The sequence below is a fragment of the Rousettus aegyptiacus genome, unplaced genomic scaffold (genome assembly GCF_014176215.1).
Source record: "Rousettus aegyptiacus isolate mRouAeg1 unplaced genomic scaffold, mRouAeg1.p scaffold_m13_p_9, whole genome shotgun sequence".
Lineage (NCBI taxonomy): Eukaryota > Metazoa > Chordata > Mammalia > Chiroptera > Pteropodidae > Rousettus > Rousettus aegyptiacus.
The window spans coordinates 24,688,540-24,976,897 of record NW_023416312.1 but is presented as its reverse complement, the minus strand read 5'-3'; the positions used below and the strand labels follow the sequence as shown (position 1 = coordinate 24,976,897).

Below are 288,358 nucleotides of genomic sequence, written 5' to 3'. Positions count from 1 at the left end.
TTTGTACCACTCTCAATATATTTCCCAGAACAAAATTTTCTAGGAGTTTGATGGATGTTGACTCCTAAATTTCTACCTATAGCCTTATTCCCTCTTCTTGGTCTAATTCCAGCCAGAACAGAATTTTCTGTCCAGGCTATGCAGCACTGGAGGGCGATCCTGGATGGCTACACTTCTGTTCCCTCTATCTCACCATGTTGTACGCCCAAGACATTCTCATGAGGTCCCCAAGTGTGTGTGTTGCAGGGGAGCAGAATAAGACACACTTTCTTCTCAGGGTCCCAAATGTAAGTTTAACGAGGCCTCTGGCTTCCCTTTCATCTTCAACTTTCCACCCTTTCTCTGGCTTCATAAGCCCAGAAAAGTAACCTTGGAATCCACTGCCACACCTCTCCTGGCCCTGCCTCCATGTTTCTGTCCACACTTCCCAGGGAGCATAGGGGCAAATATTGGACTTTCACTTCCTCTAGATCATACATACTTGAAGGCAACAAGCCTTGCAGCCTGATCAATGTTGAAAGAAAGGGTATCGTCTTTCCATCATGGAAGAACTATTCTGATGTGAATTCTCCAAGAGTTATTTTTTTTTATTATTGCGGTATAATACACATAAACCATTATATTAGTTTCAGGTGTACAACATAACGATTCAATGTTTGTATATATTGTGAAATGATCGCCAGAGTAAGTCTAGTTAATATCTGTCACCATACATAGTTACAAAGTTTTTTCCTCCTGATAAAAACTTTTAAGAGCTACTCTCCTAGCAACTTTCAAATATACAATGCAGTATTATTAACTATAGGCATCATGCTGTGCATTACACCCCCAGGATTTATTTATTTTATAACTGAAAGTTTGATCCTTCCAACCCCCATTTCTCTCATCGCCTCCCACTCCCTGTCTCTAGCAACTACCAATCTGTTCTTTGTATCTATGAACTTGATTTTGTAGGGGGTTTTGTGGGTTTCTTTTTCTTTTCTTTTCTTTTTTATATTCCACATATAAGTGACATCATATAGTATTTGTCTTTCTCTGTCTGACTTTTCATTTAGCTAATGCCCTCTAGGTCCATCCATGTTGTTGTTGCAAATGGCAAAATTTCATTCTTTTTATGCCTGAATTCAGTCATTAAAAAAATAAAATTTTGCTATATCATGGCTATTGTAAATAATGCTGCAATGAACATAAGGGTGCAGATATCTTTCCCAAATAGTGTTTTCATTGTGTTTGGATAAATACCCAGAAGTAGAATTGCTGAATTATATGGTAGTTCTATTTTTAATTTTTTGAGGCACCTTCATACTGTTTTCCATAGAGGCTGCACCAGTTTACTTTCTCATCAATATTGCACAAGGGTTTCCTCTTCTCCACATCCTCACCAACACTTGTTTTTTTGTCTTTTAACAGCCATTCTAACAGGTGATATCTCATTGTGGTTTTGATTTGCATTTCCCTGATGATTAATGATGTTGAGCATCTTTTTGTGTACTTGTTGGCCATCTATATGGGTTTTTTGGGGGGCAGGGGAGAATATACCTATTCAGATCTGCCCACTTTTTAATCAAATTCTTTCTGGTTTTTTTTTTTTTTTTTGCTATTAAATTGTATAAGTTCTTTGTATATTTTGGATATTAGCCCCTTGTCAAATGTATGATTTACAAATATTTTCTCCCATTTAGTAGGTTGTTTTTTTATTTTGTTAATGGGTTCATTTGCTTGACGTCCCATTTTTTAAAATTTTTATTCAGGAATGATTTTTAATTCACTTAAGAATTAAATTTGGTAAAACCTTCCCCAGTTCCAAGCAAATGGCTCCTCAGGCTGCCCAGGAAGAAGGTGGCCTATATAGAAATGCAAGAGAAAAGCTCTGTCATATTCTTCAGTATTCCCTCTTTTTCACATGGATTTTCTGTTACTCGTCATGACAACCTATGGGATAGTTACTACTGTTATTTGAACTTTACTGTTGGGAAGACTAAAGCACAGAGATATCATACGGCATGGCCAATAGTGGTAGAACCAGGATTTAAACCAGGTCTTGGTCTCACTCAGGAAGCAGCCATTTTCCCTCCTTTCATGCCCACGAACATATAGGCTTCTCTCTGATTCTTCTCTTTCTTTCATTCTCCATTAGCCAATCTCATGCCAATTTCCTCTTTAAACTCTGATTTTGATCTTTCCCCTCTCATCTCCCATCAAGCCACTGGCCCAGACCCTCACCATCTTATTTCTAGATTTCTGCCCGAACTGCTCAATTGGCCTTTTACTGCCAGTCTTTGTTTACAACATATTTTTACATAAATGCGAGGCTATTCCTCCTAAAATTCTGCTCTCTTCATGTCACTATAATTGTCTTTGGTTCCACATCCCCTACTACAATGTGTCCTGGCATTCATGGAGGACCTCAGCCCACTCATCCAAACCCTTCTTCCTCAACTCCCCCACTTTTACCTTCCAGGTCAGTACGAGCAGACCCAAACCACTCCCGGCACATGCCATGCTTATTCCCACCTCTGAGTCTCAGCCAGGCTCATTCTCTTACCTGAAATGTATCCTTTCTGTCTGTGTAATCCTGTCCATCCTCCAAGACTCAACTCAGTTCCCCCACCCCTCCCAGGCCACCTTGACTTACACTGTCCTCTCTTCCAAACTTCTTATGTACTCTTCTCTAGTACAGGGTCACATGGTTTGACCCTGAATTGCCCCCTAAGAGATTCCCCTGTTTCTCCAGTATGACCGAACTCCTCAGGGACAAGCGTGATGTCATATACTTCCTTATAAACCACTCCCTCCCCAACCTGTACGATACTTTACTAAAAAGGCAAGTGTCCAGGTCTCACCTCAGACTTGCTAAACCAGAATCTCTGAGGGAGGGTAGGCCCAGGCATATGTATTTTTTCGTAATAGCTTAATGGAGATATAATTCACATGCCATAAAATTCACCCCTTTAAAGTGTACAAGTCAATGTTTTTTAGTATATTCACGGTTTTGAAACTATCACCACTAGCTAATTTTAGAACATTTTCATCACCCCAAAGGAAATTCCATACCCAGTAACAGTCACTCTCTATTCCCACCTCCTCCAGCCCCTGACAACCACTAATCTACTTTCTGTCTCTATGGATTTGCCTATTCTGGACATTTCATACAAATAGAATTATACAATATGTGGTTCTTTGTGTCTCGCTTCTTCACTCAGCAGAATGATTTCAAGGTTCAGCCATGTTGTAGCATGTATCAGTACTTCATTCCTTTTAATTATTGAATATTATTTCACTGTATGGGTAGATCGCATTTTGATTATCCATCAGTTAATGGACTGCTTCTATTTTGGGGCTGTTATGAATAATGCTGCTACAAATATTCATGTACAAGTTTTTATGTGGACATATATGCTCACTTGTCTTGGGTAGGTACTCAAGAGTGGAATTCCTGCGTCATAGGGTAATTCTATGTTTAACCTTTTGAGGAACTGCCAAACTGTTTTCCTCAGCAGCTGCACCATTTAACAATCTCACCAGCAATGAATGAGGGTTTCTCTACATCCTTGACATATGTGTTTTTAACATGCTCCACAACTGTGACAAAGTTTAAGCACTCCCATGCTAAGTTCTGGAATCCCTACTTGTCTACTATCATGAAAATTACCTAGGACTACTCAGAGATTTTGGGCAGCCCCTGGGTTAGATCACCTTCCACAGAGAGCCCAAGTTTGAGGATGGTGGAAGTGATGTGCTTACGAGTGTGAGCATTGCCAGGGAATTCATCATGGTAGCCTAGGTGCAAAAACTAAAGGCCCAAGAAACTGAGTGCTTGGAGATATTTAGAAAGAAGCAGCTGGCATGGGGGGAGGGCCAAGGCCAAGCCAGGTCCTGACTCAGGCTTTGTGTTGCTATTTGACATTTAATCTCCCAGGACAACTCTAATCAGTTTAAAAAAAAAATGAAGATTATATCTGCTCCCCACCCTTATCCCCACTCCAGAAGGTTGCTGTGAAGTTAAAATTAGCTAATTGAAAGCATCTGGTGCCACTAGGTAACTCCTATGCATTATTATGGTATTATCGCTGTCTCGTCCTCGGGTGGTTACAGAAGGGCGTGGCTGATGGGACAGGACTGATCTAGCAGTTCTGATTTTTCCCAGTAGGACAGACTTAGTTTAAATTTCCACCCTGGCAGCTTTAAGGGACTAAACTAAACAGGAAGTTTCCATTTCACCCTGAGCTCTCCAAATCTTGGGCAGCCTGTGACTTTTGCTGTCCAGTTGTTATCTCTCTGGAAGGACCTTCCAGGATGAGGTGTGGCTATGTTTGTACTCACAGGAAAGCTTCATCTTTTTTTTCAGCTAAATAACTTCCTGTCCAGAAATTATTATAGTCCCCCGCCCCCCCCCACACACACACACTTTTATAACATGGAGAGGACATGTGCTGAAATCAGAGGGTTAGAATTCATATCAAAGCCCAACCTCAATGATCTTGTTGTAAATGGAGACAAAGCTATTTGTGTGGGCAGCGATGAACAGCTGTTACTCAGAAGCTCAGTTCTGGGGAACAAGAAGAAGGGTTTTTTTGAACCAAGTGAAACCTCAGGCCCTTGAGCAACTCGAGGCTTTTTGTTTTCTTGTCTGGCCTGGCACAGGCTCCCTGAGGGGTAGGTCAGTGCTGAGACCTGGCTTTTCTTTGTCTTTGGGCTTGTCATCAAGTTCTAGAGAGGACTGAGCTAGGGTCACCGTGTATCAGTCAAAAACTACACAAGAGACAGAGTGAACACTGTACACAGGAATTGGGGGCTTATTTCATTTCTCCCATGTTAAAAACAGCAAATCCCTGAAATGGGTCTACATGGAAGTAGTTACTGAGAATAAACAGCTGTTCATGATCGACTGTCATCATATATCAGCCACGCAGGCCTCACTTCTCTTGCTTCCTGGAATTGTACTCCTTGGCCGGGAGATGAGCAGATGGTGTAAGTTCATTTGTGGCTTTGGAATGAAAGCTTTTTTTTTTAAATAGAAAACTAATGGATTCCTCATGGGCTGCTGCCTGAGACTTTGCTAAATTTTGTCAAGCCCTTTTATGTTTCTCATGTCACCCCCTCATCCAGATCTTGGTCATAAATAAATAAGCCCATCAGAACCTCTGATTCTTTTTTTCCCAGAAATAGAATGAGTCACCCAGCTCCTCAGCCTCCCACTCTCAGGAGCCAGTGAGAGTGTGGCTACAGGGGACTCTGCCCTGAAGGAAAACCAGGGAAGGCTCTGCTCCATGCCTGCCCTGCAGTCCACTGACTTTCCAGAAAGGAGTTCCAATCCCAGTAGGGGATGGGGAAGCTCTGTTATTGACTAGAATAGTAAAGAGAACTTCTAAGAGGGCCAAGAAACTTCCCAGAGCTCTGAGGACCACTGTACAAAGGTGTCCTTGCCCCAATTGAGCCTACTGGGTCACCATTGAAGAATAGAGGCCATGTAGGTGCCCAGGCTATGTCCCTAGAGCTGTTTCCTAGATACAGAGCCTACTTAAGAAAGGATTTTGAACTCGAGGAAGAAATCCACTGAAGGGTTCAGGGTGCACCTTCTATTTGTTCTAGTTTGCTTAGGGTCAGCCCTCAAACCTCACCTAGCCCCAGTCTGGGATTGGGGGGCAGTGAGAATTGGATTCGAGTGCACCCGCACTGACCTCCTGGAAGCTTCGGCTTGAGCTCATTCTAAGGCTCCCTCTTTTGCAGCATCCATGGATTGGGCCTGCCTTTTCTTCACCAGATGCCCTGCCCACCCAGTTTGACAGTTCAGGGGCCACTCCCTCCCCAGGGGTGGTTTCTAGCCTGGCACTAGCATCACCGCACTCGGGACTGACAAACTTCAGACTCCAAGGCATTGTCCAGAATGTTGATGGTTAGGAGATGGCTCAGGAAAATAACCATAAATTAAAAAGAAAAAAGAACCAGTGCCCTGCACCCTGCCACCTCGGCTTCCTGCTCAGAAATGTGGAAAGGGGAACAGAGTTCATTTTCCAGGAAGTCAACACATTGGTTAATGATACAAGCTTAAGATGGAGGGTGCTGAGAAGGCTGCCGAGGGTCTCTCAGCCATCCCTCTGCCATCAGGGCAGTGCCATTCTGACCCTGAGGAGGCACTGGATACCCTCCTGGTCTCAGTCTCTCAGGCTGATGTTCCTCAGTGGTGATGGGGCAAATAAAGACTTCGTTGTCCTGAGGTTTTCATGAAGATGAAAGGAGATAATGTTGGGGGAACTCTCTGGATTGCTGGAATGTCCTATAGCTTAATCTAAGTGTGAGTTACCTGGGTATATACATGTGGCAAAACTCATTGAGCTGGTCACTTAGTATGTATGCACATTGTTATATGTAAATAGTATCTCAATAAAATACTGCTGGCATGAAAAATGAGATGCGCAAAAGCATTTTGTACCCTGTAAACCATTTGTTAACATGGACTTTAAAAAAACTTTTAATGAAGTAGAACCACTGTCCTGACGTTTACTAGCATGAATTCATTTTGCCTTTTTTGAACTTCATATAAATGGGATCATATAGTATATAGATTCATGTTTGTTTGCTTTTTTGCTCAGCATTATGAGGATCATCTGTGTTGTAGCGATAGCTTGTTCATTCTCGTTGCTGTGTAGTACTCCATTGTGTGAATGCACCATTTATTTCTCTATTCCCCATTGGCAGAGGGCATTTGGGTAGTTTCTGGTTTGGGGCTATTACAATGAGTGCTGTTATGAACATTTTTGTCTTTGAGTAAACATAGCTTTGTATTTCCATTGGATATGTCCTAGGAATGGAACTGCTGGGTCAGTAAATGCATCTATCAGTTTGGGTACATTTGGTTGATTACTAAAGGCTAATTCCACAGAGTTACCATTGCCAGAATAATTAAATGTACAAAGCTCTAAATGAGCCCATATATCAATTTCACATAGAAAACAGTGTCATCTCATCCCAGTACCATTTCAGAGCTCAGCATTTTTTGCCACTGTCATGGGCTTCCATGTATAGGCTACATCCCTACTGCTGTAGCTGAAAGACACCAGCGCAGCTGTTTGACAGAATAAGAACTTTTCCATCTGCCCTAGTTTTATGGGTTGGGCCCTTCACCCCCAAGACCACTGACTCTGAAGCCTTTACATAGTTTCCAGGATCTCTGACCCTTCACACTCTCTGAAGCCAAGAGTGATGAACGATACCCTTAGAACTAGGGCCAGGCAAGGGCAATTGTCATCTCATGGGGTGTATTAGTCAGCTAGGGACTGCCATTATAGAACACCTTAGACTGAGTGGCTTAGATAACAGAAATTTTCTCCTAGTTCTGGAGGCTGGCAGTCAAGATCAGTGTACCAGCATGATCGGGTTCTTGTGAGAGATCTCTTCCTGACTTGCAGCCTTCTCATCATACCCTCACATGACAGAAAGAGAAAGCAAGCTCTTCTTATAGGAGCACTAATCCCATCATGGGGCGTCCCATCCTCATGACCTCATCTAACCTTAATTACCTTTCAAAGATGCCATTTCCATATGCCATCACACTGGGGGTTAAGGCTTCAACATATAAGTTTTGAGGGAGCATGGTTCAGTCCACAGTAAGGAGCTAAAAACCCTGTTTATTTCTGTGCTGCATCTGAGTCCTGGAGGAGATAGATGGGATGTCTCAGGGGCAGACCCCTGGAGCCTGGCCTGGGCATGGCATGGGACAGTGAGGAGCTTTCCAATGACAGGAAAAGCTGTTACCTCCTACTTCTATCAACTGCTGGCTGGTTCACCACTGTGTCCTCAGTGTCTGTAAGCAAAGGGTCTTACATGCCATGCATGCTCCATAATTGCTGATTTGAAACCTATTTTAATGGGAATTCTCAAACATACAAAATCTGTAGACTGGTGTAATGAGCCCTTATAGTCTCATCACCCAGTTTTAATAATTATCAACATGTTGCCCATCTAATTTCACCTACCACTTATAAGAGTTAACATTCGAAGGACAAGGAACAGTATGTAAAGGCACAGAGGCATGAAGACTACATGGTTTGTTCAGACCCTGAAGGGTTGGAGGGCAGTAAGATTCAAGAACAGAATCCCGGGCAGAAGGAGGATTGTCCCTGTGACAATTCTAACTCTGGCCTACAAGACCCCAATTTCATCTCTTCCCACAACATGCACTGAACACTTACTGTGGGCCATCCCTGAACAGGGGTCACAGGATGAATGAGACACAGCCCCACTTCTCATGGAGTTGAGTGTCTAGGGAGAGACACTGATAAGTAAACAAGCAATATGCATGACAGCATTCTGACAGAAGGCTATGGGCACCTAGCCAGGCATGGGGGTCAGAAAAGGATTCATATAGAAAGTGATATCTTGTGATAGTTATTCTCCATTTGCTACCAAATTTATTCTTTGTCTTTCTATGCCCTTGGAGGTTGACTTTTAACAGACTTCATCAACCAAGCTCCTTTGCCTCTCTGGCTTCCAGCTGGGTCCAGCTAATCAGAAGGACACGCAGCAGACTGAGAGGTGGGAATAAAAAGGAATTGGAATCTTTATTCCACTTACTTTCTGCTCTGCTATGGTTCTGGCAGTGTTAGAAACTTCCATGACCACAGGTCCTGTCAAGTGGCCCCTTTTCATGGCACCAGCTCTTCTCAGGCTTCAGTAATATCATTTCCTCCACCTACCCCTTTGGACTTATGGATGTTAATGGCTTCCTGCTATTGCTATTTCCTGGATGCCTCAAAATCCTGTTAAATCTCATAATCCTGACAACATCTTTGTAAATAGCCTCTTCGATAAAAAGTCTCCCCAAAAAGTTCTGCATAAGGAAAATAAGGACGTTTTTACAAAATGATAGGAGCATGTTAAAAGGACACAAGCTAACACGAAGGGCTTCCAATGGCCAAAATAGAACAAGTTGAGCAACAAAATAATGACAGCATTGGATTATAATCCATAAAATAAAATAAATATCTGGGAGTCCATATTGATATTAATAAATAACTGAATAAATAAATAAATGAGGAAGAAGGGACAGCTCTTCCTTGTAGAAGAATTTCATTTAATAAATGTGGAAAGAATGAGGGAAATACAAACAACCCAGTAGTTATTGATGCAGGCAACGAATCAGTGGGCAAAAGAGAAACAGGATATACACATAGTTTCAAAGTATGTTCTCTAAGATATTTACTAGTAACAAATGGGAAATAGTAATTTTGCAGTGGAGAAACCACCTTAACCAATGATCAGGGTTAACATTACCAGTAATAAGACACATTGGTATCCTGTAACTCCCAATATGATGAGAGGGGCACAACATCATTCCTGTGGTATTCTCGCCCAAAATGATAACCTCAATCTACTCATGAGAAAACATCAGACAAACCCATCAAGAGACACTCCACAAATATATGACTAGTACATTTCAAGAGTGTCTACAAAAGACAAGAGATGACTAAAGAACTGTCAGAGATTGGGGGAGACTAAGGAAACATAACAACTAAATGCAATGTGGAATCCTGTGTTGGATCCTGAAACAGAAAAACTTTTGTGGGAAAAAAAAACTGCTGACATTTGAATTAGGTCCATAGTTTACTGAATAGCATCATACCAAGGTTAAATTCCTGGTTTTGATCATTGGACTATTAACACCCCTCTCCACCCTATTGCAAGCCCTTCCCCCTTCAGCTGAAGAAAAATCCAAGAAATTTAAAGGGCCAACACCCTTTTCTTCCCTTTCCCTCCATTCTTCTCTCTTTCTCTTTTTGAGAACCAGACATTTAAAGTCTAGAACATTCAAAAACGACTACATGTACGAGGGAATTTATAAAGTCACTGCACACACCCAGGGAAAGACTCAAGCTTCTAAAAAAAAGCCCTTAGAGGAGCTTAAATTTATATCTCAGGCTTCCCAGGCATAGACGCAGCTTACAGCAACCAAAAAACAAAAACAAGAATCAGCAAACTTGGAGAAGGGAGAGAATCTGATTTCTACTTACTACATTATTAGATTCAAATGTTCAGTTTTCAACAACAACAACAACAACAAAATCACAATGCATACAAAGAAACATGAATATATAGCCCATTCAAAGGGGGAAAAAATGAACCAACAGAAACCATCCTTGAGAAAGAGCGGATGGCACACTAGACAAAGACTTTAAATAATTCTCTTAAAGATGCCCAAAAAACTACTGGAAGATGTGAAGAAAATCAAGAAAATGATTAATGAGCAAAGTGGAAATATCAATAAATAGAAAATCTGAAAGAAAACAAGAAAAACTCTGGTGCCGAAAAGTATAATAACTGAAATGAAAGTTTTAATAGAAGGATTCAAAGGCAGATTTGAGCAGGCAGAGAAAATAATTAGCAAACTTGGAGATAGAACGATGGAACTTACCAAGTCTGAGACATAGAAAGAAAACATGTTGAAGAAAAGTGAAAAAATAAAAAATAAAAAAATAAAAGTGAACAGAACATAAAGGACCTGTGGAACATCGTCAAGCAGATCAACATATGCACTATGAAATTCCAGAAGGAGAAGGAAGAAAGAAAGGGTCAGAGAGAATATTTGAAGAAATAATGGCTGAAATCTTTCAAAATTGGAGGAGAGCATAACTATAAACATCCAAGAACCTGAACTTACTTCAAGTAGGTTGAACTCAAAGAGACTATGACAACACAGTGTCACCACAGCCAGATGCTCTCCATATCCCTGGGAGGAATATGTGTGTGTGTGTGTGTGCGCACGCACGTATGTGCTATCTTTTTTAACAGTAAAAATTAAAATATACAGTTGAGTTTTAAAACAAGAAATTTCATAGTATTTCTAAAAAAGTCATACAAATAATATCTCTTACAATGGGAAAATATTTGCATCATGACAGATGATTGGATCTGACCTTTCCCGCTAGTTTATAGGTTCTTTTACTTCTCAACTTTTTATTTAGAAAAAAATTTAAACCTGTCAAAGAGTTGCAAAAATTGACAGCCCAAAGGATAGAGACCAAGATACATAGGGGTTTATTTTTCTTATGTACTGAGAGGTCCAGAGGAAGACATCTCAAGCTGGGGCACCAGGTTAACCAGGTCATCTTGGAGGTAGACTTGCTCATCTTTCTACTTCACCATTGTCATTATATGATTTTTGTCCTTATGGTTACAGATCAGTTCCTGTACCTCTGGGTATTGTGCTCCAATTTCCAGGAGAGAAAAAACAGTAAAGTCAAAATCTTTTCATGAGGTTTTGTTTGGGAACGGACGCCCACCCGCAGGGGCTTCCACCTACAACTCATTAACCAGAACTGAGAGACAAGGCTACCCTAGCTGCAAGGGAGGCTGAGGAGACAAGTGTTCTTAGAGAGGCACATCTATCCTGAACCAAACTGAGGTTCTTTTAGTAAGAAACAGCAGAAAACGATATGTGTCACAGAGAAGGAGAGAATGGAGGCAGAGAGGCAGCTATTTCTGTAGTCTAGGCTGAAGTCAGCAGGAAAGGAAGGAACCGCAGACATTAGAAATGTTCAATAACAATGTGCCAGCCTTAGATAACTGGCTAGTGGAGGAAGGTGGTGAAATAAGGAGTTATCAGGGTGGCTCTGACCTTCCTACCCTGGGAGAGTAGTGAAATGATTAGGGGGGAGGGGCAGAGTTTTATTTTTTGTAACAGTTGTGACAGGTCACTATTATATGTCTATTGAAACCATGGAATGATAAAATAGCACTTTAAATACGTCATCCCTTGTCACAAAAATTGTATAAGACAATTTTGTTATTACTACTACACAGAAAGAAAGCTATGAGTCAGAGGTTCAGGTACTTGCCGAAGGTCACAGTCAGTATGGTGGTATTCTCTTGCTCATGAATAGACAGCATCTTACTTTTAGGAAGTAAAAGCAACTTCATGTTATAGATCCTTTCATGACAGGAAGACGTAAAGAAGGATAGCCATCAAAACAGAGGTATCAAGGGAACCAGGAAGATGTCTCTGCCTGGAGTGTGCCACGTCTAGTGACCAAGCCAGAGTGGAAGCCCAGCTCTCTATGACCCGTCCCTCATAAGCTGCAAGTGAGGTGGCCAAAGAAGAATGATCAGCCTCAGTAGCTCCTGCTCCACCCTTTGTAGGCAAGATACTAGCTCAGGACCCTGTCAGAGGTTGCACATCTTTCCTTTAAGGCATCCTTGGTACTTTAATTAGAGTACTTTGCTAGGAAGGTGGGGAAGGATCTTTTTAAAGAGGCAACATTTGAGTTGAGATCTGAATGAGGAGGAGACAGCTATAAGAAGAAGGTTCTAGCAGAAAGAATGAGGTTGGCCTAATAAAGAAACTGAAAGCAGGTTGGTATGATAGGAGCACAGTGGCTGGCACAGTGGGTTGGAGGTTTAGTAGGAACCAAATGAAGTAGAGTCTTATAAGCCATAATAAAGGCAGAGAGACCAGTTAAGGAGGCTGTCACATTAGTTCAGGTGAGTAAAGAAATTAACTTGGACAAGGATTTTAGCAGTGGTAATGATGAAATAGTAAGGTTTGGAAGTAGAATTTATGAGATTTGTTGATAATTGGCATGAGAGAATGAGAAAAATGAAATGACTTCTAAGCTTTTGACCTAAGTGACTAGGTGAGTGATTATGCCATTTAATGAGATGGGGAAGGACCCTAGAGAGATCAGGGAATGGAGAGAGAAAATATAAGTATCTGTTATATCCACCATCTATGCAGTTCTTTGGTTTAGATGGTGAGGAGTACTACATTATTTGACTATTAGAAAATTTATGAAAATGCTTAAGTATATTAATAAATCTAGTGAGAAAAACATATCTTTTCCACAAAGGCTGAAAGGCATTTGACAAATTCAACATTCGTTCTTTATAAAAACTCAAAATATGAATAGATTGATACTTTAACATGTTTGACATTATTCTAGCAACATGCTTAATGGGAAAACACCAGAAGAATGCACAATTATTATTTAACGTTGCACAGGAGAGCCTAACCAAAGCTGTTAGATAAGAGAAATAAATTAGAGGTCTAATAATTAGAAGGGAGGAAGTAAAACTATTATTATTTGCAGATAATGTAATTGTATGCCTTGAAAAGCCAAGAGAATCAACTGAGAAACTATTATAAACAATATGATAATTGAGCAAGGTAGCAGAAAATAATATATACTGAAATCAATAGCTTTCAGATATACAATTATCAGCTAGAAAACATAATAGAAGAAGATACTCCATTTGTAATAGCAACAAATAATATAAAATAACTAGAAATAAACTTTACATGAAATGTGCGAAATCTTCATTTTTAGAACTAAACAGACCAATTGTAATGTTTTTTAAAAAATTAAGAAGAGTAAAAATAAAACTAAATTAAATAGCACTGAAGGGAGAACTAGGTATTAAAGATATTAAAACATATTACAACTCTTCATCCGTGCTGCCTATGGAGGTGCAGCCATCTTCAATTCAGAATTATGGCTGCCCTCAGACCCCTCATGAAGCCTAAGATCATCAAAAAGAGGACCAAGAAGTTCAGTCAGGCCAATATGTCAAAATTAAGCCTAACTGGAGGAAACCCAGAAGCACTGACAATAGAGTGCATAGAAGATTCAAGGGCCAGATCTTGATGCCCAACATTGGTTATGGAAACAACAAGAAAACAAAGCACATGCTGCTCAGTGGCTTTTGGAAGTTCCTTGTCCATGATGTCAACGAGCTTCAAGTGCTGCTGATGTGCAACAAATCTTACTGTGCTGAGACCGTTCACAACATCTCCTCAAAGAACCACAAAGCCACTATGGAAAGAGAAGCCCAGCTGGCCATCAGTCGCCAATACTAATGCCAGGCTGTGCAGTGAAGAAAATGAATACACAGTTTGTGTGCACATTGTATCTGTGTTAATAAAACCATAAAATTCTTTTTTAAAAAAATTATAAATCCTCAAAACTATGTGGTTCTAGCATATGTATCAAAAAGTCAGTATTAACACAGTAGAAATTCCAGATGTGAGCTCATCTGTATAATGGGAGTTTTGTACCTGATAATTGTTGGCTGTGTTAGAGACTGTTAGCTATCTTCTCAAATACATTCTCCACTTCTTTTACAATAGTAGAATGTGCCCAGCTAAATTACACTTCCCAGCCTCCCTTACAGTTAGATGTGGCCATATGACCAAGATTTAGTCAAAAATGGCATATGAATGAATGTATGCCACTTCTGTACTGACACATGAAAACAGCTGCTGTACCTCTTCTGAGCTCTTTTTCTCTTTCCTGCTGTCTGCAATATAGGTTTATTTAAACCACACAGATGAGGACAATGACCTAGATCAGCAGTTTTCATGTGCCAGTGGGCATCAGAACCCCCTAGAGGACTTGTTAAAACATAGATCACTGGACCCCATCTCCATTGTTTCTGAGTCAGCAGATCTGGGGTCGGGCTCAAGAATTCTTATTTCTTTCTTTCTTTTTTCTTTTTATGGTGACATTGGTTAACGAAATCCAATAAGTTTCAGCTGTACACTTTAACAGTAAGGCATATATATATTTACACTGTGTGTTCACCTCCCATAGTTAGATTTCTTTCTGTCACCACATATTTGACCCCCTTTACCTCATCTACCTCCCCCATGCCCTGTCCCCCCTACCCTCTGGTAACTACTAGTCTACTGTCCATGTCCATGAGTTTCTGTTTGTCATGTTCATTTGTTGCTTTTAGGTTTATATCCCACATATAAGTGATATCATGTGATTTTCAACTTTTTCTGTCTGGCTTATTTCACTTAGCATGATTACCTTGAGGTCCGACCATGTTGTCGCAAATGGCAATATTTCATCTCTCCTTATGGCTGAGCAATATTCCATTGTATATATGAACCAAAGCTTCTTTAGCCAATCATCTATTGTAGGACACTTCAGTTGCTTCCATGTCCTGGCCACTGTGAATAATGCTGCTATGAACATCAGTGTGCAAATATCTTTTCAGATATGGGTTTTTGAGTCTTTGGGGTAAATATCGAGTAGAGGGATTGTTGGGTCATATGGTAGATCAATTCTTAGTCTTCTGAGAAACCTCCATACTGTTTTTCATAGTGGCTGTACCAATTTGCAGTCCCACCAGCAGTGTATGAGGGTTCCTTTTTCTCCACATCCTCTCCAACATTTGTTATTATTTGTTCTGTTGATTATAGTTATTCTAACAGGTGTGAGATGATATCTCATTGTAGTTTTTATTTGCATTTCCCTAATAGATAGTGATATTGAGCATCTTTTCATATGTCTGTTGGCCATTTGTATGTCCTCTATAGAGAAGTGTATATTCAGGTCCTCTGCCCATTTTTTGATAGGGTCGTTTGTTTTTTGTTGTTATTGATTCATATGAGTTCTTTGTATATTTTGGATATTAGGCCCTTATTGGAGGTGTTGCTTGCCAATTTCTTTTGCTGAGCAGAAGCTTTTTAGTTTGATGTCGTCCCATTCATTTATTTTAGCTTTTACTTCCCTCGCCTTTGTGGTCAAATTCATAAAATCCTCTTTAAGTCCAAGGTCCTTGAGTTTAGTTTCCATGTTTTCTTCTATGCATTTTATTGTTTTGGGTCTTATATTCAGGTCCTTAATCCACTTTGAGTTAATTTTGGTGTGTGGTGATAGACAACAAGTCTAGTTTCATTGTTTTGCAGGTGGCTTTCCAGTTTTCCCAGCACCATTTATTGAAGAGGCTTTCCTTTCTCCACTGTATGTTTTGGCTTTTTTGTTGAAAATTATTTGCCCATATAAATATGGGCTTACTTCTGGACTGCCGATTCTGTTTCACTGGTCAGTATGTCTGTTTTTCTGCCAATACCATGCCATTTTGATTACTGTTGCTTTGTAGTATAATTTGAAGTCGGCAGAGTGATGCCTCCAGCCTCATTCTTCTTTCTCAAGATGCCTTTGGCAATTTGGGGTCTTTTATGCTTCCATATAAATGTGATGATTTTTTGTTCCATTTCTTTAAAAAATTCCAATGGTATTTTGATGGGGATTGCATTAAATTTGTATAATGCTTTAGCTAATATGGTCATTTTAACTATGTTAATTCTTCCAATCCAAGAACACAGACTATCTTTTCATTTCTTTGTATCTTCTTTGATTTCTTTTAATAGGCTCTTGTAGTGTTCATTATATAGGTCCTTCACATGTTCCGTTAGATTTATTCCTAAGTATTTTATTCTTGTTGTTGCAATTGCAAAAAGAAATTATTTTTTCCACTACTTATTCTGACACTTCATTATTAGAGTATAGAAATGCTATGGATTTTTGAACTTTGATTTTGTATCCAGAAACTTTACTGTTTTTGCTTATTGTTTCTAGTAGTGTTCTTATGGAGTCTGTAGGGTTTTCTATATAGAGAATCATATCACCTGCAAATAGTGACAGTTTGACATCTTTGTTTCCTATTTGGATGCCTTTTATTTCTTTCTCTTGCCTGACTGCACTTGCTAGGATCTCCAATGTTATATTGAATAACAGTGGTGATAGTGGACAGCCTTGCCTTGTTCCTGATCTTAGAGGGAAGGTTTTTAGTTTTTCATCATTAAGTATAATGTTGGCTGAGGGTTTGTCATATGTGGACTTTAAGAATTCGTATTTCTAACAAGTTTTCAGGTAATGCTAATATTGCTGGTGTAAGGACCACATTTTGAGAACTACTGACCTAAAGGTAGAGAAATAAAATGGAAGGAGTCTCAATCCTGAATGACTGGGTGCAACAGAGTCACCCACTAACCTTGGAACACAAATTCTGAAACAGTAGGTAAGAGAAATTATTTCTATCTGGTTTCAGTAGTATTTCAGAACCTCTTTGTTATAGTACTTTAATCCTACCCTAATACAGTGTAGAAAAGACAAATATTTCAATAGATGGTGGCTGGGTCAAATGGAAAAAATGTTGGATTCATACACCATTATCATACTTCAAGATAAATTCAAAATGGATAAAAAATTAATGTGAAAATATAACCATAAAAGTAGAAATATCACTATAAAAGAAAAAAAAACATAGGAGAATTCTTTTTCAATATGTTGAGTAAGAAAAAAAAAACTATGGCTCAGTATTTAGTAGGCCTAAAGAAAAGACTGATGAAATAGACCACACATTAAAAAAAAAACTCTACATAACTGAAAAACACCATAAACAGGGTGAAAATACAAATAACAAAGTGTTTTTAAAAAATAGCTACTCATATGACAAAGAGCTAATCTTCTTGATAGAGCTTCTACAAATCCATAAAAATAAACCAATAAAATAGAAGAAAAATGGGCAAAAGATATTCGTGAATAGATAATCCACAGGGAAAAAAATGCCAATAGACCTTAAATATATGGGAAAGTGTTTAAGCTCACTCAGAAGACTACTATAAATTAAAATTACGCAGGTGAAAAATAGAATCTCAATCACATTGGCCAAAATACAAGTTTGAAAATATGCTCATAGACAAAACTATGGGAAAAGAAACATTCTGGTACATTGCTGGTGGAAGTGTCAATGGATACAACTCCTTGGGGGAACAACTTGGGTCATATTTGCCCAAATTTCAACAGACAGACTTAGGTGTACAAAGTTAATCATTCATTGAAGTGTTGTTTGTAATAGCAAAGGATGGAAAACAATCTATATGTTCATCAATAGAAGGATAATTGTCTAATGATGATATAGCCACACAATAGACTATTCTGATTATATGATGAAAGAAAGAGTGAATTCTTTCTATATATTGATATGCAAACATATCCAGTACATATTGTTTAGTAAAAAAAAAAAAGTATGGAACAATGTTTATAATGCGTTACCTTTTGTGTAAAATGAGGAAAAAGTATACTTATAACGCTTACATTTACAGAAGGACACTGTGGAAGGATACACAAGCAACTATTGGTTGGGATGGGGCGGGTGGGAACAGACTTCACTGTATCACTTCATATATCATGTGATTCTTGAAATAAGTGAATGTATTGTCTACATAAAATATTAACTAATTAAAAGAGATGATATCCAAAGCCATGAAAATGAATGAAAGCACTTAGGGAGAAACTGGAGATAGAGAGGCTGGTTAATGACTGAACCCTGGGGCCCTCCAGTATTGAAGAGTTGGGAAGGAGAGGACTCAGCAAAAGAGATTGAAGGAAGAAAATCAGGTAAGTGTGGGCTCGCAGAACCCTTGGGACAAAAGGGCCAATAAGAAAGTGCTCAGTGTTAAGTGCTGCTGAAAGATCTAGTAAGATGACAAAGAATAGGTAACTATGACATTTTTAATAAGAGTCACTTCAGTGGAATGATGGAGAAAGAAAACTGATAAAATAAAATAAAAATAAAAGAGGTAAGGAAGTAGACAGTAAATTTGAGGTTTTGAGGGGAATAAAATATAGAAAATGGAGTAGTAAGCTGGAGAGAGGCATGAATTCAAGAGAGGGCTTTGAGACAGGTTATAATAAGGGATTGATCCAGGAGAGAGGGAAATATAGATAATGCATTAATAGAGGAGAGACCACCACAACGCTAAATTCTTGAGAAAGGCATAAATAGAACAGGAACATTCCATAATTCCTCCACTTGGAGGTAATGGAAAGCCCCTAAGAGAAGAAGAAGCACCAATATAGCCAGGGGTGATGCTAACTCTGTGGTGCCTGAAAAATGACTGCTAGAAATTTATTACTTACAGGAAATTACTGCTTGGCTATTGCCCATGAGAACATGGCTATCACCATGAGAACACAGGCTATCGCCCATAGGAACATAACATTCTAACTATAAGCTTTCTGCTTCTGTACCCCTGCTTGCACACCCAACCTGTGGGTTGACAGGTAATGAATAGAAGAAAAATAGACCTTTGTGTTTAGACAGAAAGAAGAATGGGATTTGGGGCTTAAAAACCCTGTACCTCTACATTTTGGGGCTGCTTAATTTGGGGTCTGCGTACCCCTAGCAGACCCAGCTGGCTGAATAAAGAGTGTGTTTCCTATAACTCACTGAGTTCTGGTGGTACATGCGTCTTTCGGGGGGCTGGCGGCTACAACAGCTCCTCTCTTTATTTAGGGTTTTAAACAGAGCCCTTACTAAAACATATCCTTACATACTAAACCTTTAAAAACATCTTTATTTTTGCTGCCAGATCATTAAAACATAGTAAGCCTATAGCTGTGTCCACCCTATTGACACTAACATTCGAAACAAATCTCATTAGTTATTTGATCTCCTCTAGTAGAGAATACAATCATACGAACCATCCAGTCTTAATGAGTTTCTGAAAAGCCACAGGACAGGAAGATAAACCCAACTTCCCTATAGAATTAGATAAAACCTAAGAATGTATCCTATCCAACTCGAATGGAGGAAAAGGAATTGGATTACCTGGGCTGCTGTGCTGCCCTCTTTTCTTTTTATCATCATCATTAAATCTAAATTCCCATTTCAAGATATTCCTACTTGTTTGGTAAGAAACCAAAACAACACACTAAAGAAAATAGCTTTAAGTTTCATTTGATATAGCTTATCTCACTCCAAAATTTGGAGGCAACTTTCAGATGTCCATGCAGGAAAATCAAAACAGTTGAAAAAGAAGAAACAAGATTCAACCAGGGGTATCATTAATTAATGCCATTGACCTCATTCCTACGAGTGGGCCAAAGTGAAAACATATATAGTTTTCAGCGTTCACAGAGAAAAACATGCTTCTTAGAAGCAAAACATATTTGTGACACTGATACTCAAGATAAATTTATCCCACAGGAAAACCACTTACACTGTAGATGTCTTGGAAATCCACAGAATAGAGGAATGCAAATTGCACATAGCAGTTTCTGTGCCCCTTGTGAAAGAGAAGTCACTGCCGACATATATGCCAATTAAAGAACTTCTACAGGAAGTCACCACAGTACAATCCAAGGACACAGTTCCTTGATGAAAATTGACATTAAAATTTTGTTATTAAAATTCTGGGACATTACAGTAATTCAGTTGAATGCATGCTGAGAATTAATATTCAAGTAAGAATCCAAAGTACACTCTCAAAATGATGAGTTTTAAAAAGGTGAAACTGAGAAGGTATGAGGTTTCTTCCAAGTATGCTGAATATTGTATTCTCTGCACAGGTAGTTACTAATTTATTTGATGGAAATCTCTGTTCCCTAACAGGAACCCTTTCAGAAGATATTTACTCAGAACGGGAATGCCTACATAATATTTGCATGTGTTTTTATGGTTGTCTTCAGCAGGAGGGTTGGTCTGAAACACCTAGGCTGTCATGACTAGAAGCTGGACTGCTTAATATATTGCTGCATGAACTTCCTTCACAAAATGTGGCATTTCATGGAGACACTTGCGCCATGGACGTGCTCTAAAAGAAGAGCATGATCCTAGGAGAATAAATAGGAGCGTTCCATGTAGAAACTCTACTAGGTAATCTTCCCGGTTGGCTGGATATTCTGGGTTCACAACTTAAAAATGTTTTAGACTCAACATAGTAAAGATGTAGATCCTCCCCCAAACTGATGTATAGGTTCAGCACAATGACCATAAAAATCCCAGCAAGATTTTTTGTAGCTTATTCTAAAATTTATATGGAAAGGGAAAGGAACTAGAATAGCTAAAACGATTTTGAAAAAGAATAAATTGATCACTTTACCCAATTTTAAGATTCCCTATATAGCTAGAAATAATTGAAACAGTAATAATTGGAATATTACTCAGCTGTAATATTTCATCAGTAAGATGAAATACTGCCATTTGTGACAACGTGCATAGATCTTGAGATTATCATGCTAAGCGAAATAAATCAAACAGAAAAAAATTAGAACCATGATTTCACTCATACAAAATTGAAATATAAAACAAAACTGAAAGCAACAAACAAGACAAACAAAAACTTATAGACACAGACAACAGTTTAATGGTTACCAGAGGGAAAGCGGGGAGTGGGGAGTAGATAAGGGTAAATGGCATCAAATATATGGTGACGGAAGATTTGACTTTGGGTGGTGAATACAATGCAATATATGGATTATGTATTATAGAATTGTACACTTGAAACCTATATAATATTTTTAACCAAGATCACGCCAATATATTTAATTTTTAAAAAAGAAACAGTGTGGTACTGGTGGAGGGATAGACACATAAATCAATGAAACAGAAAAGAACCCCAAAATAGACCCACACAAGGACAGTCAACGGATTTTTGACAAAGTTGCAAAAAGCAAGACAACCAAGGAAGGATAGTCTTTTTTCCCTTTTCTTTTTTCTTCTAGGAAGGATATTTTTAATAAATGGTGCTAGAACAATTGGACATCCATAGTTTAAAAAGTGAACTTCAACCTAAACCTCACACCTCAAAAATTGACTCAAAATGGATCACAGATTTAAATGTAAAATTATTATGAAAAAACAAGGAGAAAATCTTCAGGACCTAGGGCTGGGTAAAGGGTTCTTAGACATGACAGTAAAAGCATAATAATCCACAAAAGGAGATACTGATAAATTGGACTGCATCAAAATTAAGTGTTTTTTAAAAATTAAAAGTGTTTGCTCTGCAAAAGACCTCATTAAGAAAATGAAAAGACAAGCTATAGACTGGGAGAAAATATTTGCAAACCACATATCCGACAAAGGACTTGTACCTAGAATGCATTAAAAAAAGAACCAAAAAATTAAAAACTCAGTAGTAAAAAGTAATTAATTTTAAAGTGAGCAAAAGACATGAACATACATTTTACCAAAGAGAATATAAGGATAGCAAATAAGCACATGAAAAGATGTTCAACATCACTAGTCATTAAGGAAATGCAAATTAAGACCACAATGATATCACTTCACACCAATTAGCAAGGACAAAATAAAATCTAACACCAAATGCCAGTGAGGATGGAAACTGGATCGCTCGTGCATTGCTGGTGGGACTGTAAAATGGTACAGCCACCCTGAAAAATGGTTTGACAGGTTCTTAAACTAAGCATATACTTACCATATGATCGAAAATTGCATTCCTGGACATTTATGCCAGAAAAATGGAAATTTATGCCCACACAAAACCCTGTACATGAATGTTCATAGCTACTTCAATTTGTAATAGTCAAAACTGGAAACAAGCAAGCCAAATGTCCTTCAGAGGCTGAATGGATAAACTAGGGAACATCCACACTACTCAGCAAATAAAAGGAACAAACTATTTGCAACGTGAATGGCTCTCAAGGACATTATGCTGAGTAACAGCCAATCTCAAAAGGTCACATACTGCACAATTCCATTTATGTCAACAATTTCAAAATGGCATTTTAAAGATGAAAAACAGATGAGTGGTTGACAAGAGTTAATGACAGGGTAGGGAGGCAGGAAAGGACAGGTTTGACTGTAAAAGTAGCCCTAGGAAGATCTTGATGATGAAAGTTTTGTGGAGGTGGCTACACAAATCAACATGTGATAAAACTGCACACATATACACCAATACATGTAAAACTAGAGAAATCTGAATGTCTGTGTATTGTACCAATGTCCATTTCCTGGTTTGATGTACTAGTTATACCAAATGTTGCCATGAGGAGAAACTGGGTGAAGGGTACAGGACCTCTCTGTACTATTTTCACAACTTTCTCTAAATCTTTAATCATTTCAAACTAAAACAATCAAAATCCATGTTTTATTAGAAAATATATTCTAATTGTATAATAATCGTTTAGTATGAGGCAGAAAATTTTTCAATTTCAATCAGAATCAAAGGACTGTCACTATTTTAGATTTCCTCCCAGTCGATATATTCTCAGTTGAGATCATTCTGCATGCTCCAATTGTAACCTACCCTTTCCTCCACCCATTAGAGCATTTCCTCCACACCGCTAGTAACTGGAAAAGGCAGCTTAATATTCTGAGTACAACATATAGAATTACTGTTAACTCCAAATCTAGTTAGAAGAAAGAAGGTGCACAAAAACTAAGGCAGAGTGTAGGACAAGTCTGAAAGATAGCATCATATTCAGCTACAGAATAAGGGATAGGAAGTTAAAAGCTGCACAGGTAGATTAGTACCACACCATAAGGGTTCCATAGGAGTGCCATGATTTGTTTGGTTCAGTACGTATTATCATTTGGAGTATAGAGCTGCTCTGCCATTAAGTACCTGAAACATAATAGCAAATGCAAGTTTTGAAACAGTGGATAGAGTAGAGAACAGTGGGCTCCATCCCAAAGTTGGTTACATTAGAGTTCCCAGGGGAGATTTAGGAATAACAAAAGCAGCAAGATTCTTGCATAAACCTCAGATGGATTCTATTAGGAGAGTTGCCCTAGAATCATTTCCCAGGTACTTCTGTTGCCAACACCCAGTTCCAAGAGGGCAAGGACATCTGAATTTACTGATACATTCCCAAAACCCAATACTCAATTAACCCATGCAATTTTTGAAATGACCCCAAATCAGCCTTTGCATCATGTCTACCAGATAACCTACTAGGCCCTATCCAGTAACTTGGTCAGGAGTAGAGGTTCAGCCACCATTCTGCATACTGCTAATCAACTGATGTCAGGTAAGAGGTGAGCTGTTGAATATCTTCTAGGCAAGTGTGGATTGCACCTGCACTATATTGAAGAATGATATCCAGTCAAAAGATTGAAGAGGCATTTTTACACCTCTTAGAAAAATGTCATCTTCAGTATTACAAGGAAAACAGGAATACAAATGTTAAATACAAACGTTAACCATGCTGCAAACCTACAACTCAAAAAGTAAAACAGAAGTTCAATATGTATACTTTCATTAGGTTGAACCCTATCAAACTGCCCATTTTTGACCTTTTTGCCCCCAAAATAGCCTTCTCAAATGGTTCAAACCAAGTTCTTATTCAATATGGCGCTCATACCATCTTGTTAACTAGTAGCAAGCCACCTGCAGCAACTTATGCTTAATAAAGGACATCAGCCAAAAAAAAAAAAAAAAGAGGGCAAGCCCATGGCATCTTACTCTTACCTAAAATACTCTTGAGCCCCTAGGTACTTACCATCACTCATTGGATCATGAATACACTTGTTTTTTACCCCATTCTTTCATTATTCAACCCTCTGTCAAGAACTTCAAGATTCCAACCCATATTAAGCTTGCTTAAAGTACAAGCCAATTTGTAAGACTCTTCGTACATCAATAAGGACCTTTAAGATTACCATCCGTTACACAAACCCTTTTCTCACTGCATTAACAAATATTTATGGTACCAAAATAATTCTGCCCCCAAGGGGAATCTCAAAATTAGCACTGGACAGCAACCAAAGAAATAACATCTTACAATTCTTCAAGCAAGAGCACAACTTTATTTTCACTTCTAATAATAAACCACAGTTGACAACAACAAAGGAAGACTGTGCAGTTCAACTTTTTATTTTAATAAAATCAGAATATGCACAGCACATGCAGTGCTAGCATCTAAACTAATACAATAAGCAATTACTAAAGCTACAGTGACTTGAGGTTCATCTTTACATTCAGCAAGTTTAAATCCATTCTTGTGATTTTTGAAACCTTATTTATTAACTGAAAATATTGCTTACTGATAAACTTGCTCAAACGCTATTGCTGAATGTACAAGTCACTGACTATGCCAATACAACAAAGATAACCACATGTTTGAGGATTGCAATGTGCCAGACATTCACTGGAAAAAAAAAAAATACAACTAAAACAAAACTCACACAACAAACATCAGAATCTGGACACTTCATATCAGTGTTTTGAAGTGTTTCATTAATATCTTAAGACAAGTGTATCAAAACCTTGGCATGATTAATTTCAAGTCGCCAATTTTGTTTTTACTAACATCAGAAAGTTATGGCTACACTGCCAATGCCGGGTCTGCTTAATTTGACTTAAGAGTTTAATATGACTTAACATTAAAAGCTCACACTACCCCGAAATATATAATTTCACGCATACGGTGACATTCAACATTCAAGTGCCAGTGTTTTTGTACTGTCTTTTGGTCAAGTTTCTTTAAACTTTCAAAGAATCACTTTTAGGCTTACAAAAATAAATATTTGTCAAAATGTTCAATAAATATTACATAAAACTAGCAGCAAAAAGTATCTAGAAATCTGTCGTGTGCAAATAGTTTTCTTCCCAACTATCACTCCCATGGTCCCAAATAAATTTTAGAATCTAGTCCCATCCCCCTTCCTAGACAAGCTGCGTTCAACAATCTCCAAGAGACAAAATAAGATTGGAAGTTTAAGGACACGCACACAAGACATATATATAAAATTCTCTGAATGTGCAATAAAAGAAGTACTTTGTAAAAAGTTATGGGCAAAATGTACAAGGGCCTAAACCTAGACTAATTGAAATAGCACCATAACAAATGACCTCAATACTGTCAAGTGCACCTACTTAATAAAAGTTTTAGAACAAGGCACAATACACTTGAAAATCTATTGCACTTTAGGAAATTTTTGCCGTCTTCCTATGCCACTGTAAAAAGATTGAGCGTTTTGATCACCGCATTCTGGCCACAAAATCAGCACAGAATTCAAAGTGGCAGAGGCATTTTAGTGGTGGACAATGCTCATCTTTGGCCAGATTTAGCATAAACAGACTATAAATACAATGGAAACCTATGCAACTAAAACTGACTAAAACTGCACTGTATAGCAGAATTGACACCTTGTGCAGTTATGTACATATTTCCAACCTGTGTGATCTCAAATATTTCAGTTTGTTACTCTTCTGGAGCCATTTTTACAAAGTCTATAGTAAGCCAGTTTAACATCTCAACGCAGCTTGAACAGAGTAATGTGAATCGGCATTTAAAATAAAGCCTGCTGCATTAATTCTTCCTGTTCATACCCTCTTGACCAAAAAACATCAACACTAGCATGCGTTATTAGACCAAAAATCATCCAGGGCCCTAACGAGGGCTGGTCATTGCTGTGGTCAGCCATTCTACCATTTCAGTTTCATTTATGGCAGGCATTTAAAAAGTCTAAGTAGATGAATTCTCCTAAAAACCTATTTCAAGTTATCAGACCTTTAAACTTTCCCTGTAATAATAGTATGCCCACATTTGGCTAGCTCATAATGATCTGCCTAAACATTGAAAGAGGAATTGCTGTATTTTACTTGCATTAACTTTGAAAACTGTGCTTTGAATGTATGCATGTACTCATATCATACATCACCTCATCATGACTGGAATGGCTTGTTTAAAGACTATCAGGTTCTAAATACCTATCCAGGATAGAGTGAGCAAATCAGAACTTTAATACAGTTTGCCACATTAGAAACTAATTCCATTAAATATGCTTCAAGACGTTTGTTGTTTGTTTTCCCCCAATCTGCAAGTATCAAAAAGCCCTAATGCGGGCTTACCACGTAAGTATTTTCCTTGTAATATTTATGGATGAATCGATGATTCCTGTTAAGTTGTATCACACCTGTGTGCCAAGGTTTGATTTTAGCCCAAGTTCAGTAAATTTATTTTGTCAAAACAATTGGTATCTTGAGCATTACTGAGCCAACAGGACATCAAAATAAAAAGTTGTCTAAAGTTAAAGGCACAGTACATTAACAAACAAATGATCCTCAGTCACAAATTATAAATGCAGTTTGGGATGGGGGTTGGCGGGAGGGGAGTTAATCCAAACTACAGCAATGAAGTCTTCAAACCACCTTCTGAACAGGGCTGCTGATTGTTCCTTTCACTTCTTCATGTGACCTTGAGCTCCCTTAAAAAAAAAAATTTCAGTGGAGAATCACAGCTGGTAATGTACTGCGAGTTCTTGAAGCTACACAAGGTATAGTCTGGCTAAGTTACATGTGGTTTCCATATTAGCTTGTTTGGCAGGGTGACCTACTGTAAAGCAGGTTCAGTTACCCCACCAGTCAACCCCCTGGGAGTTGTAATTTCCTCCATATCCATCACTGTTGTAAAAGCCTCCATAGCCACCTAATGAGAGATTAAAAAAAAAAGAAAGAAATTAAGTCATCCACTGTTAAATACCATCTTTCCCTTAAGTATTTTAGATTTAAAACTGTAAAAAGCAATTTAGAGTTGAACTTCCCCAATATTATGCTTTTAAAAAATTATTTTTCCATTAGAATTGACATTCAATAATTATTTTATGTGTTTCAGGTATACAGCATAGTGGTTTAATTATGCTTTGAAAAGGACGACTAAAAGGAAAAGAACCCTTCCCAAATACATTAAAAATTTAATATTACCTCCACCAAACCCTCTGCTGCTGCCGTGGCTGCCTCCACCACTGCGGCTGCTGCTTGCGCGGCTGCTGAAGCTGGAACTGCTGCCACCACTACTTTGTCGATAATCTCTGGCACCAAATCCTCCACTGAATCTACTACTATGAGGACAAAAATGTGTATTGGTTCATATGAAGATGAATTCCCACTAAATAACCCCAAATTCTTACTAAAACTTCCCAATAACCACTTTCTAATTTTTCAATTCAATCAATTCTCCATTCAGCCTCATGTTCCTTAATAGTGTTTTGAATGGCCTTAGCCATGAAAGTCTGCCACTGACCTGTCACCCTTTTTACTAATATCTCCAATAACACAAAAGATCTAGGAGCCTAAGAAAATTAAGCTTGTTAACCTTGAACACAGCACTCATCCCCCTCATTATATACCACCTGTAACTCACCTCTTAGACCGTCCACGACTGCTACCCTTATAGTGGTGTTCATAAGCCATGTTTTCTAACCAAGATGGCACCTCTTGTTTTGCTTCAACAAGAAGATCCAACAAATCCTTCGTGATGTTTACATTTCTTTCATTAAAGAAAGAGGTGGCAAGGCCTAAAACAGTTCCGAAAAATACATAAATTAAGGTTTTCCATAAAATAGCACAGTAATCTTACTTTTGTCAGTAAACAGAATATTTAAAAGGATAAAAATTGCTATTTAACCAACTTAAAGGTTCCTTGAACAAAACCTGACTTTTCTGTTACTTCTATTGCTGAAATATACTTTTTAACTACATTCCTTGGAAATAGAGTTCTTGTAACTTAAGATCCTAAAGTGTTCTTCACTACATGCGTCAGACTGAAAAATGAACACCAGACCATCAAGTAACCTAACCACACACACACTTACCAAGGTTTCCTACACGTCCTGTACGGCCAATGCGATGTACATATTCTTCAATATCACTTGGCAAATCAAAATTGATAACATGTTTTACATTTGAAATGTCCAGTCCTCTTGCTGCTACCTGGAAGATAACTTTTGTTATATATGGCCCACTTAAAAGAAAACCAAGAGTTAAACATGAAGAGATTATATTAAACATACTGCTGTAGCCACTAGTATTGGGCTTTTTCCTGAGCGGAACTGGTGAAGGGCCTCTTCTCTATCTCTCTGAGATCGGTCTCCATGGATACTGGTACAAGCATACCCTTCACGGTATAAGAACTCCTCCAAAGAATCTGCACCCTTTTTGGTCTCCACAAACACTAAAGTCAGTGAATCCTTGCCTAAATTTGAAAAATTACAAGGTATTTGTCAGTAATAGGGGCTTTGTTCTCTTTGCACTAAGTAAACATGCAAATAGAGGTAATTAAAATACACCATTGTTAACAGACCATTCTGAATGGGAACAATAAAGGTAATCCAATTCTCATTACCTAAGCCACCAGAGTAATACAGAAATTATTCATAATTTTACCTGTTGCATTTAGAAGGTCAAGCAGAAATGATCTTTTGTCTAACTCTTCCACCCAAACTACTTTCTGTGTGATGTTCTCAGAGGTAGAGCCAACTCTTCCTACAGCCAGAAAGATATACTCATCCAAGAAATCACGAGCAAGCATCTGAAAGGAAAAAAAAAGTTTTTATTATCTACTGAGACAATTTCCTAAGTAAACAAATATTATTCGCAGCCCTAAACAATACCTGTATTTCCTTAGGGAAAGTAGCACTAAACATCATAGTGTGGCGAACTCCCTTTGGTGGCATAGTATCTTGTTCAACTATTCTACGTATTTGAGGTTCAAATCCCATATCTAACATCCGATCAGCTTCATCCAACACCAAGTATCTGCCGTGAAAAAAAGTTGTTTAGTATCGCTGTACCTGTAAAAGTACCATTATGTTTTCTTTCAGGTAGTTATTAAACCCCTCATATCACACAATTTGATGCACACACAGCCCAGGATTTTTGCCACTAAATAAATCATCCAAAAGCACACAGGCAAATTAACTTTTAATACTTGACTCTGTCCCACAGTCTGGTCGTCATTCTTAGCCTCTACTAAAATGTCACTGATTTTTCAACATTAAAATTACAATGAACAAACTTTTCATAAAAATTATACAGCTAAAATCACTTCTCAATCTTAAATTTTAGACAATGCTAAAATAAGTACTATACAAGTAATGGCCAGCAATTTTTTAAAAATTAGCACTGTATTCTCCATACATTTAAAAATTAACATACTTGCAGAAGTCTAATCCAATCTTTCCTCGTTCCATCATGTCCACGAGACGTCCTGGAGTGGCTACTAACAAGTGACATCCACGTTCTAAGTCTCGAATCTGCTGACCAATATCAGCACCACCATAAACCACACAAGGACGAACTCTAGATCGGTATGAAAACTATAAACAAAGAAATGTTACCAATTACAAAGTAGAGATTTTTGCGTGGTCATTAACCATTTCATTAAAATCCATCAGAAAGCCAATAACCAATGAAATATATATACTTACTTTCCTGGCTTCCTCATAGATCTGTACTGCCAATTCTCTAGTTGGTGCCAATACCAAGGAGATTGGGTACTGTTTGCGGCGCCCATACCTTCCATTTTCCTAAGAAATTAATTTATAAATTGAACTCTAATATCTTGTTAAAGATTTATTACAATATATTCTCCCTCTGTAATTTATGGATTCCATTTGAAAATTTTTTTGTTAAATAGTGTCATTTAGAAAGCTGTCTCTACAGCTATCTACAAAGTTCTACAATAATTTCCTGTTTTATAAAGAAATATTTACCTTCATGGCCCTCAAGGCCTCGCCTGGACCATCAGAATAAATCTGACTCAAGATGGGCAAAAGAAAAGCTGCAGTTTTTCCAGACCCTGTTTAAGAGAAAGCATATTTAATTCAATCACAAAAACACATTACTTTTGAATAAGTGGTGTTAGGTGACAGTGTTTGATAACTGCCCCATTACTAGTCAATTAGTAATTTTACTTTACACCCAAGTAAATTTTCTAAAAATTAACAGCTAAGTTTAAAATACTAAGTGACTTATTTGATCCACCTTGTAATAGGAGTCAACAAACTAAGGCCCAGACTATTTATATCTTTGTAGATAAAGCTTTATTTGGAATACGGCCATGCTCAATTAATTTACACATTATTTATGGCTGCCTTCTCACTACAAAAAAGCTGAGTAGTTCAGAGACTGCATAGCCTGTAAAAATCGAAACATTTTGTTCCTTAACAGAAAAGTGTACAAAACTGATTGATAATTCACTTCTTTCCATTTGTGTTTGTAAAGAAAGCAGGAATTTTGCCTCCAAAGTGGTGTCAAATTTCAATTTCTAACAATTCTGTGTAGGTATATATTGATAGTGTATAAAGAATGACATTTTCTTCCATAGGAAAAAATAACAAATGATTCAAAGTGCTATATATTTTTAGTGGGAGAATTTTGTCCCCCTCTTTCAAACTGGTTCAACTCACAGATATTATAATAAGGCTTATACTGAATTCAGAGGCTGTTCCCAAAAGACCCCACAGTGGAACTTTCCCTTGGCCACATTTCTATGGGCCACAGGCTATTCTCCAATCTTATCCTACTTTTACTTTTATCAAGTGAGCTTACCTGTTTGGGCACAAGCCATCAAGTCTCTTTTCTCTTTGATAATAGGAATAGCATGCTTTTGCACTGGAGTTGGGCGAGTATAACGAGTAAGCTCAATGTTTCCCATAATAATTTCTCCCATCTCAACATCACTGAACTGTCGAGAAATTCAACAGGGTTAAATAGCTAGAAATGCTATCTGGAGCCATTTTTGTTTTCTACTAATAATGAAAAAAAAAAAAGCCCAAACTATTAACTGACATGTATGTTAGTTTACAATTGCTTTAAACAAAAATTTTTACATTTTTGGAAAAAAAATCGACCCCGTGGGCTTAATCTACATAGAAGTTTTGAATTCTTCCTGTGTTTGACCCATTCCCTATTTCAAATTAATGGTAACACTGAACTAAATTCTCTCCCTTTTCCATGCGCCAATGAGGTCAGTTTTTAAAGTAACTTTTAAGAATTGTTAAAATAAAGGAAGCATGGGTTTATGTATACCAGGAAGCCCATCTCATTTTGATGTACTGTGAAAACATTTACACTTCCCCCATTGTCTTAAAGATCAAAGATACTTACACTTTCAATGTGTGGAGGACAGTTGTTGCCTGTTGCCTCAACTGGAATATCATCATATTTCTCAAAGTTAATCCCAGTGTTGCCTCCAGAAAAGAGTTCCCTGAAATCAAAAAAATGGTAAGTTTGTCATTCTAGCTAAGAAGGCTGCATCACAATTAACATGCAATTCAGAAACTTACTGTTCCAAACGTTCACTTGGTGGGAGCGGTTTTGACCAATCATCCTCATCTGATTTGTCACACCAGCGACTATTCCCACCTCGTTCAAATTTGCCAAAGCCACTTCTGTCACCACGGCTGCCAATGCCATCATAGTCACTCCGTCCACGATCATCAAACCTGAACAGCACAATCAATCAATCAATATCACATTAAAAATTATCAGATTCTTACCACTAATCTGGAATGGTACCTGGAGAAGCTGAATTATTCATTACGGTTAACCTCAAGAATGTCAACAACCCAATACTAGTTTACTCTTATTTGTCAAAATAGGCCCTGTAATTAGCCAGATTGTATGTGTCGTTTACGTTTTCTAAAATCAGCATCCTTTTTATTTCTATAGTTATACAGCATACACAGGCCTCATTTATGCTGAAATTAAGAATCAAGTCTTAATATATTTGAAATCAGCATATAACATACCTTTATTAAAGTTCTCATCCACATATATTTATTTAGTGGTAGAGAAAAGAAAACAGCACACCAAATATCAATTGTCCCGATTATACAAGGATGTCATTTAAAGGACAATTCACCTGTGTGACAAGAATTTGCATAAAAGGTAGAAAATAATCCTTACCTGAATTAAGATGCTTTTAGTTTTTAGGCCTGTTTGCGAAAAATCAGGACACACAGGACTAACCACAGCTATTAGGCGCATGAGGTCAGTTCACCACACTTGTGTAATCAAAAATATAAGGTGTTTAAAAATTGTCATATAGAATTATCCACAAAAATCTCAACCAAATTAGGCCATTCGCTAAACTTATTTTTAAATAGAATACATAAAACTAGGGAAATATAAAAATAACTGATTTCATTTATGCCAAAGGGCATGTTCTTATTCTTATCTAATTTCTATGTAACAAGTTTAATTTAGTAAAGACCTCTTACAGCTAAGAAGATATGATTTAAACAGATGTAATGTTTAACATCCAAATAAGTGGTCTATTAAAGGGTGAAAATATGTTTAATGATCAGAGTACAGGATGAGGACTCATCAAATTGAAGACCGATTCCTAAATTGCTGTACTGTGCACACATGTAACAGAATTAGATAAATCACTTACCTTCCCCTTGACCCAGTTCCACGATCACTGAAGAAGCTAGACTTCCCTCTTGAATCACTACGAGATCCAAAACTGCTGTATGCATCCTTATCTTTACTAGAACTCCACCCTGAACTGTCTTTATCGTAGAATCCTTCGATGAAAAAAAAAAAACCATTTAACCGTATTAATTAGTAATTAACAATACCTTGACATAATTCTTATGTTTCTGATTTTAAAACCCTCTACTGACTTAATTTTCTCTCTATAAGCCGGAGGGACAGTGGAAATAATTCTTATCATGGCACTAAAAAAGTATCAAGATTTAGAGCTGGTTTACATTAGGGAACACAAAATGTTTTATATCTCCAATTCTCTCCACCAGAAAACCAAGCAATCTCACAATTTAAAAATGTTCTGAAAAAATATCACTTCTAAAAGGTCAACAGCTGTTCCTGTAATGCAATGATTATGGTATTATGACCATCACAATTTAACTTCCATTCATTTTATAGGTATGAATGAGCTTACTAGGAAACCAGTTACCACTGTTTCAATGTTTCTTCGAGGTGATGAAATATATACTGTCAGGTGAGACTCAAGAACACCTCAGAAAAGGAAAATCCACCTCCCTACTCACTCTTAGTGTAGATAGGTTTCTAGAGTACAGCTATAAACATTCAGTAAGAAAGGATGACAAAGATATAAATTAGCCAGATAGGCAGAGGGTTTAAAGACAAGTAGAGGGTTTAACTAGCTTAGGTAACACTTTATTAAATAGAGATTAGCTTACAAGTTAAGATACTTTCGTTCGGCCTTCTGCCTCTATTATTAGCCAGCCTGGTGACCAACATCCTTAGTTATCAATAGAATTGAGTTAGACAAGAGCTCTTTCAGCTCTAAACCTGATACTGCCTCTCCCCCTTTGATTTTTGTCACGGCACCAAAGCCCCAAATATACATGGGGGTCAATTCCTGCTACTACATTCTAAGGAATAAGAACACCCATGATGATAAAAGACAAACTTTGCAGTAACTAAAACCTTTATCCAGTATCTTCCTCCTCCTGACCTTTAAATGGTTTTCTTGACCTTCTCTTTCCTCTAAATCTTGGAGCATCTATTCTACATCTATATAGGACCCAAACAGTTGTCCCATAATTTGCGTTATGTATTAGTTTTCTATCACATTACGAACTAAATGGGAAAAGACCAGGTGTTGTGATACCTTTCAGATAAAGCCTTTCAAATGAAACAGTTAAGGCAAGGAAATGAAACCAGAGAATCACTCCCAACTTATTGGGAGCATGCACAACACTACACAACCCTGTTAACTATTCCACAATAATCTCATCTTCATTTCGGCACCTCCGCAAGACAAAAATAACTGGGTTATCACCATGCAGTTAGGTTTACATAGTAGGGGCGCCCACTCATCTTTTTCAAATTGAAATCATGCTGTGAAAGATTACAAACACAGATTAAGCACAAGATTAGTGAAATTATACAATACCATGCTCTTGGCCTAGTAACAGCATGACAAAGGAAATAGAAATTTTCCACTGTGTGACATTAAATGGGTTTTTCCCAAGTGATTAACTCCTAATATATGAACACCAGCTGACAGAAGCAGAGTTTACAAACTTCCCAAGGTGCCTCCTTTTCCCTGGGCTCCAACTTCTAAACTCAGCAAGAATTAGGTCTACAATTGTTCAAAGGACTTACCTTTAGTAGCTTCTCTGTTCCTTAAGTGAGGAGGAATATAGCGCCCTTCTAAAAAAAAAAAAAAAAAGGAAAAGAAAAAAAGACATACATATAAAACTAAATGCCAAAAACCTTCAAGTTAAAGCTTCTTACCAAAACGCGTGCTATTAAATAGTTCTAAAAAAATTTTTTTTTAAATTCCTAGCCTTCTTAGTCTGCTTACTTGGAAATTGGGAGTGATGAATTCAGTTTTACTTTAAATGAGTTATTGCTTTATAAAGAAATTTTTAAAAAGGAGAGAAGTTTGGCAAACACAAATTTGACTTAGAACCTAATAGTTTAAGTTTACAAATATAAAATGCTTAACTTGCCACTAAAGGTTAATTAACACAATTATTTTAAAGGCCTGCTTTGGTTTCAGAATTGTCATAAACTAACAAAATGGTTACAACTCAAGTATTACAATAACAACCTAAAAGGTAATAAATCACACAATTAGCCGTTTCAAGAGGCTTTTTGTTTGTTTCTATCCTAATAAATTCCAAACAGAATATATGTGAAAAAGCTGAAAAGTTAATAATTTCAAGAATTTGGGAATTTTAATTTGGGGCTTGCTGAGTTTAAGGAAAGTCGACTGTTGCTCTGTATGCAAGCAAGAATACAGCCTAGGAAATGGATGAAAAGGCAAAAAGCAAACAATGCATATCCACCATATGAAGTCGAATCACTTTATTACTAGTAAATCTGCAATTTAATTTTCCTTTTTCCCTTCTGGGTTGAATTAAATATTAAAGATTTCTACTAAGATGATCAATTCTTAAAAGATTCTTAGCATGGGAAATAAGGTGAAATTTAAAAAAATGCCAAGTAAAACTGTGTCCAGTTAGGTCCCTGCCTAAAAATGACATTGTCTTTACTACGTAATACAACGCTTTAAGAAATAAGTGCTTTGAAACCCTACAACTCGTACTCATCTTTTTAGATAATAGGTTGGAAGAGTCCTAAACTGAAGCAAGTCTACTGCCGCCAATAGAGATTTCCTTATTACTAATCTCTAACAAGTCTCAAAAAGACAAAAAATAAAAAATAAAAAATAAATAAACCTGGGGAAGGGAGAGATAACTTTTACATCTAACTAACTTCTTTTCCAAAAAAAAAAAAAAAAAAAAGCCACATGGCATTTTGAATCCTAACCACCCCAAGATTCGATCTAGCTTTATTCTATTAGTTTCATGTTCTTCGTGGAAAAGGGATAGCTATAATGATTTAAATATGTGAATGTTTCCTTTACTGATGAGGGATAGACACGACCCCATCACCTCTAAACTGGGCCCATGTTCATAGACAAACTCTAAAAATTATGTGTTGTACGGTTTTTAAAAATCACTTTTATTCAAGAGAACCGATCCTTTTTATTACCAAAAGGTCACGACGCTTTAGATTGATCACTTACTACATAATTCTTTACACAGTAAATACTAGAGAAAGTCTTAAAATTTTAAATAAGTTCAACAAAATAATATATTAAAACCCTAATATTCTGTAAATCCATAAAATGTTTTACTTACTGCTGGCTGTACTTCCTCCACTCTGATTATCTGAAGAATTCAGGTCTAGGCCAGCAAACTAGAAGAGAGTTAAAATCGTTAGCAGTCCACATGATGAAATATTACACTAAAAATTCTAAAACTAGTCTGCCCGCTAGCATTTACAAGCACTAGTCCCGCTGCACAGTTAAGTGGCACTCTTAATGTGAAAGTGACTAAGAATGTGCTTAAGACTGTAAAGTTCTAAACAAATGCAAAACAGTATTATGTACACCCTTGGCAGCACATCAAGATATTGGTGCTTTCCAGTACCCAACTCGGTCCAAATTTAAGTCATTCATTCAAAATGAATTTTCCCTGTAACATTTTCCATAGTGAAAGCTCGAGAAATTAAAAATTTTAAATGTCATATAGACAAAGACTAATTTTAGCTCCAATCATATGAGAAATGTTTCCAATGCCAACTTTCTACTTGGATTTCAAATTTACAAAGCACATCTGAAAAATGGCAGAATTTTAATTCCTTTACCCCTAAATATTGCAAATATTTTTAATTAGTGTAGCACTCTTAAAAAGATTAACAATATACCCACTACATAATGAGCACTACTACGTTAAGCACAGCCCTGTGAAGTACATACCTATTCATTCTCCCATTTTCACCACTGAGATAAGTTTAAAGACTGGGCATAAATGGCAGAACTGGCATTCAATGCCCTTAAATACTTGGACATTTTACTACATTTAATCTCCATTTCTACCTATCTCCTTACACTGGTAGCTCAAAGCTTCAATATTCTACAAAAAGACCTATCTTGATTACATTCTGTAATGACTAACCAGGAAGTACCTTACAAGCAATGGGGGGAGAGGGGAAAATACGTGCCCCAAGAAATATTTTAAAAGCCACGAAAGACCGAGTCATACAGTACTACTGTTGCCACCCGTCTGCCAAGGTGATATATGCTATACCATTAAGTGGTCCACTCAAGATCATACTGTCAAAATTGCAAGCATCATCAAATGGAGTCACTGAAAATTGGAAGCACATGCTAAGTCTTAAAAAAAGAAAAATAAAAAATCAGCTTAGTAAAGACTTCAAGCACCTTATTTCTATAATTTCTATCAGCAAAAACGCTCCCAGGCTTTCTCTCTGCAGTAGTTATCTCAACAGACTGATACTTCAAAGCATAATAGGAACAAAAACTTTGCACTTGTTACATACAAGTTTTATTAATTTTACATTGGCAACATGAAAAGGCAACTTTAAACGCTACTGTAAATTGTTAGGATTACAGTGTTGCAATTTTCTTTGTGAATGCTTGCTGCTGAATTCTAAGGACTGTACGTTATTCCAAATTACATAGACTACTAATTTAAAGTTAATTCCTGTCAAGAACCTTAAAATCTGCACCACCTATATGGAAAACATTAAAGCTGGGGGCTTAGTAAGCCTGTGCTCCACACGATTTTTTGTCTGTGCTTCCATTCAACATATGGTCTGAGCAATTTAGAAGATTTAATACAATTGATTCATTAATGGGGGGGAAAATGCTCCCAAAGAAACATCGCTAAATCCCTAAAAAGTATTACATGTGACCACTCGAAAATCATCAATTTATCACTAAATTTCATTTTAGAATTACTCCAGAGCTTATTTAAAGGCTCCAAACATCCCTCAGCTTATCTGAAGCGTGGTGCCAATGTTGCAGAGGGATGCAGACTTCCTGCCACCAAAACGCGTTAACCACTCAGCTCTCACATCCTCCTCTCCTCTACCCCCCACGCTTAGGAGGGAATTCCAGTTAAGACGACACACCTAATTCGACCTATTTCAAAATTTTATTCCACGGGCTGCAACAAGTCAACAAAACTTTTTATTTTCCCTCAAGTCACATTCATTTATTCCTCTGGTCGATTCAGAAGTCACTAACTTAAGGACACTCTTACAACCCGTGATACCCGTACCCCAAAATAACGCGTGGCCATAGGCTAAATCTCCAGTGACTACCAGGAGCAAGTACGTAAGGGCTGCTCCGGGTCCTTAACCTCCAGCTCTAGAGCCCAGAGCCCAGCGCCACCGCGCAAGCAGCGGCCCTTTACTCCCTCCCCTCCCCCCCCCCCATTCCTCCCCGAAAATTCTGCGTCACAAAACTTTCCACTCCGGAAACGCGGCCTCCCGGGCTGCAGCGCCGGGCCTGCGGAAACCTGGCTGAAACGAGAAAACCTGCGGAAGGAAGCCCGGCAGGAACAAGATGCCCACTGCGTCCTCCTTTCCAGGTCCTCGCCGGGGGCCCGGTTGGTCCGGCCTCTCCCGCTAGTGGGCCGCAGCGCCACCCAGCACCACACAAAGGAGGCCGCCGCCATTACCCCGAGTGCAGGCAGCCCCCTGCGATGCCCCCTCCCACATTCCAGGGCCGCATTCCACCGCACACGCGCGCTCACGAGCGCGCTCACACACCCAGACACACATACACCAATGCCGCCAGGTCTCCAAAACACGAATCCGAGAATCGCGCGCATTGAGGGCTGAAACCCTTGGGAAGCCAGAGTCCCCATTCGTGCACCGCGGATCCCCCCAACACCTATGGGTCACTAGCCAGTAGAGGTTCGCGCGTGCGCGTCTACGCGAGCACGCGCGCGCACCCCCTCCCCCTCCCCCTCCGCCCGCCTGCGCAAGCACACACAAAAGCCGCCATTGTGCTCGGCCCGGGGACAATACCGCGGGCCAAGCCGGGGCCCGGGCGACAGCCACAACCGGCATTCCTGCCACCTCCCCGTTCCTCCATAGTCCCTGACCATTGACACTCGCCAGCCCTAGGTACCTAGGAAATGGGAACTGAGGGTGTCAGTAAGCGCTGCGCCACAAGCCAGGTTAGGTCAGGGGAGAGATTCGTGCAGCCCGGTGGGGTCCCTGCAGCTCACCTGCTGGTCCAGCCCGAGCGCATTTTCCACCGCCACATGACTCATCCCTGAAGAGTACCGAGAACTCGGAGTCTTCCGCTGCTGAGCGAGTGTGTTTGATTCACCGCGAAGGTCCTCTCACGGGAGAACTGCGGCTCTGGAACGGACGGCGCGACCACGGACCTAATATACCCACTCGAGAGACTGCTACGTCAGCACGTAAGACGTGTACCCTCCCTCTCACACCCGCACTCCCCCTGCCGTTACCACTTCTGCCTAGCTACTGCGCGCTCGTCGACTCCTAACCTCGCGGGACTTCTTAGTCTCGTCCCGGGCTCGTCGTCCTACCTTAGAGCTCGGAGCGCTAAATGCTATTCTAGTTAGGTTGCGCTTCTCTTCCCCTGTTCTCAGCTATCCTTAGTCTCGCGAGAACTAGCTTTCCGCCAACTAGGAGGCCTAAAATTTAATTTAGGTCTTTTTCCCCTTTCTCCCTATTCTCCCGGATTTTGCTGTAACTTTATAACACGCGCCCTCTCTCTTCTTTCTCTCTCAGTCCGCGGACTCGGAGATGTCGTGAAATTTCTCTAAATTAATCAGCCTTCGCTCTTTTGCAGGCAGCTTCCCCGAAATCGGAGTTAGGCAAAAAGAGGCTTCAGAGAACGGCGGGTCACGTGACCGCAGGTGTCGGGCGCGGTGGCCATTTTGTGGAGCAGGAAACCGTGGTTTAAGTGCTCTGAATGCGAGGTGGGGGGGGGAACCAGGAGAGGAGAGGGAAGAGGAGGGAGGAGGAGGGGAGGGGAGGGAGGGGGACGGAAGGGGAAGGAGGAGGGAGAAACTGAGGAGGAAGGAGGGCGGGATGGTTGTTGACCGGCTTGGGGTTGGGTGGAGAACTAGTGGTGCTTGCTGGTGGCCCGACGCTTTACAGCACAGTTGCCTAGACAGCAGGGCACCGCCCGGAAACGCAATAGTCCCTCTCAGGTCACCCCAGACTCGAGCTCCCTCTTGTGCGCCCAACCCCCACGGCGAAGAAACAATGAAACACTCCCCCGGAACTTGTGAGGGTGGTTGCGCACCCTCCTGGGACCCCGGCCCTCCGCCTTTCGAAGGGCTATGCTAGGCCCCCAGTTTCCTCTCGCGGGGCTCCCAGAGGTTTAGGGCCGGTGGCTTCAGCTTGGTGCTGCCTCCCACCTAAGACAGAGGACCTTGGGGATCGAGAAGAGCTCTCCTAAAGACTCGGGGGTGTTTGTGCCGGGTCCAATCGGGGCTGCCAAAGGAAGTGCTTTGCCGTCATTGGCCTGGGGTCAGGGTGACCCTCAGGCCACTGCGGTAGAAGCGGAACGGGAGGGAGTGGGTTTCTGCCGTCGGAAGAACCCCTTCTGGCCCTCTCCTAAATATGCCATCCCCAGTTCCAAGTTGTACCACAGGCCCTTAAATAAAAGAAAATGTGTTGACTAGCGGGTCCCTGGCTTTAAGCGAGCGGCCATACAGAGGTGGTTCTTATAAAGAATTTCCCCACTCTTTTCTGACCCTCAGCCTAACAAATAATACGCAGGGTTTTCCACCATCCCCCAAAGGATCTTCTGCCAAAATTCAGATAACTCGTTTCTCATCACATAATTTCTCACATGCTGCCACTCTCCCCTTCCGGTTTTTAAAACTGAAACTGAAATTCTAAAGAAATAGGGAGATAATGTAACTTGTGTCTTGGGGCAAGTCGTTTAAGGCTTTGGGTCTCAATTCTTTTACAAAGGGAGTCTGCTGGACTTCACAACCCTGTAAAAGGCCCAACTCCTTTTTATATCAAGTATTTTGTAATGCCTTCTTTAACCATACTGAAATAACAAATCATAGATAATCCAACAACACAATTTCAAAAACTAAAAAGCAAAATCGTTATAATAAAACAATGTATTTTAATATGTAAATGCTCCAGTGCAACACTGATGATAGATACTTGCCTGGCGCAGTTTCAAGTGCAAACTGCAAAAGTGTGTTTTCACAGCTCAAATACTATGAACAGTGTTGCCATTCGATGACCTTATTTTCCAAAATGGTGAACTCTAGGTAATAGTTGAAACAAAACAGTACAATCTTTCCTCAGTTGGTAAAGTAGTTACATTCCTGGAGAATTCAGTGTATCAATACTGCTCAAAGACATTTTGTGTTTATATGTAAAGTAGTGTTAGTTCTAGGCTTGTATCCTGAGGAACTAGTTTTTCACTTAAGTGAGTGTCTGGGCAGATCAGTTCTTCACTGTATGTGACTGATCAGCATTGTAGACTTACTAGCATGCCTGGCCCCTGCCTGCTTAATGCCAGTAGCCCTTGCTAGTCATTGTGCCAGTGAAAAATTACTGATTTCCACAATACCTCCTTGAGAACCATTAGACTTAATGATCATTCGATTCAGGTCCCTTTCAGCCAAGATTCGTGGATTCTCATGGCCAGTTGACGAGGTGGTTTTCTTCTTTCCTTTTCGTATAGACCAGGGTAAACAGACTCAAAAGCTGTGAGTTCTGACAGTTCAAACTGCATATAGCAACAATGGGATGTGCTGCCTACCCTGGTTCTGGACTTTGTTTTATTTTTGAGTAGAGCCAGTGTACAGGGTACTGCCATGGAAGTACCTAAAAGAATTAAAATATACCACAGTTTCCTATTTTGTTAACCCCTGCTCATAGGCATACTCAGTTCAAACCACCAGGGTATTTTGTTAATCATTGTTACAATTGCAATAGCAAATTAGAAAGCAAGTGAGGGAAACATACAAAGCTTTGTCTTCAAACATATTCACTCTGAAAAAGAATAATGTGGTGCACTTGAGGTAGCCAAATGCGCTAACTTTCTTAGGACTCCAAACGACTTTTCCACTAAGTAGTCGTTTGCATGTCTTCACCAGGCAGTCATTTGCAGATTTCATTAGAAGTGACCTAAAAAGGATTAGGAAAACTGAAACAAGAGATGCTTTCTGCATGCTTCCTTTCTTATATTCCCAGGCATTAGGTTGAGCACCCATATTGAAGCAAATACTGTATACTATTTCTGGCACCCCAATCCCCACACCACTCCCCATCCCTGGAGGCGGCTGAGCAGACAAGATCCTGGAAACTGCAGGTCCTTGAAGTGGCAGTTTGGGTCCCTGTTTACTGCTTCCAAGTGTCACTGGGGGCAACTTACTTAACATCTTAGTGCCTCGAACTCCTGATCTATAATTTTAGAATTAAAATAATTTCTGCCTCAAAAGGTGGTTGAGATTCAAGAGCTTGCTCATGAGAGTGCTTTTCGAGAAGTAAGAACGTAGTACATGGCAGATGCACATATGTAAACATGTCTCCATCGTCTCAGAGTTGGTTACTCCCACAGCACCCACGGTTCACGTCTCCACTGTAACACTCACTGTGTTCTATTGCCGTCGTGTGTGAGCCCACAGAGGAGAGGGAACTTGTCACACCCCAGGACTGCTCAAGATGTAACACAAAAATGCACAGTAGTTGTTAAATGATGGGTAAATAGTGCAACTACCCGCCCTGTGCAAGCTGTAACCTGGGCTCTAGATCCATTACTTTGCTTCCACAGGTGACTTTATTCATCCTTTCTCACTATATGCCCATATCAAAGGAAAAATCGGTAAACAAAGTCTTTAAACTGTAATTCACAGAAACTAAGAATTTCTTGTCTTGGCTTTTTGTCTTTGCTTTCTCTGGTCTTTGCTTTTTCCCTTCTCTAATAAACTTTCCTTTTGACTCTAACTTTGGCTTGCATTTGAATTTTTTTCTTGTGCTCAAAGAACCCTCTCTCAATGTGGGTGCACTTGGGGGAAATTGACCCCGTCCTGTATCTTTACTATGAAGGCTGATAAAAGGTGTAAAGGGAAAAGAGGAGTTTAGACTCTGGGATATTGCTGTACACTCTTATTCTCCCAGGGTGAGAGCTAGTACATACAAAACCAGGAATGTTGTAGGGCGCTTTTAGCAGTTTCTCAGATGTAGAACTTGAAGCTTGGCCATAACCTCCCAGATATGGCCAAATACAGGCTTGTGTTGGAATTACATACTCTGCTTCGTAAAACTAATTTGCTCTTTCCCCTATACCTTTCTACTCGGTGTAATTGTCTTACAGACTTTGATGGCTACTAGGTCTTATTTTAAAGTTTTGGAAACCTTTTCAATTTTCCGTTTTTATTTCTTTAAAGACATCTTGGTATGACTATCTGTGATGTGATATATAGTAAGAAATATATATTTAGTCTTCCACCCATTCCTGACACTGAACTCTAAAACTCTGGCAATTTCCTGTGAAGTGAGAAAGGTCTTTTGTTATGTTAATTAGGTGTCTTTTAGAAAGCTCCTCAGGATGGGGGCTGGTCACCAATGGACCCAACCCTTTGATTAGAGGGTTGGAACTTTGAGTCCCACCCCCACTCCCACCTCTGGGAATGGAAGCGGAGCTGAACATTGAGTTCAATCACCAAGGGCTAATGAATTAATCAGTCATGCCTATGTAATGAAGCCTCCCTAAAAACCCAAAAGGACAGTGTTCAGAGAGCTTCCAGGTTGATGAACACATGGAGATTTGAGGAGAGTGGCCTGCCTGGAGAGGGCATGGAAGCTCCTCACTCTTTCCCCACACCTTGCCCTATCCATCTCTTCCATCTGACTGTTTCTCAATTATATCCTTTTATAAGGAACTGGTGATGTAGCAAGTAAAATGTTTCTCTGACTCCTCTGAGCTGCTCTAACAAATTAATCGAACCCAAGGCAGGGGTCCTTGGAACCTCCAATCTATAGCTGATGAGTCAGAAGCACAGATGATAATCTGGATTTGCTACGAGTATCTGAAGCAAGGAGAGGGGCAGAGTTGTTGGACTGTGCCCTTAACCTATGGGATCAACCATATCTCCAGGGTAGATAGTGTCAGAATTGAGTTGAATTGTAGGATGCCCTGCTGGTGTCAGAGAATTGCTTGGTGGTGTGGAAAAAACACACACTCTAATTGGAGTCAGACTCCTAATGTCCAACCCAGTGTTTTCTATTAAGAAATACACAATTTTGTACTTAGGTAGAACCCCTGACCTGCAAATTCTTCCTTGTTGGCCATCCTAATATTAAGAAGTGAAAGACAGGGAAGATTTGTTATGGAAATTAGTTTAATTACAGTCTATGAGTACCACCACCTACACAGGGTAGGTGACCTGCCCCTCCTGGAATGTGACCACTAGCTGGGAAGGTGCTCTGGAACTCTGCATTCTCTGGGAAGATTAAGAGCTGCATTTTCAACTGTTTTCTTTGTTTAGAAGCACTGTTCTAAATACTTCACACGTTTTGTTAGCTCATGTCATTCTGACAGCAGCACTAGAAGGAAAGTATCATTCCTCTCACTGTACAGATAGGAGGCCCAAGCACATGCCATTGTTCACACAGGTAGTGAGTGGCAGAGATGGGAATCAAACCCATACCAAGTGAAGCCAGGGCCACACCGCTTACCAGGGCCTCTCACACACCTCAAACTCAGCAAGTCCTAAACAGGATTTTTCATCCTCTTCCAAAGAACTTCCTCCTCTGATCTTTATCTTAGAGAATACCACCATTTCTCACACCCAGACTTAGAACCTCAGTGACTTTTTAACTCCATTGCTCTTCTATCACCTGTTACTGATAAGTGGACCTCTCCTCTTAACTACCATATGGCTCTCAAATTGGTCTCTTTGTCTCACTGCCTAGTCCAGCCTTTTATTAACCTCTACATCAGTAGTGAGCAATCTTTTTTCTAACATGAGTGCCAGCTTAAGAACATACATATTTATAAGCTGTTTTTCCCACACAAGAAAAAAACGATATTCTTCCCGATAGTTTAAGCATCGTTTTAGCCTGCTCCTGATGATTTGTAGAACTTCCTCATTGTCCTTCTTGCCTCTCTCCCCATTTACCCACCCTTTACTTGTCTGCCAGAGTTTTCTTCTTAAAACAATCCTTTTGTGCCACTTCCCTGCTCAAAAACCTTTGACACCTCCCATGACATTCAAGTTCATTTGCCCACTGAGCTCCCATAGAGCTCTCTAATCACTGTTCTCCTATCCTCTACCATTCCCCACCCTTCTTTTCCACTTTGCCCCCTGCCAAAGGTGTCAGGATACTCCTGGAGGTCATGGCATGTCCTATTGGTTCTCTTTTTCTGGAGAAACCTAACAGTTTCTCCCTGCTGTGTTCCTGCAACTCTTTTTCGATTTCTACTGCTGCCTGTCTTGTATCATACACAGTCATGCACAGGTCAATTTCTTCTGGGGGTACACGTCCACTGAGGAAAGTTTTGTTTCATCTGCACATCTCCCTGGAGCCTAGTGCCTCATAAAGATCCTGCTCTACCCAGAAAAGAGATACCCCAAAGCAGAGGCAGGAAAACTAAAGAAATGGAGAGTTTAAACAGTGTCAAAGGAGAGAAAGCCAACCCAGAAATGAAACATTTACCAGGGGTTATGAACTCAGATGCCTCCAGGCCAGACAGGTCATATGGATGAAGGAAAATAGCCAGATACAGAAATGGGGTGGGATGTGGTGGGCCAGAGGGACAACCCAACTCATTATTTTCCTATGGGAATGCAAAACCCGTAGAGCTAGGTTTTTCAAGAAGGACTGGGCATCCATATTGCTGTGCGCGATGTCATGATTTTTAACTGTTGGCTCCTCATTTAGATTATTTGATGTAATCTCTGTGAATATAGATGCTTCAGGGCTATTGGTACTGTTTTATTTGTTAAGCTGAGTTGATGGGTACATGAGGGTTTGCTTTTCCTAATACTTCTTGCCTCATAGAAAGGTTAAAAATATCCTTTTATATGTATTCCAAATTAGCTTGAGAAATCTGTATACCCTTTATATGAGTTCAGTTTTGCCAGCAGACCTCCCATTTGCATCCTCTACTGTATGTTAGTTTGTTGTTTTGTAAAACTTACAGATTAAATGAAGGTTTGTGGCTATACACCTTCACTTGAATAATAATTAGATTAGTTAAGTGTTACTTTGTGCTGAAAATAGAAAAAGGCAGCAATGCTGTTTCTTCCACAAGAATTGTTCTATGAAAGGAAAAATGTTGCAGCTCACCAACTGCCACCCACTCTTCTCTCTGAAATGTTTTTGAATCTATCATGCATTACCTTTCACAATTGATGTTGAATATAAGAATATTAATTATTCTGCACAAGCCAAACTATGACTTCAAACATGCATGTTTCGTCTTTGTGATTTTGATGAAGTCTGTATATGTGTGTAACAGAGCACAATTTGTCAGACCTGGAGACATGGATAGGATTCAGATAATCATAGGGGAAGGGAAAGGCTGTTTCTGGCTGTGGGGATGAGGGAGAAGACACCTAGTTTGTAGAAACTTGGGGGGAGGTAGGAGTGGCCAGGGTACTTTTAGAAACAGTGAGTTTTGGGAACAATTGTTGGGGGGGGGACAGTTAATTCATTCACTCAAGAAAACCCACAAAGCAGAAATACAGTGGCGAATGAGAAAGATGCCAGTCCCCAAAATCATGGAGCTGACCATCTATTGACCATGGTGTTTAAATGTGTGTTTAGAAAAAAAAGTGGGAAATGAAAAGGTAGATTGGAGCTGATCTTATAGAATGAAACATTTGGACTTTATTTTATAAGCAGTGGGGGACAACTAAAGATTTCTAAGTAGGGGAGTGACAGGAGGAAATGTCGCATTTGGGATATAAATCTGACTTTGTTGCTGTCTTAGCTCAGGCTGCTATAACAGAATACCATAGACTGGGTGTCTTATAAACAACTGACATATCTCTCACAGTTCTGGAGACTAGAAGTCCAAAATCATGGTGCCGGCAGATTCAGTGTCCAGCAAGGACTCACTTCCTTGTTTGTAGATGGCACCTTCTTGCTGTGTCCCTCTCTGGGACCTCTTTTATAAGGGCATTTATGAGGGCTCACCCTCAAGACCGAATCACCTTCTGAAGGCCCCACCTCCTAATGCCATCATATTGGGAATTTGGCTTCAACATATGAATTTGGGTAAAGGGGAGGACCTAGATACTTAATCTATAGAGTTGTATAGAAGATGAGTTTGAGCAGAGAGAAGTTGAGGCTGGGCAGCTGGATATCAAGTGTCCCTGGACAGAACTGCAATAGGAATAGGAAGGAAGGGAGAATATAAAGGGGGACATCACGCAGGGAGAACTGACAGGACAAGGTATTGATTAGATATAAGAACAAAAAGGTCTTGAGCCTTAAGTGTTTGTTATAATGATAATTTGATCAGTCCTATATAAGCAAGATCAGGCCTTACACTTTAAAAAATTCTTAGAGGAGAACTGTGGCCTAAACCAATAGTTAATCCTCTCTTCTAACTTAAGGATCTCTAGGTTCCTCCCAATTGTGTTACTGGACATACTTTTCTAGTTACCTGAGTAGGGAACATCATACTCTACTTGGAATATAGGCCACTGCATAATAAATCTCGTCTTGCCTTCCTCAAAGAGTCAGTGCAAAATGAGGCAGCTTGTCATGTGAGTCAAGTCCTTTCAGCTTCTCAGATGAATGTTGCTATATTAGGACCAAGGACTGTTATACAACAAGCCCCAGCTACACCTTTTCTTGATGCCTGTTCTTCATAGTGAAGACTACCTGTTGAACTAACAGGTGTCATTTTATTTTTAAAAAATGATCACATCCCAGGGTGAAGTCTCTGTTAATCTCACGGGATCTTAATTTTGGTTTTAGTCATTTCGGAATGTGTAAAGAATATTCTAGAAAATGAACCTTTTTATATTCTATAAAAAGAACATATGGAAATGTTTTACGTAATACACTATGACCTATATATAGCTAGACTAATACTAGGATTTCAATTGGTCCATCACTGGCAGTCCCTCAGAAGCTATATAAAAGAGACAAGCAAGGAGCCACCTTCCCCACCTCTGGCCAGAGCAGGTGCGCTCAGTCTTGGGTTCCCACAGCCTGCTTTACATCCCTTACCAAACCCCGATGGAAGGTGTGTGCTCCATGCCCCTGTCCTTACCTGACTGTGACTACTTGAAAGCAACTATATTTTATTCCTTTCTCAGATCACTAGTATCAGGCACTGAACCAGGAACATAGTAAGTGCTTGATAAACATTGAGTGGATGGGCAGATGGATGGATGACATATGTACATGCCAGGAGATCACTATTATTTTTTAAAACTTTAAAATGAAGCCACATCAAAATTTTAAACTTTGCTCTGCCAGAGACCCTGTTTAGAAGATAAAAAGAGAGATTGAGAAGTACAAAATGCCACTTATAAAAATCATGGGGATAAAATGTACAGCATAGGGAATGCAGTTGATAATATTGTTATAACTGTATGGTGCCAGATGGGTACTAAATTAGTCAGGGTAATCACTTCATAAGTTATATAAATGTTAATCACTATGTTGTACACCTGAAACTAATATAATATCGTATGTCAACTATAATTGAAAAAGTTTAAAAAAGAAGATGAAATGACAAGTTAAAGACTGGGAGAAAATATTTACAAATCACATATCTGACAAAGGACTTGTATCTAGAATATATAAAGGACTCTCAAAACTCAACAGTAATAAACAATCCAATTAGAAAATGGGCAAAAGACATGAACATATATTTCACTGAAGAGGATATACAGATGGCAAATAAGCATATGAAAAGATGTTCAACATCATCAGTCGTTAGAGAAACAGATTAAAACCAAAATTAGATATTACCACACACCTATCAGAATAACTAAAATAAAAAATAGTAACACCACCAAATACTGAAGAGTATCCAGAGAAACTGATTCCATCATACATTGCTGGTGAGAATATAAAATGATATGGCTATTTTGGAAAAATGGTTTCCTAGGTTCTTTTAAAACTAAAAATGGACTTACCATATGACCCAGCACTTGCACTCAGATATTTATCCCAGAGAAATGAAAACATTTTCACAATTAAACTTCTATACAGATGTTCATAGCATATTTATTTGTAACAACCAAAGACTAAAAGCTACCCAAATATCCTTCAACGGGTGATCATTAAAGTGTGATACAGCCAAACCATGGAATACTACTCAACAATAAAAACGAATGAACTATCATGTTATGGACTCAATGTTTATGTCCTCCCAAATTCATATGTTGAAGCCCTAACTCCCAATATCATAGTATTTGGAGGTAGGGCCTTTTGGAGGTAATTAGGTTTAGAAGCAGTTATGAGGGTGGGACACCCATGATGGCATTAATGCCCTTATAAGAAGTGGAAGAGACAGCAGAGCACTTACTTGCTCTCTCACTTCTCTACCCATTCAAGCCAGGAAAAGGTTTCTAACCAAAACTCGAATCTTCTGGCATCTTGATCTTGGACTTCTAATCTCCAGAACTATGAAAAATAAAATGTCTGTTGTTTCAGCCAACCAGCCCATGATATTTTGTTATAGCAGCCCAAGCTGACTTAGACATATTGATACACGTAACAACATGGACAGAGCTTCAGGGAATTCCACTGAGTGAAAAAGCCAATTTCAAAAGGAGACACATATTGCACAATTCCATTTATACAACATTTGTGGAATAACATAATTCTAGAGATGGAGAACAGCATAGTATTCCCAGGGGTTAGGGGAAGGGAAGGTGAGGGGAGTGGGTATGGCCATAAAAGGATAACCTGAAGAACCCTTGTGTCGATGGTAGAGTTCCTTATCCTGATCATAGTGGTGGTCACACAAAGCTACACATGTGATAGCATTGCATGAGCTACACACATATACACATGCAAATGAGCACAGGTAAAACTGGTGAAATCTGAATAAGGTCTGTGGATTATATGTTTCTTGATTTTCATTTCGTGCTATAGTTATGCAACTTCTTGTGAATCTATAATTATTCTAAAATTAAAAGTTAAAAAAAATGAAACCAGTCAGCATCTCTGACTTGCAACTGTTTTTTCTTTATGCACGCCTTCTCTTTTAAATACTGCTTCTTACATCATGATTTGTGGGAAACTTGAGACAATTAAAATATATCTAGAGCCTTCAAAGGTGCCTTTAAAGTTGTAATCTTTTTGTTGTTATTTTATGGTGGTAACAGTGGGAGAATTTTTTTTTAAGGCCCAATACTGATTCCTTCCCCTTCCTTTCTGGTTATTGAAATTATCATCACCTTCCTTCTTGGTAAAATTTTCTGAGAAATATTGAGTGAAGGATTTTCTGAGGATCCTGGAAGATTGATAGTGTCTAGAAATGTAAAGTAGTCAGAGATACACATGCTGAACTTTCTTTTTGTCATGGCTCCCAAAGGTTTATTGGACAATTATGCTCTTCGATTAACCTAACTTTAATAACAGGCAGGGCTCCTTACTTGGTAATTAACCATCACAACCTACTTGTATTATTTCTTGACCTCATCGCAAGGACAGCTGAAGAACTGTCTTAGCCCGTTTGGGCTGCTAGAAAAAAATACCAGACTAGGCAGCTTACGAACAACACACATTTATTTCTCACAGTTCTGCAGACTCTAAGGCAAAGTTCAAGGTACCAACAGTTTGGTCTTTAGTAAGAGCTCACTTCCTGATTCATAGACAGCTGTCTTCCTGTTGTGTCCTCACGTGGTAGTGGAGCTAGGAAGCCCTCTGGGGTCCCTTTTATAAAGGCATTGATCCCATTTGTGAGGGTTCCACCCTAGTGACCTAATCACATCCCAAATGCCTATCTCCTAATACCATCACCTTGGGGGTTAGGATTTGAACATATTAATTTGTGGAGTATACAAACATTCAGTCTCTAGCAAGAACATTTCTCCTAGGTCCTCCAGTTTGAGGGGACACAGTGCTGGTTGGTTGAGGAAGCAGAGAGAAAAGAAAAGCAAGTCCCCTTAGGGGAAATGTTTCTCAAGAAAGCTCTCAGAATTGGTGGCTATGTGGATGGGATCAGGCCCTTCTTGTTCTGTTCCTGCCTTCCCTGCCATCATTGTCACCATTACCACTTCTAAAAGACCAGCCATTGGTCCTCCAGCCCAGCGCTGCTGGGGAAGGACTGGAGTGAGGTAAACTCTTCCTAATGTACTGCTGTCTGCCGGCTCCTCTGACTGCCTACTTATATCCTCGTGATGCCCTTTGGGAGCCAGAGAGAAACCAGCTGTCATAATGTGGCTCACTAAGCACCATTGTCATTTCTGAGTTTCTCCTCTGCGTGAAGCCCCTTGGCAGTGCTTGACAGTAGGGTTTAGGCTGCACCTCCCAAAACAAAAAAGATGTTATATCCTCTGCGATCGAACCAGTATAAGATCAGAAATGTTTGCTGTTGATATACAAGGTGTCTATAAAGTCAGGAAATGTGGATACTTTTTTTTTTCCTGAAGATGTCCCTGGTGACATTCTATATTTTTGCCTGTTTCTAGCCTGGATGAATACTCTGTATAGTTAGTTAGCTAGGGTGTAACTCAATTACAGCATGAATGGAGCTGTTTTCAGTCTGGCTATTTATAGTATCTCTCTGGGTTACCTGACTCTGGGCTCCTCGGTTTCAGGACTCATAAGTCATAGATTCATTCATTAGGCAGACATTTTTGAGTACCATCTGTGTTTCATGACAGCATTCCAAGTAAAAGGAGGAAAGCAACTCCTGTTGGTTATCTATCTTGTAAGGGGCACTGACCCCAGACAGTTTATGACTTATCAGCTCCTCTAACATAATCATGTTTTTTTGTGTGTTTTTGTTGTTGTTGTTGTTGTTTGTTTGTTTTGATAAGAAGGAATTGATGAAACTGTGATCTCCATCAACTTCATGACTGTGTTGTTCTGCCTTAAGTTGTGTAATTAATCTATGATGGGTGTACCAGCCATGTCATTAAAAACAGCAACAACCCAGTGAAAACTTGCCAAGAAAATGAGTGCTCTGTTAAAGTCATTTCCACAGCACAAGGAATTCATGTAGTGTGCCCAGATGATCTTTCTTTCCTCAATTCCTCAAGCCAGTCTCTGAGACACATCTGCACTGCTCTATGTCTGCAGAAGGACTTAGTTCTTAGAAAGAGATCGTAGAGAAACATGCAGTGAAATTGTAGAGATAGGAAGCTGTTTTTCCACTCAGCTATGGAACACTGGCCCAGAGTTACTTCCAGGGATCCACCAAGGCTCTCCCACCAGAGTGCTACAAGTAGCTAATATTACCTTTATTTACTAAGAAGTTCATGGTCATTATCACTTACTTTTCTTTGATTGTAATCACTAGACTTCTAACCTAGCAAAGGGTTCACAAGTGAGATTTAAGGAGAAGTGAATTGAATTCTAAAAGCTAGGCATGCTGGGAGAGTCTTGATTTCCCTCGCACTAAGCATGTTGAAGGGTGGGTCAACATATCCTCATAGGAGTAGATGGTAGTTTGGAACTGAGATGTCAGTGTGCTTTGTAGAAAAGCAAATTTTGGGCTTAATCCAGGTTCCAGTTATCTATTGATATATAAAAGATACCTCAAAACTTAGTGGTTTAAAACAATCATTTATTTATTATTCCTTACAGTTCAGGGAGATAACAGGCTCAACTGTACAGTTCTCCCTTGAGGTTTTGAGTTTGGCTGCAGCCAGATAGTGGATATGGCTGGACTTATCTGAATCTCCTTCACTTGAATATCTGGCACCTGGGTTGAGTGGCTGGAAAGCAGATATAAGCTTCCTTAGAGCGTAGCAGTCTCAGAGAACTTGAGCTTCCCTAAACCAGCATGGTGGCTTCCCCTAAGGCACTTAGTCCAGGAAACCCAGGTGGTAGCTACAAGACTTTTTAGGATCTAGCCTCAGAAGTCACCAAGTATCATTCCGCCTCATTCTATTAGCCAAAAAGCAAGTCCTAGGGTCAGCCAGGACTTAAGAGTGTGAATACCAGTCCAGTGAGGTGGCCGTCTTTGGAGATGAGCTCTGATAGACTGGCATGCTCTCAGTTTCAAACACTGGTATTAAAGCAGACCTTATATGTGAATGTCTGGATATACGTGGTGCCTTCCATCCCTTTCCCCATGCTCTAAGTATAGCACCCAAGCTCTCAGGTGCTGACAAGAGCCATTCTGCAGGCCCAGGGCACTGGAGGACCTAAGTCTTCTTTACTCTCATCATTCTTTCTCCTCACTGACATCTGTCACCATGTAGACAAGTAATTCCACCTCAGATGATCTTTTTTCACTTATGTCCTCTTTCACTTTTTACCTTTATTTCCCAGAGCTTCTTTCCAACTAGCACATAGTTATTTCAGTAAAATCTCTCCCTCTTTTAGTTCCATGTATGAACCCAAACTCCATCCAGTCATGGCTAATGTTAAACCAGAGCAGTTTTTAGTGCTATGATTGCATTTTTAAAAGAAAGGTCATAGAGTGTGAAGTAAAATTTGAGAAAAAGAACCTATGACTTCAAAGTCTTAAAGCCTTTGAGAGTTCCCAGAAATACCTATTAAAATCTTTCCAAGGCCTTTTGAGCCACACTTCTCTTGCTCAGGCCCACTTCCACGTCTGGAATTGTACTTTCCCTTCTAATAAAGCTTTTCTTTTCTACTGTAAAAAAAAATTTTCCTAAAAGTTAATGGTTTCTTCCCTTCTTTCTATTAAGTTTGGTTTCTTTAAGTACTAATTCTTCAGATGAATAAAACCTGTCTTGCTTTCTGTTCTGAAATTGTTTCTTTGTTTTATAAAATTATTATTGCAAAATGACATTTTGTTCCCTACTAATTTTTAATTACAAGATGGGTATTTCAGCCCTAATATGAATTATATAGAATTTTGAAGTCTAACCTAGGAATCTAACAACCATTTTAAACATTGCTCTGTTTTTCTCTGTGAAAAAGCATAATAAGCTCCAAACCACAAACTTCAAAATGGCATTTTATGGACATGCCCTATTTGCATCTGACTCCTGCCTGCTCATTTGCTTCTTTCCATGGTGTTATATCATAAACTTGGATTTTGTTGCATTACATCAAGATATTGAAAAGCAAAGTTGTTGTGGAGATTTAAGGAAGGTTCTGTGTTGGTTCAGGACTGAGTTGCTTATCTCCATGCTATGCTCTCCTCATCTGTTAAAACTTTTAGCCTTACTGTAAATGAGAGAAGGGAAGGAATTTCCTTTTAGAAACAAATTTTTGTTTAAACAGAAACTGCCTGTTAACATTACTGGCCAGTTTTGGGACATAGCTGTCTGGGCTGGTGACCTCTGGGGTCATTTTCCACACTTAACTGCTTTCCCTCAGCCATGCCCTTCCAGCTTGCTGGTACCCAAAGGCCGAGAATACAGTGGAAACAGTTGTGACATTAGCAATATCTCCAGCAGAGAGGGGACAGTAGTAGATCCAGCCTGGCAGGGACTCGCCACACTCCTCAATAAAGCCCTAAGGTGCAGAACTGAGACCCAAAACCAAAAGCAAACTCCCTCCCACAGCTCCCAGCACAATATTCTTCACAGGTTAGGCTCCCTGAACTAATTGACTAATTGATTTTCATCATTCCAGCTAGACAGAAATGTGGATTTACAACTAATTTTATTACTTACAAAGAGAATCACCCTGGGCAATCCTTGAGAAATCAGAAATAAGATTTCAGTTACAATTTTCTAGAATCCCTAACATGTCCATTATGTAAAATAAGGAATGCTTTTATGCAGATGTTTGTTTATTTTTGTTTTCAGACATGCTCATTTTTCCTTGAATTATCCAGAAAATTGGGGCATGCTAGGGATGCGTTAGGATGAACCACAATTCTTAAATTTTCACAGGACATAAAAATTTTGACTTAGGATAGAGGTGAAAGGAAGGAGTCTTTTTAAAGAGCCATCAAATATTTATTTGCTGCCACTCAATCTCATGGACTCTAATCTTATCACTGCCTAGAAATTAAGTTGTCACCATGTCTTAGGTCTCCTAAATAGGCACAGAAAAACAGAGTCATTTCTATTCAATAGCACCTGTCAGAGGGCTGCCAAAACTCTAGAGAAAATTCTCAGGCAATTTGAACTATGTAATTCACAGCTAGAGCATGAATCAGCTTCTATGTGAGACTCTAGTAAAACCTGAGATGCAGTATTTGACCCATTAAATTACAAATATTCCCCTCCTGCTCCCACTAAAAGATAACACGCAATGGCTATTGATCACAAGAGTATGCAGAGGAATAAGTATTCTCACAAACTGCTGTGGACAAATAAATTGCAATCAATCTTTATGGAGAATAACTTGTCAATATCAAAATCCTTAAATAAAAGTGTTTATACCCTTTAATTCAAAAATTCCACTCCTAGAATTATATTAAAACAAAAAAAAATATTTGTAACATATAAGAGGATGTATGTCACATTATTTATAATAGCAAATAATAATAATAATAATAATAACCAGGAAGCAATGTAAAATAAATGAGGCACCAAAATGATTGAATACTATGAAATCATTTAAGTCATTAAAGTTCTAAAAGGATATTTAATGAGCTGAGAAGATGTCCATGATATCTTAAGTAGAAAGAAACAGGTGACGAAGGAGCATCTAGTCTAATTTACACAAAGGAAGGGTTGGAGCAATGCATACAAAAATGTCAAGATCATTATCTCTTTGTGTTCTTTTTATTTTCCAATTTTACATAATCAGGAGTATGGATAACTTACATAATCAGGAAGAACCATTCTAACAAAATGGTTCTGTAAGGCCCTTTTGTTCTCCTTTGAACTTCATTTGGGTCATAAACTCCTTTGAGAATCTGATGAAAATCTTTGTGAATCTTCTCCCCAGAAGTACAAATACCCATTGTCGGATTTTACCAATAATTTCTGGGGATTCACCATCTAGGAGTTCATAGGTCCTAAATTAAGAATGTCCACCCACAGTGTGGGTGGCTTCCCCCCATGGATTTAATTGTCCTTTGCAAATGCTCTATTGGTGCCAGGGTCTCCTCAGGCACTCCAAGAGCAGGCTGGACTGGCCCATCAGCCTCCATGGATCCATGGACATGAGTAGGTATTCTGAAAGTACCCAAGGTTAGTCTCTCAGAACAACATCAACTGAGAGATGTGGGTGAAGATCACAGTGTTCCAGAATTCCCAAAGCCATGGTCCTGAGAGTAAAGCATGCAGGTCACGCGTGTGGCTTCCTAATGAGCCTTAGCCACCCAATGCTTCCAGGGATCTGGAGAGTATGTACTCAGATTACTGTTATTTGGATACAGCCAGCATGAACCTGAGACTTTGAAAATTAATAGCAGACAGTCATCATTGAGAAACCTGACTTGATACAGAAGATGATGAGAGTACAGAAAGTAAAGATAAGACTGGAAACCCAGTTATCCAGTTACTGTCAGACCAGAATTCAGAGCCATGGTGGTGGGAAGTGATGAGGGACATTGAGTTCAAACTGCAGTCCCACTGAATCTAAGACGTTGACCTTGGAGGAAGGCCTTGTATATGGGCCTCATATGCGGGCATGGACTTGAGGCTGAGGAAGGCTATTAAGGCTTATTTGTGAAGATTTATATCTCTTGGTCATTAATTGAAAGCTTGCTGGCCTTATGGCCAATGACAAGGCCACAAACATTTTCCAGCCCGACAAGTGACAAGATCTGAGTTGACTTGGAGAAAAATAACTAGAGATGGGAGGTCAGAGGAGGCAGTAGGATGAAGAGATGTTTGAGGCGGAGAACACAGAGGATCTGGGAATAGGTGGGATCAGATGGGGAGGGGAGGAGGAGTCAGAGCCCTCAGGAAAGTCTCTGAAGTGGCTGACCAGAGACACTGGATGACTCCATCCACTGAGATCACAAATACCATACATGAGGCAGACCTCAGTGGGAGGACTTAATGAGAAGCTGTGGACTTGTTAAGCTGGGGAACCTGCAGGCATCCAAGTGGAAATGTCCAGCAGGCATTAGGAAATAGGGACTGGGAGCTACTAAGTAGCAAGATGATGTGGCTGCTAAAATGAACACCGTACTAGGCTGCATTTATAACCGCATAGTATTGAGGTAATCATAGACTTTTGGCCAGACAGGTCTTAGGTGGAGTGTACCTCCCTTGTGTCACCAGCAGCAAGGAGGAATGGGCATAATTTCAGACTGACATTAGTAACCCAGCTCAGAACAGTACTTAGGGTGGGGCAGGTGCAGGGGAGGCGACCAGGGTGGTAGGAGAACCGAAAATCACATTATGTACACTAAAAAACTAGAAGTCATCATTTTCCAGAAGAGGAACTCTGGGTTCTTTTTCTGATTAATATGTAACAGAGTATGAAAATGGGAGCTTCTACAAAGATACTAAGCAATAGTAAATGTAAACTTTCAGAGTGAGGTGTGAAATTGGTATATGTCACCATATACAGATTTACAAAAGCAATGGTCAGTGACTCTAGGGTTCAAGGATAGGAAAGGTCCTAGAATGAGAAGGGGAAAATAGATGAAGAGATTCGGGGTGGAGGAGGGTAGTAGTTACTGTGTCAGAGACACCACTCACCCCCTAAAAAATGAGAGGTTATGTGGGGGAGGATGTATGTGGGGAGGTGATTCAATCCAAAGCCTAACAAGGGCTCCATCTGAATCTGTCTCCTCACTACCCACCCCCCAAAATAGCCTGAGGAAAGGGCTTCTTTGCATAGTTTATTTTGTGGGATGGTCCCGAGGAATAGGAAAGAGTAAAACAGGAAAGGAGGGAACACCAATTTGAGCTCATCATTATTGTAGGTAACTAGGGCCTGATATCACTGGGGACTTTCTGAGGAGCCACATAAAAGGTGCCTCAGAATTGTCTGCCTGAGGGATGGAAGAAGACAGTATTTTTACATGGGCTCCAAGTCCAAACAGAACAAGAGTTACCCCCTGGGGGGTTTGCACATGTATCAGAATGCCACAGTGAGTTTCCCCAGCCCCCACCAAGCCACAAAGATGCCCAAGGCAGAGGGATGTGCTGCCTTCCTGGGGCCACAGGGACGTGTCAGCTATATACCTGAAACAGCTAAAGCAGACTGTGGACTGCTCTCATCTGGGACTTTTAAAGGGCAAATGACAGCGGGCTCACTACCATGGTGGCCAAGACAAGGAGCACTGCTGCATTGGATCAGCCTACCTATGTGCAATCTTGAGAGAGGCCCCCAACAGCGAGAATCTTTGAAGAGCCCAGGAAAACTCCCAGGAGAGAGAATCAGCTTTAGACACCTGCCAGGTGCAGAGAGAGAACCAGGTCAAAAGAGACACCACTCCTCTCTCCACCCCACCCTCCACTGAGTAGCTACAAGTGGGGGAGGGAAGTGGAGGTACAAGGTGGAGAAACAGACAGGAAGTCAGCCACACCTATTTACTGCCGGAGGATTCCAACTAGAAGCAGACCTGAGCAGGGGAGGGGAGAGGTTATGAAGATTATCTTGGACTGGATATTTTAATTTTGGAAGAAAGGCTGTATTTGTGACTTTGAAGGACTAGAAAGCTGTATATTACTAAGACTGATCTGAAAAGTCATAAGGCCCACTGGAGTATTTACTCAGTAATGGGATTTATTTATCCAATATATTAGTGTTCTTCAGAACCAAGAGGATGTGTATATAGAGAGAGAAAGAGATAATTATAAGGAATTGCTCATGTGATTCTGGAGGCTGACGAGCCCCAAGATCTGCACTCAGCAAGCTAGAGACCCAAAGAGCTAATGGTAAAGTTCCAATCCAAGTGATAGCAGTCTGGATACCCAGGAATAACCAATATCCCAAGGCAGGAAAAAACAATGTCCCAGTTCAAAGGCAGTCGGGTAGGAGGCACTCCCTCTTACTCATGCTTTTTGTTCTACTCAGGCCTTCAACTGATTGGATGAGGCCCACTCACATTAGGGAAATCTGCTTTACTCAGTCTACTATTCAAGTATTAATCTCATCCAAAAACACTCTAATAAACACAACCAGAATAATGTTTGTCCAGATATCTGGGTTTTCACGGCCCAGTCAAGTTGATACACAAAGTAAACCATCACCTCCAGGTAAAGTCCACCGAATGGATTTTAAAGGAGACTCAATAAAAGTAAGGTTTTCATTATATGAACATCAAACACAGGCAACATTCCATTTACATTCTTAGAACTAGCTCAAGGTCTTCTGTGGGACCTGTGGAGCCTGACTCTGACCCTTGGTTATCCTGTCCCCTTCTGCTTTCCTCCTGTGTCTTGACACATGGTTAGTAGCTTCCTGGCTCTCAGTTTTTGGCTTCATCCTCTGAACTTCAGGCAGCATCCCCATCCCTACCCCCAGCCCTGGAACAGCATCTTTATAATCATAACCCTGAGGAACTTCCTGTAAGACGTGGTCTCAGAATTATCCTGAAATGATTCTCCCCAACTTGCTGAGAGATGCAACATTCTCTTTAGAAACAACTTGGTGGTGACTTTAACATGTAGGCAGTTGTCAGCCAGAGAGGTCCTAAGCTGAATACTAGTAGCTTGGTTTGGCCATGATAATCCACAGAACTATGTGTTTTTATTTTACTTTTTCCTGCACAGCTTAGACCAAGTCTTCCTTTGTAGCCCTGTAGCTCCAGCACCTGCAAATCCTCTCCTGAGGGTACTTTAAGCCAGGATCTCTTGTTTTTCAACCATTCCAGGTTGGATGGAGAAAACAAATACACAGGACATTTGGTCTCTGCCTTTAGAAGGAATAAATCCATAATCACTATGCTGTGTTCTGAGGTTGTTAATCAAGAGAGGAACAAACTGTGTGTATGTGTGTATGTATGTGCACACATTAGTGCATGCACTGTAAGTGAGTGAGGGAAGCAGTAGAGGAGAGGAGAAACAGCCCAGCAAGAACATGTTCTTAGAAGTCTAGCCTCAGCCTGATCCCATGTGCAGCTCCAGAGCATACATTGTATCTCAGAGTGTGGTCTGGGAAAGCTTTTATGCCTCTATATCGAACAGTCTTTAAAGATGCCTAACTTGGGGGACCTCCAGCCTGAGTGGCTCCCATCGCCTAAGGGCCAGCAAGTGAAGGCTGTAGGTTTAGACCATTAGCAGCAGGACCTGGAACAATTAAGGAACTGGCCCAAGGAACCAGTTGCAGAGATCTCAGAGAATCTGGGTAGAGCTTCCAAAGTGTCACAGTTTCCTAGTGGACGGTCTTGAGTTGGGTTTTCAAGAAGCAGATGGAATCTTTTGGGTAAAGAGGCTAGGGAAATTACATTCCAGGGCTAAGCAAAGATTCAGAGGCGTGAAGTGGCAGCGTGGGTAGAAGAGTACAAAGCTGGTGGAAAGGACAACTGGACAAGTATGCGTGTGCAGAGGGAGAAAGGCAGGTTGTATGGGTCTCAAATGCTGTGCTGAAGATGTGGAGTCCATTATGAGCGACAGAGGCAAACTAAAATGAACCAAAAGGAGGGTGCTTGGGATGATGAGAGGCCTGGAAATGCATGCTGTCTCTAGACTCCATTGCCAAGGATTGGACTATGTGGTGGTGAGGCCACCCTGGGGATGAAGGGATAGGCTGGTGCCTCCTAGAAACAGTGGCTCCTCTGCAGCTGAGATACAGGCTGACTGCCACTCTTTCTTGTGCCTCTTCTCAGCTTGCTTCTCCTCTCCCCCTACTCTGTAGAGTTTCCTTTCCATAACCTCTCCTCTCTTTTCTTTCTCTCCTTTACCAAGTAGCTGCAAGTTGATCTACAATGGGCCTGCTGTCCTGGGATCCATGTAGTCTTTTCTTCCTTGAGGGTACCCTGGATTTAGTCCTACGTTAAATGTGGTGCAACAAAGGAGGAAACTATACATATTTATGCATACATTTTTAAATGTTTCAACTTTTTATTATGAAAAATTTCAACACACATCGATGTAGAGAAAACAGTACAATAAACCCCTTTGTGCTTATTACCCAGTTTTAAAATTTATCAGTCTTATATCCTCTATACTTTCACTTGCTTCCCTACCCCCTAGAATGCTTTGAAGCAGGTTCCAGACATCATATCATTTCATCTGCAGATTTTTCAATATGTAGCTCTCAGATTTGAAAATTTTAATAAAAGAATATAACCACAATACCATTAACACTCCCTATAACAATAATTAGTTCATATCACCAACTATCTAGTCAGTGTTCATGTTTCCCCAATTGTCTTATACAATTTTAATAGTTTGTTTGAATTGAGATACAAATAAGTTCATATATTGCATTTGGCTGATATGTGTCTTAAGTCTATTAGCCTGTAGGTTTACCCTCCATCTCATTTTTCTTCTTGTGATCTATTGCCACTGTTGAAGAAACTCAGTAATTTGTCCATAAGCGTTTCCCATAGCCTGAATATTACTTAGTGCATCCTCATGGTGTGATTTGACATGTTCCTCTGTCTCCTGTATTCTCTGTAAATTGGTAGGTAGAGCCAGAGCAACATTGTTCAATAGAGCTTTCTGCAATGACAAAATGTTCTATATGTACATTGTCCAATATGGTAGCTAGGGTCACATGTGGATATTAAGCATTTGAGATGTGACCAGTGTGACTGAGAAAATGGATTTTGAATTTTATATTATGTTAATTCATTTACGCATAAGTAGCCACATGTAGCTAGTGAGTACTGCACTAGACAATGCAGATCTGGAGGCTTAATCAGATTTTTTTTTTCAAAAATACTTGGGGTGGTGGCGTGTACTGTATTTAGTCCAAATTATTTATTCTTGTCTGTAACCAGTCTACCCTAGTGGTATCTATGACTTTTATGCATTTCCCTACAGGCTACAGATACTATGGGCTTGATTACTTCTGGGGAGCCCACCAGCACAATAGACATAATTACTTAGCCAGGACCCAGCTATGTAGCAATTTTTTTCTTCCTGTTTGTTTGTGCTCCATCACGTTTCTCTCATAAAAAGTATAAAATTCTGGACTTAGAATATTATTTCATTTTATAGGTGAAGAAAATGAAGCAGGGAGAGGAGTAGGCAGCTTCTCAAAGCTGACTGAAGAGCCACTCTTGAGAACCCCTTTGGAAGTATGTAGGAGGGAGGCAAAAAGTTATACAGCTAAATCATGGCAAAACAGAGATGGAACTTAAGTCTGTCTCCCGATGCCCACATTAGTGTTCTTTCTTTTTTCTTTTATCAACACTAAATTTCATGATAGATTTTCTGATGTTGAACCAGACTTCCATTCCTGAATAACTCTGCTTGGCCATAATGTTTTAGTGTCTTATACACTACTGGATTCAACTTGCTAATATTTTATTTAGGATTTAAGAATTTGTGTTCATAAGTGAGTTTAGTCATTTTTTTTCTTATTTTATTATAATACTTGTCTTGTTTGGATATCAAGATTCTAATAACCCCATAAAATGAGTTAGATAGCTTTCCTTATTTTCTATTTTAAGGTAGGATTTCTTGTTTTTTGAAGATTGGGTAGAATACATCCATGAAAGTGTCTGAACCTGGTCTCCTCCCTCCCTTTGTCTCTCCTTCCTTTCTTCCTTCCTCTCCTTCTTTCTTTCCTTCTTTCATGGAGGGCAGAGTGGAGGCATTGGGAGAATTTTTTTATTTTCAGATTCTTTTTTTAAGAGGTTATTGGTCCATGTTACCTAAAGCATTATACAGATTTAATGCAATCCCCATCAGATTCTTATTGGAATTTTTTAAAGAAATAGATGAAAAAAATCATCAGGTTTGTATGGAAGCACAAAAGATCCTGAACTGTCAAAGCCATCCTGAGAAAAAAGAACAAGGCTGGAGGCATCACTCTGCCCAACTTCAAATTATAATACACTAAGCAGGATTGAGCCTGGTTAGTACTTGGATATGAAACCACCTAGAAATACCAGGTGCTGTAAGCATTAAGAAAAATTATACTACAAAGCAAGAGTAATCAAAACAGCATGGCACTGGCAGAAAAACAGACACACTGACCAGTGGAATAGAATTGACAGTCCAGAAGTAAACCCATATTTATATGGGCAAATAATTTTTGACAAAAAAAAAAGCCAAAAACATACAGTAGAGAAAGGGAGCCTCTTCAATAAATGGTGCTGGGAAAACTGGAAAGCCACCTGCAAAACAATGAAACTAGACTTGTTGTCTATCACCACACACCAAAATTAACTCAAAATGGATTAAGGACCTGAATGTAAGAACGGAAACAATAAAATGCACAGAAGAAAACATGGAAACTAAACTCAAGGACCTTGGACTTAAAGAGGATTTTATGAATTTGACCTCAAAGGCAAGGAAAGTAAAAGCTAAAATAAATGAATGGGACTACATCAAACTAAAAAGCTTCTGCTCAGCAAAAGAAATTGGCAACAAGGTAAAAAGACAACCATCTGAATGGGAAAATATATTTGCAAGCAATGCCTCTGATAAGGGCCTAATATCCAAAATATACAAAGAACTCATATAACTCAATAACAACAACAACAACAAAAACCGATCCAATACAAAAATGGACAGAGGACCTGAACAAACACTTCTCCCTAGAGGACATACAAATGGCCAACAAATATATGAAAAGATCCTCAACATTGCTAGCTATTAGGAAAATGCAAATCAAAACATTGAGATACCATCTCACACCTGTTAGAATAGCTATAATCAACAGAACAAATAATAACAAATGTTGGGGAGGATGTGGAGAAAATGAACCCTCATCCACTGCTGGTGGGACTGCAAATTGGTACAACCACTATGAAAAACAGTATGGAGGTTTCAAAAAAAACTAAGAATTGATCTACCATATGACCCAACAATCCTTCTACTCGATATTTACCCCAAAGACTCAAAAACCCATATCTGAAAAGATATTTGCACACTGATGTTCATAGCAGCATTATTCACAGTGGCCAGGACATGGAAGCAACTGAAGTGTCCTACAATAGATGATTGGCTAAAGAAGCTTTGGTTCATATATACAATGGAATATTGCTCAGCCATAAGGAGAGATGAAATATTGCCATTTGTGACAACATGGTCGGACCTCAAGGTAATCATGCTAAGTGAAATAAGCCAGACAGAAAAAATTGAAAATCACATGATATCACTTATATGTGGGATATAAACCTAAAAGCAACAAATGAACATGACAAACAGAAACTCATGGACATGGACAGTAGACTAGTAGTTACCAGAGGGTAGGGGGGACAGGGCATGGGGGAGGTAGATGAGGTAAAGGGGGTCAAATATGTGGTGACAGAAAGAAATCTAACTATGGGAGGTGAACACACAGTGTAAATATATATATGCCTTACTGTTAAAGTGTACAGCTGAAACTCAGTGGATTTCGTTAACCAATGTCACCATAAAAATAAATAAATAAATTTTTTTACAAAGAGATTGTTGGTTGACTCTGATATTCCATTTCGTGTTGAATTGACTTTATTTTACATCAAGAAGATTGTCTTTCATCTCATTTTCCAAATTTTTGGCATAAAGTTGCTCACAGTGATCATATCTGATTTTCAAGTCTCTTTTAGTGCACTTTCCTCTCCACCCTGCTGACTCCTGTTCGGTCCTGTGCCACAAAGCATTCATAATGACTTTGTAGTCATGGTCTGAATGCCCACCCCAAATGTGCAATAAATGTATATTTTCCATACATTGATGAGATAGGGAGCATTAAGCAGATGTGGAGAGAAAGCCAAAGTTCTTAGGGCTTGCAAAGGACATTTAGTTTAGTGTAGTCCCCCCCCCCCCACACACACACAGAAAATACAGATCTGCATAGAGTACTGCTTGATTTTGTCACTGCCATGCTTAAGAATGCCCCCCACCCCCAGCGCTTAGTCTAACTTACTTAGACAGGTCTCAGGCTTTTATGGAATCAGCCCTCCATAAATCACTGCCCAGTGTTGAACCCAGAGCCAGGGATCATAGAAGCAATAACCACATCTTCAAAGGGTGCCAATGGTTAGTTGAGAAGTCACAATAACACAAACAAAACGTAAATTTCATGTTACTCTGTAAAGTGCTGCTGTGGATACAAACAGCAGAAGCCATTTGACGGGGAGAACTGGACTAGTAGGGGAAGGGGAAAAAAGGGATTAGCTATACAGAGAGTACACAGAGAGTTTTAGGCAATAGAAACTGCTGGAAGAAAAGAAAAATCAGTGGGTCAAAGGCACAGAGGCAAAAAGCACTAAAGGATACAGAAAGTCAGAGGGGTTTGGCCTGAGGGCCATCTGATTATAGATAATGAACATGGAAGGAGAGAAGGAATGCCTGCTGATCTCTTCTGTGTAAAAACTAAATTGGATGAGAGAGAATCAATAGGATTAACTGACATTCCTTCATATATAAGACTATATTCTTACATATAAGAAAACCATTCTTGTGGAAACAACCCAAATGTCCATCGATAGATGAATAAATAAACAAAATGCAGAATAGCCATACAATGGAATATTATTCAACCCCAAAAAGGAATGAGGTTTTGTGCTTCCGGGGTCAAGATAGTGGGGTAGGTAAATACTGTTTTTGCCTCCTCTCATGACCACATTAAAATTGCACCTAACTTATCAAACAGTAAATCTGTAGAACAATCTGAAGACTAGCTGAACAAAACTCCTATAACTAGGGATATAAACAGGGGATCACATTGAGACTGGTAGGAAGGGCAGAGACATGAAACAGTCTGGTCCCACACCCACATGTGGTGGTTGAACATCAGGAGGGATATCTTGACTATGGAAACCCACCCTCCTTGCCCAGAGAGCAAAGGGCCCCAGCATCACACTGGGGCTCCCTAGCCCAGAGTTCTAGTGCTGAGGCGTCCCCACAAAATCTGGCTGTGAAAATCAATGGGGATTCCAGCCAATCCGGTAAAATGGAAAGCAGCTGGAAAACTGTGTCAGCCTGACCCTGACTGACCATTTCCTGCTCGAACAACTTAGTTCCTGACTGCACCCTTCCCCATCCCAGGACTCTCCAGCTGACGTGGCAGTCCAAAAATCTGCTTAAATGATTAAGCCAGTTTCCTTATAGTTTGGCAGCCAGTCAATGTTCTCCTTATGTTCTCCTTCCTTATATATAATATCTATAGCTATGTGGGAATGTGGAAGTACAGGATTGTATAAAACTGCCTACCATGTTACAATCAGGGCTCAGCCTTTGGATAAGAATCTGCTAAGCTAGTGCCAGCATCAATAAAAGCTGCTTCCTGCTTATAGCCTTGGTGCCCCCTCTCTCTGTTCAAGAATCCCGCAACAAAACCAGACATGCCCTTAAAGGGCCTGTGCACAGATTTATACTTTCACAGGCACTCACCTTGGGCTCCAGCAGAGGGACAGCAGCTCGGGAGGTGCCAGAGACATACAGGGAAAGATTGAGCTATATGGCTTCAGGGTGAGAGCTGTAGGGACAACCACCATCATCCCTTTGTTAAGCCCTCCTCCAGTGTGGCCTGCAGGTGAGCACCATCTCGCCTGTGTTGAGTCCTCCACTCACACAGCCAAAACTGAATCTGCACTGGCCTAGTGAAATCTACTCGCTCCACCCCAGTGACTCCCTGAGACCCCACTCCACCCAACTCAGGAATTGTCTGATGGCAATTTTGGGTAGTTACTGGGCAACCAGCCCCACCCTGAACTCTCAGCAGGATGTTCCTTTGGCAGTAATCTACAAGCATTTGCTCGTGCATCTCAAGAGACACTTTTGGTGTCAGGCAACCAGGCCTAGTCCTAGCTGCAGTATTTCTTGAACAAATCTTGGAGATCTGCAGGCCTGAGGTGGGCAGCAGCTGGCCTCAGTGTGAGCTGAGGCTTTCGTGAGCAGCCAAAGGCTTAGCACTGGCAACGAATCTGAATCTGCACCAACCTGAGAAACACCACTTGCCCCACCCCGGTGACTCCCTGAGAACCCCCCCCCCTCCACCTCATCCAAATCTGGTACCCTTGAGGCTCATTCAACTGCTGAGTCTTATAAACAGTTGGCAGGCAGCCCCAGGCCTGGGGTTACCCTCGGCCTTTTGCTAAGCTGCCCCAAGCCTGATACTGAAAGCAGTTGGCTTCAGATCACCACGTGACCTTTCCCACATACCTCTAGGTCCTCCTCAGGCAGTGACCAAACACAAATAACTTTGTAGTTCCTACCAGGTAGCCCTGGGCCAGTCACAGGCAGCAGCTAACCTTGGCCTGCACAGGAGCCCCTCCCAAGGGGCTCCAGAACCAACACACACAGAGGCTGGCATTAAATTTCAACAGAGCACCACCTGATTAGCCACACAAGCAGCACACTAAAAGAGTGACCTCAAAAAGCACACAAACCCACTGAGGCGGACCCCAATTCATGGAGTCAGCTCCTACACAGCAGCAGTTCATACCCTGTGGGTGTGACCAATCCTCACAGCCACTCAGCCTAAAAGTTGATCACTATTACTGATGTACCAACAACAATTAAGACTCAACTACTACAAGAGGGCACACATAACCACACAAGGGTCACTCCCAGAGCACCAGGCCAAGGTGAGCAGGGACACTGCACCACTGGGCCACACAGGACACCTACTACATAAGGCCACCCAGCTAAGACTGGGAAATGTAGCGGATATACCTAATACATAGACATGAACACAGAGAGGCAGCCAAAATGAGAAAACAAACATGTCACAAATAAAAGGACAGTAGAAAACTCCAGAAAAAAACTAAACAAAATGGAGACAAGCAACCTACCAGAGACAGTTCAAAACACTGGTTATAAGGATGTTCAATGAACTTAGAGGGAGAATAGATGCGCTCAGTGAGGCCTTCAAGAGAGATAGTAAACATTAAAAAGAACATAGAAACCATAAAAAAGAACCAGTCAGAAAAGAAACTAATTACTGAAATGAAGAATACACTAGAAAAAATCAACAGTAGATTGGATAAAGCAGACAACTAAATCAATGATTTGGAAGACAAGGTAGCAGAAAACACCCAAACATTACAGCAAAAAGAAAAAATAATTTTAAAAAATGGGAATAGGAAGCGGGGGGGTCAAGATGGCGGGCTAGGTAAATGTGAGTTTTGCTCCTCCCATGACTGCATTAAAATTATAATCAAATTATAAAACAATCAATGCAGAAAATCACCTGAAGATTAGAGGAACATATCACATTCAACTGAAGATATAAAGAAAAAACCACATTGAGAATGGTAGGAGGGACAGAGAAGGAAAACAGGTCCTGCACCCATATGTGTCAGCTGAGTACCAGGAGGGATAGTGGCTACAGAGGCCCCCCTAAAGGAGCAAAGGGTCTTAACCTCATACAGGGGCTCTCCAGGCCAGGGTTCTCATACCGGGAGGAAGAGTTCCCACAAAATCTGACAGTAAAGATCAGACCATCTGGGTGAGACAAAAGGAACCTGAAAACCTACACATCCTTCTTAAAGGGCCTGCACACAGACTCACTTGCTCGCAGACACCCTGGATGCTGGTGGAGGGTCAGCAGCTTGGGAAGCACGAGAGACATATGGGGAAAAACTGAGTTGCGTAACATGGGGCAAGGGCTTGAGGGACAGTGGTCATTGTTCCCTTGTTGGGGACCCCCCTCTGGTGCAGTCGCAGACAGGCACCATCTTGCCTGTGTTGAAGCCTCTTCCCAACAGGACCAATTCTGAAACTGCACTAGCTGGTGATATTGGCTTGCCCCAGTTCATTTCTCCCTGAGACCCCACCCTATCCAACCCACAATTTGCCCAGCAGCAAGCTTGTTGCCCGGCAACCAGCCTCACCCTGTGCTTGGAGCATATTCAATATTCATGGAGTAAATTCAGTGGTCAACAGTCCTTAGCTTGCGCAGCACATGCATTAGAAGAGACCTTCAGTGGTTGGCAGACAACGACGGCCTGAGCTGCAATAGCTCTTGAACAAATCTCAGGGGTTTGTGGACCCCAGATGGGCAGCAGTTGGCATTAGTGAGATGAGACTCTTGTGGGTGGCCATAGACTCATCACTGGCACCAAAACTGAATCTGCATTGGCTAGGTCAAATCGACTCATGGTACCCCAATGATTCCCAGAGTCCCCACCCCAGCCAACCCACATACCACCCAAAGGCTCTTTTAGCTGCAGAGCCTTATGAGTAGCTAGCAGGCAACCTCAGGACTTGGGGTGTCCTGGACCTTTTACTAAGCTGCCCCAGGCTTGGTACTGGGAGCAAACAACCATGATTCACAGCATAGTCTCTCCCACTTGCCACCAGATCCAGCACAGGCAGTGACCAACCACGGATCATTTTGTAGCTCCTAACCAGGTTGCCCCAAACCAGTCACAGGCAGCAGCTGACCTTGGCCTGCATGGAAGCCCCTCCAAAGGGGCCACAAAACCAACACACTTGGAGGCAGGCATCAGACCAGAACAGAGCACCACCAAACTAGCCCCATGTTGTGTTCTCAACATGTGTAAAAGCCTGCTAGGGCATATCCATTCTATGGGGTCAGTCCCCACAGAGCAGCTCATACCCTGTGGGAGTGGCCAGTCCTCACAGCCACTTAACCCGAGAGTCAGTCCCAACCACTGATGTGCTAACAGCAATCAAGGCTTAACTACAACAGGAGAATACACACAATACACAAAAAGAACACTCCCGGAGCTCCCAGCTCAGGTGACCAGGGAGACTGTGCCTTGAGCCAACAGGGCACCTACTACATCAGACCACCTGGCCAAGCCTGGTAGATGCAACAAATCTACCTAGTACATTAAAACAATTGGAGAGAGGTAACTAAAATGAGAAAACAAAGGAACATGCCACAAATGAAACAATGGGAGAAAACTCCAGAAAAAAAATTAAACAAAATGGAGGCAAGCAACCTCCCAGAAACAGAGTTCAAAACACTGGTTACAAGGATGTTCAATAAACTTAGGGGGAGAATAGATGAGCTCAGTGAGGATTGCAACAGAGAGACAGTAAGCATAAAAAAAAGACATAGAAACCATAAAAAAGAACCAGTCAGAAATGAAGAATACAATAACTGCAATGAAAAATACACCTAAAGAAATCAACAGCAGATTGGATGAAGCCGACAACTGAATCAATGGTACGGAAGAGAAGGTGGCAGAAAACACCCAATTAGAACAGCAGGAAAAAAAAAGGAAGAATCAAAAAAAATGAAGAAGGTTTAAGAGACTTCTGGGACAACATCAGGCATACTAACATTTTCATCATAGGGTACCAGAAGGAGAAGAGCGAGAGCAAGGGATTGAGAGCCTAATTGGAGAAGTAATGACAGAAAACTTCCCTAACCTGATGAAGGAAATAGACATACAAGTCCAGGAAGTGCAAAGAGTCCCAAGAAAGAAGAACCCAAAGAGGCCCACATCAAGACACGTCATAATTAAAATGCCAAAGTTAAAGTTAAAGAATTCTAAAAGCAGCAAGATAAAGGCAGCTAGTTACTAAAAGGGTACTCCCATAAGAATATCAGCTGATATCTCAACAGAAATTTTGCAGGCCAGAAGGAATTGGCAGAAAATGTTCAATGTGGTAAAAATCAAGAACCTACGACCAAGACTACTCCACCTGGCAAGGCTACCCATTAAAATTGAAGGTGAAATAAAGAGTTTCCCAGATAGGAAAAAGCTAAAGAAATTCATCACCAAAAAAAACAAAAACAAAAACAAAAAACAGCATTACAAGAAATGTCAAAGGGACTTTTTTTAAAAAGGGGAATAAACAAACAAACAAATATGAATAATAAAATGGCATTAATATGTACCTGTCAAAAGTCACTTTAAATGTAAATAGATTAAGTGCTCCAATCAAAACATATAGGGTAGCGAAAGGGGGAAGAAAAGAAAACCCATACATATGCTGTTTATATGACATGCGCTTCAGATAGAAAGACACACAGAAAGTAAAGGGGTGAAAAAAGATATTTTATGCAAATGGAAAATTTAAAAAGCCAGGGTTGCAATACTTATATCAGACAAAATATATTCTAAAACAAAGGCTGTAATGAGAGACAAAGAAAGATGTTAATAATAAAGGGATCAATTCAACAAGAGGATATAACCCAGGTAAACATTTATGCACCCAACATCGGAACACCTAAATATATAAAGCAAATATTGGCCAACATAAAGGGAGAGATCAACAGTAATATAGTCATAGTAGGGGATTTTAATACCTCAAGGACAGATGTTCCGGGCAAAGAATCAACAAGGAAACAATGGTCCTAAAAGACACACTAGACCAGATGGATTTAATTCATATTTTTAGAGCATTTCACCCCAAAGCAGCAGGATATACATTCTTTTCAAATGCACATGGAATATATTCAAAGATAGACCACATGTTAGCCACAAAATGAGTCTCAGTAAATTTAAGAAAATTGAAATCAAGTCTACACCCATGCCACCCTGAACATGCCCGATCTCATCTGATCTCGGAAGCTAAGCAGGGTCGGGCCTGGGTAGTACTTGGATGAGAGACCACCTAGGAGTACCAGGTGCTGAAGGCGTAAAAAAAAAAAAATCGAAATCATATCAAGCATCTTCTCCAACCACAGTGGTATGAAACTAGAAATCAACTACAAGAAAAAAACTGAAAAATTCACAAATGCATGGAGGCTAAATAACATGCTACTGAACAATGAATGGGTTAACAATGAGATCAAGGAAGAAATCAAAAGATACCTCGAGACAAATGAAAATAAAAACACAATGACCCAAAAATCTATGGAATAAATGAAAAGCAGTCCTACGAGGAAAATTCATAGCAATACAGGCCTTCCTCAAGAAACAAGAAAATTCTATGGCCATGCTACCCTGAACACACCCGATCCCATCTGATTTCAGAAGCTAATCAGGGTCGGGCCTGGTTAGTACTTGGATGGGAGACCACCTAGGAAGACTGGGTGCTATAGGCATAAAAAAAGAAAAAGAAACAGAAAATATCTCAAATAAACAAACTAAGCTCACAGTTAAAAAATCAGAGAAAGAACAGCAAACGAAGCCCAAAGTGAGCAGAAAAAAAATAATAAAAATCAGAGAGGAAAAAAACAAAATAGTGTCTAACAAAAACAATATGAAAGATTAATGAAACCAAGAGCTGGTTCTTTGAAAGGATAAACAAAATTGATAAACCTTTAACCAGACTCATCAAGACAAAGAGAGAGAGAGGACCCAAATAAATAAAATCAGAAATGAAAGAGGAGACATAACAACTGATTCCACAGAAATACAAAATTATAAGAATATACTATGAGCAGTTATATGCCAACAAGTTGGACAATCCGGAAAAAAATGGATACATTCCTAGAAACATACAAAGACAAAGTCAAGAAGAAACAGAAAATATAAGCTACCCGAATATTACTAATTAAATTGAATCAGTAATCAAAAAACTCCCTCAAAATAGAAGTCCTGGACCAGATGGCTTCACAGGTGAATTTTACCAAATGTTCAAAGAAGAACTAACACCTATTCTTCTCAAACTATTCCAAAAAATTCAAGAAGAGGGAAGGCTCCCGAGCTCAATTCATGAAGCCACCATTACCCTGATTTAAAAAACCAGACAAAAACATTACAAAATAAGAAAAATCATAGGCAGATATCCCTGATGAATACAGACACAAAAAAATCCTCAACAAAATATTAGCAAACTGAATCCAACAATACATTAAAAAGGTCATACACCATGATCTAGTTGGATTTATTCCTTGGATGCAAGGTTGGTTTAATATTCACAAATCAATTCATGTGACCAGCAGAGATTGTGGCTAAGTGAGTCACAGAGGGCTCAGAGGGGCTGCAGGAGTCACAGAAGTTCCTCTTAAAGGGCCCATGCATGGATTTAGTCGCTGATGGACTCACTCGCTCTGAGCTCCAGCCTTGGGGCAGCTGCTTGAGGAGCTCCAGGGACATATAGGGAGACACTGAGTGGTCGGGCTTCAGGGTGAGGGCTGGAGAGTTGTCTTGCTCCCAGACAGAAGTGCTGACAGTATCCATTGTTCCTTTGTTGAGCCCTCCTCGTTCCCAGCCCGTGGATGGAGGCACAGCTGTATCGGAGTCGCCATCAACCTAGATAACGCAGGTCGCTCCACCCAGGTGATTCCCTCAGACTCCACTTCTTCCAACCTGTGGATTCACCCAAGCCACTTCCAATGATTTATTCCATATAAATGGCCTATCTTGTCTCTTTCTGTGGACTTTCCTAAAATTTCTCAAAGGCTCACAAAACCCAAAGAAGTAGCATCTGGCCTTGACATACCCTGTACCTCTTGCTGAGCTGCCCCAAGCTCTGCAACTGCAGCAGCTGGCCTTAGTTTCTGGGTTGGCCTCTCGAGGCACCTATAAGCCCAGCACATGTGGCAATAGACTGTGAATTGCTTGTTTACTCTTACCAGGTAGCCCCAGAGGAGCACAGGCTGTGGCCGAACTTGGCCTGCAGCTGGACCCCTCCCAGGACTGTGCCACTGGCTCCACAAGACACCTACTACATAAAACCACTCTACTAAGGCCAGGAGACTTAGGAGCCCTACCTAATACATAGAAACAGACTCAGAGAGGCAGCCAAAATGGGGAGACAAAGAAGCATGTCCCACATGAAAGAACAGAACGAAGCTCCAGAAAAAGAATTCAACAAAATGGAGACAAGCAATCTCCCAGGTGCAGAGTTCAAAACGGTGATTATAAGGATGCTCAGTGAACTTAGGGGAAGAGTAGATGAACTCAGCGAGAACTTTAACAAAGAGAGAGAAAATAAAAATGAAGATGGAAAACATAAAAGGGAACCAATCAGAAATGAAGAAAACAATATTTGAGATGAAGAGTGCATTAGAGAGAATCGACAGAGTGGACGAAGCAGAGGATTGAATCACCGATATAGAGGATAGGGGTAGCGGAGGACACCCAATCAGAACAGCAACAAGAAAAAAGAATCCAAAAAATGAAGATAGCTTAAGGAGCCTCTGGGACAAAATCAAGTGTAACAACATTCACAACATAGGGGCACCAGAAGGAGAGAGAGAGCAAGAAATTGAAAACCTATTTGAAGAAATAACGACAGAAAGCTTCCCTAATATGGTGAAGGAAATAGACATTCAACCCCAGGAAGCTCAGAGAGTCCCAAACAAGGTGAACCAAAAGAGGCCCACACCAAGAAACATCATAATTAAAATGCCAATGGTTAAATACAAAGAGAGAATCTTAAAAGCAGCAAGAGGAAAGCAATTAGTTACCTGCAAGGGAACTCCCATAAGACTGTCAGCGGATTTCTCAAAAGAAACTTTGCCAACTAAAAGGGCACGGCACAAAATATTCAAAGTGGTGAAGAAAACCCAGGACCTACCATCAAGATTACTCAACCCAGCAAAGCTATCATTTAAAATCGAAGGACAGATAAAGAGCTTTTCAGACAAGAAAAGGCTAAAGGACTTAATCACCACCAAACTAGTATTATAGGAAATGTTGGAAGGGCTTCTTTAAGAAGAAGAAAAAACTATGTATCAAAAATACAAATAAAGAATGGTAATGACTACATATCTATCAACCAGCACTTCACATGAAAAAGAATTAAATGCTCCAATCAAAAGACAGGGTGGCTGAATGGATAAGAAAACAAAACCCTTATATATAGGCTGCCTACAAGAGACTCACTCCAGATTCAAAGACACACACAGATGGAAAGTAAAAGGATGGAAAAAGATATTTCATGGTGGACATAGAGGGTATTATGCTGAGTAGAGTAAGTAAGAGGAAGACAAATGCTATCTGATTTCACGTACATGTGAAATCTACAGACTAAAATAAACAACAAAAAATAGAAACAAACTCATAGATATAGAGAACATTTTGAGGGTTACCAGATGGGAGGGGGAGTTGGGAGGGTTGATGAAAAAAGGCAAAAGGGATTGAGAAGTACAAACGGTAGTTACAAAATGGTTATGGAGATATAAAATATAGCATAAAGAATATAGTTAATATTTTAATAACTATGTACAGTGTCAGAGAGGTACTAGATTTATTGGGGGTGATCACTTCATAAGTTATATAGATGTCTAATTACTATGTTTTACACCTGAAACTAATGTAATATTATATGCTAACTATAATTGAAAAATAAAAAATATTTAAAAAATTATTAAAATGTCCATACTACTCGAAGCAATCTATAGATTCAATGGAATCCTTATCAAAATACCTATGGTATTTTCCACAGAACTAGAACAAATAATCCTAAAGTATATATGGAACCATAAAAGACCCTAAATAGCCACGGCAATCTTGAAAAAGAACAAAGTTGGAAGTATCATGCCACCTAATATCAAACTATACAAATTTAGAGTTACAAAATAGTCACGGGGATGTAAATTACAGCATAGGAAATACAGTCAATAATATTGTAATAACTATGTATAGTGCCAGGTAGATACTAGACTAATTAGAGTGATCACTTTATAAATTATATAAATATCTAACTATTATGCTGTACACCTGAAACTAATATAAAATAATATTGAATGTCAACTCTAATTGAAAAATTAAAATTAAAAAAGAAAAAGTTGTATATGTGTGTATACATATATGTATGATGGAATATTACTTGGCTATGAGAATGAATGAAATCGTACCACTTGTGATAACATGGATAGACCTAGAGGGTATTATGCTAAGTGAAATAAATCAGAGAAAGACAAATACCATATGACCTCACTTATATGTGGGATCTAAAAAACAAAATAAATGAACAAACAAAACAGAAAGACTCATAGATACAGAGAACAAACTGATGGTTGCAAGGTGGGAGGTGGGTGGGGAGCCAGGTGAAAAAGGTGAAGGAATTAAGAAATACAAATTGGCAGTTACAAAATAGTCATGGGAATGTAAAGTACAGTATAGGGAATATAGTCAATAATATTGTAATAACTATGTGTGGTGTCAAGTGGGTACTAAACTTATCAAGGGTCTCACTTCATAAGTTATATAAATGTCCAACCACTATGCTGTACATCTGAAAGTAATATAGTATTGAATCTCAATTGTAATTGAAAAATAAAATTTTAAAAAGAAAAAAAAAATACTACTTAGTATAATAAAAAAATGGGGAAAATGGAAAAAAGAGTTGAACTGGTAATTCACAAAAGTATAATCCAATAAACTAATGAAATTATATTCAATTTCATTGGTAATTAGGGTTTTTGGCAGGGGGGAAAGAGTGCTTCCTTTTCTATGCAGATTGATGTCATTTCCATCTAGAGGATAAAAAGACGAGAATTTTTCATTGCCTCCTTGTTATGAACCGAACATTTGTGTCCCTCCAAAATTTGTCTGTAGAAGCCCTATTCCCAATGCGATAGTACTTAGAAGTGAAGTTCTTTGGGAGGTAATTAGGGTTAGATGAGATCCTGAGGGTGGGGTCTTCAGGATATATTGGATTAGTGTCCTTATAAGAAAAGGAAGAGACCAGAGCTCTCCCTTTCTCTGTCATATGAAGACACAAGCAGGTGGTTGTCAGCAAGCCAGGAAGAGGAACTCACCAGGCACTGAATCTGCCAGGACCTTGATTTTTATTTCCTAGCCTCCAGAACTATGAGAAGTAAATGTCTGTTGTTTACACACACACACACACACACACACACACACACACGAATGAAACTCTGACATATACTACAACATGGATGAACTTGAAGACATTCTACTAAGTGAAATAAACCAGACACAAAAGGACAAATATTGTATGAGTCCACTTATATGAGGTCCCTCGAGGAGTCAGTATCATATAGACAGAAAGTAGAATGGTAGTTGCTAGGGACTGTGGGGAGAGGCACAGGGGGAGCTAGTGTTTAAAGGGTACAAAGTTTCAGTTTGGGAAAATAAAAAAGTTATGGAGGTAGATGGTGGTGATGGCTGCACAATGTGACTACACTTAATGCCATTGAACTAGAAGTTTAAGAATAACATTTTCTAAAATTAAATTTTTTTCAATTTTCATATTTTATACAATGTTATAAATATTTGCCACAATAAAAATAAAAACAAAATATACATTCTTATATATAAAAAATCCATGTATATATCCTGAAGAACATAGACCAGAGTGAGGAGGGGTTATTTCTGGAAGGCAGAAGCACAGAGATTATTGTGTATTATACATTTCCACATTGTTTGAAAGTCTCTTCTAAGGAGCATGTAATTTTGTAATCACAAGATAATTAAAGATGAAAAGCTCCAACAGAGGATATAATGTGATGGATCACCATGAAAAGTGCCTGTGGTCTGGCTGAAAGTCACCTTAGGGGAGGCTTTTCCTTCTTTGGAGGAGAGAGGGGTCCTGCTTTTGCTTAAATCCCCAGGAATGACTGAGAAGGTGGGGAGCAGACAAAAGGTTAGGGCTATGGAGGAAGCTGTTTCCCAGGAAATTTTAAGGACTCTCCTCCCTGAGCAGAGGGGACTTAAAGGCTGGCAGTCAGCAAAACAAATGCACACCCCAACCTGGGGGCTGGCCAGGGGACTGACATGGCCAAATGCACAGCAGCTGAGGGATACACAAAGCAGTGGGGGCATCTGGCGACAGGGGACACAAGGGCTACATAGCAGCCTCCCTTCCTCCCCCACCCCCCGCCCGACTTTGCTCCCAGGTTGCTAAGGTAAACTCTATAAACACAGTAACTGGCTTCATTGCAGATTAATGAGCTCCAGCTTTATGTCCGACAATCCTTGGACTTGAACCAGGCAGCTCCCTGCCCCTCCTAACAGCAGGTTCAAAGCCTTGTGCTTCTCCCCCAGCCCCAGGTTCCCACAGTATAGTCCAGGCAGATAACCAGGCCCTCCTCCACTGGGGCCTAGTAAACTCTCAGCTCCTGTGTCTCCATCTGCCTATTAGGTCCTTCCTGAGACTGGCTAGTTGTGCCCATCTCTGAGGTCTTTCAGTATTTCTCTAGTTTCTTATTTTTTCACTCTCTTGTACATCCTCACAGGCTGTACACATGATCCACATTTTTGCTATCCTTTAAAAAATAAAACCCAAATCGCGGCTTTAGTGCAGCCTCTGTCCAAAGCCATACTGCATCTCCCTTCTCTCCTTGTTGGCCCCAAACCATTGCAAAGCTGTCGCATAGCTCTAAAACAAATTTTCCAGTCACCTCCCATGCATTCGGTATTATTTTTTAAAAACAAGTTTAATTAAAGTATACTTTTCATAAAATCAAATGAACCAATTTTAAGTGTACATTTTGATAAGTTTTTAAAATTTATTGTTTAATTATAGTTGACATACAATATAATATTAGTTTCAGGTGTACAACACAATGATCAGATGTTTATATACCTTATAAAGTGACCTCCACAATAAATCTAGTAACCATCTGGCACTATACATAGTTATTACAATATTATTGACTGTATTCCCTATGCTGTACTTTACATCTCTGTGACTAATTTTATAAGTGGCAGTGTGTACTTCCTAATCTCCTTCACTTTTTTCACCCAGTCCCACCCTTCCCTCCCCTCTGGCAACAATCAGTTTGTTCTCTGTATCTATGAGTCTGTTTCTGTCTTGTTCATTTATTTTTTTAAATCCTAAATATAAGTGAAGTCACATGGTATTTGTCTCTCTCTGTCTTATTTCACTTAGCATAATACCCTCTAGGTCCATCCATGTTTTCACAAATGGCAAGATTTCATTCTTTATGGCTGAGTAACATGCACTGTATATCTGTACCATTTCTTCTTTATCCATTCGTCTGTTGATGGATACCTAGGTTATTTCCATATCTTGGCTATTGTAAATAATGCAGCAATGAATATGGGGCCGCATATATCTTATTAGTGTCTTCAACTTCTTCAGATGAAGAAGTGGAATTGCTGGGTCATATGGTGGTTCTACCTTCAATTTCTTGAGGAACCTCCATACTGTTTTCCATAGGGTTGTACCAGTTTACAATCCTGCCAACAGTTTGCAAGGGTCGCTTTTCCTGCACATCCTCGCTAACACTTATTCTTTGTTGTCTTTTTGAAAATAGCCATTCTGACAAGTGTGCATTGAAATCTTATTGTGGTTTTGATTTGCATTTCTGTGATGATTAGTGATGTTGAACATCTTTTCATGTGTTCATTGGCCATTCGTATGTTCTCTTTGGAGAAATGTCTATTCAGGTCCTCTTCCCATTTTTCAATCAGATTTTTTAATGTTGTGTTTTATGAGTTCTTGATATATTTGGGGTATTAACCCCTTAATAAGTTTTGATAAATGTATACACATGTGTAACCACTATCACAATCAAGATATAGATTTTATTATCCTAAAAATTTCAGTTGTGTTTCTTTCCAATCTACTCTTACTGTCTTCATCCACAGGCAACCATTGATCTGCTTTCTGTCACTTTAGATTTGTCTTTCTATAATTCCATATAAATGGAATCATACAGTATGTACCCTTTTGTGTCTTGCTTTTTTTTTTGCTCAGCGTGTTTTCAGAGATTCATCGATATTGTTGCATGTGTCAATAATGGATTCCTTTTTATTGATCAGCAGTGCTCCATTATGTAGATATAGCACAATTTTTTATCCATTTACCTGTCAATAGGTATTTGTGCTATTTTTAATTTTTAAGCTATTTATTATGAATAAAGCTGCCATGAACATTTGTATATGAGTCCCCTCCAGGCTGCCCTCTCCTGGCATCTTCCCCAATCCTGGACAATCTGCTATCTTCTCTCCTTGATGACCACTTGATGACCATCCTCTGATTACTCATTCAATCATCCTCTGATTACTCATTCAACCTTTCTGTTCCTTCATAACCTGTGTTTACTTATGGCCTAACCACATTATGACCTTTTAGCTTCTGCTCCCACAGTTAACCGATGAGTACTTCAGCATGTCACAATTTTAGTTACCAAATAAAAGCAAATCTTGTCCAGGTTCATTTTCTCTTGCAGGCCACATCATAAAACATCATTAGGTCTGTGGATTTCTTTGTCTGAGGTCAAGCGCTCGCTCTGGTCCAATCGGCTTTTGTCAAGGAGGTAGGATGGAGTAAGGTATATCACTAAAAAATACTTTTCAGGAGCTGTAGGTGGGACAGTCTCACTCAGAAAATGCAGAGGATTAGCAGACATCATAAATGACATCTTTAGGACTGTCACATGCTATGGCAAAACAATGATTAAGAGCACAGTGTTTGAAGCTAAAGTGCCTTGATTTGTTTCCCAGCTCCTCCACTTACATGTGTCCTTGGGCAAGTTAACCTCTTGGAACCTCAGCTTCTTCATCTGTACAATGAGGATGGTAATAATAACCATGACTGCTGTAGGAGGATTAAATGAGTGCATGTAAAATGTTTAGAACAGTGTCAGGCATGAAATAAGTGTTCAATGAATACTAGAAATCACTATCTTGCCACTGAAGGTATAAAATGCAGACTCACCTTTCCTTCTCTTCTCTTTATATCACTCACTCTGAATGTCACAAGATTTGATCAATTCTATCACCAAAATCCCTTTAAAGATACCATCTGGAGTGCCTCATTGTTTCTTTTTGAGAATCTGGCAGGCATCTTTCAACTGGTATCCTTACTTTCATATTTCCCCACTCCAGTCCAATTTCCCCACTGCCTCCAGAATAATTTTTCTAAAATGCACATCTGGTCATGTCACTTTCCTTCTTGAGAAAACTCCAGTAGCTTCCAATGCCTATAGAATAAAATTTAAGCTCCTTAGCATCCCCAACTTATCGCTTAAGTCGGAATAATGTATAGACCTATTATTTTATATACTATCCTGGTATTCTCCTCTCTGGGCAGGCCCAGTCAGGCCTGTGTAGTTCCTTGCCTTGGGAGCTCTCAAGGGCCCAAACTGAGCTGCTCTAGGCAAGTCCCCATTCTAGTCTTTAAGGAAAGCCTGGACTGACTGAAGAGGTCTTGCTTAGTGACAAAGGAGGAGCGGGACATGAGAGACATCCCTCAGAGTGGGCAGAAGGGGGCAGAGAATCCAAAGGACAGAGGCAGTGCCCTGGAAAGGTTCCCAGACTCAAGAGAAATGGCTGGCTGGCACGCCTGAAGACCTAGACTTGAGGCTCTAGGACTGCCAGCCTGAAAGGATATCTAGACTCCCAACATCAATCCCAGCACTGTCTTGGAATGTTCAAGGGCCCCCAAACTGATATGAACATTTTGAGCTGGTTCTGCAGTTACAGAACCAGCTCAAAATGTTCCTATCCTGTTTTTAATAGGTATTGAGTTGCCTTTCAGAGTCAATAGATCAAAACCGCAAGTCATGCAGCCAAAGCATGCACGAAGGAACTTTGACCTCTAGCTGCACTCGGAATCAAAGTTTCTCACTCCCTCACGAACCATAGAACCAGGACATCACCGGAACTTGAACACCAGAACTCTTTTAGAAGCGAAAGGTCTGTTGTGCAGGAAGATCCAGTGGTGAAGAGCCTTGTTATAAATGACCAAGTTCCAAAGCTCTCCAATCAAAATCTGCACTGCCAGTGCTTCCTCATGCCACCCTGTTACCCCTAACCTCTAACCCTCAAACTTTGCCTTTAAAAACCCTTGATTAAAAGCCATTGAGGAGTTCGGGTTTTAAGTGATAGCTTTCCATTCTCCTTGCTTGACACCCTACAACTAGCTCTAATTTCTCCATTGCAAAACTCGATGTTCTGTGTTTAGCTTTGCTGCGCATCGGGCAGGTGGACCCTCATTCAATTTGGTTCAGTAACATCACTATACTGACTTAAAGAAGAACATGTTCCTTTACACCAAACATAAGTTTATGTGGACCAGAAATATCTATGTTCCTCATTAAGAGTCTACATTCATTGAAAAAAGGAACCTAGAGACCAAATTATTTTGTTGGAAGCTTGCTTGGCAAAAGTGGTAGACATACTTACCCAATCCTCTTCTTCCCTTCCCCTTACCAACAGTATCCCTAATATTATGGGGGTAGCAAGGATGCTCCCAGCCTTCTTTGCATCTAGGAATAACCTCTGAGATGTAAATGGAAGTTGGTGGGCGAGGTTTCTAGAAACGGTCTTTTATCCCTTGCCTTTCCCCTACTTCCTGCCTAGAATGTGGGTATGATGATAGACTTCTAGAAACCATTTTGCGATCTGAAGGATGAAAGCCATGCCCAAGGGTAAAGAAGTAGACAGAAAGAACCTTTGTCTCAGGTGCCTGTGGAGCCACCTATTGGCCTTGGTTTGCTTATCTCTAGACTTAAAACGAAAGAGAAATAAACCTCTATCTTGTTTAAACTGCTTATTTGTTTTCTGTTTTGCTAGGCACAACAAATCCTAACTGGTAAAGTAAACACAAAATCAAAAGTTTAGGAAGAAGAATAGCCATTGTCGGACCCCAGTGTTATGGGCAGGCCAAATCAAGGCACTACTTCTGAGACTAATTTCTTTGCTACTACCTGAGTAGTCTCCTGCTTTGTAGGGAAGGCTTCAGTCCATCCTGAGTTGGTGTCTAGGAACACAAGCAAGTACTTGAATCTGAAGTTTCCCGGGCTGACCTCAGTGAAATCCAACTCCCAATGTTCCCCTGGTGCTTGTCCACGAAGTCTCGTCCCTTGTTGTATTTCCTTGAAGGGCTCTGGATTCACTTGCGCATAGATGTGGCACCGGGCTGATATCTGCTTGGCCATTCTTGCAGCCCCGGAATGTAATAGTCTCTTTTTAACAGTTCAGTTACCTTGGTTCCTCTCAAGTGAGTGCTCTAGTGAACCTGGGTTATAAGGTCTCAGCTCAAGGCCTCAGGTACTAAAATGCAGCCGTCAGGGAGCCTAATTCACCCAGCAGATTCTTTTTTTGCCTCCCAGCTTGTTGCATAGTTCAGTTTCCCCTGGTGTGTAGGTAGGGGTGTCCATTAGCACTCTGGGAAGTAGGGCTGGCAGAATGTCAATTAGCCCCACTGGTTTTGGGGCAGCCTCCTTTGCTGTCTGATCAGCGAAGGAGTTGCCCTGTGCTGTCTCAGAGCCCGAGCTCTGGTGCCCTGGGCAATGGATGATTGCCACTTTCTTTGGCAGCCAAATTGCCTCAATAAGGGCTAGTATTTCCTCTTTATTCTTAATTTCTTTTCCATCCGAGGTCAGTAGCTCCCTTTCATTATATAATGCCCATGTACGTGTGTCGTGGCAAAGGCATACCTGCTGTCCGTGAAGATGTTAACAGTCTTGTTTCTACCCCATCGCAGAGCTTGAGTCACTGCTATGAGTTCAGCCCTCTGAGCTGAAGTGCCATGGCTTAGGGCTCGTGTCCAGATGACAGTCTCAGTGGTAACCACTGCAGCCCCGGCATACCTGACTCCTTTTGAGACGAAGCTACTCCCATCCATAAATAGAGCAACATCTGGATTCGGCCAAGGGCTGTCTGTCAGGTCCAGTCTACTGCAGGTGACATTCTCTAGGACCTCAAGGCAGTCCTGCAGGGGTTGGCAAGGGTCATTGTCAGGCAGTAGGGCAGCTGGGTTGAGTGCGGCAGTTTTCAGGAACTGTATGTGAGGTGGGATTGTTCCTTTTCCAGATCTGTTATCCTGGCTTGGGTCCAAGGGTAAGATTTCCCTTGTCCAGTGGCCCCTTGTAGAAGTGTCTTTTCCTTTGAGAGTGGGCCCTGGGCGCTTTGTAGGACAGAGTAGGTAGCTCCTGTGTCCACCAAGAAGTTTACAGGCTTACCCCTGACTTGTAAAGTTATCCTGGGCTCCCGGGGGCTCATAATGTAAGAGCCCTGACCTCCTTGTTCTCCATCCTTGAAAAGGACGAGGGGGGCCTTCTTTTGGGGGGCTTGTCTTTTTCCAGGGCACTCATTCTTCCAATGTCCTTTTTTCTTGCAATATGCACACTGGTCCTTTTCTAACCCGACTCTCCTGGGTCTATTGTTTGCCCTGGGTGCCTGTTCTGGGCCTCTGCCTTTTCCTGGCGGTCCCTTTGGCTGGGTTTCTTGCATGGTCTCAAGCAGGACCTTGGTCATCTTCTTAGTCTGTGTTATATCTACCTCATCTCTATTGTCGAATACTCATTGGGCTATCTTGACCAGCTCAGATAGGTTCTTTCCTTCAAACCCTTCCATCCTCTGCAATTTCTTTCTAATATCTGGGGCCAACTGACTGACAAAGGCTCAATTCACAGCCCTCCTATTATTAGGGTCCTCCGGGTCAATAGGGGTATATAACCGGTATGACTCTAAGAGTCGTTCCAGGAACGCTGCCGGTGACTCATCCTTAGTTTGGATGACCTCACGTACTTTATATAGGTTAATGGGTCATTGGCCGGCAGACCAGAAGCCCTGGAGCAGAAGCTGGCAATACTGTTGGAGAGCCTCCTTACCTTGATCGGTGTTGGGGTCCCAAGGTGGATGGGTGCTCGGGAGAACATGTTGGATGTGGGTCGGGTCGGTGGAAGGCTGCCCGTTGGGCTCTAATACTGCCTTTGCAGCCTCCCTCTGGATCTGATCCCACTCGTCTGAGGTAAACAGGACCTGGAGGAGTAGCCGACAGTCGTCCCAGGTCGGCTGGTGGGTAAAGAAAATAGTCTCTAGGAGAGAGGTTAATCCCTGGGGTTTCTCTGAGAATGAGGGGTTCTGGTGTTTCCAATTGTACAGATCGCTGGTGGAAAAAGGGACATAGACATGAATGGCCCCTGGGTTTCTCCCCCAACTAGGGGAGCCAATTGCCAGAGTGGGGCCAGGACTGCTGCCTGGTTTGACGAGTCAGGGACAGGATCAGGGTCTGGTGGGGGCCGGTACACAACCCCAGTGCGGGTGTGGGGAGGACTCTGCCTCCCCGTTAGATAGAGATAGGACTGGGTTCTAAGGGGCGTAAGGGGGAGGATTAGTGATCTCAGGGTCCTCAGGGGGTGCCTGTAAGAGAGGGTAAAGAGGGTTAGGTCTTTGTCTGGACGATTTCTCCTTTTGCCCCTTTGGTGTAGAGAGAAGGACAGACTTGGAAGTCGTCTTTGATTCTTTTCCGCTGTGGCAGTCCTTCAGATACTTGGGGGCATCAGAAACAATATCGATCCACACATCAATATATGGAGCCTGATCAGGGTGGCCAGGATTTCCGTAGATAATATTCTGCACCAGAAAGGCTATTTGCAGGTTGAGTGACCCTTCCAATGGCCACCCTGTTCCAAATGTGGGCCAATCTAACTGGCAGAACCTCTGAAGGTCAAAGGGAGTAACACTGGCTCCGTAGGCATGGGCTCGTCTCCTGAAATCCTTAAAATGATTAAGGAGGCACTGAAGGGGGGTAGGATGATTCGAGGAAGAAGCTTGACTCATGTTAATAAAAACAGGCAGGACCCCCACAAAAGCCAAATAAGCCAGGGCTAGGATCAGCTTCTGACCTAGCGTCCAATCAGATGGGGCCACAGAGGCCAGATCTAAGGAAAGAATTAAAATACCACACATCAAATATGGAGTACGCTTATGAAAGCCAAGGCAATAAGAAGGTAACAGTGCATTTTGACCAGTCCAAACAGACAAACACAATACAGACAGACAAGAACAATAACAGACTAAGGTAGACCAGTCCAGACAGACAGACATAATACAGACAGAAAAAACCGACTACAAGTAACACAAAACGCTAGCGTATCAGGCAAGTACTGGGTCAGGATCTGATGTCTCAGACCGGGCCGTACTAGGGAAGTTGTGCCGCGCCCAGCCTTCCACTAGTTCTTAGGGCCCACAGATAGGAACAGGTCTAAGCCGAGGCTTAGACGAACTCCAGGGCTTACCAGCAGACAGGTCTAAGCCGAAACCTAGACATACCCTAGAGCTCAGACAGATACTCAGAAACCTGAATACCTGTAGTACCAGAAGTTAAGTCTGACGTCTCAGACCTTGACCGAACTAGGGAAGTATTGCTGCGTCCAGCCTTCCACTAGTTCCCCGACAGATACCCAGAAATCTGGATACCTGTAGTGCAGTCTGACTCACCGGTGAAGCTGCTCCAGATGGCTTGTGCCCAATTGTTACAGTATTGTACCTTTTGTCCGCCTGCCCTCCTGGGCTAGTCCGCCTGGCGTCTGGGGCTGAGGAACGTCTCTCGGCAGCCGTCCCCTAGATGGGGCAGGTCCTTGCCCAAGGTGGCCACGGTTGTAGGTCTTAGAAGATCTTCCCCTTGGAGATATCTCGCTGGGGCCTCCAAGTGTTGTGGTGCGATCAAATCCAAGACCCACGGAGCCAATTGAGATGAATTGTGAGCCTTTATTAGCCGGCCAGCGACTGACTCTCCCCGCTAGAGAATCAGCCCCGAGCTCCCAGAAGAGACAGTTTATAATGCCACCAGCACATCCCTGAGCAGATCACCACACCCTGGTTAATAGTTGGCCGTTAGCAAATCCTTGATCAGATTACCACACCCCGGTTAACAGAATCCTTGATCAGATTACCACAGCCTGGTTAACAGAATCAGAAGTGAATATTTAATACTGGCATACTGGAAAATTGTCCACCCATAACAGACTGACTACTCCGTCTTATAACAGGTTTTTTCTTCGAATAGGATCATCATGTAATTACAGCAGGAACCCCCTTCTTGATTGCACACTCACAGTTCCCTGAGACTAGTAAACTTGGCTATGGCCCAAATTTCTCAGCTAAAAGCTCAGACCATCATCTCCAGCACAGCATGGAGGGTGGGGCTGTTTGGAGATGTTAAGTGTCTAAGTCTCTGAGCTGAAGTCTCGAAGCCCACATATCAATCTCCATTGTCTATGTAGGATTAGCTCCACTTCTCAGGCTACAACCCGGTTAGACAGCAGCCAGGGCTGAGATTTGTTCTGGAACCTGGGGTAGCCTCGAGGAAGAAAGTTTGCTAATCAGAAATGGCCGGTAGCTATACTTCAGCTTCCTCCTTTGTAAGCATCAGCGGTTTTCAAGGTGAGTTTCCAAGACCACCAGCAGCAGCAGCAGCACTTGGAAACTGGTTAAAAATGCAAAATCTGTTCTCATCCTAGAACTACTGAATCAGAAACTCATGGGGGTGGGGCCCGGCACTTTGCTCTTTAATGAGCTCTCCAGGGGATTAGGATGCAGCTAAAGTGTGAGAACTGGCAAAGCTCTTTTAAGTCTTTCCGGAGATTTGATTAGAGTGCATCTTTCCTCCTCACTAAATCACTCAGCAGGATAGTGTTGACCAGATCAGCCTCTACAGTTCAGGAGCTAGGCTGGCAGACCCTCTGGGATCTCAGCACTGCTAGGTAACCCCTAGAGCTCCTGGAGTGAGGGGCGGGGGTCACTAATCCCTTAGAAAAATGGATAAATGAAGACAGATTCATAAACACCACAAAGAAATAAGTTCTAAAGTGGGGTCCTTCTGAATGATGAGATCACAAGCAGAGATTTCCATATTGTTCCTTTTTTTTTTTTTAACCTTTGGTACAGAGAGTCAAATTAATAATACTCTTCTGTTTGTGGCATATTAACAACCTTGATCTGCATCAGGTGAGCACACATACATGTCTGCGTATTTCATTTTATCTCCACTTCCCGCTCCTAATCTCCTCCCCCCATAGACGATCATTTCATAGATGCTCTTGGAAAGTTTATATTGCTGTTTTCCATGAAAGTATTTTTTGTTTTAATATAAATTGTATAGCCATGTAACATATGGAAAAATGCACATAAGTGCACAACTGGATAAAATTTCACAAAGTTAATTCCCCACTTAAGAAAGAGAACATGGCCAGTGTTCCAGAAGTGCCTCGATCCCCCTTCGAGTCACTGCCTCTCCAAAAATAATTTGTATCTGGACTTCTAATAGCATTGATTAGGTTTCCTATTTCTGAAATTTAGATAAGTGGCACCTGTATAAATATATTTTGAATTACATTAATAGTGTTGTTATTTATTTCATCCTGTTTCTTACCTTTTTTTTTTACTAAGGACTAAATTTTTCAGACCCATTCCTGTTACTATGCTTCTAATTGCTGTGTGATATTTCAGGTGTGCCCCCACCCTACTGAACCACATCCCCATGACAGATGCCCAGATTGCTTGGGAGCCCTGCCATCACAAACAGCACTGTGATGACCGCCTCATGAGCATCCCTCATGGACCCGTGTGAGCAATCCTGGGGGATACACATTGTGCAGAAAGGAGTTAACACAACAGGCTTAACTTATTGATAGAAAGGCCTGCTTCCTAGGTTGGCCATTGGCTGGTGTCTGGAAATCTGGATTCCATAGGAGTTTTCACCATTCTTTACCTGATAAGGGTGGCTTTCTATGTCTAGACTGCTTATGCAAACAATTTGGTTTGTGCTGAACACCTGCCTTCCTTCTGGGAGTCTGGAACTTGGGTACGTGCCAGGCAGAAGGTACCTACATGACCAGCCCACAGTAAAAACCCTGGGTGCTGAGTCTCTAATGAGCTTCCCTGGCTAGCAACATTTTACATGTGTTGTCACGACTCATTGCTGGGGGAATTAAGTGCATCATATGTGTCCCCCACAGGGAGAGAACTTTTAGAAGCTTGTGTCTGGTCTCTCCTGGATTTCACCCTATGTGATTTTCCCTTCGTTAACTGAGCTTTGTTCCCTTTCACTGCGATAAATCACAGCCATGAGAACAACTATTTGCTGAGTCTTGTGAGCCCTCCCAGTGAATTATCAAACCTGGGGTGGTCTTGGGGACCCCTGACATACATGCCCAGGAGAAATTTGTTGGGTCATACAGAATGCATATAGGAAAGTTCACCACGTCTTGTTTGTTCTGCCACCTCTTCCATCTTCCCCCTCTCTCCTCGTCTGTCTCTCTAGCCTCTTACCTATGACATTCTTTGCTCTGTTCATATATCGACTCAGTAAATCATTTGTAATTGACTTCTTTGTGTCACAGTGTCTCTGCCCTTACTCTGCCTAGAATGCCATTCTCTCCCTTCACTCGCCTTTCTGACCACTTCTTCAAAATTAGGTTCACTATTCACTTTCAGAAATTCCTGCCACCTTGAGGCAATTTCTAGGGAGCTAGTAGGATGTCACTTCTGAAGTGAAAGACAAGTTGTAGCATGTCATACCACCTATCATCAAGAAAGAAGCACAATGCTTGGTGGCATTTTGGAATTTAGAGGCAACATACACCCTGCCGTTACTAGCTGCTCTGACTCAATTGCCAAGTAATCCAGAGGCAGCCAGCTCTGAGGGGGCCCAGAGCAAGAGATCGCTCTGCTGCAGTCAAGCTTCAGTACAAGCCTCTCTGCTACTTAGGTTGATGGTACTCAAAAAGTCTCTGGCAAATTGGGATGCTTTTAAAACTCCTGACAAGCCCAAATAAGAGACACACAGATGCTCAGGGTTTGAGGCAGGTTGTGTCCTCTTCTGCAACAAAGTATTCTCCTAGCTTCCTACTGGATTCCTGATCATGGAACATCTTTAAAATTTGGTTCACCACTTTTAGAAACCTTTCCATAGGTAACTATAGTCTCTGGCCTCAAGTTTCTTGGACTGAATTGTGTTTTATTAAACTGGACTTGTATCCATTTGCCTTGCTAAGTGATCCACCCGTGCTGACTTTGTCTCCCAACTAGTTGTGTGATATTGAGCAAGTTAATCAATCTGTTGAAAAATGAGAATAAAACTACCTTGCAGTGTTGGTTTGAAATAAAGTGTGCAAAGGGCTTAGCACAGGGAGGCCAAAAACTGGTAGTGTTTATTATTGCTAAAAATAGGTTGTTAGGAAAACAGTAGAGTGGTTCCTCAAAAAAAAAAATTAAATGCAGAATTACCATATGACGAAGCAATTCCACTTCTAGGTACACACCCAAAAGAGAAGAAAGCTGAGGCTCAGATATTTGTACACCCAGTTTTATTCATGATGGCCAAAAGGAGGGAGCAACCCAAAAGTCTATCCATGGATGAATGGATAAACAAAATGTGGTATATACACACAGTGGAATATTATTAAGCCTTAAAAAGGAATGAAATGAAATTTCAACACATGCTACAACATGAATGAAACCTGAAGACAGTGTGCTGAGCAAAATAAACCAGACACGTAAGAATAAATATTATATGATTTCACTTGTATCGGGTACCTAGAGCAGTCAAATTCACAAAGACAGAAGGTATAAAGGTGGTTGCCAGAGGGAGGAGGAAGGGAAAAATGGGGAGTTATTGTTTAATGGGCACAGATTTTCAACTTGGTACGATAAAGTTCTGGAGATGGATGGTGTTGAAGGTTGCTTGTACAATAATGTGAATGTACTTAATCCCACTAAACGTTACAAATAAAAATGGTTAAAGTGGTAACCTTTCTTTAATTTTTTCAATTAAAGTTGACATTCGATATTATTTTATAGTAGTTTCAGGTATACAGTATAGTGGTTAGGCATTTATATAATTTACAAAGTGATCCCCTCGATTAGTCTAGTACCCAACTGGTACTATACATAGTTATTACAATTATTTAAGTGGTAAATTTTATTATATTTTACCCACAAAAGTATGCAGATAAAATGTAATTAAGATTTTTTTTAAAACTAGGTTAACTTTCTAAGAGCAGAGTGCATTTTTCACTTATTTTGTGTCAGTCAGCTAAAAATATTCATGGAAACCTGACAACCATATTGCATCTAAGATGTAGACTCTGTCCTCACAGAGCTCATGTTCAAGATAAGTCTACCTCTCTTCATAGTGCCTAGTAAAATGTGAGACAAGGCAAGGGCTTATTGAGTTGTGACTAATGTTTGCACAGTAGATTTTTCTGTCACCTCTAGAGCAGGTTTTTGGTTTTTCTGAGGGCAAGGTCCTTTTATGTCTGTCTTTTCTTCATACCTGTGGTAACTTGCCTCCAAGATGGCCTCCAGCCTTTCTGTCATCCACTCATGTTGAATGTAGACTGGACTTAATAGAATATAAGGCAGAAGTGGGGGACGCCTTGTCTGAAGTAGCCCTGTGGAATGGCCCACATAATAAGGAACTGAAGCCTCTTGCCAACAGCCACATTAATGAGCTTAGAAGCAGATCCCCTAGGCCAGGTCAAGTCTTGGGAGAGTGCAGCCCTGGCCGACAGCTTGACTTCAGCTTTTCCCACAAGATGCCCTGAGCCAGAGCATCCTCAGAAACTGTATACGATAATAATTGTTCATTGTTTTAAATCATGAAATTATGGAGTAATTTGTTTCACAGTGATACATAACTAATATCTTCCCCCATCACAGTGTAGTGGTTAACAGTTAAACTCTGGAACTAGGCTGTCTGGATTCATCTCTTGGTTACGCAACTTCCAAGCTGTATGAGCTTGAGCATGTAACTTAATTTTTCTGTGCCTCAGCTTCTTCTATTATAAAAATGGGGGATACTACTATTACCTACCTCATAAGTCTGTGAAGATTAAATAAATACATATAAAGTGTTTAGCAAGGTGCCTGGCATGTAATTAGTGATAATATCAACTGCTATTGCTGTTGTTATTATTATGGCTGATGGGAAAATGCTGAGAAGACAGCATGGAGATTATGTCAGAAAAATACCTGCCAGTAGCACAATGATCATGACCTCTAGAGCAATAAAAGGGAGATGAGTTTTTGCAGGTGCTCTGGAGACAGGCCACTAGTTTTGACTCAATGCAGAACATTGCTGGGCTCTCCTTACTTCAGACAGGACCACACTGCTGCAGGAGTGAGGAGAGGCAGCCTTCAGGATGGTTCCATGGATGCCAGGCCTCCAAGGGTCATGCCCATCCTTGGATGAAACAGCCACCCTTCTGAGCATACACCCCTAGGTTTTTTAACCTCCCCACTCTGGAGGATGAAGGCAGAGAACACTTTAGACTGTGGCTAAAACTAGAGGTGTTGGGATTTCTACTTTCCAATATTCAGTAAATCGTAGCTTCCTTTTTCCCCAAAGGAAAAACATTTGATTCCAATTTATTTGTAAGCCTGCAATAATTTTTTTTTCTTCTATTAGAGGGTATTATGTATTACGTATACTAAAGGAGAGAAAGATTGGGAAAACATAAGCAGGAAACTTTTACCATAAAAGTAAAATGAGTTACTAAGCGAAAGAACCAATCTAAAAGGACAAATCGTACATACTGTATGATTCCAACTATTCTGGAAAAGACAAAATTATGGAGACAGTAAAAGGATCAGTGGTTGATGGCTGGGGAGAGGGAGGGATGAATAGGTGGAGCACACAGGAATTTTAGGACAGTGAAACTACTCTGTATGACACTATAGTGGTGAATATGTATCACACATTTGTCCAAACCCATAGAAAGTACACACCACCAAGAGTGAACCCTAAGGTAAACTATGGACTCTGGGTGATAATGATGTGTCAATGTAGATTCATCAGTTGTAATAAATGTATCAGTCTAGTGGAACAGGTTGATAATGGGTGTGGTAGTGCATGTGTGGGGGCAGGAGTATATCAGAAATCTTTGGACCTTCCTCTCAATTTTGCTAGGAACCTGAAACTGCTCTAAAATATAAAACCTATTTTCAAAAGAAGTAAAAGAAGAAAGAAAGCTTTGATTTGAGGGCATATTATTTAGAAGTCCGTTGAGTACAATTAACAGAAGTTTCAAGCTCACTGAACCACAGAAGGTAGTAAATCATAGGTACCTAGTGAACCAGAAGAAAGGACTATTGTTATGGAAAATAAGAGGATGCCGCAGTGGGCCTCAGAAGTGCCTGGAAGGCAGCAGGAAGCACAAGCAGAGGCAGAATTCCTGTGGCCTGCCCTTCTGTATGCTAACATCTATCATTCTCACGCTCTTCTACCCTCCCTCTCTCCCTTTTCCCCCCTCCCTCTTCCTGTCTCCTCAGCCTCCCATAGCTCTCCTATTTACACTGAACGGACAGACAGTTTTCTCTTTCCCTGTCCCATTTCTAAATTCCTGAGCAAGGTGACTCTGATGACCCATTACCTTGAGGCAGGTGTTTGTTTCCTGTCCAAAGAACTGGCCTCGGTGGGTGGAGGTGAGGGCTCTGTACAAAGGAATCTGCCTGGAACCCATCCGTGCAAGGAGATGAGGGGGCGAGGCCATACTAGGAGGTGTGTAGGGCCGGTGGCTTTCAGCTGGGCCTAGTTCTGTGACATGTGCAAGTAGTCCCCCAGGAGCAGGAACATACATAAGCTGGTGGCGAAACTTGGCCCCACTTTCTATGTATGTATGTATGTATCTATCACCTATCTATCTACCTAACATCTATTCATTTATTTATTTTACGCCTATGGCACCTGGTCTTCCTAGGTGGTCTCCCATCCAAGTACTAACCAGGCCGCACCCTGCTTAGCCTCCGAGATCAGACATGATCCGGCTCGGTGGCATGGCCGTAGACTCGGCCCCACTTTCTGTGCTTGCTGCTGGTATGTTTTTTCCGTTTGATTCAAGGCCTTGCAGAGGCTGATTTGGAGCGGGGCATTGGAGGGATTCTTCACTGCTAACCAGCCCCAATTCGTCCTTAAGACACTAAAGGGCCACCAACAGCATATTAGGATTCTGCTTGCTTTTTTTTTTTCCGTTGCAGTTTATTTATTGATGAGTGTGCAAAAAATAAAAAGGAAGTAATAAAATAACCTTGTTTATGTTCTCGTCCGCGTGTTCTGTGTGTTCCGGGAGCACTGAGACCTGGGGCGGGGCGCGACTCAGGGTGTCAGCATGTTCCGCTGCGGAAGCGACAGGCCAATGCAATTCACTCCTCTTCCTCCCTCCTTTCCCTCCCTCTCTCCCTCCCCCCTTTCTACCTCCCCGCCCCCGCCTTGCTGGTTCCAGGAGTCCTTGCAAAGAAAGAGGGCTTCCTGAGGTTGGCTTCCGGGTCGAACTCGCATCAGTCATTTCCAACGTCTTGAGGAAGTGAGTGAGGCGGGAGGCGGGACAGGATCAACAAGGCGGCCGAAACTCGGGTTCTAGAGGGCCCTGGTGGCGCTCACCGCAGAGCCCAGGCCGCGCCCTCTTACCTGTCGGCCCACCCGGCACCCCGCTGGGGACCATGCTGGCCACCGCCACCCGGTCATCCACTCTGAGCCCCTTCACTTCGGGGCTGAAGGCGGGCCGGCTGGGATTCGGCAGTGCAGGGTTCACAGCCAATCCGTGTTGGGGTTCCTGGAGAGTGTGACTCAGAGGGGCCGAGATTCCTCGCTCCCCAAAGCCTCGGAGCCCGGGGGCTACCGTGAGCCCCAGGCTGTGCGCCTGCCACCCGCCCCCTCGCAAGGATAGAGGCAGGGATCTAAAGATGGCTCCCATCGGTCAGAGACGCTTCTGGCCCCGCCTCGGATGGTTCGAAGCGGTTCCTAATTCAGCCTGGCCACCCAGTTCCGGCCCCTCCCGACCCCCTTCCCTACCCCACCCCCACCTAAACCCGGCGGCCGGAGCCCCGCCTTCGGGCTAGCGAGCCTGAGTACAAGTTGCTACCAGAGCTTGCGGTTGGACCTCATCCCACCTCCCATCCCGGGGTGCAGAGGTGGGGTCCGGAGGCTCCAGCCGCATTGGAGCTCCGCCTGGTGAAGGTGCGAGCTGTCTGCAGAGATTTCTGGATGTGTGGTCAGGCTGGGCTCTTCATCCTCGTTCACCTCATAACACGCCCAGAAAATTTATATACTATTTCCGTAACATTCAGGAGTGTACTTTGAGAGTCAAAATGAAGCCTGGTGGGGAAAAAATGTATTTCACTCTGTATTATGCGATTATGTAAAGAAAATTAAACATACAAACTATTACAAAAGGTGTTACATTTCAAGGAGTCATGCTCCTTTTAACATATTTCTAGTCAACCACAGACCACATATACTATGGTGGTCCCATAAGTTTTTAATGGAGCTGAAAAATTCCTATGGCCTAGTGATGTAGCTGTCCTAATGTCGTAGAGCATTCATTAGTCACGTGTTTGTGGTGATGCTGGTGTAAATAAACTCACTGCAATTTCAGTTGGAAAAAAGTATAGCACATACAAGTACAGTACTTGGCTTTACCATCCAGGTTTATGTAAATATCCTCTATGATGTTCCCACAATGAAATTGCCTAAAGATGCACTTCTCAGAATGTATCCTGTCTTTAAGTGGCACATGACTGTATATATTTTTCTAATGATAATTTTCCAGCCCTTTTTATTTTTTACTTTTTACTTTGAAAAATTTCAAACATATACAAAAATAGATGAGTAGATAATGAATCTTCGGCTTCAACAATTATCAAGGTCAGGCCAATTTTGTGTCATCTCTACCTCCACCTACTTCCCCTTCCTATTATATACTTTTATTTTTTAATGATAAACTGAGCTTGTGTTTTAGTTAGCCTTTACTGTGTAACAAGTCACTCCAAAGTGTAGAGGCCCAAAACAATAGTTTATGTTCTGTCGTAATTATGGCTGACTAGGCACTTCCTCTGCAGGTTTTGACTGGATTCACCCAAGAGGGAGGGTCAGCTGGGCTGGAAGACCCAAGATGGCCTCATTCACATGTCTGGCTGTGGACTTCGATGCCTCAGGTCTCCTCTCTTTCATGGCTTCTCATATTCAAGTAGGCTAGATGGACTTCCTTATATGGCAACCAGAACCTTCCAAGAGAATCAAGGCAGAAGCCTCAAGCTTCCTGACCTGTGGGAGTCTAAGTCACTTCCTGCTCGCTTCTATTGGTCAAAGCAGGTCATAAGGCCAAGCCAGACTCTGAGGAGGGGGAGTGTGGAGAAATAGACCCACCCCTGGATGGAAGGAATTAATGTAGGGATGAGGCAAGAGAATTAAAATGTTAATCAAGCCACAATCAGAGACTGCAATTTGCTGTTCAGCTCTGCAGCGAGGTCAGGAGGACACCTGCAGAACGAAGGAAGATTTCTGCTGGGATTGCTAACAACCCATTCCCCACCTGCGAAGGGGAAACAGGAACCAATAGAGTCATTCCCTATGGTTAAAACTGTGGGGAACCTATGGATTAAAGGCTGGGAACTGCCAGCAGACCTTTCACTCTATATATTTTTACCTTTTCACATTACATACTCTTATCCTTCCTCTTTGTATGTCCATACCAAAGGAAATGGATTAACAAAGTCTTTTAAACTATAACTCACAGGAACTAAATAATGAATTATAAATTGAATTCTCTGAACCCTCAGGGACCCTTTCAGTGTCTTTACTCTGTCTTTGTCTCTGTCTCTCTCACTCTCTGCCTGAGAGGAGACCACACTCTGTCTGTGGAGTGTTATCCCTTCTCTAACAAACTTTCCTTTTGACTCTAACTTTGGCGCGTGTGTCGAATGAATTCTTTCTACACTCTCCGCCAAAGGGTCCTCTTCTCTCAGTGCGGGGCATGGTCTCCCCCTCAACTCGGGGAAATTTGCCCTGTCCTGCAGCAGAGCGAAGGGCAATACTAGCATGGGAGGGACTGGTGGCCTTTAACCAATCTGCCACAGTTTACTTTCATCAACAGAGAACTTTTTATATGAGGTTTTATGCTTGCATCAGCCACATACAATTCCTGATCTAGACTTTATAACGACGAACACTTTAAATGCTTGATAGTCACTATCAAGGAAAAACTCTGGTAAGGATGCAGTTTATATATCATTATTTAGTTCCTGTGAGTTATAGTTTAAAAGACTTTGTTAATCCATTTCCTTTGGTATGGACATACAAAGAGGAAGGATAAGAGTATGTAATGTGAAAAGGTAAAAATTATATAGAGTGAAAAGTCTGCTGGCAGTTCCCATACTTTAATCCATAGGTTCCCCATGGTTTTAGCCACAGTGAATGACTTTTGGGTTCTGTTTCCCTTTCACAGGTGTGGGATATGGGTTGTTAGCAATCCCAGCAGAAATCTTCCTTTGTTCTGCAGGTGTCCTCCTGGCCAGGCTGCAGGGCTGATCAGCATATTGTGGTCTCTGAATGTAGCTTGATTAACATTTTTAATTCTCCTACCTCCTCCCTACATTATTAGCATGAGTAAGCAACTGACATTTCTTATTATCCATTTAAAATTATGCAGTTTTAAATTACAATTGAAATTACATTGAAAGAATCTGGTAGCTCTTCCTTTAATGGACAGATGAAATGTTGACATTTCTTGTCAACATGCAAATGGACTTTGAATCCAAATGTATCTTCCTACCAGGCACTTGAAAATAAAGATGAAGGTCTAATTTGCAGAGAGGACATGCATTGAGAGCAGTCAACCTGCAGTTGGCTTGGACACCATAAAATTGCGATTCAGCCACAAACGAATTAAGGCATCGATACTTTTGTAGGTGGTGTTTCAGGGTACTTGTGGGGGCCCTGCTCTCCCAGCCTCTTCTTGCACTGTCGAAGCTGGATCCATGACAACTTCTGGTGGGGCGAGAGCAAGCATGGTGACAAACTTTAAGTTAGGGTCTCAAATTAGTTTTTGAATAAGCCAAAGGAAGGGCATTTCAAAGCTGTAGTTACTTTTATTGGAAATGTCATAGTACTGAAGAGTCTTCTTTTGATGGAAGATGATGAATTTTGCCTTAATCCTCCAGAGGCTGAGCTGATATTGTGTGATCTAAAGTCCCTACCCCCAGGTAAACAAAGGCACTCTTACCAGGCAACACATTCCAAGTCCTTAGAGATTACCTTCTAGGAGCTAGAAGCAAAGGCCAGACCTTTCTTTGGGCAAGGTTAATTCTTTACTATACACACCCCTCATTCTGCTTTTCCTCTCTCTTTCTTTTCCACATCCCTTTCCTTTCTACCTCTCCTCTCGCCTAGGCTGGGGAGGGGTCATACTATTATTATAGTGGGTTTAAGGTAAATAAAAGCAATGGGGTGCCTCTGTAGTCTCCTCCTCAGGGTCTCCACAGCTTTGTGTTCAGAGAGCCACATGGTAGAGGCCCAGACACATTGCTGTCTGCTAGGTGAGTTCAAGGAGATGGCATGTGGGTGTGGAAAATGCAGCGGGTCTCGGCAGCTAGTGGGGCTCTTGATCGCCCCATGACCCGGGCAGCCAGGACATGTCAGAGGCAACCCATCTGCTCCCTAGAGTATGAGAGAACCGACACTACAGGGACAGAGAGAGGGGCCTGAGCTTCAGGCAGAATAAGATCTTGCACTACCACACCCTAGGAGACCAGGCATCTTGGAGATTACATGTGACTCTGGAAAGGATGGCTGCATCCATAATGATGATGAAGAATTTGGAGCCCCATAAACCTACCTGTTTTTAAGAGTAGGTGACAGATTGTTTATAAAAATGGCCACAATTGCACTTATATGATGTATCTAAAATAGTCGAATTCATAGAGACAAAATAGAATAGAGGTTACTAGGGGCTGGGGAAGGGGGAAAAGGGGACGTATTGTAGGTACAGAGTTTCCATTCAAGATGTTGAAAAAGTTCTGGATTTGACAAGATGTAAGGCTGGAGAGGAAGTAGAACAAGAACTCTCATTCATTGCTGGTGGGAATGCAAAACACAGCCACTCTGGCAAATAGTTTGGTGGTTTCTTAAAAAACTAAACATACACTTAACATGTGATCTTGCAATTGTTCTCCTTTGGATTTACCGAAAGGAGCTGAAAACGTGTGGGGAGCCAAGCTGACCCTCCAAGAAGTAGGACAACTGGCTTTCCCTTGGGCCTTCAGGATTCTGGGTGGGCAGCCCTGCAACAACGCACCCAGTCAGGCTGGTGGGTCCACCCTTCTTCACCTGGTGGGAGCTTTAGATGGTCTAAGATTAATGCTAAATGTGGAAATTGTTACTCAGAGCTGGGTTTCACACCTTCTGGCATTCAATACTAGCCTAGTTTTTAATAAAAAACAACACTATTTTGGTGCTGTAAACCTATATTTCACCATCTGGCATACCCTTATGCCTCTTATGTTTCTTCTTCTGACAGGAAAAAACCATCATGGGACTATAAGCTCTCTACCAACGAGGATATCGTTGCATATATAAGATACCTCTGTGCAGATTGCAGCCACTTAACTCTGAGCAACAGACTTTAAAAACACCTCTGTCTACAAATGTCAGTACAACAAAATAAAAGTTTAGCTTCATGAAATATTAAGTTAAAAAGTGAAAGTTTGTTTTTTTGTTTTTTGTTTTGTTGTTTTGCATAACAGATGATGACAGTCTTAAAATACCCAAGAGACTAATGAAAAGAAAAATCACCCCTTCTGCCTGAGGCAATGGTGACGGAAAGACCCAAAGCTATCCTCTGCAATTTCTTTGGGGATGACACTAAAGGAATGGAAAGCACTGAGGTACCAACAGGAAAATTAGCTTATTTGGAAAATTAGCTTTATTAGTAAAAATAATTATCATTGTATCTACCTTTTAATAAATCTTTGGTAATTTTGTGAGTCTATGAATTTTCTGGAGTAGAAGTCTGATGTTGGACTTACGCTCACCAGGACTTTTTACTGATAAAAAGAACTACCCCAAAGCACACAAATGTCTCTAGGGAACAGGTCTTGTGCCTCTTTTGACTCAAGAAGCCTGAGTTCTTGGTTCTCATGTGAGATGAGTAGGTGTGCACGGGGTGTGTGTATGCGTGTGTGGGGAGGTCGATTTAGGTCTGCGGGTTTTTTGACGATTATATGACTTTGGGAGGAGCTTAAAAAAGAAAAAAACATTATGAAGGTATAAATAGGTAGGAAAGAAATGTTATTTAGGATCAGAAAGAAACTACAATACATAACATTTTAAAAGCTGAGAAATACCTCAAATCTCACATGATTCAGAAAACTGATGTAAAATTTTGTTAACTGCCTGAGAAAACCCTGACACTTTCTTCCCCCTTACAATTCCTGTCTGCAGACTCTTCAATCACCTTTTCATATGACAACTATTTTGTAACATCATTTTCTGGCATTACAGTAAAAAGATAATTCATTAGTTTTCTACTAGCATGGTTGATGGAAATTTGGTTTTTGTCGATAATTTAGAAAATTTTCAGCCTCACAACTTGTTATTAGTAATACTGTATATGTTTTTAGGACTGCTGTCAAATTTGGGAAAACCTCTATCAAATTTCTTTCTTACAAAAGCAGTACATTTTCAGGGCATATCAAGGTTTCATATTTAGGGATCAATCTTAAATACTCTGAATTGACAATACTCATCAGCCAACTTTACCTCAATGTCTTGTAGAGGTTTATTATGAGATGTTATCTTTGTCAATGTTAGTATTTTGGTTAAATCGGCAAGAAATTTACATTTTTTCCCCAGTGCATTCATATCCTTCACTTCTTTTCATTATGTAGATTAAACAATGCAAGAACTCATATATTATCTCTCTTCAAAAAGAAAAAAATGTTACAATTGACTTTACCATGCCATAATAGTTTCTGTTGGTTACATATGAACATATTTGAAAAGTAATTTCATTTTATAGAAAATTTGCAATTATATTCACTGCATTATGGGTATTCTTGACAGGAAAAACTTTCGTTTTTATCTGCTCACAGGTTTAGGTATTCAGTGGTTGGAAGAATGTTCCACAGACTAGCTTCTGGCTCTATACATTTCAAACTTTGTTTTTCCTCCTCCTCCCACATCCCAGCTGCTGTAGTGTCATGATGCCAGATGGGCAGTTGGATTATTCCTGGAAGCCATTCCTACCCCAGGATGTCCAGTAATAACTATATATGTAAACAGATCTCATTAAAGTCACAGTAAACGTATCCTCAACTCAAGTATCCCTTAGCCAGCTCCCAAAGGCCCTCACCTTTCCCATGCTACAGGACCAGAGGGGAAGTGTAGCAGAGTCAGAGTAGGAAGAGATTCATCTTAACCAATTACAGTTAAATAGTTCACTTCTGCAAATTGTACAGACACATATGACCTTGTGAATACATTTCTGGGGCCCCGCCAAGGGTCTTCGGCAAATGAGATGCCTTGACACTTCAGCTTCATTAGCTCGGTGTAGGTATGAATGTATGAGGGGTTTTTCGTTTTCTTTCTTTAAATTAAAAAATCTGTGTATCCCTGTGACCTTACCTCTTTGTCCCTCTTGGTCCCGCATCTCCCAGTCTCCCGCTCCAGTAGCCGACCGCGTCCCCCGCCGTGTAATCGCGTGGCCTCTAGAGGGCGCCGCACTTCCATCCCCGAACCCGGGAGGCCGCGCAGGCTGGGTTGACAAGGGGATGGCGGCATCTTGCTGCAGGACTCGCGCCTGGGGACTCTGGGTGCTTTTCTCTGTCGTGCTCCACGCCAAAGGTCGACGCCGGCAGAAAAAAAGGTAAAACAGGCAGGGCCTCGAGCAGCCTCCGCTTGGTTTTGAACGAACGCTGGTGATGGGGCAGGAGACTCAGAGAGCAAGCAGCTTCCTCATTGAAGTTCATGAGGCCACCTCCTCATCCACGAAGCCCCCGCCCCCTCCCCCGCCACGGACAAAGGGCCGTGACCTCTGTTGAGGTCCGTGAGGGGCCCTCCCTGCCATCAGACCTCCCCCTGGGGATTTTGCCACCCCTCAGCCTCCTGACGCGTACAGAACACCCGGCTCTTTGTTTGGGGTGTCTGGGATGGGGAGGGGATTCAGTAGATGATCCAGGGGTTCTGTGACTGGAGTGGGACCACGGGCCAAGGTGGGCACATCAGCTAGAGAACAAGGTGCAGGCCTCCCCATCTGCTGCCCTCCTGCTCTATTCCTGCTGGGCCTGTGTTGGTGACAGCACCCAGAGCTAGGTGGCAGGATCTGATGGGGTCCCAGAAGAGCCCCCATTTGGAGCTCAAGTTAAGCACGGAGAAGAGGGCCCACTCTGCAATCCGGCCCCCTTGGAAGTTGGCCAGCTTCAGTCAGGAGCAGTGGGAATAGCTAATGTTTTCAATGAGATTTTGTCTTTGATTCCTGGGTCTCAGGGGCAGGAGGGGGGTTCTAGGAGACTGTCCAGAGTTCCCCTCCCATTTCTGGGTAGAAGGGGTGGGGTGAGGAGACAGAAGCAAAAGATTTAGGTGAGAAAATCACTCTGTTGAATATGACAATTGTCAGTCCCCACAGCTCAAACTGGAATGGCCCCAGTTCAGGTATGGGAGGCCACTGGGCTGGGCCCTTTGGAGGCCTACGTCTCCAATCCCTTTGTGACTTAGTGCAGTCCTCGGTTTAAATAGTGACTCCCACTTCCAGATAGAACACAGAATGGTTTTTATTCATAAAATCATTATTGTGTGATATTAAATATCACATATAGTAATCATTATCATATGTAATAATTCTATGTGGAAATTATATGTTATATTAATAGGAATAGTTCAGGCATATTGCAAGTTAAGTAGATTCTATGGGTTAGCTTAGAATTAAACCATCATTCACAACACTGATTCTATAGAAAAATATGTTCAGAATTCCAATGTACTTTCTAGCTTTTGAAGCAGACACATCTGTGTATCAGGAACTGTTTGTACTCTCATGCTTGGTCACCATTTTGACTCCAGCTAGCCCAAAAAGGCCATGTGAACATGGTTCCTCTACATTGACCCAAATAAGATTTATGAGGACACTCTAAGAACGGCCATGGCTTTGATCCAAAGCCTGTCCATATAAAAAGGACCATACTATGAAGATATTTTAGAAAGCCAACAGAAATAAAACTCATGAACACAAATTTTTGCCATAAACTAACCCTGTTCTATTTTACAGGCTATTGTAGTTAGCTTTCCAGCTGCTTATTAACATCTCACCTAACTTGCTTAGGCATGTGCTGCTTCTATCATCCATTCTCTTTAACTGGCATTGGTAGATTACAGCTGTGCCCTTAAATACAGAGGCAAAAAGGAACTAGACATATTAGATAGCAAAATAAACACTGTATTGCTAGTTTGCAGTCAAATGTCCCGAGGCACACAAGAGAGAACCCATAGAGTTTGGTTACCATGTCTATAGCCCTCACCATATGCCCTGTATCCTTATAGGGAAGAAAAAAAAATAGCTACCGATTGACTGGGGAGTAAGTAAGTGGCATCAGGATGTGCCAAGCAGAGAGGGTATAGAAAGTTGTGCTTGGAGCTGGTGTTTACCAGGCAGAGGGGGTTTGTGTGTGCGCTCAAGAGCCTCCTTGAAGCCACATATGAAGAGGCACACATATTTTGTTATTGTGATAAAATAAACCTAACACAAAAGTCACCAGCTTAACCATTTTAAAATGTACAATTTAGTAGCATTTAGTATCTTCACAATGTTGTGCAACCATCAACATTATCTGGTTCCAGAACATTTTCATTACCCAAAAAGGAAACCGGTACTCATTAGTGCTCCCCATCTCCCATTCCCTGGCAACCACTAATTTACTTTCTCTCTCTATGGATTTGCCTGTTGTGGACATTTCATATAAAGGGACTCATACAATATGTGGTCTTTTGTGTCTGGCTTCTTTCACCCAGCATTGTGTTTCCAAGGTTCATCCCTGTTAGAGCATATATCAGTATTTCACTCCTTTTTATGGCTGAATAATATTCCATTGTGTGGATATACTGCTTTTTCTTTATCCATTCATCTGCCGATGGACACTTGGGCTGTTTCCACATTTTGGCAACCGTGAACAGAGGCACATACATGTACCTTTATGCCTGTGTCTTGCCCTCCTCTGCGGGCCCCTCTGAGTCCAGTGCTGTCTGCTAACGCTGGGCTGGGAGCAGGTCTTCTGGCACCCACCCACTCTCCCTCTCCCTACCACTGCAGCCCAGCGAAAGTCCTCGAGCTCAGACTCATCGGATATTCCACTCTCTGTTTGGAAATAACTCTGTTGTTATTTTGTTTCCTCTCAGAGGCTAGGCCTTTACAACTCAGATGCCAAAAGCAGCTCCTTTTTCCTCTGTTTTCCTCCTAAGAGAAAGAACAGGACTGGCCTGGCTGCTGCCGTGATGAGAGGGTGGACCATCCAGGGACAATGGGAAATGCTAGAAGGCAGAGAAGCATGGGGGAACAAAGGTGACAGTTCATAAATGTGATCCTGCATATTTTCATCTTTACTTTCTTTTGGATGACAACTTGTACAAATGATTGAAGGGTAGGACAGTGTGGGCCATGGAGGCCATGGTCCAGGAAAGTGGGGAGAGGAGCTCGTGGAAGGCCATCTTCCCCTCAGCACGGCCAGTCTGTCCAGGCCCTGACATGAAGCGAGAAGAGGGAAGACTGTGTGTGTATGTGGGTGGGGGTGGGATCACCTGTGGACAAATAGATGAAGGTGGTCCTTCTTGGCCAAGGGAGCTGGGCAAATTGTGATCACCTATTCTGGGAAAGGTAGCCAATGGGCCCTGGGGAAGGGGGGAATTTCTCCCGAAATCCACATGCAGGGACTTTCTAGGCCCATGGACCAGTGAACAAACCATATCAAGGTAGGATTTGAATGGCCTGGAGTGCTTTGACCTGTCAAGTCCTCTAGTTACAGAAAACAAACCTGGGGTGGCTCCATGGTGTAGCGGTTCACACATCTACAGGCCCCAGGTGCACACTGCGAGCATGTGGAAGGAGACGCCCTGCCTTCAGAGATCCAGTTCTTAAGGGGAAAACAGCAACATCCATAGGTCAGGGGTAGAAGTGGGTGGGGGGATTAAAGAGGAGGAAAAAAGAAAACAAACCCACCTCTGTCCTCTGTTCCACCTACCTTGGTACACTCTAATTTTGCCGTTCAGGTGAACACGGGCGGTCCCATCCCAACTCACCCCATTGGGAATTCAGCATTTACTAACCGAGATGCCAGAGATGAACTGTGCTTAAACTTCTGGGTTTTGCTTTCTCTTTCTTTCTTTCTTTCTTTCTTTCTTTCTTTCTTTCTTTCTTTCTTTCTTTCTTTCTTTCTTTCTTTCTTTCTTCTTTTTCTTTCTTTCTTTCTTTCTCATTCTTCTTTATTCTTTTTTTTTTAAAGAGGACAAGTTTTGGTTTGCCAACTTTTTGTGTGCTAAGTTAGAGAATTAAAAAGAACAACTACCCAACTACTACTAATCACTATCATATAAGGATAGACCTTAGAATTTCAAAAGATCCAAACCTAATAATCCCATAGGAAAGACCTTTAAATAGAATAAATTCAGTTTTATGAAATCTTATTAGGTTGTCCTGATTTCTCTCATTCGTCCTCATTTTAACCAGACAAATCCTCAGATTATGAGGTTTGGGGACCAGCCAGGTGTTTAGAAACCCCCTCCTGGTCCTTCTGCCCGGGCCCCTGGGCGCTTCCATCTGGTTATCTTGGTTTTCTCCTTCTTCAATGATTCTTCCCAGTTTTCCTTTTTTTTTTTAAACTTTATCGAAGAATAATTGACACATATAATTGCATATATTTAAAGTGTACTACATGATGATTTGATATACATATACATTGTAGAATGGTTACCAAGATCGAGATAATTAACATATCCATCACCTTACATAGTTAACATACTCAACTTTTTTTTGGTAGTAAGAATGCTTAAGATCTACTCACAACGACTTTCACGTATATGATACTGTATTATTGACTATTTTCACCATGCTGTACATTAACTGCTCAGAACGTCTTATAACTGAAAATTTGTGCCCTTTGACCTACATCACCCCATTTCTCCCTTTGGCTAATTAGAAATATTATTGCTCAAATCAGAACCTCTTGTAGCTTCTAGAAATCTCTATGTTAATGGTGAGCATCCTTTATTTTCTCTCACAAGAGCCAATTTTGGGTGGGGGAATGATGTTTATGAGCTGCATATATTTGCACTCCAAATGAAAATAGCTTTGAGTCCCATGGGGGTAAAATGTATTTTCTTCCAGGGAAGAATGCCTGTGCAATCTAGTAGATTTATGCTAATGAGAAAACAGCGCTGCTTTCATGTTACTAAAATGTTAATGTCGGCATACTTGAGAACTAGTCACATAGAGGCAGCTTTGTAATTTTTTTACCCTGAAATTAGTTTACAGGCTGAAGGTATAAATAAAAAGGGCATAAAACCATTTATTTCCAGCAGTAGACTTCATTTCTCCTCCTTTGGTCAATCCATTAGACTTGTTTTGATCAAATACAGGAAACCAACTTATTAAGAACCCTATTTGTCATTAATACATCACAAGGTGTACGTTTCAGTCAGAACTCAGATGGTTTCTAAGGTGTAGCTATAAAGGCCAGTGCCCAAAACAGCTGCTGTCTCCAGGTAGCAAGGGCTTCCTAACAGGTCCTTAAGAGAACCTAGAGAGAACCCACTGGAATCCCTCTTTTTGGAAGCTTAAAAAAAAATAAGTGCTTATTGTGTTATCAGGCAGATTTTTATATGAAAATCATAAATTACTGTGTGGTTGAAACATGTACAGACTAAATCATTCAAGCCAGCCCTAGGTAACCAAAGCTAGGATACAAAGGATTTTATCTGTTTGATGCTGAAAGGCCCTGGAGTCAAACTACCTGGGTTCCAGTCCTTGAGGAAGTACATGAACTAATTCAGTGCCTGCTATGTGCTATGGTTCTCGCTCCTAGTGCAGAGGGATTCACAGAGTACTGGTGGAGGGTAAGGGAGTTAGCGAGATGGCAGATATGGGAAATTGTTAGTGGTACGGTGGAGGAGGAACAGACATAGGGTGCAGAAAACTTGGAGAAATCACATGACCTAGGGAGACACTTCAAAATTCATTTCCTTATATACTTGCAGTTTCAGGCAAAAATGTTCCATCCCATAGCAAGACAATAGAAGTGTCTGCAAGGCCTTAATTCTCAAATGGGTTTTCATTGTTAAAAATGATTTTAAAAATCCTGAGAGTGGCGCTGTTTCTGGAACCTCTGGCATTACAGTATTTTACATTTATTAGAGGCCATGAAAGCTACAGAAGTTGCATGTCTCTTTCTGCATTTCCAGTTTTATGCAATTTTATTAGATTTCCTGCTTTGGCCGGAAATTTAGAAAGCAGAAGAAAAACAATCACATATTTAAAAATACAACACATTAGATTTTATTCACCAATATTATCTAGTAATGGTAACTTTAATCCTTGCAGCTCAATTTTAAAAATTGCAATGTATTTTACATGTAACATTGTGTAAATTTAAAGCTCAATTTTTCCTTTGTTTTCTTTGAAGGATAGTGTAACCTGTTTCTGGACCAAAACACCCTCAATAGTCTTTCCTCTGGGTCTGTGGCAGTCACCTGTGGGGGTAGAATTCATTAACAAATATTCGCACAGCTGTGGAATGCCAATGATCTCGTCAAAGATATAAAACCATATATTTTTGTCCCCAATACTGCAAGTGAAAGATTTCATTATTAAATGCTGGCTGACAGAGTTCACAGTCAAAAGGCATAACAGAAAAACCCCTGAGGTCAGTGTCCTTCATCAGCCATGGAGTGCATTCAAAATGCCACCTGCTGTTTGTTTTTTTTATTTGACCAATACTTTAATACAAAGAAAACAATTTCTCTTTTTTCCTCTCTCCCTGCTGAGCAACCCCAGAAAAATCATTTAAGCTCTTTGAGCTGAAATTTCTTTATGTATAAGATGAGGGTGTTTTACCTACCTCATAGGATTGTGAAGATGAGGGCTGTCTTACTGCTTGCTGAGAATCAAACAATCCAATCTTTACATGTAATCTTGTTCTATAGAAAAGACCAAATAAATATAATACTATCTTGTGATATCATTTAGTAAATAAACAGGAAAATGTTTCCATTGGAATTTTCCAAAGCAAACAAAAAATAAAGCTAACTGTCATCCGTGAAAATCATCCCCTAAACATTACCAAGAGCCACTTTGGGGAACTAGTTAAGCCGATATTCCAAAAGATTCTTATTGCTAATTTCAGCAATAAAGCCAAATTTAAACGAAAACACTGCACCAAAGTTGTGACTCCCCCACATTTTCCTTGCTTTTATTAAAAAAGAGAGGTGTCTCAGCAATATCGAGTACACTCAGTTTGTTCGTTGATCTAAAGTAAGCCACACGTTACCAAAATATCTTGGATAAAAATAAATTAAGTTATATTTCCTTCTGAGATAAAAATTGCCTTTGGCTGCTCACCCAATCATGCTTTGTGTTAAACTTTGGGCTTTGTTTTTGCTTTTTACCGAAGCAGGTTTATAAACACCAGAGGCAAAATGCACCAACTCGACCAGATGGCTTAACGTGCTATTTCATTTGTCATTACTTGATCAGGGAACATTGCAAAGTTGGGCTGCTGGGAATGCAGGCATAAACCTAGAGGAATTGTCTTGGGCAGAATCAAAACTCCCTAGTTGCAAAACTGGGTGTCAGTACTTTCCTTTTCTAAAAGGAAAATCAGACAGACACAAAAACCAATCCTCTTCTTGCTCAAGGGACTCAAACCACAGGCGCGAAAAAACGGATGACTAGAAATCTTATTTCCACAAATGGTGAAAGGCAGTCACGTTATACCCCACATCTGTGGAGAACATCCTTTCTAACCCAGAATCCCATTACCACTTCTGGAGAAACACCATCGGTTCCTCTGGACCTTGAGACCTTTGCCTAGAACAGCGGTCCCCAACCTTTTTGGCACCAGGGACCAGTGCTCCTATGAGAATCTAATGCCTGATGATCTGAGGTGGAGCTGAGGCGGTGATGCAAGGCAGCTGCAAATACAGATGAAGCTTCACTTGCTCTCCCACTGTTCACCTCCTGCTGTGTGGCCCAATTCCAGTCCGTGGCCCTGGGATTGGGTATCCCTGGCCTAGTACGCTGTGGTGGTTTTGCTTACACGATGCACTATTGATGTTCCTGAATTTACCAATTCTTTTTCTTGGAATTCTTTATATAAGATCTTCTTGGTCCTTCTCAGGAGAAACACAACTTCCAGTTTTCCCTGCGAAATTCCCACCCTAAGGTTGCTCTGGCATCTTGAAATGGCCATCTGTTGGCCAAGTTGGGTGTCATTACAGGCTGCCTGAAGGATACACACTGAATTAGCACCATGGTGGTTTCTGAAACAGAGGAAGGAAATGGGATTGAGGACAAGAGACACGAGTATTTTATTATAATACCTGATTTCTTTTAATGAAAATAATACTTGAAGCAAATATGCCATTTCTGGGTAATAGGTACACGGGTGTTACATTTGTCTGTATACTTCTCTATAGTTTTAAAGTTTGGCAATCCCCTACCCCCTTTTAAAGAACAACAGTGCACAATGGAAATGGTTTTCAAATCTGACTGCAGTTAAATGTAGAACTTAAAAAAAAATGTTAGATTCCTGGGCATGCCACACCTATACTCAGTTTCTAGGAGTGGGACCAAGAATTTGGGTTTTTTAAAAAGCTCCCCAGATGTTCCTCATTCATCCAGTCCAGAGCCAGTCCTTGGACCACTTTCGAAGCTCCACTGCCTTGCAAAAGCCATCCTGTATTTACTTATGATTCACCCTATACAATGCCAAAACTGTGTTAACTCACACACTTAAAAACAAAAAACCTAGCAGTGTATCTGTCCATGCAGAGATTCAATCCTTTTAATGTAGCATAAATTGTTACTATAACAAGAACAGGATTGTCTCTTTTTAGTCTCTGTGTGTGAAAACTGGGTCAAAACTCATTTGACAACATATAGACTAGGATCCTCATACAGTTTTAAAGCTAAAGTTTTTAACTTTAAAAGCACATGGCATTTCAATATAAGTGGAATTTCCTTCTCAGGTGATCTGGAGCTTTAATTCTGCCAACTGGACAGTAGCATCTTTTTTTGCAGTAGGATTGGATATTATAGAATTGTACACAATATTTTCTTCTAATTGTCCTCATTTTTAGCTTTAAGTTTCTTCTCTCATGTCTATGACTTCTAATATTTTTAAGGTAATGAGTTTAAGGCCATCATACATGTACTTACATTCATATGTACACAAAGTCACTCCTTGGGACCGATAGTCCAGTTGCACACTTAAAGTTCCTTACTTTATTCTTGCTTATTACTTTTTATCATTACCCCCATGCTCTATCAACTGATGAGTGGCAAAACAACAAAGTGAGATTAAAAAGTTCTCTTTGCTACTTGATAGCAGCTTGTACCAGGTAGCTAAAACTAATTAATAAAAACTAGGAAAATTTTATGACCATCTATGGCTTTCTATCAAGCATATTTTGTGGTTTGCTTTCATCATGACAGCTAAGACTGGGCTATATTGTTCTTTTAAAATTTAAGATGGATCCTATAATAGATCAGAACTTTCGGGTTGAAAAGGGCCCTCCAGTCTCAGCTTTCAGGATTATATTCAGAATGAGTGTGCCAGTGAGGCTTGCTTGAGGGTGGGCGGGTTTTTGACCCAATTTAGCATAAAATCATCAGGTATTCCTGAGTCACCTGTCACATGTCTAACAGTGTTAAACATACACTTTAGTAAATGGCCAAAATTGAGAAGATTCCCCTCTTTTCAGTGTAAAGCTCTCTTATCCTATGACTTTTTAATGGTTTCATTGATATGGACAGGCTTTTTATAGCAGAACCAGAGACCTAGTGACCTGCTGATACTTAACTGTGAGATGTGTCCCTGATCTTTTTGTCTGGCTCTAGGCCTTTCTTAAGGGACACTGCAGCCCTTGCTGGTTCTTTGACTTTATAACATTAGAATAGGAAAGCAAGTTCAAGTCTACAGGAGCTTGAACAGCAGAGTTCTATCATTTTCAATGAAAATCAATTCAAACAAATGCAAAGAAAAGTGGCCAAAGTGGGACAAAATATTCCTTCAATGCATATATGTTCAAAATCTGATTAAGTTATTAAAGAAAAAGGTAATTTCAAGTAAGCTACTAAAAAGCCAACAGTATGAACAGATCATTGTGGGCTGTTTTGTATCGACCTATTCAGGTAACCAGGCTCAACATAAGATTTTATTTACAGACAGTCCTAAATTTATCAATTTTCCAAGTTTGATTCTAAACTGAGAGTTTATATTTGTTGCTTTTCTCTAAACATGAAAATTGTATCCTATATGAAAGCTGGCTTTTCTTATAAAAAGACACAAGTACATCTGAAAACCCCCAACAAGGACATGCCTGACACTAGCGTTTCTCTGACCAAGTATACACAATTCGTACATGATTCATGGCTATGCACTTGGTGATCAGAGGCCAGAACTTTCCAGAGATGAAGATAGGACCCAATCTCCCACATTCATATGAAGAGAGCAACTGGGACAGAATAAAACTTAAGGCACTGTCAAAAGAATTTAAATGAGAAGTGTACGTCATCGTAGAGCTGTGCTTCAGTTCTGATAACCACCCCACCTCCTTTACATTTATTTCTTCAGCACCTATGTTTGCAGTATTTATTATTCCTGAATGATTGTTATAGCAAAATTAACTTTTGATAAACTCATTTTAGCAAAGACCAGAGTGAAATGCAGATGAGAAAAATTCCTGCACTGAGGCCACCAATGTGTGGTCTAAATTCATATTTCGGACAGCTTTATAAGGAGATGCATATTTAATCAAAATGACCATAGTAGAGTTTAATATGAATAAACAAATTTTTAATTTTTTAATGGGGAACCATTCATAGAGGATTGAAATCAAGAACCATACACAAAGGAAGACTGCTTTATTAGTTATTAGTTCTAGGCATTGCTATCTGACTGAGCAAGAACACAGAGCTCACGGGCCTGCCTCTTTTGTTGTGTTTTATTGGTCACCACTGGGGCCTGTGACATCCATACTTTAAAGGTGCTGAGGAAACCACATGGATTGGTATGCTGGTACAGCCTGCTGTCACTTGAAAATCTGAGTTGTCGTTTTTTTCCCCTCCGTGGATGTTTTTTTAAAATTTATTTAAATTAATTTCAAGTATACAGTACATTGATTAGACATCTATATAGTTCATAGAATGATCCTCCCAATTGCTCCCTCCCTCCCCTGGCCCTCCACCTAGCCAACATATTAACTGCATTCCCTCTGCCGTGCTCCCCACCCCCATGACCCACTATCAACTACTAATTTGTACTTCTTTAACCCTTCACCCTTTTCTCTCAGCCCCCCAAACCTCCCTCCCCTCTGTCCGTCACCAAATTGTCCACTATATTTGTGAGTCTGTTTTTGATTAATTTGTTCTTTTTGTTCCTTAGATTCCGCATATGTGAAATCATATGGTATTTATCTTTCTCTGTCTTATTTCACTCAGCATAATAACCTCTAGGTCCATCCATGTCACTGCAAATGGTAGGATTTCATTTTTTAAATGGCTGAGTAATATTGCATTGTATATATGAACCATAATTTCTTTATCCAATCATCTGTTGATGGGCATTTAGGTTGCTTTCATATCTAGGCTATTGTAAATTGTGTTGCCATGACTATTGGAATGCATAGATCTTTACGAATTATTGTTTTGGTTTTCTTTGGATAAATACCCAGAAGTGCAATTGCTGGGTCAAAACGTATATCCATTTTTAATTTTTTGAGAAACCACCATACTGTTTTCCATAGCGGCTGTACCAATTTGCAATCCCACCGACAATGTATGAGGGTCCCCTTTTCTCTGCATCTTAGCCAACACTTGTTTATCCATGGATACGTTTTTTGAAGAGCATGGTAGTTTTTCTTCTCATTCCAAGTAGTGGCTACAAGAAACCCCTTGTATGAGCTATCAGAAATGTCAGTATATTTTTTCAATGTACTTATTTTCAAAGCAGAGCTAAGAAAAAGTAAAGGGTGTATATCAGTTTTCAGAGTGTAACTCCATATCAAATTCATCACAAGAGCTATTTCTCTATGGGAGCTTGCACTAAACACATGGCAAAGAACTACTGCACTGGATGTATAGCATAATTTAACATATGAGATATTTTGGGCAGCTAGATTTCCTTTTAATCTAGACAGAAAATGTAACACTACATTTCAGATTTGATATAGACACTTGTAAACAAATTCAGAAAATGAAAGCAAACCTTGACTTCCCCCCAACTCCCATTTACTAGCCAAATTTAGAAGGTCAAGTTTCAACAACTGCTTTTAAACCTATCTAATACACACCAAACTTCAGTATTTAGTGGAAGATGCAGGTATGACATTATGTCTTTCTTTGGTTCTAGCCTTTTCAGTTCATTCTTGACTTTAAAGAAAGCATTTAAATGTTAACATTCTAGAGTTAAACTGGCTTCCCTATGTTATAAATGACTCTTTTTTAGCCTCAAACTAATTTTATAAAGACTATTGCCTATCACAATTTGGCATAGTGGAATGACAATTAAAACTTAAATGTAAATTGCATACGGATAAATTAATACTCAAAACATCTGAAAATGTGTTGCTCTTGGCCAGTTGGCACTGTGCCTTTCTAGAGACAAAAACACAATGAGGGACATCCTATAGCCATTTCTATCTTATGATGGATGAGTGGTAAGGTTTTTCAACACTACGTTCTTGAGGCTGCACTCCTTCCAAAAGTGTATTGTAGCGGTCTCCAAACTTCTCGGCACCAGGGACCGGTGCTGTGAGAATCTAAAGCCTGATGATCTGAAGTGGAGCTCAGGCAGTGATGCTATAGCACTGGGAACTGGCTGTAGATATAGATGAAGCTTTGCTTGCTTACCTCCTGCTGTGCACGCAGTTCCTAACAGGCCATGGACCAGTACTGATCCTCGATCCTCGGCCCAGGGGTTGGAGACCACTGGTATATTGGATTCCTTTCCCTACAAGAATGGACTATCATTTGCTAACCTCTGTGTTAAGAAGCCTATTTCAAGTGTCTAATGCTGGGCCAGTAAGTGCTAAACAATAATCCAACATCCAGTTTATCTAGCACTTACATTAGTAGTGACAATTTCTAAACCAAGATTTTTAATAAAAAAATTCCAACCTTGGGGCAATCGAGAAGGCTAACTACAACCTAAGAGGTTAGTATTTAAAACTGACTTAGCAGCTTTACCTTTTAAATCTCTTTAGTACCTTTAATTAAAAAAAAAAAAAAACCAAAAACCAAAAAAACTGTTTAGGACCTACATTCATGGTTTTAGTTCTTGTCAGACTTCCTAAGGAAGACAGTTTAAACACAATCTTGTGGGAATCTGCATAAGGATTTATACTAAATGTTTAAGAAGACATTCTGAAAGTAGATGGCTGAAAGAACTAATTACTATTAATATTCTCATAAGGTAAGGTACTCATCTCATTTAAGCAATGACTATCTAGATTTCTGATTTTAAACACAGCCTAAAAAAGCTGTTTTCCTATTCACCCAACAGGGCACACAAATTTATATCAATAACTGTCACGGATAAAACCTAAATGTAAACCTTAGGAAAACGAATTGCCAAAGGCTTATCTGAAATAAATGGTGAGCCTCAAGTGTTGACTTAGTTTCTTGGCACCCTGTACTATTTAGGCAGGTTCAAAGGGAGATTCTGAACCTTCATGATGCAAATGTTTCCTTTTTTCTGGTCTTGCCTAAAACACCTGATTTAAGACCCAGAATTACTTTTACTTCTGAATTCTCAGTGCAGCCAGTGTTTTAATGGGTAGGAAAGAATTAGATAACTTGACAGGATTAACAGCAGGGGACTTATAGCCACAATGTAAGGATACATCTTTAGTTTTCATGCAAGCAAATCCCTCCAATGGACTCATGGAAAAACTCGTGTCCAAAGCTCCCATTTGGAATATTTTTACATCTATACAAATAAAGCAAATAGAAAACAAATACAATTCTTATCTTGCAAAGTGGCTCCCACTAGGCTTACCTTTGGGGAATAGGGGGAAGGGAAAGGAAGCCAGTTGCTATGCTCTTCTCTAACTTGATGGGCAAAAACTAAGGCTGGGCAGAAGTCTGCTTGGTGTGTTAACTGTTATGCACGTGAAAAAAAAAAAAAAAACACCCCAAAACTGGAGACCATGACAAAGATCTCAAGAGGACCTCTTATATAGAGAGCACTCCATTAATAGTTTGACTCTTCAAAGGTTCAGTTCCATCAAACTTTCTCATAAACTTGTAAATTGGTTAGCTTTGTTACTACACATAAAAAATATTTTTATATTCCACTAGGTCAATGCAAAAATAAGCAATGTGAAGAAAGTTCACAATGAAAAATTCTACTTCAAGATATAGAAAAAGATTTTGCCATGACATGGATTAGTACCAAATGGGATTCCCCACATGACATCCCTGAAAATCAAGTGATTTTGCTTACTGGTGCAACAGAAGGCACCTTTGCTTTGATGAAATGCAGTATATTCTCTAATGTTAATGGAGCAAAAGATGACTTTTTCAGATAACGGTATTCTCATCTTACTTGTTTTATATATTTAAGTGGAATGCCTTTAACCGATGATTTTTAAATGGGTCTGAAATTTTAGTTTGTGTGGTTTAAGAACATTTTCCTTGAGAATTTACATTTCTGAACAATGAGTTTAAACTTATGTAACCAACTTTAAAATTCTTTTAAACTTAAGAGATATATGGATAAAAAACATTTTAGATGGCTTAGGTAGATACAACAAAAATGTAACTATATTTTACCTACTTGTAAATGATCAGGTTACAATGTTCAAAATTGGTAGCTATGTAAAATTTTCAGTTAGGTGTATTCATGTAGCTAACAAACTTAAAATTTCAATTTAAGCACTTTAATCCAACTGGAGTTTTCCAAACTGGAGAATACTAGTTTGTTAAATGTTAGTCTATTTTTAAAAGTGTAAAATCTGGGATGTGTCTTAAAGCAGTGGTCCTTGCAGTAACCTGAAATTAGGGAAGAACAGGTTTCTCTGGAAGTCAGATTTCTTTGGAATATGACAAAAATTACTTTTCAGATAACTAAAAAGCAGAGCAGGTGGAATTTGCTGTAGAATTAACAATCTTCACTTCTAGAATTTCCCTCAAAACATGACTTGTTTTTATTTTTGATATTTAAATGAACTTTGAAATACCGAAGTGTTCGCTGAATCTTGATTTTAGAACAGGTAAGTTGGCAATTAGATTACAACTCGATTTTGGAACTGCTTAGATGTGAATATGCTTTGAATAAAGAAAATGAGAGCTGAATTCCTCTACTATCACACCTCTAATTTACCTTCCATTTAGAATTATTTTAATAAATAAAAGGGAAAACCGAAATTTAATTTATAAAGTTTTATTTTTGTATATGTGCTAAATCTTAGGAACTGTGGACAATCTTCAGTCAGTCTTGGCTTGTAAAATGCTGAAAAGTGTGTGATCTGGGTGGTGAAATTTCCTTTTGGAAATCTGGATTTCAAAATAAAAAATTTTCACTCATTTGTAAATTTAAAACATGGTTTACCTTTTCCCCTTTTCTTACACCTATAAGTTTGGAGGAAAAGTGCTACATTTCTGCAAAAGTAAAATAATCATCATAAATACAATCGGCAGCAAGTTCTTAATACATTTAGCACTTCTGTAGTGAATCACCACACCCAAAACCTTATTATTAAACACTAAACACTCACATAGACGCAGGATCAGTTTCGGTTGAGCCCTACTATGAAACCAGTACTGAATGGTTTTTCTCAGTAACAAAAACTTGGGGGAGAAAAGTGTTTTACTTGCTCGGCAGTATGTGTGTAGTACCTTCAAACTAGAGATCAAAATTGGGCACTTATGACAAGGCAATTTTCTTATCCAGTTATAAATCTCAGTAAGGCAGGATATACCCACCAAATTAACCACAAAATTCAGCAGAGTTCATGGGAGACCATAAGCTGGAAAAATACTAAGAAAAAACTGAAAGGAACTATTTTGGAGTAGTCATCTTAATATTCACAGACAGTCGCTTTCATTTACAAACTTGATTCAAATAAAAAGGCTCCTCTTTTTAATCACTACAAGGATGAAATACTTATCATTCACTAATAAAAGGTAATCATGAAAAAAATAAAACACTTTAATAATTCTAAAGTTGTATACATAATAGCTGAAAGACACAAGTTTGGAAAATTACCATCGAGAGAAAAATCAACGAAAGACAAAAACCCCAAATGACTATCTTCTTATTTCTGCCTCTACAATGCTGAACATGATAATTTGGTTGGTGGAGGGGAGGGCTTAGAAACAGCAGCAATATGGTTTTAACCAAGTTGTGCACTGAAATACTTAGATCCAACAGGGCATAGTTCTTGTTCACACAGATTAACACCGAAAATATCTTCTTCGGTCTTAAACAGATTGTTTGTCTTCTATAAAGTAATCATGCCATTTAGAATTCTGGGGGTAGTTCTTTGAAAGGAAGGCTAGTGCTTCCGCAACAAACATTTAAAGTGGGAAATATATATATGGCTCAAGAAATCAGTTGAGGGATAATTAAATAATCTTTAGGCACTTTGAAGATTTGAAGGTTAAAATGTGCCATTTATGTTCAGAAAAAGACCTCAAAATCACCACTATGTTGCTCTTACAATAACATGCATCTTAAAATTTCTGGTTATACATTAACGCTTGTTTAAGAGTAAAATATAGAAAATAATTTGCACAAACAAATAAAAATAACTCTCTGTTCACTTTCCCTTGATCCTGGTCACAACACAGACCACTTTTCCTTAAATGGAGGGAAAAATGATTCACAAGCCCTCACCTGGCACAAGGGAACTTGTAAGAAACCAAGGTGAGATCTCCCTCCAAGAGGAAAAATTCACAGCCTTTTAAAAACATCAAGTCATTGAAGTTTCTAAATTAAGTACATTATACCACTTTTGTTAAAGAGCAGGAAATGCGAAAATCACCTCAGAGGGTGAGATGGTGTATTTAATGATAATGACTTGTCCAAATGAAGTTAACATATTTTGCTCATTATTAAGGAAGCTTGGAATTGAGGAACTTTTAAATTAAAATCACCAATTGGAATTGCAAACAGTGTGTACGACTTTCAAACTTAACAAATTCAGATATAATACTTAAGGTAAAAAAAAAAAAAAACAGGATCTATCTGGTGTCAAAATTTCCTAATATTACAGAAAATCTAGATGGGCAGATTCACTACAGAGTACTGCGAATAAGATTCCCAAAGCTTTATCTTAAATACCTGCCCCCTTTAATCACAAAATAATGCAATTCTCAAGTTTGTTTCTGCTTTGTTTGGTTCCAACTACAGCCTTTTTGACAAAACATTTTCCTACTAACTGAATTGTAAAAAATACAACCAAGCTTGTGCTCATTAAATATACATGTATATAAAAAACATACAAAAAGTACAAGATTATGTTAGGAAACTTTTACAGTGTCAACATCCTGTTTCTCTGAATCTTTTGTAAAGGGCCAAAGGTCAAATCTTTCTGTGCACAAAAACTCAATGGGACTGGACTCCTGAATTCAAACATCATGCCTAGGCATGCTATGCACAGAATTAAATTTTAATATGCAATCCTTCAGGGAAAAAACAAAAAAAAAAACAAAAAGGACAAAAAAGTAACCAAAAAACCCCCAAAACACATCACAGGACAAAAAGTTCTTCTTAGATCAAAATCTATTTGTGAATCCAGCAAAATAATTTCTATAAAATAAAACAGCAAAATATTTAAAAGAATAGGGTGGTAGACTGTATTTGTTTGCAGGGGTATTTGGTTTTCAGACAGGTTCCCAAAAAAAAAAAAAAAAAAAAAAAATCACACACATTCAAGTTACCAATTCTCATTTAAATACAATATTGACTGATAAGTTCCTTATCTTTAATAGTTTATTCTGAAATTGTTACCTCAATTAATTAACTAACCAGTAGTTTCCTTTTTAATTAGACTGCTTTGAACGTAAAAACTTTTGGAATAATGGAAAAGGAACTTGGACAATTCTTACTTTCAAGTAAAATTGTGACTGAGCAGAAACTCAGCCACATGTCTTGGTGCAGTGGTGTACCAAGTCCTGTGGGATTCTGAGGACTTCTACTTCTCTGGGATCCAGCAGAAGGAAAGTTTTAGAAGATTCACCTAATAAGCTCTACCAAAGAAACAAAACAAGCACACCAAATACAGTCTTCTATTATGCTCCAAGCATCCTGGCATAGAAAATTTTTGCTTGTTTTAAATCTTAAAATTTCCATTACTGATACTTAAGTTTCTTTATCCCACCCAAGATTGAATTGTCAAATATTAGATGTAAGCAACATACGTGTAACTAACTGAAAACCGCCTGTTGTCTCATTTCTCCCCTTGTTTTCTATTTTATATTCTAGGTGTAAGAAGGAAAAGCTCTGAGCAATACAGCTGTCACACTAGGACAACTGCTGTCATTATGGTAATTTTTTCCTCATTGGCTACACTAACCTGGTGTGAAGCCATGCTAAATGTTACAGCATAACTATAGCTTCAAAATGATTAACCTAATATCAGAATAAAAAGGCAATGAAAAAGATCTAGAAACAATGTTACATCACCAATTTTCCACATCAACCAAATAATTTAAAGGTTACCAGCCTTACATTGCTCATCATAAAACTGACTCCAGTGGCAAAGAATTAACATAAAACTATTGGTGTGGTTGACATGGATGGGCTGTTTTGTTGCTGTTGGTTTATTTTTTGTTTTTGTAAAGGGAGGTGATCCAACTGCCATAAGGCAGGCAACACTGGCTGCAGAGTGCAATGGGTATAACAAGAAAATTAACTTTTGTAGTTTTTGAAGATCTGTGAGTCTCATCAAGAAAAGTTTCTTGCTTAAGAATTAACAGTCAAACATTAATATACTATATACACCTTTGCCATTTACACATTAGCATCAGGCCATTTATTACAAAACACTATACACTTTCCACTGCAGGCGGGTTATATATTGACAGCAAATTTCTGCAGATAAGACAGTGAATAAACTCTCCACTCCATGTTGATTAGGAATAGTTTTTCTAGTTTTAAATATTAGCCAGACAGAAAAAAGTTGGACTGTAAGGCCTGGGTGCACAGTCTTGATGGAACCAGTCAATTATGTGCATTTCACTGATCCTTCGTCTGAGGTGGGGATACTTCTTCACCGCCTTCATAATTTTCTTGTGCTCGTTGGCCAGTTCTCTGAGGGTTGTTCATGTGATGTGCTGCTGGGCCTGTATATGGCTGTCCATGCACATGGTTATTCTGGGAGGGGAGAAGAGAGATGCACGTTAAAACTTTTCATATGTTAATCTTAAATCATGGACCAAAGTTTGTGGAGATGTAAACACTTATTTCTGGGATTTATGAAGAAGAAAAATGCTTGGCCTAATCGTGAAAAAAGATAATTGGTTTGAAAGAAAAGCTAGCCTAAATGCAAACCCTAAAATCTCAAATAAGAGCGGTGTAGGTCTGTATAAATCTTTGGCCAAGGTGATTTTTAGTGCCAAAAATTATTTAGACCCAAGTATGACAAATAAGGGATCATAACCACTTATTGCTCATGGTTAAAAATATCCACAAAAAATGACTTGTGAACTAGACCACATCTATTCTGACTCTTAAAAGCACATGAAACTTCCATATGCTAACCTGATTGATTGATCGATCATGAGATCTGCATGAGCAATCACTTATAACACAGAATGTTGTTATTGAAAAAACCATGTGGAAGAAGTTAATGGATTAACAAGTCATGATTAATATAATACATACTGAGGAAAAGCAACTTTTCTCCTTATGGATGTGATTCCTTAATCTTTTAAACCCCTGAACCCTTACTTTTCTATACATCCCCACCAGTCAAGCCAAGATTTTAGGGTTTACTTTCTGTAATTTATATTATGAAAATAAACACGGTGAACATGCATTTTCTAACTATTTAACTTACTTCTACTTCTACCCTGAAATATTAGAAAGAATGCTTTAAATAACAGTTCTGAAAGTATGGCTCCCAGGCTAGTGGCAGCATCACTTGGGAACGTGTTAAAAATGGAGATTTTCCTGATCCCACGCCAGACCTACTGAATCGGAAGTTCTGGGGTGGGGCCCAGCACTGACTCAAAAGATCTAAACTATTCACATCTGGGTTTTAGAAAGAGAAGCTCTCATTTAGAAAGTTTCTTTATAATTTTATCTAGCTAGTTATTGATTTTACAGGAAATTTTATAAAACTCTTATTAAATCCTTAACCCCCCCCCCCAATAATTTCTATTGTCACTTGGTTAGGCTGAGTAACCAAGAAATTCTTCCTTCATTGCCCTAATGAATGTCTTCAGAATCCATTTGCAGACTTAGCTGAATAGGAAATGTCACCATAATCCTTTGTACTAAATATCATCATTTTATGTTGACATGAATTATCACAGTTTTACTAACTTTTAGTACTAGTACAAGAGGGACACCTATTTGACCAGGAAAACACCACAGGGGCAAGTTAAAACATGCCACATCATGACCCCACTGCAACCATTCCTCTTTGGATCACACCCTCAAAGCTAATCAAACCAATCCCTCTATTGCCTTAAAGTCACAACATAAAATTTAGCCATCCTTTAAATAAAACATAAAAATAAATAAGTATAATATAAAAATTGGTTCTAGGGAATAAAAACACAAACTGGCCTCTAGTTACCTGTTGATATTGAGATCCAGGTGAATGGGGGTATAATGGGGCATCTTCAGGCGGAGGTGACTCATGCTCATCTGGGGCATCTTGGTCATCTGGCTCCTAATTTTAAATATTTAAAGATAAAAGAATTATGTAGGCAAATTGAAGTTTTTCTCTATTTGAAATAATTTTTTTTTAAATCTACAAAACCAACCCACTAACAACTTTGCTTTTACTGCAGATAAACAAATTAATGCAACATTATCAACATATAAACACTGGCCTATAAAGAAAAGAATTACTTTGGTTTCTTCCATTTCTATTTGCTGCACACTGGTGGCTTTTTTTACCTCCTCTGGACAGAGTTCACAAGCTTTTGCAAGTGTCATCCTAGCACTATGTGATCTCTCCAAGAAATAACCATTTGATGTTTCATTGCTTTGCACTGGAGGAGACCAATTATTGTAAGTGTATTGAGGATTGCCAGTGTATGGTCGTCTTTCAAGTTCATCTCCAAGCCATTCCACTGCCCAGGTCCACTTTCTTTTAAGATCTCCGTTGCCCTTCAAAAGAAAATAAAACTCTAGATGTAAAAGGTTTAAAAATACTTTTAAAAGTTAAATTAAAATGACAACTCCAAATTTTCACAATTCTATTCTTTAAAGATGGAATCTTTAATTTTGATTCCAATTTATACAAAATTATAAGAAAAACCCCTCACCTGCAGAATCTGGTAAGCAACAGGACAATTGCTAAAGAGAGCTACCATACATTTTATACATTGGTATGCTCTTTTTTGATAGTGATTCTTAGAGCGCTGGATTGTGTCAAACAGCCCATCTCGGTCATCTGGGATTCCTTTAAGTGCATTGTGAATTCTGAAAGAGAACCAGATATGCTAGACAGTAGGTAGTTATTAAACCCTTGAACAGATGAGAAAATGTGCACAGAGACAATATATGACTTTACCCAAGGTCATACAGCCACCTAGCAGTCTTGTGCTCTTACCAACTTATTACTAATCCAAAATGATTTTTGCTCTGTATGTTCATTCAAATTCTTCATCAGAAGTAAATTCAGGGCACTAAGATTAATATGAATTTTAAAAATAAAAGTTAACAACTAAGTTTATGACTATTATATGTAAGAATTTGCTTCACATTAGTTCCTTTTATAAAACTGCATTTCTGAAGGGAAGGTATAGAATCCAGTGACTATGAAACAGTGATATAATTAAGAAGTATGAAATTAACTTGACTTCTAATGAGAACATGTGGCAGATAAAGCAATTTTCACTAATAATACTGTAACTTTGCTGATTTGCCAATGACGGATAAGATTTCATTTCAGCTGTTATTGAACTACAACAGAATATATAGCTAATGATTTTGTTCTCCACAATATGCATTTAAAAAATGATTGAGGGGACAAAAATGTGACTTGTTTCTTTTGTGTTAAAAATGTCACCTACTAGTAAACAAAATGTAGTATATATGCATACAGTAGAGTATTATTCAGCCTTAAAAAAGGAATAAAATTCTGACACACACTACAACATGGATTAAGCCTTGAAGACAAGTGAAATAAACTAGACACAAATGGATAAATAAGTGTATGATTACGCTTATATGAGGTACTTACGCAAAATCACAGAAAGAACAGTGGTTACTAGGGGCTGGGAGGAGAGGGGAATGGAAAGTTATTGTTTAACAGTTATAGAGTTTCAGTTTCGGATGATGAAAAAGTTCTGGAGATGGACAGTAGTGATAGTAGCACAACACTGTGATGTACAAAAAGCTATTAAAAATTGTATACATTAAAATAGTTAAAATGAATTTTATGTTAAGTGAATTTTACCTCAATAAATGAACATTATCTGCGTAGTCAGTCTATAATTTAAAAAATCTTATATACATCACATATTTTAATAGAATGTTCCAAATAAAAATGCAATTTTTTGGGGGGGAGGAGAGATTATATACAGTCATAAAATGTTTTGTTTAGAAACCACAGCTTTAGTAATTTTGCAAAGTTTACTCATTTCAGACCTAATAATCAACCATGTACAGGCTTCTTGCTGTTTAATCGGAACCACTGCACTATATATCCCTGTTTTTATTCTTTTTTTATCTTCAGTTTTGTCAAATGATAAATGAAGTGCTAAGCTATTATTGCTGCCACATCATGTTTTCTTCCCATTAGTATTAACTGCTTTCAAATGCCATTTTTATCAATGTATCTTTGCCTACCTTTTTTACCAATGCCTAGCAGTGCTGGGCACATGGTAGATGTTCCATAAATATTTGAACACCGCTTACTGAATAAAAAGCTATGAGAAAATTATTTAAGCTTGGGCCAGTGATTCATAATAACCATATCTTACTAATCTTGTTACACTAAGTCAATTTTCCAGGTTTAATCCAGCACTTGTGCCTTTACCATTCATTATCATTTGCTCTAGTGAACAAGAGAGCTATGATGTGACTAGCTGGTTTTGAAACTATAAATGCTTAAAATATTTTGAAAAGAAAATGGTAAAAGTTAGATTTCCTTAAAACCAACTCATTTTTTCCCAATGAATATTCATTATTTAAGCCAGCAAGTTCTCAAAGACACAGAAAACCTTTTCCATGTATACATACAATATAATTATTGTTAAAAAGTTTTACCTAAAAATCTGTAAATAAGAAAAGTTTCAAATCCTTTAATCATATTGAAAAGGGTGCTGGATAGTGCTCAAAACAAATGGGTATGGTTTTGGAACTATTAAATTTTGTGTATCACAAAAATCGATTCTAATTAAATGCCATTTTTACATTAACTTGATGGTTTGAAATTCATGATAATTTTGGAGATACTTTGAAAATAAGAATTCATGAATTTTGGCATTTGCGATCCCCACTAAAACTCAAGATTGTAATTTCTCTTTAAGCATTTTGTTGTTACAGAACTTGTTTTCAACTTGTTTATGTTTTAATTATTATATTGACATATAGGAGGCAGTCTGCTATATAGATTATGAATTGTTGCTCAAAACAAACTATTATACTATCCTCCATGTGGGTAGATAATTTATAAAATCTGGCGGAGTTGTCAACTAATTCCATAGTTCATCATCATCTGTATAATAACTCTCTTGGGATTAAAGATGTATTAAGCCTTTCTGGTAAAAAACCAAACAGAAGATTTCTGTAGGAAGCATGAGGGACAGTGAAGTTGGATAAGTGTTCTTAGAACAACAAAAACGCTCTAAACTTTTCACGTTCTGAAAAACTCATAGTTGATGCTCACTATTCAGATTCCATACTGATGATTTTGCCTACTTGCTGAACTTTATTTGTAACAGCAAAAAAACTGACACTTGTGCTTTTGAGCTCATAAGCAGAATGGCAAGTGTCTTTTTTGCTGTCTATTTAGTGATACCTTTTCCACATTTTTGTGCTTTTTGTTGATTTCACTGTTTAAAATCGCTCCCAAATGTGTAGTGCTGAAGTGATGGCTAGTGCTCCTTAACCCAAGAAGGTTTTGCAGGGAAAACACATGTTAGATAAACTTTGTTCAAACGTGAGCTTTTTGAGTTAATTGTTGAATGAGTTAGCAATATATATTAAATAAGGTGTCTTTAAAAGTGAACACATTTAAAAAAGGTTATGTATTGACTGGTTGATAAAAATGTAACCAGAAGCTTGCAGAAACATAATGCTATATTATCCCTAGGAGCAATGCTTTGGTAATTGCTCATTCAGCGTCCAAGGTAACTTTTATAGAATGTAACTACCCTAATCTATAGACCATTTTTAAATATTAAAATGTTATCTCTTGTGACTAATTCTAAAACTAACATAATCTAATCCTAAAATATTTATGAAAAGCCTATGCTAGTTTTTCTTAATAACAATAAAAAAAATTGTAAGATAAAAGTATATTAAGTATGCAACTTGGGCAATGAGAGAAAACAAAAAATGAAATAAAATTGTGAGAAGAGAATTTTTTATTCACTCCTAAGTTTTAAATTAAACATTTGTTAGAATTCCAAGAGGTAAAAAATATGTGCTGACTAGCCATTTTAGTTATTCTAAAGGTTGGGTAAGTTAACAAAAAAGGGTTTCTACCTGTGAGTCTGCCAGGAGTCCTCAATCAATAAGATTTGCAAAAGCAGATCCAAATAGGGTCGGAGTTCGTAAGTGTAGGAATATGCAACCTAAAAACAGGTAAGAAATGGTGAATAACTTATTTAAAGGAATAACAAATCAAATTATAGGGACATATGAATGAGAATTGTCTTTTAACCTGCCAGAGAAGTTCACTGAGGACAGTAGATGAGAACTGAGGATTCTCCCAGCAGCAAAAACGAAGCAATTTGACGGTTTCCTCTGAGTTACTGCAGTCCTCAATGATTTTCTTCACATAACTTGTTCTTACAAATAAAATGTCTGCCACATTTTGCTGAATTGGCATTATAGGCTGTGATAAATTAGGATCACCAAAAGGATTGGGAAGGGGAGGATTACCTAGAATACAGATTTGTCATCAATAAAAAGTAAAAGGCTTCTCCATAACACATAGCTTCTACCATATTGGTTTATGATTTTATTTTAGAAAAATAACATTTTATTTTGAAAAGTAACATTTTAAATTGAGTTTCCTAAGTATGACAAGGAAAATAATATTAGGCATTACAATGATCAGATATACCAATGAGCAGATGATAAAATGCAAAATTTAAATGCGAACACTAGCATTTTCTGATATAAAAAGTTAATTCTTAAACTACTTTATAAACAAGTTATCAATCTCAGCAGCAAGCAGACAGAAAAAGATCCCGTTTAGACATGTGAAAAGGGTGCAGGACTCAAAATAATATAAAATTTCCAAAGCATAAACCTTCAGACTTGTTTTATAATTAAACATCTTGAGAATTACTTTCAATTAGGTAGTGTTTTAAAACCAATGTAAAGAATGGAACATTCGGCTTTACCATTGATTGAAGACTGCATTCTTGATGAGACATTGCAACAGCGGATCAGCTGTGACACTACTGAGTATAATTTGCCTAATTCGGCATACTGGTATTTGATTGGAGGACCTGGGCCTTCATCTAAAGACACAAGCATAAAAGTGGCAGGTACACTCAATTTCAGAAGCTGTGTCTTCTCTGCCACACCTACAATGAAGGGAGAAGTGGGAAGAGAAGGATAATTAGTATGTGAGAGAAAAGAATTAAGATATTACAGCGTTCAGGTTCATAATAGCTATCTAAAATATTTTCCCATAATTTTTATGATCGGAAGATAACTTTTACTTAGTATTTAGAGAATTATTTAACCAGAACTGAAAATCTATTGAATCAGTACTATTGGATCTAAGTATTAAAATGGTTCAACAGTGACCATGACATTACAATCATTACACTCAGCATAAAGAAGATGAACACTTTCTATTACTTAGAGATAAAAAATAATTCTTTTATAAATTGCCTGTCTCTTCTTTCTTTCTTCCACGACCAAGCTTTGGAAAAAGATGCCTAACTTAGTATTTCTGCTTTCTCATCTTCCTGCTCCTCAACCTATACTAATTTGATTTCTGCCCCCTCTCCTGGTATAAAGCTAAGGAATAGGCCTCAAACTGTAACCACCACTTCCTCAGTCTTTGATTCCTCTTATTTTCTTTCAACCTCTTCTTGATCTCATTTGTGAGTCCTTCCTCTCTGTCTCTTAAAAATCAATGCTTCTGAACATCCAATCATCAAATCCTACAGATTCTACCTCTAATAAAAAACACCAGAAACTGTCCACTAGTACCCCCTCCCTCATTGCCAGTTCCCAAACACAGGCCACAACAATCTCCTGCCTATAGATCAGGGGTCTTCAGCCCCTGGGCTGTGGACAGGTACCAGTTCATGGCGTCTTAAAGAACTGAGCTGCAGAGCAGGAGCTGAGCGGCAGGGGAGCCAGAGAAGCTTCATCTGTATTTGCAGCTGCTCCCCAGCACTAACATCACTGCCTCAGCTTCACCTCACATCATCAGGCATTAGATTCTCATAGGAGTACTGGTCCCTGGTACCAAAAAGGTTTAGGACTGCTACTAACAATTTCTAGTCTTACTCTCTTGTAATCCATTCCACACTGTAGCCGGAGTGATCTTTCTAGAAAGTATGTCTATTCAAAACTCTGCAATGGCTCTCCAATGCCCTAAGGATAAAACCCAGAATTCCTCATAAGACTTGCCAGAAGAATGATTGGAGAATCCTGCTCACCACTCCTGTCATCCCAATCTTACATCAAAGACCCCATATTAGCAAAATCTGGTAGGGTACCCCTATGATATACTTCCACAGTAATTTGCATTTTCTCTATTACAGCCATTAATATACTTTATGAAAATTATAATTTTGTCTCTATACCCCATTAGACAATAGACTCTTATTTATTGCTAAATTTCAATAAGTATAATAAATACGGGAACACGATCCCTTATCTGAAATCCTGATATTAAAAGAGCTTTTATAAATGTTGGTGCCAAAATGTGTGGTGGGAAAATCTGGCCTGAATTGACAAAAGGCTATTTATAGCCTTCATTCATCCCCTCCCACTGTGAGTATTCATGTTTTACTATAGAAATATTGTGTATGATTAAGGTGATACCTTGGCCCTTGCTATAGTAATGTTATATGATGCAGGTTATGTGCACTGCCTTATCTTTCTTAAATCCAAACAATTCAGAACCCCAAAGCATATGTGGTCTTATAATTTCATATTAAAGTTTATAGACTTGTATTTGTTTTTAGCAGGAAAAATTTTAATTAGATTACATTATAAACCAACGATGTACGCTTTGTGAGTAGGCAATATCTAAAAAGGGAGTTAAACAATATAGGATTTTTGTGAATGCCTAAAATATATTCTACTTATGCTTGTTTATATTCTCTTCCTTCTTAGCTACGAATAACCAAATATCTCCAGTATGAAAAGAGAAAATATGACCAACTACACTCTCTGGAAGTAGAATGTTAAAAGGGTAACAGGTCAATTGGTGATTACAAAATTTACACACAAAAAACCTAGAATGACAGGGATGTTTGGGTATAGAACATAATTTTGGATCTAAGAGGCTTAAATTTTTTTTTAACTTTAAGGAAGTTATTCAAAACTAAGTCTTTGAATTAGTTCCAAATCTGGCCAAACATACATTGTCACTAAGACCCTAACTGAAACATCTCAATAAATCAGTCATTTTGGGCTCAGTGTATGAACACTTCATTGACTGATATATGCTTTATAATTTTAATCATAGAAAATTCACCAACTCCTAGCCAATTAACAAACACCAAAATGATAATGGAAGGATTTTTAATGACACGCTTACTGATCTATTCATTTAACAAATATTTACCTAATGCTACTATGAAAAGCTCTGATTTTTGCAATCTAGTTGGGGAAAAAAAATCTTGAACACAATAAAAAGAGTAAGGTGCTCATTTTGGCAGCACATACACTAAAAAGACAGTATAGCACGCTTTTAAGGTAAGTATTATGGAATCACTGAAATCATCAAGTGATGTCAGAGCAGGTTCCTTTGAAAAAGCGGTGTTATATAGGGTAATAACATATGAACAACAGGGTAATTTAAGTGAATATTTATATTACACTTTTAATTTAGTTTACTTCAACATAAACTTATGTACTAAGTCCTTTACCCAAACTTGGTGAGTATCATAATTATCTGGGGGTCTTTTGAAAATGTCGATTTCTTGAATTACCTTTGAGAATTGATTCAGTTGGTGTGGGATGGGGGCCTAGGAATCAGTATTTTCAAAAACAAGACAGATCTGGCACCACTTCGGGAAATGAAAATATGGTTAAGACACAGTTTCTGACCTGTGTCCATTGCAGAGATAAGACACAGGAATATAACTATAAAATATAAGGTGAAAAGTGCAATGAAAAAAGTTTCAGATAAAATGCATAATAGGTTTTATGGAATACTGTTTCCATTTTAGACCACATTACAACTTATCGCTTGACTAAAATGACTTCACCACTTAATGACACATTAAAACGGAATTATGAAAACTTAAATTCTTACCTAAATTGGCATACATTACAAACAGGTTGAAATATTGCTGCAAATGGCGCCCATGCTCTGAAACTTCCCTTCTCAAGAGATTTAGTACTGCTCTTAGTAAGTGATCGCTCAGGCTTAAATTGTCATAAGCCTGTAAAGGACAAAACATTAGCTATTTTTCAGAAACAAGGTGCAGGAACAATATAATTCTATTTACATAAAAAAGGGACATGAACATACATTTGTTGAATATAGGCAGATGTTTCTGGAAGGACTGATGACAAAAGGGTTGCTTGTTAGGAAAGGAAATGAAGATCCAAGGTAGATTTCATTATAGAGTGTTCGTACTATTTTAATTTTTTAGAAAATGGAAGTGTTCTTTTAAAAAAAACTTTAAAAATAGTCCATGTAACAGTAAGTGTATAGTTAAGCCACTTCCTGTAGATGAATTAACAGAGAAAACTCCATTTTTTAAAGAGCCAATAACCACCATTCATTGATGTGAAGTACTTTTAATGGAACCCATAGACACCAGATTGTGCAGTGTGTGTGCATACATACACGTTTGTTAGGTAAACATATCAAACAGATGCACACAAAATTATGACTTTAAACTTCCAGGAAACAGAATTTGCAAACAATCATTAGAAAGAAAACTGTGCAATTACCTGACTAGAAGGTCCAGGAGATGCAAAAGGTGAAGGACATGGCCCATCTTGCAAGGAAAAATGTGCAATAAAAACTATAAGTTTTGCAAATGCACCTCTCACTTCTGCACTAGGGCACTCCAGAAGGTATTCAGAGAAGCGATTTGAAACATTAAAAAGGACATTATGAGCAAACCAAAAACGTACATTCTTGCTATGACGAAGAAGAATACACAATGCATCATACCTACGACAAAACACACAAAAAAATTTATGAATATCAATTCAGTAATCTGTTTGCTGTAGCAAAGGGATGGGTCTCTATGAACCTAATAAAAATCAAAGACCTTTTTTACCACTGGAGGAATAGAACCATCAATAGTTGCTTCTAGTAGTAATATTAAAATGACAGATGAATACTATGGCTTGGTCTATTATCACAGAATGACAAAATACATGAAATCTTGTAAAGTTCTCTATAAATCCATTACCAAACTCTTCTTAGGTTCAATGACGAAAACAATATCCACTCCTCCTTCCCTTAAATATCTTACTACTGGATGAATAAATGAAAATTGTTAAATCAAGGTATTGGCTTCTATATGGCTTCTATACTTTCACAATTAGAAACATGAACTCATTTTAATTTTTTACCCTTTTAATCTACAGCACAATTTAATCTATCGAAGGTAAAGCATAATAATTTCCTGATACAGCCCACCTCTGAATAATAAAAGGCCATATTTAATCTAAGAAACTATTTTAATATGATTTTTCTTACTATTATTACCAAGAGTTTTATTATGCATTCCAAATCTGAAACAAGATTATCATGGTTTGGAAAAAATAAAGCAGTATATTAAAGAACCAAACTAAATGTTAGTGTAATAGAAATGAAAATCTAAAGCAACGTACCAATCACTGGCAGAGCCGCGGACTATTTTCTTGGTGTGAAATCCTGTGGTAAAGAGGAACCTAGCAGCAAGCTGTATACTAATCATAGTGATTTCTTCTGCTTCAGGCAACAGGTGATCTTGCCCTATAAATAAAATGCATACAAAAATAAAATAAAATAAATAAATCAAACTTCGATGTCCAAGCCCTATTTTCAAACAAGTCTGCATTTCCACTAATTTTCAGTAGTCTTTGTTAAAATTCCTCTTAGGCTACTCATAAAATAAGTAATTCATAGTAGTAGTTCTCCTAAAGCACCATTTCAAACTAATGCTTGAATCAAAAACAAATTGTTACAATAAACAAAAGCTCTCATTTCCAAATAACAAGACAATATATAACGCTCGAAGGTAAGTGATCTGAAATACAACTTTAAAAACAACCGAAAGTAAAAAACTAAACATGTTGATGCCTGCTAAAAAAATCTTGCAAGCTAAGTAAGTTATACTTTATTACTAAGAAGCTAAATATTTTGAAACTTACCTGGAGGAGGATTTAAGTAAACACCATTACACGTAAGCAATTTTTTCATAAACTGAAAATATTCCAAACTGTACTGCATTCGGTTATGCATGAATTGTACATTTTGTTTCCGTACACTTCTCTCAATGGCCGATGGCATAATAATCTGATGGGGTCTTGTGGTGACAGCAAGCTCTGATATGTATCTTATCAACTCGTCACCTTGTTCTACTGTGTCCAATCTTTCATAAAAAAGTATATAAGCATTCCACCACCTTTTCTGGCGCCTGTATGACATGCGCTTCATCATGTGATCAAATACTTCTCCCATGTACTCTCCACCAAAACACTGGTTTTTCATTTCTTCATCATCATCCATTTTACACTCTGTTACATCTCCATCATCAAATTTATACCAGCGATTTCTCTCACCATCTCCACCATTCCTCTGAATGATATAAGAATAATAATGTCCCCCACTTGCTTGACCACTGTGTACAAGCACACCCACAAGTCTGTATTTCGTGCTTCCTGCTGTCTCACTTTCACACTGTTCATTCTGTTGTATCAACTGACTCTCTGGGTTTACATTATCTCCTTCCAGCTTTGCAACACCTGCAACTGTGTAAGGTTCCATGTCCAGCTCTCGAGGAAATTCAAAATAATCATTGAACTTGATTGCACATTCTCTTTCCCAGTCATAGTCAAATCGTTTTAGTTGAATAGCAAGAACAGGAGGTAATTTTTTAATCAGCAAGCGCTTTACAGTATCAACCTAAAACAAAGAGAGCAAGTAACTAGATGTTCTCTTATAAGCCACATTAAAAAAAAAATTAATTGTATTATTAAATTCTCTTAAGACTAACCTGAAATCTTGTGTAAACAAATACACGATGACGAAGGCAATCAAGGTATTTGTCACAGATGATATTTTTTAAAATGTTAACTAAAATAATATGGAACTAGCTGATGCCATTTACTACCAATTACAAAAATTAGTGATAACAGACATTACTTGCTGTCTGGTTTCTATACTGTCATTGCCATCTAATCACCATTACTTGTTTGCTATTTACTATTACTCTAATTAGGATGTGGTCTTTTGTGAGCAAATTGAAGAAATACAGTAATAGTGGCTAATACTTATTAGGAAGTTAAGCATCCAGTAATATGCTATGTGCTGCCCAAGTAGCAACATATTCAATCCTTACAACCATTGCAGACAGGTATATTGCAGATGAGGGTTAGGGGTTAACAGAGAGATTAAGTAACTTGCCTCATTTCAGCTGTGAGTGGCAGGCAGTATGGCTTTACAGCTCACCAACTCAATCTCTAGACTTTAATACCTCTGTAAGTGCAACGTAAAGTCAAAACAACACAGGTGACTTCGTAGTGAGAGGGTTTGGGAGCCCAGAAAGATCTTTTACTGCATGTAAGTGTAAACTGTTTCTCTCAAATGGATGTTACATAAAGACTAAATCAGGTGGGTCTAAAAATCTGCTGCAAGTAGTTTAAAAACACAGGTGGTAGAAGAAACTTTATGTGGCTAACTGAAGTAATTAACAGTTTTAGCAAACTTCTTGGTCTTGACAATTAACTCCGGACATAAGAGAATGATAGGTTCTAAGACTGTAGTTTTGAAAAGTTCAATAGCAGTTTGCTTGAGTATGGATGGAAAGTGTCTTTGTAACTCAGATTAAGAGGATGTGATATTAAGCTACTATGATATGACTTCTAAAATGACTCACTCTTACGTGTTCTCTCTAGTCCTCTGGCAATACTTTCTCTCAATCTTCTTTCCCTGGCAAACCTTTAAATCAGTTATCAGCTTAACTACCTTTTTGCTACCACTATAACAAAGCAGGGTAAGGAATAAAAAGGGGAATATTAAGGACAAATAGAATTAATGTCTTCCAAATTCCTTAAGTGCAATCATAATTATTTTAAGCAAAACAGGACAATTCATACCTTTTTATTGCATTTTTCACAATGATATGCATTTGCACCTTCTAATAAATCTCCTTTGACATACTGTTCCAAAGAATCAAGAAGATTTTGGTGATTTCTAATGTCTACATTCAAAGTCGTAAAAGATTCTTCACACTCGTATCTAAAGATATTAAGAAATTATCAAAAAGGATTTATTCCTTAGTTATGGACTTAATGAAAATCACATTTGCAATATTTGTAATATAACAAAACCTATAGACCATAGTGTTACCAATAAATAAGTTACAACTTATAGGTCACTTATCCTGTACTGAGTACTACATTAAGTTGCCTACACACACAAAAACATATATACAAGGTTCTCTGTCTTCATGACAAACCTATTGAGAAATAGCACCATCTCCATTTCTGGGGTGAGGGAAGTAGAGTTCAGAAAGGTTAATTTGGTCAAGATTACTAGGATAAATGGTGTTTTGAAAGCAGGTCTGTCTGGCTTCACAGCTTAAGCTCTTTATAGTCTCTATCACACTGCTTCCACTGTCATGTTTAGACAGCAATTCATGCCAAGGCCAAAACATGAATTCAACAAGTTCTGAAAAGGGTATTTGAAACTATTAATGGGCTGAATTTTAAATGTTCCTCCTTTAATGGAAACCTTACTAAAGCACGAATTCATTAACATGCAAATTAATAGGGGAAAAGCAATCTGAGTAGGAGCCAGAATCCCACCCTGTGGCAATTTTCCACCAAAGGAATTTTCAGATTTCTGATAAGACATATTCATAAATTCTAACACGTGATGTGGAGAATACAGTCTCGACCATCAAACTTATCCATTTGACAAATATATTGAGAGTGACTTCCATGTGAAAAGCACTGTGGGATAGTCAATGTTTAAGACAGTTCCTCATATTTAGAAGTTTCCAATTTAGTTAAGGAAAAAAGACAGGTACATAAATAAAAGCATTTATAAGGAACATGAATGGAACATGAAGTAGGTATTAAGCAAATTGCTACTATAATCAGGGAACAACCTATAGAAGAGAAAAAAGTTAGATCTTATGACTGTTTAAAAAGACATTCTAAAAGGAGAAGTCGGCAAAAATTTAAAAGGCCAGTGAGTAAATACTACAGGCTTTTTGTGTTGTGAGGTCTCTGTGGCAACTATTCGACTCTGCTGTTAGAGTGAAAGCAGCCAGAAAGTAAAGGAGGGGGTATGTTCCAATAAATGTTTACAAAAATATGGTTCACAGTGTGTTAACTGTTGTTCTAGACAAATAGTGCTCTAAAACAGAGTTGGGACTCTATGTAAATTTCTGGCATGTAACAAGACTAGTTGAATTGTAGAGTAGGTATTTGAACTTTAGGGATCTTAAGATCGTGCTCTCTGGACTTTCACTTAGCAAAGAAAATGAGTAATTTCCAAGTAAATTTGAAATTGTCTTAAACCGAAAATGATTGATAAGAACAGATAACCCAAAAGTTGGCTATTTTATCAGTGAATTAAAAACAAGAAGTAAAAATGACAATTTTATTGTCCACTTAAAAGGACCATAGGTTGCCCAGGCTATGCAAACAGTTAAATGCCCTTGTTCTGAATGAATTGTTGAACCTATGTAAATTTCTCATTTATATATTATTTCTCCTCACCAATCATTTCCCTATGTCCAAAAATGAAGCTCCTCCACCAAATATATACACACAATAGGTACTGAACTATTTTCAATGTAAGACTTTAATTTCACCTTTAAGTAAAAAAAAAAAAAAAAAGAAAGAAAGAAAAACCACTTTGTTTAGCCAACTCTTACTATATTTTGTGTAGAAAACATAACTTAAGGATAACGACAATAAGTAATGCTATTTTAAAGTCAGTCTTTCATTTGTATAAGAAATAGTACTCCATGTCTGTCATCTTCTAAACTTACTGTATTTACATTATAATTATAAGACAAATTTATAAGTAATACCTGTAGCTGTATGCAAAATGCCATTTTATTTCCCCACGAGTGACTATACATACACAAAAGAATGTAAGAGTATGAAATAGTGAGATCTGATGGAGTAAAAGAAACCAAATTATTTGACAAAAACAAGAAAAAACCCTCCCACAGTAGGAAGGTATACACAGTATATAATTCAACTAGTCTCAGGTATTTTGTAATCGGTAGCACACTCCACTTTTATACACAACTACTAGTAAAAATTTTATTTTTGTTAGTAAATAAATAGTACAACACACACTTTAAATATGTCATTAGCACTTACCTATGTGGGCAGCCTTGGCAAATCTTCTGATCAGCAAAGGAACCTCCCAAAACTTTACTTAGCATGGCTGGATGTCCTAAGGCTTTCAAAGCTTCATCTAAACTATCCACCAATGAATTAAAAAATTCTAAAGCATCATGTTGTTCACGTAGATTGACAGGCTCACCCCAAAGCCTATGAAATGAATTGAATAAAATTTGTAATGTGTGATATTTTTAAAACAATATACAACATATTTTTCAGGAAAAAAGCAATACAACCACAAATGACAGTATATAAACCGAGATTTATTCCTCAATTACATAAGGAAATAGAAAGAAAGAAATGCTCTTAACATATACAGTAAAGTGGAGGAGAAAGAAAGAGTGATAGTCCAGCGGGGAAGAATTACCATGATACTACTGGTGTGGTTGATGGGACAGTATAGCTCCAAGAAGGATGCTTGCTCTAGGTAATATGGTATATGCATGCATTTTGAATCCAACTGAAGATGCTATTAAAATGGGGGTGGTGGATCTCATATAGATGTTATAATTACTACTATTATATTTCGTTTTGCTTAAATTTTGGACTACAGATACAGTGCAAAGATAATATCTATTTATTCTTAAATTGATTTTTCCAAGTGAAAAGAGAAGGTTTGACTTGTTTTAGAGTTGATCTCTTTTGAATAATCTGAGGACTTAAGTGAGGCAAATCAATTCTTATGAAAACCGATACAGCTAAAACCTAGTCACTGCTGGAAACTATCAATGACATCTAATTTCGTATTTAGAGATTAATACACATAGAGAATAGAAGCGAATTTATTCTAAGTGAGAGATATAACAAATGTGTTTTAAATAACACTAGTGAAACAAGTGCCTTTTGATAAATTCTTTTGTAACGCTTTTTCTACGTAGCAAATAATCTCATCCCTATTTCATTGTCGACTTGAAATTTAGTGAGTTTGAAATCAAATATATCATCATTTCATTACTGGAAATGACACCAATCCACTCTATTTGCTCTCAAATTGTAGTCAACTGATACTTTTAAACATATGGTCAACTATCAATTACTAAAGGGAAAAGGTACCTTTACAATGGATATGTTAAGACAAAGGATCAAAGTTAGTATCACCAATAATCAATTAACTGATACCATTTACCTCTCAATGCGAAACACATAATATCACCTACACAGTCTTCTTTGTCAAAAAACATGCAACTTAAATCTAATCATGAGGAAATAATCACACAAAGAAAGAAAATGAGGGACATTCTGCAAGACAACTAACTGGTTTAGAATCTTCAAAAATTTAAGTGCCATAAAAGTTATGACAACTTTGGGAAATTATTTTAAGATGACCAAAGAGGTAATAGTCTTGTGATTCCTTTCAGGATACCAGACTGGAAATGAAAAATGAAAATTATAAAAAATATTCTGGGCAAATCGGAATACATACTGATGAATATTAGATGTTATTAAATCAATATTAAATTTCATGAGTGTGATAACTGTATGACACACAATAGGAAAATGTCCTTATTCTCAGAGGACACGTGCTGAAGCATGTAGAGAAATAAAGTGTTATGTTTTAAACAACTATCAACTGGTTTAGAGAAATCCAAACCAAAACCCAAGTATTCATATAAGCAAATATAACAAAATGTTATAACAACTGGTAAATCTGGGTAAAGGGTGCAACATTAAGGTGATTATTAGAGTATTTCTTTACCTTTCTGTTAGTTTGAAAATTTTCAAACCAAAATTTCTGGGGTGGGGAATGTGGTTAATTAACTCACATTATAAAGAGTATATAGTGTGTCTACAGTGTGGATAGTCTACAAGTTCTAGTTTAGACAAATTGCAAGATCCACTTAGGATAGGGAATAATTGAGAAGTCAAAAATGCAAAAACATTATAAGACAGAAACTATAGCTGAATGACAAATTTTAAGATAAAAGCTCAAAAAGCATGTGAGTAATTTGGAAAAGGAAAAACAGAAATGCTAAAAGTCTTATGGCTGAGGTGAGAGAGGTTAGGGAAAGAAAGAGAACTGGAATAGTCAGAAATGAGGGTGAGAGGTGTGTTGGGTGATGGGACTGAAAGGGCAAAAGCAGAGCTGGGAAGGAAGGTGGAGCATGCAAGCCAATAATATGGATTAAGGAAGGTAATCTTGGGGAATCAGAAGAATTCATATGGTGAGTCATAGGGAGGCCACTACTATAAAGCAGTGGTTGCAAAAGGAATCTTAGTATCCTTGTAGGGAGCAGGAGAGCTGCTCTGATTGAAGACAGGAAGGTGGACCAGAGTAGCACTATCAGGTGACCCTTTGCTTCCTCTGTGCTCAGCAGTCTGAGAGATGCCTTGAAGGGATTCTAAGGAATATTATTTAAAAAACCCACTGCTATGAAGGATCACAGCCTCTTTTATGCACAGTAAAGACTTATATGATTGTACTGTGGTATATACAGCGCATGACACAATCGGTAATGAATTTTTAAAAAGTAAAATAAATGGAGTAAAAATAAGAGCAAGGTATCATTGAAGATCAAAGAAAAAAGTTATTTATCCCTGCTTTCCTACAAAATTGTATATCAGGATAGCCATATACTTTATAGATCTATTTTAGTTAATAAATATCACCGTTTTGTAACCCCAATGAAATACTGTATTTAGGCAATCACGATGAATGGCTATTATTATAAGAGACAGACATTTATTTAGTCTCCTCGCTGAGATGAATATTACTACCTATGAAGTAGTCTTGCCTATTCCATTTCAAAAAGAAGAGAAGAAAAGAAAGAAAGAAAGAAAGAAAGAAAGAAAGAAAGAAAGAAAGAAAGAAAGAAAGAAAGAAAGAAAGAGAAAGAAAGAAAGGAAGGAAGGAAGGATCTGAGTAAGCCTCTAGATCTCACTACCTATGTATAGGAAATACAAGGGACTGAGGAAAACAAACTACTGAAATACCACAGGGATCTCATCAATAAAACCCAGATGGTGGGAAACTACCTGTCTTTTTTTTCCTTCAACAAATAATTGCAAGGGTGAAAAAAGATTAGAAGAGACTCAAGAGGTAAAGCAACAGTTGTGGTATATGGACTTCATTTGGATCCTAATTTCAAAAAAATACACAGTAAAAACAACTATAAGATAGTAAGGATTTTTAAAAAGACATGATAATAATATGGTTATGTTTTTAAAAAGACATTAGAGATACATACTGAAATATTTATGGATGAAACTATGTATCTGAGATTTGCTTCAAAACAATGTGAAAAGAACAAGATGGGAATGTAGATTAAAAAAGACTGGCCATGGGTTGACAATTGTTGAAGTTGGGTGATGCATACCTAAGGGTTCATACTATTTTTCTTATTTCTGTGTCTATTAGAAGTTTTCAAAACAAAAATAAGAAATTATTAACATCTTAAGACAATAAAGAATGCTGAATGCTGCTTCTCCTTACTATGACACTTCTACTTCCTCCTTTGGGGACGATGGGAAAAAAACCTAACTAAGAAATAAAGTTTGAATATTACTATTGCTTAATATGAAACTTAAGATGCCTTCTGATATATATTTTAGAAGTTTAACATTAGTGTCCTGAGATGTTAACAAAAGTTTAAGCAGTATCCCTATTACTATCCATCCATAGTTTACCTGAACTGTTTCCAAAATCCTCTGGGCACATAGTACTGTAGTCGAGAAGCAGCTAGGTGACCAAAGATGACCTGAAGGTGTCTTAGAACACCAATATTGTACTCTTTCCTATCTTCTGTTTTACTTAATGCGGGTTTGTCTTCAAATTGTTGAGGATATCCAAATACATCATCTCTGGGATCAACATTGCTCTAGAAACCGAAAAATGTGATCAATGAGCTAATCTAACTTTGTAGTAAAATATGTTGAGACAAATGCCAAATAATTAGTGAATAAATAGAAGTATAGATCATTTGTTATTTCCAAAACACTTAACTTTCAATTTGCAAATTTTAATTTACAGTATTAGTGTTTATCCACACCATTTCACAAAAGAGTTGTCATAAAGGAATACCTATGTATTGGAGAGGTAGATAAGATAATACTGCAGAATAGAGTGTAGTGATTAACTTAGACTGAACTGGACACAAATGTGGGTTTTAAGCTAACTGAACAAGTTACTTAATCTTTCTAAGCTTCAGTTTCCTCATATGTAAATGGGGATAACACATTCTTCATGTAGCTCGAGAGGATTACATGAGATAATATATATAAAGTGCTCAAAACTATAAACATTTGTTAAAATATATATATTCAGAATAGCAACAAATGGTGCTGGAAAAACTAGATATCCATATATGCAAAGGAATAAAACTGGACTCTTCCCCACTTAACACTAGACAAAAATTAACAATACAGATAAAAGACCTGAATGTAAGAGCTATATTTATGAAACTCTTAAAAGAAAATCAGGGCAAAAGTTTCGTGACATTGGATTCAGCAATGATTTACTGACTATGATACCACAAGCATAGGCAACAAAAGAAAAAGACGTACTGGACCTCATGAAAATTTAAAACTGTAACCACTACGAAAGAGTTCCTTAAAAAATTAAAAATAGAATTACCATATGACCTAGCAACTCCATTTCTGGGTATACACCCAAAAGAACCAAAAGAAAGGTCTCAAAAAGGTATTTGTACTTTGATATTCACAGCAGCATTATTCACAACAGCCAAAAGGTGGAAGCAACCCAAGGGTCCACTGATGGATATATAAAATGCGGCATTATCCATGTAATGGGATATTATTTAGCCTTAAAAAGGAAGAAAATTCTGACACATGCTAGGACAGGAGAAAATCTTGGGATATTATGCTAAGTGAAATAAGCCAGTTACAAAAAGATAAATATGGAAAAAAAAAAAAAGACAAATATGGTATGATTCCACTTATATGAGGTTTCTAAAATAGTCAAATTCATAGAGACGGTGGCTTCAGATTTGTATCTGAGACCTTTAATACAGAAATAAACAATATTTAGTCCCTGTCCATAAGAAACTTATAGTCCAGGGAAGGAAACAAGTACGTAAGCAAAACAAAACAAAACAAAACAAAACAAAAAAACCAAACCAAAACAAAACAAAACAAAAAACCCAATCCAAACCAAAAAAACCACAGTGCAGTGGGTGTCAAGACAACATAGAGCAGAGGGTACCATGACAACAAAGGTAGGACACCTTCATTGAAATTGTACTATTTTGTTTGCCTCATTTACTTGTTGCCCATACAATTAAGTATCTCCAAAGATGCGACAGGCTACAGAATTAGAATTTCAATTTTCACTCAGAGCAGTGGTTCTTAACCAGGTTTGGGTGTAAGCATTCCCTATGAAGCTTTTTAAAAATGTAAAGATGCTCAGACCCCTCTGGGGAATAGTTGAGGCAACTCTGTATTTCAGAAACTCTATAAATGATAAACTACCCCAGAGCAAATAGTTCTGGTGTCTGAGAGAGGAAATGAGGAAAGACCCATTTCAAGATATTAACTACAATTGGAAAACACTCTGGCTTTTCTCTTCAGTTTCCACCAACACTATGAACAGGAAAAGGTAAAATAAAAATAAATAGAGGATGGACATAAACGTGACCATAACTTAAGTTCTGCCATATTCTCTTTTTAAAAGAGTCATGCCATAGTTATGTCAACAAATCTGCCACTACAACCTAACCTTTCCAAGCTTTACTCTGCATTGAATACTCAGTAGGCAGCCTAAATTTTGTCACAAGACCATGTAACATTTAGAGTAGAGAGAAGTTTGTTACTTAAGCAAGAAGAGCTACTGATTTGGAAGAAATGTAAAAGCAAGCATGGATAATGAAACTGGCATAATATATAATTTGGCATAAATTAATGAAGATAATGAAAATATAAACATTAAAAATTAAGATTCTTATCATTACACAAACTCCAATTATATTCAACTTTTCATACACAAAAGAAGTGAGTATATTAACATAAAATAAACTGCCATAATATAGAACTGTAGTTTAAAGTCTAGCAGATAGTGAACACTATATTATGTCAAGAAGCAGCAATCCATACTGGGAGATTCTAGCTTTATTTTCAAATTTATGTTAACAGGTCAAAGTACAACACTAAGAAAGAACAGTATCTGGTATCAGAATTTCAAACACAGAAAACAAAAATGCTAAATAAAATTTACCTCATTGTCCTGTTTTTCATCCCCAGACATATCATCATCAACATCACTACCTGTGCCTTCAACTGCAAGAATACCATTCCTGATGGAGGGAATCATGTAGAGTTGCTGAATCACAGAATTCATGTAACAAGTAGCACCAGCATTTTTCAGCCCCACAAATCCTTTTGGTGGGCGGGGTCCAACAGGTGGCAGATATTCCCACTCAGTAAGTGCTTCGCATGCTGAGAAGATAAAAGATTCTTATAGTATTGATACAACCATTTTAGCTCCATTAAGCTGATAAATTAACATTAGCAACAATTACACCACTCTTATAGCTACCTGAAGCAGTGCTTAGTTTGCATTTCAACCTCAATAAACCTAAGATACACAGCAACATGTACCACTATATACATTCTTACCCCATCTGTGAACCCATATTTTATCTGATGTTGTTACTAATGGCAGTCTCTGAAGTAGTCTCAGGTATGATGCTAATGTATACATGCTAACTTTACTTTTAGCTTTATAGTTCAGTTCAGTTGTTATAATTTTCTACTTTTGTATGTTTTTAAAAGTGCCTTCAAAACTCATTCTGGCATAAAATGTTATATAAAGACATCAATATATTATAGCTTGCTCAGTCGTAAATAACCCTAACACCATCTGGGTTCACACCCTAGTTCTGATGCTTACCAACTCTTTCACCTTGTTCAGGTAAGTGTTTCCTTCCTAATAAATGTAGTAATAAGGATAATACTTGCTTTGTCAATAACCACAATGTTATTTTGAGGAGCAAATGAAATAGTGAGAACTGTAAATCACCATGCATCTCCCTCCAACTAATATAAACCTCAAAAGAACGTAAATCTCATCATGGCCTATGGAACTGGTTAAATAAATTGTAATATATCAAACCAAAAGGTATGTAGCCAAAAAATGGAAACAGGTAAATATTTATGTGTTGAAAGAAAACAACTGGAGCTATATTAAGGAGAATACGAAAGAATACCATGTATACTATACGCCAGTATGTGGTTAAAAACTGAACAACAACAAAAAAATTGGTTGTGGATTTTGCGTATACAGATATGCTGGGAGGATAGACATGAACTGACCACAATGATTACAGGTATTAAAGGGGATTGAATGACTAGAGAACTGGAATGAGCAGGAAACATCCTCTTTGGTACTTGAAATTTTTACCATGCAAGTGTACTATTTAAAAACAAATGGGTCTTTCTCTTCCTGCTGCCTCTGGAGGCTGTAAAGGTATGCTGAGAATAGGACTTCTAAAACAGCAAATATGTCTAGAAGGCTGTAATCCAGGCAATTTTTTTTTTGCTGGCTACAAGCAGAGTCTTCCAAACCCAGAGGCAGCACACAGCTTCCCTTCTTAAAATTGAAGGTGTTTATGCCAGAGATGAAACGGAATTCTATTTGGACAAGAAATGTGCTCACATATACAAAGCAGAGAACAACACAATGACTCCTGGTGGCAAAATGAACAAAACCAGTAGAATCTGGGGAAATGTTATTTGCGCTCATGGAAACAGTGACATGGTTCATGCCAAATTCCAAAGCAACCTTCTTGCTGAGGCCACCGGACACTGTATCCATATGGATGTTTTATCTCTTGAGGGTTTAAACTTACTGAAAACTAAATAAAAGTGTGTATTAAAAAAATAAACAACAAAAAAACCGTTTAAAAAGAAAAACAAATCCCAATAACAAAAAAGCCCCTGTCTCACTATACATAGATTTGGTAGAATAAACAGCTAAAAGTCTAACCTTTTAAGCAGTTTAATCAGAATCTCCTAAATGTTATTAAAACGTCCTTATATTCTGAAATATAACATATCGAAAATTATTTGACATGTTCTTAAAGATTTAGTATAATCAATTATATTTTTAAGCTTTGTAAATCAACAGTGGTTTTCTTTTAAAATGAAACAGCCTCCATTGTGTTTGATTTCTTATTTCTGCTTTTTTGGTTATTTTTATTTCCCACATCTTTTTTTTTTTTTTTTTTTTTAAAGGCAAGGCAATCTTGCTTGACCTCACAGATTGCAAGGACCTTGTTAGCTTACAATCCCTTATTTTTTATTTTTTACACCTACAGAACTTGGTCTTCCTAGGTGGTCTCCCATCTAAGTACTAACCAGGCCTGACCCTGCTTAGCTTATGAGATCAGACTTCCCTCATCTATTTTGAGCTTCAGTTCCGTATCTGTAAGATCTGGAGACTATAGTCTATTTCATGTGAGCATTAACTGAGAATATAAAGTGCACTAAAATGTTATCTTCTCACATTCTAATATTTAAAATCAGATTTTCTTAGAGCTCGTATGAAAATAATATTAAAGAGCTTCTCTAAATGAGGGCCTAAAAAAGTTTCCAATGCATGAAATTTGAAGTATTAAGTTTGAATTCTGGCCTCTGACTACTACTCTGGAGTTTGGGTTTTATTCCATATATGACTGAAATGAAATTTATTTTGCTAAATACTTGTATCGCTTACAGAAAGACATTTAACAAACATCTGAAAACTTTTCTACATTAAGGCCCTCCGCTTGAAATGGTCTTAAATTATATATCTATTTGCTAAATGTTAAACTAGTTGCTGAAAGAAAAGCATGATTTGAAGACATTACTAAAAGCAAAACAGGAAAACAATTTAAACACAGAGAATTATCTGTCATTAAAATTTTAAAATACTTACTAGTTATTGCTGTACCAATGTAATACATTTCAGTCAAAGAATCTACTATCTGTTTGAGATTCCTCACACAGCCAACAGCTAATGCTACAAGTAACTCAAAACCAGCATTAATGGTAGCTGGTGAACTACAGACTGGAATAGCCTGTTCAGCTGGCAATTCTCCATTTCTCATATACTGCAGGTAAACATTAGATGCAGGAAAGATGAAATCATCAATTAATTCCTACAAGAGTTGGAAAAAAGGGTTACATATTAGCAATGATATAGCACATATAATTATATATTTATATGTTATAGATTATTTAAATTTATGCATGCCACACAAATATGATATATAGTTATGTATGTACATTATTTTCAAGGAAAAAAATAAATGTCTCTTGGAAGGAACATTAAATTACTTGTCAAAATTCATGCTCTCATTACATCTCAGAAAACTCCCTTGGATTTTCTAATCAAAACAAAAACAAAACACACCCCAAAATCCCTTTAAAACTATTTACAATTAAGAAACTTCTAATATCTCAGGTTAAAATTTTATTTAAGTATCAAGAGTGAGCTGACTGCAGCACTTCATAAAAATCTACATTTTAACTAAGTTAACTCCTTTAATCACACATATACCACCAATTTGAATGAAAACTGTACTAAAATGATAATTTTTGTTTTCCTGAACAGCCACATAAGGTTCATTAAAGAAATGATTAAAAATGCAGTTTTATAAAATAGAAAAAATTAAATAGTACTTTACCTAGTAGTACTGAATTTTGTTTATATATAAAACTTAGAAATTGTATTTAAAAAATTATTGCAACCTCTATAAAGATTCTTACAAAGTAGGAAAAAGTCAAGATAAAATACCAAAGACATGATCCTGTAAACTAATTAAGACAGATTTGCTAACACTTAGAAGGCTAGAATGTCTACTTTAGGACCAAGACAATGAACTTACTTTAATGAGATTAGCACCTCCCTTTTCACAACCAATATGATACTTTTTCTCAGGGGTTTGAAAGGCCAGTAACTCTTTTGTTACCCCAAGGTGGCCCTCCAAGATTGTCTCTTCAACACCTGTTTCACCAGTTCTTTTAACATCATCCTGCCAAAGAAAAAATATCAAATACCTAACTTAGGAAAGAGAGGTAGAAAGGGAGGAAGGAGCCAGAATGAGGAGGCTGGATAAGCATGAGGAAATCCCCACCCCCAAACCTTTCCATTCTAAGCAATTTCTCTTCAGAACTTTCTAGAAGTCGGCTTTACAAACTACCGGAGAAATGCTAATAATCCGAAGGGTGAAAAAAGCTACAAATTTCTTCAGAAATAAATTCTCATACAATCCAAAGAAAAAAGTATCAGGTGTTACGATCAGGAGTTAAATTAAGCGGTAGTCTACCTGACTCATTTTTTTTTTAAACAATTTGAGAATGCTTTGTAAAAGATAAAAATTTGCCAAAAGGCCTGATATTCTATAATGAAAGTTGAAAATCAGTATTCCAAATCTCAAGTACTACAAAGCATTTTATAAAACTAGTTATGCATTCATTCAATGATTCATGAGTTAGTAATATCCAACAATGCAGAGCATATTCTTTGGTCCCTTTTATTATTCTTTGATATTTTTCATTTAACCAAAATGCTCAAAACTGTAAACTATTAATAAACCACTCTATCAATACAGTAAATACGGTATTAAATGCAACTTACCCTAATTCTTTTAAGCCAATCAATTTCGTTATTGAGAAGAACTTCAGCATTGGGTATATTAATATTACTATTGTAAGCGTAATTAAGAAGGTGCCTTAAAAGAGTGAAATAGTCGCCTGAGTGTTTAGCTCTCTCTCTGGCTGTGCTCTGAAACAATAAAGTAGAATAATATGAATTTACATGCCCATGCTCAGAACCATTTTTTAAAAACTCAGTTAACTAGAGCAGATGACTAAAATAGTATAGAAAATTACTAATATTTTATTAAATAAATATAGACTGTTAACTTTAAAAAAAAAAAGCTACAACCATAAATTCCTGAATGTCCTTTGTTTAAAGAACAAACCACATTGATAAACATATTTAAAAAATGTCTCACCCCCAAAACGGTAAAGAGCAGAGTAATGAAGAAAAGTAGAGGTCTGTGTCCCATGCAACATCTGGTGCACATTAAAAAGAACTGCTCCTGTGCCACCTGGCGAACAGTTCTGAAATAAAAATGGTTTACATTTAATATATTATTTTCATGGGGAAAAAAAATGAAGAAAGATTACAACACTGGTCTCTCCTGGAGGGTGGGGAATAAGAAATAAGTAAATTAAAAATAAAATTACAAAGATACAAGGTAATACCCCTTTAAGCCAGCAACATATTATAGGTTAATTTAGGGCGAGTGTCAAAAACTACAACCTCGAATTGTCACTGAAGAGTTTGAGGGATATGTTTTATAATACTCCTTTCTTGGAAAAGACTAGAAATGCTCCTCTAAATATAAGATGCTCTACACAGTGAGCCTTACATTATCTTTTTGGCCTCCCACAGAACTTTATGATTCAACTGTGCTTTGGAGAAGAACAACTCTATAGGAAATCTGTTGTAATTACAACGGAATTTTATCAGTAGCTCCCAAACCATGGTCCCCAAATCAGCAGCAAGAACATCATTAGGGAACTGTTAGAAATGCAAATTCTCAGGCCCTATCCCAGAAATCTTGAGTCAGAAATACTGGAGGTGGGGCCCAGCAACCTGTGTTTTCACAAATCCTTCATGTGATTCTACTGTGCACTAAATATTAACAACTACTGTATTATGTAATATTCTCTCCTTGATGACCTATGGAAAAAAAACTGTCTCTGGTTCCAATACTGATCATTTCTAACTATTGTGGATTTTTTTTTTTTTTTTTGTAAATACATACTATATAAGATCGCACTAGAATAAATGCTTTAAGAGAGCAGAGACCTCATCTATTTAGTCTCCTGTGCCTCCAGAACCTAGAAGAGTACCTAGCGGATAGTTGGTGCTAAGAACCAGTTATCAAATGTATAAATACTGTTTGTATACAAGATGGTGGTATGTCTCCATTAGAAAGTAAGCTCTTTCAGTTGATGCTAGAGTTTCTGACACCTAGAACAATATATGACATACAGAAGATAATAAATATCTCCTAAGCATTTGTGTATCTTACAGACATTTTGTGAATAACTATTTTAGTCTTTGTGCTAGCTGATAGAGGGCTTAGAACCAAATTTATAATTGAATGTAAAGAACTTGAGAGCATACGGTCTATGTTTTAACCTCACTCCTCCTGGAAGATTTTAGGTTTAGAGTGATAAAACCCATGCATGATCCAATAAATCAGAGTACTTTTAGAAGCTCCATGGGTTGAATTTGGTGGAACCTAAGTTAACTGAAGTCGGGAGTACCCGTTTTTTGTTTTGTTTTTTGTTGTTTTTTTGGAGAAGATCCATAATTTCCATCAGGTTTTCAAAGGTATGTTATTCATGCTGCCCTAGTTCATTTATTAAGTTAGGTATATAACCTAATTAGAGTAGGGTTCTATAAAGTTGGTGCCTGTCAGTTTCTGATGAAACCTGTAATGCTTTAAAAGAAACCTGTGTCTATCGACAAAATCTGTTGTCCTTATCTTCACAACATATTCAAAATCTGATCACTTATCATTTCTACTGTCATACTTCCAGCCACAATCTTCTTTTATTTGGATTAATGAAAAAGTCTAACTCCTTTCCTGCCACGCTATACTTATTCTCAACAGAGCAATCAGAATAAACTTAAAAATGCTAACTTAGAGCATATCATTCCTCTGCTCAAAATCCTTCAATGGAGTCCCATCTCACTTAGGGTAAAAGTCAACGTCCTTCCAATGATCCATAAAATCCTTACAGGCTGCTTGTTACCTGTCTGACCCTACCCTTCTACAACTAGAGTCCTCAGCCCTCACCAAAGCTCCAACCACACTGGTCTCCCTGCTGTTCTTTAACATGTATGTCAGGCATGTTCCTGCCTCAGGACATTTATACCTGTTGCTCCTATGCTTAAAACAAACTTCTCCCATTATCTACATGGATCACTACTACCTTACTCTTTCAGAGCTTTATTTAATGGTCACCTTTTTAGGGAAGCCTTCTCTGATGTATAGTATCCTATACAGGTACACCTCAGAGATGCTGCAAGTTTGGTTCTAGATCATAATAAAGTGAGTCATGATCTTTTTACTGATGGATAATCTTGCCTTCAATGTATAAAAAATGCAACATCTGTGGAGCTCAATAAAGCAAAATGCCATCAATAGAGGTAAGCCTACATAAAATCGAACTCCACTGACTTCTCCTAAACTCCTTATCCCCTTTCCTGCTTTATTTCTCTCCATACAATTAATTACTATCTAACATATTATATGTCTTCCATTCCCATTCCTCAACCCCTTTAGTATGCAGACTTTAAGAAGGCTGACATTTAGTCTGTTTTGTTTACTGCTATATCCCCAATAGCTAGAATATGAGTGTCTGGTACCAAATACGTACCTGATAAATTATTTACCAATGAGACTGACTACCATATTACATCAAACTAGACTACTTAGCTCTGCCCTGAAAGCACTATGCCAGAAGTGGTAAACTCAAATACCTCCATGGATCAGAGAGGTAACATAAATGAGTTAAACAGGCAGGGTATATATAAAGCAACAGGTGCTAGAGAGAGCTGCAAAAAACATACCTACCTAAAAGGAATTTAAGTCCATCTGAGAGTGATTACAATAAAATAAGGTCAGTGTTATGATGTGGAAGCAGACCTCATCTGATAGGAACAGAGGCCTAGGAGACCTTCTGAGCCTAGGGATAAGGAAAACTTACTGGACAATCTGGTATTTAAATTGAAAATGTGGTATTTAAGTTGAAACTTAAAAATAGAAGCAAGGGCCAAATTGTGGAGTGCTTATAAACCAAATCTAAATGTTCAGACTAAATTAAAAGGCAATGGAAAGATTATAAGCAAGAAAACATCACGATCATATTTTGCAAAGATCACTCTGTGTGCAGTGTTGTCAACGGATTAGAGTAACACCCCAGTAGAGGAGCACTAGGTGTGGGAAGATTAAGTATACTGTATACTGCAATTGTGCAGGCAATGGGTGCTGGTTGCTTAAAGAGGGTAGGAGCAGTATGGAGAAAAGTATATAGACTCCAAAAATACAGGAAATAAAAACAATACAATGGGGAGCAAGAGTGAGAGAAAGCAAGAGCAGTGCCAATGCCCATTTTCCAGTTTTATGCACACATCTTACTTAAACATCAGCCGACATGCTATGTTCTGTAAAGAACCCTCACTTCTGCTCCTTCCAGGTAAAAGTAAATTCTTCCAATTCCCAAAGTTACTTCCCTTTTATGACACTAATTAATGTTTGTCTCAAGGTTCCTCGAGTACAACTACTACCTTATTTGACTTTAGACTCTCACTGTTGAGTACATAGTAGGAACCCTCATAATTTGCTAGTAGATTAGAATTATACAGAGACAAACTACGTGGCAGAAATAAGTTGGAACGCAAGAGAACTTTGTCATTTTAGTTCAGTCTTAGGCCCTCATCAGCAAAGTCTACCTCTGAACTGCTATAGAATTACATGAGAAAATTATGTTGGAAAAGCTTTTTAATTAGCTATACTGGTTAATAATATGATTACTCAATTATAAACTCTACCTGAAGGGTAGGCAGCCTTGTGTATGTAGGCCCACAATCCTTTATTCTGAAGCTTTTGAGGCCAAATGTGTCTGGGGATCAAATTTTAGAAAAGTAATGCCAACAAATAATGTTCAGGTCAGGCTTGCTGTCAAATTATTTCAAACTGAAAAATTTTTGAACCTGTAATAGGTACTCAAAGATATTTATAAAATAAAAACTTCAGGGGAGGGTGAGAGTCAGTACTAGAGAAGAAAATCAGATAGATACCTAAAGCTCAAAAAGATCTTAAACTTAGAAGACGCCTATTTTTGTTGAAAATAAGGTAACAGAGGCATAATGCGATGAAATACTATTGTCAACAGTACTTTACTTTTTGTAAGTAAGCTTCAGGGAGGAGGAGAGTAAAATAGTTCTAACTTCCTAGAAGGGGTAATTTTCATATAGGGTAGAAGGCAGAAAACCTGTTAAACTAATTTCCTTAGTACTTAGTAAGCCAAGAAGTGACATAAGTTCTTAATTCAGTTTTTTTTTTAATTTTAGAATTTCTTTAACTAGTAAGTTTTTTTAATGCTTAAAAATTTTTTTCAATTACAGTCGGCATTCAATATTATATTAGTTTCAAGTGTACAGCATAGTGGTTAGACATTTATGTAGCTTTCGAGATGACCCCCCATAAGTCTAATATCCACCTGGCATCATAGTTATTACAGTATTACTGACTATATTCCCTGTGCTGTACTTTACATTCCTGAGACTATTTTCTAACTGCCAATTTTCCTAATTTAGTCTAAAATATAATCAACATAAGAGTTAAGATATTTACTACCTCTAGATTTGACTTTATTCAAACTGTTGGCTAATCATCTTCTCTCTACTCCTCCCTCCGCCCAATGCATTATTTCATGGAATTAGACTTAATCAACTAGTTTACCTTTCTTAACATACAGAGTTGTCTAACAATGATAAAGTCTCCTCAAGGACATAGCAAGCTCAACCTTATTTGGGAGGATCCTGTCAAAGGACTTTCTGAAGAGGCTTGACTAGATGTCTTAAAGGAAATTACCAAGGACTTCAAGAATAGTACACCTTCCCACTTGAGACCCATTAAATCACTTTGTATCATCCTCTGGAGTGAGTAAATTGAACATACTCCATTATGTCATGCAGGCATTAAAAAAAAAAAAAAAAGCTTTATCACTAGTCTTCATTTTATCAAATTGCTTATTTTGACTTTATATTAACTTTTTCATCAGTAATTTGTCATTGTTGAATAGCATGTAACAGAACAAAGAGAACATTTTCTGTCATTTCACAAAATATATGTAAGACAGATTAATGATATATAACAGTAAAATAATCAGAGCTTGAGTTTAACAAGTTACTTCATGAAGGTCAGGATTAAATTGACATAAGAGGATGGAAACCAACAATTTCTACAAATCTGACCAACTCACACAAAAAGCCCCAAACAAAATTAATATTGATTAAAACCTCTTAAATGAAAATGAGGGCTTTATAGTTGATCATTATTTCTCAGTATAAAATACAAAAGTTCTTACCATACCAATGCCTTGTGAATTTATACTGAATTAACCACCTCACTAAAAAACCCCCCAAAACCAAAACGCAAAACCCTGACAGCAAAGTATCCAAGACAGGAGACAAATGTCCGATTTGATTTAAATCTTGTACACTAGATTTTTAAAATGGGCTAAAATATATATATATCTGTTAGGTAAAACTAAATTCTGAAATTGGAGGAAAATTAATTTTACCTCGAGAATTAACGCTGGCATTTTGCACAGACTAAAACCAAACAAATTTAGATTTAGGCAAAACATGGTTAAAGTTTTCCTAACTAATGTGCTATAGACACAATAAATATTTGGTTCCTGGGATAAATTCTGCCAGCATAAATAATCGATTTTTGCTTATAAAAAGAAAAACAAGTTTCTTATAATGATTAAAATAGATACTTACTTGCTGTGACAGTGCAATAGTAAGTCAATAATGAATGTCTGCCAAGCCTTTTCTTTACTAAGAGCATCTAAGGCTGTTGGAATCAAGGCAAAACATAAAGTCATCACTTCCAACGCTTCACAGCAAACCTGTTCGTCTTCTAAGTCCAGCTCACTGCCTGCATTGGTCTGTAAAATGATAGGGGCAAATTACTTAAAATGCATTTAAGAAAAAGCTCATACAACTTCAAGTTAGTGCTTAAAACTTACCTACTCACTTAAATCATTTGGCCTCAGCCTCTTTATTTGCAACTCTTGAGGCCCCTTTGGAAAGGAATAGTTATGGAAATGACTGTAATAGACAATGAAGTCCAGTTCTAGTATTTTGCTACTTGCTGAAGAGGGCTGAAGGAACACACTGAGTCTATCACCTGTTCCTTTGTCCTCCAGGGTTCTAGAGAACTTTAAGTTGCATACTTTTGTACCAACAACCTTTCCTTTCTCAAGAACTATTATGGCCTACTATAATTAGGTACTTCTGACTAGTTCCATTATGTAGCTTATAGTGCCATTCAATTCAAAAGCAATTGTCAGACAACAGTTAAGGAAGGTTTTACAATCTATAAGATGCTTGGGTAGGTAGCTAATAAATTCTAATCTGACTTTATCAAAATTAATAATGAGTACATGCCTAAAAACAAAAAACAAAACAAAAAACAAGTATTCAAGTATTAGCTGAATGAATACCCAGCACTGTACCAGGCAGATACTACAGGACACCAACACACATACCAAGCAAATCAGGGTTATGCTGGCCATAAAAGGGAAGATCTACTGAGTCAGAGAAATTCTTATAACCTAATTTTCCGTTCTAAATGTGCAGAAGTGGCTATCAAGGGCAGGTACATTATGTCAGACAATCAGATTATATCTGACCCAGGTGAGAAGTAGAAAAGATAGTTTTATTAAAAAACAAACAAACAACAAAAAAAGGCAGTCTCATGGCAGGATTCTAAAGTACTTTATTTTCAGAGTACAATTTTACTGTATTCTCACCATTTAACTTTCATCCTATTAAGATGCAAATGATTAGAATTTTAAGGCTAACTTCAGCTTCATGCACAATTAAACACCATTTACTTGAAAGGAATATATTTCTGTGATAATTCTTACCTTCTCATAAATTTTAGTGATTTCTTCATTTGGGCTAAATACTAGCTGTAATGCTCCACATCCTGATGCCCAGATAATTTTTTGTATAGCTCTAATTACGCAAATATCAGGCATATATCTTGAAGCCTGCAAGATGAGTAATTACAACTGTTGAAAGAGTATCAAAGAGGAATAACCACTAGAGAAGCAAAAATGTTTCTCCTTGTAAGAGAATTGGAATGGCCGTGAAGCAGCACCATTGTCTTTAGGTTCCCAAGTTGCCTTTGTCCCATTTTTTTGTTTAACAGCAATATTGCAAAGTATGTATTCCAAGTTATTATCTGGCCCTATACTACTTTCGAAAGAATCTTAAAAGGACTACGAAGGAGAGCTAAACATTGTACTCCTAGTATTTTTACCCAAGATAAATAAAAACCTCTGTCTACACAAACACTGTACAGAATGTTCCCAAGAGCTTTACTCACAATCAAAAAGTAAAACAATTCAAATGTCCTTCACCAAGTATATGGATAAATGCAATGTGAAATATTCATCATAGGATACTATTCGGAAATAAAAAAGAACTGACTAAAAGTTTGCAAAGCACTCATAATTCTCAGTCGTTATTCTGAGCCAAAGAAGTGAGACGTAAAAGAACATACAGTGTGGGATTCCACTTCTATAAAATCCTAGAAAATGAAAACTAGTATACAGTCTCAAAAGATCAGTGGTTACCTAGGGTGAGGGGTGGAGGGAAGAATGGACTGCAAAAGTGCACACAGAAAAAGTGGTAGAAATGTTCTGTGTCTTGAGGGTGATTTCACACGTATATGCATATCAAAATTCATTGAATTATACACTTTAAAAGGATGCTGTTTGTTGTACAGAAAGAGGATTAAAACCTGAAAATACCAATAAATGTTACATAAAATTCACGTTAAGTGAGTGAGCCTAAGAAAATTAAGCCCTAAATCGAGATCAAGGTTATTCCTAAATTAATAGAGGGTCAAAAGTATAAAGAAATAAACATTCCAGAGCTTTGAAAATTTAATACTAACCTCATCAGATATTTGCTGAGCAAGACGAATTGACACATTTCTAAGCATGCATTCAGATGATGGATTAGGAATGCTCTGAAGGGCACTTTGTAGCACCACTGCTTGATCATGAGTAACTTGACTGACCTGAAAAAGGGCAACCATTTTACTTGGAGTAAATAATTTGCACACGACCAGACCAGACATCTGTTCCTCACCCATCACCACTCCCTCAGGATGACCTCCTTCCATATATGCATTGCAGCAGAACCTGTAGTGACTTACACAAAAAGTACTTCACATTGCCAACAATGCGGGCTTCCTCTTTTTCTTGTGCATTAGAATGCTGCATATCCCTCTGCAAACCCCCATTTTAGATCAATCCAACTTGTGTCTCTACATCTGGGTTCAGCAAAACTTTGTAGGAGTAAGTGAGAAACTGAACCGATAAGTTCCAACCCTAACTAGAGCCTCAGTTAAGGTACACCACATCTTTTATATACACGCTCCTGGAAGACCCTGCTCCCATTCCCACTGGCCATCAAATTGTTCTTTAAAAAGGAGAAAAATTAAGAAATATCAGTAAGAGAATAAAAGTATAAATGTACTAAAAGTATCAGTGTTTTACTTAATAGTATACTCAAGTTTTTAAATCCATAAAAAAAAAATTTATTTTTTAAGTAGTTATTAGCCTGGCCAATTTTACTCTTTTTCAATTTAATTCCCCTTCTCTATATTGTAAGTACAGCTGACCTTTAAACACCTTATATGCATCCACTTATATTCAGATTTTTTTCCCCCAATAAACAGTTGGCCCTCTGTAGTCCTGGATATCACATCCACAGATTCAACCAACCATGGATTGAAAACAGTTATATTATTTTCTGGGGAGTGGTGTGGGGTGCAGTGGTATGTATAAAGTAGAAATTTATTTTCTCTCAGTTTTGAAGACTGAAAGTCTGAGGCTGGAGTGTCACCACAGTCAGGTTCTCATGAGAGTTTTCTTCATGGCTTGCAGATGATTATCTTCTCGCTGTGTGCTCACAATGGAGGGTGGGTAGGGGGACAAAAAGTATTTTCAGTCTGTGGTTGGGAACTGGTAGATGTGTTGGGCCGACTTAAGCTATACACAAATTTTCTACGTACCCGTGAACGACCCCCATGTAGTTCAATAATCAACTGTATTTTTACAATAGTATTTAAGACAGATCTGTTTTACTAATTTACCTTTAGCTCTCTACTAAGTGTGAGCTTCTTGAGGTTAGAGGCTAATTACATACCTTTATTTCCACAATAGCACATTTTCTGAATAAATATTGAAGAAAAGTTAAAGAGGGAAGTATCTAATTGTTTTCTGTGTACTTCATTAAGCACCTGTGCCAGGGATCATGATAAGAATCTGTTTTTATCTTAACAATAATGACTTTTTAAATTCTAACAAACATGGAACCCCAATTACAAAATATAGGGTTTAAGTCATTTTGAAAATCCTTTTTAAAGGACTATTTCTAATATATACGCAAGTGAAGTGAATAGTATTACGAACTCCCATGTACTCACTGCCCAGCTTCAACAACTGTGAAAAAAGGACCAAAAGATGTATCTAACAAGCACCCTTACTTTCCATCCCTTCCTCACCCCAGGATTATTTTCAAGCAAATTCTGGTTTTCATATAATTTCACCTGTAACTATTTTAGCAACTACTTTTAAAAAATGGGTGGTGGGGGGTAGGGGAGGGTGCTATTTATTTTAAATACAATCACAGTATCTTTCACACTTAAAACACTTATAAGGGTTATCATCACAATTATGTGATATTGTATCACATAGCTAATTAACATTCCAGTCTCCCTGATTAAAACCTAAGCCATTTCTAAAAAAGAAAATCTATATCACTAAAGCTCTTAACTTCTACCGTAACATAGTAAACCATTACTTATAATGCATATAAAAGAACTCAAACTTTAGTCAGAATTAAATGCATAGTATGATCTCTCACAAATAGGCATTGAATTCTGACTTGTCTTGAGAACTTCTGTAGATCAAGGACACCACCAAGGTAAAGATGGAGTCAGAGTAAGTTCAGAAATGGAAATTCAGCTTGTTAAAGTGAGAAGAGGCTGGCAAAAGGCTAAATCAATTACATCTTCTTAAAAAATTACCACTTGTGTCTTTCATATCTGCCAAATATGAGCTAGTAAGCGATTCACATGGAAATTTTATTAAGTTTAAAATAATTGAAAGTCAACAGGATTTAAGGGGGCAGGGAGAACTATCCTCTCAAATAAGAGTATATAGTTGGTGAAAAGAAAAGATCTAAAATGTGGTATCACTGGAATGGAATTGGCAACATTTCTAATTAACTTTGAATTTTACACTTAAAAGTTGCTGAGAAGTTTAGCCTTAAAAATTACCATCTATTATTATAAAAAGATTTTTTAAAGTTTACATTACCGATGTCATAGGATTCACGCCTTCTACACCTGGCTGAAAAGCTTCTGCCACAGCTCGAACGTGGCCATAGCCAATGGCAGTTAGCAACAATTTGGCTATTTTAAGAGCATTGAGGTAGGCACCCCTCCGAGTTTCCATATCTGCATTTGGTAGGAAGTTATTTCTGGTTAGCATACTCAGAACAAGGGGTAGGCCACCGCTTTTCAAGAAGTGAAATTGAAAATCAGAGGAATCATCAGCCAAAGGTGCACCGGCAGGCATTAACAAGGCATAGACTACCTGGGAAAAAACGAGAAAGACTGTATTAAAAGGTTTTTAAAATACTTTTTTCCTATCATCACTGCTAAGAAATTCTTTTGATCATTTCAAAGATATTTCATTACAATGTTATCTATGATCTTCACATTACCATAAGAGGTCAAATTTAAAGAACATGGAATAAATTCAAAAGAAAAAAACGAACCTCTGTTAGGTATAGCACTTGTGAGGCTGAAGGGCCAAAGAAAAGCGAGTCAAGAGATGGACTAAGGCTGCTTTCTCCAAGTTTGGCATGGTCTAAACAAATAGCTCTTAATTTTTCTATTGTTGTGCTATCTGTAAGAAGAAAAAAGACACAGACTAAGATAAGCACCATTCATGTGTTCATAATATTTTACTTTTGATATTTTGAAGACCACTTTAGTATAAAATAACAATTCAGTTGCATTATAGGCTCAAACTTCACGAGACATAACTGATTTGGATTGGTTGAAAAAAATAAAATAAATCAAAATAAACCAGAGCTCTTTAATTAGCCAACCCGAACACAAAGGAAGCAGTCTCCTCTTACTCAGAGACCTCAAATCAACAGGCTTTCCCCTTGGCCACTGAAGATTGAAAACATAACTTCAAAAGGAAGCAGTTCTTATAAAAAATAACAAAAAGAAAAGATTGACAAGCTCTTCCTTCCAACTTCTCTATTGTTGCTTCCCTGGCACTGTGGATTATCTAGTATGTTTTACTGAAAGAGGTTTAGTGGTTACCTAAAACTGAATATTCAAAAGCAAACGTTAAAAAAATAATAAAAAAAAAAGAATTGTACAACTTTTTTGGATAATATTAAAAGATGAGTTTCTTTTAAATCACAGTGAAAAGATGCCTCCCCCACCAAAAAAGAGAATCTCAGGCATTAGCTACCACTCAAATTTAAGTGAACCAACTTTTAGAAAGTACTTTGACAAAAAAATTATTTCCAACATAAATGCCCTATGATTAAAATGTCACTTGATAAATAAGTAAAAGTTTTTTTTTTTTTTGATTACTAACGATAACTGAAAGTTACTACAACTTCCTTAGGGTAAGCTAATTTTTACAGTCCTAGAAACAACCTGGAAATATGTTATCAAAACAATCTTCCATTTGTGTTAAAATTGTTAGTTTTCCCTATTCTGAAAAGATAGTGACATACAATGTAAACTAAATGAGACATTAAATTTTCATAAATTTGTGATTGTTTACACGTCACCCCTTTTATCATTTTAAATTGATTAAAATGACATTACATCATTTTACTGATATACCAATTTAATCTCTATTATTGGACATTTAGGTGTTTTTCCCAACTTTTTTTTTTTTTTAACACTAAAGGTCCCAGCAGTCAAATCTTCACAATTACTTCATCAGGAAAAAGTCCTACAAGCAGAAAGAACTGCAAAGGTCCGTGACTTCTGACGAATGTCACCAAATTACTCTTAAAAACAAACCAATTCATATGCTATATCTGATGATGTCTTATTTTAAAAATAAATTGAGCAAATGATGGAAACAAAAAGGAGCAGAAAAAAACGGAATAAGAGCTCTACGAAAAGGACACAGTGAATTCTAAGCAGATCATTTAATGTTGCCAAATTTATAGTTTATTTATCGGAGGGATCGGAACAAAATGATCACGAGTGACCATTTCAGTTTTCATATAGGTGAGCTTAAGTGATTTTAGGTCCCCAATTATATACATGCTCATTTTACAAAATATGGAAAATAAGAGAAAAAATTTAAACCACCCATAATCCTGTCCTTCAGATATAGTTAAGGTTTTAGTTATTCACTTAGATGTCTTTAAAAGACACCTAAGCCTAATTAATTATAACAACGGACTACTAAAAAGTATAGAAAACAATGAGCAATAACACAAAGGTTAACGGTACTAACTCTGGAGGCCAACCGCATGCATTTGAATCCTAGAACTGCTGTTTAAGCTATGTGTACCTGGACAAGTGACTTAAATCTCTCTGTGCCCCAGTTTCCACATTTTTAAAATACAGATACTAATAGTAATTCCTTCACAGGGATGTTTTAAGGTTTAAATGAGTAACAGGCGCAAAATACTTTTAACAGACATTGGCATATTTTAAGATATTACACTGAACTGCTGGGAAAAGGGAAGCTCTCAAGAGGAAAAGCAATTAATTCTTGCTAAAGCAGTATACATTTTAACTACTCAGTTCCAATCAAGAGTCTATTTTCCTGATGCATGTGAGGAAAGGTCACAGGAGCTCCTGAGTACAGTTTAGATTACAAGAGATTAAATTACTACAGAGAAGACTATAGAAGTTCTAAGTTTACCAGTAAATCATAACATAATGGAGGCATTTGAGTGCAGGCAAAGATTCAGAATGAACAAAGAGATAAAGCCAATGACTAAAAAAAAAGCTACTAATTCCATCTTGGTTTTCCCCTTTAAAATACATGCACGTGTGTACAAACACTAAATGATTACCAAAATGTTACACAGCTAGAAACAGAATTTATAACTACCTCCTTTTCTTAGAGCCCTGCTTCCTTTCTTAAAGAGTATATGCACAGTGTATGTGTATCAAACATAGTGACAGAAACTATTTGTTGAATACTGATTAAATACTAGCCACTAGGCTAAGGGTTTTCCATACATTGCCTCATTTAATCACTGTAATTCTAGAAAAGTTATTAGCCCAGTTTTACAGATCAGGATTGGAACTGAAATCTGTGAGTCCAAAGTCTATGATTTAATTATAGCAATACAGTCATTACTGACATTTTCAAAGTTGGCTATTTCAAATTTAGGTACTATACTTTGTTTTATAAAATAAAGAAAAGCACCCTCAAATTTCCGGTTTGGAGTTGCTTGGCGAGAGCTCACTCTCGCCATCTGGTGGCACTATGCTCAAATCACAAGATCAAGGATTCTGGGGAGGGTTATGTTTAAAAAGTTGTGAAGGTTCTATCTGTATACATAAAGCAACAACTGTTACTCAAATACTAGTATATAAAATACAAATTCTAAATAATACAATAGATAAGGAATAAGGAATAAATTAAATCACTGAGAGAAACCTTAGCTAAGACTCTAGTATTTGAACTGATCCTGTCCCCATAGAAATAAGAAAAGGAAAAAAAGGAGATAATGAAAATACAAGACAGCTTTTAAAATCATCTGAGCCAATTACTCAACTATATTTATCAGCAACATACTCATAAACTCCACTAATTTAAAATATATAAATTCAAAAGGACATACAAACAAAAGATGAAAGAACACTAGGGAGATGTCAGCAAATTACTGAAGGTGTAGTATAGAAGTTGGCTTAGCTGAACCAAGAGGCACTTGTGAAGTAAAAGGGAGAAGAGGGGGGTACCTATAAGTAAGTTAGTAGCCCACAAAATCCTAAAGAGCTAAGGATAATACAACAGGTACTTGGGAAGGTACAGATGAATCCAAGACTTAAAAACTAAAGTAGCTAAAGTTTGAACCCTGTCCCTATCAATGTGGCTGGAAAACAATTTCTCACTAATGTAGAGATAGATAAAACATGGTATGGAGAAAGACAAAGTCAGATTAGTATGATATCAACCCATGTTTTTTTTTCCTAACAGAGACAGATACAGAAATTGATATAGATTTTGGTTTCTAAATATCCTCTCACTAAAAGGAGAAATGGCTGATTCCAGGACTGGAAAAGAGAAGTACTATATGAGCTTTAAATATGTGCCAGAAAGTTATGGATAAACTAAGAATCCATGAGCAAATAGTGATTAACACCTAATAACTAGGAGAGGCAGCAAAGCTCTATTTTATAGTAGAATGCCAACTAATAAATATAGAAAGTATGATCAAGATCATTTTGCAGCCATCATAGAAAAATCTGATTCAGGTAATAATTACAATGAATGATATAAAACAAGCAAACATTTGATGAGGGAAAAAAAGAGTTACAGAATCTTAGAACAGAATAACTTTACAGAGGAGAAACCTGACAAACATCAATTAGATGATGTGGGATAATGTCACCAACAAAGGACAGACTGACATGTACTTCCTGGTGATGCTGAGAAAGACAGAGGATGAGCAGTATTGTCAAATATATACAACCTATATATAACCATTAGGAAACAGATAAACACAGACACATTCGATATCACAATTATCTGTGTCTTCAAAACCATCAGGGTCATAAAAGACAAAAACTAAGGAACTGTTCCAGATTAAATAGACAGATCAACTAATCATGCAATGATGAACCTGAGTTGGATCCTCTATCAGAAAATGTTGAACATTATTGGGAGAACTGGTAAAATATTAATAAAGCCTGTAAATTACAGTAACGTATCAATGCTAAATTTTCTGATTTTAATTAATACTATGGTAATATTAAAAGAATGTCTTTGTTTTTAGAAAGCATTAAGGTATTATAAAAAGATATGGTATCTATAACTTGTTTTCCAAAAGTTAAAAAAAAAAAAAAAACCCTATCAGAGAGAATGACATAACAACTATGGTAATATGCTAATTATTGAATCTGGGGAAGGGTAACCAAGATTGTAGTCTTCTTTAAGTTTGAACTTATTTCAATAAAAAAAAGTTCAAATAGGAAAAAAGGAACTCTATGAATAAACAGGACATGTGCAGGAAAAGTAAGAAAATATACACCTCTTAGTAACATCTTCCAGAGAAATAAGTACAGTCTGTTATAACACGTTTTTATAACCTTAATTAGCTCATATTTAATTGACAAATAGCATGATGTCAGTATAATGTAGAAGGTGAGTTTGTTTATATGTGATTTCTTCCAGACAATAAGAATAATGCAGCAGGAGAATAATTCTAATTTTTCAACGAAACCATAACCAATCAAAGAAAAAACCCCTCATGCAGCTTGCCACACTAGGAGGAAGCCCTTTTAACTTTTAGGAAAATTAAAAGTGACCACCTACACCCAGGGCTCATCCTGGGAGGTACACATCCAGACTCCTGACTCTTGGCAGATTTTACTTTGTCCTGTGCCCACCTTTATGGTAGTCTGTCTCAGAGATTCACTTTCATCTGTATTATCTCAGCATATTCAAGACAGTGTTTTCCCTCTATTGGTTTCATGCCTTTTTATTATCTCCTTAGGCAGCTTTCAGCTACACTGAACTACCTGTGCGGGCTGTCCAAGTTATCCCTAAAGACACTTATTATGTCTATTAACATTGTGTTTAAACTCTATGTGAAAGGGTTGCCTAGCCTAGGGTGTTAGAGCTCAAGCAGGGTGAGGAAGATGTCTATGTGGGAGGAGTAGGCAGTCCTATGTAGGGACTTAAGAGGCCAAGTAGGTGAAGGAAATCGGAACAATGGGGTAGATAGAGCTCAGCGTGATGATTCAACTCAAACAGAATGAGGGTGTCCGTGGGGTGGAGCAAGGCCCAGCATAAATGAACATAAAATATATAGACTGAGAGCAAGAGCCCTTCCACACAAAGAAAGGGATGGTGGTATAGAGGTGATTGATTACACAAGTATTAATTAAATAGGACAACATATTAAAAGATAACGAGGGCCAGGTTTTTCATGATCAGAGAAGGAAGTTACAAATATGGAAAAGGAAAAAACTAGCATGAACCTTGTAATACTGGACTGGAATTAGAGGACTCCCATGGTGTCTAAATCCATCCACCCCTGTGTGTGTGTGTGTCTATGGGTATATACGTTTATGTATGGATATATAAAATATAGATGTAAACGTAGATGTACACACATATATTCCTTCATTCTATCTAGTGAGCAGCCAGTAGCGATGAGCACAGTTAGTGTCTAGATCTTCCCTTCTAAATACTATTCTCCGGTAAAAGGAATCAGGGGTCCCTAGAGAAATGACTGATTCCAGCACTGGGGTAGAGAGTGAATACATGACATTAACCTGAAACATCTTTAGACAGAAAGCATGCAAGCACTCAAAGAATGATGGTAACATGTTAAAATGACACAGAAACTGGCTTGAAGAGGCTCCCACTGGCCAAATGAGATAACTGGAGCATCTAAATAAATGTTATGAATTATATAACCCCTTAAATAGGAAACCATGAGTTTATACAACTATACATGAATGAGAAAATTGAAAGCCTGGTGAGAAACAGCATACAGTTTCAAAGTACCACCCTCCCCACAAAATACTTAGTCTCAAAGGGAAAAAGTTAGTGGAGAAGCCTATGACACTCAAGTGCTCAACGGTGATTCAAAAATGGAAAAAAAGGCCACTAAACAAAACATGAAGGAAGCACTGAGAAAAATGAAGCCTCACTTATATCGTATTCCCTCCAGACACATAACCTGAATCTTACCATGCTGAAACAGATAAATATAAATTGAAATAAAAACAATTGGCCTGTAATCTTCAAAAATGTGTAGGTGATAAAAGTCACAGAATGAGAAACTATTCCAGAAGGAAACTAAAGTCTATGTCGACTAAATGCAATGCATGATTTTGAGCTGGATCTTTTTGCTCTAAGGGACTGCTGATAGTAGTAATGAATCAATGTTAATGTTCTGGTTTATATGGGTATATTTTGGTTATACAGACCAATATCCTTGTTTGTTGGGAATACACAATAAAGTATTTAAGGGTGATGGGACATTAGCCCAGCAAATTACTCTCGAATGGTTCTCAAATAAGTTCCTGAATTGTATTTCCACCTTTTCTGTAAAAGTTGTAAATGTTTCAAAACAAATTAAAAAAAATTTTTTTCCAAGTTTTCCCCACAATTATTTTTAGTGCATGATTTTGCAAAGCATTAGGTTTTAGAGGAAAACACATATATTAGAGCAGAAACACTGAAATATGCTCATGAAAAACAAAATTCCATGGAAAAGAATCACCCGGAGAAAGGTCTTGAACATTAAACACTAGAATATCTGGGGGTAAAAAGTCAACGCAAGAGTTAGAAAAAGTTAAGGAAATGACTTGAGCCAGAATAAAACTAATGACAGAAGAAAGAAAAGTTAAGTAAATGAAACTTAGTAGATTTAACACCACAGACATTTCAAAGACACACAGAAAGTAAAACATGGAAAAGAAAATTGGCAGATACAAAGACTTCACAAATTAGGTATCTTTAGGCCACTGAGCACCTAGCATAAAAAAAGACCCATTCTCCAAGGTATCTCATCACAAAATTTCAAAACTCAATGATAAAACCAAAACTTCTAGAAACAAAGATCATATGCAAAGAAACAACTCAAAGAGCTTTGTTCTTCACACTAGCAGCATTACCAGCTAGACAGAGTAAATTTTCAACCTATAATTCTATACCAAAACTACTAATCAAATGTGAGGGTTTGGCTGCGTTAAGATAAGCAATGTTTCAAAAAACAAAAACAAAAAAACACCTCCCATGTAGGCTTTCTGAGACAACTGCAGGAGGGTGTGCTTTTAGCACCTAAAGAAAGGCTGAAGACATAGAAGCCAGTGAACAGGAATCTACCACAGGAAAGCTGAAGGAGTCTCCAAAGCATAGCTGTGTAGCAAATAACCAGATGAAAGGAGGAAGAAGAAAAGGTCCAGGACAACAGTGGAGCTGACAGATGAATAATGCAAATAATGGAAAGTTATTACATGCTGTGTGGGAAGACTTTGCTATAGGTATATATAAATAAAGAAAAAAGGGAAAATTTATTGAATGCAGGAAAGAGAAGTTTTTGGCGATATAACAAACTACTTTTCACACTTCAAAATTTCATTTTCTTTTTTTTTTTTTTTAATCCCACTCTTGAAAACGTAAATGCTTAGTATGAAGCAAAAATTGAGAGAACATGGGGGTAAGAGTTTTCATCTATGGAATAGAAAATCAGAAGATATCCAAAATGAACAGAGTTGTACAAAAATATTACTTACAGATATGAAGATATATACATATATAAAAATAAAAGCTACAAATTGAAAGTGGTTGTTTTTAAAGAATAAAAAGTAGTTGTTTTTAAGGAACAATGCTATAGATGACACATGACCCAAAATACACAGTCCAGGAGGGGTCTGAAAACATTTTCTATTAAGTGCCAGATAGTAAATATTTAAGGCTTTGTGGGTTATATGGTCTCTACTACAACGACTGAGCTCTGCTGTGTTAAGACAAAAGCAGCCACAGATACTATGTAAATGACTGAGCATGTCTGCACACCAATAAGTTCTGTTTATGGACACCAAAATTTAAATTTCATATAATTTACATGAGTCACAAAATATTGCTTTTTTGATTTTTTCTTTAGCTAATAAAAATGTAAAAACCATTCTTAGCTCTTGGGCTGTACAAAACAGGCAGTGGGCTATAGGTGTGCCAACTCCTGCTCTAGTCTACACAAGGCATGTTCCGTCTAGGAAAAGAATTTGTTATTATCCCCTGTTATTATCTAGTATGTACTTTATCAATGTTATTATTAAAGAAAAAAAACAACAACAACCAAAAAAACCTCTTACCTGGTGGCATAAGTTTCATAAGTACTCTTGCTCCATCTCTAAGAGGTGGCATATTTAGGCTGCTACCCAAGTCTGCAACTTGCCAAAGGAAAGAGATGTATCTGGGATGCAGTGACATTATCTAGAAAATAAAATACACAAAATACTTACCTACCTGTGAATTATACCTTCCCAAAAGAGGAGGCCCAAATAAATTTGTTAATCTCCACAATTTTGCTTGTCATTTCTATTCTCTAAAGTAATCTGTCTTCCCCATCTTCTCAACTTTATAAATCCTTTATGATGTAGACTGAATAAATTATCCAAGTGACCTCCAGTAATTTGTGTGTGACAGCTTTAACTATTTTGTTAAAGCATTTCTACCATACATGCAAGTACATAAAAAAGGCTGCCATGACCACTAATTCAAGTGTTGTAGGGGAACCAATCCTTCTGATCCTGGATTGGCTGTACTACTGTAGCCATTAAAAATCTTATGGGGAAGGGTGGATGAAGGTAAGGAAAGGAAGTCACTATTTCTTTAGATACGTGTTACTGACACAATTTGAGAAAGACTAGTTATTTTTCTACAGAAATAGTTCTGAAAGATTTATTTTTGTGATACAAATACAAAATACAGTGACATTTTTCTAAATTTATATATTCAATAATAATTATGTTGTATAATAGGTTAACTTTATGGAAACATAACAATATTGTATCTATAGGAAAATGTTTTAAATTTCAACCAAGTTACAATTACCTTTCAGAGGGATCCATTCTGAAGTTGATGGTTACCTGTATAGTTATTTGATATTTTGCCACATTAACTGTAAGGTCCTCAAGAAAAAAGAACTATTCTATATACCTGTTTATTCTCAAGAACCTAGCATAATGCCTTGCATACAGTAGCTTAAAACTAACTACTTACCACCCCAGGCAAACAGCTTTCCACTTCTGGATTGGGACCATCACTATAATGATTACCATGGTTTCCAGGAGAGCCAGTTGAGGAATCAGAAGAGCTATCAGGGCTTGAAGGCATATTGGAACTTATTTGTGTAAGTTTGGCTGTAATTAGCTGAAAATGATATACTATGTTAATATCAAAGACAAGGAAAAATATACAAAACAGATGTTAGTGATACACCAACAAAAACAAAAACCTACATGTTATACTTTCAAAATAAAATTTTTAAGTGTTGTCTAACATAACCACTTAGTTTTGTTTTTAGAAACCCTTTCCTCTACTATAGTGTAGGTAACATGATGTTTGTCTTTAGTGTTATAATCAAAACACTTAATACAGAGCCTCACACATACAGATGCTCCATTAACATTTTCATGAAATGTTGACTATTGATATGAAAAACAGCATCAGGTTTTATTTTCTTGAGAAGTTTGGCAATTACAGATACTTACCGATTTATCTTTTAAGTTTAATTGACCGATCAACTTTCTGTCATCTGCAGGATCTATCAGTTCACCACCCACAAAGAGCTCAATTTTTGTATGGGCTACATTGGCTTTAATACGATTCAGAATACATCGTCGTACTGAACCAATTGTATCATTTGTATGAGACCATACGTCCAAGTCATCAACCTGTCTGCCCTGGTTTGGAAACCGAACTATAAAAGAGAGATGTTTCCCACGAAAAGCTCTGGAAGGAACAAAAGAGAAAACATCATCACATTCGGCAGGCTTTTCAATCTTCTTGCAAAGAAAATAAAGCTATAACTAATACTGAACATTTTCTTATTAAACAAGGGAAAGTTAAGGATACTTATTTTTAGGACCTTGAAAATAAAAACTTATTGCTCTTTAATTACAAATATTATAAGTAATCTTTAAAACACAACAATCATATTCCATTATTGTTACTCTTGTACCTATGGTTGTAGAAAATAAGATGTCTAGTTATAAGAAATTACCATAGGAAAAATCAGTCACCCTTCATTTATTTTTATGCTATAAAAGCCCAACTCACTAACACTAAATTTGGAAGATAACTATCTTGAGAGTTATCAACAAAAAAGCTAAGTAAGATGTACACTTCTTCCTGAAAAATTCCTAATACCAAAATTCACCCCCCAAAATGACACTTATGTTGGTATATTATCTTCTTGCAGGTAAGATACAAAAAATAAAAACCATGCTTAAGGAGCAATTTTAAATAATTCCACGGTTAACAGAGAACTCTTTCACAAAGAATATGTATTAAAATAAATATTATAGCACTCATTCTATAAACATCTCTATAAATACTATTTGAATTACTAAACGATATGACCTTAAGAGAATTGTTAGCAGACCACTTGAAAATATTTCCTGCTATATTGGTTATCTGTCAAAGCTGCTATTAAGAGTTTTTTCTAATTACTCTTCAATTTGATTATGCTATTATTTTTAACAGTGTAAACGAATGGCATCAAAACACTGCAACTCTTACTGAGTAATAAAGTCAATGGGAAAAAAAGAGGAAACCTGGTTTAACGAGTGAGAAAGCCCTACCAACCAAAAACACAACAAAAAAACCAGATCCTAGAAAACAACAGGTGTATCACTAAAAAGATTCTATAACATGCAAATAATGTTTTTAATGGGTAAGACACTAACATTTTCAAAAACAAAAAATTTTCTAATTTTCTGTATATCAGTTTTTAAAAAAAACAAACAGCTAGGAAAAAAAAAATAATTATGCAATAGCACTAACAGATCAGTTATTCACAAACCTTGACATAGGTAGAATTGTTCTTTCCTCATGATAATCACTGTCACATTCATTTATATACTCCCTTAACACAGTTAATACTCGAACCATTCGAACAGCTTCCTGTCTTGCACAATTAATACTGTCTTTGTCACCATCCAAAACACACAACGTGTCATAGGAGGCTTTCAACCGGTCAAAGCAAGACTGAATGAAGTCTTCATGGATTACCACCTAGAAATAATGGGCCAGGTAAGATAGTTCAAGTTGCTTTAAAATATGAAAATTAAATTAATATATAAAGCAATGCAATTAAAGATGACAAAAATTAGTTTAAAGGCAGCTCTCATTAACCATGATCTTACTTAACCAGAGTCTATACTGATAATAAACATACTACATTCTGTCAAAAGAAACTAGAATTATCTAAGTTAAGTATAAACTAGATACTCAAAAAACAGACTTCAGGATTTGGCATTAGAATCAAAAGATATTCAGACAAAATCTCTGGCCATAATTATATATAAGATCCTCACATCAAAATATTTATCAAGACAAGAATGATTTAGACAGTATTTTGTATGAGAGAAATATGGACTAAATATTTTAGGTATATTTTTAATAAGAGTTAAAGCAAAAGCGCTTCCAGTTAATTATGAATTAATGAATAAATTCTCATAAGCAAAAGTGTTCTTCAATCAGAATTAGAATTTGTAGAAGTTTTAGTGTACATCAATCCTCACCTGATTGACCTGTAGTCTTGGACCAAGGTTTGTATATATTTCTTTAAGGAGATCTATAGCTCTGCTGGCAATATCATCATTACTCTGAATCACGACCTAGGTTCAAAAAGATTCAAGCATAAATGCCTTTCAAGAAAAATTTCTTAGTTGAGCATTTCAATTCAAAAGCCTCAGTTATTTTTAATATAGTATTTGAAAATTTAAGAGCACATCATTTTGATAATTAAGTAAACAGACCAAAAGAAAAAATAAATGCGAAACTCAAGTTTTTGAATAAAAAAATTTGTTTAAGAATGAAAGACACATTTTACTGAGGATATAATTTCTTTGGCCAGTATTATCATTATTTTTGATTGATGAATTACTGACATACAATATCCTATTACTTTCAGGTATACACCAGTGATTCGACATTTATATACATTACAAAATGTATATTATTTTATAATAAGTAATAGAGTTTAGCAAAGAGGGTTACTCACCCCATTTCTACACATCTTTTATTACCCACCTAATTATATCAGTGGTATTCACACTATGTGCAGAACTCTAGGGCTTTAAGGAAGTGTTTTAGGTGTGACCCTATAATAGACTTAGGGAAGTGAAAGGGGTGACGCGCAAGGACAAGGAGACTAAGCGGAGAAAAAAAAACAGGCTTTCCTTTCTCACACTTCAACTAGTTTTACATTTTACAAAATTGTGTAAATTTAGGTTTTTAAAAAGGGTTTCTCTTGTTTTAAAATGTTGAAAACTTGTCAACTGTAATTGAAAAATAAAAAAATTATTAAAAAATGCTGAAAACCTGTTTAGTTAAAAGTCTGATCAAATACAATATTAAAGATCTTATCTACGGTTCTCAGAAAAATATTTCATATCCAAAAACAATACAAACTGCTGTGAACAGGTCAGATTTTTAAAATGTATTAACACTACACTGTGACAACATGGATGAATCTTGAGGGTATTATGCTAAGTGAAAAATAAGCCAAACAAATACAAATATCACGTGATCTCGCTTGTATATGGAATCTAAAAACACCGAAAAACTAAAAGGGGTCAAATATATGTTAACAGAAAGAATTTAGCTTTGGGTGGTAAACAAATGCAATATACATGTGATGTATTATTGAACTATACACATAGTTAAAAACAACAAATTAAAAACCAAACTCATAGATAGAGAACAGATTGGTGGCTTAGAGGCAGAAGGTGGGTGAAATGGGTCAAAGTGGTCAAAAGGCACAAACTTCAGTTATAAAATGAGTCCTGTACATTATATGTATATAGCACAGTGACTATAGTTAATAATACTGTATCGCATATTTGAAAGTTGCTAAGAGTAAATCTTAAAAGTTCTCATCACAAGGAAAAAAAATTTTAAGTGTGGTTATAGATGTTAACTAGAATTATTGTGGTAATCATTTTGTAATATGTACATACATCAAATCTTTGTTGTATACCTTAAACTAAGATGCTGTTATGTCAATTATATCAGAGAAAAATACATATATAAAGGCAGAAAGATTAACCTTAAATAGATAATACTTTACTTCCTCAGGTATTTAAAAATCATCACAAGTTAAACAGTGCTAACCAATGAAGTATACATTCACAGATCTTTCTAAATAAAGTGTTCTCTTCTGTCCTCTATTTATTTTAGCATTAAGTATATAATACCTAAAATTAACATGAGGAGAAATAGATCTTCAATGAAAAAAGGGAAGAACAATAACTTCCAGGAGGCACAAAAAATGTGTATGGTTAATGTATTTCTAAACACATCTACAACAGATTCTAAGCTGAGACAAAAGGAACGTCAGTGGCAGAAGGAGAGGTAGGGGAGGGAAAGCAAAGAAAAATAAAAAACACAACAAATGACATAATGATAAGGATGAACTATAACTACATCCTGGGACAAACATCAGAGAAACATATATACATATAATTTATATTCAAAACTGATCCCTTATTTGAAAAACTGCAACATATCAAAGTTCCCACTTGTCTACTTACCCTCCAAAGGTAGTCTAATCCTATTAACTCCAAATCATCCATCATATATGCTCTCCTTTTTGCTACTAGTTTTCCTTCTCGACAATTCACAGCTTTGAAGAAGCGCTCAAAGCATTTCATTCCATTTTCAGTTAATAGGGAAGGATCAAGCTGAAGTACATTACTTTCAAAGAAGTCCTTATTAATATCAGGATCCAAGTCTGGTTCATCCCCCATCAACTTGGAATACCACTTAAAACAGGCTTCACGATCACAAAGGTAAACTGCATTCTCTGCTAAGCATTTCCATATTTGTTTTGCCTGAGGAGCACATAGCCACAGCTGGCCATCCTTCAACAAAAATCTTGGAAAAACAAAAAATCAGCAATTAGATCTACATAATTTTTATCCCGAAATGTCAACTGTCTATACACATATGAAATAATCTATCACAATTTTATTTTAACTACAAGTGAAAAAGTGTCAGTTCTTACTGACATCTTAAAAGGAACTTTTTTTCTCAACTTTTATCTGATACTAAAATATACTAGATATTAATTTATTTAACAAGGACATACTGGGTACCTACAATGTGCTAGGAACTCTGTTAGATGATTGAACATAAACTGAGTAAGATTTGTCCCTGAACTTTAAACAGGTTAGTATGTTTAAAGTTGATTTTTCTGCTTATAAGGCATCATTGCAGAATGAGGTATTCTAAGTGACTTTCACAGATAATCAACTGATTGACATTTAAGAATTACAACTGCTTAGATTTTAATACTTCCTGATGATCTAATATTCATCACTCAGTGCCTGACCCCATTAAAAAAAAAAACCTACATATGATTTAAACTTTTTGCCTCAATATTCAACAGATCTTTATTAGTTATTCAGTGATGTTCTTTTCAAGTCTTTTTAGTTTTGTGACTGTTCGTTAATTAAAAAAAGGACAATAATAAGCGTGAATTCTGTTACAACTACAGTCTCTTTCTTCAGTTAGCTTTTTATTTCTTTTAGAAATCATCCACCAATGCTGTCTGCTGTATCTTTGAATTACAAAGAGAATATCTCACTTTATCCTGAATAATTTAACATTAGAGTTAAGGTGCATATGTTTGTCAGTATGTTCCCTCCCCATTTCAGAGCATTCTGGAATCATTTCTAGGGTCTTTAATATTTTTATAAGATTGCTGAGTTTAAGAGGGCTTTTAGCACCTAGTCCTCCCTAACCCTACGACCTCTCATTTACAGATCTGAAACTGAGGTCCAATGTGCTAAATTGCAGTTATTTCCAAAGTTGTTTTTTTCCCTTTAGGACAGCAGAAAACTTTCTTAAAGCAAAAATTCCATTTGGAAATCCAATGCGTAAAATAAAAGTAGAAATGCTCTAAGTTGTTGGGAGAGGAAGAAAAAGGGATTAAACCTCCACTGCTTGCTCAGAAATCTTGGAAGAAGCTCCTCAGATGTCCTAAGGACTCCAAGGTAGGTTTGAAAAAAAATTAACAGGTCTAATAGAAAGAAGATAGTTTTTGGAGTTAGATACAGTGGAGTAATATAACACTATTATGTACTGGCTGTGTGACTTCAAACAAAGTAGTTTAAGCCATGTGAATCTTGGTTTTCTTATTAATCAAATGGGGATAAGACCTGCCTCAATGTATTGCTAAGGATAAATGTAAAGTGTTTAACACAGGCCGAATATACAGTGGTAAAGTTAGGTTCTTTTCCCTTCAGTGAGTTGCTACAGGTCATGTAGATAGGTGTTAACAGAGCAGGGACTAGAACGGGTCTTCTGATACCAAACTTAAATATAGCAAAAGGGCTCAAAACCACTTTTCTGTTCTAGGAAATCTAAGGGATACAACACACATCAATCAATAACAATGGCTCACTATGGCAGGGTTTCTCAAATATGGGGAAGCAGGTACTTCCAGGCAGATGGTTGAAAAATAAAACACACAAAACACTTCAAACAAATGTCAAATTTCTCAAAATCTGGTGGCTAGAGTTTTTCAAGTTAAATCATTACGTAAATGTTTCCTAATGTAACTAAGCAAATAGTTAAATAAATGCCTGTAATTAACATGGTCCAGGAGAAAATTCCCCAGTATTTCAATAATATTATTCCAAGCACTTCCTTTAGCACACCTGAATAAGCTCTTCTGCTGTATGTGATTTCTGAAATTCACAAGAAATCTCTATTAAAAATTATAACAATTTCATATCTATAAGTGTATAGTCATTAAAAGCTAATTATCACTGAGCAAATTCAGCCTTGTACAACACTTGGCTTTTAAGGGAATAAACCTTTTTTCCTCAACCCTATCAGAATAATGTTATTAAACACATGACTTTGGACTACTTTTGTCAGCCATTGCTAAGTTAAACAAAGCACCAAAGGACTCAAATCACCCTTTTGAGGTGCTGTTCAGCACCCTTTTGTCCCCATTACCTTAGTGTCTATCATACCATTAAGGTCAGTATGGTTTTCCGGCTAGTTGTGTCAAAATATGGAAACTTACTCTTTAAAAATAAATATATTTCTAGCATAAACAAATATGAAGAGCAGAAGTCTATACAAAAGCTTAAAATGTGTTCTCTTCAAATATTGCAAAGAAGAAAAGTTAAAACTCAGACAATAATTCTAAAATATTTAATAAGAGAACACATTGGGAAATGTCCTGTAATTTTCAGGTAATGATTTCCATGTGGAAAAATAAAATGTGGCAAGGGAAAAAGGCAACCTAAAAATAGCCTAAGCTATATGGCATATTAATGTGGCATTATCTGTATCTTAAAGAGAGCAACTCTAATTGTTTTAAACAAACCTAAGGAAGTTAAGCCGTTCTTGGACTTCTTGAACATGACTATATCTACTTCCCAGCCTCACAGTTTGTGGGTCATAGTCTTCATGATCTGCAGATCAAAAACAAAAAAAAAACAAAAAAAAAACCAAAAACATATATATATATATATATATATCATGCATTATACATTTGGATACCCACAGCACTGCTGACTTTAAAGGAAATCAAGTCATTAATTTACCATTAAAGGCAACCAGAAGTTTATTAATTATCAATTTCTACTCAACTTCTATTTTCCCCTACCAAAACAAATTTTCTTTTTGTATGACCAAAAAACCCAAAAAACCTGTTAAACGTGCCATAAAAAATAGTTCATTACAAACCCTTCATCCAATCTTCATATACAATGAAACAATTTCTGATTATAGCCAAAGAGTGACCTGAGGGCTCTACGAACATGAACTAACCACCAAGATGACATATTTTTCTTCGATTTCTTTCCTTTTATACTAAAAACTCTTCATGCAGAGAAAAAAAATGTTATAAAAAATTGCTCATTTCTACCTAGGAATTTAGAGTAATACAAGATGCCTCTCTATATGATGAAGTTATAGTTATCACCATCATTAGTTATGAAAGTCTACAAGAGCCTCAGAAACTCAAGAAAAAGAGTCTTCTATCATAACTATTGGTAGGTGCTGGTCCCTAGGCCTTAAGTTAGAAATTCCTTTTAAAAAATAAAAAAACAAAGCTAGTAAACCCTTTGGTTTTATACTTTTATTATAGTATATAATGGGTAAAAAAGTCTGTTTGCAATGAATACCAGAACAAAAAACCTTAGAAAGCATCTAATACCCTAAAACTATGTTTTTTATTTGAACTTTTGTTTTTATTTTACTGGAAAAAGCTGTATGACCTGAAAATGGTCAAGCTGATTTGTAGCTTGGAACAGAAGAAAGCTGAAGAAAATGTTCTGACGAGTGGTTAATCACATAGGAATCACTGATGTTTCTTCCAGAAACTTGTGGCAAGTTATGAAGGAATTAAGAATTTTGCAATTTCACTTTAGCATTAAATACTGGTATTTTTATACCAGATCCTGAACCTTATGACATGTGTACCTAGTGTCAAAGAATCCTAATTGTGTGAGACCCTGTGGAAATAGTAAAGGTAATCAAAGCCTCCAAAAACAGTGAGGTTTCTTCTCTGAACAAAATCTTGACCTGTTGTAATGACAGCACATTTACAATGTTTAGAAACACCTGCTTTTGATGCTTTGGTGAAGACAAGCTCAATAATATTAGGACTAAGTGCTTTCTACTTACACATACTGTCATCTATGAAAAGTCCTAACACTATTGTCTACTTCCATGAAAGTCAATTCCATCAGGGCTCAGGACTTAAAGCACCACCTCTCAGAAGGTTTTTCTAAACAAAGTAGATAGTCTATCAAATTCTCTTCTACTGGTTAGAAATTTTCTTTTTCAGAGTGCTAAATATCTGAATAAACTTCAGGGGCTTAAACAAACAAACAAACAAAAAGCCCAAGGAGTTTACGCAACTTTGTTTACTTGGCAGGTTCTTTATTTTAGGGGTGATTATAATAATTTCAAACTTAAGACAAGCTTCAAAAATAATATTAAGTATCCCCCTCATCACCTTTACCTGTATTTACCAGTTTATAATTTGCCTCAATTGCCTAGTTACCACATACATGTAATTTTTCTAAATCGTTTGAGATTGAGTTAGTAACGTCTTTTTATTATTAAATACTTCAATAAATATTTCTAAATAACAAGGATATTCTCTTACATAACCATATCACAGTTATCAAATTAAAACACAAATATAATACTGTGCCCTGACTCAAAGTTTTCTCAGCAGCACACTACTGACATTTGGGGTGGGATAATTCTTTGGTTTGTAGAACTGCCCTGTGCATTGTAGCATTTTTAGCAGTATATCCCAGGCCTCTACCCACTATAGTCCAATAGTATCCTTGTTCAAAACCTCTCCCCAAGATAACCAGAAGTATCTCCAGATAATTTTAATTTTCTTAACAATGTCCATTTACTTTCTTTTCTCCAAATCCTAGATTAAACACACACTGCATTTAGTTTACACATAAGTACATATGCCTTTTTAAGTCTTTAATCTGGAGACTCCATCATCCTTTCCTTTGTGTTTCCTGACCTTTTAGGAAACTATATTCCAATTTTGTTGCATATTGCTTAATTTGGGCTTCCCTGATGCTTCTTTGTGATTAGATTCAGGCTAGACACTTTGGCAAATACCACAGAAGTAACCCTCTGTCCTCTGTGTATCATTATCAGGAAGAACATCATGTCACTTTGTGGCAGGATCTATGTTAAGGGATCATTTGGTCAAGGAGGTTTGACCAGGTTTCTCCACTGTTAAGTTACTATTTTCCTCTTCATAATTAGTCATTCGTGGGGATATACTTTGAGACAATGTAAAAACCTTGTTTCTTATCAAACTTTTACCCTGTAGTTTTAGCATCACCCCTTTTTATTTTGGTACCAGCACTTAATCAATAACTGGGACCCTGAGCACAGGAAGAACTTTGAAAACATTCAATGAAAGCCAAAAAGTGATCAAGAAAAGTCAAGTAATAAGAACCCTCTATGTAAAATAAGCATGGAGAGCTCCTACACTTCTCTACAGAAAAGCTTCCTGGCTGTTAAAACATAAAAACGGTTAGTGGTTTTCCTTGTAAACATTCAACTCCAAACAAATACTGTGATTAGTTAATAATCAAATTAAGAGCATGATCCATTTCTGACTCATATTGCCTAGCTAGTATATAGCCCACTGAAAACAAGAGAAATTAAATGAGACTAAATTAACTCAAGTGTTTATGGCTGAGGCTAACAAACTGGTTCTTATCATTAGACAACTTGTAGTTCATAGGGTGCATTTCAGAATTCATTATAACAGAAGTTCATTTTTGTATCTGTAGTTGAAACATAATTCAGGTAACACAAAACCAATTCATTTAAAATACATAGTACAAAGTTGTGTAACCACCAACACAATCTACATTTGCAAGATTTCTCATCACTTCAAAAAGAAACCCTGCATAGTCACTCCCCATTCTCCCTCACCACAGCTCTTAGTCTATTTTAGACATTTTATATAAAATCATACAATATGAGGTCTTTATGGCTGTCATTTTTCCATTTAGCATAACCTTTTCAGGGTCCATCCATGTTGTAGCATTATTTTTATTGCTGAATAGTATTTCATTGTATGGACATACGACATGTTATTCAACCATTCATCAAATGATGGAGATTTGGGTTATTTCCACTTTTCTGGATATTATGAAAATGCTATTATACATTCATGTCAAGTTTTTGCATGGATCTATGTTTTCATTTCAGTTGGGTATATAACCAGGTATGAACCGTATGATAAATTCTATGTTTACCATCTTGAAGAACTGCCAACCTGTTTATCAAGGTGGCACTTCACAATCCCACAAGCAACATATGAAAGCTCCAATTTCTCCCCATTGTTGTCAATACCTGTTGTTTTAATTTTTGCCACCCTAGTAGTTTCTCACTGTGGTTCTGATTTATATTTCCTTAATAACTAATGAAACTGAGTAAACTTTTATGTGCCTATTGGCCATCTGTTTATCTTTGGAGAAATGTCATACAGATTCTCTGCCCATTTTTATCTGAGTTGTCTTTTAATTGTTGAGTTGTAAGAGTTCTTATATAGTCTTGATACAAGACCTTTATCAGATATATTATTTACAGGCATTTTTTCCCTCTTGTGTTGTCCTTTCTTGATCATATCATTTGCAGTTTTTAATTTTGATGTAGTCAAATATCATTTTCCCCAATTTTGCTTTGCCTAACCCAAGAGCAAAATGATTTATTCCTACATGTTTTCCTGAGTTTCATACTTTTATGTCTATGACCCATTTTTAGTTAATTTTTGTGTATGATGTGAAACAGGGATACAATTTCATTCTTTTAAATGTGGATAGCCTGTCTTTCCAGTAACATTTATGAAGGAGACGATTTCTTCCCATAGAAAATTCTTAGCACTCTTACAAAAATCAGTTTATTAAGCTTCTTAATTTCTGTAAAAAAGAGGATGTTTAGGGATTTGTTGAATCTATAGATCAAATCAGAGTACTGCCAATCTTAACAATATGAAGCTTTCCATTCCATGAACATGGGATGTTTTTCCATTTATTTAGATAATTTCCTTCAATGTTTTTCTGTACTTTTTGGTGTACAAGTTTTATACTTTTTTTGTTTAATTTATTCCTAAGTATTTTATTTCTTGAAGGCTATCATAAATGGAATTATTTTCTTATACATGTCTATGTGTTGAGGAATATTTTTAACTTGCCTCAACTCAAGTCATGCTCTGATTATTTCTGAGTGGGTGCAGCCTAATGCATATTGGCACAGCATTCCTGACACTCAAGGGTTGACTGCAATCGCAGAAAGGTTTATCTTGGTTGTCTATCTAGATTTCTCCATTATAATTCTAGTTGCTCTGTTTTACTTGTTTATATGATTACATGGAGCTACGAGCACTGCCAACATTTCCACTGGTTTTGATAACACCCTTAGGAATAGCATGCTCTGGTCCAAATAAAGTTAGTCCCTTCAAGCCTACCTGCTAAGCTCTTCATCTTCACAGTTTGTCTCTCCCTCTGAGCAGAGCTTCTGTATTTTGTACCACTACACAGGAGCTAGTAGCAATACAGCGGGTGGCTTCTACCAGAGAGAGCCCTGTTCTATGAGCAGTGTTGCTGTGTGTGGGGAAGGGTATAGCCCCTGGTTTTCTCCATTTGTCCCTCCTGGCATGGAACTTCCGCCTTGTAAGTAAGCTGTGGTGTGGGTCCATCAGGGCTCCAGTATTCTCAGCCTGCCAGACCTGGAGTAAAGCTTCTACGCTATGAGCAGGTAGGTGTTAAATGGGATAAGAGAATCTCAGTCTTCTCCATGACTACCTAAAATAGAGCTTCTTCTATATCACAAGACAGGGGAAGATAAGAAACACCAATAGCTTTCCCTGAAGGAACCATAGCTCTAGACTGGCAGCTGTGAGAGAAGCAGCGAGTTGTGATTCAAATGCTACAGATTCTTGCTGTTCTGTTCAAAATTTGGTAGATTTTCTTAACTGTTTCCCCACTTGCTATATATCCTTAGGAAAATTCAGATACTTTAAATGATTAAAAAAAATTTTTTTCCTATTTAAACGGTTGTTTTGTTAAGGAGGTATACTGAGCACCTTATTCCTACCATTCCAAAGTTAAAATCCCTCATCCCTTGGTTTTTTAATCATCATTAGGTTCTATATTTTATTAGTTGGCATTTTCCTTTCTTTTCAGTATAGACTGAAGGGTTTCTATTTTATTTAATGGGTTCAGAGAGCTATAAACTGTTAATAAAATGGATACTAGCTTAATTTTTTTTTAATCATAAAAAACTCGCAAAGACTTAACAGTACTTAAGGGCCGATGTGTAGAACTGAGCCAGAGCTACTGAGAAAGTTGAGCACAGGGTCTACATCTTATTAAAAAGCACGGCTGGTGAGTTAACACTCAAAGAAATCTTTTTATGGGAAAAAAAATGTTCCTGTAATTGCTAGTTTTGGATATAAGAGACTGGGAAGAGGTCACTGAAAGTGGCAATCCTTATAAAACAGAATGTAAAAATTTGACCTATAATGAAAAGGCAAGTCTTTCAACTCTATCCAGAAATCAGGAAAAATGGCAAATAAAATTTCCAATAAGTATTCAAATTAGTACAATGGCCTTCCCACCAATGAGGTAAAACTTGAGTGAAAACTGAAAGGTGGCTTTATACTTTGTTGCATACACATGAAAAACTTTAAAAGAATGACTTGGTAAGTACCAGTCAGTGCCTGAAAGCACTAGAAATAAGAACACATAAGAAAATACTAGAGAGAATTTTAATAAGCTTATTACTTTATCTAAATAATGTTAAAAGAGGAGGTTAGGTTCAGCTGACCATACAAATGAGGAAACATTTTTTCCAAAACTGAAGATGCTAGTGGGGACGAAATGTGGGCAGAACAAATACTTAATATTGGTGAAACAGTTATCAAAAATTGAGAATATCAGTGAACTATGGAAGCCTGATGCTATCCTGCTAAATGCCTTATACCTAATGGGATCTAAGCAACACTTTTATTATACAGAGAGAAAAACTGTAATTTACTTTAGAATTTCAATTTCAGAAACTGGTGGTTGTTGTTATCATAGAAGTGATTTAATGCTATAAAAAGTTTAATAGGAGAATTTTACTACCTTAAAAAATTACTTTTTCGCCATATTTAAACATCTGTAAACTGATCAATATTAATCAGAAAAATACTGTAATAAAGGAGGAAAAGTATCAAAGTTAGGTAAACAAAAGGTATGGTGTCAATAAATTCAGGGAAACATATTAATAGCAACAAAAACTCAAGAACATACTACGTGCCAGGCATCATTCTAGCACAAATAACTTGCCCAAGGTCATATAACTAATATGCTGGGGTCATGTTTCAAATCAAGGCAATCAGACTATGCAGATTAACATCTTTTACTTTGTGGAGATACAGATAATACGGGAAACGAAAGACTGAAAACATTCTTGTGACCATGAAATTGAGATGAGGCAATGACTCATGTGGAATTGGACTAAAATGGAGCAGAAAACTCCAGTGAGGACAAACCACACATGAACCATCTCTCGACTGCCCTAATAGCAGGGTTCTCAATCTCTGACAATGAAATTAAATGCAATACCACATGCAGATAAAATAAATTAAAATTAGCATTGCAGTACATGAGATTTACACGACTCCATTTTGAGAGAAGGACTGAATTGGCATCAATGAGGACGTTGTACCAGCAAGAAGAGCTAATAAGAATCGAAGTTATGTTAAACTGAGCCCCTGTGCTTGAGTGCTTGGGTGTCCTACATGCCTCTCTCAGACTTTGATTGCCATTTGATATGGAACATAATTCACATGGTCACATGCCTATTTTACCATGATTGTTCGATCATGCTGCTTAGAAAAAATTTAGGAGTGAAATGATAAAGATTATTGCCTGGTGCCTATGAACTGCTTGATGCTTAGATTGCTTATCTAGCCCCATAATCTATGCCTAAGAGGTATCAACTGGATGAGGGGGTAAATGAAAGAACAAAGAGATGGACAAAATCAGCAGGGGTATCTATCTGAAGAGCTGCTTAATTTTTCAATTATGTTTATCTGAATTTTATATGGCAATGTACACACTATATAAGTGTTAAGTAAAAACCTCATACTTTATAAGCACCCTGGGATTTTATTCAACAATGCCAACAGTCTACTCTTCAAATAATGAGTATTAAAAATAATCTCATTTTTAATACATATTATTGGCTTCTGCAAACTCTACTATAACATGTTAAAGAGTGGTATGTTCAATTCTAACACTGGTAATATAAAGTTTTCTTTCTATCGCTATGGGAGCAAACTTGAGCCTACATTTTTGGGGTATTACTGGTGGGGTAGGGAGGTATATGAATTTGGCATAAGACAGAGGAATATGCTCTAAGAACATGTCTGTACTCTAGCACATACAGACTCACATACAACTGTCAGAGGGAAAAAGATCATTGAAACAGAGTTCCACATATGGTAGGCACTTAAAAACTGGCTGTTAAACCCACAGGAACCTTTACAGTAACATGTTTAAACAAATTTACACTTTGAAAACCAATATAAACATGTGGATTCTCATAGCCTTGCATCGCTATACTTGTGAATTTTTAATTCATTAAGTCTGAAGCACTTATGAAACATGGACTTAGGATTATAAAATAACTGGAATATATACAAGAATTCAGGTTTTCTTGGAAAGATAATGGTGATGGTAGTATGGAAACAAAGGTTAAAAATGAGTTAAGTACATACCTAAGAAGGTAATAACCAATTGTAGTACAAGCAGGCACAGCTCCCAGGCAAGGAAGAAAAAGAAATCAATTTAACAAGGAGAGTGAGGAAGACAGGCACTTAGTAAAGAGCCTTGAAATACTGGCCTGGAGTTTAGGGTTAAGAGTTAAGATTAAAGTTGATCTAAGGTCATAAAGGAAGACAAAATATATTTGTTGTCCTTTCTAAGGTAATTAATGCCTCCTCACCAAGAGCTGGGAAGAGAGGTTCCTATTATTTCCCGTAGTTCATGTTAGCTTACAATACATACCTCTAGCATGCAGTCTCATGCTTTCCATGTAAGTAGCAAGGTTTTCTGCTACCAAAGTAACTAGGGCATGATTGTGTTGAAGTTGATTGATTAGGTCATGGCGGTAAAATACATGAGGACTTCGCTGTGTCTGACTGAAACGAGAAGAACTTAACAATATAATTAGGCAATTAAACTCTGTTAGAATCAAAAGAGCTTACATATATATATAATCTAAATTCTTAGCTACTAATTTAAAATCTTAAAATGGTTTCCTTCATAACAGAATTAAACTTCTGGCCATTTACTTTAATGACATTATCAAGCAATTAAAAAAAATCAGTATCTCAAAAAATTAGACATTTATTCCATTATTATTTTACACAAAATTTATGCATGAATATTCTCCAATTTCACACCAATGGGAATCTACTTCAATGATTAATTTCTACTCCTGTACTATAGCACTTAAGTTTACATCATTATTTCCAAAATTATAAAATAGAAACTCTCCTTGCAAGATTAACACCACAAAAATTATGCTGTAATTATAGTGAAGAATTTAAAAAATATTTTCAGTAAAATTCTATGTATTAGCCATTCAAGGTACATTCTGGGGCACTTGGTTTTTAGCCGAGTTTGCCTATAGGTGCCACCAGAAAGAGATCTAGTTCCTTTCTAACCTATTTTGCCACCTTCTTTGAAACAAAAACTCTCATATAGCCATTACAGTGGAGACAAAGCCACTGTTCCTTGGGAGAGTATGTAAACAACTGTGTGTGTCTATAACAGATAAATGAATTCCTTTCAGAGGTGCCGAAAGGCATTAACATACAGTGGGCCAAACATCATTAAAACATGTCCCTCATTTAAATGTTACTGTTAAGAAGATAAATGTCTTAATTTTCTTTATTGTTTATCCTTATAGCATTTCTGATTTCATATTATTTTTCTAGCCTTAGGAAAAAATAAGACAAAGTTCAATTGTTAAAAGCAAAACATATGTGGCCTTTTCTACTTCTATGTTAGGCCTAATCATAATAATCTAGAGCTGTAAAGGGTCTTAGCAATCATTTAATTTTACACATATTAAAAAAATACATTTCTTCAGATTAGAGAATCTTTACAAAATGATATGACTGGTTAGAGACCAGAGTCACAGCCAGGAATACTGAACCCATTGTGAATATTCTATGCACTACGTAGCTTTTTCTTTGCACATTATTTTCCCTTTTCATCTTATCAGTCCCAACTCTTATATCCAAACAATACAAGGACAAATTACCCTAATAACTAGAATTTGGCATGTAAAGTAACATATTTAAAGACTGTTATTTAACTAAAATAAGAAAAAAATTTTAACTATATTTTGTCATCTCTCATCATTTAAACATACTCATCACAGTTTAATCTTTGAAATTAACTTTAAAAATTAATTAACTATAAAAAAAGTTTTACTTTGAAAACTTCTGTAGTACATTTCAATTATTTAACAGTAAATTGTTAAATAATTCAGAGTGAACCAAATAAGGAAACAATAAGGTCTATAATAAATATACAATGTGGGATAAAGGACAGACACTGAGCAAAGAGGTAAACCAAGCAGGAAAGAAAAACTGAAATGTAGAATGAGATTAATAGATACAACTGTGCTATGAAATTGTCTGGCATACTTGATAGAAAGAGATAATTCTGAACCAAGAACCTGAAGGTAATATTATCATCTTGATTCTGATATGCATCTCTTTAATTGTGGCTTACTTCCTCATCAATAAAATCGAGGAGGGGGATACAATAAAGGAATCTTTTGTTCCATATTAACCCTTCTCTTAGCCTTTTGTCAACCCAGTCTAATTTTCTTAATTAAATTTGCTTTACCAACTGATAATGTTTCTTTTCAATAAAATACATCAATAAGAATACTGTCGTGTTCTGTTAAAAGCCTTACCTCAAATTTTGAGGAGCTTCACCAAACAAACTACAAATTTCTCTAATTTGTTTCAGTGCAGGGATGACCCATTTGTCATTTGTACGAAGTTCTTCTATAAAGCGATCTATCCACTGGATCTTCTGTGTGTCACGGTCCTTAAACAAACAATTTCAATGTTTTATATCGGTCAATACTCTGGAGAATCCCACCTTTAAATTATTTTGAGAATTACAAAATAGTTCTCCTTAAGATTAGCATCACAAATATGCTGTAACTGCAGTAAAGTTTAATAGTTTAAAAAGCTGCTTTAAGTACACTTTTAAGTTCACATTTACTATCAAAATTCCAAAAAGTAAAACAAAAGCTGAACATGATATGGACTCAGATATATCTACACAAAGGTATAGATACTTAGTAGATACACTGACAGAAACTTCGACGTTAAAAGGTGGGCACTTAGCTTTATTCAATGTTTTCAGAGATTCTATCATATAATAAAATTCAGCAATAACATATAACCCTAATTGTTACACTACACAGGTTTTTAGTACAGTGAGGAACACTGAAAATTTATATTTTACCAAGAAATTAACAGTATAGCAATTAAGTTTTAAAAAAATCAAAATAAGGAAATCCACAAATAGACAAGAGGAGAAAGGGATAGAAATAGGTATAAGCACAATTAAGAGTTAATGTTATAAAGTCAAACTTATTTTATGTATATTTTACTTCTCATTCCTTATTTACTTTACTCCTTTCCCCAAGTCAAAAGTAATCAGAAATGCAGGTTTGTGTACTTAAGTTTGCATTGTTTTATAGGTATATGTCTCCATTTAATGAAATAATTTAAAATCAAGGCTCTTATTACTATTTGATATACTAAATAAATGAACTGTCACAAGCAATTACAGTCAAAAACTGAGTAGCATTGGAATCACATCTACTAGAGTTTATTTTCTTATCTCTTTCCTAAATTTTGGTTTATTGGCCAATACTTTCAACAAGCAAATAGTTTCAACAAGTGAGAAATTAGTTATTCAGCAATGTTCACTGTACCATGAATTAAAAGATAAACATACTACAAGTTAGAATGCAGGGAAGCAGTTGTGTGATTTGCTCACAGGGAAGGCACTGTTTTATTATTGTTGAGGAAATTTTAATAATTTTTCTTAACTTCCAGATAAGCAAAGAAAACTTCTCTTACCTATAAAGATCCTACTTAGCTTTAATATCTTATACTTGATATATCTCAAACTGGTATTTCAGCACCATACATTTGACAATACTATTATTATATATGTCATTTACACTGCCTTTCTCCCAAGGATACACAGAACTTTGACATAGAGACCTAAGAAGAGGAGGCAAACTTACATAAAGAAAAGTAAGTAAATTCTTAAAGACAGCTTCAAAAATAACATTGAAATAACCTGATACTATTCTGTATCTAAGCCATCTTAACTGTGAAGAAGGGTAACAAAAAGTGAGCAAAGCAGCACACCCTTACCTGGGAACAACTATAATCTAGTATTTTTATGTGAGCACTGAGAGCCAGGTCCATGATGTCTACAGGCACATCATCACTGTGGGCCAGATTCCACAGGAGGTTCAACACTTTGTGTGCCATCACACCATCTTTATCATCTTCTGCAAGACGACGTATCAGCTCAAGTAGCTTTTCACGTTGCTTTTTACTTGCATTTGTCCAACTGGCCTAGAAAAAAAAATTAAGCAACACATTTATTTATTTATCATAGCTTAAATTAAGTAGCACCAGATTAACTATAGTCATCAGAAAAACAACATAGCTGACATAATTCAAGTGACATATGAAACAAAGACAAATTTTAACTCCAGGAAAATAAAATCTCTACAGTTAAGTACCTTATATCAGGGTTTCTCAACCTCAGTACCACTGACATTTTGAGCTGAAAAATTGTTTGTTGTGGGGACTGTCCCATGCACTATAGGATATTTAGCAGCATCCCTGGTCTCTACCCACTAGAAACCAGTCATAACTGCGGTGACAACTAAAAATGTCTCCAAATATTGACAAATCTCTCTCAGGCAGGGGGCAGAATTGCCCACGTTGAACCACTGCCTTAGCTTCGGCCTGTTATTTGTTACTTTTCTTAATACTGACAGGAATTCTCTTGGAATTTAGAGCTATTCTCTAATAAGATATTAATTAATTACTGTTAATTTGTTTATTTAAGCTGGAATTTCACCTAGTCCTTCAAGATTAGAGAACATGTCTAAGGAAATAAAGACTACCATTCCCCTCCCTGCAAGATAGAGTACTTACTTAATAACTTTAAAATGGAAAACAAAAACAAAATAAAAAACCTTAAATTTTAAAAATGCCCCATTTATCCAATGTGGGGAGGGGATGGGGGGACAGTTGCTGGTGGCATCTGGCAGGTAGAGGCCACGAATGTTACTAAATAATATGAGAAAAGCTGTATGTATAAAGGTGCTAATCAGTGTTTACTAGAAAATACACTGAAATTAACTTCATGGCAAAGAGTAAAAGGCTGATTAAGCTAATTACAATTACAAAAGAGCATTTCAATGGAATTATTATGGACATTTATAATAGCCCCCACGAAATTATAAAAGGAATAAGAAAACTACGAATATAAGGAAAAACTGAAATGTGAAATTATATTACAATTAAGAATATCTTAAAAATAGAGGGGCAACCAGGCATTTATAACATGCCTCCTAAAGGAAGAGCACCTCACCACCTATGATGTATTCTAGCAAAATAAGTCTCTACATTATGCTATACTATTGATATACAACAAAACAACAATCAGTCCAGTTTCTTCAACACAATAAATTAGTGAAGAGGGAAACTGTAGATATATGCAACCAATTATAAAGTATAGATCCTGATTCAAACAAACTTCCAAAATAGAGTATGCTCTGAGACAAATGAAAGTTTTAACACTAGTTGATATTAATGAATTTTTTTACATGTAATGATATCAAATTTTCTTAAAGTACTCATCTCTAAGAGATATATACTAAAATAATTACATATGAAAAGGAGAAATCAATTAAGAACACCTATTCATACAAAGCCACCATAAGGTAAGTAAAAAAGACAAGCACAAACTTGGAGAAATTATTTGCAACATTTGAACTGATAAGGACTATCATTTAAAATATGTCAAGAATTCCCATGAATCAATAAGAAAAATACAAAACTACACAATGGGTAAAAATTTGGCAAATAAGTTAACTTAAATAGGCATTTCACAAAAGAACAAAGGCTTACTTAGAACGCAAACATTTAAAAATTAGACTAGGCAAGTACATAAGTAAAGTCTAACCAACAAGTCTGAAATCGTTTGGTTGGAGTCTATAAAGAACTGAAAAGTAACTTGGGCTTTATACTTCCTTTGAATCATCTTTAGTAGCAAGTTTCAAGATACATTCCGTAAGAAGTGCTAGATTTACCAACACCTCAAAAAATTGTGCTTGTTACCAAGTAACAAATGCTCAATAAACAACTGTTAAGCCAAAGGAGAAAAAAGGAATATAGACAATGGAATTATTTTTATTTTTATATTCGGACCATCCTTAGAGGAAGGTCCGGGGAGTATAGTATCAACCAACTTCTTTCTTCTTTCCTTCTATTATAGCAATCATTTGTCATGCACCATCAATTCACAAGTCATCTCAAAATTAAAAATGGACAGCAATCAACTTTAGAGTACCTATAACTGATTCTATTATTTCCTCAGCTGTCTTTGATATACTTCAATGGATGAAAACAAATGTATAAAAGTTCTTTTACATGTCTAAATTTAAAAGACACAAAAAAGATTCACTCAATACTTTGTTTCCCTCAAATTAATTTTTTTCATAAGACAGTGATTTATAACTTTAATGTGCTTAAGATTCAACTGAAAATCTTGGTTAAAATACAGTCTCTCCGAGGCCCCCTTATCTAAGCAATTTGTATTTAATTGGTCTGTGGTAGAAACCAATAACTGGAATTGATTTTTTCTTCTATTGTAAAATACACATCAAGAAAGGTACAAATTTTTATCATTATTACAGTACATTGTAGTTTTTTGCTATTACAAATACTTTTGCTACATATGTTGAACATGTAGTCTGGTGCACGCATGCATGGGTTTTTCTAGAGCATATATTCAGAAGTCAAACTGAATGAGTCATGAGAAACTTAAACTTTTACCGAAATATCAAGCTATTTCCCAACTGGCTGTAGCAACTGTGCTCCCAGCAGCGTTCAGTATAAATGGTGAGTTGTTAAAAGAACACCGCTTTGTGTATACTCCCATAAGGTCTTGATTCACAAAATCACGAATGCTTTGGCTTTTACAAACCCAATACTAGCAACTGAAGAGAGACCACTACATGATATGGCCTTTAAAATTGCATGATGGCAGGTATTATTGCAGGAGCTCTTTGGGTTATCTTGTAAATGACGTCACCATTAAGTCCATGATTTCCAATTTGCCTATGTATATCAATCCCAGAATGCCAAGGTATTGGTAATCCCATGCTGTCAACTCTTATTTTTCATTACAACATATCATCCTTTCCTTCAGTTCTATAAAATTCACTTGAACCTATAATGAAAATACCAACTGCTAAGGAAAAAGAACACAAATTAACAATCTGAGCTTGGGAAAGAGAGTAGGGGGACAGGGAAGACTCTTTTTTTTTTTTTTTAAGGTGAGACAACCCTTGGTTGACCTCACAGATTGCAAGGGCTTTGTCAGCTTACGATCCCTTATTTTATTTTTTTTACACCTACAGCACCTGGTCTTCTTAGGTGGTCTCCCGTCTAAGTACTATCCAAGTCTGACCCTGCTTAGCTTCCGAGATCAGACAGGATTGGGCTTGTTTAGGATAGCATGGCCAGAGACGAAGATTCTTTATTTATGAGGACCATTATTATAATATGGAACATCAAGTTCTCATTAGACAAACAATGGTCGATTCCCTCACACCAGAAATTGCTCAATGATTTCTATTTAAGCATTTACCAGTATAAGTAACTCACAGATCTAATAAATTTTACTAAAAATGAAATGCTACTTTACAATGTTAACTATTACCTTAAAGCAATCAAAAAGATGATCCAGTTGTTCAGGAGAAAAATCCCATGCCAACTTTGCCAGTAGGTCATGTACATTCTTCACAATGGCTTCATGCTTCCCCGCCTATGGAAAAAACAAAGAAAAACAAACAAAATCTCAGCACACTAGACTTTGAATAGCAGGTAATTAGTGTATACTTCCTGCTGACAACTATTAATAAAGCACTCCCATTTCCTTCATCTAACTGTGAAACATAAGAGAAATCATAACATTTAAAATGCTTTAGAACTATCATCTAAAAACTGACAATTCAACTTCCTGACATACATGGTTAATATATACTTTGGGAATCTGTGTAAACCTTTATTATAGTTTACTGAATTTAATGTGCCAATTATGACACTGCAAGTAGAAGAAAAATGGGGCACACCAATGATATTGTTTCAAAACTGGAACTTAAGCACTGACAGGCAAAACTGAAGGTTTTCTTGGTTTCCGCAGACTAAAAAAAAAGCTTTGGAAACTATATAATTCAATAAAACTTCCTAAGTGATCCATTAGTAGAAATGTCATTAAGATAATAGAAAGAATCATAGTTTCCAGCTCTGAAACCAGAAAGGTCACTTATTCTTTGGATTATTATCCACCTTTATGCATAATCTAGTGATTTAACTACCTTGACATAAGGTTTTCTTTTTAAGTTTATGAAGAAACCAATTATAGACGTCTTATACTTTCTCTTTTAATAGACATTCCTTATTTTACTATTTGCACATTCAATACAACTACTGTATTTCTTTAGTTTTTATTATCTTTTTTTAAAAAACCAGGTAGCCACCATTTTAAATTCCTTACCTGTGCCGCCCAGATATTATCAAGATCCTGTAAGGTCAAAGCTTTTTCTTTGATGACAAAGCGAAGAATCTTCTCTAGTTTTTCAACATACTGTGGCTGATGAAGACTATCTCGCAAGACGATGGATAAGATATTGTTCTGTTGTATCCATTCCTAAATATAATTCAAAAACTTGTTTCAAAGCAGACTAAAATATAGAAGCTTACAGTGGTCCCCAACCTTTTTCACACCAGGGACTGGTGCTCCTATGAGAATCTAATGTCTAATGATCTGAGGTGGGAGCTGAGGCAGTGAAGCTAGTGCTGGCTGTAAATATAGATGAAGCTTTGCTTGCCTGCTGCTCACAGTTCCTGATGTGCGGTCCAGTTCCTAACAGGCCACAGACTGGCACCATAAACACACACACACACTTTCAACATTAGGAATTAAAAAACACAAAACAAAATACAATGATGTACTATTTTTGCTGTTAATATAAAATTATTTTAAAAATCACAATACTTTCATGAAACTTAAACTCGTACATACAGAAATGCTTCGAAGAATTAGAAATAGTCAAATCATTGAAAAAAAATTGTACTCCAACATTTACTCAGAAAAATATTAAGTGCAGTAATCACTATGGTTAAGGTAGGGTGGGTAATAGGATCCATTTTAGTATCTTTAGATTTCTTACACCAGTTTTGCTTTGGGTGAAAAGGAACCATTTTTATGTTTTGCTTTTATTTATCAAATTACATTATTATTCCTTATCCAGCAGCTCTTTAATCTTCCAAACAATCCCAGTGAGGGATATATTATCCTATTATAAAAAAGTAAACAGACTCAGAGGTGGTGGAATTAGAATATGAATCAAGTCTGTATGTTTCCCACATCTGTTTCTCTTTAACACTATGTTATGTTGCTTGACTGGCATTTATTTACTATCTATACCAGTAGCAGAAAATTCTAACTCATGATCCAAAAGGTAATAATAAATCCATACTGTATGATTTTACAGTATTCAACTTAATGAGAATAAAGTATTTAGCCCCAAAACACACTAGAGAAGTACATTTCTAGGCTGGTAAAGGTCCATGTTTAACTCTAATCTGTTGCAGGCAGACATTTTTGTAAAATACAATAAAAATGTGACAGTATCAAATTGCTACAAAAAATTCTCAACACTTATGCTGTTTTCTGTACTCATCTAGGGCTGGCAACAGTTCAAGGACCAGAAGCAGACCTCAAACTATGCTCCACTTCTCACAAGGTGGACAGATAAATCACATACACAAAACCAGATGTCTACCCACTAACACAAGGCCAATGTCTAGGTATCCTTCCCATACTTTTTAACATGTTCTAATCACTGCCTCCCTTATTAAACTGAGGCGACCTTGAGAGCAAGGACAGTTCTTTTACAGATATCTTGCCAGTACTGTCAAGACAGTATACACTAAAGTTATTCAACTAATATTTTTTAAGTGGCATACATTTTAAAACTACAACATAACAAAAACAAAAACAAATGAGATTACATCAAACTAAAAAACCGCTTCTGCGCAGCAAAGAAAACCAACAAAATTAAAAGGCAACCTGCTGAAATGGGAGAATATAATTAGTAATTGTATATCTAATAAGGGGCTAATATCCAAAATATGTAAAGAATTGATACAGCTCAAAAGCAAAAACAAAACAAAACAAAACAAAACAAAAAAAACTAATTTGGGCAGATCTTGGACATTTTTCCAAAGACAATATACAGCTCGCCAACAGGTACATAATAAAATGCTCAACATTAGTCATCAGGGAAATACAAATCGAAACTACAATGCAATATCACCTCACACCTGGTACATTGGCTATTATAAAACAACAACAAACAAACAAACAACAACAAGGAATAACAAGTGCTGGTAAGAATGTAGAGGAAAGAAAAACCCCTGCACATTGTTGGTGGGAATGTAAGCTGGTGTAACCACTATGGAAAACAGTATGGAGTGTCCTCAAAAAATAAAAAATAGAACCATCATCTGATTCAGTAATCCCATTATAGTGTACATAGCCAAAGGAAATGAAATCAGTATCTCACAGAGAGATCTTATGCTCACTGCAACATTATTTACAATAGCTAAGATATGGGAACAATCTAAGTACCCACTGATGGATGAATGGATAAAGAAATTATAGTATACACACGCAATGGACTATTATCCAGCCATAAAAAAAGAATGAAATCGTGCCATTTCCAACAACATGGATGGACTACGGGGGCAGTGTTAAGCAAAATAAGAGAAAGACAAATCAAAACAAAACAAAAAAACCAACCAACCAAGCTCATAGAAATCAGATTGGTGGTTTCGAGAGGAAGGGGGTAAGAGAAATGGGTGCACTGTTTACCAGCTTTTTAGTTTAAATAAACTGGAGCAAAAATTTTTAAAAGAATTATAAGCCGCATTAATTAGCAATAGAAAAAAAACTGCAATATATATGTATCTAATGGTAAATAGTTTCCTAAACTTTCAATGTCAAAATGATAAATGTAAGTGCTTAAGTTTTTAAAATGGTAAAACATTAATTCATGTAGATCTTATTCCAATAATTTATAAAATGTTTATTTTAAAATCTTTAAGTGGAATTGATCAAACAAACAATAAGCTACTTCATCCATTAGGTACCGAATATTTAACCAATCTATTCCCAAGATCATCTTTATCTACTTCATTTCAACCAACCACACCCAATAAGCTAATAATTACTTTACAACATCTACGTTCATCAGTAAGTTTACCAAAGATGTGTTAAGATACCCATATTATTTACTAAATAATAAACTATGTTATTACAAAATGTTCTCAGGTTTAACAGAGTCATAAACCAATCCAAACACCTCCCAATTTCAAGGTTCCCTTTAAAATGTTATTACTAACTTTGAATAGAGCTATTCTAATTTTTACCCTAGGTAGATTCTGACTCATGAAAGAAAACTCAAAGGACTTACTGCCATTCGTTCAGCTGTGAGCCATTCTTCCTCTTCAGGGTTACCATGTCGATGAGTGTAGTACGATACACTAGATATCACCTTATTAACCTCATTCAGTGCATTCATCTTTCCATTGAAAGAAGAAATTTGCAATAACCTATAAGAGAAATTCAGTGTTAAGTATGACTCTACACGCTCACAAAAATATTTCAAGAGGTAAATATCTTACCTAAGTATCATTTTTAACCTGAATATTTCTAAATTTTTTACAGTTTCTTCTTGTCCTGGAACCCTTGAAGCTAAATTCTTCAAAGACTTAATAATCATTGAAAGGGCATCATTTTTCGCTTCATTCTTTGCTTCTTTTTTCAGTTCTTCATCAGTTAAGTTTTCTAAAAATTGTGGAACCATTTCTATTACTGGAAGAAAGTACTTTTTCACTGTATGTAGAGTGAGAAACTCATAGCACTGTCCAAATGGTCTGGGAAAAGAAAAAAAAAGATAAAAAGCTCTTAAAATTCTTGATTCCTTACAATCAACTAGGATTGAACAGAGACTATATTATTTAAAAAATCCAAGTTACCAGTTAAAAAGAACAAACCGTATTTCAAAAAGAAATTCAACTTTTATCTAGCAATTTCTATAACGCACTGAAGATTCTTTTTAAAACATAACTTACTTAATAAGGGCTGCAATTATTTGAACATTTAATGCTGATCCATTAATAAAACGATCATGCAAAATCTGGAACCCATTTAAACTGCCGAATTTGTTGAGAAGATCCACTAGCCAACCCTGTAATACAGTTAAAAAAAAAAAAAAGTTAACTTCCTGATTTTGGGGGGGAAAGTACTCTCTAAAGTAATTTCTTGACTGAAATATACAAGAAATAAAAAATTCAGTAAATGAACATTATGTAAAACCATCTTTGGAAAAAAAAATATTGCATATTGTTTATAGTAAACCTGAGAGAGAGAAGCATAAGTAGCTGCACAGATTAGATCATGAAGGCAGACCTATTTGTTCATATAAGTACAGCTGGTGAACAGAAAGTAGAAGCTATACTTCTATTTCAGAGATCCCCTCACATGAGAACACGTTATTAACTGAAAAAATATATTTTAAATTTATGTGAATAAGAACATTCTTTAGAAAAAAAACTAAAAAAAGATACTCAGTAACTAAGATGTTTGAATTCATTTTTTGTTATAGTTAACTAATCCCTGGTATTATATCTGTTGCTCCTAACATAGAACATGCAGGTTGAGCTTTTTCTGACTCATGCGAATTCACCCAGAATCTCATCTTAGAGGTGCATTTTTATTTCTCCGGTAACTTAAATGAAACTATTAGACCGATATACTTGATAATTGTGTATTAATATATAAAAAAGTATACGTGTACGAAGTAAAGAAATAGTCTAAAGCTTATCTTCTGATGTTTTCAGCTACAATGAATGTTTAAGCAATTAAGAATACTCAGTAATCATTAATATTCGAGATGAGCTAGGCTTCAAAGATAAAAATACCTTCAACCAGAAACCATCTTAAATCAAGTTGGTTCCCTATGATTCTCTTACAGAGTATTACTGACTTATACAACAAAAACTATAGTAAAATAAAAAAATACAGGTGTATGTTGGAGAGTGCCATTATTTCTGTATGAATTTGATTTACTCAAGCAAAAATAAGCCTGAGGTGGAAGCAATACAAGCTTTGCAAAATGTCAGAAAAATCTCATCTCTGAACTTAACACATTTTGATGATTTCTACTTTTAACAGAATAAACCAAGCATTGTATGCATAAATTGAAATTTTCCTGGCTGGTTTTTCCTTTTTATAAGGCCTACAATATTAAAAATATCTCCTTAAATTCTAAAATTTAAAAATTATACATTGTTAATTCTATAATACTTATTTAAAATTATAGTTTAAGGATATTTTTAAAGTATATACCATTTATACTGGTATAAAAATTTACAGTGGAGAACTTTTACATTTATGTATAGTATATATATTTCATTGACATTTATACATTTAATATGTTGCCTTCATTTATAATTTCTGTAATCTTACTTTTATGACATGTTAGTTGATACTTATAGGATGTACCTGATCTTGGAGTCAAAATTTTGGAATATCTAAAATGATTGTGGGCCTTGGTTGAAGCAGCACTCTCCTACTCTTATTTAAAAGGGAAAACATAGTGCTTCGTACTAACCCAAATCATCAGCATTTCCCAAAGGGCTGAGCAGAAGACAATGGGGACCAACTACATAGAGAAAGCTTAATTTAAAAGAATAAAAAAGAATCTAAAACAATTTTGAATTCTGTCAATTTTACGTCAATAAAGCTTAAAAAGAAAATCCAAAACAAAATAATTCAGAATCCCTTTAAGAATAGTATGAAATTATTCTTCCTTGTATTAACAGACAGTTTGGATCATTTAAAATTTTGTGGCACAACAAAACTGTAACATTTAATTTTGAAAGCAACAAACCAACACACTTTTGGTGATCGAGGGTCTGGAGATCGAGCAAAGAGTTCATCTTCAGGCAACTGAACATTTGAGGAAACAGGTTCACATGGACGTGTACCATTGTAGATGTGGAATTTGCAATGAGGATTTAAGGCCATGGAGAGAAGTTCTAGAAGTGGAAACCAATCTTGGGACAACTTGGCCACACATAGCTCCACTAGGCGATGAGTATTGTTGATAATACACCTCTGTTATATAAGGGGGAAAGGTGATTTATAAAATCAAAACACTGCAACTCCAAACAAATATTTTCCAGTCTTAATATCGGAATGATCTATTTTTCCATATTGATCAGATTATGTTTAGTTTCACTAATATTGGGACCAAAATGATATATTGAAAAAGACAAATTAGCATATTCTTTATAATTTATATAGTATCAACTTTCAAAAACCATTTGCAGTGACTTACAAAATGAAGAAGGCAATGTTCTGTATTCACAGACAAAATACAAATTACCATTGTTTTCTCTTTGGAATTTGTATACTAGAGGCAGCAACTCTAAAAATTTATCAATTATCCAGATGAAGCAGCTTTGCTAAACCTCAGTGCAGAAGTCTGACACCACTTCCAGAGTTTCCATTTCCATACTTATTGTACATTTTCCTAGATTGAAGGCATTTGTAGAGAAGATGTATGTTTGCCTTCTGCTAGTCACTTGGAAATACCACCAATTAGAGACCACTTTAAATTCTCCATTTGAGGATTTCTTTGTATCACAACTATCATTTGAATTCAGACTACAAAACTATTTGAATACAAGCTTGTGGTTTAAATTTTCCAATATTTTTTCTCCCTCTACCAGGTGCCAAGGTTAAGGTATGCAGGGTTCCCTGCTGTCTTTTTCTGTATAGTAAGTTAATGTTTCTGCATTAACCCTTTGCGTCCCAGATATTAGGGTCCTCATATTGCGTGTATTTCTTCCTCAGTGGTACATAAAATGAATGGTGCATCTCACAGCTGATAACATCATATTTTCAATGAAATGTAGTGACGTGCCTAATGTCACAAGGCACTCTAGAAATCAAGAGACAGATGAAACCAAAGTTTTCTAACTCTAAATCTCACTCATTCTAAATGATCATGCTTCCTTCAATAGAAATTAAAATTTATAAAAAGTGTTTTAAAAGTTTCTCATTTTTAGACCCTTTAATTCAATTAATGGGTCACATATATAACCAAATATACATGTGGGTGTGTATGTGGGTATGTATATATAAATGAGAACATACAGGTATCATTATGTAAATCTAATTTTTTAAAAGTCAAATGCAAGACTCACATGAATTTCAAACTTCCAACCACTCACTGCCTCATCTGTAAGGATTTTAGTGAATGATATTGTCAACCCATCTCGAAAAAATCGCTGACATGCTTCACTTTTAACATCAAGGCCTAGAAAAGGGGAGAAAAATTAATGGAAACAAAATATACCTGTAGTTGTTTTATGATGTCCAATTATATAAAAAGTAAAAATTATAGACTATTCAGTGACAGTTAACAAATACAGACTAGCTTTGGGAAAAAAGTGTTTTTAACGTTGAGGCCAAAAAAGGTAACTGATTCAGAAATGAAAATAATTTTCAAAAAAATAATAATCTTCAATGAATTTTAAAGATATGGATCTGTATTAAGTACATTAAACCAAGTAATATAGAGATGAACTGAAAACATTTCAAATTATGACACTGCACTTTAAACACAAAATGGTTGCCAGTACCATGTGATAGGGATCTAAATATTTCACAGCTTTTTAGTGCCTGAAAGTAAACCTTAACCAGTGACATCTCATAACTATTTTCAAAATCTTATTTTGGTTGTAAATTATCTATTTCCCATCGATATCTTTATACTATTCAAGTGTTTTATCAAATAAGATAATTTGTCTTGTCTTAGTTATTAGTCTCTTTCACTCTCAGCATTTATGCTTCTTTACATCTTTAACTTCACCTGATTTCAGAAAGGCAATAATCATATGCCCCAAGCAAAATCTTAACTCTTGTTAACAAAATGAAAAGCTATTCAATTTGTATATAAACTACTGTTTGACTTTAATTACATAAGAGGTGACATTTAGACGCAGTACTATATTTAAGAAAAATATAAACTTTCCCTAAAATAAACCAGAATCCCAGAAAAAGAAATATAGGGATGAAGGAGATACACATCCAGTGAATGACAATATTGTACCTATCACTGTTAGGACCTAAAACATGCCTAGGACAGAGTCTTCAAATATTTGCTGAATTGATAAAGTAATATGTAAATGAACACAAGAAATTTTAGCCATGGAAAATAATTGAAGCCTGATAATGTATTCTCAGTTTTATTAGATTATATAAGGTACTAAAAATATTCATTTTTTAGGTGGTGACAGAAAGAAATCTAACTATGGGAGGTGAACACACAGTGTAAACATATATATGCCTTACTATTAAAGTGTACAACTGAAACTTACTGGATTTTGTTAACCAATGTCACCATAAAATAAATTAATAAATTAAAAATCAAACAAAAATTAATTTTTATAATAATCAATTTTCGATTGTGATAATGCCTGATACTTAGAACACATGCATGGCTATACTACGTCAGATACTGAAATGTCATTGCCATTTAATCTCCAATTCTTGAAAAATATAGAGAATATTACAATAGTAATCCTTTGTTAAGGAGAATTCGATTGCATCCTAAAGTAGACCAGTTTCGGAAAAAATGAATTCTAACATAAGCTTTAAATTCTAGACACAGAGCAAAAACACGATTCCTTTTTACTGATTAAAAAAAAAAAAAAAAAAAAGACTCCATCTTTCAAGTTATTTTCTTTTGAGAAAAATTAAACCTTTTTTTGTGTATTAAAAAACATAAGCTTTAAATATTCATACACACAAAATTTTATGTATTAACTTCAGAGTTCACAAATACCCCTGAAGGCTGTCCAAAAAATATGAACCCTTGCTTTAGGTATATACCATAAGTCACAGCAATAAATCTTAGATGTTCTAGTCTCGAAATATAAGTGTTTATAAGAGGAGAATAAAAGTCTTCGAAGATGAAGTAAAAGCATGTCTAGTAATACACTTACCTTTTTTACTAAGATCAATAGCAGCTTCTAAAAGTACTTCTAATTCCCCTTTCGGCAAAACTGGAACCACCCAACGAGGCCTAAGAGTTTTAAAAATATAAAAAGATGTTTACTGGTTGCACATGAAAAGAGGCACTAATAAATGAGTTACTAATTATAATAATTACTTATCTCACCATGAAAATATTAAATATTAAAATATTAAAACAAGGTTGGCAGAATAACTGCTTTGTCAGACTAAGTGTCATCTGTTGTCTCTACAATGTTTTTAAGGAACTGTCAAACAAAAGATATAGCTATGAGAGAGGAAATAAAAGAATATAAAATTACTGTAATAACCAAATATCGATTAAATGGATAACCAATTGTTAGAGTTCATAAAAAAGTGCTCTTTCAGGATTCAGGTTAGAGGAGACATGATAAACCACTCAGTTGTCTGTCTTCGATTTCCTCACAAAGAAAAAAATTAGGTGGCAAATGACTGATTTTTGCCTCAGTTCATAACAACTCACCAACTTTTTCTGAAGGTTAAGAATGGGTCTCCAAATCTCTATGCCTCCACAGGTACCCTCCTCCCTCAAACAAGGATATAAGAAGCACCCAGGTGGTGCTTTCTCTGGTCTCAGTGGCAGTCCCAACCATCTAGGAGTCCATTCTTTACCTACTCTTTCTTCCTCACCACCACCCAACTCACCCATGGCTACAGTAACTCCCATTCTGACAAAAAGTGCTCCATGACCACATAATCTATTAGAAACAAATGTATACCACCTTTGTCATTGTTTTTATTTACATAAAAAATATCATTTATATTTCTCTTCCTGAGGATTTGCTAATATGCAACTTTGTCCTTGAGTCTGCATAAAAAGTGTACTTAGTAAGTACACTTATTAAGAATCACCAGAAAAATATAGAAAAGCAACAGAATAACCTTTTGCTATGATGTTTCTGCTACAGAGAATGGTCAGGGACATTATTTTGTTTGACTATAACTTACTGTATACCATTACTACAGGCATCTGCTAGAATCACATTTCATGTGGTTTTTCAAATATATCATTAAAAACAATGAGTTACATACATATTAATAGGAAAACTATTCAAGATGAAGTGAGGAAAGCAAGTTACAAAATGACATTATAGTAAGAATCCCATATTTGTAGAAAAATCAATACGCACGATAGTAAATCCAAAGATAATCCGGAAGACTATAATCCTGTTGGCGATTTTGGTTGGGGTGTGTGTGTGTGTAAGGAAAAATTACAGAAGACTTTCTCAACATAATATTTGTTTAATAACACATAAATTATCATCAGAATTTAAAAATGCAAAGGGTTTCTACACCCCTGCCATTATATACATAATACTGTTCACTGATTTTTAAAAGGTGACGACGACAACAAAAAATACTTAGTAAGGCAAGTACCTTAAGCCTGTTTTCTTTATTTTCCTTTTTGGGGGTTGGGGGTCGTGTCACACCTTCTTAGCACTCTCTTGTTAAGCCCATGGTCTGGTGAGACCAAAGCCATGAGGGGTTCCCCAACAGTTTCTTTCCCTTATCTCATTTTCTTCCCTAGCATACAATTTCATTCTCTCAGTCTTCTCCCAACTAATGGGGCTGGAGGGGTCGGCTATGTTTGTATTACAAGTATGAAAATTTATTCTCTGAACTGCCCCAAGATGAAGATCAAGAGAAACAAAATAGGTGAGATGGTTAAATGCCTCAGACTAGTCAAGAGTTCACAAGGGGCAGGCTCTGAGAAACTCGATCTATTATGACCTGCTTTACCCTAGGGCCAAGCAAAAATTATCTAAGTCATCCAGCAATCTTAACAACCAACGTACCAATAAGAAGAAAATCTCCATAAACTCTCAAAAAGGTGTATCACACATATGGTTCCAATTCAGAAACATACCAGCTAGGTTATCAACATTAATCTGAAAACTTCATTGACATTATTACTCCCTTTCATTTTTAGAATCCAGTAAGAAGCATGGGTTACAAATACTTGACAATGACTAAGGTGCTAAGGCTGTTTAATGAGGCAGTGTGATTACTGTGATATTCCTGTACAGTCTTTCTCTTTTTCTTATCTACTATTCACTATGCTGAGAAACTTAGTTACTTCTATGTACTACCCACATTAATAAAATCTACTCACCTATTGATCATATCATCCAACTTTGCCAGGTCAGTATGTGGAAATGCAGGTTCCTCATCTTCAAGCTGTGGTGGAGCATCACCTTGACCTTGTTCATCTGGGGGAGTTGCCGGGGAATTTTCGTTGGAAGAATCAGGCGATGAAGTCTTAATTAAAAATTAAATATCCCAGATTTAGGTTTCTATAACATATGTACAACATCTAATAATTCGACCAACACAGATTAAAGGAAAATAATGTAAAATTTTTAAAGAAGATTTGATCACTGTAAGCTTATGTATTTCAGGCAATCTCTGCGCCACTAGGCTTTAAAATAATTTCATTTAAAAGCCTAAGGAAGTATTCTGCCATTTAATAATTAAAAAAAAAATGAGACAATAAGTAATTAGCCCACAGTCACACACCTCTGACTGTGGTCAGGATTTGAATTCAGGTCTAATTCTAAAGTTTGTGTTCTTAAGTACAATGTATACCACTTCTCTGCTTACATTTCCCATCTTATAAGCTCTGTCATGATAGAAATTATTACACAAATAGGAAACCACATTTTGCATATTAAGGAGTTTCTGGCTTGTAGCTTCTATTTTTTTTAATTTGAAGGGGAAAATTATTTTATTCTGCAATTTCCTTAGTCTTAAACCATTATCTAATTATTAAAATTTCATGATTATGGTTTCTAAATAAGTCACGTTATTTTCAACTAATATGGTTAATTTTATTTTGTCATTCCTCCTCTTTAGCAAGTCTTTCTCTTTTCCCCCTACTTTAGCTGTGCATATTTACACTAAAATATGCTACCTTTTTATGATGTTTAATTCTTAATTTAGAAAGATGGTGTTTTCACACTTTCAAATTAAAACCAATCTAAATTTTAAGCTGATTTTTATTTATCTGTTCTTGAATTTTCTATCTATTGTAGGTCAATGGCCCTTTGAAAGAGGGCCCCTCTCATCATTTTAGTACCTATTGAATAATTGTATAAGCAAATGCTTGTACTGAAGAGAGTTGGATATACCACTGTTCTACTTACAAAGTTTATATACGAACCCATAATTTGCAACTAAATGGTGAACTTATATATTTAAGATGGTGAACACTGTGCATACGCTACAGAGCTAGATTCAAGGTAAAAGAATCTATAGTACAGAATTCAAGTGTTAGAAGCTTGACAGAAACATCTGCATTTGAAATATGTAACTTAGGAAGTCAGCTTTATTAACTTTTTAAAAGCCCTCTTTCCCTTGGTATGACAAGTATTATATATATGTTCATAGACAATTGTAAAGATAAAAATAACAATTAAAACACCTGTAATACCGCATTAACAGATAAGTACCAATAAAATTTTACATTATTTCCTTGCAATATTTGTTCTGTGAGCTCCCCCCAAAACCCAGTCTCTCTCTCTCTCTGCGTACACACACACACACACACACACACACACACACACACACACACACACACGTGTATATATGTGTGTGTGTGCGTATAAATGTGTATATGTATATATATTTCGACAAAATTATGATTGTACCTGCTTAAGCCTGTGTCCTTTTCCATTCATCACTGAGTATTTTCCCACCTACCTCTTCTTTCTCACCAGAATCTTTTATAAAAATCAAGCAACATTTAGTATTCTGCAGTATTTAATGCTAACGTGAACAGAGCTGCAATAAATCTTTTTATATATAAATCTTTGTGTTGAACTTCAATTTTTCCTTAGGATAGGATGCTGGAAATAGAATTACTACAACAGTATGAACTACTTCTTTTAGTGCTACTGATATACACATAATTATAAATTCCATTTCAGAAAGTTTGCATCATCCTAGTAATAGTACCCAAGAATATTCACCCATAGTACCTTTGCCAGGGCCTTTTCATATATTATTGAGTTTTACTATATACTAAGAGCCTAAAATTCCCGCCTGTGGGAACACCCTTTTAAAAAATATTATATGTTAAGTTAAAAAAAAAAAAAAAAACCTGAATTTTAGAAATTCCTCTTGCACCAATATGTAAAAAGTATATTCCAAAAGAAAGCCAAAAGTTGGGCAGTAATTAATGTTATGGTTGCCTCTTCTTGGTTCAACAGTGTCAAATCTTGTGAAACACTAAAATTCTAACATTAAAGAGTAGAGAATAAGAAAATGAAAATGTGAGAGACTACAGATAACACAGATATAAATCAGAAAAAAAGAGAGCAAATACTGGAACTTTACTAGCTCCTGGTTTAAATATAGAAATTTTTGGCATCTAACCTTTTGACTATGTTTAAAGAAACCCGAATACTGGCTAACCGATTTATGACACAAGAAAGACAACTCCTGATGCTCAAGATCTGTGACTTTTATGTCTTAAAAGCAGGAACTGAAAGAAATAGAAAGTCAACATATATTTATGAAAAAAAAAAAACTTTAAAAATCTGACTTGCTCACTTCTCTAAAATAGCAGAGGGAGAGAAAGAAAGGGAGGAAGAACATGCTCAAAGCTCTTTTCTATCACTTGTAACAGAGAGATTATCTAATCTATTATAGCTGAACAATTAAGAACTTATCCCCAAGTGACAGATATTAAGTGTATATCTTACAATAACAATACTTTTGCCTAAAAACTTGTCCATGTAGAATTCTACATAAGCATGTACCAATTGTAAGCAGCATGTTTGTGATTCACGTGCTTATCACAAGTTTTAATATGTTTGTCTCATTCAGTTTAATATTTCCCAATTTAAAATTGTATACATTAGAAAAGGCTGAAAACCAATTATCTAAACTCCCACTACAAGAAATGAGAAAAAGAACAGTAATCTAAATACAAAAGAAGTAAAAGGAACAAAAATCTAAGGGTAAAAACATATAAGTAGGGAGGGGGAAGAGAATTAAAGCCAAAAATTAGTTTGAGGGAAAGTTTAATGAACTTGATAAATCCCTAAGAAAGAGTGATCAGAACAGAGAATGAAAATTAGCAGTATCAGAAATTAAAAAGCAGATATTACCACAGACCCTGACGTTCAAAATGGACGAATTCCTTAAAGACACCAAAAAACAAACGAACAAACAAAAAATCCAGATTTACCAAAGACAGACACAAAGACACACCCAGAAAATTCCCCTATTAAAAATCAAGTTGAATCTTGCAATCGAACCCTTTCCGCAAATAAAACCCCAGGCCAGATGGTGTTGCACCAGTAAAATCTTCCAAATGATTAATGAAGAAATAACAGAAATCTTACACAAATTCATCCAGAAAATATAAAAAGAATACCACCCTATGAGTTTGGAGAACAGCGTAAAATCTTGATACCAAAATCTATTTCTAGCTCTTTGCAAACATTATTTCACTTGATCCTCTTAACAACTTTATCAAGTTGTTATATTCTTATTACCTCCATTTTACAGATTAAAAGCTAAGGCTTAGAGGTTTTACATAATTAACTGAGTCATAAAGCTAGTATGGTGAAAAGCTTAAATTTGAACACAAGCAACATGACTTGAATCCCTTCCCTTAACCATAAGGTTCCAGAATTGACACAGGGATTAAATACTTAATTTTAATGATGACTGAGAGTATAAAACACCAGAAAAAGATGGGCCACATACTCAAGTGTCACTATCTCCAATACTTGAGCTTTCTTATTACTGTGTAAGACAGTAACATATCTACTTTTCTAAAATAAGTTTTATGGTTATTTCACAAATTATTTGGAACATGCTCCATTATTTAAGTATTCTACAGTATAGTGGTCCCCAACTTTTTGGCACCAGGGACCAGTGCTCCTATGATAATCTAATGCCTGACGATCTAAGGTAGAGCTGAGGCGATGATGCTAGCACTGGGGAGAAGCTACAAATACAGATGAAGCTTTGCTTGGCTCACCTGCCCGCTGCTCACCTCCTGCTGTGTGACCCGGTTGCTACCACGGACCTATACCAGTCTGCAGCCCGGGAGTTGGGGATCCCTGCCATGCTTTAAGTAATATCTTAAACATCCTACCTGATTCTGTTGAGGAGGGGGCTGAGACTGTCCATCAGGAGCCTGGCCCTGGTTGTCATTCCCTCCTACTGGAGAGCCACGAGTCGTGGCTGTCATACTCGACACAGGGCAGATCTTTGCAATTTTGTCTGCTTATGTAGTTGTCTTGAGGAAGGAAATTATAGTCCACTTATAGAAGATGAAGTACCAGCATTTGTCAGTCTTAAAAAGCTCCAATTCAAGAATAAACCATCTTGCAGAGACCATTGCATAACCTACAAGTAGAAGAAAAAAGTACATTTGTTTTAGATATAAAAACACGAATTAAGGAACTGTTCAAATTTAAACTAGTGAATCTTAGGAGAAGATGGCTATATAAATGAGATGGCAAAGTGAAAAGCTAAAGTTTCATTAATACTATACTCAACTTAATAAACTAAATATAATAATGGTACATCACCTGTTATATCAAGAAGACATACAGTCTTATATTTTTGTTTACTCCTGGGATTCCAAAAACATCACACCAAGGTACTTAGTTGCCATTTTAATTCAATTATGGAATGGCAGAAACAAACAAAACCTGTCTTCAATTTGCTAACACCTTAAATACACTGTAAAAAAATGTGTATACTCAAGACATAAACCAAGGTAATAAAATCTGATTTTAAAGACATGTTAGGAAGGAGTGTACAACTAACATTCATCATTGGTACCAGGGCATTATAAATGGTTTTTACACAAGCTTACAAGTGGTTTTAGCAGAAACTTTAAACTTTGGGGAAGTTTTTCTTTGGAGAGGGTTCAAACTATATACCACTACTACTCTAATACAACCAAATTTGTAAAGTGACCCTAAGTTCACTTTTGGCAAGGTTTTGGCCACAGGCACTTCAATAGCAATAACAAGGCTATATACAGATCCCAACTGTTTAACAATGGAATTCTTTGCTACCTGACAAAGGAATATAGGGGAATGACACCAAACCCTCAATTCTATATTCATTAGACCAATGGGTCTCATTCTTAGCTGCACAGTAAAATCATCTGAGGTGCTTTAAAACACACTGATGTCCAAACCCCATTCCCGACTAAATGAATTACAATATATGTGAGTGAAACCTAAGTCTCAGTACTTTTCAAAAATCTTCCCTACTGTGATTGATTCTAATGTTCCATGAGATTGAGAACTTTAGCTCGCTGGTTATATGTATCTATATGTATGTATTTTGTTATAAGTAAGGTAAACACACTTGCCATTTACTTCAGAACAGTCCAACATCACCTCAAATTTAAATATAATCACTTAACCCAGAAATGGGGTTCTAACGATATTTTGTTTCACTTGTCATTGGCATAACAAATAGTTTAAGACTGATAATATCAAATACTGATGAGGTTAAAAACAGACAGAAGTAAGCATAATATGTTCCCAAGAGTAGGACAAGTTGGGGAGAGCGAACCCCGAGGCACACCAAAATTAAAGTGGTATTTTAAAGGTACATCTTTACAGTTTACACAGAATTTGTGGTATTTCTATATATCAGAAAACCAAGGCTCTAAGAAATGATTTGACCAAAGCACAGGTAGAAAGTTAACAACTCTAGAATTAATTCTATCACCTTGTCCACTAAACCAGTAGGTATCTCTCAGTCTTTCCAGGAAACAACCCAAGGGCAAATAAATAAAGGAAACACAGTATATACATACAATAGAATATTATTTAGCATTAAAAAGGAAATTCTAGCATATGCTACAACATGGATAAACCTTGAGGACATTATGCTAAGTGAAATAAACCAGTGTCAAAGAGATATTCTATGATTCCACTTAATGAAGTACCTATAAATAAAGACAAAGTAAAAAGGTGGTTACCTGGGGTTGGGGGAAAGTGGGGAATGGGGGAATTATTGTTTAAGGGGTACAGTTTCAGTTTGGGAAGATGAAAAAGTTCTGGAAATGGATGGTGGTGTGGTTGTGCAACTGTGAATGTACTTAATGCCACGGTAACGATACACTTAATGGTAAATTTTGGTATATTTTCCCATGATAAAATCTATCAATCTATATACAGATAGGTATATATAGTAAGAACAGTGACTGTTCTCTTGCTTTGCAGTACTTTAATGTTTCAAGATCATTTGAGTTAAAATATTTTAAAATTAGATTTGTTGTTTTGTTTGTTTATGCTCAACATTCTTCCATTTATATGTATTCCAGAAACCTCCATCTATAGACAAATCAAAAGTCAAGGGATAAATTATTCTAGACAAAAGTATTCTGCAGATAACTAAGGGACTAGCCCTTTAAACAAAATAACTTTCAGGTACATGTAAAGGTGGCAGTGTGTAACCCCTCATCTAAACAAAATACCTTCCTTTCAAACTACAGATTGCCTTTAAAACACACACAACATTTTTCCACATTCAAACTTAGCATCTCAACATCATCCAAGATGGGAAAAACCATCTGCTTTACCTGAATAAAGGTTGGCATTATGTTCTTTTAAATAACTTAAGTATACACTAAAAGCAGCAAACCATTTATACTTATTTTAAACTTTGCAGAACTGAATTTCTCTAGCAGCTTTCAAGTGGGAGGTTCTTAATACTAGAGAAAACCTCAGGATAAAGAATGGTCTTTCTCTACCCAGTCATTATTCCCATCTCTGTTCAACTGTTCCCTATATTCTAGAATCTCTTTTAATACAACACACTGAAACCCTCTACAATTCTGTATATATGATACTAGTATACTTACAGTTGCCTCTCTTTGTAAATTTTCTTCTTTTGATAAAAAAAAATATGTTTAAATAAAAACTCAAAGCTGAATCAAGAAATATGTACTGAGCATCTACAATGGGCCACATTTTAAGCATAAGGGAATATGACAGTGCACAGCAGGCACATCTCCCTGCTCTTAAGAAACTAACATTACAGATTAAGGATAGAGACAATAAGCAATTGACAGCAAGTCCAACACTCCCAACAAATTATTTCTTTTACTGGACATCAAAATGAGTTGAGTTTCTTAGAAAAGAATTTGATAGATATCATCCTTAAAATCATCTACGGAAATTAACTTGTGAATTTTACCTATTCTGGTTTTACATACTAAAATCAAAAGGCAAAATTACTGATTTTTCTTCCCTTTTATTAAGGCACTTTCTGTCTCACACCCATTAACCTTTGTTTTCCCCTTCTTAAACTACTTGACTCTCCAGAGGTGAGAGGACCAAGCTGTGAAATACAAGCTGTGCTTAATCTTTACCAGACACTAGATTACTACTTCTCTAATGACAAAATTAAAACTTTGATTATAACTTAGACAATTATTTTATAATTAATAAACTAGCAGATATAACTTAAATTATGCTGATTTAAAATTTTAATGTGAAATGTATAAAGATTCCACCTTTATTGTAATCCAATATGAAGCATCTTTTTAAGTACTAAGCTTCATTTCAAAATAACTACCATTTGGAAATGAAAATATTTTTAAGCCACTAATACTTAGACATTTTTGAATTTTAAATTGTAATTTCTATTGCTGTGACAGATTCATATGCTAAAAAGGCAAAGTTTTTATGCATTATTGTACAAAAGGAAAGTATCTTATCCTACGTGATAGTTTTTCTGTCACAACATGAGAAATGACACATCCAAAGTATTGCAGGTTTGACACACTTCCATGGACACAGAAAAACTGCTCAAACTCCAAAACTGCACGAAGCGGAACACAAAAATAACAATAAATAGTTATGCACAGACATTTTGCTTGGTATCTGGACTTCTAGGTTTCTTTTTTCTAATCCCTTCTAAGAAAACACATTGAAATATGAGGGGGAAATAATTACCGGGGAATAATCTTGACTCTAAATTTCAGATAACCTCATTTGCAAACATTGCTATTGTATGTGTTTTAACTATTTAACAATTTATTTTTACTTGTGACACACCTCACAATCAATTATATTCAGAGACTACGATCCATAACCACTCTAGCATGGCAAAATAGGTTTCAGTATTTATACTCTTCAAAAAATTGTGTAGACTTGCTGGTCCATTTCATTCAGTTTCTCTGTGGCTCTACAATTCTGCATGAAATTACAACGTGTGGAGTTTTTCCCCCACACCAAGCAAATTCTCTGCAACACCAGTTGAGTTTCCTACAATTCAACTCAATTCTGACACTATCTGCTTGGATGGAGATAGCATCAGATCCCACAGGTTAAGGGCTCAGTCCCACAAGACTGTCACCTGTGCTTCTGACTAGCTATAGATTGGAGGTTTCAAGGACTCTGACTTGGGTTTAATTTGCTAGAACGAGTCACAAAACTTAGAAACGTTGACTTACTAGATCATTAGTTTATTATAAAAGGATATAGCTCAGGAACAGCCAAATGGAAGAGATGCATAGGGCAAGATATGGGGAAAAGGCAAGGAACTTCCAAGCCCTCTCCAAGAGGGCCACTCTCCCCAAATCTCCATGTGTTCACCATCCTGAAAGCTATCTCAACTCTATCCTTTTGGGTTTTTATAGAGGCTTCATTACATACACACAACTAATTGGATCATAAGTCACTGACAATTTAACTTAATTTCCAGCCCCCTCTCCCCTCCCCAGAGGAGGCAAGAGGTGAGGGAGGGGCGGGACTGAAAGAACCAACCCTCCAATCCCATGGTCAGTTTCCCATCCTTAACCTCCCATTTCACTCATTAACATAACAAAAGACATCTTCAAGGCTCTCCACACTTGGAAAGATTGCAAGGGTTTTAAAAGCTGTGGCAGGAACTAGGTTTAAGAACAAATATATTCGTATTACAAATCACAGCATCACAGGCTCCTTTCCAGTTCCATCTTAATTTATACATTACTCTAGAAAAGTTATGAGTGCTTATGTATCAGGCACAATAGTAGGTGCTTTATTTGTATAACTTCATTTAATCATTACAATACCTATCCCATATGACTATCAGTACAATTTAACAGAGGCTAAAAGATCAAGTACATGAGCCTGTCGAAGATGGCAGGTGGCCTCTGTTAGACTCCAAAGCTGTTGTTGACTCTCCCATTATACCCATGAAGATTCACCATAGCTCCCAAGATAATGACCTTCTCTCTAAATTCAAAGGGGAAGAATTAATTAAGAGGGAAAAAATGGGGGACAAAGATTAAGATACTGTTCTTTCTCTTAAAAGCATGCTTACTGTCAAGCTTGCAACCATCCCTTCAATCATGTTTCACCTTTTCACATTAGAAATGATCAGAGTCTTATTAATATGCAAACCATATCATGTCATAGCCCTGCTTAAAAATCTTCAAAGACCAGGATAAAGACCAAAATACTTCTCTAATGGTCTAAAACCCCTCAAACACCCAACTCCAGTTTCAATTTGCAACTACCCCACTTGTTTTAAGTCTTGTTCAACTTGTTTTCTCCTTGTTCCTTCAAAATGTACTCCCCCCTTCATGCTGCTTTCCTCTGGGGCCTCTGCACAAGCAATCTTAGTTTTGCCCACACTGATTCATCAGTTCTCAAATCTGACAGAATCCATTGAATACAGCGGGTCCTCGAATAACCTCACCATCATTTCCTTTTAACATTGATGATGATATAAACTCTTCTTTATGTCAATTAGCCTATGGTAAAACTGAGATTCATTATATATCATTTCACTTAAAGTCACAGAACCTAGCAAAGACGTTAAGTGAGGACTTATTGTACGTACTTCTGGGGCTCTCAGAGCCAGCTGTACCTTTCTTTCATAGCATCTGTTTGATGCTCTCTCTGCCTACCAAAATTAAAGCTCTGTAAGGACAGAAGCTGCATGAACTCTCTTCATCACTGAATCCCAAGGATTCACTGGCACACAAAAAATAGGTGCTCTAAACTAAAATGGGGGAGGGGGACAGGAAGAGTAGTAAAAACAAAGTCACACCCTCTCCCTTCTCATCTCCAACAATTCCTCTTTTATGATGTGTCCAATGTTATCTTTTCCACTCCCACTCCTACACTCTAGGCTAGACTCCAATTTTAAACATCCTGGCTGGTCTCCACACTACCAATCTCTTTAGTAGGTTAATACTAAATTAATCTCCCCACACTGTCAATCTCTGAAACAGTTACTAGCTTACTCCTCTCCACCTTTTACATAAGAACTATTATTCAAGGTCAGTCACAATCAGCCCTAACTTATTTTTCTAATGTCACCTCTCAACCCCTTCCTCAATTTCAATACTATCAGAGCCAGGCTAACATACCTCAAATTTTAAATAAAAATTTTCTTATTAATAGTGATTAAAATAGCTAACATTTGAGTGTTTTTGTCAGGCACTATTCCAAGTAAATTATATGTATAAATTTATTTAATCCTCAGAAAAAGCCTATTGTTAGGCCACTTGGCAGTAAAGAAACTGGGGCAGAGTGAATAAACAAAGTGGAAGAGTCGGGATTCTAATCTAGGCAGTACTAGGCTCCAGGGGTCTACAGTTTTAACCACCATCCCATACATTAATAATGCTGGAAAATAAGGAAAAAATTACCATTAATCTCACCATATCTCCACTTCCAAGATATATTCTATCGTTTTTAAAGCAGAAACATATTTTATGAAACTGGACTTTTCAGTTAATTTTCATTTTCCCATGTTAAGTATTCTGTGTCATCATTAATGGCTACAATCCAGACTTTTCTTCTGAAACACAAGAGTTGTATTCCTAAGAAATACGCATAATCCAAAACCATGTTATAAAAACTATTATTCGGTGATGAGATGAGATTTTGCATTACGGAGTTTGAAATGAAGCAAATTATTTTCAATAGCTGAGTCCACTGCTCTAAACCTAAATATTCCTAAACGATGTTAAAATGTAACCTTTTGCTCAAGAGTAACGGCCTATCTACTCTTAGTTCCCATTATCATTAGCACAAAACTCATCATTGTTATTAAATATTATGATAAATGAACCAAAACCAGTCAAGGCAGCTATATTAAGTACAGCTCCCCTTCCCCAGTGTGATGCTAGTTCACAACCAAACACTAACGGGCTAATGCAAATGAAGGTATTTAATTAATCTTTGTTAAATTCAAATATTATTACTTGAGCAAAATGTTCATTATTCTATTATCGCCACTATTAAATATCCCCTCTAATTTGTCACTACATCAGTATTTATAGCCATTGTTACTTCCTATAGATAACTTCCCTACAAGTTGCCACAACACACTACATACTGCATTCTAAATTCTTTGTGACAGCAGAAATTTATTCATTTAGGAATGCTTGGTAAACACTCTTATTCAAAATTCCTCTATACTAAGTGTCTGTCAAGTTGTAGGTACACAATTAAGATATTAGAAGCTTTTGTATATCCATATAAAATAAATTCCAGCACCCTTTCCAAGACATTATCAACCATGAACTTTTAAGTGGCTGTAGGCAATGAGTAATTTTAAGTTAAAAATGACTTCTAGAATGATGGCATTAGAAGCTCTGTGAACACTCTCCAAAATGAAACAACCGTTAACTGGTGAAAATTATTTTTAAAAATGCAGTCTTTAAAACATTTAAAAAACGTTTTAAACAAAGTGCACTAAGGGTATTCAGTAAATGAAGAAACACTCATTCAAGAATAGCTACTATACCTCAGTAAGAACAGAGTCTGTGGCATTCCAAGCCAGCTCCGCAGGACAGATATTCCATTCCGGGTTGGGTCAGCCATAAACACAGGACCCTCTCCCCCCAAGCTCCTAGTCAAGGTTATTTCTCCAAGAGGAGAAGGCGGCTAGCTTATTGCATTATCCCCAAGTTTGAGAGTTGCAGAGAATCTACTACTGCACGCAAGTGTAGCTGAGAGGTCTGGGGTCTTTTCTTCTATCCAGGCCCTAACTATAGAGCAGAAGCTGGACCCAAGTTCAGTAGGGAAGAATAATGCAGTCCTATGACCTTTGCTCTATCTCACTCATAGGGCCAAGGTTCCACGCTAGGAGACAAGCTAAGACCAGAGACTGCAGCTCCCACCCAGCACTCTGCTCAAGTGTACACCTGAAACTTACTGGATTTCGTTAACCCTGGTCACACACACCCCGCCCCCCAAAAAAGAAAAGAAAAGACGCCTAGAGAAGTAGATCATTGATTGTTCCACCTCAGCACTCAATCAATGGCGTAAAGGTTTTGCTCAGGGTGGGTAAGTCCTCTCAAAGTGAACTGACTTATTTGAAAACAGTACAGGGAAGTTCGAACCTGAGGGTGCATTAGAAAACAATGGCGACATAGGCAATAAGCAATGAAGAGGCTGGCTGTCCCATGAGAGCAACAAGCTAAACTTTAAACCAGCTAGCAGAACCATGTAAAGAGACAGCTAAGAACCCCACACCGGAGTCAGAACAAAGCTCAGAGACTGACCTCAAAGATTACCCCCTGGAAAGCAGAAAAAAAATGAACTAAAACAGACTGAGGAGCAATTAAATCCCAGGGCTTCACCTAAAACCACAGAGCAACCAGCCAACAATTAGTGGAGACTAGCATTTCCATGTGATCCCAACAGAGGCTGACAGCTTAATAGTTATCACCAAAAAACATACAAAGAAAGTCTTGCTATAAAACCACTGTCATCCCATGATGACTGTGTGCATAACCAAGACTGTGGCCCCTCTGAAAAGCAAAATCATGGAGAAAATAGACTTTATTAAAGTAGTCCATCCAGTCATTAGACAAATAATCAAGCAAGTAACAAGGAGCCCTGGGGATGAGTAATAGAGTAATCAGTACTCAAAGTTGCTAAATTATATGAAAGGTCCAGTTTTCACCCCAAAATGTTACAAGATGGGGGGACAAGCCAGGAAATTGAAGTGTATACACAGGAGGAAAAAAAGCAAGCAAAAGAAACCATCTTTGAGAGGGTCCACATGTCAGACAGAGTTAAAAACAGCTATTATGGGTATGTTCAAAGAACTAAAAACAACTATGCTTAAAAGAAGGAAAATACAACACCAAAGTTTAAACAGACTATCAAATACTGTAGCTGAAATGAAAAATTCACTGAAGTGATTCAACAGATGATATAAGCTTTGAGAACAACTAATCAACAAACTAAAAGATGAACAGATTAAGCAATTTGAAGAACAGAGAGGTAAAAAAATGAGAATTTCAGAAAACATGGGACATGATTAAGCAAACCGTCCGCCATCATATACATAATTAAGTGGCAGAAAAACAAAAAAATAAAAAAATAAAACAAAAAATACATTTCAAGAAACTATGGCCCAAATTCCAAATTCAAAGAAAAAACATTAATCTGCATATCCAAGAGTCTCAATGAACTCAAAGCAGGATAAATACAAACAGACCAGAATGAGAAACATCTTAATCAAAATGTCAAAAGCAAATAAAATAAAATAAATATATAATATAAAAGCAAATACAAAGAGAATCTTGAAAGCATTCTCCAGGACAGACCACATGCTAGGCTGTAAATTAAGTCTCAATAAATTCAAAGGCTTGAAAGTGATGTCTTTGAACACAGTGGAATAAAATAACAATTCAACTGAAGGAAATTTTCGAACTTCATAAATACATGGAAATTAAATAACTTATTTTGGCACAGTAATCATATTCAAACCACTTACTAGTTTCTCAGTTGGTTTTCTTGATATAAAATCATGCCATCCACAAATAAAAATTCGGAATTGTCCTTAACGACAAACTAAACCTAAGGCAAGATCATGGGCCTGAAATACACTATAACACTTTTTCTTTTTTATAAATGTGTATGTAAAATACAAGTTTAGGTACACAAAAATGTTTAAAATAGCACATCTATGTACTCGGCTCCATAGCACTTACTTTAAGAAATAAAACATTACAAAAGCTCTCACAAAACACCACCTTTTAATTTATCCAGCCAATGCAAACAGGCATCCAAACAAATACATCTGAAACATCAAATGAAAACTTAGCCTTAAAACATCAATACTCAGTAAATACAATCTAGATTTATTTCAAATCAACAATATGAAGAGATGGGGAGAAAGGAGAGAAATTAAGAGAACAGTATGGAATGAATAAAAGCAGAAAAAGGACCAAAAAGGAAGTGAGAAACAATTGGTTAGGGGCGACACATAAATAACAGTTAACATTTATTGAGTACTTACCATGTGCCAGGTATCATTTAAAGCATTTTGACTTATTAACTTATTACTCATAATAATCCTAGGAGGTAAATATTCATTATCACAATTTTACAGATTGGAAATACTGAGGTACATAAGAGGTAATCTGACTAGGACAAAATAGCTAACAGGGGACAAAGCTAGCTAATCTAGATTCTAAATCTAGATACCTTGGTACCAACAGCTCTGCTCACCCCTTGTCATACTCTATCACTATTTTTGTTCATTTCGGTGCTATAGAAGGAGAAACCAAAAGGGGAGAAACTGAATGACTTTATCAAGTCTATTAGGTGTGCCAATCAACCACTCTTAAAGGCCTCATAAAATTATTTTGCCAGAAGCACTGTGGCATAAAGCAAGTTTTTTACCAAGAAATACATGTATTTAAATTTCTACTCTGGTACTTGCTGTGTGTAATCTCATGTCAAGATCTCAAACCTATTTGAGACTCAGTTTCCTCATTGAGGATACAAGGCTATGGCTGTGATGGTTAAATGAGGTAACAATTATCCTAAAATGCCAACAGGTATCCAGTTAAGTATTAGTTCTCCTTTCTTTCAAATAACATTCCACTGGAGGGGAGACACTTTAAAGATAACCATCTGTAATTTTGTACTGAGCATAGAACATGATATAGGTTTTGGAGTGAAAAATACTTGGTCAGTATTAAGTCTGTTCTGCTACATAACATGTAGTTTTGTATTGGGATTTAGCTACATCACTCTGTATACATGGTGTGCTGTGACATCATTTCTCCCTGGCATCAATGCATCGTTTACATGTTAAGTCTGCTTCTGTTCTCATTATCCCACAAATCAAATGGTACAACTGAACACCAAACATTAAAAATGCAAAGCTAACTAATATAAATACTAAAATGACGTAGCAGTTCTAATGAAGCAATCAACTGGGTCAAAATACATGTACTAGTGTTTAAGACTATCATAATAATAATAATAATAATAATAATAATAATAAACTTGTTTTAAAAATAAAATACTTGCTTTAACCTGAGCATTAAGGGCACCAAAAGATATTTGGAAGGCTATAATCTTGCAGGGAATGGAAGATTGCTCAAACACTATTAAGATTTGGAAATTAACTGCTCCAAATGTACGAATTTGTAATCTCCCCTTGAATGTTTCCTGTTACAACACTGTGAAACCCAAGAAGATTTTGCTTCTACTGAGTCAAAGTCCATTTCCCTTGTCACTGATACCTACTGGTCATAGTTCTGCCCATTGAAACAACTTCCTACACTATAATTCTTCAAAACACTGAGATTTATAGTGTACATATTCCCAGATTGCTTTTTAGAGAAAGACAGACCTTTACTTAGGTATTCCTTTACTAAATCCATACAAAGAATGTGAAGACCCAATAAATTCCAGCCCCTAAACAAATTAACCCATTGAGTAATGTTGACTTAAAATATCAGACACAAACACATACATGTCACAGAAAGTATACTTACTTATGAGTCTACTCTGTTAAGTGATAGGTTAACACTCAGTTACCTATTAACAGCTAACCATTCTTTATCACAATTAGTTAACTCTTTTAGAAATCAATAATCCAATCATGAAATGCTGATCCCATCCAATGAAAATAAAGTCCTCATTTCACTTAACTCTTTCAGCAAGGAAGACATATTATCAATAATCACCAATTTAAATGTGCATCCAGTGGTATACTTTTTTATGATTTTTCCGTTAGACTAAGTCAAAAATGTAAAGATCCTTGGACTTTGAGTGGTAAACACACAACTGAATATACAGATGTAAAATGATAATGTACACCTGAAAATTATGATTGTATTAACCAATGCTACTCTAATAAACTTAATTTTAAAAAAAAATGTAAAGAACTTGAAAAGGAAACCAAAGATTTGGAAATTCCTTGGGGGGAGGGGAAAGGCAGACCGGGTAAAGGGGGTCAAATATGTGGTGACAGAAATCTAATTATGGGTGGTGAACACACAGTGTAAATATATATATGCCTGTTAAAAAAAAAAATCCTTTGATTATTTTCACTATATTTTAAATTTCATATAATTTGAAAATAACAGCCTTAAGATAATTCACATGCCATACATCTAATTTAATGCATACAATTCAATTGTTTTTGGTTTATTCAGAGTTGTACAGCTATCACAATTTTAGAACATTTTCATCACCCCAAAAAGAAACCCAACACCTATTATCAGTCGCTCTCCATTCCTTCCTCAGATCTAGCCCCCATCTATTTTTTTTTTTTTTTGTCTTTATAGATTTGCCTATTCTGGAAATTTCATATAAATGCTATACAATATGGAGTCTTTTGTAACTGACTTTTCACTTAGGATAACTGTTTGCAAGAGTCATTCAAGTTTTATGTATATTAGTTTCCTTTTCAATTACAGCTGACATTCACTATTACTTTAGTTTTGTGTGTACAGCACAGTGGTTAAACATTTCTATCATTTATGAAGTGATCCCCTGTTAAAGTCTAGTATCCACCTGGCACCGTGTTTTACAATGTTATTGACTGTATTCCCTATGCTGCACTTTACATCCTTTACATGACTATGTTGTAACTACCAATTTCTACTTAAGCCCTTCACCTTTTTCACCCAGTCCCAAAACCCCTCCCATTTGGCAACCATCAGTTTGTTCCCTGTATCTATGACTGTTTTGTTCATTTATTTCTCCCTTTATATTCCAGATATAAGTGAAATCACGTGGTATTTGTCTTTCTCTGACTTATTTCACTTAGCATTACCCTCTAGGTCCATTCGTAATGATGCAAATGTTAAGATTTCACTTTTATGACCAAGTAATATTCCACTGTGTATATGAATGTAATCTTTATCGAATCATAAATAACTGCAGTGAATGTAGGGGTGCATATATTTTTTCAAACTAGTCTTTTGGCTTCCTTCAGATAAATACTCAGAAGTGGAATTACTGGGTCATAAGATAATTCCATCTTTAATTTTTTGAGGAACCTACACAGTTTTCCATAGTGGCTGCACTAATTTGCAATTCTACCAACAGTGCACGAGAGTTCTCTTTTCTACATATCGTCACCAACACTTGATGTTTCTTGACTTATTGATGATAGCCATTCTCCATTCTGATAGGTGTGAGGTGATATCTCATTGTTCTAATTTGTATTTCTCTGAACATTAGTCATGTTGAGCATTTTTTTATGTGCATTGGCCATCTGTATGTTCTCTAGAGAAATGTCTACTTAGGTTCTCTGCCCACTTTTTAACTAGATTTTGTTCTTCATGTTGTTGTATGAGTTCTTTATACATTTTGGATATTAACCCCTTATCAGATGTATCATTGGCAAAAATCTTCTCCCATTCAGTAGGTTGTCTTTTTGTTTTCGCCGTTTCCTCTCCTGAGCAAAAACTTTTCAGTTTGATGCAGTCCCATCTGTTTTTTGTTTCCCTTCCCAGAGATATGTAAAAAAATTATTACTAAGAGCAACGTTAGTTTGCTGCCTATGTTTTCTTCTAGAAGTTTTATGGTTTCAAGTCTTAAAGTCTCTAACCTATTTTGTGTTTATTCTGGTATATTCTGTAAGAAGGTGGTACAGTTTCGTTTTTTTGCATGTATCTGTCCAGTTTTCTCAGCAATATTTATTGAATAGTCTGTCTCAACCCCAGTGTATATTCTTGCCACTTGTGTCAAAGATTAAATGACCGCATAGTCATAGATTTATTTCTGGGCTCTCTAGTCTGTTCCACTGGTCATTTTTATCCCAGTACCATGCTGTTTTAAGGACTATAACCTTGTACTATAGTTTGTTATCAGGTATTGTGAAACCTCCAATTTTGTTCTCAAGATTGCCATGGATATTCAGGGTCTTCTATGGTTCTATACAGATTTTAAGATATGCTCTAGTTCTGTGAAAAATGTCATTGGTATTTTGATAGGGATTTCACTGAATCTATAAATTGTTTTGGATAGTATGGACATTTTTAACGATAATTCTCCCCATCCAAGAGCACAATATACACTTTCATTTGGACTTGAAATTTTTTGAAATAGTTTAAGAAGTTTAGGTGTTAATTATTCTTTGAATATTTGGCAAAATTCCTCTGTGAAATTATCCAGTTCAAAACTTTAGTTTTTTGATTCCTGATTTGATTGTTAGTAATATTCAGTCTGTTCAGATTTTCTATTTTTGATTCTGTCTTGGATAACGTTTCCAGAAATTTATCTATTTCTTTCAGATTGTCCAATTTGTTGGCATAATTGTTCATAGTATTTTCTTATAATCTCTTGCATTTCTATGGTCTAAGTTGTGACTTCTCTTTCATTTATTTTGGTCCACTCTTTCGTCTTGATGGGTCTGGTTAAAGGTTTATCAATTTTATCTTTTCAAAAAATCAGCTTAGTTTCACCATTGAGTTTTTAAGACTATTTTATTTCTACTCTGATCTATAAAATTTCCTTTCTTCTCACTCTGGACTTTGTTATTCTTTTTCTACTTCCTTTATGTGCAAAGTTTAGAATGTTTGAGATTTTCCTTGTTTTGCTGTGTCCCACAGATTTTGGGCCGTTTTTCATTTTCATTTGTTTCAAGGTATCTTTTGGTTTCTTCCTTGATTTTTGTTAACTTATTGTTTAGTAACATGTTATTAATCTCCACGTGATTGTTTTTCCATTTTTTTCTTGTAATTTATCTCGTTTCATACCAATGGGGTCAGAGAGGACCCTTGGTATGATTTAAATCTTAAATTTACTGACACTTGTTTTGTGGCCTAACATATGGTCCAATTTGAAAAATGTTCTATGTGTACTTGAAAAAAATGTACATTCTGCTTTGGGGTGAAATACTCTAAAAATATCTAACCTATCTGGCCTAAAGTGTCACTTAAGGCTACCTACCATTTCCCTGTTTTCTCTTTTCCATTGTTGTCAATGGAGTGTAAAAATTCACTACTATAACTGACTGTATTATTACTGTTGATCTCTCCCTTTATGTTGGTCAATATTTGCTTTATACATTTAGGTGGATCCTATGTTGGGGTGCATACATATTTACAAGGGTTATATCCTCTTGCTGGATTGATTCCTTTATTATGAAATGGTCTTCTTTGTTCATTATAGGCTTTGTTTTAAAGCCTATTTTGTCTGATATAAGTATCGCTACCCCAGATTTTCTTCCATTTTGTCACATGAAATAAATACCTTTTCCCTTTATTTTCTTTCAGTCTGTCTTTCAATCTGAAGTGGGTCTCTTGTAGACAGCACATATATGGTCTTGTTTTCTTATCCATTCACCCATCCTGTCTTTTGATTGGAACATTTAATCTATTTACATTTAACATGATTATTAACAGGTGTGTAGTTATTGCCATTTTTATTACTCACATTTATGTTCTTCACCACCCTCCCTTCTTCCTTTTAATGAAGGCCCTTTAACATTTCTTGTAATACTGGTTTGGTGGTGATGAACTCCTTTGGCTTTTTCTTGACTGGGAAGCTCTTCATGTCTCCTACAATTTTAAATGATAGACTTGCTGGGTAGAATAGTTAGAGTAGTCTTGGTTGTATTGTAGGGCCTTGCTTTTATCATTTTGACTATTTCATGCCAATTCCCTTTGGTGTGAAAAGTTTCCATTGAGAAATCAGCTGACAGTCTTAGGGGAACTCCCTTTAAGTAGTTAACTGCTTTTCTCTTGCTGCGTTTAAGATTCTCTTTGTCCCCAATCTTGTCTGATCTCATAAGCTAAGCACGGTCAAGCCTTGTTAGTACTTGGACGGAAGGCCACTTAGGAAGACCAGGTGTTGTAGTGTTGTAGGTGTGAAATATAAAAAAAAATTAAAAATAAAGGATTGTAAGATGATAATCTGCGAGGTCAACCAAGGGTTGCCTCGCCTAAAAAAAAAAAAAACAACTTTGTCTTTGACCTTTGCCATTTGAATTATGATGTGTGTTCGTGTGGGCCTTTTGGGGTTCATCTTGTTTGGGACTATGTGCTTCCTTTACTTGTATGTCTATTTCTTTCACTAGGTTAGGGGAACTTTCAGTCATTTCTTCAAATAGGTTCTCAATGCCTTCCTTGCTCTCTTCTTCTTCTTCTTCTGGTACCCCAATGATGCAAATGTTGTTTCACGTGATGTTGTCCTAGAGGTTCTTTAAAACTATTCTCACTTTTTAAATCTTTTTTCTTTTTACTGTTCTGATTGGGTGTCTTCTGTCTTTCAAACAGCTGCTTCAAACCTGTTTCATCTAATCTGCTATTGATTCCTTGTAGTGTATTCTTCATTTTAGTTATTGTATTTTTCATTTCTGACTTGTCATTTTTTATGGTTTCTATGTCATTTTTTATGCTTACTATCTCTTTATTGAAGTTCTAAGTTCCTTGAGCATCCTTCTAACCAGTGTTTTGAATTCTGTATCTGGCAGATTTCTTGCCTTTGTTTCATTCTTTTAGTTCCTTTTCCTGGGGTTCTCTCCTGTTAATTGCTGTTAGCCTGTGAGTGGGTGGAATTGACCCTCAAGCTGTGACTGGCCACGACCACAGTGTATGAGCTGCTGTGCGAGGGCTGGCTCCACAGAGTGGGAATTGCCCCAGTGGGCTCTGGTATCTGCTAAGACCAACCCTTTGGTTATGCTGCTATGAGGCTATTCAGGTGGTGCTCTATTGTGATCTGAAGCTAGTTACCGAGACATGTGTTCTGAGGCCTCTTGGGAGGGGCTCTGGTGCAGGCCAAGGCCAGCCACTGCCTATAACTGGACTGGAGCAAATTGGTAGGAACTATAAAGTGATCCGTGGTTGGAAGCTGCCTATGCTGGACCTGGAGGCGCGTGGGAGGCCATGCTGTGAACTGAAGCTGGCTGCCATCGGTACACGGCCTGGGGCAGAGCTCAACAAAAGGCTCAAGGCACTCCAAGGTGAGTTGTTTGTTGCCAGCAGCTGTCAGGCTCAATGAGGAAAGAGTTCTAGGCAGTATGTGAGTTGGATGAGGTGGGTCTCAGGGAGTCACTAGGGTGGAGCAAATGCTGTTCACCAGATTAATGCCGATTATAATTTGGCACCAGTGATGAACCTAGAGTCACTCAGCAAAAGGCACAGGACATACTGAGGTCTGCAGACTGTAGAGTTGCCCAAGAAAAACTGCAGCACACGCCAATGCCAGCTGCTCACTGCTGAAAGAACTTCATATATGTGCTACACATTAGCTACTGTTGAGAAGTTTACAATGTAGAAAAAGAGTATCTAAGAACTATGTTAAGAACCTATAATTTACAATAGAGGACAATGTGAGCACCAAGGAAGAACATCTAAATTAGACTAGAATATATGAAACATTTGAAATACTGTCTGCGATTTGCTTTAAAATGAGAGGGTACGTTAAAAAGAATAGCCATTAATTAAAGCTAGTTGACGGGAGTTTACTTACATCTTTGTGCGTCCAATTCTTCCTTAGTAAAAAGTTTGGAAAAGGAGAGAAGTAACTTAAATGAAGGCAGAGTATCTACAAAAATTTCTGAGAACATTTGAGTCGTATCTTAAAAGGATACAGATGAGTAGTAGGCTAAGTTCGAGCCTGTAAGGACTGAGGAGAAAAGGTATAAGAAACAGTATAGAATAGTCTAATGCAGTCAATGTTAATAGTGTAGTTCAGAATCAGACCAGCAGCAATAACCTCAAGTACCACTGAGTGGTATGCATAACCTCATATCTCTGGCATTAGGAGCTAAATGTTAATGAAGAACATTTGGCCTATTCAAAAAGCTCGCCAATGATTAAAACATATGCAATCTTACCAAAAAAAATCAGATAGTCTTAAGAGTATTCAAGTGTTATCTTTTCCTTGCCCATTCCTTAAAACATGTTTATATAGGTGAAATCTAGTTCAATAATTAAAAACAGGGTAAAAAAAATATATATGAAAAAGATAACTTGTTTGTCTTGGTGACGCTATTGAACACCTACTCTGTGTCAGACCCTGAAAATAGAATCAGTCTAGCCTCACCACCACAAAAAGCAGGATAGCCAAGTAAATTCTTTAAAATGCATTTCACAGAGTGAATTTCACACAAAAAATAGCTAAACTTAGACATTTATTGTGATGCATAAAAAAAGCCCTGAACAATGGAACAGATGCAAAATTGAATAAACTTTTTCTTTTGACTTTCAATAATTTTTTTTAACCTTTTGACTCCCCTTCACTCATTTCTTCCACCCATCCTACCCCCTCTGTATCTATGATCTAGGGTTTTGTTTTGTTTTTGATTCCACATATAAGAAGGACCATGGGGGTATTTGTCTTTTTCTGACTTACTTTACTTAGTATAATGCCCTTGAGGTCCATTTATGTTGTCAAAAATGGCAAGATTTCATTCTTTTTAATGGCTGAATTATATTCATATTTATACACACACACAATTTTGTTACCTATTCATCCACTGATGGACACTTAGGTTGTTTAAGTCTTCGCTATTGTAAATAGTGGTGCAATGAACAAGAGGGTGCACATATCTTTTCAAGTTAGTGTTTTGACTTTCTTTAGTTAAATACCAAGAAGTGGAATTGCTGGGTCATAAGGTAGTTCTATCTGATTTTCTGAGGAATCTCCATACTGTTTTTTCCACAGTGGCTAAACCAATTTACATTTCCACCAATAGTACACAAGAGTTCCCTTTTCTCTGCATCCTCATCAATACTTATTTCTTGCCTTCCTGGTTTATAGTCAAAGGCCATATTTTAGTCTGAAGTACTGAATCTCTCAAGAGCAAGTATCTTTTCAGACATATTCTAAAAACCAAACATGCATACCTTTTAAAATTAACAGGGTGTTTAACCTCCCTTTTGTCACTAATAGATTTTCATTTTTAAAAATCTTATTTGAGAATCCTCTCAACTGGTGATTCTGAACTACAAGACTTCAAGCTGTCTACTAGCCAAACTTCAGATTTTATAGGTAGGAGTTAAACAGCCAAAAGACCAATAAATGTATGAAAAGGTTCTAAACATCAACAGATACAAGCAAATGAATATTTAAACCCCAATTAGATATTCCTAAATCTCCATCAATATGGTTAAAGTTAAAAGGACTGACAATACTGTGTTGGTAAGGAAGAGCAATGTGAACAAGCTGGTGGGATTTTATACTGGTACAACCAATTATTTGGGAAATCTGGTTGGCAGTATTTACTAAAGCTAAATGCGCACAGATCCTATGACCCAGCAACTTCTGGGTGTGTGCCAAAAGATGACCAAAAGACAAGTACTAAAGTAATCACAGCAACACTCTATAATTAGTGAAAACACTATAAACAATCCAGTGTCCACCAACAGTAGAATGGATAAATAAACCATGGTATATTTCATATAATGACTACACAGCAATGAAAAAGAAATTAATCAATCGTGTGTTAGGCAAAAGAGGCAAGACTCATGAGTGCATATTGTATTATCCCATTTATGTGAAGTTCAAAAACAGACATAACTAATTTGCTTAAAGATAGAGGTCAGAATACTGTGGGGTGTTTTTTGGAGGAATTGGGGAGATAAGAGGCACATGCGGAGACTTCTGGGATGCTGGAAATGTTCTGTATATTGGCTCAATGGTAGTTATACAGATGCATACATTTGTAAAAATTTAGCAAACTACACACTTAAGACTTTGTATCTCAATCAAAAACTTTAGCAAAAATTTAAATTTTCCTGTAAGTGGCCTGATGATCTCTGAAAATTGTTCACTATTCACTTGACCCTGAAAACCCCACAAAATGAAACAAATCAAGAGGTTCAAATCGTTGTTTTTCTTTTAAGAACATCTGTGAAACACCCAGGCCATCAAGATATGCACATCTGAAAAGCCACCAAATATCTGAAGGATGTTACTTTACAGAAACCATATGTGCCATTCCGTCGTTAAAATGGTGGCACTGATAGATATGTCCAGGCCAAACAGTGAGGCTGGACACAGGGTTGGTGGCCCGCAAAGAGTGAATTTTTGCTGCATGTGCTTAAAAATGCAGAGTAATGCTGAACTTAAGGGTTTAGATGTAGGTTCTCTGGTCACTGAGCATATCCAGGTGAACAAAGCTTCCAAGATGTGGCGCAGAACTCACAGAGCTTATGGGCATATTAACCCTTATATGAGCTCTCCCTGCCACACTGAGATGATGCTTATTGAAAAAGAGCAAGTTGTTCCTAAATCACAAGAGGACGTTGCAAAGAAGAAAAAGATATCCCAGAAGAAACAAAAATTTATGGCCTGGGAATAAATTCAGCAAATGCTAATAAAAATTTCTTTAAAATGGTAAAAGTTTATAGTAAGTGAGGCTCTCAAAAGATAGTGCCAGACTTCCCTTAGGAGTCTCTAAGTGTGGTCCACTAAGACCCTTTCAGGAGATCAAAGAGATTAAAATTGATTTCATAATAAGGTGACATTATTTGCCATTTTGTCATTCTCTCTCAAGTGTATAGTGGAGTTCTTCCAAAGGCTACATGATGTATTATATGGCAACAAATTGAAGGAAGCGGACAGAGAACCCAGCTGTCTTCTATTAAGTCAGATGAGATATTTGCAAAAATGTAAATGACACTCTTCTCATTAATTTTTGTTCTAGAAAAGCCATTTTTCATAAAAATATTATTTACATTAACATGTAATAGGTTTTGTTACTTCTAAATGTATAAATTTGTAAATGTGTTTTAATTTCTAATACGGTAAATACCATTGGATATAACCCCACATAAACGAAAATTCTTTTAAGGTTCCCGATAATTACAAAGGAGTCCTGAGACCAGTCAGTTTGAGAATAAGTGACCAAATGATGACACATTCAATTATATTATCCGTCCCTTATTTGTCAATCCAACTACTCATAAACCTATCAACTTTTTAACCTTTCTTATTTTCCTTCAGTACTTGAAAATTTCTCTTCTCCAGACTCGTTTCTCCCATATCTTTCCCATATCTCTAGGGAGAAAGATAAAAATTCTTAACTTAAAAAAAAAGTAGCTTAAAGTCATCTCTTCTCCAACACCTTGGTTTTACTGATAAAAGGTCCCAACAGGTAAGTTATGTGACTCACAGAGAGCAGGATAACTGGAACTAAAATGCAGCCCTTCTAATTCAAAGTCCTGTACTCTTCCACTGACTACACCATTTTCATTGAAAATACAGATGCTGTTTAAAAAACACCCTCCCCAAATAGGAGCCAGTGGAATACTTGCAACTGTTTGTGCATCAATCTATTTTTAAAGCTGTAAAATAACACCTACACAAACCATGGAGAGTAGTAGATGTAAAACAGTACACCTTTGAAGGCCCCCAAACCTTGCTCAACAGTTAATACTCTCCAGAGGCCAAATTCTAGTCCCTTATATTTGGGGTGAGTAGGTGTGGTAAAAAAGGCATATACTTTGATAATCCACTGCTTAAGTAACAGGCACATTGGGAAAATAGTCATGTGCCACTTAACGACAGGGATATGTTCTGAGAAAGGCATCATTAGATGATTTCTTTGTTATTAGAACATCACAGAGTGTACTTACACAAACTCAGATGGCACAGTCACCTACACATTAGGGTATATGGTGTAGCCTACTGCTCCTAGGCTACAAGCCTGCACAGCTTGCTACCATCCAAAACAACAAGAGATTATTAGATCAAGCATAAAAGAAACTGGTGCAATCAAGAGACTTGGTAAACATGAGATATAATAGGCTGCCATCATAACATGACAAGCTGTTTTACGGCAAACTCTTTTGTAAAAAGAGTATACTCTGAAGTAATAATAAAAAGTATAGTAAATACATAAACCAGTAACACTTGTTTATCATCAAGTACTATATACTATACATATCTGTGCTATACTTTTACATGCCTGGCAGCAGATTTGTTTAAACCACTATCACCACAAACAAGTGAGTACTGCACTTCAACTTTACAATTGCTATGACATCACTAGGAAACAGGAATCTTTCAGCTCCATTATAATCTTATGGGCCACCGTGATAGATCCAAAGAACATCATGTGACACATGACTGTATCATCGTTCTATAACTCAGATTCCTCTCCCTCAATGACCTTTCAACAGAGCTGGACAGAAGCTCTCAGTGGGGAGAGGGAATTGGAGATGAGGAAAGAAAGAGCTGAAAGAGAAGGGGAAGACAATAAAGGTATTTCTGTTTTCAGTTCAGTACTTCATTCAGCAACAGAGAAGGAAAAGCCAAATTAGCAGGAACCCCTCATACAAGGGGAATCCCAAGTATCTCATTCCTTTTACTTCATTCTCTAAACAATTCTCTTACATCTCAGTCAAACTGTTAAAAATACTGTCTCAATTCCCCCACTACCCCAAACTCTCCTCTAACATGTCCACCATACCATCAGAATTATCTTCCGAAAAACAAGCACAAATTTAATCACGTCTTTTCCCTTAAACTGGAAGGCCCATCTCATTACCTAAAAAACAAGTACCCTAACATGGCACTTATTCCTTGTGACCTAGCCTCAAACTACCTTTCTAGTTTCATCTCCCATAATCACTTCCCTCCCAATATCACCAGTGTTCCTTCTATATTCTAGTACTAGTTTTCCTCTGAAAACATACTTTTACATTACCATTCCTCCATTTCAATTAGTATTTCTCAAATTTTGCCCCAGGGCACACCTGGTAACATCTGGAGACATTTTTAGTTGTCACAACTGCAGCAAAGGGGTACTACTGGCATTTTGTGGGTTAAGACAGGAAGGAAAAGGACAGCACCCCACAATAAAACTATCTGGCCCAAACTGTCAATAGTGTTGAGGTTAAAAACCATGATATCAAATTGCTCCCTCTGCCAGAAGTCCCTGCTCTAATTCATCGGGTCACCAAAATAGTATACCTTCGAAAACCAGCAAACCTCACTCGATCTCAAACTATGATTTATCTATACTACTCCATTTTTCACACCTCTGTTTAATATAGTACTTATCACACTATAAACAACTGAATGGCCCACTAGACATTAGAGCCTAGAAAGTAAAGACTAATCATCTTTATATACCCTTGTGCTAGAATGGTATTAAGTGAATGTATTCAATTGTTATGATAGCAATCACCCGGTCCAAATCCTTTATTTTACAATTTCACTGAGGTTAAATAACTTGCTCACTAATTGGCAGAGTAGTTCCTTACAACTGTAACCCAGGCCATTTGAGATTAAAGCTCTTTACTACCTACTACACTTTATCAGACTGAGGAAGGTTCTGACCACACACAAATGACAATTCAGACTTGGGGACTATCAGCTGAGCCCTAAGGAAACTTCTTAGAGCCATCTTCTCCAGGAGCTGTTTCTGAATTTAAAAACAAACAAACAAAAAGCTGTAGAATGAGTTAAGCCTAAAAGAAAAGCATAGAAAAAATGCTATTGAAGTTCAGAGAATATAATAAAGACCATTTCCAACTGGAAAAAATCAGAAAATACTTTAAGACACTGTATATTAGTCATAAAGGAGCGATGGAGCTCCAAGAGTAAAGCCATGGAAATAGGACAGGCTGGAGCACCCATTCAACTATGTGTAGTTTGATTACATGGGAGAACAAGCAATAACCTTGGAAACTTAGATGGAAATATGTCAAAACAACCTCTTTTGGGTAGAACTGGCATGGTAAGAGTTTTGAGCACTATTTGGGGAGAGAGCAGGAAGAGATAAGAATGTGATTCTGTGGTTGTGTAGATGAATGGAAGCCAAAGAATCTTTCCATGATTCTCCTTTCACTGACATGATTCTTCTTCCCATGATGAACTGAGAATAATTGAGGTAATCCTCAAGTAGGACTAATTTGAGACAGCTAACATATATATAGCTCAGATAATGATATCCACTATCAGACAGAGCATACACCTGCAGGCACTACATGAAGTTCCTTCGCCAACCCTTGGTCTGGACCCACAATCCCTCTCACCCTAGCTCAGCAAGCTCCAAGTCAAAATCTCAAGAACTTTGGATAATTGACTAATATGTATCTACAAAGGACACACTATATGAGTAAATAAGATTTTCTGTAGTCATTTCCACAAGTCTCGGCAAACATTGTATCTAAGCAGTACCCTCCTTTCATAGATAACATATTCCTAAAATTGTAACAGTAATCAAATACTTCAAAGCCAAACAACAGACTCACATATTTCTAGGGGTTTTTCCAACTCTCAGAGTCAGACTGCAGGCAAGTATTCTAAAATCCCTAATTACACTTCATCTTTCAAATAAGCTTTATTACACATTTGCCACACCTAAATTTCCTATTTCATTCTAATTATTTCATTCACCACTGAACAAAGTCAACCAGCATAACCAATGAGAACAATCTAACCCAGTAAGGTTAAAGATTCATATCCCTAATCACTTCCCTGTCTCAGAGATATTAAATTTGAGACCTCTAGCTGATGCATTTGTTTTCCACTCATTTTTACAAAGGAGCAAAAACTGAACTTGCAAATTAACTCACAAGACACTATTGTACAAATACATCGAACTGCTAAAAACAGAATTGTTCTCAGTCAGGCAATACCACCTTGCAATAAAAAGAAGCACCTTCTGTATGGACAGAAGCCTGACTTGACTTATGGGATGGAGGAGGTTCAGGGATGTTACATATATTTTATTAACGTGGGGAGACTATACAAGTCAAATATATCACAACTGAGGATTAGCTAACATTTTTCAATGGGAAAGGGTACAGAAACAGGAAGCAAAGCTCATCACGAAGTTCTTTTAAGAGATCGTCACTCTCCATACACACAATTGTAATATGTACTGTTATCTCATTTCCCAGTCCACAACACAATAAAATGGGAGGAAACTAAGACTGAAACCACAACTGACAACAGTGAAAATAACCACTGAAAAAAATGGCCGTTAAAAAAATTAACTCAAAAAAACCTGGAGCCTTTTAGAGTACATGAACCATCCTATAAATCTCAGTAGCCACTGAAGATGAAAATAGATGCATAAAAAACAGGCCAAAGAACAATTAAATTATGTTCATGATGTTATTGGCACTAGCAAAAAAAAAAAAGGAAGCCCCTAAAAAAATATATACTAAAGAAACAAAGTTATCAGAAGTAGGAAAGCATTGGGAGTGTATGGAGAATTGAGAAAATCAAGTAAATGGAGGACGAGGGAAGAAAACAGTGGGAAATTAAGTTGGAAAGTTATATTAAAATCAACTTCAGATGAGAATATTGAGCAGTATTTACAAAAGCAGTATCTAAAAAAGGAGCTGGGGAAGGAGGACGGACATGAAAACAGTGTCTCTACTAAGCAGAATGAACAAATGGCACATACTTAAGTCCTGAGCAAGGAATAAGGAGAGGTAGAGGACGTGACTTGGTAAATTCATTATGTAACTGATGAGAACCTTCTCATTCAACCGACATCTAATAATACTGTTTCAACATGATAGAATTATCAGAGGGGGGGTTTGTGTATTTTGCTTTTGCTCCAAAACTTAACAGAACACATTAATTTCATAATCAAATAAAAATTACAAAAAGGATATAACTACTTTAGAAAGCTTTCCATCAAATAATAAACTGATTTAAGTATTTAAAAGTAAGCTTTGGAGTTCTGATTTCTATATACAGAACATTATCCCTTAAGACATGAAATACTTTGATAATGCCTCTTTCCAATTTACTTTCCTCCAACTGAATATCAAACACGACTGCCCTGTCTTCAAAATGATATTGTCTAAGGCTCTAGCTCTAAAAGGTTTGTGGAAATTGATTTTTTTTTTTTACTATTACTATCTTGTAATTTCTTTAAATTTGTTTTTCATTTACAATTGGCATTTAATATTGCATTAGTTTCAGGTATATAGTATAATGGTTAGACATTTACATGGAAATTGATTTTAGAAGTCACTCTTGTATATATAGCAGGGACAGTTCTGTTTTGCTCACCTTGTATCCTTGTTACCTGGTATAATGCCTAGCATATAACAGGCATTTAACATACAATTGTTCAATTTAAAATAAAGTACAAACTTAAAAAAAAAATTTTTTTAATAAGACAAAATGGTAAGCCTGAAGTAGGATACGCTAAAGTTGATCTCCACACCAGTTAACTCCCAGGGTTGTTCCATACTTTGGGAACTTATTAGAAATGTATATTGTCAAGCCAGTCAAATGCTGGGGGCAGGGTCCAGCAATGTTTTAACAAGCCCTCCAGGTCTGAGAACCACTACTCTAAAACCAGGGCTAGCAAATTATAGTAACAGACCAAATCCAGCCTCCTATTTATATAGCCCACAAGCTGAGAATGATTTTCACACAGGAATATTTACGTCGATTTGATGGCAAAGAACACTAAACCCTGATTAAGCAAAATGCTATAATATCAGCCCCCCAAAATTCTAGTCTTATTAGACCTGACTTGCAAACTGTACTGCATTATCATATCTTGAATTTCATCAATAGAAAATTTACCTAATATCCTTGATTTATTTTGCTTCTTACTGTACAAAGCCCAAAATATTTATGACCCAGTTCTTTACAGCAAGTTTGCTGATCCCCGCTCTGAACTCAAGAGGTGTTATCAAGAAGAGTAACCCAATCTTTCTATACTACCTTAATCAGAAACAAAAAACTATTAGGTAGAGTATGGGTCTAATGCCATACAATAACTTCCACACTCTCTGCTGTCAAAGTTAACTGAGTAGACTTACTTAAAAATTCTAAATAGTTCAGACAAAAGACCAGAAAAGAGATAAAACCAAAAACCTCAACTTACAACTCTCAATAAACCACCAAAGTCAATAGAAAGGTAATGGGCATCAATAGGATAGGAAAGGGAGAAAAGTCAAATATTCCTTTCTTCTTAAATTTTCTTTTTCCAATTTTTTGTTTGTTTTAATGGGCTTAGTGGGCAACACAAACCTCCTGAAATTGTATAAAGAACTGCAACATATATTTGTAAATTTGCATTTATCAAAGCTATACACAGCCCACTTTATTTAGCCATGGACTTTAGATCTGGAATAAAAGACCGCTGTATCTTGGAATGTTTTTTGGCAATTAAAAATAAAAATTATTTTTGTATTCATTTTTTAATTTTTCAATTAGTTGACATTATATTAGTTTCAGGTGTACAGCACAGTAGGTAGACATTTTATATTATTTACAAAGTGAACTCCCCTATTAGTTTAGTATCCACCTGGTACTATAGTTACTATAGTATTACTAATTATATTCCCTATGCTGTACTTTACATTCCCAGGACTACTTTTTAACTACCAAGTTGCACTTCTTAATCCCTTTATCTTTTTCACTCAGTCTCCCCAACCTAAATTAAATTCTTTCCTTCCCACTACACAGGCTCTGCAGCTGAGGCTCAAAATCACCCCCAGAAAAACAATTTCTCTGATAATAGTTAGCCAACATGAGTCTAAAAGTCTTGAAAGCTTATATGATCGATTAAAGAAAGGATAAACTGAAAGGGGCGGTAATATACTAATTTTGTACAAGCAGTTCCAGGTATTGGAATCAAATATTCCCTCAGATTTTACCATTCAGGCAGTTACTGTAAATATACTATGTGCTCTGTAATACACAAAAGATAAAGGACAGAATCTATGACCTCATTATCCATTACCAGAGAGAGATTAAGTGTGAATTTTCTGAGAGTGACTACAAAGATAAATGGGATTTAAGAATTTACTAATTAATGTGACTCGCTGAATATGGAAATAGCTTCATGAAGCAGCATGTTATCTTAGTCAAGTTACTTCACCTCTTTGAACCATGTTCATCATCTGAAAACCAGAGTCTGACTAGATCTAAGACACCTTTCAGGATTATTAGGTCAAGTTAAGTAACTAAGTAATGAAGAGAATTAGCCAAAAAAAAGGGGGTGGGGGAAAAAAAATCAAACCAAGAATATGGTAAACTATCTATCCAACAAATAATTATTGAATGTCTATGTGCCAGACACTTTCTAGGTGCTACGAATGTATCAGTGGACTTACGGTCTTGAGTCTAACCAGAAGGATACCATGAACCTAAAAAAAATTGGAGGATGAAAATAATCAAATCATCTGGGGGGGGAGCGGAGAGAAAAAACACAAAGTGTAAAGATAAATGACAGAACATTAATTAATACAAAAAAGAAATGGCAAGAGAAAGGTGTGACACCAGAGTATATAAGTTCTGGCCCAAATTAAAATCATCATTAAGTACAGGGATTCCTGAAGCCAGTATCAAAGAATTCTAAAAGAATCTATTTCCACTGTACCTGATATTTGGATTCACTGAAGACTGGAGCTTGGAATGAAATTCTATTTAATTATTTAAAGAAACTGAAAGGTAAAAGGAAAATTCCATAACCAGGTACATTTCTTATACCAACTTAATTCAGTCTCCTATGAGGCACAATAATGACAAAATTAGAGCTAGGACAACTTTAGAGATTAGCTAGTCCAATGCCCTTCACTTCATATTACATAAGCTTCTAGATAAGCCTGACACATGGCAGATACTCAATAAATATTTGTTGAATGGATAAAAAACAAAAAACAGAAAAAAACTAATGCCTTAATAGATTATTAGAGCTGGAACCATAACTCTAGGATGCTTAGTAAGAAGTAACGAATATATTTTATATATGCATACGTACATAGTGTGTGCGCACATGCACACACACATAAAATTCTATGTGGAATCCCAGTCTCTTCCAACTATTTATCCAACGTCTGAAACAATTCGCCACGTATGTGTCTGGAATTTTTGGCAGCGTGACTGACAAAACTAAACTCAAGCAAGAATATTACTGCCTAATGGTAGGACACAAACTCAGAAGAGTCTCAGATCTTTCCCTAAAACAAACTGGGGCGGGGGGGGGGGGGGGGGGATAACCGTACATGAGTCATCTCGAGTTTGTTTTAATGCCGTTCCCACCCCAAACCTACTCAATTATAATCTGAAGAGTAAGACCTAGGCAAATACATTTTTAAAAAGCTCCACAGGTGATTCTGATACACAGCTGACATAGAAAATCAGTTTCCCCACCTCTCTCAATACAGAACTTAGCACAATGTACCAGGGGAACTAAGAGAAATAAACAATAAAGGTGTTCTTGCTATTTCATTTATTCCATAATATTATCAAACAATACTACAAAAATGCAAAACAAAACCTAGTTCAGAAAACTTTGTGAAAATTACACTGATATTAAACTAGGCTAAGTGAAACTCAGAATTCTCGTATTGAAATAATAGAAGTTCAAGGCACTAAATATTCACTTATGGGATGATTTAAATAAATTACTGGAAGACAAATGCCTGGATCTTTTAAGAATGTTAAGTTGCCTAACATTATTTTAGTCATCAACACACAACTAAGCTATCAACCTGAACATGTTGGGAGACATATGGAAGGGAAAGAACCAATTTGCTGCAAAACTTTAGCATCTCCCTTGGCCAACCAAGGTATTTCCCAAATTGCAGGCTACTGTCATGTTTTTATTAAAATTTTTAATCAAAAGCTACTCTGGTACAGGAAACAACCCAAAAATTCTAAGTGTTTTTTAAAAATTATAATCAATATTATTTCATTAACGTGGCACAGTAGTGCTGGTTGAGACTGACAGACCTCAGTCCATCATCTGTATAATGGAGATAATAGTATCTACTTAAGTTAATAAATGGAAAATATTTAATTTATATTAACATAGTGCTGGCACATAATGCTCAATAAATTACGGTAATGTTGATAACCGGAAGGAGTTGAGGGGAAAAAAATCCATCTTATTTATCCCTTTGAAAATTCAATAAGAACATGCTAATAGCAATAATGCAGTGGTTTTCAACCCTGACTGAACGAGAGATAACCCAGTGCTTTAAAGCATACCTTTACCCAGGCCCCATAACAAATCAATGCATCAGTCTCTGGGAGTGGGACCCAGGCATCAGTATTTTTTTAACCATCCCTGCAAGTGATTCTAATGTGCAGTCAGGAATGAGGTCCAATGCATTAAACCCTTTCCCAAATACTAATGTTAAAGCTTATGTTAAAATGTGACAATTTAGCAATAAATACAATAGCTTTTAAATGCACAGCTTCTAAAAGAACCAAATGGAAACTAAATTCCTGCTGAAAAAAATTTTTTTGCAAGATTCAGAAAACATATCAGCAAGAGGGTAAATATAATTCAGGCTATTATAAAGCATTCTTTTAAAATTAAAAATAAAATTAACTAGCTCTATAACCACAGAATAAGATTTCCCCAAGTAATTACTCCAAACACATCCCTATTTATTTAAAACAACTTTCTTTAACCTGATTTAAATGAAGACTGAATTTAATATTAAAGTTCTGAAACTGAAGTATAAAACTTTTAGTTTTCAAATTGACCTTATGAAATAAAAAAGCTAAATGAATGCCTGCTTCTGTCCAATTAATCAAAATCAAATTCATGACTAGCAAATTCATAATCGTTTCAAAATCTGTAAGAATATTATTAATACCATGTCAAAGAAAATATATCTTTGGGGATATCTCCACGAAATCTCTCATCTTCTTGAGATGTCAGAAAACTTATTTCAAGACCCTAGAAGAAAAAAGATCCAAAGTAAATCCTACTTGAACATTCCATTGATAAAACGAGAGAACTATGGAACATTAACAAGAGACCCCAATAATTTAGTGAAAGGTAAAATCTGCCCTTCAAAGTTACTTTCTGAAGAATTTAGATTTTCACATGTACTTGCTCTTGCTGTTACCTAATTCCTCCAGAAACGTCCCCCCTCAGAAACTGCCATGCTCAGCAAACAAAAGAATATTAAAATAACACATTAAGAATTAAAAGTTAAATGTTCACATGAAAAGGACAAGGAAAAAAAATCGTATAAGTCCAAAAGTCTGTATTTAATTAGACAGAGCAAAACATAATACCCTACCAAACATTTTGAGTTCACCCTTGGTACACCAATTCCGAATACTTCTGGTTTTCACTCTATCCAAACACTGGCTAGAAGTATGACAAGGGACATGAGTTTTAAATGGTGACATGTGTGTCAAATTATTTAATACATAAATGTTAAAGAACTTGGAAGGCATTTACTGAAACCAAAATGGCAGCCCACTGAAATCATTAGACCAGTGAGATCTAAAGGAGAGCGGGTAGTCTATTTTTATAAAGTCCAAGTGTACGGATTAAGAAAGCCAAGCTAGTCATGGTTAACCAGTCCTTACCATATAATCACTAAGATCAGATAATGAGCTCCAAGAGAGTTAAGTACCTGCCGAGAAGTTTCCTAATCGTTGCACCCCAAAATTTTCCCTCAGAAGATACACAAACATTATGTAGATTTAGGGGACTCATGGAGTTCCAGGAAAGAATGCTAAAAATATTTCCCTCCCCCCAAAATAATGCATGAATATTTAATCTACAACTCCCTCATTGAAATTGAAAGACAACCTGAAAGTACACACACCTGTAAACTGAACAGTGGACAATCCAATTAACGTTATAACTGGAACTTTCAAGATATAATACGCTTAATTTAAGTAGGTGCTATGGGAAATCTGAAGAAATTATCGGGTAAGTTCCAGTCGCCACCGAAATCCATACAAATATTACAAATCGTGTATACACCTGCTCCACAGCTTCTTAACTTAATTATTCACAATGAATGAAAAATAAACCATTTATCAACCCTGAAGCCTCACATCAAAAGAATCTGAAGGTTTTGTCATTAACAAACTCGCACATACTACTATTTCTGGTATAAACGGTTAAAAATAGAAAGGTGGTGGGGGGTCCAAACAAGCTTGGAAGAGATTTCTGCATCAAAACACCGTTCACGGCTTTGGCCCTCAGCAAGTGAAGGCGTGCGAAGGAGGTGGAGGAGGCCGATAACCGGGCTCTGGCTCGCAGACCAAGGGGCTGAGGAGAAGCTGAGGGTTATCGCAGGAGGGTGAGGGGAGGCGGACAAGTCGTCGGGCCTGATAGCCAGGCGTAGCCGAGGCCTAGCTCTACAGCTCCAAATCACTCCACCTCAGTAATGGCGTTTGGTGTCAAGTGGAACGACACTGGTGAGGAGAGCAGCCGCCAGTCCGCGGAACTGCGAGCACCAGGGGCAAGGGCCTCCAGTCCCCGGCGCCGACAGGGCCCCCTGGTGCGGATGCGGGGGCTGCCGGTCGCGCTCGGAGACTCCATCCTCCCACTCGGCCCCAGACAGGACGGGAAAGGGGAGGAGGGGGAGGAACGGAGCCGTCAGCCATTTTCCCTTACAGTCCAAAACACACACACAAGCTCCCGGGACGCCCGCTCCGCGGAGAACCCAGCTCCGCGGCCCGACCCGCGCCGCGCGCGCTAGCCCGGCCCGGGGCCTGGGGAGGGGGACGGGGAAGCCCCCTGCCCGGCCCGCGGCCCCCGAAGGAGGAACCGTGCACACGCACACACCCCTCGCCCTCCTCCCCTCACCGAGGTCCAGCTGTTGGCCCCGGAAAAGCGCGTCGTCCCGGCACGGCTAGCTACTCACCGCACGACACAGGCGTCTTCTCTTCAGAACCAGGGCACGCGGAGGCGGCTCAGTCCCGGGACAAGGCCGACCCGGGATGCATCCCAGGGCCGGGGGGAACAAGCAACAAAGTGTGTCGAGAGGCTGCAGCGGACGTTGAGAACTGGGAAGCTGCACAAGAGCGCAGGAATTTGCAGTTCGCCGCGCCCGCCCTGCAGCAGCAGTGGCCGCCTCCTCCTCAACCGGCGGCGGCCCTCTTCCCCCTTTCTCCCCTCAGGCTGGAGCTCTAGCTGAGCTCAGACGGGCTCCGGGCGGTGCGTTTCTCCTGCGTCACCCCCTCCTCCTCCTCCTCCTCCTCCAGCTCCTCCTCCTGCAGTGGCGGCTTCACCTTCCCCTGGTCGCCTTCTATGCACCCGTTCCGGGCCTGGTCGCCCAACCACGGCTTGCTCCTAGCTCCCGGAGCCAACCCGAACACCGGGCGCTGAGGCGGCCGCCTCCCGCGAGAGAGGCGGCAGCGACGGGCTCCCGCGACGCCTGTGAACTGAACGAAGCAGGGAGGAGCTCGGAGCAGCAGAGGCCCGGACCAGCCGGGTGAGGGGAGGTTGCGGCTCCGGCGGCGACGGAGACTAGCTTCCGCAACCGCGGATGCCCGTCCTCGTCAATATGGCGGATCCGGCAAACCAAAAAAAAAAAAAAAAAAAAAAAACCGCTTGGCCAGTGGCTAAGGCGGTAGCGGCGGCGGCGGCAGCAGCAGTGGCGGCGGAGGCAACAGCGCGGCGGCGCAGACACCCACTAGCCCCAGCACCGCCTAAAGCCCTGAGGTCCCCGCCCCCATCAAGCCCCGCCCTTCACGTGGCCCGCCCCTCGGCCCTCCTCCTCCCTTCCCCCTCTCGCTCAGCTGCTCCCTCAGCTCCTCCTCCACCCCGGGCCGTCGAGCCAGGGAGAGTGGCGCGTGCCGCCGGGAGAGCAAAGCAAGCGAGACGCTTGGAACCCGGAAAGCTAGGGTGGGGGAGGGGAAGACAATGCGGTAAAGATTGTTCAAACAGTACCGTTTCTTCCGGCCCGCCCCTCCAAGGTCGCGCTATGACCAGGAACAGTGTTCCACGGTCCTTGGCTCTGAAGCACTGTATGGGCAGAGGTGGCACAAGGACAGGCAGGAATGGGGAAAGAGAAGCCCGAAAGGATCTGGCATACCACGCCGGTGGAGGAGCCGAGAGATCGAAACTGGGAGGGTGTGTGGCCAGGACAGGGTTAATCGCGCGAGCCGCGGCCGCGTCGCTCAGAGTTTGACTTGGGCCGCTTGTTTTTGTTCCATTGTGAAGCGTGGCCCCGCCGACTAATGCCCGGATGATGACGTCACCGGCCTCCCCCAGTTCCGGGATTGTGGGGGGAGGGGTAGCAGGAAGATGAGATCTCCAGACCACACGTTGGGCGGTCCCACCCGTGGTGCCTGAGGGGCCCGGCGGCGCAGCTGACTCGCGTCACGCGGCCGGTGAACCGGCCGGACCCACGGGGCAGGTACCTTGGGGACAACAGTGTTACGAAGTCCCGAGGGCCTGGCCACCTGCTCCACGTTGATAGGGGGAAGGTGTGGTTATCTCTTGTAGCCGGAGAAGAGGAGTTTCGAGTGGTGGCCTTCCCCCACCCAAAGAAGCCGGTGCTCTGAGCAACTCATTCACTTTATCCTGCAGCATCAGTACCTGAAAACACTAAAGACTCCTAACACCCACCACCCTTTAGCCATAGGAGCCCTTAGAACATTAAAGAAAAAAAATTATGAACTACCACAGATGGCAAGGAACAGCGACTAGGCAGTACTAAATGTATCAAGATCAAGCTTTTTTGTCAAATCATGAGGACAGTTCGGTGTTAGAACCCGGAAGGGCCTTATGAACCCATGATATCCACTATGTCACGGACTATATTCTAAGTTTATATGCCAAAGTGAAGGTTATCAGGCTAATCTCAAATTGATGTGAGTGTTTGGAACTATTCTGTACAGACTAACCTGAATTTTGATGCCCGAATGAACAAAAGAAATGCAGTTCCTAGTTTACCACAGGTTTCTTTTTGCCTTAAAAACGCTGGACACCAAATTGTATGCAAAATCACAGCAAAACCCCACAAAACAAGATTATGTTTTGTATAGAACAGAGTTGGATTTAGTTATGCTATAAGTATGTTAATTTGTAATAAAGCGTTGTTACAATGGAATCCAAACTAGAGTGACAGTGAGAGGACGATATTACTAAATTTTAAAAGTTTGTCTCTATAGCACAAGATTATACAAAGTTTTCACCACAAAAATTATCTAATAAGCTGTCCAGGTCACACACTTCATAGCCCTAATAATTCATAATGTATTTTATCTTGTTTTTATAATTATTTCCATAAATGGCTTGTCCACTAGCTTATGAGCTCCTAGAGAATAAGACACCTCTATCCACGTACACTGTAGGTTTGCTAACTGCATGGTTGTTTTATTTAAGCCTCAGAACCCTGTGTGATAGCCTGAACATATAACTGCTATCGCTGATTTTAAGGAAACAAAGGGTAAGTGATTTGCCCATAATCACTAGACAGAATTGGTAAGTTTTGAACACAGGCCTTCTAACCCTATAAAAAGTGTACCTTTAACAAGACTGTCTTCTCTCACCAATTCTATTCAATATTGTACTTGTAGTTCAAACCAGAGCAAGAAAAAGAACTAAAAGTCATCCAGGTAAGAAAAGAACAATTAAAACTACCTCTATTTGCAGATAACATGATCTGCTATATAGACAATCCTGGGGGTGGCTCTGTAGTGTAGTGGTTAGCACGTCTGCTTTACAAGGTCCTGGGTTCGCATCCCAGGTGGAGCCATGAAGCATACCCCCAGTGTGCCCGGCTCCCCAAGAGCTAGGCGAGTGCGGAGGAGACACCCTGCCTTCAGAGATCCAGTTCTTAAAAAAGAGAGATGGCAAGATCCATAGGTCAGGGGTGGAAGTGTGTGTGGGCGGGGAGTTAAAGAGAGGGGGGAGAAAATCCTGGGGAATTCACTATAAAAAATTTACCAGAGCTAATAAGCGAGTTTAGCAAGGTTGCAGGATATAAAAGCAACGTTAAAAAAATGTATTATATTTTTATATAGAAATCAACAACCTGAAAATGAAATTAAAACAATTCCATTTCGATAGCATCAAAAATAAAATAGTAAATGGAAAATAACAAGTACTGGCAAGGATGTGCAGAAATTAGAACTTTTGTACATTGCTGGTGGGAATGCAAAATGGCGCAGCCACTGTAGAAAACAGTTCAGCAGTTTCTCAGAAAGCTAAACATAAAATCACCATATGACCCAGCAATTCCATCCCTGAGTATGTACCCACAAGAATCGAAAGCGGGGACTCAAACAGATATTTGTCTACCCGTGTTCATAGCAGCATTATTCACAGTTGCCAAACTGTGGAAACAATCCAAATGTTCACCAACAGATAAGTGAAAAAACAAAATGTGGTACACACACACAATGGAATATTAATTAGACTTAAAAAAAGGAATGAAATTCCAATATATGCTACAACATGGATGGACCTTGAAAACATTATGTTAAATGAAAAACCCTGGACACAACTGGTCATATATTATATGATTTCACTTAATGAAGTACCTATAAAAGACACATTCATAGAGCAAGTAGAATAGAGGTTACATGGGGCTGGAGTGAGAAGGGGATGGGGAGTAATCGTTTAACGGGTATGGCATTTTGGGGGGGGAGATGATGAAAAGTTCTGGAAACGGAAAGTGGTGATGGTTACAAAACATTGTCAATGTACTGAAAGCCAATGAATGGTACACGTAAAAATGGTTAAAATGACAAATTTTGTTATGTATGTTTTATCTTAATTTTTAAAAAGTGGGAAAAAATTCAATTTCAAATGGTTTAGCCCATAAATTACACTCCCACTAGCAGTTCTAAGGGGACCTAGTCTATCAAGTCAAACTCACCAGCAACTCACTCCTTCCCATGCTTTGTGGAGCTACCCAGTGTGTACCTTGGCTCCCAGGGTAGGTGTCACCTACTTATAGGACTGCCTGCTTTTGACACCTTCCACTCTCAGTTAATGGGATAGGAAATGAACAGTTCTGAGTTCAAAGAATTGGTTCAATGCCACAGTGCACTTCCTTAAAGTTCATATAGTCCAGTCCTTTCTCCTTATTTCCTATGTTTTGGTTTCTCTTTCCTAACACCTGTCCTTTAGCTTTAAAACTGTAATTTTTTTACTTCCTGGTTCTGCCTTGATGGGGCAAAGGTTTATTTTATCACATTTCCTCATAAAATTTCCCATTGCACTTTTATTTTGCCCCCAAAAAATTCTTGATAAGTATACTCATCATTTACTAGGTCACTTATCTTAACAGAATTTCCTGGATAGGTTGAGATTATTTAATATTTTCAGGGCTACGAACTTCAAAGTTTCATAGACAAGGGGGTAAATGCTTCATACCCATGGAAATGTCCTTCGGGTTAATGGCTAAACTAATATAAAAGAGGAGGAATATGTCTCCTAGAGACACCTTTGTGATTTAAATGGAATGAGGCAAGTCCATAATGATTTAGTATTTTTAATACAACAAAATGATAACTAAGAATCTAAGACTATGGTTTTATTTCATCTTCTTTCATGACAATAGACAGAGGACATAGCTAGGGAGAACAAACTAAAATATAAACGGTCACAGCTGATAATATGCTATTGCTCATGAATATTCTATTGAATTTGGGACACCAGTGCCTTGAACAGACATGCTTAAAAATAGTCTGTGCATCTTGCTCTGGGAGAACCTCTTTGAAATTGACCTATCCCAGCCCAAGGACTTGGACAGAATCCAGGGTATTATTTCACTCCTTTTACTCTAGACTTTTTGGATCTCTTGGGTTTTATTTAAAATTTGAAGGGTTCTGTTTTATATATTTTATGTAAACCACCACAGTGCAAAATAATCTGAGCTTTTTCATTTTTTACGAGCACAGCCTAGTTTATTCCATCTAGGCCTAAGAAGTACACATTTTCCTAGTTGGAGAGTAACAACTATGCTTCCTGGGAAACCTGGCTCTTCCTATCACCAGTTTGTGGCACAGGTGAATTGCCTCAGCAGGATTTAAGAGGTGTTAATTCGGCCTCACTCCTGACACTATGCTAGTTCTAGTAAACTCAGAACTCCTAAACAGTAGTATAGCTCTTCTCCTCTGTCCACGTGTCTGTCCAGAAGAGTCTAAATTTTTCAGGTCCTACCTAGCTAAAACATAAGCCTCATGAGTTAAATGTGGACCTGCAGTCAACCTCATTTTTGCAACCATTTTCACAATCAAAACTGCACTGCACTCACTGACACTGACCACTTGGTAATTCAAGTCAGACATCAATCACATTTTCATTATATTCTCTCTACATGATTGCAGCCTGGTAAAGCTTCAGCTCCATCTTGCTTTCTGTCTTAGTACACCCTATTTCTTCTTGGCCAGCCTAGAAGTTTTGTAAAAAAGCAAAATTTCAACCATCTCTTTCATTTGCTAGAATGTCTTCCAAGTCTACTCCAATTTGCACATATTACTGCATATTCCGGAAAATATGACACTGTTAAACTCTAAGGTTCTGATAACCAATTTCAACTCGTGAGTGGATGGAGGGTGGTCTTTCCCCACAGCACCAACTAACAATTCTCCAACACCAGTGGGTGTCCTACAATTCAACTCAATTTTTACACTATTCATCCAGAGATATTACCAGATTCAACAGATTAAGCATTCAGTTGCACAAGACTGTCCTCCCCTTCAGATGACAATCACAAATCCAGGTTGTCATCTGTGCTTCTGAACTACCAGCTATAGATTGGAAGTTTCAGTGACCACCTTTTGGGTATAATTAAGGGCTCAATCCTACCATACTGTCCCTTCTCCTTTCAAATACAAATTGAAAATCCAAGATGTCACCTATGCTTCTGACCAAATGACTATAAATCAGAGGCTTCCTCAACTCCTAGATCATCCTTAGTAATTAAAGTAGCTTCTCTAAGGCATCTGAAACCAGCACAGGAATGACCAGAGGGCTATTCCACACAGAGCTTTTTAGAATCAAGAGTGGAAGGGCTAGGGATTCAAGTTAAAGATGTGACCCATCCCCTGTGACTCTACTGCACGCTACTGAAGTTTCAAGTTTACTTCCTTCAGGACTTTTAAAACAGAATTCATCTGCTAAGAATACATACATATTCTATAAAAATATGTATTATGATTTATATATTACATGTAATATAATTATATATAATAATGTAACAAAATACTATTTCTCTAAATATATTCTGCAATTCAAATTTTTCACAAATACAAAGAGGCTTTCAACCAAAATTGGTGAGGTTTTCGGTTTTTCATTTTTGTATTCTAAATATTGCATTTTTGACTGCTAGAAACAGCTATTCTTTCTTGGCTCTTAGGCATATTTTTTGCCTCATTCTTTTGTATAAAATTTATTCTTTTTAGAAAAAATAGAAACAATTTGTCAACTATATAGCATCAATTCTTTCTTCTTTATGTTATTGTGTTCATTCCAGGACTCCTTCTTTTGCGGGTTGCCCTAGGTAGTGCAGAGGACCTCACAGCTCTTGGGTTTGCAGACTCAAGTGGCTATTTGCAAAAGGTGCTACTGTGTATGGCTGCATTGCTTACTCTCGGTTCTCAAGGACTGGAGAAAAAAATACACTATTTCCAAATTAGCCAGTCTTTTCTGTTTGGTCAAGTCCTTCAACATGGGATTGCATATCAAAATAGTAATTTATGATAGCTTTTTTAAACATGTGCTAGAAATGGTAGTGTAACAGGTGGTATAACCAACAGAAGTAGGCCTAGTCCAAGCACCATTCTGTAAAAGGGGTTTTTACTGAGTTTACCTAATCTGGACACCAGAAGTTTAAATTAAACAGAACCTGCATGTGTGTCACAAACAAACAAAAAACCCACTATTGTAAATGTAATATGACATTAAAAAATATCTGGCAAACAGGAGAAATTTTACTTTCTCCCATCAGCAAAATCAATGACCCTTGTATTTCCTTCCAGATTTTTTTTTATAAATAGTCCTTTAAAAAGTTACAGAAATAATGTAACCAAATTAAGGAAGTTGGCAAAATTGAGGCACAAAAATCCCTCATAATGCTAAAATGCAACAGCTATAATTTTGGTGTATTTTCCACTAATCTTTTTAAATTGCATTTGCTTTATTCATTTTGAAGAATAAGCAGTGTGTATACATATCTTTTTTTAAAACATTCATTCACTTCAAAGGACATTCAGCAAATGTTAGCATGTTATTTATTTTCTACACCTTTCATTTTTTCACTTAATATCAGGACATCTAGAACTGACTACTTTTATTGCATTGTATCCACTGGGTGGATGCAGCATAATTTGGATAGCCAGTCCTTTACTGATGCACATTTGGCATGTTTTTAATCTTTTGCTATTAATAAGAAAATGCCGACTTCCAGTTTCTGGTCTAACGTGTAAGGAGCTTGGAAGTCATCACTCCCATCCTCACAACAAAAAAAGTCAAATATATTGAATATCAATAATTCCTCTTAAATTCATCAAAAAATTGAAGTTACAGGTCTGCTGCCCCGCCACAACTGGAGAGACAGGCAAATACAAAGAATCATAGCTTACCAGAGCAGAAGCCTTGGAACAGAAGCCTGCAGCTGGAGCCAGTTACCACAGTAGGAAAACTTGAACTGTAAATGACTGGGGGCGGGGGCGGAGCCTGGGTAGAGGGAGCCGGGCTTAGGAGGGCCCCCAAATTTTGTAACTTTTACCCCTAGGAGCTCTACCACATTTTCAGGGGTATATAGACTGGAGAAAATTCCCTTCCTTCTTCTCAGCAGGGGATGGGGAAAAGTAACCTCTTTGAAATATACCCGGAGCATTCAAACAAAGGTCTGCCCTCAACGGAGACAAGTTTTTTTCGCCAGTGCCTAAATTGAGCCTAACCCATGGTGGGGGGGGGGGGGTGGTGAGGGGGTGGTGGTGGTGGGGTGTGTGTGTGTCCATCTAACCTTCCACATGGGGGAAGGGAAATAATTCCAACCTCCTCTAGCCATACTGTCTCATCTAAAGGGAGGGAGGGGAAGGAATGAGAAGCTCTAGTGAAGGTTACTACTCAGGGGCCCAGGCTCATTAAAAAATTGAGACCTAATCACAGGACTATAGAATGCTTCTCCTCCCCCACACATTATTACCACATTACTAAAGGGCCATTTAATCACAGTTCCTTTTTTCTAGTACATCAGGTCTGGCTTTCAACACAAAATTACAAGGCATACCAATAGGAAAAGATATAGTTTAAAGAGACAGAGCAAGCATCAAAATCAAATTAATAAAAAAAATTCAGATATGGCAAAAATGTTGGAATTATCAACCAGGAATTTTAAAAATCCATAATATGCTAAGAGCTCTAGTGGAAACAACATGTAAGAACAACGTGTAAGAACAGGTGAATAAGCAAAAAGTTGGAAACAATAAGAATGAAAAGGAAATGCTAGAAATAAAAAACATTGCAATAGAAATGAAGAATGCTTTTGATGGGCTCACTGGTAGACTGGACACGGTCAAGGAAAGAATACGTGAGTTTGAATATATGTCAGCAGAAACTTCCAAAACTGAAATGCAGAGAGGAAAAAAAAAATGAAAAAGACACAACAGAATACCCAAGAACTGTGGGGTTATTACAAAAAATGTTAACAAACACATAATGGAAATAATAGGAGAAGAAATTTAAAAAGGAACAGAAGAAATATTTAAAGTAATAAGGGCCGAAAATTTACCAATATTGTTGACATACACCAAACCACAGATCCAGGAAGCTCAGAGAATTCCAAGCGGCAAAAATACAAAAAAATCTATGTCTAGGCATATCATACTGAAACTGTAGAAAATCAAAGACAAAGAGAAAATCTTGAAAGAAACCAAAGGGGAAAATATGTCTTACCTATAGAGGAGCAAAATTAAGAATCACATTGGATTTCTCTTCAGAAACCAAGCAAACAAGAGAGAAGAGTGGAATGAAATATTTAAAGTGTTAATACAATCTAGAATTCTGTATCCAGCCAAACTATTCTTCAAAAGATAAGAGGAAATAGTTTCTCAAACAAAAATTGAGGGGATTTATTGTCAGTAGACCTGCCTTGGAAGAAATATTAAAAGAATTATTCCAGAAAGAAAAGAAACCATATAGATCATAAACTTGGATCTACATAAAGGAAGAGCATTAGAGAAGGAATAAATGAAAGCATAATAAAATATTTTATTTTTTTATTCTTAATTGATCTAACAGATAAATAATAGCGATGTTAGCAATAATGATAGCAACACGTAAGCGTGATGGCTTATGGGTAAGTGAAATGAATGACAGCAATGTTATAATAGAAGGGAGGAATTGGGAGTACTCTGTTATAAGGTACTTTGCACTACTCATAAAGTAGTGTAGTGGTATAGTGTTATTTGAATGTGGACTTAGACTACTTGTGAATATATATTACAAACTCTAGGGCAGCCACTAAAAAAAAGTATTGTTGCAGAAAAGTTGCAAAAATCAGACCCGCGAGAAACCAAGCAGCACTCAGGAGAGCTGGAGAACTCAGGTTTATTATGCTAGCGGTCCCAGAGGAGCTAGTACTCTGAAGATCTGAGCCCCCGCCCCAGCTCAGTTGCAACATTCCTTATATAGAACTTATTCTGCATGGGCTGACTGGTTAATTTGTCCTCAGATGGTTACAAAGCGGGGAGTTGCTATGGGTTGTAGGCAGTTACAAAGAGTCACAAAGCAGGGAGTTGTTGTGGGTCGCAGGCATTTATAAAGAGTTACAAAGCACGGGAGCTGCTAGGGAGTACAGGCAGTTACATTTGTTGCTTAGAACAAGCAAAAGGAAAGATGAGTCTTTAGTTAATTTCGAGTGCGGCCTATTGCAGCAAGCATACCTACAGAAGCAGAACAAAGAGCTGATTAGCCTTTTGAGTGAAAATTCCTCTTTAGTATAATTGATATACTAAGAGAGGAAAAAAATGGAATCATATAAAATATTCGGTTAAAATCAGAGACAGCAGAAAAAAGGGTAGAAGACAAAAAAAGAAAGAAACAAAGAACAAGGACAATGAACATAAAACATGAACGAATATGGTAAATATTAAGACAACTATATCAATAATCACTTTAAACATCAGTGGTCTAAATAACACCAAATAAAGACAAACTGTCAAGAGCGGATAAAAAAAAAACAAACCCCAACTATTTTTGCCTATAAGAAACCCACTTTAAATGTAAAGACACAGAACAATTAAAAGTAAAGGGCTAGAGAAAAGTATACCATGTTAACACTAAACAAAAAGAAAGCTAGACAAAAATGCTTCAGTGATTATCATTGTATGCTTACTTTCTTCTCTTAATCAGGAGACAGATTATCCCTTTTTTTTCTTAAACTTTTTGTTTTGGTTTGCTTTCCTCTTTTATTGAAGTATAAAATGCATCTATCTGGCCAGGATCATGTGGTTAGTAAGCTCAGAGCCAAAATTCAGACCTACACAGTCATGCTCCAGTGTCTGCGCTCTTAATATTTCTATACTATAACCACATATAAAGATAATCATGGAAGGGGCTTAGCACAGTGTCTGAAGCACAATATTAAGTGCTCAATACTATCATCATCATTTTTCCTACTATTATTACTATTTCATCGAATCTGAGGTGCCGTCAACTATATGATACACCATTATTTTAAGTGCCACTAGCAAAGAAAGAAAACACTGTCAATCACAATAATGAAGACTATATTGTTGTAAGATTCCTTCCAATTTTAAAGATTGTGGAGATGTAAAAAAAATGTACTTTGTAGAATGAATCAAATTCAGTATTATTGTATATATAGTTTTACAATTAATGTTGTTCGATGGCTTTAAATACCATTAATATCTTAAGGGCCCCCAAATTTATATTTTCAGTCATGCGTATCCTACTGCTTATTTAATGTCTCCACGTGGATGCTAACAGGCATCTCAAAAAACACATGCTTAAACTGAGTTTTTGATAGTCTTTGATAGTCTTTACTATCTCGGCAACTCTATTCTTCCAATTATTCAGGCCAAAAACCTTGGTGTTGACAAATTCTAATGTCTCCATTAAACCGACTGACACTGCTTTTGTCTCACTTGCATGATTCTCTGAGACCTTGCCCCACCCAATTCTCATGCCTGGCCTGAACCCCTTTCAGAGGTTAAGCCACATAAGCAGCCAGCCTGGGCCCACTCTGCAGACTTTTTAAAAATCTCTCAAAAGTCCACAAACCCCAAATAAGCAGCAGCTGGATTCGGTGTGCTCTGTACCTCTTACTAAGCAGCCCCAAGCCCGGCACTAGTGGCTGCCAGCCTAGGTTCACAGCATAATCACTCCCAGGTGCCCCCAAGCCCCGCACAGGCAACTACTTACCCCAGATCACTTTGTAGCTCCTACCAGGTGGCCCTGGGCCAAACACAGCAGTGCCTGACCTTGGTGGTGGAGCTTCTCCCAAGAGGTACCAGAACCAACATACCTGGAGGCTGGCTTCAGACCACAACAGAGCACCACCCTATTAGCACCATAAACCACATATCCAAAGGGTGGATTCAATAGGCACCAGAGCCCCACTAAAGTGAATCCCACTTGGTGGGATCAGCCCCTGCACAATAGCTTGTCCACTGTGGTCACTCACGGCCAGTGCTCACAGCCAGTCAGCCTGAGGGTCAATACCATCCACTGACAAGGAAATAACAAGCAATGCTTATCTACAACAGGAGAGTACACACATTCCAGAAAAGAGACACCCCTGGAGCACCCAGCTCAGATGAACAGAGAGAAGGTGCCACTGGGCTCCATAGGACACGTACTACATAAGGCCACTCTGCCAAAACTGGAAGATATAGCAGATCTATATAACACACAGAAACAAACACAGGGAGGTAGCCAAAATGAGGAGACGAAGAAACATGTCCCAAATGAAAGAACAGGACAGAACTCCAGAAAAAGAACTAAACAAAATGAAGGCAAGTGATCTACCAGATACAGAGTTCAAAACACTAATTATAAGGATGTTCAATGAACTGAGGGAAGGAAGATCTCAGTGAGAACTTCAATAGAGATAAAAAAAAGAACACGTCAGAAACGAAGAATACAATAATTGAAATGAAGAGTGCATTAGATGGAATCAATTACAGGTTAGATGAAGCAGAGGATCGAATCAGTGATTTGGAAGACAGGGAAGTAGAAAACACCTAATTGGAACAACAAAAAGAAAATAATTTTTTAAAAAGAGAACAGCTTAAGGAACCTCTGGGACATCAAACATAACATTCACATCATAGGGGTAGCAGAAGAAAGAAAGCACTTAAAAGCATATTTGTAGAAATAATGACTGAAAACTTCCCTAACCTGGCAAAGAAAAGACATACAAGTCCAGGAAATGCAGAGAGTCCCAATCAGGGTGAACCCCAAAGAGGATGACACCAAGACACATTGTAATTAAAACGACAAAGGTTAAAGACAAAAATAATCTTAAAAGCAGCAAGAGAAAAGTAGTTACCTACCAGGGAGCTCCCATAAGACCGACTGTCGGCTGATTTCTCCACAGAACTTTGTAGGCCGGAAGGGATTGTCATGAAATATTCAGTGATGAAAAACAGGACCTACAACCAAGATCACTATCATTTAGAATCAAAGGAGAGATAAAGAGCTTTTAAGACAAGGAAAAGCTGAAGGGAGTTTATCATCACCAAACCAGTATTACAAGAAATGTTAAAGGAAATTCTTAAAGAAGAAGAAATAAAATCAAAAATAGGAGTAAGAAAATATTGCAAAGAAAAAAAATTCTCACTGACAAAGGCAAACACATAATAAAAGCAGTGGATCAACTAACACTAAAGCTAGTATAAATGTTAAAAGGCACAAGTAGGAAGATCATGTATAATTATAACAGTAAATTAAGGGATACACACAAAAGTAAAAAGTAATGACAAAAGCATAAACATGGAGTGGGTGCATAAAAATGGAGTGATTATAGAATGTGTTCAAACTTAAGTGACCGTAAACTTAAAACAGGCTGCTATAAACATAGGTTGGTATATATGAAGTCCGTTGTAACCACAAGCCAAAATCTGTAAGAGATATACAAGAAATAAAGAGAAAAAAATCCAACTACGACATTACAGAAAGTCATCAACATACAAGAGAGCAAGAGAATAAGAAAGGAACAGAGAAAAGCTACAAAAATAATCATAAAACAATAAAATGGCAATAACTACATACCTATCAATAATTACTTTAAATGTAAATGGATTAAATGCTCCAATCAAAAGATGAATGGATAAAGAAGTGGTACACATATACAACGGAATATTACTTGGCCATAAAAATGAAATCTTACCATTGTGGCATGGATGGGCATAGAGGATACTATGCTAGTGAAATAAGTCAAAGACAAATACCACATGATTTCACTTATACGTGGAACCTAAAAACAAAACAAACGAACAACACAAAAACAAACTCATAGATACAGAGAGCAAACTAACGGTTGTCAGACGGGAGGAGGTGTTGGGGTGCTGGGTGAAAAAGGTGAAGGGATTAAGAAGTACAAATTAGCAGTTACAAAATAGTCAGGGATGTAAAGTACAGCTTAGGGAATATAGTCAATAATACTGTAATGACTATATATGGTGTGAGGTGGGTACAGGCTTACTGAGGGGATCACTTTGTAAGTTATAAATATCTAACTACTATACTGTATGCCTAAAATTAATACGATATTGAATGTCGACTGTAATTTTAAAGTTAAAAGACTACTCAACAAAACGAAAAGACAGCCTACTAAATGGGAGAAGATATTCACCAATGATATATCCAGTAAGAAGTTAATGTCCAAAATATATAGGAAACTCATACAACTTAACAAAGGGGAAAAATAATCTAATTAAAAAATGGGCAGAGGACCTGAATAGACATTTCTCCCAAGAAGACTCAGCCCCAGGTAATTTAGGGGTAACTGAAAGATACTGTCTAGCTTTCCTCCTATAGCCGCCACTCCCAGGTCCACTGTTGGTGGCATAAAACCAAAGCCAGGTGTAACCTAACTGTCCTGCCACCTGGTCATGAAGAACCTCAGAGCCCCAGAAAATGCACCTAATTGTTTCTAGGAGTTGATAAGGAATGTCACCTATGCTCAGGAACAAATCTACTCCAACAGTCTCCATGAGACTCTGCTCTCAACAGGAGACCACAGACACTGATGCTACTATGAAGGCCCCTCAAGTGTATCGGTGTCTCCTGTTGGTTACAGTAGTTCTGCCCTGGTGACCCCTAGGGCAGTAAGGTACAAAAGGTGCCTCACGGTTTGTGGGATTGTTGGGGTGACCAGCTCTCTCCCCACTATGTTACACTCTGCTAAAGGGGCTCAGAGCAGAGCCAGATGGCAAATGAAGGCTATTGTAGCTATAGTGTGACTCCTGTGCTTCTGACCAACCAGGTATAGATTGGAGGTTCCAATAATCCCCTTCTTAGCAACTCAATTCAGACAACAGTAACAAGTCCAGGTTGTTACCTGAACTTCTGACCGACTGGCTAGCTTTCAGGGATCCCTCCTTGGATTCACTTAACTTGCCAGAGTGGCTCATGGAACTCAGAGAAACATTTACTTACTAGATCACTGGTTTATTATAAAAGAATATAACTCAAGGACAGCCAGATGGAGGAGATGCATAGGGCAAGGTTTGGGGAAGGGGTGAGGAGCTACCATTCCCTCTTCTGGAGAGCCACTGTTCCAAAATCTCAGTGTGTTCACCAACCTGGAAGCTCTCCAAACTCTGTTTGCTTCTGTTTTTGTTTTTTGGAATTTTCATGGAGGCTTAGCAACCAGCCCCCATCCTTCCTGGCAGTTCAAAAGTTACTGCATTAACATAACAAAAGACACCTTCAATGCTCTGTCACTTAGGACATTCCAAGGGGTTTAGGAGCTCTGTGTCAAAAACAAGGATGAAGACCAAATATTTATTTCTTATTATAAATCACAGTCTTGGAATACCAATCCCTAATAGCAAAACAATTATAAAAGTCAAGACATTAGTTATTAATAGCTATCCAGTCTCTCATCATAGCATATGAAAATGTCTCCCAGGGTGAGGGCACTCAGGTTTACAGGCTTCCATTTGATTGTGTCAGGTTACAAAAGCAGGAGTGGTGTTGGAAATATATGGCTTAACTTTTTCAGGCATCTGGTATAATTGAGTTAAGAGATAATTTCATCTTACTCTGAGCCTCTTGAGATGTTAATGCAATATTAGATTTCTACCATTACATATTCCATTTATTCATCCCTTACCTCTGCTACAATTTTTCCTTCTCTCCATTTATACTCAAACTTTTCCACCTATGGAAAGAACATTAGGTTTGGTCACTGTGCTGGGCTAAATTGCAGGCAACAATACTAGCCTAGCAAGTGCCTGCCCCTCAGTCCACTTTTATTCAGAGAAAGAAAGGTTACACAGGTGCAGAACTAGTAGGCAATGCCTACTACCAGGCACTATATAGCTGCATTCACTGTTAGACACAATCTTGCTGAATGGTGTGAAGGCACATCCTGCCCCATCAGGCCATTAGGGATTCTGACATAAAGGTTAAAAACAAGTGACAGTTTCTTGCTTAGAAATCATCCCCGTTTCCAGCCCTTATAGTTGCAGCCCTAGTCATAGCGCCATTACATCAAGTAGGGGGAAAAAAGTTGATGTGATGTGGGGAAGAAAGAATACTGGCACCTCCTCAACTCCCTCTCCCCCAGATCCACCAGAAAAAGAGAAATCTATCCAGTAGGAACCTCTCCTTTAGCCCCACTCATGTTCATCTTGAGTGTGGGTACACACTTGTGAAGGTGTATAAGCTAGCCTCTCATGCTTTATCTCCCAGTTTTAGACAACCAGTGTTTAATTTCTCCATTCTGATTCTCCATCAAACTATTACTCTGAGCAGGATAGCTCTTCCTGTTGTTGGACATTATGGGCTGTAAAGTGTATTCCTTGGTCCCACTCAAATTGATGCATATTTTCCTTCCATTCAGGTCTTTTAAAGCTCTCAGAGCATTTGCATCTACCACAGGATAAGCAAAGCCCAGTCTAGAGTCAGTACCTATTTCTGTCAGGACCCAATTGTAGCTTCCTAGGGTACCAACATTAGTTTGACTTGCCAGCCACTTAAGAGCCTTTCCCCCAGGGAATCTGTCACACAGCCAACTGCACTCTTTTGCTGACAGAATAGTTCTTAGTGACATTTTGTTCCTCAGAGGGGGGTGCAAGAGGAACATGTCTAGAATCAGCCCATCGCTGCATTGTTGCAGACTCCAACATCCACTTATTTCATGGACCCAGGTGGCCATCTCAAGGGAGCACCTGAGTATATCTGGTTGTTGATCCCAGGCACTTTCCAAATCTGGAAGGGAGTTCTAATGGGTATCAACATGTCCTACTTTAATGCACCCTTCAAATTCTCATAGGGCCATGCCCTGTATGGGCATCTCTTTAATAGGCCAGGTTTCCATTCCCTTCCTGCCAGATCATATGGACAGGCCACTGGCCACTAACCAAAAGTCATTAAAAACCCAAACATAGGAGCTGTTACCACCGTTCAATAGTTTCATCACTGATGAGAAAAAGCATGCAGTTCAGACCACCAGGCTAATCTGTTTTTACCTTCTTTGATCAGAGTGGTGGCCTTCCAAACAGGATGTTGTCCATTTACCTTGGAACTGCTGTCCACAAACCAAGCAGCTCTTTGTCAGTCGGTTGAGAGTTATTTATAGGGCACTGTCCAAGTGACAACAGAATCCAGCACCTCCTCAGTTTCAGAGTCAGGCCTAGGGAAAAAGAGGTTTCCTGAACATGAGTATCTATCTCCTTGCATTCTCTCAATAACAAGATCCTGTATAAACCATTTCCACATTGTTATGGAATTCTTCTGGGCTCTGCTGGCTCCATTATGGTACTTCTACAACATCATCCTAAACGTTATGGCTTTTTCAGGTTTTAAGATCACTTTATGTCCTTCAATTGTAGGGGTAGCTTCAATTAATAATGTTCAATAACAAGGTAGTAAATACCCCTCAAATGGAAATTCCCTAGTCCAAAGGACCAGTAGTCATCACTGGGAGGCTCTTGCCATAACCTGCAGTCTAGGCTCCACACAGGGTTATTGCACATAGAATCTGTCCCACCAGCACTCCAGCTTCTATCCTCCAAGTTATGGATTCTGCGTTAGAGGGATCTTACTAATGAAGGGAGGAGGCAAGAGAATTGAAATGTTAATCAAGGTACATTCAGAGACTGCAATATGCTGATCAGCCCTGCAGCCAGGCCAGGAGGACACTTGCAGAACAAAGTTTTCTATTGGGACTGCTAACAATCCATTCCCCATACGTATGAAGGGGAAACAGGTACCAACAGTCATTCCCTATGGCTAAAACTATGGGGGACCTAAGGATTAAAGGCTGGGAACTGCCAGCAGGCCTTTCACTTTATATATTCTTACCTTTCCACACTACATACTCTTCCCCTTCCTCACTGTATGTCCATACCAAAGGAAATGGGCTAATAGTTTTTTAAACTATAACTCACAGGAACTAAATGACATATAAACTGAATTCCCTGAACACTCGGGGGTCTCTCTCAGTGCATTTACTGTCTCTCTCACTGTCCTCGTCTCTATTGTCTCTGTTCTTCTGAGTCCCTCTCAGTGCCTTTACTCTGTCCTCCTCTGTCCCCCTCCTCACTGCCTTTCTACTTCCCTCTTACTCTATGCCTTTAATGTTATATATCAATTATACTTTGATTAAAAAAAAAAGATGCGATCACTTAACATAAAGCCTGTTCAAACATCCCAAATTCTCCTACAAACCTCTCTCTTATTTCCACCAACCTTTACATTCTTAACTGCAGCCTCTTCTTTAAGACTTCATCAATAGGTTTTGATTTTACAATGCTAGGTATGGGAAGTGTTCCTAAACCAGACATAATATCCATCTCCATAAAATATTCAAATAAAGTTGATACAACTTCTTTACATCATGTTTATTCTACTTTACCTGCTTATACTTTCATAATCCTATCAGCAATTATATTTTTACTTTCAATTTAGTTGTAGCCCAAGTAAGGGCTTCACCGATGGGTTTTGCTGCCAGTTTGTGGGACTCTCATATCAAGGAGCCCTGGAAACATCTCTTATCCACCCCTTGACCATTTTACCCACTCCTGTGCAAAAGGCTTTGGGTCTTCAGGGAGAGGTTGAGTCATGGGGCCTTGGCTCTTTTATTAGTCTTTATCTTGATTAATACGCCTAACTGCTGCCCCAAGAGATTGCTTCTCGGGTTTCTCATTGCAATTTTTCCTTCCAACTTTTAAAATTTCTCCATACTGGGATAAATAGAAAAGATTTAATTGGGGTCCTTTAATAATAGGGGACCAATAGGGGGGCCCTTAACCTGCCCAACTTTATGTAGTGCTTGCTGTATTTAAATCTTTGTTTTAACCCATCAACGTCCATTCTATTCATCTCATCTCTTAATAACCACCTAAAGATTTCCACCCTGCTGGCACAAGTCCTGTTAACTCTCCCTTTTCTGTTTTCGCTGTTTTGCCTCTCAATATTCTCTTATTCACCTTTATTTCTTCCTTTTAAAAATTTCCACATTGCAGGTAAGAGTCCCCAGACTCTCCCCTCAGCCTCTACCCATTCTCTTGTTAATTAACCTGCGGTTTCGATTAGCATCTGAAAGACCCGGGAGGAGAAGCTGAGACAGCAAATTCCATAAGGCTTCCCAAATTGTTTTTTGATTTTGCAACATAAGGTTAAATGGGTGACCAAGTGAAGGGGGCCCCTTCACCACAGCATTTGCTGTGACCTGGATAGTGGGCATATTTAGCGGGTAAATATCCTGGTCATCATAAAGCCAGTCCCACATGGCTTGAAGACAAAAGCATATCAGTTGCTTCATCTGGGGTGTTCCACTTGGTCTTCATTGGGGGAGCTGAGCAGTCCCCCCTTTTCTGGGCAAACAGATCTTACCACTTGTGGCTTTTATCCGTCTACCATGCTGGCTGTGTACCCCAGGAAATAACCTCCTGTGTGTCTGGATCACACATAGCCGTCTGTGATTGTTCCATAGTGAGCTGTGAGTCCAGCACCAACCCAGATATGCTCTCTCACTCTGCATCATTCAAAAACAAAAACACAGCCCTCAAATTAGTTATTTTCACAACCTATTTCAGTATGCAAACGTTTCTCAAGAAGCCATGATAATGATCTACAAAATGAAACAACTCTTTCGTACTAGACCCACTGGTTTCAAGTTTAGTCCTTCCCTCACATTGATTTTTACCTGGGGGGTGGCTTTGAGGCTAGTGGCCAGAACTCTGACTCTATAAAATCTGAGCTTGGTCTAGTATCAAAGTTTGATATAGCATTCTCTTCACTTTTAGTTCATCTATTACAGATAACAATAACCAAAGCATTGAATATTTTGCCTTTTTCGATTTAGTTTGCATTTCCTTATGCCCCTAGTGAACCAGCTCCTTGGGAGTTAGAGCCATCTTTAGAAACTCCTGCTGCTCCATACCATGGGTGACCACGTTGCCAACAAGAATCAAAGATTCTTCATCCATCACCCTTTTATACATTTTCTTCCCAAACCACATGTTTTGGTGAGCCAGGGCAACTCTAGAAAATCCCATTTCACTGACACGAATTCTTTTGGGTTCCTAGAACCCAATTCTAAAGTGGGGGTGGGGGAGTGGGGAGGCTTACTACACAATATCATGCAGTTCTCAGACACCAGCATGAATTCAACTCAACTAGATTCTGACACTATCTACCTGGATATTGCATCAGATCCCAAAGGTTAAGGGTCGATTTCTACAAGAGTGCCCCTACCCTCCACCCCCACTTCAGACCCCAGTCACAAGCCAAGGCTGTTAACTGTAATTCCGACTAAGTTCCAGCAATTCTCTACCCGAGTTTGATTAGTTTGCTAGAGCAGCTCACAGAACTCAGAGAAATATTTTACTTACTAGATCACCGGTTTATTATGAAAGAATATGACTCAGGAACAGCCGGATGGAAGAGATGCATAAGGCAAGGTGTGGGGATGGGGCGAGGAGCTTCCATGCCCTCTAGAAGCGCACCACTCTCTCCCAAAATCTCCATGTGTTCACCAACCTGGAAGCTCTCCGAACACTGTCTTTTTGGAGTTTTAATGGAGGCTTCATTACAGAGGCATGATTGATTAACTCATTGGCCGCCGGTGATTGATTTCAACCTCCAGCCCCTCTTCCCTCCCCAGAGGTTAGTTGGGTGGGACAGAAAGTTCCAACCCTCTTAACACCAGGTTGGCTTCACTGCCTAGGAGTCCCCATTCTTAAGGTGCTTTTCCAAAGTCACCTCATCAACATAACAAAAGACACCTTTGTTGCTCTGTAACTTAGGAAATTCCAAGGGTATTAGGAGCTCTGTGCCAGAAACGGAAGACCAAATATATATGTATATATACATTCCTTATTGAAAATCACGGTATCACTGCTTGTAAATTGGAATTACATTTTAGAAGACGTTTTTCACATCTAATGCAAGTTTTAAAATATTCATTCTCTTTGCCCCCAAAATCAGACAAGACAAAGAAATAAAAGGGATCCACATTGGAAAGAAAGAAATAAAACTCTCATTATTTGCAGATGACAGGACAATATATATAGAAAATCCTAAAGACTCCTCCAAAAAACTATTAGAACTAATAAACAACTTTAGTAAAGTTGCAGGATACAAAATCAACATGTAGAAATCTGTTGTATTTCTATATACCAATAACAAAAGATCACGAAAAAGAAATTAAGGGACAAAATACCTAGGAATAAATGTAACCAAAGGTATGAAAGTCCGGTACTCTGAAAACTGTAAGACATTGAAGAAAGAAAATGAACAAGATAAAAATAAATGGAAGTATATATCTTGCTCATGGATTGGAAGGATTAATATTGTTAAAGTGTCCTTATTACCTAAAATAATATACAGATTCAATGCAATCCCTATTAAAATACCAATGACATTCTTCTCAGAATTAGAACAACTAATCCCAAAGTTCAAATGGAGCCACAAAAGACCTAGAATAATTTTTATGCTGTTTATATATTGCTAGGTTGGTTCACGAAAGGGCTATACGGCATTACATTTCCATCTATAGAGTGCTCGTTTTCTCTGTATTCTTATCTGAAATGGGTAGTCCAATTCTTTTCCATCTTTATTATTTTGACAGTATACCTAAGTATATTCTTGTAGGGGCCATGTACTTTCACATCATTCTTTAGTACTGTTAGTTTTCTTTATTATTCTCCATTTCAAAGATAACTTACTAATTTAGAAACTACATCAAATATGATTTTTGACTATTTAAATTTATTCTTCTATATCTTCAAAGTTAAGTGAATGTGAAATTATGGAATATTTTTCTGAGCTAGTAAATATTTAGTACTTACATGCAAGACTATGTGTGCAAAAATTATGAAGTGCAATAATGATTATACAAGAGTCATCTGAAATTCAGTAAAAATTATTCCAGCCATTTTTAGAATAATATATTCATATAGAGATAGTAAAATATTTAAGTTATTTTGTTGGATTTGTAGCACTATGAATTTTTTTTACCATGATAATAGCTGTTAACCCCTTTTCACTAAGAAAATATAAACTGGAGTTAGAGATCTATTATTCATGAACAACATATTAAGCAAATGTTTTGAAAACAGCACTGCCATGTTTCCCAATAACATAGCTATGATATGTTTCTAAATTCACGTCATCATTCTTCATCAGATTAATTAGCAAAATGATTTTTTCTCCTTTTTCCTTTCTAAGTGATATTTTAAAAATATTTTTGGCACTTTTACAGAATGCAATTTAAAGGTCATAAAAAATTCATGTTACAAAGTACTTTTGCTACTGCAAATAGTAATTATGAATATAGTATGTTTAGGTATTCTTAACACCCAGCCTGAAATGTAACCAGAGCCCTCTGGGTTTGGAGGTGGGGGTGGGGATTGGTAACACCAAGACCACCTGCAAATCTTCAGTCTCATTTTTAACAGTAAGCAATTCTAACAAACCCTGTTGAAAGGCTCTGAAATTCCTTGGACCCAGGCTTAGAAGGAAACATTATTAATCAGTTTCATGCCTTGGCCAGCAAAACAACTGAGACCTGCTGAAATTAACTCTCACAGCTAAATAACAAAACACTGATTATACCTCAGTACTTTCCAGAAAGCTAAAACATTCCAAAGCACATTTTGGGGGGGACCACGATGCAAAAATTGGCAAATGTGGCCAATAAAAATCAATACAGAATACAAATTAAAACTAGGTACTTTTTAAAGATTACAAAACTGATGAAAATTAACAAGAATATTAATATCCAGTGTCAGTAAGGATAGCCTTCTTTGTTCACTGCTCAGGTAGAACAAATTTTTAGACCCTATTTAAGGTACATCCTGGCAATCTGCATCAAAATTCTTTAAAAGGTACATTCCCTGTGCCTAGCGATTACATATATAACATTTCATCCTGAAGAAATAATTGAGGATATGGGCAGAGAAAAATTACAACTATGTTTATTGCAGCACAGTGGATAATAGCAAAAAGCTGGAAAACAACCAAATATCCTGCGATAGGAGACTGTGTCAGTAAATTATATCCATATGTAGTTATTCAAAATAATCCTGTAGAGGTCTATTTGTGGCCAGGTTTGTTAATCTCATGTCTAATATCCTTTCTCCTTTTCTTCTAGCCTAACAAAACCCAGAGATTGCTCAGGGCAGCAGTGTTCACTGCTCCAGGCACAAAATCATGAGAATCTTGATCCCACTTTTCCAGCTTCTCCTGTACCTAGAGATGGACCTCTGGTCCAGTTCTGGCCAATTACATAAAAGGGGAAGTCTACTGGGGACTTCTGGGAATGTTTTTGCCTTCGAATAGAACAGATACTGTTGGTACCAGCAGCCACCTACTGCAGACCTGTTAAGTGAGACTGACTCTTGTTTCTTAAACAAGGGTCAAATGTTGCTAGCTAGCTACAGTGGATTTTACAATGTGGTGCTCAGATACACCTTCAGGAGTCTCAGCTATTGGGAGTGCTTCAGGCTGACAGCCTTCATCTGCCAGCTAACTCCAGGAATTATACTCCGTTGAAGTCAGCTGCCTTGTCCAATGTCATGCCCCCTTCCCAGGGGACAGCCCACATCTAACAACATGGGAGTAGAAAGACCCAGCTTGCTTTCTTTATTTTGGGACGTTACAGGGTCCTCTAAGCTACAAAATTAAAGCCCTTGTTGCTTCTGCGCCATTTCCCAGCTTGCCCTCCTGTCTAATCTTACTTTATTTCCTTCCCCTATAGATGTTGATGCTGAAAACACTACCTAATAAACTTCCTGCAAACGAATCTCTGCCTGAGTCTGTTTCCTGGGAAACCCTACCCACAACACTAGTGACATATTCACATGAAAAGATGTTCAAAACATATTGCTAAATAACAAAACAACAGGTCATAAGACAGCATACATGATGTCATTCTTTTTTCTTATACAGATTATATATCTGCAGAGGAAAATACTTAGAATACCTTTTAGGAAATAATATAAAAGTATCTTTATGATCTTGTGATAATGGAGAAAATTTTAAATAAAACAAAAAGTGCAAACCATAAAGAAAGGCTTATACATTTGAATATACTTAAATTAAAACTTATGTTAATCAAAGGACACTACAATGACAGTGAAACCATAAACCACACACTAGGAGACAGTTTTTTTATATTTTCAACATGATAACTGACAAAGGACTGTATCCAGAATATATAAAGAATCAACTAGAAAAAGACAAACCCAATAGAAAAGGGAGCAAAGAATATGAAAAGGCAATTCATAAAAGAAAGACCATACATGGCCAATAAAATATTAAGAAACTCACAACCTCAACAACTCTCGAGAAAATGCAAAACATTTTTCACCCATTGGTAGACAACAATGAAAAAGGTTGATAATATTCAGTGTTGGTAAGAGTGTGAGTAATCAGGCATTGATATATAATATTTTTTAAAATCAGCCTTTCTATGAGTAATTTGTCTCATGTTTTTTAGAGAATAATTTCTAATAGCAAGAAAGTTTAAGCAACCTAAATTCTGCTGGGGATTGGAAAAACTACGCCACACTCTATGGGGTAGTAGATAGAAGTTAAAAAGAAAGAAGCTGATATATATGTGCCAGATCTTTTCCTAAAGTTTTTGTACAATTCTGCATTTTCACCAATGGGATTTGAGAATTCCAGTTGTTCTACATCCTCACCAACATTTTGGGCCATCAGTCATTTTAATTTAGCCATTCTAACGGGTGTATAGAGGTATTTCATTGTGGCTTTAATTTGTATTTCTCTGATGACTAATGACCTTGATCACTTTTTCATGTGATTGTTGTCCATATGTTTATTTTCTTTTGAGAAGTATCTGTTCAAATCTTTTGCCCATTTTAAGTTCAGTTGTTTGTCTTTTTATTACTGAGTTATAGAATTCTTCATATTTCTTGCATAGCAGTCCTTTGTCAGATATATGTTCTTTTAATATTTTTTCCCAGTATATAGTTTGCTTTTAAATATTCTTAATGGTGTCTTAGATAAGCAGAGTTTTTAATTTTGATATCATCTAATTTATCATTGTTTTCTTTCATGGTACTGCTTTCTGTGATCTGCTAAACCAACTTTATCCTAAATCAGGAGGATATTCTTGTGAGATTACCTTTAAAAAATACATGGTTTTACAACTTGCATTTAGGTGTATGATCCATCTCAAATTAACTTTTGTGAATGCTGTGAGGTAGAGATTCATATGTTTTCATATGGAGAGCCAGTTATTATAGCATCATGTGTTGCATAAACTCTTTTTTCCCTACTGAATTGCTTTGGTGCTTTTGTAAAAAATCAAATGAGTATATAAGTGTGGATCTATTTCTAGCTGTCTATTCTATTTGTCAATTTATGTGCCATAGTCTCTTGATTAACACAGAAGCCAGGTAGTATAAGTCCTCAAACTTTGTTCTTCCCTTTCAAATTCTTTGACTATTACAGGTTCTTTATATTTCCATATACACTTTAGAACTAGATTTTCAATATCTACAAAAATAACTGCTTGTATATGTATATAAATTGCATTGAATCTATAGATCGATTTAGGGAGAATTGACAGATTAACAATATTGAGTCTTCCAATTCATGGACATGATCTGTCTCCTCATTTAGTTTTTTTTTTCTCTCAAAAATATTTTCTAGCACAGAGGTCTTGCATATGTTAAATTTATTCCTAAGTATTTTATGTTTTTTGATGACATTATACATGAAATTTATTTTTAATTTTATTTTGCAATTGTTTGTATTTGTATTCTGTGACTTAGGAAAATTAGGTAGTAGTCGTGTGTATTTCTTAAGGTTTTCTAAATAAACAATCATGTCATCTACAAATAGAGTTTTACTGTTTCCTTTCTGGTCTGTATACCTTTTATTTTTCTTGCTTTGTACTGGGTCAGACTTCAAATATGATATTGAATAGAAGTGCTGAGAGTGACATTTTTATTTTGTTTCTGCTTTTAAGGAGAAAATGTTCAGTATTTCACCATTAACTGTATTGTTAGCTGTAGGGTTTTGTTTGTTTGTTTGTTGGTTGGTTTTTGTAGGTGCCTTTTATGATTATGGAGAAGAAAAAATTGTGAATTTGAAGACGGAGTAATAGAAACTATCCAAAATTAAACACATAGAGAAAAAGGAATTTTTAATAATCAAAAGAGCATCAATGACATGTTTGACAACTTCAAGTGGTCTAGAATATGATAATTGGCATCCCTGAAAGAGGGAAAGGACAGAAAAAAAATATTTGAAGAAATAATGGACAAAATATTCCAAACTTTATGAAAATCATAAACCTACAGATCTTAGAAACTCAACAAACACAAAAAAACTAGAATTCTATACCTAGGATAAATATCTTTCATAAAGTAAAGCAATATAAAGTCATTTTCAAACTTATGGAAGCTTAAAGGAATTTATCACCTGCACATATGCAGTATAAGAAATGTTTAAGGAAATGCTTTAGGCAGGAGAAAACTTACACCAGATAGAAATCTAGATCTACACAAAAGAATGAAGAGCACCAGAAAGGTAATGACGTGGTTAAATATATAAGATTTCTTCTTATTATGTAAATCTCTGTAAAAGATAATGTACTGTTTAAACAAAGAGAATCATAATGTATTATGTAGTTTATGACACATGTAAAAGTTAAATGCATGGCAACAATACCATAAAGGCCAAGAGGAGAGAAAAGAAAGTATACTATTGTAAAGTTCTTATACTATAAGTTAGGTGGTGTAGTATCACTTAAAAGTAGACTGATAAGTTAAATATATGTACTAGAAACCCTAAAACAACTATTAAAGTTAAATATATATATATATATGTAGTTATTTATTATTGCTGCATAACAAATTACCACAAATTTAGTAGTTTAGAAGACCACCAATTTATTAGCTCTTATTCCTCTAAGTTAGAAGTCAGGCTCAGCATGGCTTAAGTCTCCACTCAGGGTGTCACAAGCTAAAATCAAGTTGTTAGCCAGGCAGAGTTCTTGTCTGGAAGTTCTGGGGGAAAATCCACTTTCAAGTTAATTTTTATTGACAGCCTTAAGTTTCTTGGGCTTGCTGAACTGAGATTTAACTTCTCTGGCTAGCTTTCCACTGGGAGCCACTCTCAGCTCTTAGAGGCCACTCACATTCCTTGACACATGGCCTCCTCCATCGTTCAGGCAGTGATAGCATAATCAGTTCTTGTGTTTTGACTCTTTGACTTCCTCTTCTGCTATTAGCCAACAAATATGATAAAATGGAATCATATAAAATACTCAATTAAGATGAAAATTTTAAAAAGCAGAAAAAGAGGAAAAGGGAACAAAGAGCAGGGGCAGAGAGAAAACAAATAGCAAGATGTTAGACTCAAGCCTAACCATATAAAAATTACATTACACTTAAATGGTTTAAATACCACAATAAAAGGCAACTATATGCTGCCTATAAGAAACTTAGGTACTCAGGAAGGTCTTGTCTCAGTAATAGGGAATAATTAGCCCTAGACTGATAATTGGTTCAGACCCACATAACAAATCATGAAAACAAGACCAAAAAGGATAAAACTATGTTCACATAGACGAACTACATCCCAGAACAAAGATTAAGAATGTTTATAGGAATACAAAACTATCTAGCACCTTAACCAACAAGGTAAAATTCACAATGTCTGACATCCAGTCAAAGATTACCAGGTATGCAGAGAGGCAGAAAAATGTGACCTGGAGTTAGGTGAAACTTTCTTAGATATAACACCAAAAGAATAACCCTTCCCTAAATGATAAATTGAACTTTATCAAAATTAAAAACTTTTGTCCTTTGAAAGACACAAGAAAATGAAAAAACAAGCCACAGACTGGGAAAAAAGTATTTATAAAACACACATATATTAAAATTTTTAATTGTGGCAAAATTCACGTAACATAAAATTTACCATCTTAACCAGAAGCTACACAGGGTCAGGCTTGGTTAATACTTGGATGGGAGACCACCTAGGAATACCAGGTGCTCCAGGCATTAAAACAAACAAACAAACAAAACCCCAAAAAACAACAAAAAAAACCACATTCATGTAGTTGTACAACCAATCTCCAGAACTCCTTTTGTCTTGCAAAATTGAAACTCTATACCCATTGAACAACTCCCCAGTCTCCCCTCCCCCTGGTTCCTGGAAATCACCATTCTACTTTCTGTTTCTCTGAATTTGATTTCTCTAGGGACTTAATACAAGTGGAATCATACAGTATTTGTCTTTTTGTGACTGGCTAATTTTGCTTAGCATAATGTCGTCAAGATTCATCCATGTAACACGTGTCAGAATTTCTTTCATTTTTAAGGCTAAATAATATTCCATTGTATGGATATACCATATTGTTTATCCATTCATTCATATCTTTTGGCTATTGTGAATAATGCTGCTATGAACATGGGTGTACAGATATCTCTCTGAGTCCCTGCTTTCAATTGTTTTTGTCCTACACCCAGAAGTAGAATTGCTGGATAATGTGGTAATTCTATTTTTTATTATAAAGCATGTATTTCATAAGGGATTTGTGTCTAAATATATATATATAAAATTTCTCAAACCTCAATAATAAGGAAACGAACCAATTAAATTGGGGCAAATGATTTGAACAAACACTTCCCCCCAAAAGATATATGAATGGCAAAAAGCACTTGAAAAGTTGCTTAATATAATTATTATCTAGGGAAATGCAAATTAAAATCACAAGAAACCACTATACACCTATTAGAATGGCAGAATTAGAAAGACTGGCTATACCAACCATTGGCAAGGATGCAGAGGAACTGGAACTCTCATATGTTGCTGGTGGAATGTAAAATGGCTCAACCACTTTGTAAAATACTTGACAGTTTCTTAAAAGTTAAACATACACCTACCTTATGATCCAGCTATTCTGCGCCTATGTATTTACCCAAGAGAAAAAAAAGCATATATCCATGCAAAGACTTGTATGTTAATGTTTGTAACAGCTTTATCCGTAATAGTCCCAAATTAGAAATAACCCAGATGTTCATCAATAGGTGCCGAGATAAATGAATTGTGGGGTATCTATACGGTGGAACAGCACTCAACATCAAAAGGGATGAATGATTGATACATGCAACAACATGGATGAATCCCAAACTAATTATGCTGTGAGAAAGAAGCCAGACAATAATGAGTATATACTGTGTGATTCTATTTCTGTATAATTCTAAAAATTGCAAAATAACCTATAGTGACTGAAAGCATATCAGTAATTGCCTTGGTCAGGGGTGTGGTGGGATAGGGCTGGAGGAAGGATTATAAAGGGACACCAGGAAAATTTTGAGAGTGATAGATATGATCACTATATTAATAGAGTGATGATTTTGTGGATATGAAAAATAATATGTAATTAATATAAATATACATACTTACATATAAAACTATAGTTTTCAAATTGTACATTTTAAATATGTGTGGATTTTTGTACATCAATTATACCTTAATAAAAACATGCACAGAAACCTCCAGACTTGAGTTCATCAACCCCTAAAACTGGATCTGTGTTGTTTTACATAATCTTGACAGCAAGGAGACAAAAAATTTTGGCAGGGGCTTACCTTTTCAAGATTTTTTTAATCCAGTAATTTATTTTCTAAGTCTGTTCCCCACTCACACATGGATTCTTTTACAATAGAAAAGGCCCACCAAACCCAAATATAGAGCAGTGGAGCAATCGTTTTCTGGCTGTGGCTAAACATCAAAAGGTGACCTTCGAGACTTCCATTTCTGGGAAGATGGAATAAATGTATTTCCCCCTACACTTTATATGTAAAATAAACATAAGAAAATTCTGGAGAGTGGAGAGAAAAAGGTACATCCATTAGAGGTCTCAGGACCCAAGCAACAACATGGTGGTAAATTCCTGAAGTTTTCTTTTTGTCTGACATCTCCCTGACTGGGTGCTGGAGAAGCCAGCAATCCAGAGACAACAACAGGCATAGAGCAGGAAAAGGGCAAACTATCAAGACAGAAACCTTTTAGACAATAATCATTCTACCCTTTCCAAATATCACACACACACACAAAAAAACTGTGGCCCCACTTTGCCACCAAAGGACAAGTAGAGAAGCCAGCCTTCCATACTTGCGAGACTATAAGTAAGTGCCCCAAAGCATCCCTACCCCCCACCCCAACCTAGGTGGTATCAGAGAAGGCTGAGTGAGAAGGCAGGACTTATATCCTTGCTGGGTAGTAAAGAGCCCTCCACCCTTTGGTGCCACTGGAAACCACGTGGGGAGCCTGGGCTTCCACCCTCACCAGACAGTAACAAGATGCCTTTCCCCCTCCTTTTCAGTGGTGTCAGAGGAGACCTAGTGGAGGATTAGGACTTCCACCACTGCTCAGTGATTATGAGGCTACCCTTACCATGGTGTCAGTGAAAGAAGCAATGAAGAACCTTTAACTCTCTCAGCCAGGGCTTTGTCAGTGGAGGCCTAGTAGGAAGCCTGAATTCCCATCCCTGCCTGGCAGTAACAAGGAGCACACCCTCAAACGCATGTCAACAAATGCCCCATGGAGAACTTGGACTTTCACCTCCATCTGGCAGTAGTGGGACAGTATACTCGCTTCCCCTGTCTGAGCAGCTTTAGAGGAAGTCTGCTAAAACACAGGTTTAAATAATATTTGGAATCATATAACATAACATCAAATGTCCTTGTTGGAATAGATATCATTTGCTTTACCAAGAACGAAGAAGATCTCAATTTGAATGGGAAAAGACAACCAAGAAGACAGAATTGTTAGAATTATTTGATAAGGATTTTAAAGCAATTGTTGTAAAAGTGCTTCAATGAACAATTACAAACACGATTGCAAAATTTTCTAAAAAAAGGTCTCAACAAAGAAATCTAAGATATAAGAACCAAATGGAAATTTTAGAATTAAAATTGCAATAACTGAAATAAAAAAATTAATGCACAGATTCAACAACAAATTATAGAGGACAGATGAAAGAATCAGAGAATTTGAGGACAGAATAGAATTACCCAATCTGAACAACAGAGAGAAAATAGACTTAAAAAAGTGAACAGAGCTTCAGAGACATGTAAGTTGATAAGAAAAAAATTGTATTCAGATCATGGTGTCTCAGAAGGAGAGGCGTAAAAAGGCAGAGCTGAAATAGTATTCAAAGAAATAATGGCTAAAAATCTTCAACATTTGGCAAAGGACATAAACCCACATATTCAAAAAGCTTAGCAAACCCCAAATAGGATAAACCTAAAGAAATCCATACCAAGGCTCATCATAGTCAAACTTCTGAAAATTTAAGACAAGAAAAATATCTTGAAAGCAGCCACAGAGAAGAACACCACCTATAGAGGAAAAACAATTTGAATGATAGCAGATTTCTTTGAATCAGAAACCATGGAGGTCAGAAGGAAATGGCACAGCATTTTCAAGTGCTGAGAGGGTAGAACTGTCAACACAAAATTGTATAGCTAGCAAAAATATCCTTCAGGGGTGAAGGAGAAATCAAGACATTCTCTGATGACAAAAACTAAAAGAATTTGTTGTCAGTAAACCTACCCTTATGAATGGCTAAAGGAAGTTCTCTAAATAGAAATAAAATGATAAAAGAAGAAATAATGGCCCATCAGAAAGGAAGAAAAAATGACAAAGCAAAAAAATGGGTAAATACAATAGACCTTCATTCTCTTCTTGAATTTTCTAAATCATGTTTGATGCTTGAAGCAAAAATTTCAACATTGATCTATAGAGTTCTCAATGAATGTAGAGGAAATATTTAAGACAATTATATTATAAATGGAAGGTACATTCATAAAAGGAAGTACAATTTCTATACTTCACTCAATTGATAAAATGACAGCAATAGACTAATAATTATGTATGTATAATGTACAGATGCTCTTCAGTTTATGATGGGGTCTGTTCTAATAAACCCATCATATGTTGAAAATGCATTTAGTACACCATAGCTTAGTCTAACCTACCTTAAATGTACTCAGTACACAATATCCAAAAAACCCTGGCAACACAGTATACTGTAGAGTATTGGTTGTCTACCCTTGTGATCAGGTGCCTGACTGGGAGCTGTGGCTCGCTGCTGCTCCCCAGCATCACAAGAAAGTATCTTACCACATATTGCTAGCCCAGAAAAGGATCAAGATTCAAAATTTGAAGTATGATTTCTATTGAATATATATTCAGTAGAATATGCTTCTCATTATCATATAGTCAAAAAATCATAAGTTGAACCATCATTTGAGGACCATCTGTAATACTTGGAGCAACCACCAAAAATGCTAGATAAAGAGATATACCTAAAGAACACTAGAAATATCTAAATGAAATTCGAAACAATGTTCAAGCAACCCACAGGAAGGCAGAGAAAAAGTTATTCCAGTGGCAAATGAGAGGCTGATAGGGGTATGTGGGTGCAGGGAGGGAGTGGAGGTTTCTCCATCTCTATGTTAGGGTTATTTCGGAGCTATCTTAGACCCTTTTGCCTATGGAAATATAGTGCATCCTACTGCTTTGGGGTACACTGAGGTGGGGACAGGGAGAGGAACCTGACAAGCTCCTCTGTGGAGCTTTGCATTGGGAGTTATGGTGAGTTGGTGAACTGATACTTAAGAAAGGCTCTCCTCCCGCAGGCCAACCTATCACATTGGAAGGGGCTCCTTGTAAAGGCTTGGGCTAGGCTAACATTTAGCACCATAGGAGCTTGATGGTACCTTTGCATTCTGATTATAAAACCCAAAAGCACTTCTTTGTGTGTGACGTATACTGCTGAAAAAATGGAATTAAGGTGGCTTGAAAAGGGCATGATGCAACTTTGGCAAGAGAGAGAAGTAAACTCGATACATTTGGAGCTGTGCACTAAATGCTTAAGCAATATTTGGGTTCAAAATCAGACAACTTTGGCAAACTCTCCTCTCCAGAATATAAATACCCATTTTAACAGGCATCTTTAGTTTTGAACAATTAGGATGAAAATGAATATTGAGTTCCAGAGTAGTTCAACTTCTCTTTCAATTTATTTTGGGTGGGAGTTCTGTATCCTTCTAGGTACATGGTGAGTTTCTGAGTCATAGTAAGATCACCACCTCATAAGACCTGCTGGCTCTGTGTTTCTGGCCCCGCAACCCTGAGTCTCCCAGAAGAATACCTCTGAAGAGTTTCCATTACAGTTTGTAATTTCTGTATTTTTAAAAAAGAAAAAAGGTGTTGGGGGCTATTTGTGCATTACACATCATTTATTATTCTAAATATCATTTTAGATGTTAGACCCTTATCGGCGGCATTGCTTACAAATATATTTTCCCATTCAGATGGTTGTCTCTTTGATGTAGTCCCATTCATTTATTTTATCTTTTATTTCCCTTGCCTCTGTGGTCAAATTCATAAAATCCTCTTTAAGTCCAAGGTCCTTGAGTTTAGTTCTTATGTTTTCTTCTATACATTTTATTGTTTCAGGTCTTATATTCAGGTCCTTAATCCATTTTGAGTTAATTTTGGTATGCGGTGATAGACAATAGTCTAGTTTCATTCTTTTGCAGGTGGCTTTGCAGTTTTCCCAGCACCATTTATTGAAGAGGCTTTCCTTTCTCCACTGTATGTTTTTTTTTTTTTTTGTCAAAAATTATTTGCCCACATAAATATGGGTTTACTTCTGGACTGGCAATTCTGTTCCACTGGTCCATGTGTCTGTTTTTCTGCCAATACCATACTGTTTTGATTACTGTCGCTTTGTAGTATAATTTGAAGTCGGGCAGAGTGGCGTCTAAAATATATAAAGAACTCATACAACTCAATAACAACAACAAAAAAAACAAATGATCTAATCAAAAAATGAATAGAGGACCCGAACAGACACTTCTCCCTAGAGGACATACAAATGGCCAACAAATATATGAAAAGATGCTCAACATCACTAGCTATTAGGGAAATGCAAATCAAAACCACAATGAGATACCATTTCACACCTTTAGAATAGCTATAATCAACAGAACAAGGAATAACAAATGCTGGAGAGGATGTGGAGAAATAGGAACCCTCATACACTGTTGGTGGGACTGCAAATTAGTACAGCCACTATGGAAAACAGTATGGAGGTTCTCAAAAAACTAAGAATTGATCTACCATATGATTCAGCAATCCCTCAACTGGGTATTTACCCCAAAGACTTGAAAATTCATATCTGAAAAGATATTTGCACACCGATGTTCCTAGCAGCATTATGCACAGTTGCTAGGATGTGGAAGCAACCAAAGTGTCCTATGATAGATGATTGGCTAAAGAAGCTTTGGTACATATATACAATGGAATATTACTCAGCCATATGAAGAGACGAAATACTGTCATTTGCGACAACATGGATGGACCTCGAGATAATCATGCTAAGCGAAATAAGCCAGACAGAAAAAGTTGGAAATCATATGATATCACTTATATGTGGGATATAAACCTAAAAGCAACAAATGAATAGGACAAACAAACAGAGACTCATGGACATGGACAATAGACTAGTGGTTACCAGAGGGTAGGGGGTTGGGAGTAGGTAGACAGGGTAAAGGGGGTCAAATATGTGGTGACAGAAAGAAATCTTAACTATGGGAGGTGAACACACAGTGTAAATACATATATGCGTTACTGTTAAAGCGTACAGCTGAAACTTATTGGATTTCATTAACCAATATCACCATAAAAATTAATTAATTAAACAAAAAAATAAATATTTTAATCATTTCAACATGAAAATATATTAATATTCTCAATAATGGCCTTGGTCATTTTGAATATTAAAATCAATATTAGGAAAAAGGAATAAGCTAGTCAATCTTCCCTTATAGACAGAATATGTAGCTTAGGTTTTGCTGATTTGTGGAAAATTATAATCTTTGCAATCTTAAATGATCCAATCTAGGTTTCCATGCATTTCTATTAAAGATATTAATAGTATTTAATAGCTTTCTCTGTAGAATCTTTGCACAACTATGGTAGATTTATTTTCTTTATTTAGTATTTTTGATGCTAATATAAATGATTTCTCTTAAAGTTTCATTTACTAATTATTTTTTAAAAGATCTTAGTTTATTAATCCTCTCATGAAATCTGCTCAATGACCACAGAGAAAGTCACTGAGGAATCTTTACTTTTTCTGTTGTCCAATATCCACATCATTTTTTGCCAGCACCAACACTGGCATTCGCAGTCCCAACTTTTTTCATTTTGTTCTTGCGTTCCTTCAGCTATTTTCTTGAAGTCATGTCTTGAAAGTCTGTATTTGAGTTCATTTTTCTTTGCATAATCGAAGGAATCATAAATCATGCCAAAGCCATTGTCTTGCCACCACCAAAATGGGTTCCAAATCCAAATACAAAGATGGCATCTGGTGTGGTCTTGTACATTTTGGCTAGTTTGTCCTGAATCTCTGTCTTAGATACTGTTCACCCAGGGTGAAGGATGTTGATGACTATTTGTTTCCATTGAAGTAGTCTATTGGTCATGAACAATCTTGGTCCAGACAGTTACTGTGTTGTTTATAATGATGGCCACCAATCAAGCAGCCAGGGAGGAAAAAACTTCTAATTATTTTTTGATGGTATGTAAAAATGAAACTGATTTTGTGTTTTGACATTTTATGCTCCACCTTGCTGACTTTCCACATATACAATTCTCCATACGCACAGTCATACTGCTAATAAATAGTGACAATTTTAGTTCTTCCTTGCTAGATGTGATGCGTTCTTATTTATTGTTTTTTGCTTTATTATTCTGGCTACATTACAATGGTGATCGAATAGTGAGAGTGGACATTCTTGTCTTGTTTCAGTTTTCATCATTATATATGATGTTTTATCATTTTATGATTGTACATGATGTCTGTTGTAGGGTTTCAATACATGCTACTTTAAGGAAGCCCATTTCTATTTGGAGCTTTCTAAGAATTTTTTTTTTTCTTGAATAGATGTTATATTAAAATGCTTTTAATGCATTTTGTGATACTCATAATTTTTTATTTTATTCTGTTAATACAGTGAATAGCATTTATTTCCAAATTGCACACCAATCCTGCATTTCTGAAATAAACATATCCCTTTTCATAAAAATAAAAGGCAGAGTCTTTGCCAGTTCTACCCAGACTGCATCATGATGACTCACAGTAGCAACTCTCTAGAGGTCTGAGTATTTTTGATGTTAAGTGCTGAAATTTTGTGGAAAATTCATTCTCTAAGAGGTAATATCATGAATGGGAGAAATCTATACAAAGATTTACTGGTTGGTTTCTTACGTGAGTGAGTATGTGTGTTATGTATGTGTTTGCTTTCAAATCAGATTCATAATTATCCATCCTTTTCTTATTAATGTAGGTATTATCTATTTTGGTTATTATTGCTATATAACAAACCAACCCAAACTTAATGGCATAAAACAACTAGTATTTTATTATAGTTCACAAAGAAATTCACAAAGGACATAGTGGGATTGGTTTGTCTCTGTTATATGATGTCTGGGGCCTCAACTGGAAGACTGAAATGTCTGGGGATGACTTGAACAGTTGGGGAAAAGAATCAGCTGGAGGCGTTTCATTTAGATGTTTGGTGCCTGGGATGGAATTCTTTGAAGTCTAGGCTCTTCTGAAGTAGACAGTCTCCTTTTGGAGAATTGCCAAGCTTTCCTCTTTATCGCCGTGTTTTTAACAATTTGATTTCAATGTGTCTTGATATGTTTTCTTTCTGTTTATCACGTTTGGGGTTTGTAATGCAGTTGAGATCTGTGTGTTTACAAGATTTGAAAAAAATGTTATTTTTTAAGAGATGTTTTAGGTTTACAGCAAAATTGAGAGGAAGGTACAGAGATTTTCCATATTTCCCTTGCCTCCAAATGTGCATAGCCTCTCCTATTATCATCATCTCTCACAAGAATGGTACTCTTTTTTTTTTTTTTAACCAGGATGAATCTATATTGATACATCATAATCATCCAAAGTTTATAGTTTACATTAGAGTTCACTCTAGGCTTTGCACATTCAATGGGTTTGGACAAATGTATAATGACATATCCATCATTATAATATCACACTAAGTATTATCACTGCCCTAAAAATCCTCCGTGCTTTGCCTATTTATCCCCACCATCTCCCACCCCTGCTTGGCACTGTCTTTGAAATTTTCCTTTTCCACAATGTCTATAGTTAGCATCATACAATATGTAGTATTCTCAGATTTCATTTAGTAATATGCATTTAAGATTCTACCATGTCTTTTCATGATTTGATAAGTCATTTCTTTTTAGCACTGAATAACAGTACGTTGTCTGGATATACTGCATTTTATTTATCCATTCACCTACTAAGATTTATTGGATTTTAAATATCTATTTTAGAAAAATTTTGGTCTTTATTTCTTTAAATATTTTTGTGTTCCCTCTTTCTTCTCTCCTGGGATTCCAATTGCACTTATGTTGAACCACTTGATATTTTCCTGTAGATCACTTAGGCTCTATGTATTGTTTTTTAGCCATTTTTCTCTTTGTGTTTCATTTTGGATAGTTTCTGTTGCTATGTCTTCAAGTTCTCTGGTCTTTTCTTCTGTGGTTTCTAATCTATTAATTCCATCCAGTGAAATTATAAATCGAACTATTGTGTTTTCCATACCTAGAATTTCATTTTGGCTCTTTCCCCCCATATTTTCCATTTCTATTTTCATTCTTTTACTACACTTCCTATTTTGAGAATATTTGTAATAGCTGTTTTATCTTCCTTGTCTGTTAACCCCATCATTCTATAATTTCTGTGTCTGTTTCTATTTTTCTCCTTATGGGTCATATTATCTGTTTCTTTGCATGCTAATTTCTGATCGGCTATCAGGCATTATAAATTATACATAGGTGAGTCCTAGAATTTGCCATATTATTTTAAATACTTTTGGACTTTGTACTGGTAGGCAGTTAGGCTATATGTAAGTCAGCTTGATCTCTTTAAGAGTTCCTCTTAAGATTTTTCAAGGTGGGTCTAGAACAGCCTTTCCTTTAGGGCTAGATTAGCTGCACTCCTAAAATATGACATTTCTGGGATTAAAGTTTCTCTACTCAGTCTGGTAAGAACTTGAAGATACTTGGTCCTGTGTGAACTCTGGGAATTGACTGAACACAACTTCCTGGTAGTTCTTTCTACAGAAGTTGTTCTTTGCCCAGCCATGTAAAGTTCCACTCTATGTATGCAGGACTTCAACGCAGATTTCTGAAATGTCTAGAATTCTGCCTACTGTATTATAGTACTGACCCTCAAATTTTACTTTGCAGCTTGGTGCCCTGAACAACAATGAGGGTAAAATTTTACAAATGCACTAAATGATTTAATTTGGTAACTAGACTTGCTGTGAGGATGATTTATAATGTATATAAATATCAAATCACTATGATGAACACATGAAACTGATAGGATATTGTATGTCAATTATACATTGATAAAAAATTATTTAATCTCTATTCCAATGGTCTATTTAGTAATAAATCATTGTTTGTTTTGTAGTTTTGTTTGGGTCTAATCTAAGCATACTAGACTAAATTATATAGTATAACAAAACATATGAACATAAATGTATAATTGGTGTCACAATAGATCATTTTATTGGAAAAATTATCTTAAATAATTCAGAATCTGCATTTCATGAAAGAGCATAGTTGTTATATTTGTTGCTGCCGCCCCTTTTTGGAATGGAACAAAGTTTGCATATGCACAGAGAGCCTACCTATGGTTCACTGGTATGTCAAGAACCTTTCCCAATACTTTCTAAGCTTTATGGCCTTTCAGTCTAAAGGATCCTGAAACCTTTGTTGGCAAGGTAAAGATAAAGCACTGTGGCAGAGGTGGATTAATAATTGGCCAATTCTTAGCTGCAAGTATGAGGAAGTCAGTTGGAATTATGTATTTTAAAATTTATATATATATATATCAATAGATAAAGGATTGTTTTAAAACATAAGTGATAATTATATATTTGTTATGTTATCTTCATGGATGAGTCTTTTGGTCACATGTTAGCAAAATTTAGTGATACTTTAAAAGTTTTTGTTCTGCTTATATAATAGCACCATAATTTTGGTACTTTTTTTAGGGGAAAGAATTATAGTTCTTTGTTTTTAATCATGTAATTGATAGAGTAAGTACCTAGTTAGACACATGATTTTAAGGGTAAAGACAACTGCTGAATTGTTTGCATTTCTTACTCAAAATTTTTCAAATGCATAAAGATTCCCCTGTGAAAAATGCAGAAAAGATGCCAAGTAACATCTTAAGTTCAACAGAATCATTGCCAATAAAATTATGCTTTTGCGTTAAAATAGTAAAAATTCAACTAGAAAAATTTTTTATTTGTTATTTTGCTGAGTGGAGCAGAGGATTTTCTGAATTGAATTTTTAACTAATTACATTTTTGACAATTACTATCCCTGATGACCATATTGGATGCTCAATAAATATTTTTCTTCTAAATTCAAAATAATTAAAACTCTGAGGAAACATGTTTAGTGGTTAATAGTAATAGCACTTAGTAGAGAATGTCAGGCTGCTGAAAAATAAATGTTGCCAAAAAATACATTTAATAATGCTAAATCACAATGATCATTCTAAAATGGTCATTTTTATTTTAGATTTTAAGTTTGTTTGTTGGTTTATTACTAAAAAAACCCATAATGATGTCATGATGGTTCTGGAGTAAAATACCTGGAGTCAAAATTCTGGTTCCACTACCTGGGATTCCAATTAGCTATGTGACCTTGGGTAAGTTGCATAATCCCTCTATGCCACAGTTTTCTAATCTTAACCTATTTATACCTAAACTAGCAGCATCATCACCATCTGGGAACTTTTTAAAAGTTCAAATTCTCGGCCCCACTCCAGACACATCGAATCGGAACCTCTGGAGGTGGGGTCCCAACTTTAACAAGCCCTCCCTGCTGGTGCACACTGAAGTTTGAAAACCACTATTCTAAGCCACTGTAATGTCTTCCATGGCTTCTGCTAATCTCTTGCGATGATGAGTTAATCGATTTCTTGGTATCGTCTTTAAAATTTAAATCTTAAGCCTCCATTCAATGTGTATGCTGCCAATGAGTAACTGAGAGATTATAGATATTTAAACAAAATTTCAAGCAGACAAAATTTCAGAGGAGGCATAGAAGACCCTCCAATGGGATGTACATTTTAAACAGTGAACTTGCTCTGGGTGTCTAGCTTGTCTGGTTTTGGGCAATAGGATGGGACAAACTGGGAGGGCATGGACTGCACCTTGGACCTTCTGCCCTAGCTCCAGGCACAAAGACAAAATTCATTCCAATGGGTTTAACACAGTATGGAAGTAATCATGGTATTAATGTTAAAGAGTTTCTCTTTGAGGAAGACGCGGTAGCAACTTTATTTGAGCTTCGTGCAGCTCGCTATTGCTCCTGACTCACTCACCACTATGCCCTCTCTCAGGGAGGAAAAAGTCGGTCAGGAAGCCGCACCGCAGCACAGTTTTTAAAGATATCGGAAAGACACCTGTGGAACCAGAGGTAGCGATTTACCGAATTAGAATTACTCTGACCAACGCAACATAAAATCTTTGAAGAAGGTGTGTGCTGATTTGATCAGAGGTGCAAAGGATAAGAATATCAAAGTGCAAAGGACCAGTTCAGATGTCTACCATGACTCTGAGAATCACTGCAAGAAAAACTCCCAGTGGGGAAGGTTTTAATGAGGATCCACAAGCGTCTCATTGACTTGCACAGTCTTTCTGAGGTTGTTAAGCAGATTACTTCCATCAGTATTGAACCAGTAGTCGAGGTTGAAGTCACGATTGTAGATGCTTACATCAGCCTTTTTAATAAATTGACTATCAGTTGTTGTTGTTTTAAAGGGTTGACAGGGAACAACAAATAAAATGGTCAGAATTGGAGGAGTAAACATGGGAACAGAGGAATGGGGCCTCTCAATAAGAGGGCAGAACTTGGCGATTGAAATTCCAGGGGAAGGCAATGTTCAGAGACTGAAGTGGGCACACAGAAAGGGATTCTGTTTAAGAGACATCTGCCAGCAGATGCAAGGACTGCAGTCCCTAAGACAAGGACTGACAAAAGCCTGACAGGACCCAGTCCTATGGGGGGCAAATTACGAAAGCCAAGAGTTGGACACTCAGGACAAGGAAGGTGACTACATGTCAGGAACAATGCGAACATCCCTTTGCTGGTCCTCACATAAGAGTAAAATAACAGTTGAATCAACTCAATGCCGGGTCTCAGCATGGCACTGAGGAGTCTTCTGTAGCCTTCTTATCTAACGGCGGTGTTTGGTCCTAGGGCCGGGGTCAGGCTGAGCCTGGATGTGGATCAAAATGGCTGGAATTGTGGGAAGAGGTGGGCTACCGGCAGGGTCACACATACCCCAAAGTAGTGACTCTGATGTAGAAATTTTTCAGCTAGCAAGGAGGAGAAGGGGGTCAGACTACTCTACGATCTATGGACAACTGTGCTTTAAAAGGAAATATATAAGTACGAAAGTACATATTGACTTTTAAACATGTAAACATTTTGAATAAGTAGTGAATTCATATCATTGTAAATTCAAAGTATAAAAGAGTATATAGTGAAAAGTCTCCTTCATGTCCTTGTCTCCCAGATATCCAGTTTTCCTCCCCACAGCAATTTTATTAGCTTTTTGTGTATGTACATATATATAATTATACATATATTTTTCTCTTCTGTTTGTGCATATATATGTTTATCTAAATGGCAGAATACTATATTGTTCTGCTCCTTGCTTTTTTCCATTAACAATATATCTTGTATATCTTTCCATATCACTGAAGGCTTCTCCATTTTTTTTCACAGTTGTATGATATTCCAGGGATGTACCATAATTTATGTAACTAGTGTCCCATTGATGGATATGTAGGCTGTTTTTAATCTTTGGTGTTTGAAATAGCCTTGTACATACATTATTTCACATGTATACAAATATTACTGCAGGATACATCTTTAAAGGTAAAATTGATGGGTCAAAAGATTTATGTATTATATTTGTCATTTTGATAAATTTTGTAAAATTAACCAACTTATACTCCCCCTAGGACTTTATAAGAACAACTTTCAGCTGATCATTTTAACTATGTATTTTATCTGTGCAAAAAGACCGATGCAATGCCTATAGGAAAACATTTGATGGAAATCATTTCTATAAGCCTAGGTCACAAGGTAAGGCAAAGCTGGGCAGGTCATGTCTCTCATGAGGTTGTGGAAAGCTGCTACTTTATTTAAGGATGCTCATTAAATAAGTAATCTATATTTGGAATATTACATATACTGCCTTTTATAAAGGTGAACTATAAACCATAATTCCATTACAATAACCAAAATAAAGATGCTGCTTTACAGTTTATGAAGTATTTTCTTACACATATTTTTAAAACCTACCTTTCTCCGCACCTAAAATATAAGTTTCAAATGGTATACTTTGCTTCAGAAATACTAGCAAGGTCAAAAGACAATTAGAGGAAGAAATCATTTGTTAAATTTATACTAGAACGTTTCTCATGTTCACAGGCCCAGTTCTATACTTCAAAGCAGTTATTTTTCTCTCTAATAGTGTTTGGAAATCTCAGTGGCTCTTGAATTCAAGCCCATGTGTTAAAAATGAATGACAGCACCATATTATCATGGCTGATTCCTGCTTTAATCATTCCTGCAAAACCTTTTTGCATTCCAAGACAATGAAAAATGCAAAAAGCTGTCATAAACAGCTGAGTTGAGATCTAATTCTTTAGTATGTTTATTTTTATTGAGTAGGTTCTACACAACCTATTGGCAAAGGAGATTGAATAACACATTCTGGCAGAAATGAAAATTACTGACAAATAGCTACATGGCGTTAGATGCAAAGGCATGACAAAAATCTTTCTATGGAATCTTTTATCCACCCATTTATTTAGTGTAGGTCATGTGACTATCTTTGCAGCTTGTGGGAGAGAAATAGAATTTGCTTGTGCAGTGCAGCAAGCCTTAAGGAGGTTTATTTTTTTCCTTTGCAAAGTCCATGGTCATGAGAATTGCGAAAAGCTTAACAACAGGAGATAGGGCTATTCATTTGGAAAATAACCAAAGCCCACTTTTCACTAGTATATTGTCCACAGATGTTTCATAAAATGATGGATCAATAGGCCGATCGAATAATCCTAGCATAGCAAAAGATATATTTTTAAAGACCATTTTAATAGAAGATTCCCATATCTGTATTTATTAATATTGGTAGTCTAGACAGCCTTCCATTTACACCCTGTGATGGTGTTGGCCTCATTTCTTCCTTGTTTTTCTTTAATAGCTATGAATAAGGGCTCACCGATGATTTCCAATTAAGATCTATTCATCCACTTCACCAGTCTTAGAAGGAAATGTGGGTAAAATTCTCTAAAACAGTGCTTCTCAAATTTTAATGTGCAAATTAACTACCTAAAGAGAGCTTGTTAAAAGGCAGAGTCTGATTTAATAGCTTTGGATGGGGCTGGAGAGTGCATTTCTTACGGAATGCAAGGGGGGCCTGTGTTGTTGCTCTGAGGAAGACACTTAGTTAGAAAGGCGGCCCTGTAATCTGAGAGAGGGCAACATTTTTTACAACAATGACTCAAAATACACGAGCCAGAAGGAAAAAATAAATGCGGCTACATTAAAATAACTGTTGTATGCAAACCCAAACAACGAACCAAAAACACCTTATGCAGAATAAAATAATAAATGACAAAATGAGAAAAAATATTTGTAATTTGTATCTCAGATAAAGGGTTACTGTCCCTAATATATGATAAGCTTTTTAAAATAGGTAAGGAAAAGACTTAACGATTCTAGAAAAACAGGCTAAAGATATGAATAATCAATTTAAGAGAAGTAAATGCAAATAGCTGTTTAACATATGGAAAGAGGTTGGTCTTGCATGTAATAGAAATGCAAATTAAAACTACATTGAGGAACCTTTTCTTTCATCCCAGGTTAGCAAAAATTCAAAAGTTTGACATTTTCTGTTGGTATTCTCATTTTTAAGAATTTATCCCAAGGGTACAGTATAAAAAGATGAAAGCACAAATATTTATTGCAGCATCAATTATAGTAGCAAAAGACTGAAACAACACAAATGCTTATTGGGGGCCTAGTTGAATAAATTGTTACAGATACACACTGAGTACTATTTAAGTAAAGAGCAACAAAGATTATTTCTATGCACTGCTATGAAGTATTCTCCACGGTACAATGTTAAGTAAAAATAAAAATGAGGTGGAAAAATGAAAGGACACAGTTTAATACAGTTTATCTAAGAAAGGGGGAAGTATGCAAATATGTATCTATTTATATTTTAAAAGGACAATGTAAGGATAGATTATAAAATAAATAAAATGGAACCTATGGATGGAAATAGAGGAACAGAAACTAGATTTTTCCGAAGATACTCTGAATTAAAGATTTAACTTTAGAACCATTTCGACATTTTACATGATTATAAAGCAAAATTAAATTTAAAAAAGTAATATCTAAAAAGCAAAAAACAAACCAAATGGATTCGAGTATGGAGTTAATGGTTTAATTGCATGAAGACAAAAATTATTTCAAGTGAACTTTAAAAGATAGTAACTTGACTCTAAGTTTCCAATGGGATATACTTGAAGGATGAAAAGAAAATACAAAAAAAAAAAAAAAAACTCTTAAACTGAGAGCAATATTTTGTTTTTTTTTTAAATAGTAATATTATATATACTTGTGTGTAATATTTATTAAATATATATTTAGTAGGATACAGCTTGTAATTAATTGTGTTAATGTCATTAGAAACTAAGATTTTCACCATAGAAGAGAAAAAATATAAAATTAAGTTCTTTAATCCTGTGACTAGAAACTACCAGTATGAATTCATGACGTATTCTTGCTTTAAAATAATTATCTCCTAGCTATAGCCAATGGAAATGCATAGCAAAAACTACCAACTCAGTGAAATTGAGCATTTGTATCAGTCTGAATCCAGTGACAGAGAAATTACTCAGTAATTTGAATAAGGGAAGCTTAATATAAAGAATGATTAATTATACAAGGATATTAGAGCAAGAAATAGCACCTTTAAATATAGAAACAGACATAAAGTACGATCATTACCCACAGAGCTGAGTTGGAGCACCCAGTGAAGAGTCCCTCTTCTACCCCCAGGCCTGAGATCCACAGTATGAGCATGGAATATCTTGTCATACAAGAAGGCAAGGAAGCTGTTAGAGATTTCTGGGGTTATGTCAAAAGGACTCAGCAGCCAGTGTGAAGAGGCTCCCATTAGTAAATGATGGGACAAGTTAAGTATCAATAAAAATAATAACTGCAATGGATAGAAACACATCAACTATGTTAACTGCGTAAGTTCACGATGAAACAAACTAGCGAAAAATTTCTCATTGATCACCTTGAAGGATGCTAGAGAATCATTTTTTTCAATAAAAATTGGTAAATAAATGAAAAAGAAAAGAATTTAACTTGCCTTTTTTTAATGCAAACTGATCTCAGGGTAACCAAATCCTGATTGAGGGAAAGTTTCTCTCTGTTTCAGGGATACACAAAGTCAAACCTATTTTCATAATAGCACTAAGATGTTATTTACCTTTTTCCACCAGGTTAACGTTGCAGTGATGGTGCAAAAGCTGTAGTGGCTAAAACTGCTGGTGCCTTAGCATGAGCTAAGACAATGGTACCGATGTAGTAGTATTCACTGTATTCTTCACTGCCACATTAGCAGTAAAAAAATTGTCAGTTTCACTTAAGTGTCCTTGTTGAAGCAGTAAAATTATTAATTTTATTAAATCTTAACCCTTGTTTACATGTCTTTACAATATTCTATATGATGAAATGGGAAATACACATAAAGCACTTCTGCTGCATATTGAAGTACAGTAGTCTCCTCTTATTCTGGGGGACCTTGTTCCGAGACCCCCAATGGGTGCCTGAAACTGTGGATAGTACTGAACCCTTTATATGCTATGTTTTTTTTCATATGCACATACCTATGAGAAAGTTTAATTTATAAATTAAGCGCAATAAGAGATTAACAATAACTAATAATAAAATAGAACAATTATAAAGACATACTATAATAAAAGTTAGGTAAATGTGATCATTCGTTTCAGGGGATTCCTTGTTGAAGTTTTCACGTAGGCTCAATGTTTTCTGGCACAACATGTTTTCTGTTTATGTCTTACACACACACACATTTAATGCTTTTTCCATCTTAACTAAGCACTTATCATGCACTGTGGTTGTAACTTTTGTAGTTTGAGGTATGACAGCAAAACTAGTAGAGATTTATTTTCTTCCTTCTTCACAATTTCATGGATAGAAGATTTGTTCCACCATAGATCTTAGCAACCTCAGCATACGATAATTTTCTTTACTTATTAAATTGAGAACCTTCACTTTTTCAATTAAAAGAAGAACTTTATGGCTTCTCTTTGGCATATCAGAATTGCCAGCATCACTACTCTTGTACTTTGGGGCTATTCTTAAGTAAAATAAGGGTTACTTGAACACAAGCACTGCAATACCTCTACTTAGAACAGTACACAATTTAAAACTTATGAATTGTTTATTGAATTACTTATTTATAGAATTTTTCATGAAATATTTTAGGACTATGGGTAACTGAAACTGTGGGAAGCAAATCTGTGGATAAGGAGGGACTATTGTACCACGGCTGTCTCAAGGAAAAGCAATTGTACAATTATTTGAGTGGAGAGCTGAACTAGCCACTTTTCTTGTGGAACAGTATTTTTACTTAAAAGAACCACTGACAGGCAAACCATGGTTACTCAGAAAACAGTATTTGGCATATATTTTCTTGAAAATTAAGACACGAGCCTTGTTACTTCAAGGAAAACAACTTGACAGTATTTATTGCCAATGATAAATTCAAGCTTTCAAGTGAAAATTGGAATTTTGGAAAGCTTGTATCCACCACTGTGAGTTTAATATCTTCTCAATATTTAAAGATTTTTCTGATGGGATTGGTGGTGGTATTAACAAATGTGATTTTTTTTGGATACTGTTCAACATTTGCAGTATTTGTATAACTCAATAAACCAATGTTTTTGAAATGACTAACATATGATGCTACAATATCATGGATGGGTAAAAGATCCATTCAAAGTACAAGATAGATTTTAATGAGACAGAGTATAAAGAATACATCAATGTTTCAGATTTCATATCACAATTAACCTTTACGAAACTATCACTTCTTTCTAAAAAGAATCCACAATTATCTGTAGAGCCTATTAAAATTCTCCTCCCTTTTCTGACTGCATATCTGTGTGAGGCTGGATATTGTTCAGATACTTCAACCAAGTCACCATATTACAAGAGAATGAATATTGAAGACATGAGAATGCAGCTGTCTTCTATTAAGTCAGACATCAAAGAGATTTACACAAATGTACAGCACCACTTTTCTCACTAATTGTTTTTGTTTTGGAAAATATGGTATTTTTCATAAAATATGTTATTTATGCTATACTTATTTTAAAATAAACTAATACATGTATTCCAAAATTTCTCAGTATGGAGGTTCCTCAAAAAACTAAGAATTGATTTACCATATGATCCAGTAACCCCTCTACTGGGTATTTACCCCAAAGACTTGAAAACCCATATCTGAAAAGATATTTTCACACCGATGTTATAGCAGCACTATTCGCAGTGGCCAGGACATAGAAGCAACCAAAGTGTCCTATGATAGATGACTGGCTAAAGAAGCCGTGGTACACATCTCCCAGATGCAGTAGGCAAAACCCAGCATAGTAAGTCATTCTTTAGGAGAAATGAGTTCATTTCTTCAATGAATAAATTGCAAGGAAAAAAAAAGAGAGAGAGAGAGAGAGAGAGAGAGAGAGAGAGAGAGCGCAACCCATGGACTTCTATTCCCATTATTTGGAATACTTTACCCTGTTTTTCTATTTAGTAAACCCTTACTCATTTTTCAAGTCAAAATTCAAATGTTACTTCTTCAGTGAAAACTTTCCTGCCTTCCCTGGATAGAACCCATTACTCTCACTTTGTACTTCATTTTGTACAAATCTCTAGTTTAGTGCTCACCATACTTTATTAAGTATCTGCCTGCATATTTATTCTCTCTTTGAGTGCTAGCACCATCTTCTCTATATTTACATATTTCCAAAGGCGCAACACCATACTTTTGGTTCATAGTAGGTACTCAACAAATGTTTATGAAATGAGTGAATGGGACAGTGGTTGGGTCCATGCTCGAAGTCCATGAATCTACTCTTCATTCCTTTTCTAATGAATTCCACTACTGCTATGGAGTAAGTTGTGTCTCCCTGCCTAAATTCATATGTTGAAGCTCTAACCCCCAAATGTGATGGTATTTGGAGATGAGGTCTTTGGGAGGTAATTAGGGGTCATGAGGGTGGGGCCCTTATGATGGAATTGGTGTACTTATAAGAGGAGACACCAGAGAGCAAGTGCCGCCCCCGCCCCCCTCCCCCTGCCCTCTTTGCCATGAGAGGGCACAGTGATAAAGTAGTCATCTTCAAGAACCCTCGCTGGAACCTGATCATGCTGGTACTGTGATCTCAGACTTCCAACCCCCAGAACTATGAGAAAATATTTTTCTGTTGTGTAACTTACTCAGTCTATGGTATTTTGTTATGGCAGCCCAAGTTGAGTAACACAACTACCTTTGCTTCTCCTATATCTTCAGGTACTTCACCATTTTCTTTTATCCAGGAAATCAGACTTAAGGTTCTTATCAGGACTAATCTTGATAGAAAGCAAGTTTAACAATAAGCACAAATAGTTATTGAGTGCCCACTCTATGGCAGGCACTGCTGTGGGTGCAGGATGTTCTGAGGGTTAAGCTTATATCCTACTTGGAAGATGACTAATGATCAAGTGAATCCATAAAAATAATTCTAGCTGTGGTAAGTGTCGTAAAGAAAAGAAATAGAACACTGTGATGGAGAATCAGGGTATGTGGTGGGAGAGAAGTGGGGGAACTTTGGCTACGGTAGATACGGAAAAGATGACAGTTAAGCTGAGGTATAAGGGAGGCAGCCATGTATGAAAATGGGGGAAGAACTTGACTTAGTTCTTGGAAAACAGTAAGTGCAAAGGACCTGAGGCAGGGAAGAGCTTGCTGTGTTTTAATTATTGGAAGGTGAAAGGGAGCAGAATTTGTCACCTTCAAATATGCCATTTTGACATGAGGATGATCTTGAACTAATTATTTTTAAGAAGCAGAAGATATTGAAAAAACTCTGAAAACCCACTAGAAGTTACCCTTTTATATTTATAATGGAAATCTCCATTTGTAAGGGTGTCTCTCTCTCTCTGTACCAGAAAGAGGAGGATGACTAAATCTCTAGAAACTCTGATCAATGAAGAAAGCAGTGACTTAAATCCACATAAAAACCGTGCCTGTGCTTTGACCGATAACCTCTCATAACTGGCTCCTCCCATTGCCCCCCAACATGTTCTTTTTTCTTAAGATGAAGATAGTATTTAAGGTGGTGGCTTGGGCCATTTCAGGGAGTTATTCAGTTTTCTTGGGCATTTCCCACGTATACTTGAGTTATAAATGTTATTAAACTTTCGTTTATTTTTTTCTATGGTTAATGTGTCTTTTATTACAGAGGGGTTACAACCAAGAACCTAGAAGGGTGGAGGTAAAATTGATTTTCAAAGGTTAAGGTGACTGGAGAGTAGTGACTGCAGATGAAGGAATGTGAGATGAGAGCAGAGGGGTACAAAAGCTCTTAGTGCCCTGCACACCAGAGTAAGGGCTTTAGATTTCATTCGAAGAGCAGTAGGAACTCTTCAAAGGGCTTCAGGCAGGTAAATGACACAGTCTTATTTGTGTTTCTGGCTTCTGTGTAAAGAACGACTTGTAGGGTAGGCAGGGAGACCAGTTAGTAGGCTCGGAGATGATGGCGACAGCAGAGAACGAGAAAAGTGGACCTATTGGAAACCTATTTGGAGGGTCAAGAGAACTTGCTGATGGTTCGGATGGGGGTCGGATCACATATACTGCAATATTGCTGCATCCCCGCAGCCCAGGGCTCCTCATCTGGAATCCATGTGTTCCAGAAGATCCACGAATGCACCTCCAGGGGTCCACAACCCCCCTAAAAAGTTACGCACAATTATGTGTCTGGGCATTGTCTTGGTGGGGGTTCGGGTTAGGGGCCCATAGTTTTGAGGACCCACTCTCCATTCTTCTCTATTATGTTCTCAATCCATCTGGCTTCTGCTTGGGTTTGGCTAATGGGGAGCCCCAGCAAAAGATCAAAGAAAGGGGGTAGAATAAGCTAGGGATCTATCTCCCTGGCTTTCTTATTTCAGGGTCACCTCAGTCTGGCTGTGTTCCTTGACAGAAGGTCACAGATCTTCTCAAGGCAGCCCCCTGTATGAAAAATTTCCCTTCTGGTTTCCAATTACCACTCTGTCTCCTTGATCTTTGGACCTAAAAGTGATAGCAGTCTCAGGGCACTGCACTGAACCTAGTTGGCATAGCTGGGATCTTCCAGAGTGACCTCCTTCTTGGTGGGCTCCTTACTTTTCATAGCCTTGGACCTTTAGGGCATCTCTCCTCACAAGGACTTGAGGAAATAATCTAATGAAATACTATCTAGAGTACTTTGTTCACATTTAAACATTGTATGACTATGAGGGTTTTATTACTACTATGAATTGACTGAGCCCTAGTAGGTGAAAAACTGACTATAAGAGTCGGGTAGGAAAATTATCTGGTAATCTGTGATATTTACCTTAAGCCTCTCCTCCCATTTAGGTATTTGGATTATAATTTCAAAACACGATGTATCAAAATGGTGCCCACTCTCACACTCTCACTGAGAACCTGAGAAAGGAATGGTTTTGGGCAATGGGCCCCTATGGTGGCCTCTTGTCTTTTCTACCACATGACCTGAGGAATTAAAGGTCTATCTCCTCTTTAGGCTGCAGCCCCACAATCTCATTCAGGATTCCACCTGCTCTATTTTGGTCACTGACAAACCTGTCTTACCAAAACGTGAGGAAGTTTGATCTATAAACTGTATCCTTTTGGTCTGTGAATTATAGGGGCTTTGCCTAATACCTGAATACAGTTTGACACAACTTAATATGGACATTAGACATTTTCATTGCTGACCTCTTTTTCCCTCAGGTTGTCTGACTAGTTCTTAGGGCTGGTAGGTAGAAACATCTCACCCCTTTTGGCACTGGTTTCAGGTCAGAATTAAACTTTTTGGCAACCCTGTCCTCAGAGCTAGCAGCTTTTCTGAATCGCACATGCAGATATATCTCGACAAACATTTCTCTCTACCTTTCAAGTGATATCAGTGTTTCTTCAGTCTCCTCTCTTAACTAAATCCCACTTACCCCTTCTTTACCATCTTGGCCGACTTCTTTCCAATTTGTACCAGTAAATGTCTCCTCTAGTTCTGACTTTTCTCAGACTCAGTGTCCTCCCATTCTCTTCTCTCAAATATCATTCTCAAGGATATGATCCTACCTTGTTGTCCAGCAGCT

The 288,358-nt window shown here is 37.4% G+C and overlaps 2 protein-coding genes, 1 long non-coding RNA gene and 5 pseudogenes across 10 annotated transcripts; 6 read left to right on the top strand and 2 right to left on the bottom strand.

Moving 5' to 3' along the window:
* Positions 1-13,434: 13,434 nt before the first annotated feature.
* LOC107516635 lies at positions 13,435-13,922 on the top strand (annotated as a pseudogene).
* Positions 13,923-24,319: 10,397 nt separating this feature from the next.
* On the bottom strand, positions 24,320-39,215 carry DDX3X (DEAD-box helicase 3 X-linked). Of its 2 annotated transcripts, none has more exons than XM_016156588.2 (17): positions 38,869-39,215; positions 35,965-36,022; positions 34,418-34,465; positions 32,715-32,847; positions 31,603-31,761; positions 31,424-31,523; positions 30,866-31,001; positions 30,028-30,113; positions 29,743-29,841; positions 29,471-29,631; positions 28,927-29,071; positions 28,700-28,844; positions 28,327-28,508; positions 28,129-28,246; positions 27,678-27,831; positions 27,239-27,375; positions 24,320-26,963 (listed from the first exon to the last, which is right to left on the bottom strand). In XM_016156588.2, the coding sequence occupies exons 1-17, from the start codon at positions 38,911-38,913 to the stop codon at positions 26,884-26,886; spliced, it is 1,986 nt and encodes a 661-aa protein (XP_016012074.1). In that variant the 5' UTR covers positions 38,914-39,215; the 3' UTR covers positions 24,320-26,883. The 2 variants fall into 2 exon arrangements, with proteins under 2 accessions (XP_016012074.1, XP_016012075.1); XM_016156589.2 differs by having other exon boundaries at positions 27,239-27,372; positions 38,869-39,092.
* A 31,911-nt stretch (positions 39,216-71,126) lies between these two features.
* On the top strand, positions 71,127-71,245 carry LOC118608092 (annotated as a pseudogene).
* A 289-nt stretch (positions 71,246-71,534) lies between these two features.
* Positions 71,535-71,653, top strand: LOC118608081 (annotated as a pseudogene).
* Positions 71,654-93,433: 21,780 nt separating this feature from the next.
* Positions 93,434-98,945, top strand: LOC118607807. 3 transcript variants are annotated; one of them, XR_004952854.1, is made up of 3 exons: positions 93,434-93,532; positions 95,067-95,162; positions 98,748-98,945. It is a non-coding gene; the product is annotated as an uncharacterized LOC118607807 (long non-coding RNA). The 3 variants fall into 3 exon arrangements; XR_004952853.1 differs by lacking the exon at positions 98,748-98,945 and adding an exon at positions 98,522-98,671; XR_004952852.1 differs by lacking the exon at positions 98,748-98,945 and adding an exon at positions 98,195-98,312.
* Positions 98,946-117,671: 18,726 nt separating this feature from the next.
* USP9X (ubiquitin specific peptidase 9 X-linked) lies at positions 117,672-237,255 on the bottom strand. Of its 5 annotated transcripts, none has more exons than XM_036227205.1 (46): positions 236,979-237,255; positions 234,960-235,042; positions 204,324-204,577; positions 200,328-200,473; positions 198,166-198,245; positions 196,363-196,475; positions 195,050-195,268; positions 193,222-193,337; positions 192,772-193,023; positions 192,561-192,699; positions 189,578-189,730; positions 188,741-188,845; positions 185,149-185,355; positions 183,660-183,796; positions 181,733-181,866; positions 173,503-173,590; positions 170,693-171,035; positions 168,680-168,775; positions 167,959-168,170; positions 166,646-166,886; positions 166,155-166,304; positions 165,245-165,365; positions 156,967-157,097; positions 156,504-156,782; positions 154,070-154,195; positions 153,033-153,158; positions 151,882-152,048; positions 146,300-146,408; positions 145,921-146,067; positions 145,169-145,315; positions 144,217-144,439; positions 141,517-141,737; positions 138,975-139,165; positions 135,327-135,500; positions 133,080-133,221; positions 131,133-131,886; positions 130,611-130,734; positions 129,717-129,942; positions 129,070-129,199; positions 125,963-126,148; positions 125,275-125,495; positions 125,097-125,185; positions 121,706-121,862; positions 121,287-121,547; positions 121,009-121,104; positions 117,672-119,579 (listed from the first exon to the last, which is right to left on the bottom strand). In XM_036227205.1, the coding sequence occupies exons 3-46, from the start codon at positions 204,417-204,419 to the stop codon at positions 119,442-119,444; spliced, it is 7,713 nt and encodes a 2,570-aa protein (XP_036083098.1). In that variant the 5' UTR covers positions 204,420-204,577; positions 234,960-235,042; positions 236,979-237,255; the 3' UTR covers positions 117,672-119,441. The 5 variants fall into 5 exon arrangements, with proteins under 5 accessions (XP_036083098.1, XP_016012053.1, XP_036083099.1 ...); XM_016156567.2 differs by having other exon boundaries at positions 181,733-181,881; positions 236,979-237,254; XM_036227206.1 differs by having other exon boundaries at positions 121,335-121,547; positions 181,733-181,881; positions 236,979-237,251.
* Positions 221,269-236,353, top strand: LOC107516634 (annotated as a pseudogene).
* A 19,626-nt stretch (positions 237,256-256,881) lies between the features above and the next one.
* Positions 256,882-277,685, top strand: LOC107516633 (annotated as a pseudogene).
* Positions 277,686-288,358: the final 10,673 nt, after the last annotated feature.

Bases quoted from the DNA above. Each gene is read 5' to 3' on its own strand.
- DDX3X (XM_016156588.2), bottom strand. From the start codon at position 38,913: ATGAGTCATGTGGCGGTGGAAAATGCGCTCGGGCTGGACCAGCAG. The intron at 29,632-29,742 runs GTAAGTATATAT...CTTTGTTTATAG, and splicing joins TCTATGAGGAAGCCAGGAAA to TTTTCATACCGATCTAGAGT. The intron at 27,376-27,677 runs GTGAGTTACAGG...TTGTCCTCATAG, and splicing joins AGTCGTGGACGGTCTAAGAG to TAGTAGATTCAGTGGAGGAT.
- USP9X (XM_016156567.2), bottom strand. From the start codon at position 204,419: ATGACAGCCACGACTCGTGGCTCTCCAGTAGGAGGGAATGACAACCAG. The intron at 189,731-192,560 runs GTAAGTCCTTTG...AATTATATTTAG, and splicing joins TCACAGCTGAACGAATGGCA to GAATGGATACAACAGAACAA. The intron at 139,166-141,516 runs GTAAATTTTATT...TTCGGTTTCTAG, and splicing joins ATGAAAAACAGGACAATGAG to AGCAATGTTGATCCCAGAGA.